Source organism: Ambystoma mexicanum, chromosome 7p (assembly GCF_040938575.1).
Source record: "Ambystoma mexicanum isolate Mex_15411 chromosome 7p, UKY_AmexF1_1, whole genome shotgun sequence".
NCBI lineage: Eukaryota > Metazoa > Chordata > Amphibia > Caudata > Ambystomatidae > Ambystoma > Ambystoma mexicanum.
The window spans coordinates 380268842-380557199 of record NC_090939.1 but is presented as its reverse complement, the minus strand read 5'-3'; the positions used below and the strand labels follow the sequence as shown (position 1 = coordinate 380557199).

At 44.9% G+C, this 288358-nt stretch overlaps 1 protein-coding gene across 1 annotated transcript; it reads right to left on the bottom strand.

Moving 5' to 3' along the window:
• Positions 1–60265: 60265 nt before the first annotated feature.
• NRIP1 (nuclear receptor interacting protein 1) lies at positions 60266–265047 on the bottom strand. The gene is made up of 2 exons (XM_069636414.1): positions 264815–265047; positions 60266–64330 (listed from the first exon to the last, which is right to left on the bottom strand). Exon 2 carries the CDS (start codon positions 64017–64019, stop codon positions 60588–60590), a length of 3432 nt encoding a protein of 1143 aa, XP_069492515.1. The 5' UTR covers positions 64020–64330; positions 264815–265047; the 3' UTR covers positions 60266–60587.
• Positions 265048–288358: the final 23311 nt, after the last annotated feature.

Here is a 288358-nt window from a genome sequence, read left to right as displayed (position 1 = left end):
CCTAAATACATATCTATGTCCAAAACAAAGAGCAATTGTGAATAGGAATTGATTCAACATGTTTAGAATAACATGATGAAAAGATGAAAAGCTACTTTATGTGTATAATCCAAGCTCTTACCAGTTCATTAGCAGGTGCATAACATGTAATTCACAATCATTATAAAACTATTGAATGCCACCGTTTACAAGCACTGGAAAGGAGAACAGGCGCTACCCATGACGAACTGTGGTAAGTCATGCGACATAAAATGCAAGCATCCTCCCAATGACTGGACTGATGCCACACTATGCAAGCGTCCTCCCAATGACTGGACTGATGCCACACTATGCAAGCGTCCTCCCAATGACTGGACTGATGCTGTTGATGTGGTCTCTCCTTTCTAATAGAGTATAGGCACCATAAATAAATATGTACAGGAAGATATAATTGTTCACATGCATGTGCTCATACATGTAAGTTCTTACGTGCTTGGGAGATGACCAGTCCAATTTAGTTCGCTGATAAATTTGTAGGATTATTACCACGTTGTATGGCATTTACAGTGTAGGAGTACAAATTGTGTAGGAGTATGTCAACAGATAAAAGTAGTGTCTGTATACAAGACTTTGTGGATGTTCTTTTCTTCTCAATGTCTTGTTGTTTGTATACCAACCTGGATTGCTTTGTATGCTGCTATGATATTTGATCATCCTTATATGCATTGTGTTTTTTATTCCACCACATCCAGTATCATCTTTTATTGCATATTGATTTTTGTTCTGCCAGAGAACCTAGTTACACATGGAGTTGTCAAGTTTGTAAATGTAGTTTTCACCCATGGCATCTTATGTAAATATTCAGTGTTTGTTAATTGTACCCATGTATTAGATTAGTTTAATTAAAGCCAGTACTGTTGCTATTTTACAATTTCCTTGTACCTCATTTGTTAAACTAAAAGTGAGATAACGGGCTATATGTTCATTTCAGATACACAGTTTAGTTTATTTGGTTGGATATTTTAATGGATTTACCAATGTCCATGTTGGTGGGTGTCTATTTGGAGCCCACGTTTTTTGAAATGTTGCTGCAGCTATAGCAGAGTATCAGATATTTTCTGTTTGCAGTTTACGACACAAACATGGAGGGTTTTGGTTTATGGCATGTTAGGGGTCTGTCAGAGGCTTCACTCATCATGTTTGATTGTGTTTCTATGGTTTCAAAAGGTGTGCACGTTATTAGATAGTTGGACAGTTCTGTAAGTGTAGGGAAGTGTTGCCCCTGATTGGTGAGTGTGTTTTTTTAATTGTTTGATGTTTGTCTTCATGAGAGGTTAAGAGTGTGCAGCCAAGCTTCTGGGACAGATGCACAGTAAGGGCATGTACATAGTGCATGTGTGTTTCTTTCAGCATGATCAGTGTTAGGGCGATTTATCATGTTCTTGCCTCACCCCCTCTCCTTTTGAGTCCCCTAGCACTTTTTGGTGGACTTCTGGAACTTTTTCTTTATATCCTGAATGATTGGAGCCTTTTTCCACTTTTATTCGTAAGGGCTCTGTCTTTTTTAACTGTGTTCTCTGTGTTTTACTTTTTCTATGGAGCCTACTTTCCTCCATATCTCTTTTAAGGCATCTGTATTTTAGCATTGCAGCACAGAGCTCCTTATGGGCAGTATTGCTGGGAACCCTTTGGGTTCTCCTTTGAGATTCTTACCTTAGCCTTACTTTCTACTGTTCTTAAGGATAGAGAGATACTTTGTATCTCTCCTAAAACGTTATATTCTGTGGGTTTTGTGCACACACCACCTTATGTGGAGTTCCAAGGGGATACGTAGTATCCCCCTTCTCTCTGCTCCTGTTGCATAGACAGCCTTCTAGTTATGGCTGGTGGCAGTGGATGTGTTCTACTGACTATTGTGCTCTTTTTTCCCACAGACTGTATTAACAGTTCTGGTTGTGCACAGTAGGGGCACTTAAGTGCCATTTTCGGGGTTTCTTGCTTTTTTCACCATTTCTAGTAAGGTTGTTATTTGTTAGCCCTTCTTCTATCATTATGGAAGAGAGAGGTCTGTGTGAGTGTTCTGTCTTTGGCGAGAACCCTTGGGTGTCCCCGCCTAAGCTCCAGTGTGTCTGGGCAGGCAGCAAGTTGGGAAGGAGCTTGTCAGTCCCCCGCTCTTTGCCTGCCTGAGTGTCTGAATGGAACCAGCTCCCACTGGGGTCTGGCTGTTCTGATTGGACAGCCACCTGCCTCTTTCTGTGAACTACTGACTACTGAGACTGCAGAAGCGTGTGTGCTGAAAGTGAATGTAAGGTGAGGTTCATGAGGTGAAAGGCAAGTCAACCACTGGAAAATGAAGTAACCGAAGAAGACGACGACCAGAGACACCTGCAGACCCTTTGCAATACAGTGATGTGACCACTGCTGTCCTGACCCCGTTTTCTATGCGACAGAGGACCTCCAAAGTGGATGACTCTTTCCCTTTGGCTGATGAGACTAAACAGCCATGGGACGAATTTTAATCTGAGCCATCTCCTGGGGTTCTGTGGCATTCCAGAGCTGCAAACCACGATTACCAGGAGACCTCCAACCCAATCATAGTGCAAGATCTTGCCAAGGCTGAATCCAGGTGAACCTCCAGAGGCACAAATCAACCCATCCAAGTCCCCACACCAGAGTGCAGGACTCCAAGAATAGAAGAAGATTGACCAGCTGAATCATGTCCTTTGTTGGTGCTGCAGAAAAGGTGCCAAAACCGCAGACTGACCAGAGAAGCTGATGAAATCCATGCCAGAGGTCCACCCTTGAGATTGTTGCTGAGAGATCCTGTCCATTGTCCTGCCTTTCGTCACCAGACCAAAGATTCCAAGGGGTCTATTCCAGCACTACCACATCGAGGAGAATCCAGCCCGAACATTTCTTCAAACCAAAAGGTATTGCGGTGGGGGGGTATTGCTTACCTTAATCCAAAAAGTAGCTCCAGAGTGTTTGGAGTGCATGTCGAGGTCTCTGTTTGTGTCCCTTTAGCGAGTCCTTTAACAGGGTCTCACATGTTGGTTTAATCTTCCTGCATCTTTAAGGCTACAGACTCAAAAATGTTCACAGGAGTTTTCATTGTTCTGCTGCTCTACAGACTTTGAGCCTCTCAGAACTGCCTTTTAGCTAGGGTTGTGTTTTGGACTTTAAAAGCCTTGCTGTCCAAAGAAACTGCCTCTAGAACCTTAAACCCTGCTAGTATTACACTAACCAACTGTTTTCCATCCAAAAAGTCATTATCTTATGTGGTTTTGCTAACTAAATACAATTAATGTATATTTTGTGTGTGCATGAGTGTGTGTTATTACCGATAATACGGGAGAACTGCCATAAGTGTCAAAAGCTGTAACAATTGCAACTGCGAGCAACTACAATCTAAGCAATGGCCTTTGAAAAGTATCTACAAGTATTCTAAAGTGTTTTGGTTTAATGTGCTAAATATTTAAAAGTACAAATGGTGTAAATATAATAAATATAGATTTTAATATACATTTATGTGTGTTTTATTTTAATTGCATTACTGGCTAGGTTCAGAGTACTTACCTACAGCTCACACAAGCTTGAATGCTCTGCCACTCTACAAAGGTTCCATGTGTAGGACCAACTGATATTAAGAGCTGGGCATCTACAAACAATTGGGATACTTGTATAAAGTCTACCTCCAAACTGCACTTTAGGCAAAACTCCCCTAACACCAGTGTTACAGCTGGTGGGATTTGTGTAGGTTGGATTACAGGGACACCTGGTTGTTTTGTATTCAAATAATCCATCCTCAAGGCTACTATACTGTAAAGTACTAAACCATGTCCACTATGAAAAACTATAAGGCAGAAGCTCTTATTCCTCTTAATGTTGAGAAAGTGAAAGAATGATGTAAGGAAAAATGTCTTAGTACAAAAGGAAAGAAAGCAGAGTTAATCCAAAATGTGTTGGATTACCAAGTATCTGCGAGTAGGCCTGCAACATCTACTCCCAAAATTGATCTGGCGAATAATGATGGTTAAAGTATAACACTTAGCCCTCATCTTCCAGAAAGTGAGGAGGATGATGATGTGGATGAACATGTAATTGTTAATCCACATCCCAATCCTCTGGCCTCATCCCTACCTATGTCTAACATGTCGGCTGAGCTGGTTTTAGAAATAGAAAAAATGTAAATGCAGCTTGAATTTAGGAAACTGGAGATTCAGTCTGAAATGAGAGACAAAGACATTATAAAGGAACTGCAACTCAGGGTAAAAGAGATGCAGCATGAGCATGACAAGAAAAAAGTTGTCCCTTGATTCCATTTCTGCTTCAGAGTCCTCTATGCCGGACACCTCCAGTAACAGGAAGCCTCATCTCCCTAAAAATGTGGTGTGTATGATGCTAAAACCGATATTCTTGATTTGCTGGGTACATTTGAGTTTACATGTAAAGTGGTAGATATATGCGAAAGTGAGTTTGTTCCATAGGTAATCTCTAAGCTCCATTAGAATGGATGTGATATAGTTGAATGATGCTGACAGACAAGATTACTAGTTGGTAAAAACTGCTCTGATAGCCAGGTTTGGGAAGACCCCTTCCCAATACCTAAAAAGGTTTAGGGACCACAGGAAAAGAGATGGTAACTTGTGGGCCACTTGGGTGTGTGAAAGTCTGAAAAACGTAGATGGGTGGATTAAGGGCTACAAGGTGAGCACTTATGAAGGTTTGAGATGGCTCGTCATGCCTGTTCTCCAAAGCAGAGACAGTACCTTGCTGACTCTAAGGAAATGGACCCCAAAAAGCCAGCACTAGCTGCTGACTTGTGAGTGGCCAACAGGGCTACAGAAAAGGATTCTGTGGCTGCTCACAAGAAAGAGGATGGGAAGAAGCACAGGAAAGATGTAAAAGATAATTCCAAAATTCTCCCACCAAAAGTCGGCCACAAACATAACAAGGGTAGATATTCTCCTAAACAACCTTATAGGGCTAGTGGAATCCCTTGGCCCAAAACAGAGGGAGGTTATCAGAAACCCCCATTCCAAAAGACATTTGGGAACTGTGTGGTTTGTTGGTCTGGTGACCATGTGAAAGGAGATCCAAGACGTAAGGGTAAACCTTCAGGGATCCCATCTCTCAGCTTAGCATTCACACATGATGTGGATATATCAATGACAGGTACTAGCTTTCACACTCCAGCTGAAGAACCCATTGGTGTTCAAGCTAGAGTTTCTTTAGTATCTGTGGGACAGTGGGAACAACAGAACATTGAAGTCTATAATTCCATTCCTGATAATACTAAGGAGTATTATAAAGACAGTGTATTTGTAAATGGTCAGGACACCCCTGCCATTAGAGACACTGGGGCAAGTATAACTGTGGTAGATGAAAGTTTCTTTCAACATGAGGAAGTTGCTAAGTTAGCAGGAGACCCAGTCCAAATGTGTCCCATACTGCCATCTATCATTAAATGTAATGCCATCACTGTTAACATCGTGGTGAGTGCCAGTCTGAAGTGCCAGGTAGGGTACTCTTTGGAAATTATATGAATGCCCTTGGTGTAGTTTCCGGAACCCCAAAGCATTCTTCTAAGAAGAGAGGGGAGCTGACAAGGAAAGCAAGGGAGGCAACCTTAAGAGACCTTCCAACTGACACCAAGGGGAAACCCAGATTCTCCAAGGAAAGAAGGGCCCCAGGACCAAAACTTCCTCAAGCAAGCAAGTTCATGTAGAAGCACAACAAGAGGTCACACCTGTGACCCCACCGACAGATGAGGCTGAGTGGGTGCCAGAAGAATCCCCAGAAGAATCATCTTCTGATGAGTCAGAGGTGGAGGAGATTCAACCCTGTTTGTAAGATCTGAGGCCTAGAGACCATCCTGAGCTGCAGACTTTGTTTACAGAAGGTGGACCCTGAAGGACAGATTTCAGAAGGGGACAGAGAGAGGACCCCTCTCTAGAAGGCTAGAATGTCTGTGTCAGCAGGCAGCTTCCCAGAGTGAAGGGCAAGAACCTGGGAAGCATAGGCTGTACTCGGAGCATGGACTCCTCTACAGTGAGCCTATGGAATCTATTCCAGGGGACCTCAGGACACTGGTGGTACCCCAAGAATTGAGTTCCAAATTCCTACAATTAGCACAAGAAGTCCCCCTGGCTGGTCGCTTGAGTTAAAAAAGGACCAAGGAGAGGATATCATTGTACTACTACTGGCCCAAGATGGGTGCAGAGGTTGAGGAACATTGTAGGAGTAGTCACACTTGCCAATTATCTGGTAAAAGTGGAGTCAAGAATGCAGCACCTTTGGTGCCTCTCTCAGTTGTGGGAGTTCCTTTTGAGAGGGTGCAGATTGACATTGTTGGTCCCCTAGACCCTCCAACTTCCTTAGGCAACTGATTTATATTGGTTGTTGTGGACCATGCCACTAGGTACCATGAAGCTATTCCAGTGAGAACGGTTACTTCTCAGGCAGTGGCTAAGGCCCTACATTGTATTTCTAACAGAGTAGGATTTCCTAAGGAGGTTGTATATGACAGGGGGTCAAATTGTATGTCCCACTACATGCAGGCCATGTGAAGAACATGTGAGGTCACCTACAAGTTCTTAATGTCCTCCACCCTGAGATAAATGGGTTGGTAGAGAAGTTTAATAGTACTATGAACCACTTAGAAGAAAGTGGGGCCTTCTTCTGCCATGCCTTCTCTTTGCCTATACAGTAGTACCTCAAGCTGGAGAGGGCTTTAGTCCCTTTGAGTTACTTTGTGGTCATCCTGTCTGAGGCCATTTGGCCCTGATTAAGAAGGGTCTGGAGAGTGCTCAGATGATGACAGAGGCTTCTGGGAACTTGAAAACTGGTCAAGCTCTGGTCCAGCAATGGCATGACCAGGAGGCTAACATGGCATAGTTTATTCCAGACCAACAAGTTCTTATCATGGTTCCAGTAAGATAGATGGTTTTGCAGGGCAAATGGACAGGACCCTTCAAGGTTGTAGGAAAACATGGAGAGGGCAATTATTTGGTAGACTTGGGCAACCCCAAGGAGGCCCCTCGGGGCATTTCATGCTAACTTTATGAAGGCTTATTTTGCTTGACCATAGATGGAAGCTTTGCTCTTAGCCTCTGATCAAGACGAAGAGGAGAGTGAACCTCTCCCAGATCTTCTAAGGGGACCCCCTTCAGATGGGTCAGTAGAAGGGGTAAAACTATCTACTAATCTGACAATGCAGAAACAGGAGGAGTGCAGAACTTTGTTAACTCGGTTTGTCCCTCTGTTCTCACTTACACCAGACTTGACCCCTTGGGGCCAACATGACATTGACACTGGTGATAGTGTGCCTGTTAAAAGCAGGGGCTACAGGATGCCAGATAATGTGAGGAATCACATAAAGGAGACCGTCAACAAGATGCTTGACCCCGGAGTAATTGAGCATTCCACAAGTCCATGGGCTAGCCCAGTTGTGTTAGTACCAAAGGCAGGAACTAAGAACTTAGATCCTGTGTGGACTGTATGGCATTAAATTCAGTTACCAACACTGATGCCCATCCCTTTCCAAGGACAGATGAATTGGTGGATAAGGTGGGCTCAGCAATATTCCTTAGTACTTTTAACAGGACAGGTGGTTATGGCAGATTGCCATGGCTGACCATGTAAAGGAGAAAACAGCATACTCAACCACAGAACACTTGTACCAGTTTATGATCATGCCCTTTGGACCAAAGAATGCACCTGCCACTTTTCAGAGAACGGTTAATCATGTTCTGAATGGGTTTATAATGGAAAATGGGGTCAAATCTCTGCACCTGCTTTCAAAATTACCCACTTAGGGGAGTGGTTTGTGGATTGAAACAGTAATGCTTCGGATAGTCACAAATTGTATTCAGAAAAAACAATTAATTGATTTTCTCACATATCCTTGTTTTTAATGTTTCTGAAGTGTTACAGGATCCTGATTTTTATTTTACGGATAGTGCTGCCTATGTACCACTTTTGGCATAAACATTGAATGCCATACAGCACATAGTTGGTGTTACAGTTGTCGGATATCCTTCTTAGTGCCACTGGGAAGGTCAACAATTTTGAGCCCATTCATCATGTTTGGGCATATTTTGCAATTTCCACATTTGTAGTTAGCTTTCACTTTCATCAGATTCCAAGTTTGCTCCAGAGTACTTAGTTTAACAGCTGGTTTCATATAGCTGGGAATCACCTGGTTTTTGATGGTTTTAGCCTTCCGGTAAGTGATTGATGGTTTCAAGTCAATGTTGGTTTTTTAGAGGGTTGTCTAGTTGTAGAATGTTCCAATGCTTTCGTAATATTTTGCTATCTGTATATGTATTGGAGCTGTAATTTGTAATGAATCTGACTTTATTTGCTGACATCTTGATTGTTTGATTTATAATTTTTAGAAGTTCTGTTCTGTTCTTTAAAAGAGCTTTAGTTTCTGACTTGTTGAGGGTTTTTATGTGATATCCGCTCTTTTTAAAATTCGTCAATGTGTTTTGGTTATGCTGTTCATGTTCCAATTCTTCAGTGCAGTTCCTCTTGATTCTTAAAACTTCTCCATAGGGGATGTTGTTTAAAATATGATTGGGTGGTTGCTTTAAGCATGCAGGATACTGTAGCCTGCTGATGGTTTTTTGTATAGAGGGGTTTGTATGGTATTGTTGTTGGCATATATGTTAAAATCTAGAAAACAGATTCTCTCTGTGCTTTCATTCATTGTCAATGTGATGTTGTAGTCATTGGTGTTGAAATACTTTACATATTGGAGAAGGGATTGTCTATCCCCATCCCAAATAATAATGATGTCGTCTATGACATGGCCCCAAAATACTACATTGGCTTTTGTGTTGCTAAAGGCTGGGTATACCCACGCATGTTCAATTTTGTAGTGCCCCGTAAACAAATTGGCATAGGAGTGTATACTTTGCACCCATTGCTGGCCCTTGAATGTGTTGATACATTTTATTGTTAAAGATGAATATTTTGTTTGAGGTGAATTCTAACATAGTCATGATAATTTTGTTTGCTCGAAGTATGAAACCGATCTTGACTTCAAAAAGTAATTGGTAGTTTCCATTCCTTTATGATGTTCAATACTGGTGCATAGTGAAGTCACATCTAGTGTAACAAATCGGTAAGTGTTCAGCCAGGTGATAGAATCCAGTTGCTGAAGTACATGGGTGGTATCCTTTATAAAGGAAGCCAAACCGGAGACTAATGGTTGTAGATGGGCATGAGTGTAGGCTGAGATTCTCTCTGTAAATGATCCAATACTGCTCACAATAATTCTACATGGTGGGAATTTCTTTAATTGTTTATGGCTTTTGGGTATGAAATATATGGTTGCCAAGCGTGAATATTTAGTATTCATGAAGTTATATTCATCATCATTCAAAAGACCTTCATCATACCAGTTTTTCTCTTGGATCTCCAAATTTGTTGTAGTTCTGCAAGGGGGTTGTTAGTTTTTCTTGTAACAACGCTTGTCATTAGGTTGATGTAGTGCTTCTTTAATGTAGTCATTCTTATTCATAATTACTATTTTACCTCCATTATCTGCTGCTTTTACAATGTAGTTCTCAGCCTTTTGTATATTCTTGAGGCCATCCTTGTTTTTAGTCTTAGGTTATCGCGAATGTTAGATTTGCTATTTGAAAGATAGAGTGTTCTTAGATCCTCTGTAACTGCTCTTTTGAAGATGTATATGGCATTGTCTGATGCTAATAATGGAACAAATGTAGATTAGGTCTCAGGGTAGTTTCTTCTGTCAGATTTTAAAGTATGTTTGTTCTTCCGCAAAGCTCTCTAAACTGTGATAATCTTCTGGGCCTTCTAGATTTTGTAAAAGGACTGTATTTTCCATGAATTCGACCATCAGTTTCGAGGGATTCAGAGGCGTTTCCTCCTGTGTGTATCTCAAATTTTTCAATTTCAGTTGTCTACAAAATGTGTAGATATCAACACTGGTTTGAAAATAGTCATATTTGTTTGTGGGACTGAACGATAGTCATTTGTTAAAAGCCGACTTTAGTTTGTCTTTAATGATTAAGTTTGATAAATTCATGACCAAATCTATTTGTTTTATCCCGTGCTCTTCTGTTGGGATCTTGTTTGCATTCCTGGTGTTCCTGCATTTCAATTTCTTAGTGCCTCCTCTCTTTCTTGTCTTGTGGGTCTTATTTTGTTCAAAATATTTTGATCTGTGGTTGTGAAGGTCCCTATGTTGAGGTGTCTGTTTGCTGGTAGTTTATTCTGGTGCTTTTTTTGTATATCCTGAGTTCCTCTAAAAAATGACATTCGACTCCTGTCAGGTTTGTGTTTCCCACAGTGTCTTAATCTGTGTAACTGCTGCTAGCAGTGTCAATCTCGGAGGGAGACTCAATGGCTTTTGGATGCACTTTTGGTTTAGGGATGTGTGTTTTGCTAGTGGTTCTTTGGTCATGTTTTTTGTGGAAAGTATAGATCGTTTTGTTTTTATAATCATTCTCATCTCTTATGAAAAAAAATTATGTTTCTTATATTTGAATTGTGTTGTATATTTAATCAGAAAATCATCTAGTATCTGGTAGTTTTTACAAGTTAATTCTGGTAAATTTAGATTTTCCATTTGTTGTTTTATATTGATGCAATTTCTTTAAGGGTGCGGTCATGAACTTTAGTTGATTGTTCCATTACTCTGTTCATCATTTCTTTGGATGTTTTGGTCAACATCTGTCCCCAATTGTTTAAAGCTTCAATGTCCTCTTCTTCAAACGTTGGAAAAATTAATATTCGTAAACCTCTGGGTATGCGACCCACTTGCATGCATGTCTTGAGTGCTCTGATTTCCACCATTTAGAAAGTTTTCATGTAGGTAGTGACTCTGTTCTGAATAGGTTAGAGAACGTCTGTATTGCATACTTGGATGACATTGCAGTGTTCAGCCCTACCTGGGAAGAACATAGCCACCTGGAACATGTGTTGCAGGACCTTCAACAGGACAATCTGACCATCAAAGCAAGTAAGTGCCAGGTTGGTCAGAGTAAGGTGGTCTACCTTGGCCATGAGGTAGGATGAGGGGAGATAAAGTCCTTACCCAGTAAAGTACAGGCTGTACAAAACTGGGCTACTCAACCTCAAGTAAGAGCCTTCTTATTTCTTACTGGTTGCTACAGGAACTTCATTGAGAACTATGAGACCATAGCTTCTCCAATGAGTACTGTATCCTCTCCATAGTACCTTAAAAGGTCAAGTGGAATGAGGAATGTGAAAAAGCCTTCCACTGGCTGAAAGGTGCCATGTGTAAAGCTCCAGTGCTGACTGCGCCAGCCTATACTCGGGCCTTCTTAGTCCAGACTGAAACTTCCAATACATGGATAGGAGCAGCCTTCAGTCAATTTGATAGCAGAGGCGGGGAGCACCCCATCTGCTTTATTAGAAGGAAACTAAAAGATAGGGAAACCAGGTGGGCAACAATTGAAGGTGAATGTATTTCTAATATATTGTCCTTGAAAAAGTTCCGGCCATACCTGTATGGAACTACTCAGGATTCAAAATGACCACCAACCCTTAAGGGGGTTGATGCAGATGAAGGGATAAAACCCAGAATTGCTCAGGTGGTCAATAAGCCTGCAAAGCTTCGACTTCCCTATTGGGCACAGGTCAGGTACCCAACATATGAATGCTGATGGTCTCTCCAGAAAGTATGACCGACTGGATCAAGAGATTCATCCAGGAGTCTCCTGTTCCTAGTGTGGGGTGTGGGGCGAGAGTTAGGGAGATTTATCATTTGTATGCTTCATGCCCTCTCCTAGTGAGACCCCCAGCACTTTCTGTTGGACTTCTGGACCTTTTTCTTTATATCCTGAATGAGGGTAGCCTTTTTCCACATATTGATTCTTATGGGCTCTCTCTTTTTGAACTCTGTTCTCTGTATTTTACTTTTTTCTATGGAGTCTACTTTCCCCCATATCTCTTTTAAGGCATCTGTATTTTACTATTGCAGCAAGCAGTTCCTTATGGGGAGTTTTGCTAGGAACCCTTTGTGTTCTCCTTTGAGATTCTTTCCTTAACCTTACTTTCTACTGCTCTTAAGGATAGAGCGATACTGTATCTCTCCTAAAACTTTATATTCTGAGAGATTGGCACACACTACCTTATGTGGCGTTCCATGGGGATACTTAGTATCCCCCATCTCTCTGCTCCTGTGACTTTGGTCACAGACAACCTTCTAGTTATGGCTGTGGCAGTAGACATATCCTACCGACTATTGTGCTATTTCTTACCGCAGACTGTATTCACAGTTTCAGTTGTGCACAATAGGGGCACCTAAGTACTATGCTGGTAGCTTCTTTCTTTTTTAGCCATTTCTAGCATGGTTGTTCTTGGTTAGCCCATAGCATTCTGGGAGGGGAGGTCTGTGTGAGTGTTTTGCCTTTGGCTGGATCCCTTGGGTGTCCCTGCCTATGCTCCATTGTGTCTGGGCAGGCATGAAGTGAGGGATGAGATTTTCCTCTCCCTGCTCTTTGTCTGCCTGAGTGCCTGAATGGAACCAGCTTCCACTGGTGGTCTGGCTGTCCTAATTGGACAACCACCCGCCCCTTTCTGTAAACTACTGAGAGAGATTGCAGAGGAGTGTTATTTTGTAACTGAAACTGAATAAAAGGTGAGGTTCCTGAGGTGAAAGGCAAGTCGACCACTGTAAACTGGAGTACCCAAAGAAGAAGAAAACAAGAGACACCTGCCGACCCCTTGCAACACTGTGAAGCCACCACTGCTGTCCTGACCCTGTTTTCTATGCGACAGAAGAACTCCAAAGAGGACAACTCCTTCCCTTTGGCGGGTGGGACCAACCAGCCGTGGGATGAACTACAATCTGAGCTATCTCCTGAGGTGCTGTGGCATTCAAGAGCTGCAAACCGTGAATAGCAGGAGACCTCCAACCCCATCATAGTGCATCATCTTGCCAAGGCTTAATCCGTCCAAGTCTTTGCTTAGCTCCAGATGAACCTCCAGAGACGCAGTCCAACACATCCAAGTCCCCTCACCAGAGTACAGGACTCCAGGAATCAAAGTAGTTATACCCGGGCAAATCATGCCCTTTGTTGGTGCAGCAGAAAAGGCGCCAAAACCGCAGACTGACCAGAGAAGCTGATGAAATCCATGCCAGTGGTCCTCCCTCAAGACTGCTGCTATGAGATCCCATTAATTGTCCTCCCTTTTTTCACCAGACCAAGGAATCCAGAGGTTGGGTCCAGCGCTGCAATATCGAGGTAAATACAGCCACAAATATTTTTTCAAACCAAAGGTACTGTGGGGGCAGGGGGGTATTGCGTACCTTAATCCAAAAAGTCACTCCAGAGTGTTGGAATACATGTAGAGGTGTCCAAGGTATCCCCCTCTTACCTGAGCCATGCTGCTGCTTGCGTCCCTTTACCGAGTCCATTGTTCTGCTGCTTTGCAAGACTTTTAGCTTTTCCAAACTGCCTTTTAGCTAAAGTTGTGTTTTGGATTTTATAAGCCTAGCTGTTGCAAAGAGACTGCCTCTAGAACCTTATGCTCTGCTAGTATTACACTAACCGTTTTGCTTCCAAAAAGTAATTATCTTATATGGTTTTGCTAACTAAATACAATTACTGTATTTCTTTGTGTGTGTCTGAGTGTGTGTTGTTACTGATAATTTGGTAGAACTGTCTTTAGTGTCAAAAGCTGTAACAATTGTAACCACGAGCAACTACAAACCAAACAGTGGCCTTTGAAAATTATCTTCATATTCTAAAGTGTTTTGGTTAATGCGGTACGTATTTACAAGTATATATTTTGTAAATATAATAAATACATATTTTAATATACATTTATTTGTAAGTGGTTCTTTGAATTGCATTACTAGCTAGGTTCAATGTACTTACCTACAGCTCACACCTTCCTCTTGTGATAAGCCTGACTGCCACTCTACCAAGGTTCCATGAGTAGTGCAGACTGACACTAAGAGTTGGCGGTCCACAAACCATTGGGATAGTTTTATAAAGTCTACCTCCACAGTGGACTTTAGGAAAACACCCCTAACAATATCAGCAGCATTTTGAGATGGTGTGTGAGTTCTTTTATGGTCATTATGTTTTTTAGATACATTTTGCTTCCATGTTGTGAATAGTTTGTGGATGGTTTTATTTATTGCACAATATATTCCTTCTTTTATCATGTCCTCTGACAATATGTTGCGTCGAATACTTTGAAATTCATTTGGCCCATGCAACTGTGGTGTTGTATCATAATTTGCATAGCCGAATATTGCCGTGTTTTCTTTGGGGCTGCAGGTGTGTGTGTGTTTTGTGGAATATTATTAGTTTTATACCTCTAACGCTAGCGTGAATGACTTAATAGGAGTGTGTTGCTGTGTGTGTATACATATATTTTGGTGCTACAAATGTGCGTTTGGGGGGATACTTTTTCTTTTGTCTTTTCCCTCTGACCCTACTGAGCATGTACGGTGGTCATATTGCATATCCGGTTTCACAGATGTGTGTTTTGTGGATATTTTTCTTTTCGTGGTATATTTTATACACATTTTGTTAATCCGATCATACCTCCTATGAATTAAAAGGTGTGTATGGGGGGGTTTTGTAGTATATTGTTTATTCAGTTTGTCCCTCTGCTCCTACGGTGCATGCACGCAGGCAGATAGTACGTGTATGGAGCATTAAAAAGTGAATCTCTCTAGTTTGGCTGAAGTGATTTTAATATTTTGCAGCACATATTAAGGTGAAATTTATTGAGGTCGTCAATGTGAGATTCTGAGCTAAATAGTGTATTTTTCAGTCTCTATTGAAAGAACCGCACAAAACATGTAATTTTTTCCAGCAATGGTTTTCAGCGTGAAATCTTTAATTAGGCTTCACCACATTTGGCATATACATTTGGATTCAACCAAGTAAGTGTCATGCCAGATTTGGTGATCTTTCATTTATGGGAACAAAAGTTACACAGAAAAGCATTTTTGTATTGTCCTATGAAAAGTTTGATCTAACCTTAACTATACAATTATACGGCCACCACGTTAGCTGTTACATCTCTATAGTTCTAATAATCTCTCATCAGGGATTGATAGGAACACTAGTAAGGGGGCACAGGTCACGGGGCACAGGCCACATCAGGGCGTGGGGATCCACCAGCACGAGAGTTAACAGTGTCTATGGTGCATAAGGATGGCTCACCTTGAGCTTCTTTCTGAATTTCGTGAGGGTGGGTACTAGTAGGTTAGGGCGTTAAACAGCCTGAAGGCATAGATCCAGTTGTGTTTATTTCCCTTTTGCAACTCCAATCTGGCCAGGCCATCGCTTGTTGTTGAGCACTGGTGACCAGAAATGGCAACCTTTTCGGCTAGGTAGGAGGGAGCATCCAAAATGACAGCTTTGTAAATGATGCAGGTGATCTTTAAGGTGATGTGTGCTTGTAGCTTGGTGATTGTGGGTGTCATGTGGTCTAATTTGGAAAAGCCTTTGATGTGGCGGGCTGCGGCACTGAGGACAGTTTTCATCAGTGTCAGGGTGGCAGTGGGTAGTCCGGTGAGCAGTGTTGACTGCATACTAGTGGATGTGGATGTTGTTGTGGCTGTCAAGGAGGAATCACAAGGGCTCCATGTAGAAGTATAAGATCAAGGTTGAGAGGATGATGGTGCAGAAGTATGAATCGGACACAGTGGTGGCATGCTTGTTGGCAAAGACTTTTATTTTACTTAAAAAGAAAAGGAAAACCTATATTGCCCTATTTCTACGAGGGGCTGCCCTACCTCAACAAAAATACTAAGGACTCTGTCAGGATGTCTTGTAAAGTCAAATGTCCACTGTCCTTTGTCCAAACCTATTTCCGTCCCTTACGGTAAAGTAACAACGAAAAAACTGTGCGTCTTCCTGATCAAGAGAGAGGCTTCCCTCATTCTGGATGCAGATGTAAAATATTCAATTCTTGATGAGAAGACACAATGAGTAACTACTTAAGCACAGTTCTCTTCTCCTTGTTCTTCTCTTTTCTTTATTTCGCAAATGTATTACGTCTGATTCACTAACCTGCCAGACTTAACTGTTGACCTTCTTATAGGGACTGTTTAAGCACAACATAGTAACCAGATGCCATCGGGGGGTAAATCCCTTCCCCTTGTTCATTCTACCACTCAAAGACTGCAGCGTCAAGTCTGGTGCACTATCCTGCCAGACTGGACTATAGATCTTGAAGTTCCAGAACCTGTCTCTTCCTTTAGTAGCGGGTCCTCGACCCCTTGTTTCAGCTTCTTGCATCTCTCTTTCTATCTTGCATGAGTCCCAGGACCCACTGGGTTATCTCAGGGTCTCTGTGACTTGTTCTGTTGCTTCTTTCTCTTTTGCGTGGATCCCTGACCCATTTAGCTTATCTCTGGCTCTTCCCAACTTGTTCTGGGCCCCAGCCTCTTGACTGTGTGTTTCTTCTATCTTGTATGGTTCCTTGGCCTATGTGCTTTGCTTCTGTGGAGGTCGCCCAACTTCATATGGTTCCCAGACCCTGCTGTGCTGTTTTTGTGGGTTATCTCCCCTTACTTTACTCAATGTCCAACTGAACAGACCTGGTGTACTCTCCTGCCAGATATTGTTCCACATTGGATATTTTGTAAAGTTTGTTCAAGCTTCTACAGTTTGTTCGTTATCCCTTTGTGCCTCTCGGGATAATGGTATATGTCTTTTTATCTCATGTGGTGCCCCCGCGTCCCACCAGATGACCTGACCCTTTCCATACCTTGGGGTAATGTTGCTGTCTCTGGTCTGTCCTGTGAGTGGAGTGAGGTTTCTGCACTGCTTCTGCGTTCAGTATCCTGCTCTTAGCGGCTCTGCAGTAGTATGCTCTCTCTCGTGTCCTCAGCTGTGTGTCTCTCTCTTGCTTTTGGCTTTGGCTTTTCCTGCTGCACAGAGCAGTTAAAGACACTCGCCCCTTCTCAGCAGCATCTCGTTCTCTTCCCCTCGGGTCTCCCGCATAGATCTGGCATCTGGTTCCTCGCTCCCGCAGAGCTGGCTTGACAAGGTACACAGTCCTTCCTTGCTTTTTTATCACCTGAGCAGCGTTGAGCAGGCTGTACCGCATATGTTGGTTCCACTGTGAACTTTTGCCTCCTTCTTTTATCTTCATCAGGTCAGTGTTTTCAAGCACTCCAATTGGTAAGCTTCCCTCTTCTTTGTCCTAGTATGATATATATGAATGGAATCCTCTAGTCTAGAAAAATGCATAGAGGTTTGGGGAACTACAGGCAATTGAGTGGGGTGAAAGGAAGGATGGGACAGAATTGAAGGTGGTGAATACTGCGTTCTTCCAAGGCTATTGTCACTGGTCCCATGGAGGGCTTCCCGCCCCATGGGGTCCACCCGCAGAGTAACACTGCCTGTGGGGCTGTCAGATAGCGGCCTCACCTCCCTGGCCTCATGGGATGGGGCTTCCCCCATGGAAGTAGTGACAATACCCTGAGATTCCTCAAAGACTGCACAGGTTCTATGTGGGGCAGTGATCTGGGCCTATAGACTGGATTAACTGATGTTGGTATTCTTGGTAGAAAGTGAACCTCTGGAACATGGTCTCACAGATTAACACATGTTGATTAGTATATAAATCAGGGCTTAATGATCCACTGAGGGAAGGCGGTGTACCAGAAGGCAGGGGTAGCCATCATAAAAGATGTTATAAGTTGATTTATACGGTGCAGCGCTGCCATTCTCATGGTCTCCAGGTACTCACATGGCTCTGTAAGATGGGTTGGTTAGTGAGGGGAACAGGGATAGGATAGATGTTGTGGTGGTCTGTTGATGTGTGTAGAACCAGTAGGAACTGTCTTCTGTGCATGTGAGGTTTCTGTGTGTGTTTTGTTTTCTCGACTGGGGTTGTGTCTGGAAGGGCCATGTACAGTGTTTGAGTTGTTTGTTGTCAGACGTTATTGGGTTTGTAGCTTGGTTAGAGAGTGATGTGCGGTTTGTGTGTTTTGGTGGGTTGATTCACCAGCCTTCTGGCCATGTGTTGTAGTGTGGGTTTTAAGTGATCCTTGAGTATTTGTTTTTCATTCTGTATCCCTTGTTTCTGGTTTATGGTTTGTAGAAGCAGTCATTGTATGGGCTGGGCGGACCGCTCGTGACGGTGGTTGTTGTATAGTTGGTCTACGTTTATCTTGGTGAGTTGAAGAGCCAGGTTTTTAGTTGTTTCCTGAAAGTTAGGTGGTCTCCTGTCATTCTCATTTCCTTTGGGATAGGGTTTCATAGTTTGGCTATCACATAGGAAAAGGTGGTTTCTCTGAATTTTCTTTTCTCATAGTGTCTTGTTTCTATTTGGAGGTTGGAGCTAGATCGCAAGTCTCTTCTTGGTTGGCATTGGGTGATTTTTGCTTGGATGATTTATGTGTGATGCATAGAGCTTTGAAAATGATGCATTTCTTTACTGGTAGCCAGTGTAGAGTTTTTGGGGCCGGTGTGATGTCTCTTCGATCTGCTCTCAGTCTTGCTGCAGTATTTTAGAATGCGTTGTAGTTTTTTGGGTGAAGTGTTCGTGCGCATTACTAGGTAGAGACCATTTGCACAGTCTATCCTAGATAATACCAAGGAGATGATCGTGAGGGTTCTGTGTGCAAAATTGAGGCAGGGGTGGATCCCTCTTATTAATCGGAGGAGGTAGCAGCACTTTTTTTTGCTATAGTGCCGGCTTGTCCAGGTGAGACCGTTGCCCATGAGATTTTTTATCATGGTTGACATTGCCAGTTGAGTTGCCATGCTCAGGGGCTAGGCAAGGGGTGTCTAAGTTGGACTGCTTTTTCGATGCAGAGAGAATGATGTGCCACTTGTATAGTAGCAGTCACTGTCTACCATCTGGGTCTGAAGCCAGACTGGTTGGTCTGTATGAGGTTGTTGGTGTAAATGTATAATTGGGTACTGCTCTTTCAAGGATCTTGCCAAGAAAAAAAGAGTGTGAGGGGTCAATTTGAGGGTAGTGGGAAATGTTCCTTCGGTGAAGGATGATATGATGATAGCCATGAATGGATGGAGTGCTTCCATGGGGAGTGGCTTGAGGGTGGAGGCTGCCAGTATGTCATTTGAGTAGGAGTTAGATTTGAAAGATGTTACGTTGTTGGTCATGTCATCCATAGAGTTTTTAAGGTGTTCAATGTTTTGGTTTCACACTTTAGGATAACTGACAGTCGGTGCTAAATGGTTGGCAATTATATTTTGGTGGATCTTGCTGATCTTGTCGATTAATTAATTTAATGGACATGGATTTCTGATTGGAATGAGGGATTGGCAGTTCAGAGAGTGGGTTGATACTCTGACTGCATCCAAGACAGCTTCACTTTTCCTGCTAGCATGGACAATGGTAGGTGGCTTTTATTGTGTTGATCAGTTGCTTGCAGAAAGTCTGGGGGGGGGGTTCAGAAGTGGATTTGGGCTTGCACCACGTTTTCTCATACCTCTTACTGATATTAGGCTCTGACATGCAACTTTTGGTTTAAGTCTGATGGTTTGTTGTTTCTCTGGGGCATGCATGTTACTATTGGCCTTCAGTGTTTTGTTGAAAGCATCTGTACGTCACTGAAGTTCTCATACTGGGGCCATGATGGAGTAGGTAAGGGCATCAATGAGTGGTTCAATGGGAAAGTCTTTGAAGGAGAAGAATGTCAGCTTGGTGGGCTTAGCCTGTGTGCAAATAGGGGCAAAGTGATCAAACCCATCAAGGGGTATAAGCATTGAAATGGAGTGTCAGAAAGGCAGTGATGAGGCCTAGTATGTTGCCCTTGGTCAGTCGAGTCTAACAGGTGGAGCAGTGCTTCCTTCATTATATTGGTGGTCATGCTACCTGGGAAGTTGAAGTCCCCAAGAAAGATGATGGGGAGTCCGAGACACATGGCTCTGACCAGAACAGAGAAGTCATCAATGGGGGAGTTGTTGGGTTTGTGTAGCCTATAGTTGAGGTAGACATTGACCGTTTCCTTGCATGAGAGGGGGAAGAGGGGAAGTGGCAGGAAATTGCTTCAAATTAGCCAATAGTGGGTAATTCTAGTCAGGTGCAGGGCCAGGAAAATGTGCAGGAGTCCTCTGCCAACCTTGTAGAGTTGAATGCTGTAACTGTTCGGAGTGAAGGTATTGAGGATGTGGGAAGGGGTGAGTCAGGTTTTAGTGATGAATAGTGAGCCCAGTTGGGTGGTCACAATGTCTGTAATGGCAGCTGCATGTGATACAATCATGCCAAAGCTCTTTTTTAGTAGTATGAGGTGTTGTCTGCGTTGGCTTGAGGTCAATATGGCAGAGGTTGCTATGTGGAACCCATTAAGTGATGTAGTTGTGCGAGTTGCATTGTGTGATGGATCTATAGTTGGGTGGTAAAGAAAGGGGGGGGGTTAGACACCTATATCTCATATATATGAACAACCATACGCACTTTGAATATTCCGCCATATATTGGCTGGGCCAGAAAATTACAATTCGTTTTCTTCAAAAGTAAAAGGCGACATCGAAAAGTGCATCCGTGCTATACTATCTCTCTCCTACATGTGCAGATTCCCACAAAAGGTTGTTTGTACTAGAGTAATGCGTTTTGTGGTATGCCTGCATTGCCACCATAGGAATGTAGGGTTTGTGCATGTGGCTCTAAACAGATGTAAGTACCAGAAGACTATTAGTGGGTAAGTAACATTTGATTTTGGGAGTTGTGAATCTATTTAGACTCAAATGCTTTGCATAAACTAGCAAGCAATGTTTGTGAGTGGATGCGGGCAAGCAGAGGTTATAGCCGAAGACAAGTTACATAACACTGGTTCCCCACCTGCAAATCTGCTTTTGTGTGTCTGTATCTATGCAGAAGTGTTTTCTAAATGTGCATACTAAACTCCATGTTGCCTCCTTGCAAATAATGGTAAACAGAACATTGGCTAAGCTTGAAATTGTTGGTCCAGTTCCTCAGGTGGAATGTGCCATTGGGGCTTGCTGTGAATTTTGTGCAAAATTGTAGCACTCTTGAATGAATCATACAAACTATTTGGCAATACCGGATTTAGTCACTGACTTCCAGCCCTATGGCAAATTAAATAAAAAACTAGCTAGTATTACAGATTTGTTTTTTCTGTCCATGTAGAAAATAGTGCTTAATATAATTTTGTATATTCATATTGTACACTTTAGTTTGAAGCTCTTGCCCCCTTGGGTTATTGTTACCTTTGTCAGTAACCTGTTTTGTTATGTGTACCTTTTCTGTTTGTTTCATTTTGTGCCCGGTAAATGTCACACTTTTGTACAGCCTCAAACTGGCTCACCACTTGTTCTCCTCTTTGCGCTGTTGTACAGGCACCCTTTTTGGGAATGCTTCAGCCATCTCCAAATATGCTGTCGCAAGTCATTTCTGTTGGAAATTGACATCCTTATTTTAACAATAAATAAAGCACATGACTGGTTGCCATACATCCAACATGTGCAAATATTTGTCTGCGTGCATTTCCAGGAATTCGAAGAAGTCAGTAAGCTCAATGGTTTGGTTGACATGAAATGTGGATGTGAAATTAGATGAAAACCTTGGTTGCATTCTAAAATTCACCTTGTCCTCATGTATTGCTATGAATGGCTCATCTACTGAAATGGTCTGAAATACACTCTGCCTATGTTGTTAGGCGAAAGGTTTTTATAGTACACACTGTTGCCACCAGCATGGTTTCTTGGCGCTCTGGCGGATCAGTAAATCAAGGGGGAAGGCTGGTAAGTAGGATTTAGTGGGAGAAAGAGCAAGAGAACTGTGATGTGCTGTTGGCAGCTTCAGTTCGGTTGATACCGTTCGCTGAGCGTAGGTGTGTCATTAGGTTGTAGCCCCCATGTGCTGTTGGGCAAGGCTATGTGTGGTTTGTGAATACAAGAGAACTCGAACTAGTAGACAGAGGTAAGGATGACGGAATGCACAGGTGATTTTTGACTTGGTTTCAATTCCCAAGATTTTATTATTTTATTCAAACAAAAAATGCTATGTCTAAAAACATATTAAACATTTCATACAACATTATGGCCCATTCACTTTACATTCGTTCACATGCATACTGTTCTCATCAATCTCTCATTCCACAATTCATTCTTTTGAAAAAATGGTCTGTATATAAAAAACAGTTAAACATCTGTTATATCTCCATGTGATTACAATTCATTATAAAGCATCCCCACAAATTATTACAACAGTCTGTGTTCTCTTATTGCCACAGATTCTCTGATTTGGGGTATTACAACAGTCTGTGTTCTCTTATTCCCACAGATTCTCTGATTTGGGGTATTACAACAGTCTGTGTTCTCTTATTCCCACAGATTCTCTGTGGGAATAAGAGAACACAGACTGTTGTAATACCCCAAATTCGTGGGGATGCTTTATAATGAATTGTAATCACATGGAGATATAACAGATGTTTAACTGTTTTTTATATACAGACCATTTTTTCAAAAGAATGAATTGTGGAATGAGAGATTGATGAGAACAGTATGCATGTGAACGAATGTAAAGTGAATGGGCCATAATGTTGTATGAAATGTTTAATATGTTTTTAGACATAGCATTTTTTGTTTGAATAAAATAATAAAATCTTGGGAATTGAAACCAAGTCAAAAATCACCTGTGCATTCCGTCATCCTTACCTCTGTCTACTAGTTTGAGTTCTCTTGTATTCTCTGATTGATTGACCTGTAGAACTAGGGACGTTAAAACAGGTACCCCTTCTATTTTTGCTATATGTGGTTTGTTTCATTGTTGTGGTGTAGTGAAGTGCGTGGGGTTTGTTGTGATGTAGAGGTATGGTTGTGTTTAGTTCAGAATTTGAGAGGTGCGAGTTTTTAGTAGGGTTGGTTAGTGGTCATGCCCATTCCTACCCTCTCTGTCATGACTAAGTGTGGCCCATATTCATTCCCATGTGGTCTGCTGCAATTAACGCCCCTACACTGTATGCAGAAGTGTGGCTTCCCAGCAGGGTGACAACCATGTCACCACCCCTTTGGCACAGCCTGGTGAGCAGTAGCCACCACCCCCATGGGTCCCTCCTTGGAGAGGGGGGATGTTCCCTGTGCCCTGCGGTCCATCCTTTATGAGATCAGGACACCTCTCTCTCCCCAGTTTCCGTCGTAGGTACTCTGTCAGTGGCCCACTTAAGTCACATCTGCTCCCCAGTTTACCCTTTAGCCCGCTATAGGGAAGGCTAGACCCTACCACCGTTCCCATGGCGACACCCCTCTTCTTCTCTGCAGTCTACCCCAGGCCAGTCTAATCCCCACTTCATCACAGTTGTGTGCTCATTTCATGACACGTGTGTGTTGTTCAGATGTTTTCAACCCATTCAGAGCTGAATTTTAGATGGTCCTTCATAGTTCGTATGGCTCTCGGGGTGAGTTACAAAGTTTTACAGCTAGGCAGGAAAATACAGATCCACCATTTCCTTGTGTATTGTTTCAGTTCTAGGCAGATGTCGTCGCAGGATCCAAGTGTTCTAGTCAGCTCATAAATGGTGATTTTCTTTTGTATGAAGTCCGCTCCTAGGCCGTGGATTGCTCTGTGTGGTATGCACATTGTCTCCCATTCAAAAACCTACAGCTGGAGTGATGTGGTCCCTTCGTGAGAGTTTGAGGAGAAGTCTGGCAGTTGTGTTTTGTATTCTTTGCCGTAACCTCTGTAAGCAGTTCGGCATTCTGAGGTGTAAGCTATTGGCATAATCTATCCTGGAAACGATGAGGGAGACGATGGCCAGTGTTTTGTGCGTGAAGGTGAGGAATGGTAAGATTTGCTGGTGTGTAGATGGAAGAAGCATTTCTTAATCATCACGTTTACTTGCAGTTCTAGGGTTAGATCGTTGTCAATTAGGTTTCTGAGGTTTTTGAACACTTTAGAAGGTGTGTGAGGTGTTCACAGTTCTGACGGCCACGGGATTTACTGGTTACTTCCTTGGTTATTTGATGTGACCATGGTTTCCATCTTGCCATGGTTGATTTTGAGGTTGTTAGAATTCATCCATTGATAGAGTTCTTTGAGACAGTCAATTAGCATTGTGTTCGCCTCTTGTTCATCACTGATTTTGTAGATGATTTGGGTATCATCTGCATAGTTGTAGCAAATGAAGACGTCTCTTTTGACAAGGTTGATTAGGGGCATCATATAGATGAAAAGGAGCATCGATAACAATGATCCTTGAGGAACTCCACAGGTAGTGTCCAGCGATGTGGATTTGAGTTGGTTTAATCCATACTAAGTTTAAGTTCTGGCATTTTACATTTGTACTTCTTGAAAAATAGATCTATATTTGGAGTGCCCCACCAATTTAAAATTGGTTTCTGTGCTCTTTTGTTTAGCTCCCACTTGAGTGCCTGTTGAACGTTTCTGCTTAGGCAGTTTGCCAGTAAACATTCCATACCTGGGACATGCTAGGCTTGTAGTCATAGGTTCCTGTTGGTGCACCAAAGCTAAACCCACTGCACTATTTGGGATAGTGCCATGGTGTGTCTCTTCCTCCCCCCCCCTCACCACCTCTCCCCATGTGTTCAGATAAAGCATTGCTGTTGTGCTGTCCATCTTCAGGAATACACTCATGAATTTGTGTTTGCAAATGTTTTAATGCTTTTTGCACTGCTTTGAGCTTAAAGCATGGATGTGCAACGGCTCTTCCTGTGTTTTATAGCTCTACCAAGTTGTGTTGTGGGTGCAGGTGTGCTTACCAGCTTTGGAGGGTGGCATCTGCTGTAATGGTCACTTGCAGAGGAAGACCTAAGAATGGAGGTACTTTTAACATTTTTGTGGGTTTACACCAATGCAGAGCTTTTAAGGCATATTTTAGGGTAGAGGAGCAACCGAATACCTCTGCAGGAAGTCCAGACCCCACCCTCCCCCCCCCCACTTCCTGTTTGTTAGAAGCCAGAAATCGTGCCATGCAGGACACCAGTGGTTGTGCTTATTCCACGGAGAGCCTTCGAGAAAAGGTATCCACTAAGAAAACCCTATCTGATGTATCCCCAAAGAGATGATAATCCTTTGATATATAACAGATGATATTCCCTGAAGGAATATGAAAATGAGAGAAAAGAGAAGCTGGTGACATCACAAGAAGTGAGTGTGATGTTCTGAGAAGATTGGCTGAAGAAGGGAATGTAAAGACCGCACAGAAACCGATGATGATCAAGTAAGCCTTCATGTGCAAAAATAAGATTGCATGTGTGAAGAGCATTTCAGAGAAGGCAAGCTGTTTAATAACTGTGCAGATGCAGCAACGCAAGTAGACTAAGTAATCATAAAGGCTAGCTATACATAGTGAATAGACTACAGGCACTGCCGCAATTATATAGAAGAAGGACGTCAATGTGACAATACTTGTAAGCTCAAGTCCACAGAGAAAAAGGATCAAGAGCTGAAGCTGTGTCGCAGCAAGAAAAGCAGCTAAGAATCACAGAACGACCGAAAAGGGCTGTCTGGTCCAGTGTCAAGGGCTGGGACAACCAAGAACTGGTTATCTAGTCTCAAAGGCAGTAAACGTGAGAAGCAGAATCGCTCCTTGTTAAGTCGCAACTAGATAACACCATGAGTGCCATGTTTATTAATTCAGGACAATTAAATGCTGAAAACCAGGCTGAAGTATGGTCTCCCGTCAGGTGAGTCAAGGATGAAAATAAAATGGGGAATGACGACCAGAACCTTGATAATCATGTGCTCACTTCCTTTTATTCCCAAGAGAAGAGAAACTACTGAAGGCCGAATTCAAAGGCAATCTTCATGGCAGAGAACATGAGTGGTTAAGGATGTAGGGCTAATTGGGAGTGGAGACACAGTCAAGTCCACCTCCTAGCACCTGGGGTCTGAGCTTACGTGCTGCTAGTGAATCGAATGTTCCAGAAGGGTACGAGCAGGTCAACCAATTATAGACTGGCCATATAACGAAGAACCTTATATTTTGAGAGCCAATAATATACTGCATACTTAATAACTGTTGAGCATGACTTGCACTAGAGGCAGGCGTAAGTTGTCAACCTGACTGTAGAGACCCAATCACAACCCAATCCCTTATGGAAAGTATACTTAGATGTTCCCCTTAGTCCAACCACAACTCCACATAGGTTTTTCTCATTTGCCACTTAGTAGGACTTCACTTATGATGAATTATTAGTATAAATCTGTGTTTTTATGTGAAATGTTTGAGAGAATTTAAGCAAATGTCTGTCAATGTCTGTTGTAAATCCCCATTTTTAGACAATTGATATTAAAACAGTCGGATGAGACTTTTGCCAAACTTCCTGAGTCTGTCTTATTATTTGGTGTAAGAGTTACTCTGCATTCCATCCATGCATGATATGTTACTAATTAAGGACCTTAAATCCAGTGTTGCTATGATTAGACTCTCCCAGTCCCCCGTTACTTGCAACCATTGTGAACTGAGCTACTCCTGAAAATGTCTCCTGTTACCGTCTTGCATGAGGCACCAAATAAGTTCAGGAAACATCATGGCTAACAGTTGTATTACCCTTGCTGCCTGCCACAGACAAAGATGGCTGATGAAGGGGAACAAGCACTTCGGGAGCCCCAACTCTTTCAGTTGATGGGGTAGGCTACTCCTGTTGCTGAGTTTATTTCTGCTCTCAAGATTACTTTTATTTTTCATAGGGTTTAACTTGATTTGGCAGGGTTTATGAAGAAACCCATCTGATTACAAAGTACCTTGTATTCCTGAAGCATTGTTTTGAGCTATTTTTGTTTTTCAGTCAGTTGTCTACATAGGGGCGGAGTGGTATGCTGTTGGTGCAGATGTGTGGCAATCACTGACAATACCTTTGTGACTACACAAGGAGATTAGGTTATCACAAAAGGAGGAACCTTCTATTAACAGTGTGTTTGGCCTATCATGAACCGAAGGAATTTTCAAAGGCTTTGGAACAAGGAAATAGGAAAGTTTGCATCACTCATGTCCAGAGTTGCCAAGCAGCCTTCCTTCTTTGTAGCACTGTCGCAATGAACTGCTGTGGCCTAATGAACTGGTTTGGTCGATGGAAAACAAGACGTGTCTGCATTTGGCTGCCCTTCTTGATGACGAAGATGCAGATACTGTGTACCTTTCATGCAGAGGTACCCCTTTGATGACCCTCTATTCTAGCATCACATCATCTTCATTCAGTAGTATCTTATGCTCTGGCTTAGTGCAAATGCTTATTGGTGGTATTGTGTAAGGTCTTGAAACGCCACTCAGTATTAAGTGTTTTACTGTATCAAATACCCACATACTTGGTTGTAGTAGTTTCCTTCCAATGAGTGGGAAAATTATTGATGTGTTCCTATAAAAAAAAAAAAGAGTGGCATGTGAGGGCAGGGAGTTTGGGACGTCACTGTTTAGCTGCAGCTCTGCCTTCCATAGAGGTACTGCAACCATGACATCTGCATTGCTGGTTTGGAGACTGGTGGTAGCTCTGCTGTCACCGAGGGCATTATAAGTGGATTGTCCACACAGGGATGTTGGAAGGTTCTCCTCTAGGAGGCCGAAACGTTTAGGATTCCTACCCCCGATAGCCGACATAGAACTTCAAGTGTGAATTGATCCTTTTTGGCCGCCAAGTCTTCAATACACTACATTTTCAAAGAGGTGCTCTTTATCGTATGGTTTATTGAATAAGGTTTCTTGGATTTCAGGTCTGCACCCAGTTACCCATAACCAAGAATAGTGCTTAAACAAACGAAATCGCTCCACTGGCAGCCTTGCCCTCAGAGGCGTCTACCATGTCAAAGGTAAGTTACTTACCTGTAACTATATTCTCCAGTATGGGTCTGGTATGGATTCAATATTCCCTGTTGTCAGGATGGAAATCCTTGGTAAAAGAATAAAAGGTTCACTTTCACTTCAAAACTTCTCATCTAAACCAATTAATTACTGTCCTCTGGAGCATACTGCCCCCATCCAATGACAGCCCTCCCCCTATGCCCCGGCTCTGGCAGCCATCTTCAGATTTGGTAAGCACATAAAGTGGCAGTACGACCAAGAAGAGCCACAGAGGGGCAGGAGGGAGGGCTTGCATGTGAATCCATGCTGAAGAACAATAGTTCCAGGTAAGTAACTTAAACCTTCTCCAGCATGGGGTCTGGCATGGATTCACATGCTCATGAATAATGAATACACAGCAGTACCAAATTACACAACCATGGGAGGTAGCAAGGCTCAACTGAAGCAATTAACACTTTCTCCTGGAACAGACTCACCTCAAGCGAACAGGTTGCGTAGCACTACCTGGCCAACTCTGGACTCCTCCCTGGAATCCCCATCAATGCAGTAGAAGTTTGTGAAGGTATACATGGACCTCCACGTAGCAGCCCTACAGATGTCAAGCAGGTACACATCAGATAGGAACGCCTGTCGCTGCTGCGACCACTCTGGTGGAATAGGCTCACGGAGTGCCTGGCAGAGGCCAGTTAGCCAGCCGATGACAGTGCATGATGCAGCCAGAGAGCATCTTGAGATGGAAGACTTGGACAAGGCCTTCCCATGATTCACAGGTCCAAAATTCACAAACAATAGAGAAGTCTTCCGAAAACTTAACGTGCATGGCACGTAGAACTTCAAGGCATGAGCAACATGCAGCAAATGCAAGGTTCTCTCCGCCGGTGATGAAGGGTTCAGGAAGAAAGTAGGGTGCGTACACAGGGATTGAAAAAGCCCCTTCAGAAACTCCTTGACAAGTCTGAGACCACAGTGAGGAGCTTCCCGGGGATCTGGTGCAGTGCGAGATTGTGTACCATGATGGATGCTGAGCCAGACCAGCTTTTGCCAAGGAAAGCAAGTATGGAAGTATCTAAGGGACCATGACTCTCAGAGGGGTAATCTTCTGCGACCGGTACCACTTAACAAACCGCTTCCACTTACAGCCATAGCACTTGAGTAGACAACGTTCTGGCTTTGGCAACTACCTCCACTCTAAGGCTGCAGGAGCCATGCCTCCAGGTTTGGTGATTGTGATGAAGGATTGCGCCTCTGAGCAGATCTTGAAGTACCAGCAACTTGACTGGTGGTGACCCTGACAGGCTGAGTAGGTCCCGATACCAAATCTGCCTCGGCCACACCGGGTCGAGGAGTATTATCTTGCACCGACACTGTCAGAGAGTGTTGATCACACGCAGTCAAAGAGGAAATGGGGCAAAGCCGTACAGAAAACAACCTTCCCACGGGAAGAACACATCCCCCATGCTTCTTGGTTGATGGAATCTGCTGGCAAACTTCTGGAATTTTGACATCGCTGCCGTGGCAAAAAGATCGATCGGAGGTCTGCCCCATTTGACAGACGGTCCACCTGATCCTGATGAAGTTCCCATTTGTGGCAAGAGCGCAGTTCCCTGCTGAGGGAGTCTGCAATGGTGTTCTTGTCACCTGCCAGGTGGAATGGGATGAGGAACATCCCCTGTCCAATGGCCCAATGTCGCACCTCCTGAGCTTCCTTGGAGAGCACTAGGGATTGGGTGCCCCACAGCTTCACGATGTAGAACATGGTGGTGGTGTTGTCCATGAAGATCCTCACCACCTTGCCTCTCAGACAGTAGGAAAGGCTTGAGAGCCCAGAACACTACCTGTAACACTAGGATGTTGACGTGCAGATACTTCTCCTCTGGAAGCCACATACCTGCCATGTAGACGTCCAGTGTGAGCTCCGCAACCTTCCAGAGATGCTTCTGTGGTGACGTCTCCTGGGTTTGCATGGTTTGAAATCCTGTCCCCTGGGCAATGTGGAAAAGCCCCCCACAATTGTCTGCAGGAACTTCTCGTTAAGGGGGTGGGGGGGAGAAATCTTGTCCGCAAAATTCACAGACACTTCTATCATCCAATGTGCATCCAAGAATTCCTGTAAGTGTGGCATCTGCAACCTGCAGAGATGGACGAGGTAGATGCAGGACATCATACCCAGCAAAGACTTGATGGCCTGAACCATGGCTGTCTTCACCGACGACAGCCGCTGTACCTTCCTTTGAATGGCCGCTAGCCTCTCCTCCAATGGGGATGCTAGGCAAGCCACTGTGTTGAATCTGGTGCCGAGGAACAGTGCATTCGGTGACAGCGTTAAGCCGTACTTCGGTTAGTTCACAGTGAAACAGTTCCGTCAGTAGTCGGACAGTCTCCTTTGTGTGGTTGTCGGCCTCTTGCTGGGAGTTGGCTCATATCAGCAAATCGTCCAGGTATGGGTAAACATGCACTCTCTGCAGATTCAGATGGGCCCCCACTGGGTAACATTCATTTTATGAACACCCTTGGGGCTTACGAACCCGAAAGGTAGGGCCTTGAACTGGTAGTGCTGGCCTTGGGAACTTCCAGTGTTTCTTGTGGATGGGGACATAGAAATATGCATCCTCTAGTTCCAACGATGTCAGGAAATCCCCTTCCTCCAGTTGGCCAAGCACTTGCTGCAACGTGGCCATCCTGAATTTATGGGATTTCAAGTATTTGTTTAGGCAGCACAAGTCCAGGATGGGTCTCCAACCCAGTCTTGTTTCTGACCATAAAGAATCAGGAACAGGCCCCAGAGCCATTGGGGAACTAGCTCTATGGCCCCTTTCCATAACATGACTCACACTTCTTCCAGGAGCTGAGGGATGTGCTGCTCCTGAGGGGGCAACCAGTGGAATACGAAGGCACCTGCGTTGGAACTCCAAGGTGTGTCCCTAGGGGAGAGCGTCCATCACCCATCTGTCAGTGATCTTCCACTCGCTGACGAACCTAGTCAACCGGCCTCCCACAGGGGTGCATGAGTGGGGGAAGACATCATGGCTGGATCAGGCTTGCTTGGACCCCCGTGCCCTGCCCTGTGGGTGATGGCAACACTGACCTCTGCTACAATAGGCCTGGGCACACCATGTAGGCTTCCTGTGTGGAAGATTGGGGAGGTTGCCTGTATGATGTGGTGTATCCCTCGGATGATCTGCTCAATTTTCCCATGGAGGAGCAAAAAGACAATGTGCAATGCTGCTGTAGAGTGCCAACGGAATGTGCCATCTCCATGTCCGTCTTTATGGCTTGAAGGGACTCATCGACAGCCTTCCCGAACAGATTTTCACCATGAAAAGGCATGTCCAGCACCTTCGCATTAACATCCTGGTGAAAATGAGTGGCCTTCAACCATCCCTGCCGATGAAGCAAAACTGTTTCCCCCATCTGTCAGAAACCTGTGTCAGCGATGTCCTCTTCCACCTCCCCTTCCTGAAAGAAGGAGAGCGCCTCTGTTTTCTTGTCGCCGGAGAGGAATTCCAGAATAGGGCCCAGCTTGTACCAAAGCTCTCGGTTGTATCGGCCAAGATAGCCAGAGCATTAACCGCCTTGATCGTGGATGCCACTGTGTAATGACCCTTCCCCATGGCATCCATCTTCTTCCCCACCCTCACTGTCCGGGGGGACTGACAATGCGGAGGCCAGGTTGACCGAACGTTTCCTTGTAGCAGCCGACACTACCAAGTACGGCAATGGTTGTCACCTCAAGCACCCGAGTGCGGATTCCAGCACCCTGTATTTCTTTTCCAAGCTGTCTCATTTGGTTGGAGCCGTGCATGGGTTCTTCAGGAGGGCTAGGTCTTTCTCCCAAATGTAGTCCAAAAAAGGGTACTGCCATGATAGTCTTTCTCTTGAACTCTCATCGCCGATATAGGAAGACCTCCTTCTTGGCTTCCTCGGGCACCAGCTGGAACCACCACCTGGAGAGCGAGTGGAATGGTCCCACCTCGTCTGGTGGAGAGACTAAGAGGGGCGTCCAGGTGCAGTGATTAGCTGTCTGCCGGGACAAAATCCTCATCTTTGTCAGCTGCCATGGCCGTCTCTGTACCAGTGTCCCTGTGTGCATTTGGGTCCCGACGTGGTGGAGAAGGCTGATGCAGTGGCATCTGGTGGCACCTCCATTTCTTAGGCAGAGGATGGTGAGGGGCCTATGGTACAGCAGGTGCCAGGGGAACCTCTGGTGGATCTCCATCACTAGGGGGGTGGAGAGTTGACAGGATGTCAATGGATATGTTCCTCAGCTGTGGAGGGAAAATGGCGTGCTAGACCCTGTGCTGCCCTCATCCTCATGGGCTGTATGGACAGACACTTGGTTTTCCGCATCCATGGATGAGATGTCAATTGGGTGAACGTAAGCCTTGGAGGGCTTACATGGATTCACATGCTCATGAATATGATTACACAGCAGTACATATACATAACCATGGGAGGTGGCAAGGCTCACAGAAGCAACATACTTGCCCCTGAAACAGACTCACATTATGCAAACAGGTTGTGAAGCACTGCTTGACTGACCCTGTCAAGACTGTAGAATCTTCCGAAGGTGTGGGTAGACCTCCACATAGCAGCTCTGCAGATGGCGATCAGGGGAAAACCAGAGAGAAACACCATAGTCGCTGCCATGGCGCTGGTGGAATGGGCACTCAGCCGGACTGCTAGCAGTCTGATGGCTAGATGATGGCAGTGCATGATACAGCCAGAGAGCCCCTGGAGTTGGAAGACTTAGGGCTTTCCCCATGTCTCACAGATTCAAAATTGATGAAAAGCTGAGAAGTCTTTCGAAACTCCTTTGTGCATACAATATACAACTTCAAGGCACTTTCAACGTCCAGCAAATCTTTCAGCAGGAGAAGAAGAATTTGCAAAGAAAACTGGTAGAAACAAAAGCCTGTTTAGAAGAAAGTATGAAGGAAGAAGGAGTTTGCAGAATCATTTTAACTCAAAGGAATGACAAATATGGAGGGTTACAGGAGAGAGCCAGCCTTTCCCCAACCCACCTGGACAAGGTGATTGCCGCCAGGAAGGCAGTCTTCCATGACAGAAACTTCAAGGAGACCCGATGCACAGGATCAAACGGGGGTCCCATCATTTTCAGTACGATATTTAGCTCTCGTGTAGGGGCAGGAGCCTTCACCAGAGGGAATGTTCTGAGACCCTTGAGGAACTCCTTAACGAGCCTGTGCGACCACAGGGACAGCTTGCCTGGAGCCGGGGTCAACCAGGATATGGCACCCAGGTATTCATTGATAGGTGTATGGAAAAGGCCAGATTTTGCAAGCAAGAGCAGGTAAGGAATAAGCTGTGGCACTGTTAGGTGCAGCTGATAAATATTCTGTGACTGGCACCACACTAATGCTCTTCCACACGTTTGTAGTAGGCAACTGTAGAGGGGGCATTGGCTAGAATGTTCCTGCATTTCAAAGTCAGCAAGTAGTGTTCAAATTTTAGTTCTGCAGCAGCCAGGCCACGAGGCTCACAGACGCTGGGTTGTGGTGAAGGATTGACCCTCCTTCTCTGGAGAGCAGGTCTAGAAGGGGAAGCAGTCTGATGGCTGGGACCACCGACTGATGGAGAAGGTCAGAGTACCAGATCTTCCCTGGCCACACCAGTGCAATGTGGATAATCTTGCAGCTGGAGTTCCCATTCATGGCACGACTGCAACGCCCTTCTGAGAGAGTCCACAACGGTGTTCTGAATGCCTGCTGGTGAAATGAGACAAGAAATATCAGCTGAGCAATGGGCCAGTGCCACAGATTCTGCGCTTCCCAAAAGAGAACAGGGAGCACGCGTCCTACCCTGCTTCATGATGTAAAGCATGGTGGTGGCAGATGCGCAATTCCTTTTCTTTCAGGAGCCAGAGGCCTCTGGCATATGAATGTCCTGTCTGGGATCCCCAACACTCTAGAGAGGCGCCAGTTGTGACAGTCGCCTGATACGCAGGGATCTGGAAGGAAGCACCCTGTGAGGGATGCAGGCGGATTGACCACCATTGCAAGGCCTGACAGAATGCCCGATTGAGAGCGATTTTGTGGTTCCATGCACCTGTGACTTGCTGCCATCAGGCATCCAGAAACTCTTGAAGGGGACTCATCTGTAGTCTGCACAGGGGGACTAGATGGACATCATGCCCAGCACAGACTTGATGGATCAGACACACAGACTTGATGGATCAGACTGTTGCAACGGAAACCGTCGGCAGGATGGCCTTCACTCTCTCTTCCGAACAAGCCACTAGACACAAGAGTGTGTTGAGGCAAGATCCCAGGAATAGCACGATCTGAGATGGCAATACGCAGAATTTCTGATACTTTATCAGGAATCCCAGAGAAGTTAGGGTCTGGGTAGTCTCCATGGTGTGCTGGATTGCCAGCACATGAGAGCGGGATCAGATCAGCCAATCATCTAGGCAAGGATAGACATAGACTCCCTTGCAACGCAGGTGCACTACCACTGGAGCCAAGCACTTGGTGAACACCCTCAGGACCAATGTCAGGCAAAATAGCATGGCTTTGAACTGTTAACATCTTCCCTGAACGACAAAACACAGGAACTTCAGGTGTTTTTGCAATGAATGGGGATGTGGAAGTAAGCATCCTCCAAGTCGAGGGTCGCCAGCAAATCTCCTTCCTCCAGTTGGTCAAGCACATGCTGCATTAGGACCATCCAGAATTTTTGGCACTGAGGAATTAGTTGAGGCATCACACGTCTAAAATGGGTCTTCACCCTCCTAACTTCATTCACACCAGAAAGTATCTAGAATACACTCCAGAGCCCCAGAAGCACTGAGGGACCAGCTCTATTTACCCTTTGTTAAGCATGGTCAGAATCTCCTTTGGTAGCTGGGCTACATGCTGTTCTTGTCTGGGGACTAGAGGAATGTAAGGGCATTTGTACTGGAATTCTAAAGAATGACCCTGTTGAGATATATCAAGCACCCATTTGTCTGTGGCGATGTTGTGACACTGTGATAACCGGCCTGACATTAGTGAGGGCCTGGGCTGCGTCAGGCTCGCTTTGGTGTCTGTGTTCTCGAAGCTGGAGTGCGACAATGCTGGTTGCCGCTTCTGTAGGGCTGGGAACATCCCCTATAAGCCTCCTAGGTGGCTGAACTGGGGGGCTGGCTATAGGGCGAGGTGAACCCTTTGGAGGACCTCAAGACTTTCCCTTTAGTGGGGTGAAAGGACGGCCTCCTGTGTTGTAGAGTGCCCAATGAATGTGCCGTTTCAATGTCCATTTTTATGGCCTGTAGGGTGTCGTCAACTGCTCCTCCTCAACAGGTTGTCACCATGGAAGGGCATGTGTATGACTTTTGTCTGGAGATCCCTGAAGTTTGTGGCCTTAAGCCAACCTTGGCAGTGGAGGGCCATTCCATTGCTCATCTGCCGAAATCCTGAACCTGCAATGTCCAGGGTGATGATAATCTCATGATCATAGGCTACTTCTCCCACGTTGAACAACGCTAGGGCCTTGGCATTCCGTCGAGTATGGGTCCCAACTTATACCTAAGTTCTCTGTCAGACCTCAAGAGAATGGCTAAGGCATTGACGACCTTGACAGTAGACATCATTGTGATTATGTGCTTCCCAGTTGCATCCAGCTTCTTATCCTGCTTATCAGGAGGAACCATAGAAGAGGAAGATGGGTTAGAGGACCTTTTTTTTTTATGCACAGCAGAGACCACTAGGTCTGGTGTTGGTTGAGATCCGAGGCACTTCAGGGATGTTTCTGGGACCCGGTACTTCTTCGCCAAATGATCCCTTTCATCCGGGTCACGCCAGGGGCCTTCTTGACCAACAGGTCATCCTCCCAAATGTCATCCAAAAAGGGAACTGAAACAATAGTCCTCCTGGAGGACTCCTGCCACTCGAAAGGAAACCTTCCTGTTTCTTCTCGTTCAGGAATGAGATTCAACAGCTTCACTACCCATGCGATCATTCAATGGAACAAATCTATCTCGTATGGTGGAGAATCCCTCGAAGGCACCTCAACGTCAGGAGGCTCCCCATCTTCAGGAACGTAGTTGTCAAACTGATCAGTCCCCTGTGTATCCTGTATCGTGATAGCATTGATATTGTGGTCTGTCTTAGCTGCCTCTTCCACCACAGGGGAGGCGCAATTGCCAAGGCGCAGACGAGGCTGGATGATACATGTCAGACGGGCTTGAGAAGGCATTGGCGGTCTTCCTGAAGGAGCAGGTAGGAGTGCAATCGGTAGACGCTGCAGGATTTCTGACCCCAGTGCATAGAGAGTAGTCAAAATGTCCATTCACATGTCCCTTGCTGCAGGCCGAGCTGTGCTGGTCCATGAAGCGAAGGGCTAGGAGGCTAAGATGGCAGGTGAGATGGTTGAGCCCTTTGCCGAGGCACTGCCAAACGGGATCAGGCTCCCCTGAATGCCATCTTGGTCGGAGTAAAAACTCTCTAGTAGGTCCTCCTCAAAATGATTGGAGGAATGAGTTGCTAGACCTGGAGATAGACACTTTCGGCAGCCACAAAGGAGACAGGGTGAAGAGTGGCGCATCCTTGGTGGATCTAGGGAGAAAAGTGAGAACTTAAGGCATCTCTCTCTCTCTAAATTCAAGCCCATAGGAAAGGAGGCTTTAATATTACTGAGGATTTCCAGCCTGACTATGGGGAATATTCATGAGCATGTGAACCCATGCAAGACCCCATGCAGGAGAAATAAAAATAGAAGTCTCTGAACTGGAGGTGAACTTCCAGTGGTGGCACTGTGTTTTAAATGGCTCAAAATCTTTCAGGTGGAAGGTTTTTTTCCAACCCACCATACATAATCTTGCGGGTATTTGCATCACATGTCCCACCCACAAGGCTGTACTGCACTGATTATCCCCAATTAGGGTGAAAACAGTATGTAGTTGTTTGCAGACTTGAAACCCATCTGTTTTGGGTTGCACTGCCATATAGAAAGACATTTTCCTGGGTGATAGGCTCAACTTTGAGCTAATTTGCGTACGCACAATGCATTGCCCATCTGGCTCAGAACTGGAGGTGACTTTCCTGTGATGGCTAATGGGTGGCACTGTGTTGTGTGTGACTGGCTTAATTATATAAACAATTTAATAGAGAAAGAGAGAACCAAGATTCACCAGTTTAACAGAACAAAACTGATGACATTTGGCGGGTGCAGGAGGAGACAACAATCTGAACTTTTGAGCGAACCCCCTGAACTCCATAGTTCCAGAACCAATATCACTTTATAGCTCATCAATCCTTGCAGGGATTTCATTTACGGGCGCATGCCATTGCCTCATATTACCAGTGTCAATGCGAGAATATTTACACAGATCTATACATTTTAGAAATTACACACAGGGCCCTTCCCCTGAAGAATATATTTATAATCGAAATGCATTGGCCAACTATTATAGGGGTCCTTATGGCATACAACATCAGATGAAGATACATTTATTACAAGTTGAATTTCTTTTTAGAATTACCTGCAGAAATTGTTTCATGTTGTATTTGTGCAAACACACAATCACATTGCTTACTTTGTTTCTCATTGGAAACAATCTTTGCATAACAAAACTATCAAATGTAACAGTTTTCATTAAATGGATTTATGTGGTAAAAACAGTTAAGTATGTTGATGACATTAAATACTTTTGATACCAATATGATTAGTTTAAGAAGCGTCATCAACTCGACCAGAGTACAGAGTGTACATAATAGAGGAAGAGGGCAACAATCATGGTGACAGAATACAACCCAAATGATGACGCAATCCAAGAAATAACTGGATTGGAGACTCTTAATAGCAACTACAGTACTTAATGTAACTGATGTACCAATTGATGATCATACTTGCCATTTACTCAATTTGGGGCTGTCTTTTGTCCCTGACCAAAATATTGATCGGGTCGTCACTTTGATGCGTTTAATTTCTGCAGGAAATTGCGCCTGAATAAATATTTTTCAAATACTACAGTACCAGTTTTACCTTTGGCTTCTGAAGTTCATGCTCTGAATGTTAGAAATCTAAAAGCGGTAGCTTGTCTCGTCGATTTAGAATCAGAATCTTTTCCGACCAGTATTGATTCTGATTTGTTAAGCTTGGAGCAGGAATTCTTTGACCATTATAGTGAGTTTAAACCCAAGTGTCATTTTGCACCACCTATAGTTGATGACAAGATCATTCAATTTTAAAATTTGGTAAAAGCTGATCTGTCTAAGATCCATTGGTATAAAGCTCCTTACAATCTGTTGCATGATGACTTACAACTTCTAAAAAAGAAAAATGTGTTCAAATACAGGTTTAGTTATAAAACAAGCCAATAGGGTGGCAATGTAGTTCTTTGGGATTGAGTAAAGTATGAGCAAGAGGCTTATAAACTTTGAAGGGAGAGGAATTGTTATCAAAAGCTCTCCCAAGATCCTACTGATTACTTTAGGGCTTCCCAGATTCCTCTTTTGGATAGATGGTATGGGGAAGGATTTATTAATCAGGACAAATATAATATTCTTAGTTACACATCCCACCATTGCTACACTGCACCTCCTTCCCAAAGTCCACAAAACCATTCTGCACCCCTGGGAAGACCCATTGTTAGTTCTATTGGGTCATTGACTGAACTGTTTTGTTGACTCCTTTCTTCTACCCCTAGTCCGTAGTTTTAAAAAGTTATGTCAAGGACACAAGGGATGTTCTAAATATATTACAAGAAATACCATGGGAAGATGACTTTATCTTAGACACCCTAGATGCGATATCACTGTACACAGTAATAAAACACAGTGATGGATTAAGAGCTCCTGAATATTTTCTTAAAACAGACCTGCTACTTCCAGGAGACATAATGACATGCTCCTAGAAATTACAATGTTTGTACTAGAGCATCATTATTCTACTTACTGCTGATGGGGGACTGCCATGGGCACCATGTTCGCACCACCATATGCTAATCCGTTGATGGGATATTGGGAGGAAATGTTTGTCTTCAATAATCCACATAACAAATGTAATGAAAACAAAGCTGTACGGCTTTGCTATACAGATGTCCTGTTTTTAATTTGGCATTGCAGTTTGGAGGCACTTCACCTGTTGATTCAATTTTTGAATCAGGATGCTCTTCACTTGAAATTTGTCATGTCCAGGAGTAACGAGAGCATAGAGTTTCTAGACCTTAAGATATATGCAACAGAAGGTGTGATCCATACATCGATATATATCGCAAACCTACTGCATGTAATTCTATGTTGCATGCAAAATCGTACCATCCATTTAGTACCATCAACAATATCCATATGTGCAGAATTTGATAGCAAAATATAATTTTTCACGTGTATGACTTTGAAGCGGTCTGCGATACCATGACAGAGTAACCTCTCTGCATCAAATCAGGCAATCAGTACTTACTAAAGGCTGACTTACGACAAAACCATTTAAAGGTGCAAAAACGATGTTTCATCTATATGGAAAAAAAAGGTTTTATTACATCCTATGGTCGTCAATCCAGTGATGTTCACGAAGTTGTGAGCAAGCATTGGCATCTGATTTTGAAAGAAACTGATTTGAAACTATTACTGAATTCAAAGGCCTAAATAACCTACATATGGGGGGAAGAGTATTGGTGATCTTGCCACACAGTGTCATTTGGAGGTGGTCAAAGAGCCTAATTGGTTACAATTGTTTACCCTGTGGGGCTTGCAGTATTTCGGCAGATTATTAAGAGAAATTGTTTCAAGGTCAAGGACATCAATTGGATGCATTACATGAAATAACATAGTAATTCTGAGTTTGTGGTTTACAGCACAAAAAGGAAATTGGAATTACAGATTCTTGAACATCTTTGTGCAATCAAGTCCAAGGATGAGAATTACAGTAATTAACCATTTTGCATGAATTTCACAAACAAAACAGATCCCTTTTGAAATGGATTGGAAGTATTCCAAGTCAAACCACATTCTTGAAAAGGTAATAGGGAGGTTACTCTGTGTAGAGTTCATGTCAGATTGATTTTGCGTTTCAATTCTAAGATTCCTCATGAACTTGATACAAGTGAAGGCCCCGTGTATTATTATAGCCTGTATTTTTAGAGTGTTTCTTTTGTTGATTATTCCCATGGCGTTCTGTCTGCATTCGTTATTGATTTTTGTCTCTGCTTTTGAGACAAGAATTACACATGTGTCCCAAGAGCTTGTATGCATTTTTTTTAATGGATTCATGGCGGATTGATATCGTTTTCATTGACTTAAGTTTTTTAGCATCATCACTTCCCCCTTTTCCTTTTTATCTGTAAAATACGGGAGATGTTTTTGCGGAAGATTTAGTTTATTGGCACCATGCAGCAAAAACTGGTCAGAATATTACAAATTACTTTGGGGTTGCACTATTTTGCACAATTAGCACCATGTACTAAAATGAGGTCTTTGGAATTTTTATTTCTGCACTGTCACTTTAGATTTTTACCTTCTGACCCTGCATTTCTGTTAAATGCAATTGTGCTTAAGTCGCCGTATGTTTTTTATCTTTCCATCCAAGTATTTGTATGATGTGAGCTTTGCTAAAGTGCTTTTTGCACTCTTACAACTCTATCGGCTTAGAATTATTGCATTATTCATTGCAAATAGGATTAATTCTTTGAGCAGGCTATTGTGTGTGGTATTCGACATGTAAGTTTCATGCTTCAACATTCGTTTTATTAACCACTTTTTGCGTTTATAGTCGCATTTAGCCTGATTCTACCAGATAGCCAGATTTTACACCTGGCCCGACTCTGCCAGATAGCCTGCACTGTGCCAGACCGCTCCAGCTCACAATTAACCTGATTGTACCAGACAGCCTTAAATCGGCATTTAGCCTAATTGTGCCATATAGCCATACTGCACATTTAGCCAGATTGTGGCAGATAGCCTGTTTGTGCCAGATCGCTTAATTTCACATTAGACCCGATTGCGCCAACAGCCTTATTCCACATTTAGCCTGACTGCCGGATAGCCTTACTTCACACTTGACCAGATTATGCCAGACAGCCTGATTCTGCAAGACAGTCAATCTTCAAATTTAACCTGACTGGGCCACATAACCACAGTTAGCATCTAGCCTCATTGTACCAGATAGGCCCTGATCACTATAATTCAACTATCCTGGAAACTCAAATCTTGGCGTCACTCTCAAACTACTGTACTCTGAAACTTAGGCATTTATCCCCACTGTCTAGGAAACGCTAAGCTAGGTGTCTCTCATTAACTGCTATATTCTAAAGCTTAGACAGCATTCTACTGACATAGTCAGCCTACCCTCCCCCCGCCCCCAACAGCAAGCCTCAAATACCATCATGCCTGGGAAATCCGCAACATAACCCGTCCACAAGCAAATCCAGCAGAAAGGTAGGAACTCCCCAGCTACCTCCCCCGACAGCCCTTTTACCCCACAACCACACCACATATCAAGACAGAAGATAACCCCAGCGCTAAACCACTATGGCCATAATCACAAACGCAAGGAGGCCAAGAACCATCACCATCCCAATTCACAAGACGTTGCATGTGGGCTACCACCCCAGCAACTGAAATGCAAACAAATTTTGAAAAAACCACCTTGCTGCTAAGGAATGCAATATACAATGAAAAAGAACAGGACCACGCAAAAGACACTGCCACTTCAAGAACAAATTACTTTCAAAATGATGTGCATAACAAACAGAGCAATCCTCGGCCAAGGAGAAAAATTCCTACAAAAGAAAATAACCATTTACCAACCACCAAGAACACTCAGATCAAGCAAAAACATCCACCTGGAACCAAAACCATACACAAGAAAAAAAAGTGGGGGATCCTCATTCTCCCACCTAGCAGCAAAGCTTGAAACATACTTCCGAAAGAAATACGCAATACAACGGACCACCTAAAATTCAGGAAACTACTCAAAACCTGGCTCTTCAACTCAGAACCTCACAGAATCAACTAACAGACACCAATGGAAATAGAACGCACCAGAAACACGTGGCAATAAATAGCAAGTGAAAGAGGCAGCCCAAGATTCACCCTCTCCCGAGTCTTTCCCAATCCAAAACCCTCCACTAGGCAAAGCCCAAGATACCGGGACCATAGCCAAAACGAGCACAAATCATTATCTAGCACCCAACAGAACAGGGGACCCTTAGGGAGGAGACTGCACCCTAGGTGCTCAGGGAGGCAAGGGCAACCAGAACCTACTGACAACCAAAGAGCAGCCCACAACCTTAGCTATCTCAACCGACAGGCCCCTGCCACATTACTGCCCACAGATCACTAGACAGTCACAGAGAAATGCCACTACCTTAGGCAGAATCAGACAAATGAACCCCCAGAGGAACACTCCTGCGGATTAATAAAGCCCCCTTTTTTTGTAGCATTCCTGCTCTCGAGTCGTTTTCCTGCAATAGCAGATATTGTGCTCAGCAGTGCCCGTCTGTTGGGCATTTCAATTAGCTCAATTCCGTTTGGTTGGAGGTTGTCTATAGTGTTTGCATAGGTTTCTGAGCAACTGGGTACTCACATGATTGTCATCACTTCCTGCACTCACTCAATTACATTGGTTTTTGATGTGAGAAGACAGTTAAGATAAACCTTATGTTTTTCCCACTTCATTTCAAAGGTTTCATTATGCCATCTCTTATCCCGGGGCTATTGGCCTGCACGGTCCACTCTGCAACAATTCTCAACAACGACCTAGCACAATAGCCAATCTCCACTGCCACTGTACATGCACACCCCTCCTCCTTTTTAGGTTACCCCTCCTTCCCACCGCTGTGCAATTATCCTCCTTCCTGTGATGCAAAACAAGTTATCCAGCACTCCCTCAAGTGGCCACCCAACAATTGGATTTTTTCCACCCACCCTTAACATGTAGTGAAAGCATCATTTCTACCCCCAACCCCTTAAACATATAATTTGGAGCACTTTTCTTGTTTCACTCCTGTGGAATCAGTGCAGCAAATGCTCGCATTGAGAAAAAAAAAGCTTTTAATTTATTAAAAAAAAATGCCCCAGTGCTGCAATACACAATGGGAAATAAGTGAAAGTTCTTTATGGACTGAGGCACGGCCTTCACTGTCACATTTTTATTTTTTTTATTTTTTAGATATTTTTATTGATTTTCAATGTAAGAACAATATAACAATTATCAGTAATTTCATCTTGTACAAGCTAATAGAACAGTCATATCTCAACAATTCTTCAATATTTCATATGCTTAACGTAAATATTAGCGTTGGATAACAATGTCCAAACCTTACTTCCTCAGTTAGTTCATTTGGGGTGATAAGAAAGAAGATGGGAAGAGAGAACTAGGATAAAAAAAAAAGAAAAAAAAAAAGGAAGAATTCATTCACAAAGTTGAGTTGATTGGGTCAATTATCTCTTTTAACCAGACTAGACCAGGAATTCATTGAGGAGTAGGAAATATCAAAAATTCATAGACAGTTGCCATTGCAGTATCTCCTCCATCCGAAGTGTGCAAATACAATGCCAGTGAAACCATAGGCAATTCAAGAATTCATAAAGTGCTTCAAGAGTTGTGGTCGGAAGTACATATGTTCTCTATCAGAGACAAAGTCTAGAAAGGGGCGCCAGATCTTCTGGAATCTCGTGAGTTTCCCCTTCTAATACTGTTGTAAGTTTCTCTAAACCCAACAATTCCCATAATTTCAACCACCAGTAGGCTAGATGTGGGCCTTCTAACGTTTTCCAAAATCTAGCCCTAGTGATACGGGCAGCCACTAGTAAGTGTGAGATTAGGTTTGCCTTATGTCCAGACATAGGGAAGGACCCATCTTCCGGGGCATCCGGGGCATCCCCAAGCAGGAACACCATGGGGTCCATGGGGAGCAGGGAGACTGATTTCCTTAATTCGAGACCTCACCTCCAACCAATATGACTGAATAATCCGGCAATGACACCACATGTGAGCCATGTCTCCTCGTTCGCCACATCCGTGCCAGCATGTGTCCGGATACTCTGTATTAATGGAGTGAAGTCTGCTGGGGGGGGGGGGAGAAATACCACCTGAAGCAGATTTTGATGGCATTTTCTTTTATGAGGGTACAACGAGAGCTGGTCTGAGTACGGTGCCAGATTCGCTGCAAAGATTCTTCAGAAATCTCCAGGCCCAGCTCTCTCTCCCAAGCTCTCATATATGGGAGCTTCTCCTCTATGGAAGCTTTTTCTAGAAGTTTATAACAGAGAAATCTTATGGGACTGATGACCTTCAAGAATTTTCAATTCTATGCCTAACAGGGTGGGGGGTCTTCGGGCTGCTCGGCGGGTATCGTTATTAGTAAGCCAGTGGCGCAGTTGTATGTACCGAAAGCGCTCCGTCTCTGGGAGATCAAACTTTTCTTTACATGCCTGGAAAGTCAATGGTTCCTGGTCTACATATAAATCTCTCAGGCGCAGAAGTTTGCCTCGACACCAGATTTGGTACGCTGCGGGTGCAAGACTCGGGGTGAAAGCCGGGTTCTGGGTAATCGGCGATAGTGGCCCTAGTCCTGATGGGATATCCCTCTGTGATCGTGCCTTGTCCCAACGCATCAGGGTGGACAAGGTGGTTGGTAGTATTCCAGTCTTAAAATTACGTGCATCCTTCTGGAGAAACGGAAGGTGAGCCAAAGGGAGCGCAGCGGCTGCCTGTTCTATTTCTAGCCATTTAGGAGGATCTGGGGAGTCTCTCCAAGAAAGCATTATAGCTACCTGCGCCACTCTGTAATAGCATGGTAGTGAGGGAAGACCTAGTCCTCCTAACATCTTTCCCCTTGTCAAGAGTTTACCAGGAATACATGGCTTCTTCTTCCCCGCAAATAAATTGGTATATCTCCTTTTGGAGATTTATAAGTTCAGATTCCGGGATGGCTATTGGTAAGGAGTGAAAGGCATTTAATAATTTCGGGAGAAGTGTCATCTTAATCACATTAATCCGGCCTAGCCACGGAATTTCCTGGGAGTCCCATCGCTGTAACCAGTCTTTCAATTCCTTGAACAAAGGGGGAATGTTCGCCCTGTATAGGCCTGCATATGTTGGGGACAGTTTTACCCCCAAGTATGGGATCTCCGTGGAGGACCAGGGGAAATTCGTCACTGTACGTAATCCTGCTAGTCTATCCAAATTTCCAGACAGGGGCATACCCACCGAGTAGGGTTTATCTTGAAACCAGATATCATGGCGAATTGATCTAAGAGACCTAAGAGGGGTGGGAGTGTATGAGGGGCATCCCTTAGAAAGCATAGCAGATCATCCGCATATAGCGCGATTTTATGGGATTGTCCTTCCACCTCAAAACCTCGGATACCTGGGTGCAGTCTAACATGTTGAGCACAAGGCTCCATTGCTAAAGCAAATATCAACGGGGATAAAGGACAGCCCTGTCTTGTACCTTTGGCTGATTCGATTAAGGGAGTCCAGTTTTTATTAACTTTGATTTTAGTCGAGGGGATTTGAAAATTTGAGAATATCAGCCTGGAGAATTCTGGCCCAAATCCAAACCCCTGTAGCACTAATTCCAGATACCCCCAAGACATACTATCAAAAGCCCAGTGGGCGTCCAGGGACAGCAGAGACAAGTCACCTGGGATCTTTGTGGCAAGGGCAATTAGATTGATGGCGCGGCGTATATTATCATAGGTGGATCGATTATGTATAAAGCCTGTTTGATCATTATTTATCAATGACGGGAGGACCAGGCATAAGCGATTCGCTACTATTTTCCCCATTAATTTAGCATCTGTATTTAATAGTGCAATAGGTGTATAAGAGGCACAATCTGTAGAATCTTTCCCAGGCTTCAGCACCAGTGTAGTAGATGATTCTGCCATAGATGCTATGACCACCCCCGCCTTCCATACTGAGTTGAATAATTTCGTTAAATGGGGGGTTAGCTCCTCTCAAAAAGTCTTATAAAACTTGTTGGTAAAGCCATCCGGCCCTGGGGCCCTACCCACTGGAAGGGAGCGAATTGCTCTCTCTGTCTCCTCCATGGTTATTGGGGCCTCAAGGCACTCCCGAAACTCCAAAGATATCTGCGGGAGGTCAGCCCTCTGGATAAATTCCCTCGCTAGTTGCGGGTCAGTTACATGGGCGGCAGAGTGGCCTCTGAAAAATTCCTCCACAATTCGCAGCTTTGCGTCTTTTAGAGAATCTATATGATTGCGCTTTGCCTGCTGTCTAAGCTTAGCTGCCAACAGACGATTCACCTTATTCCCTCTAGAATAGTAGTATTGTTTTGTGTGCATTATACCCAAGGCTGCTCGGCTCATATGGTGGGCTTCAAGAGCTTTCTGTGCCATGCGTACCTCTCTAAGTGCCCGTCTACAGGGCTTCCTCCTGGAGCTGCGCCTCCAACTGTGTCTGGGTCTGTCTATGAACTCTACTACGCTCAATTGTTTGAGTTATGACCTGACCTCTAATAACAGCTTTCGCCGCATCCCACACTGTCGCATATTCCAATTCCCCCGTATCATTGTCTGCAAAGTATTGGTCTATGCAATCAGAAATGCAGGAGCAAGCCCGAGAGTCTAGCAACACAAGTTCATTCAGCCTCCAGGTTCGAGGAGGTACTGGAGACACATTTGGTGAAGACATGGAGACCAATACTGGGGCATGATCAGATGGAGCTTTTGGGAGGATCTCTACTTCTGTGACATGGGGAATAAGGGTATCGGAAAGGAGAAATATGTCCAACCTAGAAAACCCTCTGTGCACAGGAGAGAAGAAAGTATAGTCCCGTTCACCCTGGTGGAAGAATCTCCATCCCTCAATCAACAAATGTTCCCTGAGGAGAGAGGTCAAGGCAGTAAAGTTCTTCTTGTCTGTTGAAGTTGGGGGGAGGGACTTGTCCTCCAAAGGGTTAATCACCGCGTTAAAATCACCCCCAATTATAAGGTCACCCTCAGCATGTTCATTCAATATTCCCGATATGGCAGCAAAAAACTGATGTTGATTAACATTTGGTGCATATAGCGATAATAGGGTCACCCTCTTTCCATATAAAGTGGCAATCACTAGAACATATCTTCCTCCTCTATCCAGCCAAGTTCTATGAATTATCAATGGGGTCCCCCTCCGAAAAACAATGGCCACACCACATTTCTTTGTCCCCGAAGAGGCGCAGAGTTTGGTTGGGTAAAGTTTATCATTCAGGCGAAATTCATCCGTCGACAACAAGTGAGTTTCTTGTAAGAATATTACTGTAGGATATGTCGCCAGGCGGTGAAATAACACCCTTCGTTTCATCGGGGAGTTCAGGCCCTGAGCATTGAGGGTAAGACAGGTTATATTCGGTGGCACTAACTCAGTGTGCCCTCGTGCAGTATACATATTTAAAATAGATAGCCATCACACACCATCGCTCCACAACCCCTCGTAGCCCAGGTCTGAGAAGTCCAGAAGTAACTTTCAATAAGATCTTCCATGCGCCCCAGCTGACCCACCCTCCTAAGTACCCCACTGATATTGCAGGTATGAGACTGACGTTGCAAAAATTGGCCCACCACTGGCAGTCTTCATTTGGGGCAGACCCAACCATCGTGTTCAAGAATAAAGAGAAATGATATAAATAATTGTGAATGACAACCAAAAAAAAACAAAAAAAACAAAAAAAAACGAACAAGGGAGAAAACAGGTTGCATTGTTGAACAATATGCTATAACAGCTCAAAGTATAATAAATCAGAAGTTGCAAGTAGCTTTCGTTCATCTCAACTTCCATTGAAACCACAAGTAACTTTCAACAAATACGGGCACATACCGACTTAGGTGCCCCCATTTTGAAACCGTATGCAGTCCTGCACATTGCATAAGCCTCCCTCAAGGGGGATCCTCTTACAATAAACCAAAATCCCGAGTCCAACCAGGGGACCCGTACAAGGCCGCATGGCCCTCGTCTTATCCCACAAAAGCGGGCTCACTAGTACTTCTTAAATCTGTCAGGAATCCACAACATACCAGACTATGCCCATCACTCGATTATTGCTCCATCCCCATGTCCTCCCCAGGAAAGCTGAGGCCGCGTCCCTGTTGCATATCTATTGCTATTCGCTATCAGGCAGGGACATCGTCCGACCGCGGGGAGTTAGGAGAATTTGAGCGGTTGCTTGGGCTGTTCGAGGATCAGCGAAACTGACCTACACCCGCAGCTTGCTCGCTGTGCGAGGTGGGAACACCCACCCGCCTCCAGCCCCTAGGCTTCCCTCTTTTGGCTGTCGAAGCAGATCGCAGGCTAGGATCTTGAAGGAGCCTCCGGGTCCAGCACGGATGTCGCAGCAGTCTCCGCCATCAGCTCCCTCGCTTCCATCTCTGTAGAGATTGCGTAATGTTGATTGCGGAAGTCAAAAAGCAGTTTACAGGGGAACCCCCAGCGGTAGTGGACTTTCTGGGACTGAAGTCAGGTGGAGACCTTTTGCAGACGACGACAGCAAGCTAAAGTATATGGGGAGAAATCCTGAATTAGACGAATTGACACCTCAAAACTAAAACAGATTCTGTTTTCCTGGCCGCCATCATAATCTCTTCTTTTTGGCGGAAATAATGGACTCTGGTAAGGACGTCCGGGAGCAGATTTCTTCTCTGTTGTACACAAGAATACACACGATGAATTCTGTCCAGTATCAGGGCGTCAGAGGAGGCTAGGCCCAAAAGGCCCCGAAACAGGTCGCTAACATAGTCTGCCAATTCTTGATCAGAAATTTGAAGGGGAATACCTCGAATGCGCACATTGTTGTGCCGAGATCTATTTTCAAGGTCCGTCTGTTTAGCCCAGATCTCCTCGAGACGGTCCTCAATCACTCGAACTCATTCCGAGAGCAACTCTGTGTCATGTGTTAACTCACAAGTAGTGTCCTCTAGGTCATTCACTCTGGTCTCAATACCATTCAGATGGGAGGCGAGTTCTGCCAAAGACCTGGCCAGTGTGTCTTTAGAGGTGGTTATCTCCGTCTTAATGTCCCCAGTGATCTCCTGCTTGAGTGTTCTTAACATATCCTCCAGATCTGATCTAGAAAGGGACATGTTTGATATAGGGTCTTTGGCAGGGGACGGGTGAATGTCCACTGAGAATGTATGTCTCTGGGGTTTGGGAGTCGTTTGGGAAGTTAGGAGAGCCTTTATATCCTGCTCTTGATCTCGCTTTTTAGATCCCGTCTTGGGCATAGCGGTGGAGCGAATCACGAATCCCCAGATACAGCGTTATGAGAGAGCAGAGGGTTCCTAGAGTCAGCGAGGCTGCACAGTATCCAACACTGGGATGCGTAGTAAAGCGGGGGACCTCCGTAAACTACACCGCCAACTGCCGTAGGCAGAGTCCAAGAAGCGCAGCGGCCCCGGAGGCATTCCCGCTCCCGTATCATCGGGGGCAGGAGCTCAATGCTGGACCCTCAGACCCCCTCTCCTGGTGCTACGGTAGGGGTTCGCCTCCCCCCCAGCCGGTCGGGGACTCCCCACCAGTCCCGAAGTGGTACCGCCACTCTCCCGGGTCTCAATACTGTTCCTCTGGTCTTCCCCTCGCAAGTGCTGGAGAGCGGAATCTCCCGACGCAGAAAGGAGATCTCTGGCTCTTCAGATGGTCGGGTTCCGACGCTGGGCCCGGAAGTCCGCAGCGCTCACACACGCCAGTGAGCACCGGGTCTCACGGTACATCTCCCTGTCCGTGACCACTCACTGCATCCGCCCTCCTGCGCCGACATAGGGCTCGGTCCGCTCCTCCTCCAAAACCTCCGTCACGATGATCAAAGGGTGAGGAGGATCTCTTTCTCACCGAGAGCGCAAGAGAGCTGTTTGGTCTTCCCGTCGGGAGGCAGGAAGGGGCTCTCAAACGCTCCAACACGAAGGGTCACAGCTCCAAGTATCCAAGTCTCCTCCGGCTGTGAAGCGAAATGGCACGCATCGCCATCTCACCGTCACATTTTTTAAGAACTACTGGATGGATTTGCAGCTTACTGAAAAGAAAGGGGTTTTTCTGCAACGGTTTGGGCGTAACATTTTCTTATTTGGCGCAATGCTGCTTTTTCCTTCTCCTTCCAAATTCCTCAGTTGGTCCCTTCCTAGCTTATCAGAGATGAAAACCTAGCTTATCAGAGATGAAAACCTCTTTGTACTCCAACTGTTTCCTGCCCACACTTCAGAGGAATTTGCTTCAGGCATCAAAGAACTGACTGGGCATGCAAGTCAAAGGTCATACGGCTGGTTATCCTGCACAAGACTCTGGCAAGGTATTTTCCTACTGGGAGAGCTTCCTCCCAGTCCTCCCCATTTCAAGTGAAAGCGAAAAGTCCAAATAAGATCCAAGGATGTGGACCCCACTTGTACCATTTGCTGTAATGCTCACTCTCCTGAGTGAGCTGAACATAACAAAATCTAACGTCTGAACGTACACTTGCTTAACTTGCCAAATCAAGAGAGCCAAGTCAGTTCAGCACTCATTTTGGATATTTGTCTTACCACTAGGTACATGGTTATAACTTTGTAGGGTCAGCTCAACCCTTAGTTTCCAACATCAAAGTTAAGTACTATTAAATTGGGCATTTACAGCATAAAAAAAATACTATTAAATCAATGTCTCCAAGCCTCAGGTTCTTTAACTGTTCACTGTTTTAAACTGTGATCATTTATTGCAAATCTCGGCATTTCTGGTGGTCTAAAGATGTGGGTTTGAAGAACAATTCATTAAAAACGTAAGCTCATCTCAAGTAGTCTTGGCTTACCCGTTTTCATATTGCTGGAATCACAAGAATTGTTGAATCTAATACTATATTATGTGATGTTTTTATTCCCTCAGTTAGATTCAAAACTCTCTTAACATAAGCAGATACTATGGGTGCATTAATTTGCATCATCGTTGAGGAACCCCGACTTTTTTCTTTCAATTTCCTTTCAGGGAAGAGTTGTACTGTAATTATGTGTTTTTACTGTCACAGAGTAGATTTGCTCTTGGAAAGAGAATTCATAACCCTCCAACAAAATAGTTGTAAGGAATTAAGTTAAACAAAAACTTGGAATTTGAATTCTCAAATATGTGACCAGGACAATCGAAAAGGAATTAACGTGGCTGGCAGAAGGTGGTGGAAAACGCAAGTCATTCTGAAATGCAATTATGCATCTTTTATTCAAAAACCCATTTGGAAGTATACACTAAAATGTCATGTTGTAGGTATGCAGAAAGGTTTCAAAGGCACACTAAGATTGACCAATTCCAACAAAAGCGGTAGGAAAAATGCTAACATATTTGAAACCAATCGGATCAACCTAGGAACTCTGTGCATCAATTAAAATAACAATTTAATTGCAATACTATAACATCTGAATTCTCCTGCCTTGATATTAACTAGAAGTAAAATACATTTAAAAAAAGTCACTTGTAATAGAAATAAGTTTAACTTGCTTTGACTCATGGATTTAAAGCACATGCTTTCACAAAGTAAAAAAAAAAGAAAAATACCACACCAGAAGTCGTATTCAGAAACATAGTACATGTGTTTTAATTCACATTTGATTTGCAACATGTTGTCAAATGCACAGATGCACAGGGGCTCCCATGCATTTCTCATGCAGCAGGTAACCACAACTTTTAAATAAAAAGTAAATTCTATACATTCGTGTAGACTTGCAAATGTATACATCCATGCAAAAGATTTCATCTCTTATTTACAATTATACATAGACTATTATACATAAAGATCCAAAAGGTATACCACTTGATTGATAACAATACAAAACATGTATCTTCCAAAGGGAAATTATATACATTGTTTAAAAATGATTTTTTACATCCGTTTGTGTGTCTGAGAGACATACATGTATCTCACTGACACATCGTACCTATGTACAAATGATATCAACAATTACTTAAGACATTCTATTTAGTACAGAAATAGGCTGACTGTATATCCATTTTCTTTCCTTGCACAATCTTTACAAATAACCAAGGGCCTCATTTTAAGTTTGAGTTAATTGAAAAACAGGAGGCAACAGTTTTGCCTCATGTTTTTCATTACTCCAGATTATATATTAATAAACCTATGAAAAGGGGTTGGGGTGGAAATACCTTAGCTAGAATATGCATGAAGGTAAAGCCAAAATAAATGAGATTACATCTGGCGTTATACCTCCATTCGCCAGTGAAACCTTAATGGGACTTCCAAATGGGAGGTTAAAAAAATACTATAACCAGGTAGGGACTCACCCGTTGCCACTAATTCTGAATCTAATTCTGTTAAGCAGTACCAGCAGCGCTAATACCTCAAGTCTTAGTATCAAACATGATTAACTATTAACATAAAGGTATAAGGAGTCTCACATTACAAACTTGACAATAACAATATTGGAAAGAAGTGAACAAACAAAATAATGAATAAACAGTTGACTGGGCAAAACAATATTTGCCCAATATCGTACAGGTGCAAGGAAGGGAAATGTTCAACCACGAATGCTGTTGTTTCCATTGAACACTTTTAAAAAATGTTTACAATAAATAATTTTGGGGCTTCACTTAATGGAGGCATTTTACAAAATCAATCCTTATAGCGTGGATGAAGGCACTCCTTTCAGATAAAGTTCCCCTGTTGTCATGCAATCATTTCAGACCAATTGCACAGCAAATGTCAATCATTTGTGCTCTCGGAGATAAAACAAGATTGTGTGCTATAAGGAAGATGCAAGCAATTCACATGTTATTACCACTTTCATCCTTGTGTCGAAAATAACTGTATGAGCAACACACAAACAAAGAAAAAATAACCGAGAAAACCTCTTCATTTGTTACTGTGCCAAGTAGCCCAGGGCTATGTATTAGGACCAGATTTGTTTGAAATTGTGGTTCATGAATTTCACACCAACACGTTTTCAACTGATGTAACTAAATGAACTCAACATGCCTTGAATGTAATCTGTGCATTATACATTTTATGGTCATAGATTCTGTAGCAGTAATTTACAGACGACACCAACATTCAGGTAAGTGCACACATGTTTCAAATTTTGCAGTGTGAATAGCAGGTTTACAGTGAAATCAAGTGCTCAGAAGTAGGGGACAACTGGTGGTAGTGTTGGCAAACTGCTAAATAATCCAAATCCTAGCCAGATTATTAACAATAGGGGGAAGGTTTAGCACACAGATTTAAGTGAAATTTGAACCAGCCATTTGGTGAAACAAATTACTTTATTCAGCAACTCAGACAATTTTTATTAATATGCTTTTATACCATGCCAGTCACCACCACGGTGGTCTTATTGTGTTGAGGCTGGTCAGAAATGCAGCATATTAGTGCAATGTATTAGATAATGGTTGCATCCCTCAATCATATACAGTGCAAGCTCTGCTATCTGGAACCCACTAAGACAATCAGCATCAGTATTGCTGATATTAGTTCTACTCTGGTTGCTGAAATGTTAGATAAAGTTTGGAAGCAGGATATCCAAGACTCCAGATGGACTGGATATTGGAAAAAAAGAGCAAGGTTTAGGGACTCTTTGCTGTCTGGACCGTTTGCTGGTTTTCATGGCGGCAGGAAGTGGAAGATTCTGATTGTTCAACCCCAGACTACATGAAAATCAAATTAGTAACCACCATGTAAAACGTATTTGCTTTCAATGTGCAAGGTAGTGACAAGTGTGTAAGACTATCTTTGCATAGCAGAAAACTAGGGATTTGCATGTTGATCCACAGCCATAAAATCAAGTTGCGTTTTCCAAATAAGCAATATATTTTGACATATACTACATAACCAGGAATAGTCTTTGTAGCTTGTATCAGTTCCAAATCTCGTGCTTGGCATGGTCTGCCATTGAGTGGTTGGTTGGTCCAGAGTATTACAGGTTGTTTACTCACAGGGTGTGGGCAGGGGCGTTCCTGACACACTATCTTTTTACTAAGACATTGTTGCATGCCTATTATTATCAAACATATTTATTGTGAACAGTTTTATAACTTAACTGGATTTGACTATCCAGCGGCTTAATGAGCCCTGCCCACTAAGTGTTTTTTCTTTTCAATGCAATAAGAACACCATACACATTGTGCCGTGTTGGTTTTGAAATGTTTTATATTTGTGGCCAACACACCTAAAGAGTGGCCTCCTACAATGCTAGTTGGCACAGATACTAAAAGGGAAACAAGTATTGCCACTACTCTTTTTAACCAGCCCATCATTCTAGTCCCAATAGATTGTATGGCCACTCAATAGGAAAGTCTGGTGTTTTTGACAGACAGTGGGCATGCCAAATTAAGGATTACACATGGGTTTTCCTACTACAATTGCCCAGAATTAGTCAACTTAAAAGCAAGACTCTTTATTAACAAGTGCAAAGGAGAAAACTTTATGCAAGAAATAAACAAAAAAAATAAAACTACAAGCTGGGTGTGGTAGGGTGAGCAGAGAGGATATAGAGAACATATTCAGTCAGTGTCTGTGCAATCAAGTACTTTTGATTGTACAATAGTGAATATAAATTAAATATTATCTGTCCCCCTGACATTCACTCACAGCTGAAGTTAAATATGTTGTGATTTAAAGTCAATAAGCCCACTAACATCACAATCACTAGAGGCAATGATTTTGGAATGCAAAGACACATCTGAATAGAGCACAGACATCACAACAATTTGCATCCCCATCATTAACAACACTAACTATAATGGTTACCCCCATTTCTTATATTATGCATTTTAGAACTAGATCTTTATTTTATTTATATGAAGAGAAGACATAAGGAACGGAGTCTGTCAAAACAGGAGTAAAACACAACTACAAAATGTGGCCTTTGCACAAGGGTCATTAACAGGACATTAACCATACATTTCTGTATTGTCCAGTATATTTGCCTGAAATAGTTAATCTATTGAAGCGTTCAATGATTAACACATTTCCAATCTAATGAGATTGGTTATCATCCCACTAAAAAGCCTAATATTTCAATAATCGAAATAATGAATTGCCTGCAATGGAATTGTTGAAAGAAATTGAAAAAGAAAAAAGGAAGTTATCTGAAAATTGAAATCATGTCACTATTGCTGTCTGTACTTGTGGAAGTCAGACCTTGGCAACAGGTGGGCAGGAACAGCCTACAGCAAAACACCTTTGCATTTTAATGTTACCTCAGGGATCCGTTTGAATCGTATTGCTCAAATCAAAAATCACTGCTTTGCTTCAATGTTCCTGGATAACATGACAGATAGCTAGACATCGGTGATAATAGCAATCCTAAAGCATTATTTACTCAAAATAAAGTATGTGTTAACCAGAATGCCATCAGATCAAATATATTTTCTTTTTAAACGCACGTCACAAAAAAAAAAAAAGGAAAGCAAGAGTAACCAGGGTGATTTTCGTGGACCCTAAACTCTAACCAAATGATGAAATGTGCTCCCTTTCTCTGTGTCATAGTAGCATGTAAATGCAATGTCTACATTTGATTAATTCTGAAAGATGGGTAACCATGGAAATAATGAGAAAAACAAAATCACTAACACAATGCCTGTATTCACTGTTGCTCAAATTGCAGGTAAGACAGAGTGCATCAATAAAGCTAAACTATGATGTGTCTTGCAATTACATTAATAGCAGAATAGGCTTGTGGGTAGATCAGGCAAGTGCCAAACTTTTGCTAACCAAAAATGTAATTAAAAAGGAAGAAAATTATCTGCAACATACCATAAGCGTCATAGCTCAGTGATTGGGTTTGCAAACTGCACCGCGTTTTTCACAGTTAAAATAGCGCCCCCACCCCCGCGGACCGTTTTTTTCTTCAAGAAATCCCAATGACATTAATCTAAAGCAGGGGTTCGGCAACCTGGGGCTCTCCAATGTTTCAGACTACAACTCCCATAATTCATCACCACTGATCATGCTAACGAGGGGGCTCCTGGGATTTTCAGTCCACAACATTTGGAGAGCCAAAGTTTGCAGACACCGTATCTAAAGCCTATAATGCCCCCACACAGATACCCATTACAGATTACTTGCTGTGCATTGCCACAATGGTTTGCCAAAACATGTAGCATATGTTTTTAGGAGAAATGTGCCAATGTATTTGTATGAGCTGTTGTTCAAGGGATAACCGTTCTACCTCACATAACGATAAAATCACAAGGAAGGAAACTTATTTTGCCCGATTGGGGATCAGTGCACAACCACAAACTGTGGGTTGTATATAATTCTGGAAATAAATCTTAAGAGCCCAATTTGGAACCTGGCTGACTGATTAGTCATCTTCAGAACCTTCAGGGCAGATCACATAACCGGAAGATTAAACAATCATTTGATAGGAAGTTTACCTGTATTTAAACATATAGCTTTCCCATTACCCTAATAAAGGCAAAGTGTTGCTCTTCAAAAACAAGGCCACACGCACACTCCATTTAGCAGAACATTTTGCATGACTGGCTTTTTAGCTATCCTTAAGATTTTCGGAGTTTCAGGGGTAAATTGAGGTATCTAACGTCGAAGACCTAACGAGGTACACTGGTAAGAGCAGACATATGCCACAACGTTGCCCCTACTATTTTACAAGTAGATCTGGTTGCATTTTCTTGCAATGCATCACTGTCTGCTCCATCAGACAATTCTTGTCTCACATCACATAGGTTTCACTATTATCAATGTCAACAATGCGTATTGCTTATTCTACCTACAGTAACCACCTGTGGTTTCAGTAGTACAGGTGAAAAATAGAAGGACATGTGCTCAGTAAATCTACAACAAAGCACTGTACCTACAGCTTGGATATGAAATAAACGTATGTTGTTATCTTGAGCTAAACAAAATGGATCAGTTTACACACACCGGAGCAATTTTCTAAGACCCTCAATCTAATTTTGCACCTGTGACTTGTGATGTTCTTTGTGACTGAGCACGCATGTGGGGTTATTGGTCCTTAATGCATTTTCTTCTATGAGCCAAGTGTGTTGGTTGATGTAGAATGTAGTTTATCCTGGTTCTGAATCTAGCGATAAAAAATATGATCTGGCTAACCAATGTTTTCCGTCTTATGTGGTCTGTCTAGTTTCACTAATTTTGCACCTTGCTAGATCTAGGCTTTCTATGCTCTCCCTGCTGGCCCCAATTGAATCATGGGTGCATTTTTAGTCATAACGATTTAAGGAAACCAAACTGTTCATACTTGTTAATTAGGCAAATTAGACCATTGCAATGTCGTTTCCTTTGCAGTCCCAATTCCCCCAATCTCTCCTAGCAAGAGACCCCACACCCAACTGTCCAGCTACACCCAGAAATGGTCCAGGGTGAACTGGCATTGTGACTAACTGAATGCACAATACCATCATCCCCAACAATGAAATGGTCTACGCCATCAGAGCTCGGAAGTTATAGTAAAAGGAATTATATGTACGTTCATCGGCTACTTATCTTTTTAAGGCAGGACCAATGTAGACTATCGGTATGAACATGACCACTTGAGGTACAGAGTACATTCGGAAAAAAGACACATTTTGAATTAAAAAAATCTGACCACTTACCATAAACCACCGCGTTTTTTAACAGTGGCTATGTATTGCAACACTGTCTTTCTCAGAGCTTTATTCTATACATTCCTTCTGAGTGTGTGGAGGGCCACAATGGGACAAAGCTACATATTGTCTCAGAATATTGAAACCTATACACTTTCTCCCCTTTCTATGGAGATTTCATTTCAATGCCCTTCTTTCACATAGGGTTGACCTCCTGTATTGAAGAAAAAAAAAAGGTGGATGGTCCTCGCTCAGGGGGCCACTGCTTGGATAAGCAAACTTTTAACCCATTTTGGAAGCATGTACAATGACATGAGCAATACTGTTGTGCTTAATTGATGGAGCCAATCTTGGCCCAGTGTTCGGAGTAATGTGTTATGTTCCTGCTTCCCCTGGACCAGACCCCCGACTGCTGCATTGATGTTAAGCGGTATGCAGCATGAGTCAATTAATTTTGAGAAGCTTTGCAAGAGGTTCTCGTGAAGATAGACATGCCTATTTTCCTAGCGACACCTCAGCAACCTCTAATAGATGCTTCACTTAACCAGGATTATCTGTAGGACTTTGAATGAAACATTTTACTAGATATCTGGATTAATGCTCTCCTGGGTTGTGTAGACTTAATAGAAATGGTGTCTCTTTAAAAGGGGGGCCATTCTGGGAGAGCCTACTGATGAAGCAGTTTTCTTTCCAAGGCTGCTGCTGTCCATCAAACAGATTTTCCATCAAATGGCACGTTTACCATTTCGTCCTGCATTCATCCTCCAAATCAGTGTACTTTTAACGAAAATAATTATGATGTAAGGGTAGGAGATCAATTCCCTTCTCTTGATCAATGGCTTCACCTTGAATTTCGTGTTCCTAAGGAAGATATAGGGGCTGTCCCGTCCCCCCGACTCCCTGACACCTGTAATGAAGGTCTAACATACAGGGTGAGAGGTGCGGTGGAATTGACTTCTTTGAAGTGTCTTAAGCGATCCCCTTCGACCAATGGAGTCGGGTTGTGTGCTCTTCTTACTGATATGTGAACCTGTAGAGAAACCTAAACTCAAAGGAATCTTCCAGGCTCTTAAAAATGACAAATGCTTCCAAAAGAAGTACAACTGACCCCCCACCCTCAAACAAGAAATCTCCCCCACTACTACCCATGATGCTACACAATGTTCAGAACAGTGGTACCAGCATAGCAGTGCCACGGGAAGTAACCCATTGCTGCAAGAGGAACCTTAAGGTAAACATGCAACTGTTAATCTGCATGAATAAAAAAATTTTAAAAAAAAGAAAAAAAATTACAAAATAATCTCTTTCTGTGCACTTCAAGTTGCTTCAAAAAATGTTTCAATAGGAATTCATTTGACTACCTAAAAGCTGTTTTTGCTCCAGCTTCAAACATGGTAATACAATGATCCCACTTTAAAATCTTACTTGGTGCTCTGGACGTTCCACTTAACCTCTGACATACACTCAGGTTTTTACAACGGCAAAACAAATCTTAAATCATTTACATTTAATTGTCCTTTACAAACCCATCGTAAAAAGCCTGAAATCGGTTTACTAGTTTGCTAGTTTGACAAAAGCAAGGGCTTGAGGCAATTTCTAAATAATAAGGCCTACACTTGAAAGATACCGAGCTGCCTTAATTCCTGTGGAATAAATTCAATCCTTTGGATCTGCAGTCCCTCAAACTGAGCACTTCTCATTAGTGGGTCAAGGTACCCATTTTGTCAATTTCTGTGCGAATGCTGTCAGTCAGATGGTACTTAAATGAGAAAGCAATGGTGGATAAAGTGTTTCTTCAAGATGTGGCTGTTGATATATATTTTTGGAGCCTGAAGAGGCTTAGTTTTTGAGGGGTCAGAGTACTCTGCATCAATATAGGATGGGTAGTTAGGCTGGACCTCCTCCATCAACGCATTTGTTGACTCATGCACTAACACCATTGCTAATACAGCACAACCCTTTGTTTTGAAACAATTACATTTTTGGCTTTAACACTGTCCCCAATGCGAAAAAAAAGCCATGCACTAAACAAATGCTCAAGAGACGCTGCAAGCTACTAGAAGGGCATAAAAGCCACTTGCCAGTTCACCATAGGCACACAGCACTAGCCACTTGCCAATAGCAGGGGAACTTCCCCTGCACTTTTGGGTGTATATAAATATCATGTTTAAGATTCTGAAATTTAGAAAGAAAGGCATCCAGATTAATGTGTTCTTATGGATACTGTCGTATGACCAGGTTTATTGGGTCCCCATGATGCTTGCTGCAGTTCCTCATTGAGAACATCTTTTGAATGTGTACTCTCCATTGCTTTGTGAACAGATGTTGGTGAAAATTAATCCGAAAATGGTGTCTGTGTGTTTGGCATAGGGCTCTTAAGTCAACAGGGAGTCATTTGCACATTCTCATTGTCGATGCTGAGAATTCCTATTAGGTGATAAGATGCAGATGCAAATACAAAACCCAATGACGAGCTGGCACGATTCTGTTTAGCGTGTACATTAGGAACATGTCATTGACGCAAAATGTGCTCTTCAACAGTGAAGTGAGAAATGCAAGATGATTTACGGTTTGCGTTACTTCTCCAATTTTGTTAATGCACCAGTTTACGTAAACCTTACCTGAGCAGTCATGCCCACCAAAACAGGAAACCCCAAAATATTGATCAAAACCAATGTAGCCTCTGGTAAATTATGGAATACCTCGGAGATTAGAAAACCCAGTGGAATGAAATCTCCCCCAATGTGTGTGGAGTGAAACACATACAGCAATCAAAAATAAAAAAAAAAACACTTGGACCAAAATAAAAAATACTCATTCAAATAACCACATCAACCCTTCCAATCTGTTCACCCTGATCATTATACAAGACCACCCAACTCACTCACCAATGGCGGTAGAAAAGGGTAAACGTCTGAAAGAACTTTATTGACTAACAGGAAGTTGACCCCCATCAGCAACTTGTGGTCAAGGTAATTGTGTACTGGATCTCGCAACAGAGAAAAGAAAACGATTGCATTAAAAAAACATCACTCACCACTGTAGCAAAATTGGAGGCATGGTTTCTTTTAGAAATGTGTCATCTCATTCAAGCAAAAATAACTGGTCTTTTATTAAAAATGAACAAAATAAACAAGTAGTGGCCTGTGTGAAATAATGAATCAAAAAGGTAGAGAATCAAATAAACAGCCCTTGTTTACACTTTGAAAGAACAACTGACAGCATAACGTATTTGATGTAATGTTCGATGTTTCCTTATAAACACATCCACCAAAAGCAAACGTACGAAATCAAACCATCTTACAATTAGACCATGCATATCCGAAAGCATGCTAGACAGTGTATATTGCATTGAAGTCGGGAGGGACTTTAACAAAATCTGCAAAATAGATGGCAGCCTATATATAGATTACTCTGGCTCTTTCTTGATCCTCTGAACCTTTTCAGATAGTCCAAAAATATCACCACTACCATTGTGATGCAAGGTTGTATTTTTCAAGTGGTTGTAACTGTTCTGTAAGTTTACAAAATTGATATTTGCTTCTCTATCGGCATCTCCCTTGAAAGACATGTGTGTTGCATTGTCCATTAACTGAGATTCACCCCAGCCGTTCCTGCCCCATGCTTCTGGATTGCCAACAGCATGACCCCCTTTCTGTAACATGTAATATAATATTGGGTTCGTTTTGGTAAGCCTAGGAGAGTCTCTTCCAAATTCCCTCTTTTCCATACCCGTGATTACCCACCTGATTGGGCCTTTGTCAGCTGTAGTGGTACTGAACTGACCTACCTCAGGTCTAGGACCCAGATTGCTAAAATGTTCAGGAAGGGGATGAGCAGGGCTGCTCGCAACAGATGTATAGGGAGGTGTCCTTTGATCTATACAATTAGTCTGAGAGACATGGTTACCCATTAGTGCATTTAATGAGGAAGTGCTATAATCTGGCTTGTGTGCCATGCTGGTTTGGCCTCCGTTCATCCAGCCTTCAGTTGTGATCCTATGCTGCGTCATATCTCTAATGCAGTTCTCAGAAAGAAGTAATTGCTTCAACACGTTAAATCCCTTGCTTTCTCTGGCTAAACTTTGCTTTCCAGTTTCATTATGCGAGCTGTGAACTGCATTGTATTTCAAATCAGAATCAAGTCTATCACAGTTCACCTCTTGCTGGTGTGGTAAAGGCCTGTATGAGGCATCACTTGGGGAAGCATGCCTACTTTGACCTTCGGACACATTGCCCTTCATCCGTTTGGTCTGACATTCTGAAGGCTCTATGCATGGAACTTTCCGCTTCTTCGGAATTGTACAGTGATTTTTGGTCTCCATGAACGTAAAATCACACATTTTTGGATGGGTATCCATAGCATCAGTGGGATAGTCATCGTGGTTCTGTCTCAACAAACGGCTCAATAGGCCATTTCTTGAAAAAGAAAAATCCTGAGGAGAATGAGGCTCACGCTTACAGGTATCTAGAGATGGTGAGGGATTTGGCGATCGAAATACTCCTACAACGTTGTTATTTTTTGTGTTTACTTGCTGTGTGTGGGGGTTACAGCCTGCAGTTGGAACTTCCTCGGATGGCTCAGTTTTTACTTGTACTGCAAGTATTTGCCCATTTACACACTTTTCAGATGGGCTTTGTAGATCATCTTGGTTTAATCGTTTCTTAGTCTTTTTCTCACTCTTGCTTGGAGTACCAAGTAGAAGTTGAAGCACAGTGCGCCTTTCAAGCAAGTTCTCAATTTCTGAACCCGAAAATCTAGGGTCAGCAAGCGTGGATGGATTACTGAACATCTTGTTTTCCTCAAGAACAGTTGCTCTGTTTTGGAGAAGAGGACTGCTTCTTCGATTAATTAAACCCACAGTTTTTTCTGCACTACCATTCATCTGCTTTTTGCCCATTTTCGGTTCTTCCACACTAGAAGATGTTTGTATGCCACACTGAGCTAAATTCTGCAAAAGCTTGCTTGCACTAAAACTGGCACTATTTTTTGCAGGTTCACTTGTAAGCGGTTTTGGGGTCTGTGGTTCTTTGCTTTTACTGAGATCCATCAGGTGCTTTGATGCTGGATTGTTTATTCTTTCCAGTTGACTATTACATATAGAAGAAGGCGGAGAATCTGCTTTTGTGGTCAGGGACTGGTGAGAAAGATTGATTGGTGAATCTGCTTTCGTACAATTAAATAAAGGTGGAGTGTTTAATGGAGTTGCTCGATGTATGTGGATGTTGTCAGCACTGGGAATACCAGCTTGTACATTTATTTTTGCCAGATTAACAGCCTTTTGTGATCTGTGAATTTCAGGACTTGTATCCATATGTTCATCACTCTTGTGCCCGAGAAGTAACTGAAGCAAGGTAACTTTTTGAAGTGGTTTGAATGGACTACTGTCTGACAAACTTTCAGTTTCCTTGGTGTGTTCAAATCCTTGAACCTTTGGATCCCAATTTTGAAGTAACGACTGAGTGAGATTATCAAATGAGGGACACCGTGCCAATTCCGTATTGTCTTGCCGCTGTTTAAAAGATAAATCTATTGGGACACAATTTGAATGGGAACTCTCATCGTCACTACTGTCATCTTCCGTAAAACTCGGATTATTGTCTGAAAATTCATCTATAGTAGTTGGTGTTCTACTGGTTTCACGCATTGTGCACATCTCGTTTGGTGGGTGAATTTTGTTTTTCTGTATAACATTTTGACTTTTTAGAAGATGTAAAAGCAAACTATTGTTGAGGGAAGGTTTTGAATGATTTCTTTCAGATGGGTGCTTGTAATTTGTTTTAGGGGGTGAACCTAGGATGCTAGTAGGGCTCGGAAAAGGAGGGATATTGCTTGCACTAGGTATGGCATTGGGTGGGGTTCTTGATTGACCATTGATGTTCGACATTCTACTTGACAACTGGAAATGACCAAGATCTTGCTGGGCACTTTCTTGTAGTCTGGCCATTGCGGCAAGTCTTTCACTTGCTAGCTGACTTGCAGTCTGCGCTTTCATGGCATGTTCTTGAGAGTACTGCTGCAGATGAGCTTCACTCGAAAGTAGTAATGCAAGCTGGCTACAGGCCACACTTGGTTTTGGTGAAGTAGCAGGACTAGATCTTTTTTCCACCATGCTTGCGACGGCCTGTAGTCTAGCTGCACAGGACAGTGGTTCTGCAACTCCTCCTTTGGTGGTGCTCTGTCCTGTTTTGGGAGAGTCAATAAACCCACCATTGTGATTTTGTGACAAATCAGGAAGATGCTCTGCCTTTGCATCTTTTGCTTTGTTTTTCTTCAACAGAGTCTTCAAATGACTTGATGCAACACCATAGCACCTGGTGTCCTTTTCCTTCTGTAAAGTCTCTGGATGATGAGAAAAACTCTGGTCACTGATGCTCTGCCGTATCTGCTGTGACAGAGCAACCGTTTGCAGTCGTGAGCTAAAAGACTGGAGCAAAGAAGCAAGCAAGGTGCTATCCTGTTTGGCTTTCGGCACATTCTCAACCATTCCAGTTAACAAAGCTTCATTTTTCCCATTTAATTGCACCGCAGGATCGGAGAGACGCCTTCTTTTTGCTGCATGCCAATCGTCCGAAGACTGCAGCAGTCGTGCTTTTTTGAGATGCAGCAGTCCGGATCCTTGATAGACAGTGCTGTTGAGAACGGATCCATTTCCGTGGCAACTGGACAACATATTTCCAGACAGTATAGACTTCTGATCCTCTGTGGGGCGCTCAGAAGATCCATCGTCAACTGCAGTACCTGAGCCTGATGCTGCTTGATGCATTAGTAATCCTTCTAGATAGGTTAGAACAACAGAATCCTCTTGCAACTCAGAGCCAAGCTCTTCTCCATGAGTCATGTTCAACCGGAAATCTCCTCAAAAGGTTGTTTCTGTACTTCCTTTTAAATCTTCCGAGGGGTGGTGCAAAAAGATGGGTATTTAAAAAAGGTATGCTCGCTTATGCATGGAAGTGCAAAATATTAAATCATGAACAGATCTTCTAATGACCATGTATGAATGTTGAAATAAAAAAATGTCGAAATGTCATTTGCATCCACGTATTGTGTGTACCACCGTCAATTCTTTTCCAAAGGTAGTGCATCTCAAGCAAGTGATTGTCTTTTTCCAGCAATTCGGAGAACCCATTCATTCGCTTTCTCACAGGGCATCTAGAAACAAAAAGAACACAATTAGAAAAAGTATGAAAAGAAAGCAGATTGCAAATCAAACAATTACTCTATTGCCATAGCTTTTAGGAACAACAAATATAGTTTTATGTCTCAGCAGCGGGGAATTAGAAGGTAAGGAAAATCAAAGAATGAAAAATGGGCAGAATAGAAAGACTGACTGTTTTCATATGATAAAACCTGCAGCCGCGTTCATTTCTCCAATCAAAAAACACACTAAAAGAATGCCAATACCAACAACAAGCTCTCAAGACAATTCTGTCTCCCCTAGATTTGTATCATAACAACGCAGACTTTATAGTGGTCAATACTTGAGGCTGGCAATGGCCTGCCAGCTTTCTAAAGCCCAAGGTTTGCACAGCACTTCGAGTACTCGGGGTCTGTCCAAATAGCTTGCTTTAGGGGTGCGAACCGTTCTTTTAAAAAGGACATTCGGTCACACAACAGAAGCCCAAATGGCTTTAAAATAAGACCATTAATCAAGATGAAAGCAATGGAAATAGTAAAGGGTGCCACCCTTTTTTCCATTTCTAATAGAGATATATGAGCTGTCAAGATGTGATGTCGGTTGGAGCAGCTGCTGGCAAAGGTAAAATCAGGGTATAGAAGAGGGGGCCGCAAGTGCAGGTTTTTGGGAGAGTAGGTGGGAGAGGAAGCAGGTCTGGGCACTGGATGAGAAAAAACAAGGTGGACCTGCGCGGAGGGTGGGAAGAGTACTCTAGATATTTTTGGTGGATTGGGCCCACGTTCATGACCTCTCGATTATCAGTTCCTCTCGACCCATTTCACATTCTATAGGTAAGCCAAGCACAAGATTGATCTTCAACTGGAAAAAAATAGGCTTACACAACTTGTGTGTGCAAAACATCGGTTCGGACACCACCTACGACTAGAAAAGAACTATGGAAGGTTATCAAACTCTTTCAAGCCAATCCATTTTGAACGTAAATATGAACATTTCTAACGGAATTGAAAATAACAAATCTGCACTACTAACAAAATATCACCTGGAACGTAATGTTAATATGAAAGTTACTGCTTCCCTCCCCAAATCCTGGTGAGCAGTGAAACATTCTCCGACTTTTCAGAAACTAATAATCATCATAAATGTCCATGTGGTGATTTCAGTCTGCCGTCATATTGAAATGAGTGCTTAATACCCTTTAATTAGGAGTTTAGAAGACAACATATTGTATTCATTTATAAATGGATCCCAAAGCCAGAAAACAAGTACACCAGTAATGAACGTTAAAATAGCTCACAGAAAATCAGTTCTCCAACCCTACATTGCTCTGCATTTTGCATATTTTGTGACAGTTATGAAGTACAAATAAAATAAACACGACCCAAACAGCCAAGAAATGTTTAGGTATCCACATGCAAGCTCTAAATAACTGAAAAGCACGTACGATTATGAACAGTTCTGATGTAACAACTCCTGTTGCTTACGGGGGTTCTAGTACTGCATGGGCGGGTGTGTAGGGGAAGGAGCTGGCTGCTGAAAGCAGTCATGGAAAAAGGGAATGTGATGTGTTTTAAACTGATTGCGTGTGTGTCGATATCAGCAACGGGTATCAATTGGTTGCATTAACTCACCAGGTCAAACTCTAAGAGGCTGAAAATGTGCCAACATTTGATATAGGTTACTGTTGAAACCCTAAATCGTGGCTCACAAAATTAACATGAATTCAAACGGTGTTTGCATAGGACTTCAGCTGTCTGTAATATGGCTGGCCAACCCCTCATTGAAGCCAACAAACAGTAACACATGCATAGCAAAATAATAAACCCATATACTGCTAGCTACTCATTGAGACCCTTTAATCACCTTGTCCACCAACCATAAGGAGATCAATATCTAATGGCTAAACCAACTCTAATTAACAGCAAGAAAGAAAGGCTTGTACTTGGTACAGATATACATTTATCATCCCAATAATTTTTTTCGAATGCAATGGTCATCTAATCACTTGAAGTCGATATATTACATATCCAATCTCATTGACAAAGACAGAATTTGTTTAAGGTACTGGATAAATGTAAGACATTAATTAAATGTAATCCCCATTGAATAACTTCAGATTGGATTTGTATCTTGGACTGGAATTTCATGTAAACTAACCCTAACAAAACTACATTTAAAGAAAAGCTAAATTAGCTAATGCAATGTAGCGGCTATAATTATAGTGGGCTGACATGTGAAAACTGAACACGCAGACATACACATTCATAAGTATTCTGCATGGAGATCAAAAGCTATCTGATAACAGGAGTTACATTTGTTGAGTCCTACACTAGACTATTGTTGTTACCGGTAACAACCTTACACAAAGGAGCATTTTCCTTTTACATATAAACTCAAAATGGCCCACTTAGTTTGAACTCTGGGTAAGATAAGCTGTAGGCTTTTATCAGAGGGGTTCAGCTCTCATGAGGCATGAAAAGGGAATGAACAGATCCCTTATCATCATGGTTACTAAATTACTGTGTGGACCCAGCTGTCCATTAAAGGACTTTATTTTATTGTCCTAAAGTAACAAGAAAATATAGCAACTCAGCTCCATTTGGTGAACTTGTGTTTTTTAAGAGGGTAAGATCAATATGTTCAGGGAATGGTGGATCAGAAAAGTGCTTTCAGGGAATGGTGGATCAGAAAAGTGTTTTTTTAATACAAGAGGACTTAACAGCTTCATATCTGACCCTGGCAAGGAAATCTGCTCTATGGAGACTCTTGAATGAGCCTTTTTCACATGGCAGCAGATGTGTTCTATCGATACCAGGACCATGGCAAAGTAGGTCATTTTTTGTAGAATTAGGAATTTGTTTTTAAAGTAGAAATAAGGAAATACATCAATAGCTCTCATTTTTTAACCCTTGGCTGATTTGAAAACTGAAAACAGTGCCAAGGTGAGATGGAGAACAATATACATGTAAAAAAGGATATATTGAATTATTAGTACATTTACATATGTTCATAACTTATGCTTGCATGCACAAAAACGAATGATACCCGAATTCAAAAGGCTATTTCAATTCTGAATAGATAATTCTTATTAATGGTACAGGTCCATTCAGAGAACTAGGAAAGACATATTTCAGTCCAATTTGATAATTCCTGAAAAGGGGGGGGGGGGCTTTCAGAGCAAATACATCAAATGAGATGTTCAAATACAGTGGGGCAATTGAAGCAACAGAGTAGGATCCTAGTGGGCACAAGTGAAGGGAAATTATCAGAGGCTCTGTACAAACTAGAATTGTCATATCAAATGATGCTGCATGAGTGATGTTTGCTGAGATATTATGATGAAACAATGTAAGGGTTTTTTTTATTTTTAAATGCAGCAAATGAAGAGAGCCTGCCCAAAGGAGAAAGGTGGACTGGGGTTCCAACAACTGGAAAAATCTGATGGAAGTGTTCAGAATGACAAGACCATTCCCTAAGAAAGAACCAGATTACCTGAACGGGATTTTGGACAGATCAAAAGGAAGAAGCGCTTGCCTGAAGGAGTGCCTATAGCTGGTTGAGGTCATTCTCCATCTTGGGCCTTTGAAAGACAAACCACAAGTGCATAAAATAATCCCAGAGCATTTAAACCAATGTCCCAAGAATTAATTTAATCATGGTGCGCAATTAAACTTATTTTGGGCAACCCCTTTTCATGAGTCAAGATACGTGGAAGCAGATTTAAAAGATTGTAAAATTGTGCAGGGTATTTTTGTTTCTGACAGTAGCCAAATAGGGTCTGCGACAGTGAAGTACAACTTCTCTAAAAGACTTGCAGGGATTGATAAACTGTGGCCTCTGAAAACCAGTTCACATAAAAGGAAATGACTGAATGCGGAATATAAAGAGGTTGGTTTCTCCCATTCGTTAAGAAAATGTTAAATTAAAAATAAAATGAGACAAACCCACAAAACATTCTTGTACCTATGCCCAAACCCGAAACCAATAGTTTACCACCGATTGTGTCCAGAATTTGAGGCAATCTGTCGCAGAATTTAAGTATTGTTGAGACAATTTTCATTGATGCCAACATGTCGATGATTTCAGACAAAAGGAAGTGAATTGCTTTGTTTAATACTTTATTCTAAGAAAGGTTGTCGGATTCAAAAGAGAAAATCAATATAATTGTGCATGTTCGTATTGAAGAGGACCTTACTCTTTTGCCTAGCATAGTCCTTCAGATTTCTTTTATATGTATGGATGTTTAGGTGAAGTAAAAACAAAACATTACCGAAACAATAGCAGGCACGTTGTCCCTTTTCTGTAAACAAAATGTATTTATGTGAAATATTGGGGGTGACTTACCAATCATTGAATGTTAGGAGACCATCTGTACTTTATTTAATTATTATTTTAAACAAAAACAGAAGTCCGATTAAAAACAGCCTGTTTCATTGCACATATTTTGGGGTGGGGAGTATTAGATCAGGAATGGTGCCCTGTATAATGAAGAGGAAATGCATTCCAAAGATAGAAGTCACGATAAAAGGGACGAGACACCTTCAATGGACTGATCCAATATGGAGATGGGATGAAATGGCATTGCTTATTTTCCTCAAGTAGCCATAGATCTTCTCAAACCTGCACTTTAAATTACGTAGCAAAGCCCTATTTAGGGCTAGTTTTCAATCACAGTAATATGCTAATATCCCACATTGAAAGAGTACCATTTGTTTTAATTTCCCAGATTAATAGGCTTGGCCCATGGAGGCATGTAGATGAGTCTAGAACTGCGGGTTATAGGATACACATAGCCTATTATAGAGCTGTAGGATTGCTTCTAAACATAACAAATGTGCTTTTCATCTTCATACGCCAGTTTTAAAGGAGCCATCAACTGAAGCCAACTTGAGAATTGTCTAGTTAAAACGAACGAGGTTTAGGACTGGCTACTATAATGGGGATGGGCCTCATAATATATGCAGAATAATAAATTAAATTACCAGACCACGTACCAAGAACCAAAGCGCAAGACATTTTTTTGCTGTGCAATAGAGCCAGTTTAGCAATTTGGTGCACCACAGGAAATGTGTTAAAATCAATAGTCATTAGATCTTGATATCTCCTTATGATCAGTGGAGAATGCGCTTATGCTGTCGGGCCAAATGGGTTAATTTCCCCATATCTACAAAACGTGGCAGATCTCTTCTCCACAGCTTTCTAAACGACATGTTGCGCTCCAACCTCTGAAGTTCTTTTCTTGCACACTTCTCACAAGACTTCATTGTTGCCGTGATTGAAGCACTTGTTGATTATGCATACCGTGATCATAGATTAAAGCAGCGAGTTACTAGCAAATGCTTTCTCATTCAAATAGATATTCATAGATTTGAGTTTGAAGGAAGACTCTTTTTGGCAATGAAGTCTTAATTCGTGTAATGGAAGTTTAATGATTGCATTGTTTGAGGTGTGGAATGGTTGGGTCGGGGAAAATGGAAGGACACTAAGAAAAAAAGTGGTGCTGTCCTTTTTTGTGTTTAAGGTAGAATGACATATTTGAGGTCTTTTTAGGTTAAGTGACTGAATTGTGATTTTATGTGTTTTGTTTGCAAATGTGAAATAGTTCTTCGAACTAGTGAACACATTATACATTTAAAAAGAAAATATCAATGGTAAGCTGCTTGCAGAACGGAAGGCTGTTAAGACATTTATAGACACGGAAAGCGGCCAAGGTTCGAATTATTTAAAGAAAATACCATTTGGTATTGGCCCAATTTCAATTTCTTTTGTTAACAGTTACATCATGTACAAATACTTCCAAAATACACAGATCACCTCCACATACAGTAAAATTTGAGGGGTGCACAATGGAGTAGCCACATCAACATTATGAATAAACGTTTGGGCCTTACACTTTCTATATGCAAAAACGCCCTTCCCATATGCTAAGCGGGTGCGTCTGCATTAGTGCCAATGGGAAAGTTCCATTTGCAAATTCGTGTGTGGCCACGGATGGAAATGGTATGTATTGCAACATGTGTGCATCAATGAATCTCTGATAATTGGGCTGAAACCTTTCTCCTGAAAAAAAAAATAATAATCCAGAGCTCTGATCCATGCCAATCACGTCCACAGTGCACAGCACGGTTTATTGGAGAGAAAAATTATTTCATCAAGTATTAAATAAACCTATTCCAATATTACGGTGCATGGCACATAGATTCACTTTTAAGACATTGAACCTTTAACTAAAAAGGTGCCAGTTTGCTATAACAAAAACAATCAATTCAGATTCACAGACTTGACCAACTCCAATAGTTAAGACAGACTACGATCATCGGATGCATCAATTAATGCTTTGCATTCTCTGGCAGTGCCTTTTCTCATCTATTTATGTGCCTAACTTGACGGAGTTTGTAAGAATGTGGGACAAAAAAAAAATAAACAATAGTATCAAGGAATATATTTTACATAGTAACCAACATGACCCATTCCAATCTGCAGGTACTTATCCTGTCCTGCTTTTTTCTTTGCATTCTGGGACTTGTAGTCAGTGTTTCATAACAGGACCGGATAAGCACCTACAGATTGGAATGGGTCATGTTGGCAACTGTGTATTTGATGCTACCTTACAAAGTTTGCATACGGCTTCCAAGCAGTTTGAGCTCCTGGGTTTTTCAGAAAAGCAGCGTATTGTGCCTCCATCAGTGATCTACAGTCTATGAGTGAAGGGCAGACCGAGGAAAAGAAGAGGTATCAAAGGACAAACGGGGAAGACATACGTTGGCAAGTCAAAATTAGAGTGGGGGTAATGCTTGAAAATGCTTGGGTGCATGACCATCCAATAAGCATGGAGCCTGCTGGGATTAAGTAGAAACACAAGGTGTCTATGTATAAGTGAGAATTTACTTGTGGGCAAGGTTTAACATAGAATAGTATAGACTATAGTGTGTAGCTGCGTGATAAGAGTCCAGAAATGGCAGAGCAAGAACATAGGGGTAGGAAAGAGTCAAAGGGAGACCATCTGTTTGGATGTGCTGCCAAGCTTTCACCCGAATTAGATGAAATGTTTTATCGCCTCAGTGTGTGGATTTCTTCAGTGGGTAAACATGCAATATAGCAGCTGGTAAAAACACCACCTAAATGAGAAGTAAGGCTTTTTCCAGTGAGCCTATGACATTAACAAGTGTCCTTTCCCAGGGATCTTGCTCGGCAAGTCATTTTCCTGTAACATGAGGAACACAATGAGGGATGACCATGGGGGAGGCCTTGAAAAGACCGGCATGGAGCATGATCCGATTCAGCCCCCGCGGCCCAGATATTGCATAGTATGGATGATGGAGGTTGTGAAGTAGGCATAAAGATGTACAAGAAAAACATTGTAGCCCATATTAGTGATGCTACACACCAAGCACTTGCATTCTCAGATGGTGCATTAGTTAATGGAGACACGCACGCCACAACTATTTCACAAGAGACAGCATTGTAGTGCTACCATACTGCCCAAATCAAACACTGCTGGAAAGTGACCATGGCCACTTGCCCCTCACCTCACGCTTTTGCTTTGAATTGGGGCTCTGCAGACATGGACCCAACCGCAGGGACTAAATCTCAGTCTGCAAGTGTGGAATAACGGGGGTTGGGAATGATGCTAGATTTCTTGGACTGCTTGCAAGGATATGGAAAAAGTAAGGCAAGAGACCACAGGTGCAAACACGAGCCTGGAATCTCTCGCATAAATATCCGATTTTCCGAGAAGAAGCAAATCACGAATTTCATCCCCGGGACTGGACTGCTGTCTACAATTCTGTAGCTAGGGGAAAGGTATCGACTGTTTTTTGCAATTTCCTTTACATTCACAGTTCAGGGTCCACTTCAGGAATGGATAGATTTTTCAAACATGCATTGCTCTCGATTAGCAATTGGACGACTTGGCAAAGCGAACATGCAAAGAAATCAGTTGACGAGAACTTCTCCACGGCTTTTTCAACACATCCATCCTCCAACACTACTGCGCTACTGTATCAGATACCAATGCCCGATGCCAATGTGCTCCAGTGCTCTTGGAACAAGATCCCTGTTATACGCAATGAAAACAGAAAAAGAACGATGATCATTTACTTACAGATGTTAAACTATCAAGGTTAGGGGACAAGGGTTGAAATGCATTGCAGTAAATGGATTGCCTTTTAACCAAGATATGTGTTTGCTCTCGGTCATCAGATCACTGGGGATGGGTGATCAATGGCACGATTTTCATAATCTCTTAACAATCTTGTGAATAAATGGATTAATAGGTAGCGTTCATGTGGAAAGGGATCTGGAGCATGTGGCCAGGATAAAGCGATGCCTCCATTATTAGAAGTTACACCACACAGTGTGATTCACCAACAAGCACACACATGCATGCATGCAGTAAACATGCGACCTGGACATGGAAAGGTTTACACGTGATTCAAGCTAAAAGTTTGGCCTTCATGCAGAACTTGGAAAAATATAATGTAAAAGAACCGTTATCTCACGGCTTCTCCCCATGAAGGAATAGGATTCCCTTTCCACAATGCACTGATTTTCGATATGAAGTTATTGGGCACAATGAGAGCGTGCTATTGGTGGGACAACATTGATGGTAGTTCAATCTTGCCTACAAAAGGCAATGCAGTAATTTTGCCTGGGAGCCAAGCATGGGGTCCTCACAAATCCCACTCATTTATTTGCATGCCTCGATGAACAGCACACATCTACTAAGTCAATCTTCCTCATGGAAAGCTGCCTGCCTGATGCCATGTGTGTTGGGGTCCTGCCCTCCACTCGTTCCAAAATGTGCCCCAGGAGCGAATATACACATTGCAATATTGCTGCTAATCACAATATTGCTTGGATGGTCTCCTCCCTCGCTCCACCCCACGCCTTCCAGGACAGTATGTACTAGCAATTGATTAAGGAGAAGAGCAGAAAAAAACAAGCCGTCTCGTGCGGGTTTGTAACCATGCCATTCTGGCACAGCATCCAGTCTGCATAATTAAGACATTTTGTGCCTTCCAAATTCATGGAAATACGTGTGCTGGTCTCTCGGAAATATATAGACAAACTTAGCCACACCGTAAGTCTTCAGCGGAAATAATTGCCAACAAAAAAAGGTTAACTACTAATTAAAAGGTCGTAGAGTACTCGTACTAATCGTCAAGGATACTGTTTTTTTTATTTGGCACAATGACTAAAACAGCTAAATTCGGGAAGTTGTTTAGGGATAACTTTAATTGGGCAACAGGGATGGAACATTTAAAATTCGTCCCATGTGTGGGCACATTTAATCCTTCAGAGTTGGATGTTTGGATTGAGGAGGGCTCAGGGACAATCGAAGCAGGGACAGCCTGGGCAGTCGCCTGGGGTCCCACTGTCCAGGGGGCGACGCAGGCACCATGGCTTGCCTCGACTAATCTCGTTTCAAAGAGGGGCTGTGCTGCTTCCACGTACGTGGTTCGCTCTTCGGGTGTCCGAGTGAGGCCATGTTGACAGCGTCGGACAAATCACCCCCTACCAGCACCCATGAGGTGCTGAGAGCCCCATATTTACAGATTAGCAATAAGCACTTTCTTTTTTGTTTCATTAAAGTGCCAGTGATTTACAAGTGGTGGCTCATTTAAGTTATCATTGTTTTGGACAAGACAACTACAATACACCACACAAAACACTACATTATTTTCAGATGTTCATATTTAAACACACCAAAAAGCATATTTTTTATAGAATGTAATATTTTCATCACATCACATATGAAAACTGCATTTGTCAAACATTGAAACACTAACAGGAAACCTTCACACACATTGCATTTTGTTATGAAGTACATTTTCAAAACTCAAAGGCCATGTTTTGCCTTCTGTGGAATTGTATTCTGGGATTTATAGTCTCCCGTACAAAATCTGGGGTTGGGGGGGGGGGGGGTCGGGTGGTGAATGCCACAACTGTGCACCGTTTGCCAAACATATATTCCTAGAAGGATATATATATTTGTGCGAGTACCTTACTATGGTTTGTGTATTATCTTTATAAAACAGTATTGTTGAAAGGCAAACAAGGGGGTGAGGAGGTGAAATGATGAGAGGGCAAGGGAGTCCTATTTGCCCAGGATGTGGCAAGAAAGGTTGCAATCCTGAAGGTTATTTTCCCCGTTTGTGGCCATGTGCTGCTTTTCATGGCACAAGTAGAGTATACTCATAGGTGGATTGTGTCCACAAACTATTTTCAGAGGTCGGACACAACCCTCTTGGGTGTTCTTGAAGCCAGCAATCTTGCTCAAGGGTTCGACTAGCAAGATTTCACCCAGGTTGTCATGTTCACAGTGCAGATGCTTACCCACAAGACCACCTAAAAGTGTCATAAAAGGACAGGTCTCGTATTGGGATTTAGTTTTCCTGGGAATATTTCACTATAGATCGTTGGGTTTAAAAAGGTAGGCAACTTTTATACCTTGCCAGCGTAGTTCTTGAAAAATCTCCTAAGAGTATTTTTCTACTGTTGATTCATTTCTTTTTAAGCCCAATGCTCTTTTGTCTTGTGTACTTTCTTCTTAGGAGAAAGGTCTATTAAACTAAGATTGTATAGATGTTAATTTACTCTGCGTATAATTCATGGGTGCCAGTTTTCATGTTCATTATTGGGGCATAAATTCCCACACCGATTGTAGAAAAGGAACCTTACCCATCGCCATGTCAAAATACCAGATTTTATAGCACATTTTGCAGTAGGAATGGGAAAAAAACATGCTTTATAGGCAGATATAAAAGTATAACATCTCAGCAACAGTCAAGTAACCTGCCTAGTTGCCTTTACAACATTCTGCTACAGGATCCCCTGCTACTCCTGCACCCAGCAAACAGAGTTATTAAAGGTTTGTACTTAAAATCTTATTCAGTTGTCTGTGTGTACTTCATGATGACTTCACAGCCCTCAAGAGGCTGCCAACCTGTCTGTGATAAAGTCAAAAGAAATTCATATGCGAGTATGATCTAAAGGGTAATCCCGATGGGAGCGATACTACAAAGGGAATTAGAGGAAATCCTGGCCATGTTATTTTTCAGTACCATGTTATTTTTCAGTACCGAGGAGTAGGAATATATAAATTGATTGTGCATCCCGAGAAGTTAGAAAATATCAGAAATGTTATAGACTAGGTCCATGTTGTGTCTACAGCAAGACCCCTCCACCCCCCTTCAATCTTTCTGTGTAATAACATCTAGCACAGATTAATTCTTCGGGCGTTAAATGGACATTGCACTATGGGCAGAATAAAATTGAAGTCATTCCTGGGTATAACATCAAGTCAAATATTGTTGTTAAAAGTAAGTGTGCGACAAAAGAGAGAGGGTGATCATTTACCAACCATTCTCTCTCCGTTTAAGGTGCACATTAAAATTGAGAGAGATACTCTTTTAAGCAGTAATTAAAAAGAAACTGTACTAAAGGGAGCCTAGCCTACATACATGTTGGGGCATACATTTTCTTTCTACACGCCACCTACATACATGAAGGTCTAGTAGTCTGTTACAATTGAATTCTCAGAAAGCTGCTAAAATTCGGGCCTGTGTATTGCGTAAGGGGGTGGATTCTATGTTGAATAAACGGTAAGTAGCAAGTATTGGATAGGCAGGGATACTTTGAATTAATTTGTTGTTTTTCAGAAGAGAAAACAAACATACTCCTGGACTCTCATCCATGGTGCATGCACGCTCAGGGTGAATTCAATGTATTTATGCCTATGGGGATGTGTCTGCTACAATAGTCTCGATTTCTATTGCTTTGAAAACTGAGGTGATCATCATAACATTCGGATTTAATGGGCGTAGCACTTATTCATCATTTCCATTTGGTTAATAAACATACCTTCTGTGCAACCCCCTGTGTCTTGTCCCGAAGGGAGCTGTAAGGAATCAATGCTATTAAATTGGTGGTCCAGATTAATAAAAAGGACTTTATTGAATAAAGGAAAACTGTGCGTGCATCGATTGGGGTGGATGGAAATTTCCCCTGAAATGTTGTCCAATTCAAACAAACATCACGGAGAACAGTGTAATCTAAAGAAATGTAATTTCCAGAATAGAGTGGTATTAATGTCCGATATTGTGCTTTAGAGGTGGTAATTTCTTTCACTGGCCATGTGACAAATGTAGAAGCTTTAGAGGATCTCTGAACACAAAAAGCAAAAGAAATATAAGAAGACAAATTATAGTTGTGACTTTAAAAATAAGCAGGGGCAAATACAGACGGATATTTGACAAGTAAACAGCATGCAACCAGAAACCTATGTATTCTTCAAAAAGTACATACAAATGGAAAAAGTAGCCCTTAGCATGCCGTAAAAGAATATTGCAAGTCACTGAAGAGCTCCATTACCAAAGAGGAACGATGTAGAAAGCAAGAGTTTCTTTATAAGCATGGAATTCTGGTGTGGCATGGTAACTGTGGCCACACCATCATTCCCATCAATGGATGGCCTTGTGCTGAAAGATGTGGATAATCATGTTTGACAGAGAATAAATGTAGAGCATTTATGTTGGAACAATCTGCGACCAAAAAGTTTAAAAACAATGCATTTAAAAGTAATGTTTGAGGTATCGGATCAAACAACGGCTTTCCTCTTCATCAGGATTGCAAATCGAAACACTACAACAACGAGCTACTGCCAAACTAATGGCTGGGAATTGTCATAGGCATTTCAGAAGATAAGAATCTTAAAAAGTTGGGCATGACATTATTGGACAGCACTTAGGAGAGGTTCAATGTTACTTTAGTTCTGGTTGAATTGCGGGTTGCATCTGTCAAGACAAGCCTGCGTTCCATTAAATGTTATGGCAGGCTGTAGCCCACTCCTCCTGCTGCCTTTCTTTTTTGGATAAAAATCCCTCATTTACCCCACTTTGTTGCTTATGCATCCTCTCTGCAGCTGCTTGCGACAGCACGGAAAAGGAAACAAGAATGTGGCGTTAACACCCGATATGGCATGCCGGATCAGGCGTCAAGGCCATTAGCACCCCAGGTTAGCAAAGCACCTGGGGTGCTAAAAAAACAAAACAAAAACAATATTTTCAGTCATTGAACTGGATGCCTCGCGTCCCATTCAATGACTGAAAATACTGCCTTAAGATGGCTGCCATGGAAAGGGAAGTCTGAGCTCCGTATTGAGCCCCTCGTCCCTTTCCACAGCGGCCGCCGGCAGCACAGGGGAAGATGCAGTTGCAAGTGCCGGTACAGCTGAAAAAAGGTAAATGAGGCAATAAAGGTAAGTGGGGGAGGGGAATAAAAAGAAATAAGGGGACGGAGGGTTGAGAGGGGGTTGGAGGAGATGGCGGGGGAGCCAGCCGCCAGGTTGGAACGCGGGCTATTCACAGGAGTTCCTAGCCACCTGTTTGGCTGGCTCCCCCACCAGGGTACTAATGCTTTTTCAAGTTCTTGCAATATCTTATGATGGCCATTTTGGATCAAGCAGCCTTCTTATATGGAAACCCTGTTCCCTCAGAAGTGTGTTCTCCTGAAACAAAATGCACGTAGGGTTCATGAATCCTTTGCCCCGATTGCGAATGGCCATAATAATCTCAGCAAGGGGCCACCACAGCCCAAGTTAAAGAAAGCCTGAGCTTCGTGACATTACAATCCAGTGAACGCCAATTAAATGCTCTAGTGGCAGCAGGAAACCTGCTCTGTAGGCAGCAGTGTTGCAATATCCCAAACCCACTGTAATAACGTTTTACAGTTGAGTAACAATGTCATTTTCTCATTACAGGCGAGTATTGATGTAATGATAATGATGCGTTATTTATACAGCACCTTAATCCAAAGCGCTTGTAACTAGACTAAAACGATTTTTTAAAGCTTTTTATACTGCCATTTAATGGTCCTGTGTGATATATTGTAATAAAAAGGAAAGATCCGGGCAGACTTTCCTGAAGACACTTGAGGGAAGTGAAGATATCGGGCATATGGTTAACAAATACGGCTATGAAAGACAGAAAAACAAGCAACCGAGAACAGGTCGAACCGGCGTGGCCACTGGCCATGTGCACAGTACAACCAGCAAATCCCCGGGGCTTTTACATTCCCTCTTCCGTACTCCGAGGCTCCCCCTATAAGGGGCTAGGGTGCCCTGATGCTACCCCCAGGTACAACTTCCTCACCAGCCTAATGGAGCTGAAACAGTCCAGGCCTCGGGCCGAGTTGGATTGATTTGTGTGCCTGGATACCCTTTTATAAGGGCAATTAAAAAAATACGGCCCAATAATTTAAAAGTATCAACTCAAGCATTTCCATCAGATGTCATAACAGTGCATTTCATTCTCCTACGAAAGATGAATTGCAGCCATTTAATCAAGAAACCCGTCACGTGAACCAGACCACGCGACCTGGTCCCCTTCCAAGCATGTGGCTTTATCCACTCCCAACAGTGTCAATGGATGTTCTGCACTTGTTTGCAGAGACTATAGGCAATCTAGGGAATGTAACGTGCTGCAAGCTCGCCATCTCTCTGTGCTCGATACACTGAGCAGCTTTACATTTGGAAACATGGGCACATAGTGTACAGAAGTGAGACGAATCAGGGATTAAGCGCTATATACACATTTAATTGTAATACTTTTTAAGATAAAGTAGGCATCCATCCGTGGAGAAACTTTGCTAAATCACTCTCCAAAATGGTCTCTTCCCAGGTAGCTTGCAAGCAATCCTGAAAATCCTGAAAGAGAGCGGCTTAGCTAAACAAACCAGGAAATCGCCAGTGTTCACAGAGGAGGCAAATTAATACCCAGCAAACGGGGAACAAACAAAAGTGAAATTAACTTCTCGGTCATGAAAGGAAAACATGGAGGCTACCAACCACAATCTGCAAACCCACACACCACACGAACAGCATATGCTCGGTTTGCACTCTTGGGCTAATTTACATAGAATATCCGATTGCCGATCAACTCATCTCTGGGCAACACAGGTGGGCAATATAGACAATCCAAAAGCCACCCACTTCCAGGAACGTCTCAATTCAGACGAGGAGTAACCTGCACAACTTGATATTGCTCGTGTATTAGAATTGGAAATCAGACAAGGCAGCAGATATAGATGGAGTCTATTACCTTGCGAGGATGCGAGCCATAAGGCTGTATCGTCATAACCTACACAAGGAAGTGTATATCTTGCTATTATCCACACCTAAGTGGTGGAGGCGGACAACACTGGGAAACGAAATGCAGACAATTTCATTAGCTCACCCAAAGTAACGCACAGTGCTAGTAACCCTTCCCTAATAAGGCCTCCTGGTGCAGATGTCTCGTTTTTGCTCATTTGGGCGGTTCTCGCAGATGCTAATAGCACCGCATCTCGGCAATTCAACAAAATCAACCTGCCCCATAACTAACAATCGAGATATTGAAGGCATGGCATCTCCCATATAGACCCCAATCCGAAAACAGATTACAATAACACCGATCAAATTAAAATGGCATAATCGTTGATATCGTTTTTAAGTCCACCTGAAAAAGCCTCATGGACTTAAATACTCTCTGCGGTGTAAGTGCTTATGTGAAATTGGGCTAACAAAACCATGCCACCATCGTAGACAGAAAGTGCTTCTTGAATGTGGTTTATTGCTAGCCGACAGTTAGGAGGGTCCCTGGAATGGGATAAAGTGGCAGTTGGCATTGCCATCCTTGCTACTGCTAGAACCGCACTATAAGACTGGGACTGTGCAAGAGGACTGCGGTCCCGTGATTTCTGTCCTCCCCATTATTTACAGAGGGGATTCTTTGCATTCATGTAGATCTTTTGACATTGGGGCGCAAAAGTGGTGAACGAGAATTACAATTTTTTAAAGGGATCTTGGACTGCTTGCTTATCGAAAATGCACTAGGGGAGTTTAAACCAGGTAAACTGCCTTAACACTCCCACCACCACGTGACCCATCACATGGAAGTGGATAGGAAAGGCCACCTCTCTTGGGGTCGCAGCTCTACGATGGTCATGGGAATGAAAAATAGTCTGAAGTGCTGCATTTTTAGCTACCTTTAAAAGCTTACATTTATAAACAGCACTGGTATCTACGGGTACGCTATTGTTTATTTTAGAGTTCAACAGATTAAAGGGGAAATAGAGTGAATGTTCTTTGAAGATGCCTTTCAAACCTATAATTACTAGATGTTGAAATGAGTCGCTAATTAGTAAAAGGATAAGATCTTTGCATCAGCACTGCTGTATGTGAAGAGCTTAGTGTGAGAACAGATCTACATATGCACCCCAGAAATGGGGCAGAATTACAACAAACAAACCATGATCGGTGACAACACCACCATCAATATGATATATATGATATGATATGGCATTTATAACGCGCCTATACACAAGTGCTTCAAGGCGCAACGAGGCAAGGGAGGGGAGAACAGTGGAAGACTAGGCCAGGTGTCATTCAGATCGCACAAGTGCGAGGGTAGGGAGAAAAGGGAAGAGTGCAAGGGGAAGGTAGAGGGGGAAAGTGCAGAGCAGTACATGTAGGACGAATAAATACGAATAAATAAAAACAGCCTGATGGTGGCAAGTGCAAGGTAAGGGGACTGAAGGGATTTCAGAACCAGTCCCCAAGTGCAGGGGGTTGCCAGGGAGGCAGGGCAGGTGAGCAAAAGGCGGGACCCGGCCCCTGGATCAGAAAGGGTGGCCAGGTAACCGGTGCAGAATCGCCAGGGAATTTCAGCAGGGGAGAGAGGCAGAAAAGGCGGAAACAAAGAGGAAGGCTTTGAGGTGTTTCCGGAACCGGAGATGGTGCTCCTCGAGTTTCAGGGAGGAAGGAAGGCTGCTCCAGAGTGAGGCCCCAGTCGTGGAGAGAGATCGGCCACCAACCCGTTGCTTGGAGAAGCGGCTAACCCCGAGGGAGTTGGAGGTAGATGAGCGAAGAGCCCGGGAAAGAAGGTAGTTAGGAAGAGAGAGTTGAAGGCAATAGAAAGGATTTCCAATATCCTACACCAATTTTCTAAAAGAACCAAATATTTGAACACTTCAGAAGGATTCAGATACTTTTTTACAGTTTGCATAAGAGATCCTGGTCTTAAGTTTCCATTTTTGAACATGGGTTCATACATTATAAAATAAAGATGTGGTGGCAAACCATCACTGCGGCGCCTGGATTGAAGGTGTGTGCAGAAGGAAGTTTACATGAACATACCAATACGATAACAAGAAACCATGGGAAGGCTTCAAGCATAAAATTCCAGAAGCTTCACAGACAGGTCTGAAGTGGAAAACACATATGCGGATTGAAGGAATTTAAATCATTGCTGTCTGTGAGCGTTTGGGTAATTCATTACGTAAGGAAGCAAAGTTCATACAATTCATCTCGCAAATCTCCTGCAATATTATCAATGAGTTGAATGCAGTGCATCGAAATAAAGAGCCGGATTGCACAGCGACCGAAGAGTTACTGGATAACTAGTTCATGATGTCTCTGTACTAATGTGTGGCTACTTAACATACATTACTAATATTCCTATTAATCTTATTTTCATAATTTGGTTGGCAAGATTGCTCAACATGTAAAACACTTGCTTCAGAGATCCAGGTAGATCTTACAGTCATAAATGCTAATCTTTAAGAATTGCCTTAACCATTTATTCGTCTTGAGATCAATACATTGAGAAGCACCATCTTGAGTAAGGGCAATAGTGCTGAAACATGGGAGGACTAAGTCCTAAATCAAAACATGATACAATAGAATAACACATTATCATCGTGAAATGCCCATAACTGCCCACGTCTAAAGTTCACAAAACCTCTACAAACAAAATACAAAAAAAAACGTTCCAATACAATTGTAATTTATATTGTGATGGGGTCATTGGTATGAACCGTTAATGGTGACACAGGGATCCCTCTCAACCGGAGGTAGGCAGCCTATCTAGGTACAACCAAAACTGGTCCCACACAGGGGTGGGTGGCATGCGGAGCGGAGAGGGACCCTAGTAACTACCTCCCCAGAGTACCATTAATATGTGCACCTATATTTATACTACTGTCCCTGCCTTAATGCCCATCACAGTCTGTCCTGGACAGGTCTGTTTCATACACATGAACACCAAACCCCTGCAAAGTCTGAAAAGAATCCCACACAAAGTAGAGGGAGACCAGAACCGCCACTTGCAGATTACACCGGTGCTCACCAAGAAAACCCTTGGCAGAAACTAGGGGAATGGAATCGTGACCAGAATGGGAATGGACTGGAATTTCCAAGGAGACACCCAACCCACGAACCCCAGACAAATGGGAACAGGGCAACAGCAAGAGGGCCAAGAATGAAAAGAGACTGCAGGTGAATAAGGGAGACACAGATATCTTCCCCAAACCTAGTGGGAAGCAAAAACACACCAAAGTTCGGACAGAATGCCAGGAAAAGTGAGCAGCCTGGGCTAATGACGGCCTTCACAAGCATGGCGACTGAATCCTTAAAGATCATGCACTTCCTGGAGGGGTGGAGACACGCTGGGCTGCGGGGCTACTAGCAGCGAGGAAGGAGATTGAAACGCTGACCTAAAGCTTGGCATTCCACCCAACCAAGGAGCCGAGGTCAGAGAAGAGATGGGGGGTGGGGGAAACAACCCTGCCTCACCTGGTGGCACGACCACAAAGGAGTAGTGGCAGGCCAGGAGGCCAGTAACGGATGCCAAGACCAGATCATATGAGGGAGCCAAGGTCGCACAGTTCCGCGCAGGTCAGACCATAGGTACTGAGACTAGTAACCAGGGAAGTAACGAACAAAGTTATGGGAACCAGAGAGACCTGACCAAGATTGTACCAATGCTTGGAGTGAAGGCTACAAAGCTCAACAAGGTTATGGGAGCCTGAGAAACCAGACGAGGAGCAGAATGCTACAGGGTACAAACATTGTGCATGATGGTTATGAAAGTTATCAAAGTTACGGGAGCCTGAGAAACCCAACTGTGCAAACACCCTATGAAAGGGGGATGGAGAGGGATTCGCCCATTGTGAATAACGGCAGTGAAAGCTATTAAGCTTAGGGGGACCCGAGAAACCAGAGTTTAAGAATACCCTACGCAAGGAGAAAAGAAAGACAAGGTTTAAGTTACTTACCTGTAACTATTGTTCTACAGCATGGGTCTGACATGGATTCACATGCTCATGAATTTTACCAGTCAGGCTGGGAATCCTCAGTAAAACAAACAAAAAAAAAAGTTCACTTTCACAAAAAAACGTTACTTCTCCCCTAAACCAATCACGGTCCTCTGGGTCATACTGCCCCCATCCAATGACAGTCCTCTCCCTAAGCCCCTCCTCTGCCAGCCATCTTCAGGTTTGGCGAGCACATAAGTGGCAGTATGACGAAGAGACACAGAGGGGACGGAGGGAGAGTTCGCATGTGAATCCATGCCAGCTCTATGCTGGAAAAGAATAGTTACAGGAAAGTAACTTAAACCTTCTCCAGCATGGGGGTCTGGCATGGATTCACATGCTCCTGAATAACAAACCCACAGAAGTAAACATTACACAACCACGAGAGGTGGCAACAATCAAACGAAGTAACCAACACTTACCCGTAGAACAGACGGACCTCAAGCGAACAGGTTGTGTAGCACTGCCTGGTGGACTCTGGACTCATCCCTGTAATCCCAGTCGAAGTAGAACTAACTTTGTGAGTGTGTGCATGGACCTCCACGTCGCAGCCTTGCAGCTGTCCAGCAGGGGCACACCAGACGTTGTCACAACGATCGCTCTGGTGGAGTGGGCTCTCGGACGGTCGGGCAGAGGTCGGTTTGTGAACCGATAATAGTGCGTGATGCAGCCGGAGAGACACCTTAAAATGGAAGCCTTGGACAAGGCCTTCCCATGGTTCACAGGGGCAAAGGTCATAAACAGTTGCGAGGTCTTATGAAAACTCTTCATGCGTGTCACATAGAACTTCAGGGGACGAGCAACGTCCAGTCAATGCAAGGTCCTTTCCGCCGGTGATGAAGGTTTCGGGAAAAAACAGATAACACCAAAGGCTCGTTGAGGTGGAATTCTGATGGAACCTTTAAGCATGAAAGAGGGGTGCATACACTTCACCACCCTCGATTCGTGGAAAGTCAGGTATGGTTGCTTGCAGGATAGGGTCTGGATCTCACCTACCCTTCTGGCAGAAGTGATGGCTACAAGGAAAGCATAAGGTGCTTGAGAGGGGCCTGATGAATAGGCTGAAGGAAGCCCCCAAAAGTCTCGTCAGAACCACATTGAGTTCCCATGCCGGGGCAGGATCTTTCACTGGTGGGAAAGATCGAAACAGTCCTTTGAGAAATTCCTTGATGAGTCGCTGGGACCAAAGTGAATATCTTCTGGAGACCTGGCGTAGCAGGATATAGCCACTAGATGTACCTTGATGGAAGCATGCGCCAGTCCGGCCTTGGCAGAAGATAAAGAGAATGGAAGGATCTGTGGGCCGTGACCTTCAGAGGGATAATCTTCCAAGACTGGAACCACATAGCAAAACGCTTCCACTTGTGACCGTAGCACTTCAAAGTCAACAACGCCCTGGCCTTGGCGAGGACGCTCCCGCAGTCTGCAGGCAACTCATATCCTCCAGACTCTAGGGCAGCAGGAGCCAGGCCAGCATGTTCAGCGATCCTGGGTTGTGATGAAGGATTGCGCCTCCTCTGGTGAGAAGCTACAGACCCACTGGCAGCTTGATCGGAGGCGATGCTGACAGGCTGAGAAGGTCCGGATACCAAAATGCCTCGGCCACGCCGGTGTGATAGGTCTCCTTTTGCATGCACACTATCCGAGTGTGTTCATGACTCGTAGTAGGAGAGGGAACGCGTACAAGGACAGCACTTCCCATGGGAAAGAGAATGCACCCCCCCCCCCAGGCTCCTCGGTTGATGGAATCTGCTGGCAAACTTCTGGGAGTTCACAGCTGTAGCAAACAGATCAATGTGGGGCCTGCCCCATTTGACGAATAAGCGGTCCATCTGATCCTGACTAAGCTTCCACTCGTGACAAGAGCACAATTTCCAGCTGAGGGAGTCTGTGGTGGTGTTCTTGACTCCTGCCAGGTGGAGAGGGGCAAGGAACATCCCAGAGCCACAAGTCCTGCTATTCCTGGAGAGTGCATCGCCACAAGTCCTGCTTTTCCTTGGAGAGTGCTGGGGAATCGAATGCTCCCCTGCTTCCCGACGTAGCACATGGTGGCGTCATGGTCCGTGAAGATCCTCACTGCCTGGCCCATCAGAAACGGTAGGAATAACTTAAGCCCCAAACACTGCCCGTATCTCCAGGATGTTGATATTAAGATCCTTCTCTTCTGGCTGCCACAGGCCTCTGGCGTGCAGATGTTCGGTGTGCGCTCCCCAGCCTTCCAGGGAGGCATCTGTGGTGACTGTCTCCAGCTATTGGGGGGGGGGGGGGATATTCAAAATCCTGTGCTTTGGGCGATGTTGGAGCGGACGCCCGACATCACCCGACCGAACTAGTCATTGAGAGGTCTTGCCCATGAAGCCTCCGGACACCTGTATCCAGGAATTCCTGTAGGGGGTCGAATTTGGACCCTGCAGAGCCAGACAAGATAGATGCAGGACAACAACATGCCGAGTAACGACTTGATGGCCAGCACCGTGGCTGTCCTCGTCGAGAAAAAAAATAATAATAATAATAAAAAAAAAAAAACGTCCCTCCTGCGCTGGTCCCCGATCATGGAAGTGAAAGGGAACCGGCGTCTCAGGGTCCAGCGAGACGGAAGGCATGGTAAGGGGGTGGGGTGTGTGTTGGGGGTGAGGGTAGGGGTGTGGATTTGGGTAAATGTATGGGCACATCAGGAATGTTCAGGGGAGAAATGACGGAGGATTATTTCAAGCAGATAATCTTTGGTCATTTCTCCCTCAAACATTTCTGGGGGGGGGGGGAGAATCACACAGATTGCATTGGAACTCCAGCGTGTATCCCGGGGCGAGTGTGTCCAGCATCATCTGTCGGTGGTGATCTTTCTACACTTGCTGACAAACACCACAGTCAACCGGCCTCCCACCGGGGTGCACGCGTGCGGGCCCAACATCCCGGTCAGTTCAGGCTTGCTTTGGCGCCTGCATCCTGCCCTGCGGGTGACAGTGACGCTGTCCTTCACTACAGTAGGCCTGGGAATGGCCTCTGTAGTCTTCCTGCGTTTTGAGGATCTGGAAGGCTGTCAGTACGATGTGGATGTGGAGAAACGTTTTGAAGACCTGCTCGACTTTCACCTGGAGGAGCGAAAAGACGAGCGTGGCTGCTAGAGTGCGCCCAGGGAACGGGTCATCTCCCTATCAGTTTTCATGGACTGGAGGGACTTGTTGACAACCTTTCTAAACAGATGCTCTCCATCGAAGGGCATGTCCAGCACCTTCGCTTGGACCTCCCGACAGAAATTTGTGGCTTTCATCCAACATTGGCAACAAAGGCAGACACCGTTCTCCTATCTGCTGGAGGCCCGTGTCAGCGAAGTCCAATGCCACTGTAATGGCGTGATCAGACGCAACTTCAACTTCCCCCTTTTGGAAAAGAGCGATTGCTGCCATCCTCTTATCGCCAGGGAGGAATTCCAGAATAGGGCCCAGCTTGTACCACAAATCCCTGTCGTACCTGGCCAGGGTCACCAGCACATTGGCCGCCTTAATCGTGGACACTGCGGTGTAAATCACCTTCGTTCCCATGGGGTCCAGCTTCTTTCCCTCACTGTCCGGAGGCACCGAAGACGGAGAGGATGGGTTAGCCAACCCTTTCCTCGTGGCCGCTGACACCACCGAAACCGGCGAGGATTGCGACTAGTACGACACCCGATACTTCTTCTCCAGTCTATCCGGTTTGGATGGAGCCATGCAAGGGTTCTTCATGAGGGCCAGGCCCTCATCCCAAATGTTGCCCAGAGGGGAACACCATTGTTTGTCTTTCTCCTGGACTTGCGCCTATGGCACAAGAAACATCCTTCCTGGTTTCTTTGGGCACAAGCTGAAAAAGCTCAGAGGCTCTGGCGATCATGGAATGCAATGACCCCACCTCGTCTGGTGGGGACGCCCTAGGTGGGGCATCCAAATGCAGAGACTCGCCGCCCGCTGCAACAATATCCTTGTTGTCCATGGTCGTAGCCATCCCAGTGTCTGGCTCTACTGGGGGAAGAAGGGGACCGATGTGGAGGTTGAAATGGGGGCATCAGATGACATTTCCTCTTAGTTGGAGGCTGAACGGGGGCCTGGGGGACCACAGGAACCGGGGCCAGTGGCACCATCTTCTGGATCTCTGACACCAAGTTGAAGGGTCGTCAAAATGTCCTGAGACACATCCCTCGGCTGAGCCAGCAGGATTGGAAAACTAGACCCTGCGCCATTGCCTCTGCCATCGCCTCAGTCAGTCTCCCCTTCCACGTCCTTGTGGACCGTGTGCAAGGACTCCTGGTCCTCGTCATCTGTGGGCGAGAACTCCGTGGCTTGTGCCAGGGACTGGGAGGGCTGTTTTGAGGCCTCCTCGCTCCCTTATTTTTCCCCATGTTGGGCTTGAACTAGGGCCTGAGCCGGTTTCCCCCCTTCTGGCATGCCAGCAGATCTTGCCAAAGTCATTGCGGCGGTGTCGCGCATAGGGGGCAAGGATACTTTCTGTGCTGCAGGGGCTACCTTCATAGAGTCAGGTCCCTCAGCCGTCATTAAAGCAGCTGCCACCAACTCTCATCGACAAAGTCTTAGCCTGAGCCGATTGGGCCTGCTTGGGCAGTTTGGTCTTCTCCTCCTTCCGTGGCATCTCAAATTTCTCCCGCAGTTAGGCCTGGGCAGACAGTGTCCTTTATGAGTAGGAGCTTGAATGCCCGCTGGCAATGGAGGCGGAGGGTGACATCGATCGCACCCCTTCTACATTGGGACCCGGACTTGCCGGTCCTGGGTGAGGCATGACCCTGATCGGGGCACAGGGCAGAGGCCTTAGTGTTAAGCCATGTCGCCACTCTACTGTGCCCGTTCTTAGTCGTCTTCTTGGAAAACCCCAGGCATATCTCACACTCCACCTCCTTATGGTCTGGAAGCAGGCAGAGGCCTTGTAGGTGCTTGTGTTCCACAAACACGCTCCGTAGCCCGCACTTGGTGCAGGGATTGAAGAGGGACCTTCCCCCTTCTTTCTCCTCAGTCATGGTCAGAGGGTGCGAAGTAGGCCCAACGGCCTTCTAAAATCTTCGACGATCTTCACCCTTGAGGGGCGCTGAAATTCACTGACAACGGATCATGCTGTCGGCAGATGGAGAAGAGAGCACACTGGCTCTTTCTAAACAAAAATCAAACCTTTTTCCATCAAAAACACAAAAAACAGAAATAGCTCACAGAGCAAACTCAAGGACTCCAACACTAAAGCGTGCAGTAAAAATCTGAAGATGGCTGCCAGAGGAGGGGCTTAAGGAGAGGGCTGTCATAAGATAGGGGTAGGGAATATTCATGAGCATGTGAATCCATGCCAGACCCCATGCTGCAGAAGGCAAAAAGATAGCCTTTTAGCAGTAATATTGGCAAAAGAAGCATTACCCATCAAATAACCTCCTAAAATCTTACAGTACAAGCAGTTTAAGCCCACCTCCACTCATGTTTGACGAATGCCTGGACACCAGTTGCAAAGACCTTACAATTTAAAAAAACACGAAAAGGAAAAAATGAAATATGCCTCCTGTTCTAAACAGACGAATGAACGGTCGTGACCTTAGGAAGGTCAATACTCAGTGATAACTTTGTACAAAGTAGTAATTCAGCAAACAGGTCCTTGGTAAGTAAAGGTGGCTGAGTTTTAGGAAAATGCTCACTGCATTGAAGTGCTGTATAAAATATGTATTTAAGGGGATGTTTTAACCACAGAAACAAAGGCCTGGGAATGTAGTAGAGGTAGACTCTAGCCAGGCTGCCATTGCAAGGGAGATTTTGCAAGGATTGCTGCTGTGAGGGGTCAGAAATTTGAGGATGACAACTTGGTAAAGGTTTTTCATAAGATGTAATTTTATTAAATCATAAGGGTTTGACAAGCTCCTCACTATCCCTAACCTAAAGAGGATTTCCTTTCCTATCAAAATAAACTAAAGGAAAACACTTGAATAAAAGAAATCTGTCCCTCGCACTTATACAAACATCAAACTCAAAAAGGTAATATATGCCAATTAAAATGTAACAGAAATGACAGTTATGTTCAACATAAACCTAATAACTCTATCCTTGTAACCTGGGTCGGATCCCCTTCCCCAGATTTTCAAATCAAAAAGGTTCAAATAAGAAAGTTCAGTTTTGTTGCAAAGTTCTGATCATAAAGTTGTTCTTGCTCCAAAAGTCTTTCACTTGGACTTTAACCAACAGTTCAACCAGATGACAAGTCTTTATCTCTCCACTTATAGAAAAGAGTTAAGCACAACAACTTCTTAAGAAACAAAAAAAAAACACTTTAAAAATTCTTCTGCATCAACAACAATGTTTTGACAGGATGATTCACCACAATTTATTAAACACTTTAGTGGTCTTGCCACTTCTTCTACACAACTTTCAACCACAATTCAGCACTTTAATGATTTCTTCCTAGTTCACCAACCTGCCAGGAGTACCACTAAAATATCCCTATTCTGGTCTACTCACCTGCAGGACAAAATCTAACACTAGTACAAGTATTCTGTGGTGAGGTGTACTTCAAAACCCTTTATAAAGAATCTTTAACTTTCAACAACATCGAAATGCATAACTTATTTTGGGAAGACAGGATAGAAGTTGGTGCGGTTTGTTCTGTTGCATTTGCCACAGACAATGCAGGTTATTCTCCCCTCCTCCTTGATACTTTCTACCAGGAGGGCTTCTCTCCTGCCTCTCGTTTTCCCACTCTTACAAACAATTGCCGACAATGTTTCTGTATTACACGTGCCCCTCATTGGCTTATGCAATGCGTGTTCATGCCCTGTTCAACTATTGCCTCTTCCTCACTTTGGCAATAATGGTTACAATAATTTTGCTTCAGTATTGCTGACTCTTTACTTTGGCAATAGTGGTTATAGTTTGCTTGCTTCAGTACTGTCATCTCTTTGCTTTGGCGATGCTGGTTATGATTAGCTTGCTTCAGTATTGCCCTCTTTGCTTTGGCAATGGTGGTTATGATAACCTTTCCATTCTTCTATTGTTACAAAGTTCTCGTCATGTCAATTTGATTTCTTTATATTAGTTCGGTATTGAAAATTGTCATCAGCAGCCAGCAGTCACTTACAGAGCATATAGGGATTTACCAGACAAGGGTAAACTCACCAGTTTCTGCACAGGTGTCCACTCGATCCGCTGCCATGGTTTGTTTTGCCTCTGCTGCTGCCTCCTGCACATCCGACTGCTTCGGTGCGTTTCCCACACCAATCGGGAAAGGTGCTTTTCTCGCTCCTAGTGCACTCCAGTGCTCGCCAGCCACCGGGACACAGCATGCAAAAAGGAGAGTCTCTCTACAGGGAGAAAGCCTGCTACAACACCGCTCCCCGTTGCGCAACCTCTGCATTTCAGGCCATCGTTGTTGGAGACCCTCTCAGGACCGTCATTAGTTCCAGAAATAGCGGCGGCTCAGTTTCCTGTCTTCTCCGACAGCGACTGGTGGCCTATGCAACTTCACCTCGGTTTCTAATGGCCTGCACTTAAGGGGGCCTTATAAATCCAAAGGTCCCAATCAGGGGGTGGCCATTAGAACCACTAGACTGAACCTTGCAGTTTAGTGCCTCTGTGTCTGTCTTCTTCATTCCAGTACTTTTAGGAATAGTGGGACTTGAGGTCCCCAATGTTCCGATTACCCTTTTCTTCAAAGGTTTCCATTCTAGTATAGGCCATTAAGACTTTAGGGTCTCTGGAGAAGTTAGTAAAGGGGTTCTCCCAGTTCTCCTGATAAGATTCCCCTCTTATGTGATCCTCCTGTAGAACACCATCCTCAGGGTCAGGAAGTGCCTGCCTTTCCCTGGCCACATGAGAAGGGTCTCAGGCCAGGGTTTCTGGGAAGACATGGCTAGATACAGATTGTGGCTGGGGTTCTAATAAGGTTTGTGATCGAATGTTAGTCCCAGTGAGCCAGAGAGACACCTGGCTGAAAAGCACAGCAAGGTACTTGGCCTAGTGGATTTCCAATGGCATGCTGACTGGGGATTTCACAAAACCCTCCGGCTGGTGGTTCTTGCAAGGTATAGACTCGCAAGCTTGGTGGTCAAAAAATCCACTTTAGGTGTTAAAGAAAAAGGCATGATGGCATGGATGTGTGTAGTTTGTCCTTTGGCTAGAAGAGTATATTTCTGGATAGGGCATACCGACAGATACATGGGTGTTCTTGACCATTTACATTAGCACGATTAGTTGGTTATAGTCAGAACAGATTCTTGGTTGGGTACACTAGCTGAGGTTCCTACCAATGTATGTTGTATACTGTTTGATGCCAGTGAGACTTGGCTGGGAGGACTATTTGACAGGCAGCACAGCTGGGACTTCTGGAAGGATACCCTTGCTGTCTGGTACAATCAAGGCACCCCGGTCTGCCTGGCTCCAGCAAGAAATATTGAATGGAGGAGGTTCAAGAAAGACAGGTCGGTTACGTGGTTTGACCAGGGTCAACTTGGTAAAGGGCTTTAGGCCAGGGATCTTGAACCGAGGAAAAATCTGGCAATTCTCTGGTCAGGTCAGCCCAGAGGTTGATTCGATTCTACACTGGCTGAGTTTATATGCACAAGTCTTCTTGGCAGGGAATAAGCCGATATGGCATTATCTTGATGGGATTCCTGGAAATGTGTTTTATTGTATATTTCAGGTTAGCAGCTTTTTACTTTTTGACAACGCTTTCTGACTGAGGTTTAAAGCACGGCACCACTAGTGGAAAATGTGTGTCACGGTATCATGGAGGGCTGTTTTTGTCACAATTTTCTGAGCAGTCTCGATCACATTATCTTGGGTGCAGAAAAAGAGGCCTAAACTTATTGGAACCCCTTATGCATTCCAATGTGTCTGGACTTCCTGCCCCTTAAAGAATTCCAGGCAGATATGTGGTTTGAGCACCCATAATGCAGTGGGGCTGGCTCCTCTAGGGGGGGCTAAATTATCTCTGGTAAGGTGGGAGGCCCTATACCAGCTAAGGTCAAGTGATAACTCATGCTGAGGGACATTACCAACTGAGTAGCAGGCAGGGAAGGGCTTTAAAGCCATCATCGCCCTAGAGACCAGCTGTCTGGGGTTCAGCAGGCGGGCGTATTAGTGGGCAGGCAGGTGACAAACATGGTTGCAATCAGCATCCCCAGTGTGAACGAAAAAGCTGGAGAAGCAAAGTGCAGGAAGCCCATTAGGGAAAGAGGATTATAATGGAGACAAGGTGGGGGCGAGGGTTTTGTGGGACCCAAAAGAGGAGGCCTTGAGCAGGCTCTGAAGGAGAGGGGATTTGCCAAAAGTTGGGTGCAGCTCTGGCCTGTAAGGGGTTTTTACAGATGGCCGAGCAGAGCAACAAGATCATGGAAATGGATATGGTGAGTGACCAATGACCAATCTGCGGACATATCTGGCTTGTATAGCCTATGATAGGATAGGTTATTTATAACGCGCTTAATACTCAGAGGTTTCTAAGTGCAGACTCGGGGATCGAACCTGCGTTGCTCTGTGTTCTCTTGTTTCCAAGGTGAGCAGCTGAGCTATCCTCCCGAGACTACATATTATCCAATGGGTAAACAGGATTGCAGGAAAGGTATGGTACTAATTATTAAAACTATCTGAACAAGATCTTTAGAAGATGGGGCCGGTAATGGCTAGAATTAATGTTTAAAGCAGTAGTAGACAATTATTGAAGACTTTACGTTATCTTGCAATTTAAAAAACGACACTAAAATTTGAAATTAATCCAATAAACAATATAGTTACAAAAAGAGAACACATGAAAAAGAGACCCATTAAGAAAATAAGAATATCACATTTGTATATAGAGCTTCCCGTCACATTCCACCTACTTCTAAAGTTTTCTACTTATTTTAAGGGTACAGAATTGATCAACATCAAAACAATGAATGGCCAAGTCCACCCTTTTGGGATTTTAACCTACAGGTGGCACAGGAGGGTATCCAGTATTGCAAGAGAGTGGGGGTGGGTGCTAGGCGAGCCACAAAAATAGTCCTGCTAACCCCCCACAACTACCCCTCCCCCCAAAAGCAGTGGGTGCAATTCCATACGGTCTCACTCGTGCCCCCCTCTCCGCTCCAATAAACTTTGTTGGTAACATTAGTGACAGATGGCATTTTAACACATAAGGGGAACAAAATTAAACTGCAGCGACACTTCAGAAGCAGGAAATTCATCTATTAGAGCTCTGTCCGGATTTTGTGGCCAAAATACATGCACACCTCCAAATTTGCCTATGGATTGCACCAACAGCAGTGACTTCACAGAAAACTACATTGCAAAGAGCATTCTCAGTCTTTGTTTGATACTTGGAAGCACCATGAAGTGACTTTACAGTAAGTTGTCGCAAGTAAGCCAAATGGCAAATAACTGGTGCAAAATACATAAATTGCACCCTTATTATATATGGAGCAACTGTATAGTCATTAGGCTTTTATTTATTGTTTATAACAGCATGATATATCAACATAAGCTATGAAGTGAATCACTTACAGAGCTACAGATAAGACAGTGCAATTAAATGATTTGCCCAGGATCACACACTTTGGTTAAATGGCAAAACCACGATGTGGACAATTAAAGCAACTGGAAACATCTTCCCAAGTTTAGTTGATCTAGATCTTAAATAAGGTTTTGCTTTGCATTTCATGTTCTGAAAAACTACTTTATTTATAGCAATGCCTTGGAAGCAAACGACATAACATAATAAACTATATACATCATAGAACAAGTCATAAAATAAGCAGTGTCGCATAGCAATTCTGTCTGCTGCACAAGTGTCAATTTAATTAGCAAACAAAGTTAGCTATTTAAGTTAACCAATTCAATGAAAGCACTCTCACTCTGAATTTCCCTCTGGCTTTCAAGGCTCTTGCCACCCTCTTCTCTGTTCGCTGCAAGTTCAAAAGGGGCTAATGGAGAGAGAGAGAGCGGCACTTAAAGAGTGAAATGATGATTAGTATTGCAAAGGGCTGTGCGGGAGTGCCACACAAGATTTATTTTCTTTCCCAAATTATTGAAAACCAGAAGTAATCGGGATGATACTTTTATTAGCTAACGGTATCCTCTTTGGCAAAGACCAGTATGTGTAACTTTATTAAAAACTGTCATGCAATTCCATTCCTAACAATTTAAGTTGTTGCATAATGCATAAATACAGTATTGCTTCTGTAAAACACTGCATTGTCTCCATGATTTACAGTAAAGTTTAGGTTAGTGTATCTAAATCTCAGTGTCCACTAGATTTTTTGGGGAAGTTCTATCACATTGACGAGTGAACACTTTTGAAAATGTACATGATCCCTGTGGCCTACTGCTTTTAATGGCACATCTAGTTCTGTGACCTGCTGGTTGCATTTATCTGTGCAAATGGCGTTCAACACACAAGAGGTTTTATACAAGTTCCCTGAAAGCGAGATGGCAGCAAACTATAATATTCCATCTAGTTTGACCAATTCTCTGCCTGCTATGCCCTCTACTCTCCTTAGTCTCCTACTTTCTTTCCTCTAACATAATGAATCCACAAGGCAAACTAGATGTTTAAGCAAAATAACGATCACTAGTTCCATCCAAACTGTACATAGACTGCAATAGCACACACTGTAGTTAGCCTCCAGAGTTCACTTTGCTCTATGATTATGATCGCATTATATATTAGCGCCTGCAGGAGAGATCTGGCCAAACTGTTTCCAGACCCTTTTTTTTATAATTCTATTTATTTGTTTGCAAAGTCCACTCGCCCTCTCCCATTTGCATGGGATGTTTGGAACTTTTATGTAACATTGACTTTTTTGCAGTAAACGTCAAATGTTTCACTGCGCATAGCCGACAGAAGTGTGCCAAACAAAGTGGGTTTGTGGTGACATGCACCATTTTACAGAAAGCACATTTACATTGTCACCCATTGCTATAGCTTGTGGGAATTTCTTTAAGGTCTAGTAGGTAAACTAAATTACTTAACCTGCAGGTCTACTAGTGGAATTTGAAAGAATTTGCAAGGACTGATTCATACCACTAATACCTTACTTCAGTGGTACACAAAAATGCTGTATTGATGCTCACTTAATATTTTGGATGCAAATAACTTCTGGTGACACTAAAAATATTAGTACAACATTGCTAATCAAATGGCGGTGTTTGCTAATCAAAAACATTTTAATTAGAAAACTCTGCTAATCAATTTCTGAAAACTAATTTATGTCTTGTAGAAATATGTTGAGCAATAACAGTAGGACTTCAGTCTCTTCATCCTGCATGCACAATCACAATAGCATCATGCAGACTAATGTGAGCTCACATTTCTTAAGGGACAAATGTCCCTGCTAATAGTCCCCCCTGCCTTCCAACGGTGTCTAATAGCTCCAATTGTAATGCTCTGTACCAAGATAATGAGGGTGCTGAGCAAGAACACCATGCTCGTTACCCTCATTGTCCTGCCAGCGGGACACCTTTCCGGTTCGGCATGAGGGCGCCGAATGGGAGATGTTTCCCACTGCCAAACGTTCTGGTCATGCTCTAAAAGAGCCACTATCGCAGCAATCTGCCACCTTCACCTCCTCGGTGCACCACTGAGGTGCCCACTCGCCTCATTACACAATCGTATGCACAAATAGCTACTTTTAATATCTGAATATTTTCCCCCAAAATATTTAGTGAACATCACAGCTGTTTAAATCTAAAAGGCCAAACCGATCTCCCAATTCTAATGCACTTACTTAGATGTTGATGAACCCAAAGTCTTAGTCTGCCTATTGCCTTCTCATAATTCACTGTGGACAGACCTGAAGAGGGAGTTCTTGCTATCCTATAACCTGGATACAGTTGCGCGTCCTCGGATGTGCCCGCCTAGGAATAAGACTATTTGACACAAAACGTGCCCATATTAAAATCTTGTGAGGGATTGGAGGAGGGCTGTAAAGGAAGAGTGCAGTGGGTACCCCCAGCTAGAGTTCCACTCATCCTTCAAAAGGAGCTGAGCAGAACTAGGGCAAATCCCTTTCCAGGTTGCCTCTTATAATACCAGTGACAGAAACCTATCCTCCCCCAGGCAAAACCAGAGCAGATGGCAGCACATAAATCAAACATTTCACAGGCTCCAAATGAAAAGAACAATTTGCTCCCCAGCAGCTTCTAGTTCACAGCTATGAACAGGACCATTGGCATCACAACCTCCCCCCCTACATAGAGGAGCCCAAAAGTGCGCCTTCAAAAACATTTTACACTATTGCACCATGTGACATACCTTATTCCAACACACAAGCCCCATCAGGTCGGGGAACACGAGACAAAGGGGTGAGAACAAAATTGCAGTTGTTTTCTGAAGCTTTTGTATCCCACGGGTGCAAAGTACAGAGTAGGCAACTACCTCCTTAGCTCTTTATCAACAGGACAGGAACTTCACGTTGCCCTGTAGAGAGCGAGATGTTGACAATTTTCAACCAAGCATCCTAAATCCAAATGTGCCCAGTGTAATGTGCCTGCCCAGGGGACGCCACAGGGTTTTGTAATTTGTAATTATTTGTAGAGCGCAAGTGAAGCGCTTCAAAGTCCTGTACATGACCTATACTGTTGGCAATGCAGGTAAGTCGAGCGGTTTCCCGGGTCCACACCTGAAAGTGGATTGTTTGAAAGTGGACGAGTCCTAAAGCAGAAATCTAGCCGTGGGTCACTGATGCTGAAATATTATAGGTTAGAGCGGCTTGTAAATCTTAAGGCTTTTTTTTTGCAGTTTTGACCTGGAGAAGCATTGGGCGCCCTCTATTTGAATGGTAGCCTAAATTTAGGACGGGTGTGTAGTAATGTGTTCAAAAACACTTGCTGCTGAAGTGAACCGTAAAACACCTTCAAGAAACATTTGCGAATGCTGGTGTCAAATAAAACAAGTGCGTGGAGGCCGTTTTCAACCACGCAGATTCAGGGTCTGTAAACTGAAGTTTGGCCGATGGTTCCATGGTGCAACACTTCCGAGAAGAACCTACACTTCGCTAGACGCTCACTCACTGCTCGACGTCGTCACACCAATGTTCCCATCGTGATATCCTCGAAGAAAAACGCGAGCCGGAAGCCTTCATCGTCAGCTTCCGTGAGAGAGGGAGAGGGAGAGAGAGAGACTGTCCAGTGCTGCCTGGCAGATGGATGAGTAATGAAGCAGTTTTATGTGGTGATAGAAGCACGGTAAAAACAAATGCACGCAGCACGAAACAGGGCCAGGCCTCAACAATGATACCCAAAATAATATATTTCTACTTTAGGACTCGTCCACTTTCAAACAATCCAATAATGTATGTGCCGCTTTCGGTTTTTACAAACCTTCACCATATTTCAATTCATGCATTCAGCATAGAAACATTTAACATTCAGCTCACAATTTCCCAGTTCATAAACATTTTCTAAACATAAGCATATACAATGTTTTTAAAAACAGATACAAAAAGAACAGAAAACTGAAATTAATTTAAAATTCCAGTGATTCCAAGACAAATTGTTTTTCCACGTGCAACATTCCTAGCGCCCAGTCACATGCTGCTCCAACCCGGAAGAAGAAACTCCAGGTGCAACATTTCTAGCGCCCAGTCACATGCTGCTCCAACCCGGAAGAAGAACCTCCAGGTGCAACATTCCTAGCTACCAGTCACATGCTGCTCCAACCCGGAAGAAGAACCTCCAGGTGCAACATTCCTAGCTACCAGTCACATGCTGCTCCAACCCGGAAGAAGAACCTCCAGGTGCAACATTCCTAGCTACCGGTCACATGCTGCTCCAACCCGGAAGAAGAACCTCCAGGTGCAACATTCCTAGCTAACAGTGACATGCTGCTCCAACTCGGAAGAACCACCTCCAGGTGGCATCTTGCTAACTCACTGCCAGAAATACTGGACAGCAATTGCTACTTTACTCTTAAGTCCCCTTTTTAAATTGAATTTGCCACCATGATTTGTGTAGTTCTTCTAATATTTTAGCTATTTGTAGCTGTACGGTTGTTTATTTGAAACTAACCTGTTCCAGAGGAAATCAAGACTCAGCGTTGCATAATGTCGGAGAAATATTTATTCTATAAATAGATTGATTTTGTCAGCAAAAGCAACCTACACGAACTTATCTTAGTTATTACTTTAAAGAACCTGTGGAAGACAGTTGGTGAATGGGGGGGGTGTGTGTTATTTGATGACAGTGGGAAGTACGGGTGGCAGTAAACAGTCACAAGGCACATTCCTGAGGTCATACCGGGCTGCGACTCATTGCCACCCTGGACTTTGGAATCCCAAAATGATTATGGGTCTGTGAAAAATCACTTACGTGGATAGCATTCCATCCGTGAAAATGCAGTGCCAATTTCCACTCACCAGCCCCTATTTAACATGCGATAGTATGCTAAACAGGTGTATAGCACGCATATCCACGCGGGGGCGTACTCCAGATATGATTGATGTTCCCATTTCATTAGTATCTGATTCAGCGAGTTCGAAAGAATTAAAGGCTGAGGGGGACATGGCGGGATTCAAACCTGTGGATGCATTAGTCCCACAAGGCATGCCCCCGTTTCTAGGGGCGGGCAGAGCAGGCGGCTGCCCGGGGCGGAAAGTGAGGGCAGGGCAAAACAAAGGCAGGTGAGAATGTACCTCAGGACGTCAGCGAGAAAAGGGACCTAAAAGCGCATGCACCTTTGTTTGTCCAGTGGCCATTGTTGTTCTTTTATTTACTTGTTTTAATCGCATTAGCGATTTTTATAAGATGTCCAGTGGCTATGAAAGGCAAGCAGCATGCCACTAAAATGTCTAGTGCAAACCAGTGAAGCCTGGATACGCGGAATGGGTGGGTGTGCAGAGTGCTAAAGTATACAAAAAGAAATCAAGCACATGCTGGGAGGCTAAAACTCTACAGCTCACAGGAACAAAAGGGAGGCATTATATTCAATATAGCGCCAATCAGCAGCGGATCTATTCCCCATTAACTCTCTAGACAGGAGTCTTCAGACTTTGGAAGTTCTTCAAAAACAGTTAGTGTTCCTGATAAAAAGACAAGAAATTCACAGTTTCGGTCCTCAAAGTCACTTCAGTTCACAGACCATCCAGAGGAGTGCAAAAAAATAAAAAAAAATAAAAAAATAAGGGGGATCGGGGATAGCAATATACACACACTGCTCTGAGATCACAAGCTTTACCCTGGCCAAGCGTGAGAAGGCTACGCAGGGCCTGTTATTTCCTTTGCATTGTGGGACTTCTAGGTTTTGCCATTAGAAATTGAGGAAAACTGCAAGTTCCAAAATTCAATGCAACAACAGTAGTGGCTGTCCTAATGCATGGAAATGGGAAACTTGAGTGTTGCACTTTTGATGAGCCGAGAGAGCTTTGAAAATGATGCCAAAAAGTTAGTTTATGTGTCAGACATTTGATAAAGGGGCAACTATTGTGTCTGGCTGGGGCCTTCGGTCAGCATTTGTAATAAGTGACTATACACTTTGCTTGTAAACTTGGGGGAAAGGGTCAAAGAGGCCCCTACTCGGACCCGCCAAAATATACATACAAAATAATCCATAGAATGATCCATTGCCTCCACATCCTCCTCTTCCTCGTCCCACTTCTTAACTCTATGACGGAGTTAGCGTTCACATCAGTCCCTTATTGCATTGGTTTGTTACCACTCCATCCCCCCCCCGCCCCCCACCTCCTCTCAGTCATAAATATGACGCAGTATCGGAACACCTCATGTTTGTATCCAGCTTGTATCCCGCTGCTCTTCAGCCTATTCTGCCATTCTCAGGGACCTGCTGGGCTACGTCTGCAGACTGATTTTGAGCATTATGTTAGGAAGTGCTTGCGTGGAGTCAAAGTTTGCGTTATGAGAGTCTGCCACAAACTCATGAAAGGGTGGGGGGGGGGGGGGCACATTTGTGTTGTTTGCCCTAGCCACCGTATTCAGAGGCGTAGCCAGGATTGTCTAGCAAATGGGGCCTGAAGCGAATGTAGTTGGGCCCACTGCACTGAGAAAAATATCTGTAAATGCCCACAGAGCCCTGCTGAGTGGGCATTTACAGATATTGGGTGGGCCTTGCCCCTCAGGCCCTACATTGTCTACACCTCTGACCGTATTGCCTAGAAACTGCTCTCCAGACACAACCGACTATAAACGACCGCCTCACCAACACTGCCAACGAAGAGTTCAGTGTGTCACTGTATACAGGCATTCTCTCTTGAGAGGTCTGTTGGCACGGGCGGGCAGTCCCTCCAGGATGTTTTAGAAGGCACCGTGGTCCTTTAATATTGAAATCCAGGCGCACCTGCAGGCTGTTCACCAGCCCGATGGATGCACGGTAAGAAAAAACACTTGATTAACAAGCCGGCAAAAACACGTCCATTCAAAATGAATCCGTAGCCAAAAAGTAAACACTCATAGCATGGTTTTAAAAAGGCACGACGCCCCTCTCCCCTCCCCCCCCACCCCAGAACCATAAAGCTGGGCGTAAACTACAATACCAGGCTTCTAAATACACAAGGACAATCGAATGAATCAACAGCCGCGTGCAGCGACAAGACAGCCCCCCACAACACCCCCCCCCCTATTCAAAGTGCCAATGATGCGGCTTCCGTGTTAACCAAACAAACGAGGCACTGGGCACCATCCCAACCCTGTCTCCATAACAAACGCGGCGCCAGATAACACCTGCACCGGTGGTTTTAAATACAAAAAGAAATACACTTTATTTACTAAACAAATAGGCAGCAGGATCCGCATCTTGGATAGTTAGCCTTCCCCCGGCTCCGTTTCTAAACTACCTATGCCAATGCCCCCACCCCTTTTCCTTCACACCCCGTGGTAGAAAGGCGCAGTCTCAAAGATATTTGCGCCATACATTCATGAGCATTTGCGCGATTGGGTCACTGGCCAGGACAGTCACGAGAAAGGAAAGCGCGCATATGCGCTGCATGGATTAATTATCCTGCTGGCATGAATAACGCGTGCAGTCTACGCTCTTCCCTACGCGTGTTCCTTTTCTTTATTACCCAACTGACAGCATGGGCAACGGCGACACCAGTGTTAACATTCGTGGATTGTCACGGAATGCAAAACAATAAAAACAGATTTCAAAGCCTACCTTTCCGCCACAGCAGGTGCCAACACATGTACACTGTAGCAATCAATTTGTTCTGCAGACAGCAAGGCTTTCACCGAATACTAATGACAAATATTTACTTTCTCCTTCAACTTGATTCCCCAATGCCCAGGACCCGACCAAAACAAGGAGGGGGGCAGGACGTCTTCTGCCGAGATAACCGCTACCGCTAATCGGGGCTACGTGTACAAGGGATTAAAAAACTAGCAAGCTAGATGCAGGAACCAAGAGCTGCTGAACGCACGCAGAACAAGGTCAGAACAAAACAGACACTCCTACAAACGCACATACACCCCCCCCCACTGGCACATACAAATCTAAAATATAAATTGACGCACACAGATGTGTATACATACACACATAGATGCACGCACTGACACTGGCAGAGGCGCGCACAGACAGACGAGCGCCACACAAACGCACTGGCTACACATGACCTCTGCCTCAACGATGACGAGAAGAGGTTCTCCTCATTGGAGCCACGTCCGTGCTAAAAAATAAAATAAAAAAATAAAATAAAAAAATATTAAAAAGTGACCCTGACTTAGCCCCGACTTTGCAACCTTCAATATAGATGGCTCCTTGATCTCAGCCTCACAAACAGTCAAGATTCTAAGTATATACCTGGATCCAACTTCGTCTTTAACCTGCCAAGTAAATGCCATAGCTCTGCGGCATACTCCACAAAATGGCCAGACCCATCCTCTCAACAGAAAGTTGCCTAACCATCGCCCGAGCAGTGGTTGGCACGAGGCTGGACTATTGTAATGTCCACTTTGCCGACACCTCTGCTCACAAATTTAAAAAACTCCAGGTTATCCAAAACAATGCCTTACGAGCCACCCTCAATATTCCCAGGTTGGAACATATCTCGGCTGCCCGAAAAGCAGCAGATTGGCTCCCAATAAGGGGGGGGAAAAAAATCTCTCTTTCAAGACACTCACTATTACACACGGGTGTATCTCCAAAACTGCACCACCTTACCTGAAAAAATTACTATGACCAACTCGTCCAGGCCCACCAGACCCACCAGACCCAATACATCCACAGACTAGCCCAACCCAAGTTCAAACGATCCAAAGCAGGAGGCGCTAGCTTCCCAGTTATCACGGCCAAGCAATGGAAAGATCTCCCATATGCGCTATTAAGCAGAGGAATCCTATTGGGCCTTCCATAAAGCTTTAAAAACCCAGCTTTTTGCCCAAACCGCTTCTTTGACCGATACCCGCTGATACGTGACCCCAGTATTTATCGATGTTTGGTACTTGTTGATGCCATTCCAGTAACTCATACGTTCAGGTCTATGCACCATGTATACCTACTATTACTACTGTCCTGACTAAGATATTTGCATCATTTACAGCGCATAGATGCCTATGGGTTTGCGTGCGCTATACAAATGAAAATAATAAATAAAATAAATGCACACTTACACACACACAGAAAGAGGCACACTCGCATGCAAATGCACGTTCGCATAAAGGGCAGGCCCTAGGCATGGGAAGTCTGTGCCATCACCCAGGGTCCCATGCTCCAGAGAGGATTTGCAGGTACCAGCTGCTAGGAGTACACAAAGTCATAAAGATTGCTTTGAAGAGGGGTTGCACTGCTTCCAGGAACAAGATTCGTTTTTCTGCCTGTTTTTAGCAAGGCTGTTCAGTCCATCTTCCCATCTCCTCCGACACAGAGACCAATACCACCCAGCAGCACATCAGACACTGTGGCGCCTCAGAATTACTAGTCATCAGTCGCTTTACAATTCACAATTCACCTATAAGAAATGCAAAGTGGGAGGTTTTTATTCTGAAGGCACACAAAATTGTGTTTACCAGTTAGCTACCCAAATCTATGCCACCGTCTAAGACGAGTAAAATAGATCTTTATTTTCATGTGGGGTTCTTTGATGTACTAAATTTTTTTTTTGGTCGGTCACATTTTTCACACTTATTTCAGAATCCTGCCTTTCTCAAACAATGAAAATAACCAGGTAACCTATACACACACATTAAAGCCTTAAAGAGTTATGACTTAAAATATAAAGTGCATTTACAAAAAACACAGCCCGGTGTGGCCTTGTGCTGAATGGAATTCTGGTATTTGAGCCTTCCATAATGTCACAATTGTACTCCTTTTGTTTAACATATTGCTAAAAGAATTTATATTTGTGCAAGTACTTTGCAAGTACACATAACAGGGTATTGTTGAAAGCCATAAAAGGGGCTGAGAAGGGAAGGAGGAGAGGGCAAACGAGTCGAAGATTTGCAGCGGATGTGGCAAGAGCGGTTGTTGTCTAGGCGACCATAGAGGTTGTTTTCCCCATGTCCTAGCCCTGCGATTTTCCGAGTACAAGTGAAGGGTACAAGTGGCCGAGCGGTGTCCACCCACTTTTTTCTTTCAAGTTGTCGGCCACCAGGATTTGAACCCAGGCCATCATGTTCCCAGGGAAGACACCCTCAAGACCATGTAAAAGCATCACCAAAACACAGGTCGTGTATTGGGGATTTGCTTTTCAGGAAAACTTCAATATAGATTGTTGCATTTATAAATGGTGCATACCTTTAATTCTCTACCAGCAACATTATAGTAAAATCTCCATCTGTGCTTTTGGAAAAGGCCAATTCTAATTTGTCTTGTGCATGCTCTTCTACTGGGAAATGCAAATTAACTTTCGCTTTAAGATATGTTCACTTCCTGGTTGTATACTAATGAGGCTCCCACTTTTTTCTTTAAGACCCTACAAAATTGCTTCTCTTACTGCCTCTAGACCTTTCTGGTAACTAGGTCATGCTTTGATTGCACTATAAGCCAATCTTGCAGAAGAAGCACTTTGTCCTTTCTGCCCCAGGCCCAATCCCTGCCCAACCTACTTGCATCCTGTAGTCACAGTAGGAGACATTCTTTAGGTATGTAGTTCACAGTATGTATTAAAAATGAAAGCATTGCTTGGAGAGACATTTTTTTGACAGCCAAAATAATACACATCTGTAGTTCCTGAATTGAAAGCATATGAGATGATCCGGCATTTATAACACGTCTGTATACAAGGGTTTCTAGGCGCAACAAGACAATGAGAGGGGGGAACAAAGGGAGGACAAAATAACAATTTCACTAGGCCTTGTTTCATTCAGATCGTGCAAGTCCAGGGAAGAGGGAAGTTGTAAAGTGCTAGCGGGGAGGGGAAGGGGAAGTGCAGTTCACTCACAAGTGCAGCCAGTGGGTGGATCATAAGTGCATATAGAAGGAACTGTATGGTTGCAGATACAGACCCTGAAGTGCTGGGGAGCCCATCTGGACATGCAGAGTCTGGGCCCAAGTTCAGAGGGTGACCAGGTGACAAGTGCGCAGAGTAGTCAGGTGCATCAGCAGGCGGAGAAGAGGAGCGAAAGTGGAAGCGAAAAGGAAGGTCTTGAGTCCGTTTCCGGAACCAAAGGTGGTTCTGCTCAAATTTGAGAGCGGCATGGAGGCTGTTCCAGAGGGAGGGCCCAGCAGAGGAGATAGATCCTGGCCCTCAGAGTTGGAGGTGGATGAGTAGAGAGGTCGAGAAGGAAAATGTTTTGGAAGAGAAAGTTGGAGGTAGAATGGTCCCCGGCCCTAGAAAGCCTTGTGAACGATGCAGAGGGTCTTAAAGTTGATCCTTGCAGCCACAGGGAGCCAGTGAAGAGATTTCAGAGCTGGAGACATACGATCCCTGGGCTTGTGGCCAATGACAAGTCTCGCAATCCTCTTCTGGATAAGTTGTAAAGGTCAAATAGTAGAGGCAGGAAGATTTAGAAAGAGGATGTTGCAATTGTCCAGCCTAGGGAGGACCAGAGCTCTGGAGACAGTGAGCTTCTGGGAGAAAGTGATAAAAGGAAGAATACCACTGAGGAGGTGCAGCTGATAGTTTGACTTCTTAGAGACGTCAGAGATAAGAGGAGAGAAGGAGTGGGTGGAGTCTAAAATGACACCAAGGTTCTTAGCCTCACAGCAAGGAGCGGGACGAGGGCCCACAGTGGGCAGCTAGAGAAAGAGGAAAGGAGGGAACGGGTGACCCAGTGAGGAGGATCTATGTCTTACTGGCATTAAGGCAGAGATCATTGGCGGCACACCATTCATGAATTGCGGCCAGACAGTCTGGTATGAGAGAAGAAGCACAGGTGGCTGAGAGGAGCCTAAAGAGAGCTTTGTGTTATCCGCATAACATTGAAAATTGGAGTAGAAAGTACCAATGCGGTGGGAAAGAGGTGTCAGGTAGTGGTTGAAAAGCCAAGGAGAGAGGTTAGACCCCTGGGGAACACACGTAAAGAGATATAGAAGAGAGAAAATACCCCAGTTGGACCAAAGAGGGTCAGTCAGTGAGAAAGGTCAACCAGGCCAGGGCCTGATCAGTAATACCAAGGTTGTCGCTGATGCGATTGAGCAGGATGGCATGGTTGACAGTGTCAAAAGCAGAGGACAGATCGAGGCGAATGAGGACAGAAGGGAGATTAGAGTCAAGATTGGAGAGCAAGTCTTCACGGGTGTTCAGGAGAGCAGTTTCCGTGCTTCCGTCAGCTCTGAAGCCAGACTGGTGGTCATGGAGGCAACCAACAGATTCAGTATGTGAATTAAGCTGGGAGGTGGCCAGCTTTTGTAAGAATTTGCCCATTAAAGGAGTGATGGAGAGCGAGTGATTGTTCTCCAGAGAAGAAGGACCAGCCAACGGCTTCTTTAGAAAGGGGTGCACAAGAGCGCTTAAGGGGGAGCAGAAAGTTCAAGTGGCAAAGGAATGATTGCAGGAATCGGTCAAGGATGGGGCAAGGGTGTTGATGTGGTCCTTGATGGTTCTGGATGAGCAGGGGAGAACCTGCTTTGACAAGACTTTCATAAATCATGACTTGTCTAGAAACATCATCAGGGGTGAACAGAGTAAAGGAGGAGGAGGAGAGACTGCCTCAGACGTGCCAGGAGTGGTAGGAGGAGGAAGAGGAGGTAGACAAAGAGAGGGTGGACATGATGTACTGAGTTTTAGTAGTGAAATGAGAGGCCAACGCCATGGAGAAGGCATGGGAGGGAACAGGAGAGGTAGAGACTGCAGCAAGATTGGTCAGCTCCTTACAGATTTGGAAAAATGTGTCAGAGTTGTTAGATGACGCAGAGAAGCAGGGTTGGATGTAGGCTCTCTTCTTAGAGAGTACAGCGAGTCTGTACTGCATTTGGAACAGGAGCAGAGCAGTTTGTCAGAGGGTGCGCCTGATGCCCTCCACCACCCTTCACTTGCATTTAAGGGCAGAGAGGTCAAATCGTACCAAGAGTTGCACTTGGATTTGGGCTTCAAGCGGATCATCATGACAGGGGCGTTCTGGTAGCTTGCACAATATGGCCAACTATATACATAATGAAATAAAAGCAATTGTGCACCTGCTGCAAAAACTTACTTCAGTTATCAAAAAACAATCCCTGGAGGGTGCAGTAGACTGGTCGGACCCACTAAATGCCCAAATAGTTTATAAGGCGCATAGAGCTTGAGAAGGTTGTTAAACAAGTTGCCAACAAGAGTAATCACTATAGCATACAGCTAGGAGCCAGAGTTGGTTTAATGATTTTTTTTAGCCCCTGACAAAGTTCCTCAGAAAAAGACGGTCTCTTGGAAACAAACATCTTGGGCAGAGTAAATAGTGCCTAGTCTCTCAGACTAACTGAAAGGCTGCATTTGTTGAACTTTATGAGTGGTTTTGTTTACAGGTAGTAGTTTACAAAGCACGTTAACATTTTATCTTCGCACATTTGCACTTTAGGTGGTTCTTAATTGTAGAAAAATGTTAAACATGTGCCATGATGTGTGAATTGGCTTGCATTTGTTTTTATGGAGTTGTGCATTGGCATTCCCAGGAGAAGGTCTGTGGTTATTAGTCTTTTTTTCTATAATGGAATATATTCGTTGCAAATTGATTTGTATCGCTTCTCCGAGTTCTATTTAGACCGACTACACTAGCAGTCCAGGAGGGTTTGTTGTATTATAAAGCAAAACACAATCACCATTTTGTTGTACTGCATTCCAGAGTCAGATTGTGATTTTACATCAAAGTTGAAAAAAGCAAAAAACACCTACTCAAAAGATATTTGTACCACCTCCATCTGGAAGATGTGTGTTCAAGCGCCCGAGTTGTAGCCATGTCTTCAATTCTGGCTTGGCCACTTAACCAAAGTGAGTGCTGAAAGTCACATCATTTTATCAGCATCTGTTTTTACACATAGGTCTATACGGCAGTCACCCTGGTTATTTTCAGCATATCTTTGTAAAAAACTGAACCAAGAGGAAATGATTGTCTCTTGCTTAGGTTTACTGGTATTAATCATGCCTTTCAGGCACTGGCTGTGGAAAAGTAACACAACCGAGAGGAGATTTAATAATAACTATTTTTGCTTCCAAGATGTTAAAATGGCTGCAAAGATGTTTCTCCGGTCAGCAGAACTAGCTATGGATTGTGGCGTGATTTGCAAGAACCAAGCTCTGTGCACATCCCATTGCCCGCATTCGAGCACTATTTTTTCATTTTACAGAGCAAAATAATTACTGAATATCCATAACATAAGCAAAACAAACATATATAAATACAGATGGAAATGTGGAAGAAATAAATCCCATAAAACAGTGAGCCTTAAATATACATCTCTATAAGCGATTCAGCTCACACTGCTCACTACTCCAAAAAGGCCTCACTCCCGATATTGCCACATATCTTCTATGAAAAGTTACAATTCATGCACTGAACATCACTGGGTTTTGGGGTACCCATGGCAACTTGTTCGAATGCAACTTCCCATTCTTCCATTGAGTTTAGTCATGCCTTTCTGGCCACTGGCTGTGGAAAGGAATCCAACATGAGATTTAATAATCAATTTGTTTTGGTTTCAAGGTGTTGAAATGGCTGCGAAGACTCATTCTGCAACGTCATTCTCTGTGGTTTCGCTACATATGCAATTTAGGGGGCTCCCAACATATGTTTTCACCCAGGACTCTGCAGATCAAAGGGCAAGCTCTGCTCCCCCCCCTCCACACACACACCTGCGCCGCCCCCAAACATGTGCCCCCCCCCCCACACACACACACACAGTTGCACCCCAACACACAGATGCGCACACACACAGATATATAACACCAGCAGAGCCACGTGCACAGAGAACCAACAAGACAAAAGCAAATCATGGTGCTGTCCCCCTGTGAGTAACACGTTGCCAGTGTGACCCCATCTCGATTCGCTGACCAGCAAAAATGTGCTGAAAAGCACAATTACGAAACAATAATCCGTGTTTTACTCAGTCTGCCAGTGAGAGGAGACCGACTGTCTGCCATTTTTCTCGTCAATCTGTATGGTACAAAGCAGAAAAAGCAAAAACCTTTGCTGGCTTGACAAGGCAGAACTGCACGTTAGGATGGTGGGGGAAGGGCTGGATGGTGGGTCGGAGACAATGCCACTGGAGGGGCTAAGCGAATCCACCCAAGGTCAGAATCTAACTAGCATTCACCTAAAAGTGACGTATTCGGTTTTGGAATAAAGGAGCGAGAGTATCTGCAAGTTTAGTCACATGTAAAATGAATTAGAATTCGCCCAGAAGCCATGTACTTCAGGCTGTGCCGCACCACACGGTTAGCACTGCAGGCGAGCATTTTAGAGAAGCTCAACACGTTATATAACGCTATTTAAACACGATTAGTTCTGTACCTGTGTAGGCCCTCCAATGGTGTAAACCAGTACACAAACTAAATATCTTCACCTGCACGAATTCAAATCCCAAAAGCGTGTACAATAGCACAGAGCTCGCGTCACACGCATGCCCTTCGCCGACACATTTCCCCTTGCCAACATGCTCCTCTAACACCAGAGCATGCAACGAGACACCAGGTGAGGGCAGCACAATAAACAAGGATGCATTTGTCCTTGACACAGTGACCGCGCCATCAGACTCCTGTCACGTGCTATCAAGTCATTTCCCCACCTGGCTCGTGACCTTGTCCTTTCAACGACCCACGCCCTTTCTGCGCTAGCGGGAGGCCCCTCCCGGCTGTCTCAGCAAGGTCGAACGGGTCAGCGTGTCCTCATCTGTAATCCGCCACAATTCGTCAGCGGGGAGGCTGCGGGAGGCAGGCCTGCTACACGGGGAGAATGCCCAATTAGGCAGATGTCACACAAAGCAGAGGCTGCGAAATTATCCCCCGTCAAAGGAAAGAGCAGCTGTGGGTGCCAATTACCGCAACCCTTCGACCCTTTGGGTACTGGAAACGATAGATAAGTAAATGAAAAACAATTAGCGATAGCAAATCGATGACTTATAATGCTAAATCACAAATTGCCGGTAGGTGCTCTCAGGTCGCAAATAAAGCGAAGGGCATACATGCCGGATGAGCATTTGGGGCGCGAGCCGATTGACGTGTCATCTTCACATCATCATTCAATGCCTTATAAAGGGAAAAAAAAGAAAACAATGAATGGGGAAAATGAAGTTGCACTTCCCAGTCGCTCTCTACGTTGGTCCCGTTCTAAGAGTGTCCGAGATGTGCCAACTTTAAAACAGCTGGCATACATTAAACCTGTGCCTCGTTTGCAACTGTGTGAATTAATATCATTCCCGCCGTCTTCCTCAATGCACTGTTTCCAAAGATCCTATATGAACGTTTTAGCTTGTCATTAAAAGTAGCACCCAAAATAAAAACAATTGACAAGGACTTCATTCAAACATTTCATCAGATGCTTTACAAACAGGGCTTTAAGAAGCCCGGGGCCACCCCAGCAGGCTGCAACATACCAAGGCTTTTTTTTCTAAAGCCTGAAGCTCAAGCAAATAAGCGAGAGCTTCAGGCTTTAGAAAAAAAGCCTCTCCTTTTGATTGCGTCGCCAACTACGCTGCCCGCCACACCTTTCATTAGAGATGCAGTGGTGATGATCCCTGCATCTCTAATGAAAGGGGTGTCTGGCAGGTGGTCGGAGACACAATCAAAGACGAGGCTTTTATTCTAACGCCTGAAGCTTTGGATGAATCGGGACGTGGAAGTACGAGTTTTCCAGATCTAGTATTGACAGGAAATCTCCCTCTTCCATCTGGCTGAGTACATGCTGCAATGCGACCACCCTGAACTTCTGGGATTTCAGAAATTTGTTGAGGCGTCACAAGTCTAGGATAGGTCTCCGCCCGCCTGACTTCTTGCGAAACAGAAAGGTTCTGGAGCATATTCAGAGCCCCGTAGGTGCAGACGGACAGGTTCTATGGCCGCTTTCCACAGCATAACCTGAACTTCATTGGAGAGGTGAGCTCCGTGCTGCTCTGGTTGTGTTACAGGAGGAATAAAAGGGCATTTGCCCTGGAATTGTAGGGCGTGACCCTGCTCGATGATGTTAAGCACCCATTTGTCCATGGAGATGTTGGGCCATTTGCGGACAAATAGCGATAGCCAGCCTCCCACTGTGGTGCTTGTTAAAATGGATTTCTGAACTCTGTCCTGGAGGGGCAGAGGTTCTGAAGGCCAGCCTAGTTTCTTGGAACAGGGTAACCTCTGGACAAGCCAGACCAATCAAGGTAGCGATCGCGGCGGTCAAGACTAAGTCTCAAGAGGGGTGAGGGTGACTGAAAGCCTGCAATGAGCACACGAAGCAAGGACGCTTACAAATTACTCCAAGCAGGTGTTATATTAAAACTATAGAAACATTTATTACAAGGCCTTTGTAACATTGACCATAGTAAAGAATCACGATAAAACTCAAGTAAACCAACACATCACAATCAAATACAATATATATATACAATTACTGAAGGGTCTATAGAGTTAGAAGCACGAAATATGCAGACCACCTAGATGGGGGAGGAAAACGGGCAGTGCAAGTAATCGTTTAGACCCTGTTCGCCTTCAGAGGCCACCTAACTAGAAGGAAGTCCGAGCCCTACGAAGATTGGAGCCTTGTGCTCAAAAGTACCTGCACACGCTGGTGCCAACGGGCCAAGGGGGTCTCTTCAAGGAAGTCAGGCAGTTCAGAGCGGTGAACAAAGGAGGGCGAACAGATCTCTGCTACTCAAGCGCGGCCTCCACTTGCGGGCAGAAGCAGAGCGCGAGTGCGAAAAAGGTGTGCTGTTTAACACAGCGAGGAAAAGCAATGGGCTACTGCAGGAGGGCGACCAGTTCATAGCGTTGCTACTCACCGGTCCCTGATGCAGGCAGACCCAGGCTTCTGCAGGTCAGTTTCAGTGCTGACAGGTTCAGATACGAGCAGGGGACGTCTCAGCGTCGTGTAGATTCCGCGGCAGCAGAAGTTAGAGTTCAGGATGTCCCAAACGCAGTGAACCCGCACAGATTGATACCCCAGCAGGGCAACGAAGCGGCTGTGTGTATTTCAGCCCAATGTACACTTCTCACTTCAGACCTGGGAATGCCAAGTGTACGAATCGTGTGAGTGTCAAGGACTCAGAATACAGCAGCAACCTGATGGCGGTGACAGAGCAAGACTCCTGGGTAAGCTGGTCAGTCCACTGGATGGCCCAGAGACGCTTCCGAAGGCTTACGTTCAGGAGATGAAGATGCCGAGAATAGTTCCCACTATTCCAAAGGGTCGAAGTACCAGTACAGGCCTTCTTGTTCGATCAGAGGCAGAATGGTTTCACAGGGCGACAGCAGTGCAGAGGAGCAGTCCTTCAGCGGGTCACCAGCGATTCCTCGGTTCAGCCTCTTAGTTGCAGGATACTTGGCTCCTGTATCCGTCGTTCGTGAGAACTCAGGAGATCGACATGGTAGTGGTGTTTCCAGCCTCCTCTTATCCAGAGTTCCCTTCGCTCCAAAACGGAGAGGACCCAATGGGAGATCTGCTCACAAAACACTCGCACCATATGTAGACCTATCATGGACCACGGTGGTCCCAGGCATTCAAGACACACTAGACTCTCTGGCACCCAGGATGTGTATTGGGACCAGACATCCCAGCCCACAATCTGGAGGCACACACAAGGCATGCAGAAGCCCGCGAAAGCATCTGTGTTTCGCGGGAAAGTACATGCCCAAATAAGGATGGCCCCGGGTCGGCTTGACCTGGGGAAGGTGAAGGGGCAAGACGGTCAACGGACAGGACAAAGAACCTCGTGGCATGGCCATTTTGGAAGCCAGGCGACCCATTTTGGCCAAACGCAAGAAGCGCGGTTAACAGGGCAAAAGGGAGTTCAAAAACACAAAGAAACCATCGCTGCCACCAGTCCAGTCCGTGACATACTTGCACAGTTCGTTATAAATCAATCGAGAGTTTCTAAGGCCTGTAGAAGGACTAGAGACCCAAGAGCGCGGTAATGTAAGTTACGGTGCACTCTTGTGCCATGTTGCGCGAAAGCTGCAACATGAGAAAAGAACTACGGAAAACAACGTTTCCCGGTACTGACTGTCTTAAGGGCATGTCAGTTTCCCCGTAAGAATGGAGCGAAAGCCCAGAGGAGTGCGACAGAAGGCTGCGCTTCTCTGGCAAAGTCTAGATCAGTGTGAAAACAACAGCAAAAAAATTAGGGGTTGCCACATGGAAGGAAAATTACCTACAATTAAGAAATCTTTCCTAACAGTGCTGAAGTGAGAGTTCGGGACCTGGGCCTGGTCAGGCTTCCTTTGGCGTCTGTGTCCTGGGAGATTGGAAACGATCACACTGGGTACCCCCTCTGTAGAGGCCATGCCCAAGCCTACATGCTTCCTGCATAGTGGGGATAGAGGGCTGGTGGTAGGACTGGCTGAGAAGCTTCGATGTTCGAGAGACCTTCCCCTTGGGGAGCGACATGACTGCTTCCTCTGCTAAGTGAGCCCATAGAGCGTACAGTCTCTGTTTCCATTTCCTTGCCAAATAGATTCTCCCCATCGAAAGACATGTCCACGACCCTGGATTGCACATCCTGCCTGATGTTAGTGGTCTTAAGCTAAACTTGGTGGCGTAGGGCGATACCATTGCCCATTTGCCTGAAACCAGAGTTGGCAATGTCTAGGGCGACCGTAATCGCGTGGTATGATGCCACTTCGCCGTCATGAAAAATGGCCATGGCCCCCTCTTTGCCGTCCAGCAGGAAAATCGAGAATGGGACCCAACTTGTTCCAGAGCTCCCGGTCGTAGCGTGCGAGGATAGGTAGGGCGTTGGAGGCTTTGATCATAGACGCCGTAGTGTTAGCAATGCGTTCACGAGCCACATCCAGCTTCTTTCCCTTCTGGTCCGGCGGGACCGGGCAAGAGAAGGATGGGTTTTAAGACCTCTGTTGGATGGCTTTCAAGGCATTTACGGGCCGTGTCCAGGACCCTATACTTCTTCTCCAGCCTCTCCTTCGGGCAGAGTAAAAATTCCTCATGACCACTAAACAGTCTTCCCAGATGTCATCTAGTAGCGGGACCACCACCACAGTCTTTCTGGAGGATTCACAGTGTTTGAACAGGAATCCCTCTATCTTTTTCTATGCCAGGATCAGGTTAAAGAGCTTAGCAGCCCGATGGATTGCCTGGAAAGATCCGATCTCGTCAGCAACGGAGTCCCTAGGTGGCAAATCTACATCTGGCAGCTCACCATCCACTGGGATGTAGTCTTCAAATTCATCTCTCCGTCTACCATCTGTATCCGGGTTGGTATCCATGCCTGCGTTAGTCAGGGGGGTAGCGGAGCATGTTGCTGCAGAGGGACCAAAAGCACTGGGAGAGGTGGTGCTGGAAAGGGCAGAGGAGGCCTTGGTGGACCGGCACCAGGAGCTGTGCCAGGAACCTCTGGAGCCACAGGCACTGCTGACTCTCAAAGACTAGAGTGTGGAAAGTTGTCAAAATGACCCACGAGACATCTCTTGGAGCTGGAGGTAACAGAATTGGAGCACAAGGGCAGGGACTCTTAGGGCGAGCCGGCTGCACTGGCTGTTAAGGTTGCAGAGCTGATGGCAGGGTGAGGACACCATAACACTCCTCTGGATGTTGGCAGATGTCCTCAGGAAAGTCTGGCTCCTCCACCCCCGAAAGTGTGAAAGGCTGTGCTCCCCCCCCAGAGTAGGGGCTAATAACCTGGGAGACCTCACAGTGAATGTGGCCTGCAGCCGAGTGGGCTTTGGCAGAAACAGGAGTGGTGGCGGTAACTCTTTGTCCTTGTTGGCACCTCTCGGGAAGGTGGCTAACGCAGGCGCACCTGGAGAAGGTAGGGACGGTGACACAGATCCAGCCAGGGCTGACAGAGGCCTTGGGGGCAATGCTACTCTGGAAGCAACCTTTACCATAGAGACGTTGACTGTGGTCATTGACAAGACTGTTAATGGGACAAAACCTGGCACTGCCGGTCTTTCAGACCATGTCGTCGATGAGGATGTCTTGGACGACGGTCGTGGGGTTGGCGACTAGGATTTCGACGAAGAGCAATGGTCGATGGTGAGAGAGTGGATGATCTCTGAGCTCCTGAAGACAGGGCCTCTTTCGTGGTTGTAGTCGGTCCAGGCGACAGAGGCGCTGCAGCGCTAGTTTATGAGGAAATCGGAGCATTCGATGAATCTTTAAATTTTTTACATTTTTTTTTTTATATAGGTAGCTTCCTCAAATGACCGACCTCTTGCCAGAGGGAGTACACTCTTTGGGCCTCCTAACCCCAGAAGAGGCATGATTTCGTACGGATGCCAAGTCAGAGGACCCACAAGCTGCGCCACCAACCTCTGATGGTGAAACTCCCTAGTCTTTGAGAAGGACTGGCAGATGGGACATCCTTCAACATTGTGGTCCGGGTGCAGACAATAGATGCACATCTGATGGCAGTCCCCCTCGCAGATGGTCTTCTGATTGCATAATGAAAAGTCACTTCTCAGCCTCCGAAATGGCGATGTGTGGTAGGCCCAAAAAAAACGCATCTTTTGGCCTTGCATGAACTGGAGATCCAACGGATGGCTCTACCAGCAATGAGTCCCCGCTGACAAGCAGTCAAAATGGTGCAAAATGAAGAAAAGATACTAATTTTTATAAACAATAGGCAACAAAAGGAGCCAGACTTGAGGACTCCCGAAATGAAAACGTGCAGTACAAATCTGAAGATGGCTATCAGCGGTGGAGCCAAGAAAGACCAATGTCATTGGCTGGAACAGTGTGACACAAAGTGACAGCAATAGGTTATGCAAGCGACAAGCAGTTTTAGCTTAAAGCTATAAATACGAAGAATAATGGCTCCAAAATATAAGGGCCCAAACGAGAGTAAGCAATTAAGAGCAAGAGGAAGAAAGTAAATGGGCAATGAAAAGAGTGGGAAGTAAGCACAGAGCGCGTATAAGGGCTAGTACTTCTCCGACAGGGAAAACACAGTGACACATACAGGCACATACTACAGCAAACGTTTTTGACAATGGAAGAAGCAATGAGAATTATAAAAATTGCAGCAACCGTCCTAGATTTGAAAATAATTAGATGTATATCAGTGTTGTCTAAAGAAGCGACAGGGTCTTAAGAAAAATGTTTAGGTTTCAAAGTGTAGGTTGTAAAATTATAAGTTACTCACTCTAGTGACTAACATAGTCTTAGTCCATAGTCCCCATTCCTCCATACTGTATGGGCGACCCTTCCAAGGGACAGGAGACAGAACCTTTTTCACCAGAAAAAAAACCTTCCCCTTTAAATTTTGAGGTCCACAGCCCAGGGAGCATGCGCTGTCCTAACTCCGCCCTCCGGCTCCACACCTCAGTCCCATTGACGCGTCGACAATAGATTCAACATTGCCCAATGACACCAGTATTATTTGGGGGGGGGGGTGGGGGGTTGGTGGGACGTATGGAGGAAAGGGGACTATGGACTAAGAGTACGTTAGTCACTACGGTGAGTAACAATTACTTTTACGTCCCGTCCCCTTTCCTCCATACTGTATGGAGGATTACAACCGATTGTAGTCCCAGGGTGGAGAGGAGACCCTCCTTAAGCAAATAGGTTTCTGAGAACCGCCTGTCTGAAAGCCGCATCAGATCTAGAGCCGGCATCCAGACAGTAATGCTTGCAGAAAGCCGAGGGAGAGGCCCAAGTGGCCGCCCTGCTTATGACTTGCCAAGGGACATGGCGCTGGAATGCGATGGCCGTTGCCTTGGCCCTGACTGCGTGGGCATGCATGTTGGCCGGAAACGGCTTGTGCTGGCCCTCATATGCTTTTCTGATGGCTGAGACCATCCAGCAGGATATGGAAGCCTTAGAGGCTTGATAGCCTGGTCTTGAGCCTCAGAAAGGGACATCCGATTCGAGGAAGCCCTTGGTCCTGTCCAAGTAGAATTTCAAAGCCCCCTTAACATCTAGGCAGTGCAGCACTTTTTGTGCTTCGTCCTTAGGATTGGGAAATAATGTAGGAAGGACTATTTCCATGTTCAGGTGGAAAGCAGACGGAACCTTGGGCAGAAATGTCCGGTGGGTCCGCATGACTACCTTGTCCTTGTGAAAAGTGGTATATGGCTCAGAGGCGACCAGCGCCTGGATCTCGCCCACTCTACGAGCAGAGGTAAGGCAGACTAGTAAGGCCGTCTTGATGGTGACCAACCTGATGTCCACGGACGCCATTGCCTCGAATGGTTTGTGTGCCAGTGCGCCCAAAACTATGTTAAGGTCCCATACCAGGTGCAGTCTCTTGATGGGCGGATAGAGAGGTTTCTTGATGATAGGGTTGGAGGAGGAACAAATGCATTCCTCCCGTGTTCTTGTAAGCCCCAATGGCTGCAAGGTGGGGTCAAGCAGGTGTCCACCTGTATGCCTGAATGAGTGAGGAGCGCTGAAAAGGAGAGCACGTCATCCAAAGTGCAAGCCAATGGGTCAATTCCCTTTGAGTCTGCCCAGAGGCAGAATCTGGTCCATTTGCTCTTGTACTGGGCCCTGGTGGCTTTGCTTCTGGCGCCCTGTATGATCTCCAGATTGGCCTGTGAGAGGCTAAGGTGCCGAAGCGTTACCTGCTCAGGTACCACACTGTGAGGGCTAGTTTCCGTGGCGCAGGGTGGATGATTCTGCCCCCATGCTGCACCAGATGATGTGCTGGGCCCTTCAGAAGGTGTATCGGGGGCACCTCTGAGAGGCGGAGTAGCTCCGAAAACCATGGAGCTATCAGAATGATGGAGTCGGTGAGACTTCTTGATCTTGCAAATTACCCTGTGGATCAGAGGAGTGGGTGGAAAGGCGTAGGCTTTCATGCCGGTCCACCGTAGGTGAAATGCGCCGTGCAGAGAGCCGGGTCCCCGACCTTGCCAGGATGCGAACTGGGCACACTGCTTGTTGTGCCAGGTGGCAAAGAGATCCACATGGGGGTGACCCCACCTGTTGAAGATCTCTTGAATAACAAGGTCGTTTATTTGCCACTCTTCATTGTCCACTCCCAGCCTGCGGAGCCTGTCCGCTTCCAGGTTGGATTCCCCCGGGAGGTGGACTGCCGAGAGGTAAAGGCCATTTTCCAGGACCCATTCCCACACGCAGATTCCCAGTCTGCACAGATGAGGGATCTGGTGCCTCCCTGCTTGTTGACGTAGTACATACTGGTCAAGTTGTCTGTCTGGATGAGGACAACCTTGCTCTTGAGAAGTGGTAGGAATTCCCTGAGCGCTATCCAGATGGCGTTCAGCTCCAACCAATTGATGTGGTATTCCTGCTCCTGTCGAGTCCAGGTGCCATGGACCGAGAAATCGTCCAGAGTGCCTCACCAGCCCTCGAGCGAGGAGTCTGGTGATTGTGACCTGCGGCGAGGGCGGCTGAAAGGGCTTGCCTGTCCGTAGGTTGCAGTCCATGGACCACCATGTTAGGTCCTGGTGGAGGGGTTGTATGCAAATTGTTCGTATTACAATTGTCCGAATGACAATTGACCTTCTGCACAATTGACCGAACATAAACGGTCAATTAGGATATATATGCGGGGGGGGGAAACCCCCCCCCAGTGCCACCCACCCATCCACCCCCCCAAAACCCTCCACCCAATCCCCTTATATTATTATTACCCCATCCCAACCAATTATATATATATATAAATGACTGCAAAACGGTCAATTGTGTCACTCGAGCAATTTTACTCTAACAATTCGGGTAATACCGGTGGAGGGATGGAGGAACGTTGATCTCGGATTGCGAGACCCGCTCCAGATTCCTTGAGGCCGTGAAGTGCAGCTGAATCCTTCTCATCCTTAGTCTTGTGTGCGGCACGGCTAATAGGACCGCTGCCAGTAGACCCAGGAGATGTTGGTACCACCATGCCAAGGTCACCGCTCTGCTGAGGAAGTGGGCGGTGGCCCTCATGATGGCCGAGATTTTGTCCTCCGACGGGAAGACCCTCTCAGAGCACGTGTCCCAAATGAGTCCCAGGACTGTCAGTCTGCATAGGCTGCAGCTGGGATTTGAGGTTGAGTGAGAAGCCCAGATCATGCAGTGTGTTCATAAGGGCATGGGAAGAGTGGTGAACCGCTTCCGGAGATGTAGCCCTGACGAGCCAATCGTCGAGGTATGGGTAGATGTGAAGGCCCTGCACTCTGAGGAGGGACGGCACGGCATTCATGAGTCTGACACCGGGGGCCAAGTTGAGGCCAAATGGAAGCACTTTGTATTGAAAATGGTAGCCCATGATCCTGAACCATAGGAAAGAATGATGGGGCTGCCAAATCGGGACGTGTAGGTACGCGTCCTTCAGGTCCAGGGAGCACAATCAGTCTCGCTTTTCCAATGTCTCTGCTATAAAAGCTGGCGTAACCATCTTGAATTTTTGCAGGGGCAGGGAGAGGTTGAGCGTGGAAAGGTCCAGCACAACTCTCAGGCCCGCCTGCTTCTTCTGAATGGCAAAAATCCTCGAGTAAAAGCCCAAGCCTCGCTGGGAGGCTGGAACCTCCTCCACTGCCTGGCTCTCTACGAGCGACCAGATTTCTGCCAAAAGAGTTGCTGTCCCATCCTGTGGGAGTGGAGGGGAGGAGGGAGGAGAGGCTGGGATAGGAAGGCGGTACCCCATGGATACTACAGAGAGGATCCAGTGGTCCGCGAAAATCTGGCGCCAGAAATGTGCATTGACAGCAGGCCTGCCTCCACCGGAGACACGTGGACCCGAAGGGGCGTGTTATGCCCGCTTTCCCTCAGAGGCTGACGCGGAGGAAGAGGACTGGTAAAAGCCCTTCCCCGCCCCTTTCATTGTTTGCACCAGTTCTAAGACGGCGAGCGGTCCGGCTGCCTGGATCTGTGTTCCTGGAAGCTGTGGAACCCTCCATATGTACAACCCTTTTCCGAGCGCTGCTGAGATTGGGTGTACGATTTGGACGTGGTTTTGTAAGAATGGATAGAGACTTTGCCGTTTGAGAGCGTTTTTTCATTTTTTTTGCAGATGGAACAGCCTGAGGTATCGATATGTGCCACTGTGGATTCCATGAGGTCATGCGCATGAGCTTGGCTTCAGCTAGCCCGCCTTGAAGCATGATTGGCACTGGGTGGGGAGTTCCGGGAGGAAGTCCACAATTTCCCGCCATAACCTTTGGTTGGCAGCAGCCAGCATGGCATCTGCGATGGCCTGACGAAGGTGCAAGGATGCATTGGGAATAGATTTTCTTGCCGTACACCTCCAAGATCTTCTCCTCCTTGCCTAGCAGCACAGCAGAGGAGGAGGTGGAGGACAGCTGAGGCTTGGAGTATAGTGATGCTGCAGCGATCACAGAGGAGTGTGGCTGAGGATGGGTCCAGAGCATGAGTGTATCCCCCTCCATCGGCCTGTACTTGGAGTCCGGGCGTTAATTGATCGGCTGGACCGAGTGGGGCTTGAGGCAACCCTTCTTGGCCAGGGAGACTACATCGGTTTGCAGTGGAAGCCCTGTGTTGGCAGATCTTCAGCCAGAACCCCCTCTGGCGGCTGTTCGACCTAGGGTTGGGGGAGGCCCAGGTACTCCGCCAGACTAGCAAGACGTTCGTGGAAGGCCCTGGCTGAGGATGGCGTGTCTGGATCCTCCTCCTCGTCCGTATCCTGCGGGTCTGGAGGATCCTGGGGAGGAGGAGGAGTAGTAGATGGCGCCGGAGGCTGGGGTAAAGGGACCGGAGGCGGCAGAGTTGGCTGTGAAGCAGGAGGAGGCGGTTGCACCGGAGCCAGGGGGCCCGATGGAGGCATTGTGTGGTGCCGCTAGCATGGCGGGGACGACTTGCCTGATGGCGTCTTTGATAACCCCGATCTGAGGAGACCTCATGAGGCCGAGTAACTTCTCGAAGAGCACCTCCTCACTGGCCAAAGAGGTGGCAGGGGGTGCGGACAGGGTAGCGGGGGGCTGCTGGAGCCGCTGCATACCCTGCCAATATGGACGCAAAGGAAAGCTGCCCTGCGCAAATGAGGGGTAGACTGTAGGCCACGTACCTGGTTCAGGCCAGTCCCACTTGACAGGTGCCTCTTTCTGGCATGGCCATTTTGTCGAGCTGCCTGGCACGTGGTGCTCAGCCTGCCGGGCACGGCCTCGTCCAAGACTCTTGCATGTGGATCATGAGGCCTACGTTGCTCCTCGACCTGGTAGGTGTGACACCTTCGACCAGGGGTGGGGGGCCGTTAGAGCTGCATTTTGACACCCCCTCAGATGTATTGCCGATATTAGGGTGTAGCCCCTCAGACGTATTGCCGGTAGTAGGGAGTAGCCCCTCTGCCATGCTGCTGGTAAAACGGCAGAGCCCCTCGGGTGTAGACCCGGTAAAGGAACCTTCCAGTCCCTCAACACTATGCCTGGGAGCATCCGAGGATCCCTCAACCCAAAGGTCAGTAGCTGCAACAGTCTCAGTGCAAGTGCCGGTAGAAGGACCTGGCCGGTCACTCCCACATGGGAGTCCCTGGAAGGAGTCTCCCTTCCGGGGTGCACTGGAAAATAGCCCTACCTTGGGCCTGGTTTGATGCTTCACAAAGTTCTTGAGATCCTCTGGAGGTGACCTCTGGAAGAGCTCCCTCCCCCTGGCTAGTCTGTTCTTCAGTGCCTTCGAAGACAGCGAGTCACACGCCGAACATGATTGCCAACCGTGGTCTGGGCCAAGGCAACATAGGCAGAGGGCATGGGGGTCTGAAGTTGGGAAGATCCCATTGCATGATGGACACCTGCTGAACCCTGTAGAAGTTGACATGTGCCGGGGAGGAGCGTGACGCCTGAGGACCTGAACGATAGATTAGACAAAAAAAGGCAAAGAAGTATCCGCGCGTGGAATTACATGGCCGAAGCCAAACGCAGGAGCGCTGGTGAATTCGGCCCATTCCCATCGATGTGGAAAAGAGGACCTAGGTGTGGCACCGGAGGGCGGAGTCATGGCAGCGCCTGCTCCCTGGGCACCTCTAAATTTAAAGATGAAGAAGGTTTTTTTCTGGTGAAAAAGTTTGTGTCCCGTCCCTTGGAAGGGACGCCCATACAGTATAGAGGAAAGGAGACGGGACGCAAGAGTATGGTGGTTTACCCATGATGATGCTCCCCTATTAATTCAAGTGAGAAGGACCGAAACAGGAAGGGTTTGCTGGTAAAACTAATGCCACCAATAGATGCAAGTTATATTTGAAATATATGCACTTTAAGTGATAAGATAGAAAAGCATTGCATATAGAAAATGTGCACGGTTTGTTTTTTGATGTTAATATGGGCTAATAAGGACAATGTGATTTACAAATCAGTCAAAAGAAATAAGTTTGTTTTCATTGCATGTATTGAACTTATGCACGTTATATGTTTAGGTTCATTACCAGTAGACCTTTGTGTAGAATTTGAATATACTATAGGTTTAAACAAAAAAAGTAGAGTTTTGATAACTGAAGTATTGAACCACATTATTTTTAAAGAATTATAGGCACCTGTGGAAATATTGATCATCCAGGGAGAGTCCTTTATACACCTCGCTCCCAGTCTCGGTTGCTTGGCTGGCACCTGCAGGAGTTCCTTCGCCTCAAGTGAGGAGTCTTGTTCCCGTGCAGCTGGCAGAGTAGCATGCATTGGTCCAAACAGCCGTCAACTCCAATGTTCCCTGGGGCTGGTTATTGGACCGTGCTTGCTTCTGTCTTGGATGCACCGGTCTTCACCTTTGGCAGAGGACTTTGGAATGGTCTGCACTCCCAACAGGGGTTAACATATTCTTTTGTACCAAGTAAAAAATAAAAAACGAGGAAGGAGTGGGAGACCCCTTCGTTATAAACCTAATAAGACAGAGGGGAATGGGCCAAAAGCAAGCTTGCTGTAAGGGGTCCCATTGCGGTCGTTGTGACAAGTGACCTTTGCCTTATTACATCATACTGCCGAACAGGGCACTCTGGGTAAGTGGAAGAGACAGGAATTAAAGATACTAGTAGAAAAGCAAGATGGCCAAACCTTCCCTCCTCCCTGACTAAACAAACTCCTCCCTTCCCAAGCATGTGGCTTCAAGGGTCGTTTTGGCATGCAACACATTGTTGTGAGGCAGGCTATTGTTATGAGATTACCCCTTTAAAGTAGGATTCCCCGGAGATCTCTGCTTTAGGGGAGGTGTTCCCCCTTCCTCCTTGGCCTCTCAGCTGCATTCAACACCATCGACCATTGCATCCTCCTCACGCCTTACGGACAGGATGGGATTCTCTGGCACTGGCCTGAATTGGTTTACCGTTGTCCTACCTCACGAGCACACACCAGGTTTTCCAGATGAACACATTGCATTCTATCCGACTACCAATGTCCTGCAGAGTTCTCCAATTCTGCATCCTCTCACTAATCCTTTTAGACCTTTACAGGGGGTATGTGTGCACACGCCTCAACGATCCCAACATTGCTATCAATCAACACATGGACTCAGAGTAAGAAGCCCACAGGATTAACTGGACATCATTTTTCTTCAGATCTGAGCCATTCAAGAAGTGTGCTAGCTATATTTGTTCACAGAATAAATACTCTTATGTGTTTAGCTTTGTTTGGTTCTTCAATAGATTACAATGCTCCAAATTCCACTTGTTAGTATATAACAACTTCACACATTGATATCTTCTCTTAAATGTGTCGAACAAGTTCTACACATCATATTCAACTTCATGGATTACTCTCAAATTTCCACACATCCGTAATTGACTTCTTACAGGGCTTTTTCTCTCTTTAATAGTAATTCTTTAATACCACCCGTCAATTATATCTTCATTTATTGGGGTTTTATCCTCATGGTTTTTGCCCTTCATTTATTGATTTAGGAATTTGTCCTCAAAGTTCACTCTCTCGAATTTCAATACATCAATATTTTGGGTTCTAGTACCACCCTTCAATTATATCGTCATTGATTGGCCATATTAGATTTTTGTCCTCAGTTTCCTCTCTGATCTATTTTATTACTTTTTTTGAAGAGTGTTTTGATTACTTAAAAGTACACTGGTAGGTATATTACCAATTGTTATATACTTACCCTGTTCAGTTTATTTACAATTGTATGATTCCTTCAATCACCTTATTGCTATTGGTTGCCTTCTTGTAGTCAAGTGGTTTCCTATGGATGAATATGGAACCATGAATTGCTGTGTCAATTACCATTTCCTTTATACAACTAAAACATTACCTAGCCATCATCCAGTCTTGGATGTTGACTAGCTACCTCAAACTGAACACCTTCAAGATTCAATTCGTTCTCATGCCCCCCCACCCCCGCACTAAACAAATTGTCCACTAAGTCTTGTGTAAAATATCTGTTGGGCAGAGAAAAGAAAGGTATTCTTTTTATTCCCAACTACTTGTTCACTAATGTAACAGCCCGCTGGAGCTTTAAAATGCAACATTTGATAACATTCCCAAATAATTCTTAGGAGGTAAGCTCCAAACCCCCAATTAAGTGTTCTTTAAAGCCTACCATGTAAATGACCTGTAGTGCTCAATTAATATTTAAACATATTTCTCCATTAAGTTAGCAATATTTAGAAACATGCATCATATTTTTCATACAATTCACACAGAACCAGGCCAAAATTAAAAAAAAATCAACTTTACATATTCAAACATGCTATGTATAAAAGCCTGATTATTACAATTAATGATATGAAACATAGCTCCCATGCATTCCAGGCTTATGCAAAACAGAGAAACGACAAATTAACCAAAAATTAACCAAATCTTCGACTATTTTGTAAGCACATTTTGTGCTTCCTCCTGCACACCTTAATTTATTGAGGAGTGGGTACATTTAAAACGTACCATCACCACCAGCCTCCTCCCTTCTTGCCATCTTATCTGAAAGATTTCTCCTTGCAATCTTATACATGTACGCAAGTCTGTATATAAGGCTAAAGAGGGCAGCCTATGTATATTTTGGACAACTGCCTTTTTTTCCCCAATCGGACAAGCTCTTACTTTTGGAGCTATTTTGAGGCGACTTAATGTGCCAAATGCAGTTATATTCCCATCCCTATCCAAATGGACAGTGCCTTACAACCGCCCATAACCTCAAGTAGCTTTCTTTACCAGAGAAGGCTACAATTGCACATGCACTAAAATTCACTTTAGGATTAGCAGAAAATTCCAGATGTGCTTTTAAAGAATAAGTTAAAAAAAAATTATAATCAATCAACTTGCTCAACACTTTCAAATCGCTACCATGTCTATCTGCAGGGATGCCTGCTATTTGGCACAGGAATCTATTTTGCAACTCCTCCAGGACATGACCGTTTCAATCACCCTAGATTTTGCTGCCATAAAAATCATGGAACAGACTTTTGCCTTATGTACCTCCTGGCACTTCTACGATCAGAATGCCCCGAACTTGAAATAATGTAAAAATACCTTTAATCCTTAATGATGCTCTTTCAGCTGTCTTCTTAAAATGATTGACGCAGGCACTGATCTTTGAGAAGAGTAGACTCAAATAAAAATGAGACTGCCCCCTCATCTCTACATTCATTAACTCTTTTCCCGAACACCATCATTTTTGTTTTTATCATATTTAATTTCAAACTATAGTTCCCAAAATAGTAACTTGTGTTTAGCAGGCCCAGTTGGAGACATGCCTGGGGCAAGTCCAAAATAGCTGTGTCTTCTGCATAAGGAAGCATGCTATAAAATGCACCCTTCACAGCAAGTGGACTAAAGTACTACAATTAACATCCAAAAAGGAACGGACATCCCTCCTTTTCACCTTTATCGGTCGTGAAAAACAATGTATAATTCCCCGATCTTGTATATCGGACAGATGCGGAGATGTCTGCGTATCACTGTTGGATACGACTTAATAAACCATTAGTGATCTGTGAAGGTGTAGAAGTAGGACTCGGACACAGTGGGCTCATGTTGATAGGCATACACTTTTATTTAAAGTAAAAGGGTGGGGGATTGGCAAAACTACTGCATTTCCCTAAAGCGGAGAGGGATTTCCCTACCTCAAACAAAATTAAAGGAAACTGTCAGGATGTTTTTGGCTAAAGTAAATAGTTTACTGTCACCAGTCCAAAGCCTATTCCCATCCCTTACATTATTGACTAAACTATACAAAAAAAAGTCTTCTTAATTCAGTAGAACAGGTTGTAGATCCAAAGTAAGAGTTCCAAATAACAAAGGTTCCAAACCCAAATTTCCCAAATGTAAAATAAAGTTCTTAGATATTTCTCTGTTACACAAGCTTTGCAATAACTAGGGAAAAAGACTCCACTGTCCTGGTTCCTTCTCTTGGCAGTTCTCCATTTCTTGCAACACAACCAGGGGAAATTACTCCCTTGCCCTGGTTCCCTCTCTTGCAGGTCCCAGATCTCTGTTTCTCTCTTTCCATTTGGGCCACCTTGGTTGACTTCCCTGCCAAGTATGGTCCTTAGTAAATTGCTCTGTGGTTTCCCTTCTTCTCATGGGATTGAGTCCCCAGACCCCTGTTTATGGTCGGGAACTGGGAGCCCTCTTCTCCCAACTACCACCACCACGAGGAAGAGGCCTCTTGTGGTTCTCATGTAGTGGGTCCCAGACACCTCTTCTTTGCGTGCAGGTACTTGGAGCCCTTTCCTCCCAAGTACCGCTACAAGGAGAAGGACTCGTGTTGCTTTCGTTTGGTGGGTCCCCGACCCCTAAGTTTCTCTAGTTGTGGGACAGACCTGGTTCGCGTGCCTGCCAGGTCCTGTGACTATGAAGATGCTGACTGCGTCTTCTTAGTTTCATACCAGCCAGCCTGAGAACTCCCACCGCCTCTATGGAGCCTTGTAGTGGGCTCTGGTCCGCCCAGAACACTGCAGTGTCAGTCTTTCCCATGGCAGCACAGTCTTCCCTTCACGTGCTTCCCAGTCTTCAGGAAGACTGGGAGCTTCTCTGCCAGCTCACCATCTGATCCTTCCACTCTGGGCTGGCCCTGGTCCTTCCAGCTCCCCTCTTGGCATCCTGGTGTGCTTTCTTGCACCTTCCTGCACCGTTCTAGCTCCTCAATGGAGAGCTAGACAACTTCTTCCCGAGTCTCTTCCTTTTCTACTCTACATTGACCAATGAGCAGCCAGCAACAACTAGACCGTTCATTGTGCTTCTTAGGAGTACTCTTCATGCCAGTGCTTATTCCAAGTTGGCTAGAATACTCATGTTGGTTCAGCGGGGCACTCTACAGTCCTCCATGCATCTCCTGCATCTCAGTGGTTGTAAATAGCATATCTTTCAACTCGTCTCTATTATTCCTCGTCTGAGGGTTGGTTGTGCTCTTCATAGTCCCAGTACTTTCTAGGGAAATGACAGGGTGACTAACGCATGAAGGGTGGTCTAGGGTCTGTGATTGCTGGGGATACCACATTCTCAAGGGTGGGTAGTCCCTAGTCCCATGAGGAGTTTCTTCTCCCATGTAATTCTCTCCCTTTGCACCAACCCCAGGGGAACTTTTGTAGTGAGGATGCACCACCTTGGCCCCATGGGAATGGTCCCCCCCCCCTAGGGGAGAAGGGGCAACATCCACAGATTTGTCACAGACCCCAATAAAATGTAACTTACTCCACACTATGTTTCTATCAAATACCACAGAAATCCACCCTTGAGTCCTATGGACTCCATCAGTGGGGACCAACACCATAAAACCACCACTTGGAATCCGGCATTGATACCGCCAGAACAAGTGGACGTAGCGGTACAGTTAAAATGCCACCAAACTCGTAATGAGCCCAAATGTCCACATTTCTAATTAGTGTTGCAATCATTTGTCGGCCAACTGTGCCCCGATATGTTCCATTGAAAAATGGATGTTGCTCACCATTTCATTTGATATGCCAATTTTGCTCATTGCGCACAAAAGGTTGGGGACCCCTGCTGTAAGGTATCCATCCAAGAAGTGGCAGAAATGAAAGTGGAAGATTTGTAAGAATATCGTGTTAAGTGAATCAAAGTGGTCCTGCGACGGTTTAAGCAACACCCATTTCACATTCAAAAGTCTACGATGTTTGATACGAGGAAAATGTAGTAAGGGAGAATACATGGTCCAAGCCCAAACGAGGGAGACCAATTGTGAAAAATGTGGTAAAAAAAGGTCAGATCCTGAAGGAGGGAGACCCATGCTGACCACTGGAAGCGAGAACTCGTGAATGTGAAAATCCTGGTAGGAAGGAACTTTGGTGCTTGTTTGTTACGACAGGCCCTGTGCAGTAAGAGACTGTTATTGGGAAAAATGCTTTGGCAGAAGGCCCTCTTACCTAGGCTTTGAAATGCATCCTTGTTGCAGAGAAGCCAGCGTGAGTGCAAAGCTTGAACGTGCCGCCTTACCCTGTGCTGAAAACGTGGGGCAGGAAAGCCAACTGCTCAACTACCCTGACATATTTCTTGAACACTTATCTGTTTGAATACACCATTGTCCCGCACCATTTGTATTTAGAAGTAAGGACTGGCAATAGGTTTATTAGTATAGGCCCTTTTATTTTGACAGAGACTTGACTAGGACTACGTTATTATTCAATGTTCGTAGCTTGCTCCCATTTTCTCTAGTTCTTTTAATATGATGGATGCAAAAATCACATCACTGGCACCTAAACAAGGCAATGGGTCGATTGTTGGATGGAATCAACCTATTGCCCTGTGACGAATTAGATTCTGCCCTGCAGAAGTACAAGGATGAGTAGGGGGCTAAAATGCCAGTCAACCCTCACACTGCTATCAGGGCCATCACAATCGTAAAGGTAAAACAGGCAAAGGTCAGACAGGTACCTTCTTCGCTTTTCGTGTGAATGAGAGCCAAAGGAAAGATGTGCTCTCAAGGGGCTGTGAATGTGATTCAATAGCGACCCAAAGAGCAAGGTATAAACAGTCAAAAATAAAGGGAATGTCCAAATCAAGCTTCTATATCAAAATGTATACAACTTCAATAAAACCACCATCTGCAAAAATACCTAGATAGAAATACACTACACAAATCCCACCCCGGAGACAAGAACAGAGAATGAGCAAAGATAGCACAATGCAGCACTCGAAGTAATGCAAGTAAACCACCATTTTCTTTAAAAGGATGGGTTTCTTGGATGGAAAAGGTACACAAGGGATCTAAACAGACTTTAAGGCCCAACATGGACCAAGGGGGCATTTATGGGTGGATAGCGCATTGTTTTGGTGCTTTGAGTGGGTGGGCAGGGTGTGTAACTCTGCTTCGAGCAGTGGTGCAAGTGGGACAAACTTAGTTCGGGTACAGTGGTCCCAGCAGCAAGTGGGTGTCTAGCAGGTACTAATGTGGTAGCTGTGTGCAGTTCGAAGGTGGCGCTCGGTGAAGCAGGGTGGGGCGCTGATCAGGTAAAGCTAGGTCAAGTCTTGTTTTGACCTTTGGGAAGGGTCGATGAGTGGCGCTCCAGCAGTTCGAGACGCCAGGTGGCATATCTGCGAAGCAGTGATCCTGTTGCTATTATGCGTGGTTTGGAAAACCGAGGTTCGAAGTATTGGTGCAACTCCTGGTTTGAGTCTGCAAATGAATCCAGTGGTTCGAGTCGGGTTCCGGTGTAGAGCGGTTGACTGGAGCCTAGCAGGTGACTGGCTCACCAAGGGCACGAAACAGCATTGAGCCGGCTGGAGATGCAGGCACACTAGTTCGAACATCTGCCAGAAAGTAGCGTCAGCAGGATCCCTCGGCGTCGAGTCCGGCTTTGCAGTCCGACGGGGTTCCAGGCGGCAGAACAGGGAGCCTTAGCTGACCTGGTCCTCCGGATGTCCAGATGCTGCAAAACCCACTTCAGGGGCTTGGGGACAGGACGAGTCCTTTCAGGGTTGGCTCTCCCAGCATTAGGAGCTTCTGGTACTGGTCCACAGAAAAGGTCACCCCCCTGATTCCCCATGTGCCCTGGAAGTGGGTAAGGAGAGAGCTCTGTTCTGCCTTGGACTGCTCCTTCTTCACGTCAGTGATTGAGGGCTTTGGAAAGTGAAACTCTCCCAAAAGCAGTCCAATTAATCATTCTCAGATTGCTCTGAGTGCCACTAGTAGGCCCTGGTTCTCGGACAGCCAAACACAGGGGAGAAGGCTGCACAACTGCAGGTTTTCTCACTGTGGTGAGGTTCGGGGTACCGCTGTGGCTGGCAGAGAGGCAGTTCTTGTTCCAGCAGCAGTTCATCCCCACTGGTCCAGGGGATGGCTAGGGGACAGAGCTTCCATAAGCCCTGGACACTCAAGACTTCACCTCACTCGTGGAGGACTTTGGAAAGATCAACCCTCCTAACAGAGGTCCAATGAAATCTTCTTGAATGGTTGGAGTCCAAAAGATGATTCGAAGAAGAGGTGCAAGACCCCCTTCTTTTAAAGGTCAACAGGAGATTGGACTAAAGCTAGCCTGCTTTAGGGGTCCAATCGCTGCTCTTAAAATAAGGGGACCTTGCCTTTCAAGCATCACACTGAAGCTGAGAGAAACAAGATGGCAAAATCTTTTGTGATCTGTACAGAGCTGCCCCTGTCTACACCAGCCCGCAAACTTCCATTCTCAATAGAATCAAAGGCCCTTTAAAATGCAGCATTCTGGTGTGAGGCCAAGCCTTTGGTGAATGGGTGTACACGGATTCCTGTTCCAAGGCAAGCTTCCAGTGGTCTGGCATCTTCTGGTAAGGTCATTGCTTACCCTCTCAAGGAACAAAGAGCTAATCCTCCAAGGCTACAGTCTAGTCTCTCTGGGAGATGGGCTCACAAAGCTGACATGTGCGATGCTGTGGCTGTAATGATTATGAAAATACCACAACTCATATGTATTATTTAAGCAATATGACCCGAGCGGCGGGGGCATTACCGACTCAGGTAATGCCCCCACCGCGAGGGTCATATTGCTATTAGTACCCCGGCCCACATTATATGCGTGACCGGGGCACTAAAAGCAGTTTTTCTGTCCGAAAAGCTGCAGAGTTTTGGGACAAAAAAATAAAAAATACATTTTTACAAAAATAAAAACAAGAAAATGGCCGCCGGGAGTCTGTTTTCTCTTTCCATGGCGGCCTTCAGGAGAGGACGCGCTGGGAACACAAGTGTTCCCAGCGCATCCGCTCCCGAAAAAAAAAGCAGAAGGTAAGTGGGGTTGGGAGGACGGGGGAGTGGGGAGTACCTTCGTCCCTGCTAGGGGACGATGGAAGCCTCCAGCTGTGTGGAGGCGCGGAGTCAAGAAGTTAAGTGGGGTGGGGTAGGGAGGGAAACAAAAAAAAACAAAAAAAAAAAAAAGCTTACCCGAGTCCCCAGCGGGGGGCGGAGGCAGCCTCTCCGCCGTGGGGAGGATCGGAGCGGGGATGGCACCGCTCCGAGCCTTCTCATTGGCTGAGGGGCTGCCACGCCCCCCCCCGCCGAGGACAAGGCAGCTGGAGTCCCGCCCCAGAATCGAAGGATTCTCGGCCGGGTAAGGACCCGGCGAGAGCCAATCAGAATGCGTGTTGCATTCTGCTTGACTCTCCCCAGGTACTAATTGTAAATATTGTTCTGCCACCAGGTGGTAGACTCAGAATTGTAGGGTTTTGGAACAGAGGAACGTTTTTTAAGTGCAGTCCCTGAGCTGCAGAGACTTGGCTGTCACTGCAGCTGTCATATGGGCACCCGAGAACGCTGAACCTGCTCTGTGCCACTGGTAGAACAGGTGCTGCAGATCAGGCTACTGATGCAACAGGGCACAAGTATACACTATGCCAAATGACAAATTGTGCACATGTACTTTTTAAAGATTGGAACTACGTGGGCCTCTTACCAGCAGGGAGGAAAAACTGAGAACATTGTGTTCAAACAAAATCGACAGAATGAAGTCCCAAGACGTTGGTTTATCAAATTATGTTCTAAAAAAACTCCCCATCTGTGCAGGTGGCACGGGAATTTTTGGATTTCGATGATTAACAACTCTACTTCCTCGTGGTCTTCCAATAGTGACCAAGTAGATGTAGACTGAACATCAGCGCAGGACATGCACACTGTAGCAAGTTTTTAAAATGGTCTAATGCAAAGCTCTTATCTATTCGATTTTTTTGCTGATATAAATAGTTACCAGGCTCCCTATTCATCAATAACAAAACCAGCACTCTGCTTCCTTGGAAGTCTGTTCATCATGAACTGGCTATCCTTATTAAGCATTGAAGTCAATTCAGGAATTTTAATATTTGTACCCTTTATTTTAAAGCTGTAGATTAAAATCTTCAGTATCTAGGAAAGTATATAATAAAATGTGTTTTATTTAGTTTGAGGCCTTGATATTTCTATTTGAGTGCTTACCTGTATCTTTAGATGATAATGAAATGGTGCGTTTATATTAGCAGTTACCTGTATTAAAGGTTTAAATAAATTAATCAAAATACAATAACAAAATATATACGACCTCATTAAGAGTACATCAGTGTGGAAATAAAATATGTCTGTCTGCCGCATTATTGCACCAAATTACTACAACTTTGATGACAAGGTGGAGGATTTTCCACGCGTAAAAAGGTGGAGGTAAATCTGCCATCTTAACTGCAAAAAACGTCAAAATCCGCAGAATTACCACAAGCGCATTTCTAGCAAAATCTCCATGATCTCCCAAAAAATTCGGATATACATAGCACACCACCACTTGTACGCCCATGGTAAAAACACAGGACCTAGTGGCGGTAACAGTTAGTCCATTATACAGTATTTCGGTGGATTAGCCTGTGGGATATGTTCAGCCCAAGACAAAAGGAAACTGCATTTGGCTACGTTGGGCCTAAAATACGGACCATTTAAAACACACCGAAGATTGCCAAACTGAAATGGCAGCATTTCTTTCTCCGCTGCTACATTAAAAGGCGGTTTTCAAATAATGAGAAATACACAAACTATATTGACCCTTGATTGCAATTGTTTACCATAGAAACTCCTTGGCCTGAATCACATATATTACATTATAAGGTGAGGGGGACATTGATGTTATGATGTGAGATATTCAAAGACATTTTCACACACCCCCACACCCACCCTACCAGATGCAAAGTTGGAACTCTGCCCAAAGACCTTTTGAAGCTCACAGAGATTAGTGGGCAGAGCTTTGGCCAGGCTAAAGGCTTTATGGAGGTCGCAGATGACCCCATAGATAAACAGAAGGCCCATTCATCAATGGAAGACAAATCTTAAAAAATAAGGATTTACATTCGATTTGTGGTGTAAATGACATGTTGAATAACTGCCTTGTGAGGCTGAGAGGGGGGGAAAGGGTATACCATATGGCCTGAAAGATAAGAGCACTCCTGGGACCTCTGACTTCACAATAGTGATTAATGGTTCTACACCAGGTCAGAGTCAACAGAGGAAGAGATGCCCAGATCTCTTGTTCAGTTGCTCTCTTGTTCAGTGGCGAAATGAAACCTAATGTACTTTAAGTAAAAATATGCATATAACTTGCAATAAGAGGTGGCTATATGAATATACAGAATCGAAGTTCTCAGGAAGCGTAAGGGGCACAGCAATCATTGAAATGTCGCTGTAGCTGAGGACAAGGTCTGTTGCCACAACTCTTATCAAAATGTGACTTGGTTACAACCTAAGATGTGTTTATAGCTCCCCAGAAAATGTTATGAAGCACAAACCTGGGGAGGGAGAAGCTTAGGGAATCATGTAACTGCATGTAAAATTTGGTGGCAGCACGGATTTATCTGTGTGTAAAACATGACACTGCAGTTCGAACCTGCAACCTCATACCAAAACGAGAGTCATTTTCTCAAGTGCACATTATGAGAGTAATGTAAATATATATACATTGGTAGGTTTATTTGTAAATTACAGAAAGTTGTCTTATAGGACCTTTCCAGTGCAAAAAATGACAGAAATGGACATAAGTAAAAATGTACATCCCAGTGGGGTGACTGATACTTCCCCTAATCTAAACTTCTTAACTCCACAGAGAAAGGCTATGCCTTTGGGGGAGGAGAGGACCGTGGGTGTGCAATCAAGAACCAATAAGCTGGCACCTCCCAATTCTAATAGCTTAATGGGTCGCACAATGGAATCGGGGGTCCGCTGCCTAAAATCATCTGGGTGGAACTATTGAAAAACTGATATTGATTTAACATTGCTTGGGAGACTGCCTGCAACTGCCTGGGTTGGAACTGCTGATTGGATTGCTGAAGGAAACCACAGAAAAAAAAAAAAAAAAAAAAGAGACAGAATGGGATTCTTGCAAGGAGAGACAAACATAGGGATGATGCTGGCGGCTATCCATGGCCGTGGTTGGAAACCTGACCAGGCCCCTGTGTTTCCCCTGAATATCCAGGAGTATTGATGCCTTTCCTGGGCAACAGACCTAGAGACATTTTATTAAGAAAAGTGTCCATGAACCAAGTGTTGGGGATTGGTTTGGGGCAATACCTTCCCTGGGATCAGTGGGCGGGGAACAAATTAAGTAGACACATAGCATTTTATAAAGTAACAATTGTTTTCATTCCCCTACAGTCAGATAACATGGGTGGTTTTGTTGAAGTTCAAAGTCAACAACACTGCTTCCAGTGTGAATAAATATATAGTCTTTAAAGTACTTTGGTATTCCCATATTTTTGCCAACCCCAAAATTCCCTATAGGGAGTGGTGCATTAAAAACGAATTCCCTACTGCTTTCCATTCCCCTGAACCATGCCTTCAAGCATCGGGATTCCCCAAGAGAAAAGTGTTTTTGCCTAAAAGGAATAAGTGAAGTCGCTAATGGAAAAATACCCTCTCTACAAACAGTGTGAAAGTGATTCCTAAGAGGAGTTTTTTTGTTGCCTGGAATAGTGGTGAAAGAAAAAGGGTTGCAAATATAAAATCAAGAAGGAAAAGCTTGTTGCCTTATAACTGCCAGCACTGCTACGAGTGCCGCGCCAGTCAAAATTCTTTTTACATGTGATTAAGTCACACAAAACTGCTAGCATTTTCAAGTGCACAAAGAAATTATAAATAAAGATCGCTGCGTATGGGAAATTGGTTTGCACGTACTAAAACAGCCATGTTATTCAAATCCAACTTCATCATGATCTAGTAATGTTCCAAGGTACTGTCTACCTGTGACATTAAGGGATTTTCGTCCAGGATAGAACGTGTGAATTGTTATTTGACGCATGTTCTAGTTAAATGACACGCAAAAGCGTTTGCTAACGTCGATTCTCAAAAAGTGAGTTCTTTCTAGTGAAGCTTGGTTTCATGCCACAGAGAAAGTGGCGTGTGTAGTGATTGGGTGAAATGATTAATTGGACCCATTATTTAATACATCTATATCCTTTCTGTACACCGGCCTGAGTCATGGCTTATTATGTGGCACATGGGGGGAGGGGGATCTGCGTGGCTCCATTAATGTGGTGCTTTTGATTGGGAGGTAAAGAATTCCCTGCATCTACAGTGGCTGCATAAATATCCCCAACATACCACAGAAATGCAAAATGAGGACCAAAGTGCTTGCTATTGCCATTTTTGTAGTATTCATGTGGTTTAAAATGTTCATCAATTCATCAAAGGATGAAAGGTGGAATCGACCCTTTCTGGACTTGCAGGATAATCTGGATTTCTCAAACGAATTACCAGAGGAATTCATTCACGGCCATGCAAGCCCTGAGCAGCACGTGATCAAAGTCTATAAAGACAGTGGGACACTAGCCACCTTCTGTTAAGTGAAATGTCCGTTCCCAAAGTGCAGTGTACATTTTCAACAGCAAAAACAGCCATCGCGAGGGTGACCAGATTTCCAAAATGAAAAAACGGGACGATCAACATCATGAGAGGGACTACCACATTGCAGCCCAACAATAACCACCCATCCCCCAACACGCCCCCACAACCACCACCTAATCATATTTCCAGCACTTCTTTCTATGAAGTGTATATGATCTAATTTGTGCAGTTTTGTCTGTGAATCTTGGCATGTGAATTCAAAACAAGCGTTTGCTATAACTGATATTACATAGCTTGCTGTACAACCATTTCCAAGCCAGTCTCTGTGGCACAGTCAGTAAGTATTGTGACTTGTACCTGAAAGGTTGGGTGTTCCAGCCAATCCTCCAACTTCCAATTCTGAAAGTGTTGTGAAAAATAATTACAATTTTAATTATCGTAGACACCCAACCATGCAAAACCCGGACGGGGTTTCTAAAATGAAAAAATTCCCAGGACCCCGGACTGTCCCAGGAAAACCGGGACGTCTGGTCACCCTAGCCATCGCTTTGCCAGTGATGTGAAAAGTATGCAAATGGTAAGGCGTTAACAAGTTTAAAATCTTTGCGACATGGCCCACTATCTCTTCAAATAATGTAAATCCGCTCCCTCAACTACAAAAGCTGTTTTGAAGCCATTTAGCTTTGTCCCCTTTACATGTGTTCTAATTAAGTAAGAAATGACCTTGTCAGCATGCACTGCACACACCCTGGACTATTTCCTAAAGCGAAAATCCACGGAGCGAAAAAAAAGGGAGGGGGGATTCAGGGGGAAACAAGAACTTCTTCCTTCAGCGGGGGGAAGTTGATGGTTGGCTGAATACTGAAGCAGCTTCAGTGCATTTTTTTCTGTTGTTGAATGTCACAGGGCGGGTTAGTGTGACCTTGGGCCGCAGCAGCAGCACAGCAAGGGTCGAAATGCCTGCAGGCGCCCTTGTACCGGATTTGCAAGACAAAAAACCTTCGAGCTGGCTGAAGGACATCTTAAATCTCTTCAAAGGTTTTCAGAACTAATCTGCGCTGCTCTTAGCAGGATCCGTGCCAGCGTAAGAGGCAAAATTAAAAACAAGGTCTTTGACAGGACGCTGTCTCCTCTTAACCCTTCCCGCGCAGAGCAGATCAAGCCCTAATCAGGCTCAGGCGGCTGGAGGTGACTGGCTCAAGGTCTTACACAAGAGCGCTCCCAGTCACAAAAATAAAAAAGTATACACCAGAGGGCCCGGACGACGGACCTGCAATTCATTACATTTAAGTCGCCGCGTTACTTAACGTTTATGATTCATTCCTCACCAGGCTGTAAATTGCTTTAAACTGCGGGCGCTGTAATTTGTCCACACCGCCCTGATGGTGGCAGGACATTGTCGTGAGTGGTTTAAGGTTTTACAGGTTAACACCTCAAATGTACTTTGCTGAGATAGCAACAAGCACGCACGAACACACCGTGTGCATCATCGGAAGACGGCCCCAAACAAGAACCAGCTAAAACGGCTAACGTAACCTCGGGCTGGACTCTGCTGCTGTCACTGGTGTATGGATTACTGCAAACCTTGGGGAAGGACAGGGGGGGGGGGAGGGGGCTGCTGCAAGAATGCCACCCAGGGCCCCCACCGTGCCATTTACTGTCTCACTCAACGTAATGCTGAACGACGTGCAGCGCTTGAAGTGTTCCTACCATCAAGGAGCATCGTACAACGGCATTCCACATAACGCAAGAGAACGCTGCATAGGCAATCACAATGCAATTCATTAATTCATTCATTCATTGCTATGCAGAACTCCTTCAAATGTATTGCAATTAGCATTTCAGAGAATTATATTATGGGTATACCGTACAGAGCATGAACAATTTAAAACGCGTTTGCAATCCATTATTTTTAAAAGGAAGGATTGCAGGAATAGTAAAGTAATTCTAGCAAAATGGCCCAGTCTCTTACCCGGTACTGACAGTTCACCCCATGAGAAGTGCTCGATGTGGGGTCTGCGCCCTGTATGGTAGGAGCTGAAAGGTAAGGGGCTAGCACACTTGCCTATGCCAGCCATGCTTCCTGGAGGAGGTCAGAGTAGCACTACAATGTAGGGTAACAGTTCTGCCCAGAAGAATGTGACAGTCCTCCCAGATACCAGTGGGACAGTGTTAAGGAGCTGTTACCCAACAACTGTAGTCTTCTCGCTCTAGGGATATGCGAGTTCTACACAGCACATTTTATACTAATTGGCTTGGGACAGCAGTTCAATACCCAGGTACTCTGCCAGTTTGCCAGCTATTGCCATCAGATACCCAGGATCACTTCGGTATGGCCATCAGGAGTCTAGATGCTGAGAGCATTGGCAGATTTTGAAATAAAATCCAAGGTAGTCACACTGCTGATACATATTTCTATCACATGCCCAAGTAAGTTACACCATATCCATTGCCACCGTATTGGTACGGTCACCAAAAGGCCAGGTCCCACTAGATAAAAGCCCATGTTTTCAAGTCCTTCCTGATGCAGCCGCTCTGCCTAAAATGCGATATTACACTGATTCTGCCATAGGAGAGGGGGCTAATAGCAGCTGAAGCACTGAAGCTGGGTTGAAGGTGCACCACCATTGTACCTCTTTCCAAATCCCCCAAAAATGCCAGGGGCCGATGACCGGGGGCCCCCGGGCATCAATTAGAGGTCTGGGCTGAGAGGACAGCAAGCCTCTGGGCGGTGGCTCTTCGGTTGGAAGAGAAGGCAGTATGCATGCAGGGACATTGAATGAACCACTGCACGTAAGCAGGCTTGCCTCTCATTATCTGCCCTCCTAACTCTACCCCCTCTGTTCACAAGACGAAGTAGGCTCGATACTCAGCAGCAGAGTCTTTGTTATGGTGAGCAAGTCCCTGAACACTGATCGGGGCCACGATGAATAGTGTCTCCACTGTGAAGGGGAAGATTAACAGGGTAATTCATGGAAATTTTCACAAAAGTGTCGCACACGGCTGGCGCACAGCGTGCCCGTGCGAATGTCTGCGCCAGCCGTGTGCGATAAAATAAATTTCCGCGCACTGCGTATTCATGGATTCTCGCCTCCGAAAGCAGACGTGGCGCAGAGTGGCGCAGCGACCCTGCAGCAGCGCCAGTTACGCCACCAAGAACGCCCTCGCGCAAGGAAAAGCCATCAAGATCGCAAAGGGCTGCGCCAACCCTGAACCAGTTTACCGGACTGGCAAACAGCAAACGCAAAGTGCGGAATGTGTATTACGGGTTTCGGGAACACGCGTGTGCGAGAAGTTTCACACGCGATGGGGCCTGGGGGAGCGTGTGCGTGTATTTTCAGGGGTGCGTGAGAAGTTTCACACGCGATTGGGCTGGGTGCGGGTATTTCAGGGGTGTGCGAGAAATTTTACATGCGATTGGGCTGGGTATGTGTATTCCAGGGGTGCCGGGGAGTCCTACATGTGATTTGGCAGTGTGGGTCCTCCCAGGTGTTCCCTGTACACCCTCCACGGCCCCTGCAGGCAGCCCACACCACAGGGGACTACCCTGCATCCCTTGCCCCCCAGCAAAGGCACATGTGTCCTTGCACTACTGATCACCAACTCATGTCCCCTTGCACCCCCAAACCCCAGAATTGCGGGGCACTTGCCAGCAGGCCCCCTCACATGTCCCCCAGCCAACATGGCATCACAATCTAGATCCCTGGCCCTTATCGTCAGCCTCCAAATGCCAAACACCCACCCGAGTATTACATCCACCCACTTTGAAATGGCAATAATATGATAGAACCCCAATTGCAAGTTTGGAAATGAACACATGTCCCTCACATACACCCAATGGGTGTCAGTGAATCTCAAAACCCATTTCATGATATGCATGATACCAATGAGATGATACTACACATTGAAGTTTGATGAAAAAAATGTATTAAAAGCAGCATAAATGGAATTAAAAAAAAACAAATGACAATGGGAATCAAAAACCAAAAGCAGCATGTCCGCAAATGAATGAAAAACCGCAAATCATAATCCAAAAGGAAAGGTGTCCAAAGTCACAGTTCAAGAAAGTAAATCCAAAACCGAAAACCATTGCTCCATGGGTAAATCCAAAAAAAAAACCTAAAATCCAACAGTCAACTATATACAGATAAACAATCCAGGGTCCATGATCCCAACTGAAGAAATTAAAACTATATAAAAATACTACCTAATAAACTATACAAAAATGTGGTCCATTGTCCAAAATAAATAAAAAAGCAAAGGAAACCTAACACTAACTACATAACTATTTACAAGGGCAGCGGGCTAGTCCGACGGCTCACTGGTTGTTGTCATGGGCCAGGACATCATCGAACTCCTGTTCAATGGCTTGGAGGCGGGCATGTTCCCTGGCCCCGAGGTCTCGCAGGGATAATGCAGTGACTAGCTCCAACTCCCTGCGAAGACCCTCGAGGCACTCAGCCCGCCTCAGCGCCCTCCGCATGGAGTTCTCCGCCCTGACCATTGTGAGCCGTTCCTCCTCTGCTCGCTGCCGCTCCGCACCTATCTGCTGGTCCAACCGCTCCCACACGGAAGCCACTCCCATTCCAGGGTTCTCCTGCCCTCCGGCCGATGCCTGCACCCCTGATGTTGATGGCCCCGAGCCATGATGCCTCCCACGTCGAGCTTGCCGCTGCCTCCGACGCAACTGCATGTGCCAGCACAACGGCATCCAGGCTGATGGAATCCACCGACACCGTTGTGCACGTGCCCTGCCAGATGATGCCGTCACATCCTCCATCTGCCTGGGTCCAGTTGCTGGTGTGTCCACCCCTGCTGGACCTCCGACTCCCGACTGTGGCAAGGATGGGATCCCCACCGAGGTGGCTGCATTGGTCGGGGCAAGTCCACAGGGGGCCCTGGTGGCATCTGGGCCGGAAGACGGCATGGAGTACGACTGGCGCATAGCCTCCACAGAGGAGGAGAGGGTCGCCAGAGTGCCCGACACATGTACGAGACCCCCGACCATGACCGCTCCCAACTGGGCCACGTTGGCACGGTGCTCTTCGCGATGACGTGCGTGCGCCCCCCAGGAAGCACGCACCTCATCACGAATGACAGCCGTGCGCAACGCAACACCAATCAGGACCTTCCCCATACTGCCAGGGGTCCCCTCATCCGCAGGTGGAGGGGAGTCAGATGACATGGACATCCCCCCTACCTGCGGACGGGCCTGGGATGGGGCATCCCTGCTGGTGCATGGTGGTGCAGTCACAGTGTCAGGGACAGTGACATGCACAGGCACCTCCACGGCGACCTGTGCTGCCTCCTGCCCCTGCCCCTGAACTGCACCAGCAGGGATGCCCCCACCAGGCCCCATGTGCGGCTCAGTAGCGGCCTCCTTCTCCTCTGTGGAAACCACCAACCTGGATGGCTCCACACCGTCTTCCGCCGTTGCAAGCCCCTGTGGGGGCTCACCCACCCCTTCCGCTGCAGCCGTGGGGGCATCCCCGCCGCTTAGCTCCACAGCGCCGTCTCCGCCCTCTTCTTCACTTTGCGCTGTGTAGAGGGAGACATAGAACACAAGCATCAGGGTACTGTACAATGGTCCCCTAGACAGGAAGCAATAGCAGATGAGTGGCACTGTCAAAGATCACTTCCATCATGTCCCTCCACAACACATGGGTCAGTGCAGGCAAAACACATGCAGTAACAGGCATGGCGCATGCTATGGACATAAGCAAACATGTCCAAGGGACTCTTGAAGCATACAATGTTGTTTTTGGACTCACATGCATCATGGGTCATGCCTATCACAGGCACACGCCAACGTACTTTCATCCATCTGGACTCGTACACCCCAGACACAGTGGATGCAAGGATAACTAGGCTGCATCAGTGATTCTGAACATTGTCACAGACATGTGTTATGCATCCATGGCATTCACAAGTCACAGACACGCAGGTCAGACACACAGACATGGACACCATACATGTACATGGCATCAGCACCCATCCCTCACCCCCACCCATGTCCAGGAACAGAGACTGGCATGCTCTCGTGTCCATTCCGCATAGGGCTCCCCATGTTGCATTTAAACACATACACCAACCGTGTGCTTCACACATTACCGGTCTCACATGCATGACCATGATGTCCCTGCACACACACACACACGTGTACATGGCCTATCTCACACATACAGGCAAGTATCAGACAACCAGCACACTGCAACATGCCCTGTCTCACACAGCAATGCTTGGCCACTTACCGCTCGACTCCAGACGGGTCTGCCTCTCAAGGATCTGGGCATGGAGCGCTGGGCGTATGCGTTCCAGGATCCTCAGCTGAATGGTACTCATGCTGCCCCGGCCCCCCTCCATGAGGTGCCGGGCCTTTATGAGGGTCCTGGACCTCAAGTCCTCCCAGCGCTTCTTGACTTGCTTGATGTTGCAGGTTGCCACCCCCTCCGTGTTGATGGCAATCACAAAGTCGTCCCAGATCCTGTGCCGTCCTTCCTTGTCGGCGCGTGGTGATCCGAAGAGGGCATCATAATGCCCCAGGACAAGCTCCACCAGTCCTTCTGACTGAAGCTGGTGGCCCTCTGCCCCTCTGGCTGGGGGTCGCCAGTGGTCTCGGATGGTGTTTGCACCGACATGGCGACCCCCGAGGCAGGCGTGGGTGGGCAACTGGGTCCTGGGGCTGGGCTGTGGAGCGATGGTATCCCAGTCGGGAGTGTTCTGTTCCAGCAGGGGTGGACACAGCAACTGGACCCCTGCAGATGGCTGATGTACAGGCACCAAATGGCAGGGCACGGTGGCAGCAGGCAGGCAGCAGCAGATGGCTCGTGGGAGGCTGCTTGGGGCTCGGGGGGGGGCAGTAATTCGGCCTTTTGGGCAGGAGCGTGGTCTTCCGTGTGCTTACGCGTGGCCAGCTTGATACGGAGTGATTGGCACATGAAAATTCTGCACGTCAGCGTGTAATTCGAGGAAAGGCCCTTAGCGCGTAAGCGCGTCAGCACGCATACGCGATTCCATCGGACCAAAGGCCCATAGCGCGTATGCGCATCTGTGACGTATCGCGCACGGGCGTTGCTTTTCGCGGGGTGCGACGCGTGTGTTTTGCAGGCGTTGGGGTTCACACGCTATTACTTCACAGCGGGTGGGTGTTGGCTACGCGTTCTTCTACACGCAAGGCAGACGGTGAGTGGTACCCTGCTCCCCCAGGCCCGATCGCATCTAAAACCACCCGCGAGCCCCTGAAATACACGTACCCTGCTCCCCCAGGCCCGATCGCATCTAAAACCACCAGCGAGCCCCTGAAATACACATACCCTACTTCCCCAGGCCCGATCGCGTGTGGAACTTCTCGCGCACCCCTGAAATACACGTGCCCAGGCCAATCACGTGTGGAACTTCAAGCACCCCTGAAATACACGCACCCAGGCCATTCGCGTGTAAAACTTCTCACGCACCCCCGAAATACATGCACACGCTATTATTCACACAGCGGGTGTCCGTGTTTGTCGCGTACCCCTTTGCACGTCATTTGTCCAAGAGGGCCCAGTATGGGACATTCATCAGAGCTGTATATAGGTGCTTTATGTTAGCGCACAATTTGGCGCACATTTTTTTCCTGCGCAGGGACGCTACCACCTGCTTTCGTGTGGCGGACATGTATGGGCCTGTGCGTGTCTTTGGCCGTGCGCTGTTTTTCCCCATTCGATTCCATGAATACGTGTTGTAGGCGAGCGTGTGGGCGTTCCGCACACTTACCTCCTGTACTTCCCCCGTGACGCCCACATTTTCACGAGTTGTTCCCCATTCTGCGTGTAACGCCCCATGTTACGCCTACTTTTGTTATGTGCGCCGCGCTATGTGCCAATTCGCTGTGGCCTTATCGCACGGCGTTCAATGACCTGTGCGCCAGCGTGCGCCGCGCACTTTTTTAGCGCACATCCCACATTTTGCGCGTGCACAGACTTCCATGAATAGATGTGCGCTGTTTTCTATGCGATAATCGCACTTGCACTGCGATTTTCGCTATTTCACTGCGAATCGCACATTTTCGCACACGTGCGCCGTTTTTTCAGCGCACATTCATTCCATGAATCGGCCTATAACTCTATAGTTAGTAGCACAGTGATATTTTAAAAAGATATTTATGTGTAACTTATCGGCCCACGATAGCGCTGGCCTACCACCATAGGCCCTATGAAACAATGCAATCGCTCTAAAAACGATTGAAATCATTTTCAACTATTAAAATGAGTTTCAAATATTTTAAAAATGTAGGAATACCTAATGCAATGATGTTGAAGGAGATTGTCCTCTTTTACAATTGGAGAAGGATGATTTTGTAACTTTTATTTGTAAACTATTGCATTTTTAGGAGTAGATTTGCTTTTGTGGCCGTTTGTCGAAATAAAGCATATTGAATGGAAACTATACAAAAAGAAAAGAAAATACATGCTAAAAACACATTACAAACTTACTACTTTCACATTACAGCTCTTATGCATGCCAACTTTCCATGATGGGTTTTTGGGGAGCTTTGACGCAGGTTTCCGATGCAGAGTATTTCAAACATGTAAACAGCAGAACAACTCAATCCCCAGCATCAACTAGGAGAGACTCTAGGAGTAAGCTTGCAGAGGTGCCGTTATGCATTTGAGGGACACCTTTCAATGCTACTCACCAATTCATTGCCTTTGGTAATGCTGACCCATTAGACTCCACAGTTCATTTTAGGCTAAAGAACAATTAGTAAGGTAGAGCTTTCCCCAGGTGTTACAGGCCTAGAGTATGTTTTGAGGGTGAAAAGCGGAAAGATGATCTGCATAGCACCACTATTTGAGGAGAAAGGTGGTTGAGAACTTAGAATCTCATCTTAGAAAAGACAGAACGTGATTTATGCTGGTTCAGTCTTGCATTAGAGGGTGCTGTGGTAAAAGGACAAGCGAGCACTGCAAACCTAGTTTCTTTTCTTTCATTTCATGCTCTCATTTTCAAATCTGTGAGGACCATAAAACGTGGTTTAAAGACAGAAAGCCGCCATGAGGTCGGTGTGATAATTTTGCAAATATCACATGTTTGGACCTCCAGGTCACATATTTACTCTGTGGTAGAAATATAGCTACATAGTGTAGCTTCTTTCCAAGTAAAGCAATGTGTATCTGGAACACCACAAAAGCAAATGTAGAAACAGGAGGACATACTTGGAGGACAAGAGTATGTCATAATGACTTCACAGGTCGAACCATTGCACACACCAACCAGTGAGTGGGGGGCATTCGAGAGATGGTGGGGGACAGAACTACTAAGGGGCATACAGTGAACACCAATAATCTTTATGCAAGTCAAAACCACTAGTCTCAGAGTAAGAGAAATATGTCCACTATGTACACTTTCTAGAAATCTCCCAGCAAATATTTTCCTGAAATGTTTTTTCAGGTCACAGTATTTCTTAAATCGTGTTGATTATCAAAAGTCGAGTCATTGGCAGACCAAATGTGGGATACAAAAACCAAGCCTATTTTAAGTGTTTCATTTGTAACGCGCACAAACCTATTGCATCAGGGCGTGAGAAGTCACAGCCAGAATTAAAGTCAAGGAGGTGGCAAGGAATTAACTACAGCTTGTAACAGACGTTTTCTAAAGCCTTCTGGTAGGTTTGACAGACTACAAACACCCACTGGGATGGTTTTCCGAAGGAAGGGACCCTGGACTGCCTATACATTGAATTCTTAGAGCCGTCAGAGATGCGACACAAACTACCAACTGCACCTCCTCAGAGGTATTCTTCCTTTCCTCTCCTTCCCCCAGAAGGTCACCGTTTCTAGAGCTCCGGTTCTCACCAGGCTGGACTACAGCAACAGCCCCTTTCTAAATCTGCCTGCTTCTACTTTCCGCCCTCTGCAACTCATCCAGCACAGGACTGCAAGACTTGTTCTTGGCCTCAAGCCCTGGGATCGTATCTCTCCAGCTCTGAAATCTCTCCATGGCTCCCAGTGGCTGCAAGGATTAAATTCAAGACCCTTTGCATCATCAACAAGGTTTTCTGGGGCCTGGGTCCAAAATACCTTCAACTTTCCCTCTGAAAATAACTTCCTACTCGAGCTCTTCGCTCCTCCATCTCCCTCATGGTCAGTCACTTCTCCAAGCAACAAGTTGGTGGTAGATCCCTTTCGTCGGCAGGGGCCTCCCTCTGGAACAGCCAGCCACCCTGCGACTCTGAAACTGGAGGAGAACCATCTCTGGTTCCGGAGGTACCTCAAGACCTTTCTCTTTGCTTCTGCCTTCGCTCTCCCTCGCTGATATGTTCAGCTTAGGCACAGTGCACCTGGTTACCCTCCGATTTCTGGCCCAGGCCCATGCCCACCCAGCCACTCACCCGCACTGCTCCCGGCAACCCTTGCATTTGGGTCTGTATCTGTTACCCTACAGTCCCCTTACCTGCAGTTACCAGACACCCTGTCTGCGCTCAAAACGTGCACTTGCCACCTTGCGGGCTGCACTACCTTTTGTGTTTTTGTCCCTTGCTCAGCACTTTCCATTTCTCCCCTCTTGGTTGCTCCCCCCCCCTTCCCTCTCCCCTGCACTTGCACGTTCTCAATGTCATTGGGCCTAGTAAGATCGTTGTTTTGTTCTCCCTTGTTCCCTGCCCATATCATAGGTCTCCAAACACCCTTCTTAAATTTAGAGGGTGGTACAAGGAATGGTTGGCTACAGAAGCATAGATTTGTAGTAGCAGTATAGAACACAATTTTCTTAGCAAGGGGAGGGAGGACATCATGCCCACATCTGAATGCAAGACAAATGATCAAAAGGTTGAAATCTTACAAGTAGCTGTGACGTACAAGTAGCTGTGACAAATAATGTCATCACTGACTGGAGGGAAGCTTCCCTTATGTGGCCAGGGAAAGGCAGAAGCTACCCGACTCTGACCCTGGGGGTGTTTATCTACGGGAGGATCACATGGGTTAAGACCAACTCCAGTGAGATAGGGAACACATAGTGCAAAATAACCTGAAGACCTTAACTCCTCATGACACCCATACATCTATGCCTATTGCAGCACAGAGGAAGAAATAACAGTTTTTGTCAGCCAAAACTCCAGTTTGCTTTCTCCTCCCCATGTAAGTACTGAGACGTGGAAGAGAGAAGGAGTAATAAAGAGGACTAGAGGTGGGAAGCCAACACTGCGCTCTATCTTTGGAACCTTCAAGCTCTGCCTGGAAGTTTAAAACCGACACAACTGATGGCAATGTGGAAACGTGGCTGAGTAGAAGGCTGTCAGTAATCAGTGAGAGCACCGAAGGACGCAAAAAAGCAGAAGAGTGTACATTTCAGCATGGAGTCGAGGACAGACGGCATGAGGAGAAGCCGTGCTGAAAGTTGCCTGCCAGCCGGGAGCAACAGAAGCCGCCTGGAGTCAGAGAGACCTGAGCAAAGATGGACTGGCTGACTGGACGAACACCAAGAAAGCGGACCGAATGACAAAACCACAGGGAAGCCGCGAACACCGCCAGAGATGCCTGGTAAGCCCAGGGAGACATAACAGGTTATCAGAGTGGATGAGAGCAGATGTTGGGTCACATTGAGAACGCTAGAGGAACTCATTGAAATTAACGAACTGATGTAAATGAGAAGATTATGAAACGAGGGTTGGTGACCCAGTGAGGAGAGGATAACGTATACATGAACCTTGATGAAAGCAAAAAGAAAGTACACTTAACACAAGGAACTGATACAGTGATAGAAGTGCACCAAAAAAAAAAAAAGTAGTGGATCTCTGTCCCCCGGGGACAGTGTAGACAGGAAGGGACTACGTGCAAGACATTTTTCAAGGGTTGCAGCCATGATCTTTGACAGCCAATTGAGTTGAAACAGATCTTATTTTAACTGAAATTGCAATTATTTATTAGAGCAGAGAAGTGTGAAAAAGTAGTGGAACTATTAGCAGTGAAAAATAAAAGTAATGGAACGCCACTCCCGACCGTCACTGACTGATATTTACAAGGTTGAAAAGGGGTCGAAGACCTAACCCTTAAACAGGGGAGACAAAGTGAATGTTGGAAAGGGGTCAGTGACCCAACTGTGGAATACTTTTGTGAACTGGATACAAGAAAGTAAATAAAGAAGGAGAAAACCCTAACAAACCAACACACCAAATAAATTGGGCGTCGGACTCATACTCAAGAGACATAAGGAGAAAAGAGATACCCTGGCAGGAGAGTAAACCAGGAGTAAGAAGTGGAATGACATCCTGGCCAAAGAGAACACCAGGAGGAAGAAGCCAAGTAATATCCTTGCTAAAGAGTAAGCCAGGAGAGATAACTGAAGCTTTTACATCAGAAGATAAGTTGAGTGTTATCCTGGAAAGGGAACAAACCAGGAGTGAAGAGGCACGAAAGAGTCCTGAAGTTGTAAATACAAAAAGGAAGACAAATGCTTTTTAAGGACTGGAAAGAAAGTTAAAAATACCCTGACAGGAGAGTATACCATGGATGGAAAGTGGATAAAGTGTGAGAAATTGAACATTGTAAAGAACCATACATGCAAAGGAAATGCAAAGGAAGACGCATGTCCTTTTTGAATATAGTTGATTATTAAGGAAAATACATTTTTGTACTGCCAAAAGGACTCTAGGGCAAGGGAGACCCCTTTCTCCTGGTGGAAGCTTCATTATTTGTCTGTTTTGCACCTTAAGACTTTATGTTAAGAACATTTGAAGCAAGCTACCAATCTATAGGTAACCAAAACCCCCTTGTGCATGTCATAATGAGTTTAGAGTGTAAGGGTCATCTTAGGATTCTTGGACACAGGACGGAGGATACCCTTTTGTTGAACATCATGGCGCAAACATTCTGTAGTTTTGTTGAGGCAGGGGAACCCCTCTTAGGATTAGGCAGAGAAAGGTTCTCCCCCACTGCCCTCAACGCTTATCGTTTTCTGGAAATAAAAGTCAATAACAATCACTTAACGTGCCTCAGTATCCTAGTCTTACTCTTGATCCCTTACATAGCTAAATTAAAGAACGGATGTGCAGGGTGATCAAATACCCCCTACATTTACCAAAAATTAGAAATCGCAGTTCTAAATGCCCTGGTGCCTGCCTATCCAACAAAATATTCAACAGTGTGAATTGCATGGGTATAGTTTTATTGCAGAGCTTTGAAACACATTGCGTATAGGTGCTATATAAATAAACAATCATATGATATCCTATTATCACAAATTGGAAGAATCAGTTTGGTGTTCTTGAAACCCCAGCAGCTCCAAAGAGCATTCCTTGTATTCAAAATATGCTCTTGATACAGATTCCTGCTTGAGAGCAGCAGAACACAAAAGTGTGCTCCATTTCCTACATTTAGACAGACTGCTCACCTACATGTTGGGGAAATGAGCTATCCAAACTGCTGCAATACTTAGGGAGGATGTGCTTATCAAAGTAGAGATGAAAATCCTGATGCGTCAAACCTTGCTTCAAGGAACAAAGTCTGTTAAGGATTGTCAATAACAGCAATAAGTCTGTGTCCCCACCCCGTCATTTGATCAATTAATTATATGGGTCAGAGTAACCTCTTCTTCAAAAGGTTTAGTTTAGTCTAAGCATTTAGGAGACATTCCACTAAATCACTTCAAATTCAAGCTACTTTTATTTGACTGCCGTGAACCTGTCCTCTATGTAGCTTGGATCACTGAAAGGTTCAGGCAATGCTTTGTCTGGTATTGCTCTGCCATCTGTTTTAAGGTAAAGGAAAATAAATACCCACTAGACCGCCTTCAAGCAGTTCAAAACGGAGCTGACCAAATTATGTTTCTCTAAGGAAGTTTGACCATGTGTCAAGAGCAAAGAAACATCCTGGATGGCGATCCTCTCAATTAATTCAAAGTTTTAGGCTTCATTTGAAAGATGGTCCACTGTTTAGCGCGGACCGCTCGAACAGATCTTGTAATTTATCCAACAATAATGAGAACAATTCTCATAATGATCCCAAATTGAAAGTGCTTGGATGCAAAAAGACTAAAGAGGGAAATCTTTGCAGGTCGCAAAGAAAAATAAAGCATAAAGAACCTTCGTTTGCGAGTTATTAAACTCTGCTTAATATGCACTTCATACACTATAAAATCTTGGTGTAATTAATTGATTTTTCAACTATATATCTGTACATGCACTGTAATTTTGTTCTCTGTATGGTCTGGTTATTCAATGCGGTAGAGCTGATTTTATGGCATTTCTGTGATTTATAAATAAAACAAACTATGAAGAATGGGGCCACGTATCCTTCAGTATTAACTGTCTAGCCTTCGATGCACCAGACACTTTACCCCAAGCAGGTATGGTTCCATGGGACTTGGACATTTCATTTCCCATCTTCCAAACTCTGTCCATACCACTCCGGCCCCCCGCAGTCACTGGTGCAGAGTCCACTCTTGAACCAGCTATGGGTAAAATAAGTAACAACGGTGCCAAGCTTAAACAGCCTTGTGGATGGATCTGGAATTACATGCACTATCCAACATATTAAACAGCTACCACATTTTAAGGGGCAGCTTGACCACATTTCACACCCATCACGCAACTACTCACTATTGATTTAATGAAGTACATAGCCCTGCGTATGCGTAAACTAACCCAGCTTTTGTGCGAGATGCCACATGCAAGATTCTACACATACAAGCATAAATTAGCATTTACCAATCTTGCGCTATCCATGCTCCCGCCCACCCTCCCTCACCTCCTTCACCACTTCTAGGCCATCAACTCCTTCCATTTCTGTTAGTGCCACCCCAAAACCCATATCCCTTTTCCCCTCCACAGTCCAGGCCTGCCCTCCCAATGTGTGAGCGAAAGATATACTCAGTACAAGCCTCAATGACAGTAGATCACTATGGTATTACACAGTATTATAAATGACTATTCGATTACACCACGCTTTTTTGGGGGAAAATGCCCTTCTACATTTCCAGATGGCAGCATCGAGAGGTTTGAACCCCCATTCAACCTTCTAAATTAACTAAAGACAAGCATTGTTTAGAGGTAAAGCCACGTACACATTGTTGCAATGAACACAACCAATTATGACGAAGTAGGGCCTGTAGGGTGTCCTGACCCACGTTTAAGCTACCCTGCTACAACATTTGGTGCTGTGGGCTTAGGAAATTCAAGATGGCGGAAAACCCACATGTGCGCCGAAATCCAGGAAAGCTGCGCAGTTGTGCGCACACCAAAACGGTTACCTAACTTGCCACCCACCAGCGTAAAGAAAGGTCTTTGTTAACAAAATCCACTGTTACTGATGTCAAAAAGTTGCTGAAATCGTGACTCATTGGACCACTTTAAAGATTCAACCCTTTTTGTGGGGTTCCACATAACCATCTTACTGTAAGGAGCCCCATCAAAACAATGTTAAGCCAGGATTTACTACCATGTAAGAACCATTCCTGTTTAGAATGCATTAATCCAAGAAAATCCCAAAAATGGGTGCAGTACCAGTACTCACCACTATCCAAAAGCCGGCGTTTTAAAACCCACATGTGCGCTGAAATCCAGGAAAGCTGCGCAGTTTGTGCGCACACTAAAATGGTTGCCTCACTTGCCACCCACCAGTGCGAGAATGAAAGGCCGGGTTGCCATGAGGGAAATGGGTTGCCAAAGGAAAAACAGTAGCGCCGGTTAGCTTCAAAGCGCTTTAAAACCACCATTGGACTACCCGCACAGTAGTCTGAAACCATTGGGAATGGCAATGCTGATTGCCAAATGCAACCTAGAAGTGTGGGGAATTCATTTCTTAAATCCCAAAAATGAGTGCAGTACCAGTACTCACCACTATCCAAAAGCCGGCGTTTTAAAACCACTCTGTGTGTTTCTGAAGGCAAGTCAAAATGCCTATTTCTAACAGTGCAACATGTGCAAAATATTTACTGAACACCAGCAGACATTGGCAGAATGGAGTTTTGTGTGCCTACAGAATCTGGGAAATGAAGATCATAAGACAAGGTTTATAACAAGACTGGCTGAGCTGTGGATTGCAGCAGTTTAAGTTGCACTGGATTTAAAGACACTAAAATCGAAAATGTTTAGATTAAATGAGTGACCTATGTTTGGTGTCACATGCCTTTGTAACTGTTGAAATGTCATAGTTTTGCATTTAGAATCAGCATTCTAGCTGCATGTATAAAATTGCAAGTTAAGTTAAAAAGCAACAAAAAAACCTGCCAGTTAGCTGAAGGTCTGGCTTAAGGAACTTGATTTTGCCTAGCAACTACCCATCAGGAGTGAAACTTGAGTCACCACTGTGTTCCCAGGCCAACCTTCCTTTTGCTGCCCAAGCTAAGGATATGCCATCTATCTGATAATTGAATTATCTGTGCTCTGCAAGAGAGTGAACAAAGCCCTCTTCACTCAGGCAAAGGTTTTTATTACCGCAGTCGTAAATTGTAGCTTCCTCTTGGCAGGAGCTGGGAGGAGCACTGCCTGTGAGAGCAAGCTGGCTTGGCAGAACTGGAAAGAACCAGAAATTCAACCTTGTGCTGAGGGTAAACCACACCCCTTTGGAGCCAGAACATAACTTTAAAAAGATGAATAACTCATAGAGCGGACATGTGAAAATTTTATAAATGATACCATAATTCTTGTGATTTTTCTGCCCACAGTTTAAGACGTGGTAGGAACCGGTGGTATGTTCAGGGGGGTTTTAGCGGAAAAGTGGATATTACTCTAAATGTGTGCATGTTAAAAATCTGAAACTTCATCAGTTAATGTCCCTACCCCCTGCACACATGTATGTAAAGTTGGGTCCATGTCGGAAATTGAAAAAGCAGTTAAAAAGTCAATTATGTACACTCTTTGAATGCAAGCTCCGAGAATGAGCAGATTTGGACATAGACATGGCTAAATTCAGCCACACCATGTATATGTAATTTCAAACAACTGTGTAACTCTGAAGTATGGATTTTGATCATATATATATTTGGGTGCACAGATGACAAGGGAGGTTGTTTCAAGAGATCATAAAATGACATCAATCTGACTCACAGTTCAGCTTGCCAATCAAGCGGAGGAATGGAAGCCTGACCAATGACGAATGAGAGGGGCAAGTCTAGTGATGCAACACACACACCCATTCTCAAGAAACAGATAAAAGCAGAGAGTCAGGACACAGAGAGACATTCAATTTCATCTGCCGCTGGAAGCCCTGCCGGAAAAATCCATACTTACCTCCATCAAACTCCAGAAAGCCAAACTAGAGACTTCAATCTATCCAGAGCAGAGACCAGACCAGAGAGAAAGCAGTGCTGTGCCTAGCAGAGACCAGACCAGAGAGAAAGCAGTGCTGTGCCTAGCAGAGACCAGACCAGAGAGAAAGCAGTGCTGTGCCTAGCCGAGACCAGACCAGGCGCTGTGAGCAGAATTCGGAAAGACCTGACCAGACTGAAGATCGTGACCAAGTCGCTTTCCTGTTCAAAATCTCTTGTGAGTACTTAGCAAAACTCAGAACACATCTCTTAGTTTAAATTCATCTAATTCAATCTATTTAACCTAAGTAGAACTGCCTCCTATCTGTCACCTGTCATTTCTAGTAAAATTTGTCATTTTGAAAAAGTGTGCGTTTAAAATTTACAAAACCAAAAACGACCTTTACTAAATTACTCATATCTCCGCAACCGTTTGGGCTAGAGACTTGCAATAACTTTCATTTGGAAGCTGAGATCCCAGGCTTTCCTAGGACCCCAAAACGGTAGAGATATTCCTTGCGGTTCCTTTGTAATAGCGCTCGGCGCATCCGCGAATTTTGCCGCGATTTGCAATTTCTTCACATGTAAAAAAAACTGCTGCTGCCTGATTTCATTTGCCAGAAATTCGTTTAACCTGCTAACTATCCCTGCATCATTGCTAGTGTGAGCCTGGACTAATATTAACTAGATACCACTCATCCTGAACCTCTAAAAGGGAATTAAGAGCGTTTCCAGCATATTTCTCATTCATTGCTAACACCTATCAAAGCATTTGCCTGTGTTTTCAAACTTCTGTTTAAGCTTGCTGGATTGAACTGAATTACAGTTGATTGCATTTCTGAGAACTGTGTGTTTTCCTTCCATTTCCTTGCCTTGCATCAAGGGGGGGGAGGGGAGTAGCCAGAGAAAAGTGATTACATTGTTTGGTTGAAATCATATTGCGTATTTTCTGTACTGCATTCATTGAATATTGCATCCACCTGAGCCTACATAAAGCATCCTCTACCACATTATACTTTTGTTCCTATTTACCAGTGTGCTACCTTATCCATTTCATGTCAACTCATTAGTGATTAAAGAAGTGTGCTAGTGCCAGATTCTCCGTTGTTAATATTTACCATATCAGATTCAGTGTGATATTCAATTATTAATTTATTAAAAAGTGTGATATATATTTTAATTTATCAAATAAACCTTTTAAACTTGCAAAACAGAATTACTTCTTGGCTCAGTGGGGTCAGGGGGATTCCAAGAGAGGGGTGTTATACAAGGGTAGTCATCCAGAACGCATGAACTGGACCTAAAGATATATCAATAAGGGTTTTCATTCAGTATTCTAGACTAGGCGTTAACTTGGCTGTAGTGCTGAATTGAATCCTCTTACAAATTGGGGGCTCGAGCCGAGACGTTGGGTTAGATTTACCATTTGTGCAGCTTAACACAGTGTGCGAACTGACCGGATACATACATCCGGTTGGATCACCACGCTGCATTACGCTGTGAAGCATTCCTCAAAAGGGACACTCCAAGAAAAGTTCTGTTCTGCAAAAATAAAATACAAACTTCTGTAAGTCAGGACAGAGACCAATCTCTAGAATGACGACCTTAGTAGACATGAAAATAGCCAGAGAGCACCTCTTGCATAAGCTATTTGTGAGAGGTGAATGGACCGAACAGGGCCAGGATGTGTGGTTGCAGGCCATCACACAACAGGTCACTGAAACAGGGTCAGATATATATAGAGATCAGGGTCCCTTACATGTGGCCCTGAGTGAACTATATATGGCTCCTAAAGCCAAAGAGGAACACAATAAGATTGCCAGGATAGCAGCATACCTGTACCTATATATGGGAGACATGCAGGATAGATGTGCTGAAAGCCAAAATCTGGCAAATAGGCAACAGATGGCATTACAGAAGGTCCAATCTGATCTGGACTCTTCTGAGCAGAGGCTGCAGAGGAGCCAGGAGTCAGAAAATGACAGCAGACTGTACATCACTAAAATGAAGGAGGATATGGATGTGCTGCAAAAGGAAAAGTCAGAACAGGATACCAGATTTCTGGCCTTGCAGAAGGAACACCAAGAAGGTTTGGACTCCCTACTGCAAAGCCAGAAAAAGCTGGAGCAACAGTTAGACTTTAACAGGGCATGCACGGAGCAGGTAGCCACCCTGCAAAGTCATCTAGATAGAGTGAAGGTAGAGAGCAACAAGCTGATCTTGAAAGACCTGGATACCCAGGCAGAGTTTGATGAGGAGCGCCAGAAAGCTGGTGCCTTCCAAAGGCAAAGGGACGACCTGGCGGCACAAATGCAGGCTCTTAGTCAGGAAAGAGACGCCTTAGGCCAGGAAGTCTGCCATTTAAAAAGAAAAATGGAAGAAAATCACCTGGCCCACCAGGGGCTGGGTGATCTCCAAAAAGAAAACCAGAACTTGGTGGAGCACACCAGAAGGGTGGAAGATGCTCTAGCAAGAAAGGAGCAGGCCAATAGGGACATTGCCCAGGAGGTAAACCTCCTGCAGCAAAGACTGGCCCAGTTCTCCAGGACCAACCAGGAAGCACAGAGGGAGAATGAGGCCCTCTGTCAACACAATGATAGGCTCCAGCAACAGGTAGCGATGCAGGAGAAACTGATAGAGTCGAGTAAGGCCTTAACAGAGGAACTGAAAGCACAAATGCAGGCTCTTGCATTGCAACAGGGAGCAGGGGCGGATAGAGATGAGGTCCGCTGGGAAAGAGAGATTCCTGACCATAACCGCAGGAGCCCTAACACCAGGGGCCTTCATCTCCCCCAGTCCCTGGACTCTACCACCCCCATGTCCCCTGGCGCACATGAGCACAGGGCCGCAGGGATGGCAGATTACTATCCAGCTAAGAGTATGGGGCTCATAGGCCAGTACCACTCAGGAATGGAGGGGTGGGCATCCGGGTATGGGCACCCAAGTACAGTACAGTTCAATGGGGAACCCCAGGAGAGTAGGCCCATTAAGGGCATCCTGAAAACCTCTGCCCAGTTAGGTCAGTGGAGGGGGTACCCATCAAATCCTGGCAGCAAGGAGGAATCTGAAGACTCCTCTGAACTGCGCAGGACACAGGAGACCAGGTCCCCACATTCTGCCAGCCATTCCCAGGCTCGCAGAATCCGGGAAAACCTGGAAGAACAGACGGGAACCTCTGGGAGCAGTGCCTCTGAGTCCGACGAAGAATGGACAAGGGTTACCCGAACCAAAAAGGCCAATAAGGCAAAAAGGGCCTTGCTCAAGGACCCCTTAAAGCAGATTAAGGCGATCAGGAGCGTCATCACGCCTTACCATAAGAACGCTAAGTATTCTGTTTGGGAGCACTTAGAGTTGTTTGAACAAATGATGGAGACTTTCCATTTGAAGGACAGCCAAAGCTGCATTCAATATGTAAAGTGGACCTTCTCCCCGGAATACTCCAGTTTCTTTGCGGGGCTGGAGGACCAAAATCATTTAAGATGGTCCACCTATAAGGCGGCCATCCTGAAACATTTTTCTGTTCACAGAAATCCTCAAGAGGCTCGCAAGGCAGCCTACAATTTGCAATGTGGGGAGGATCAGGCCCCACAAGAATTTGTGCAGGAGTTAAAGCGGGCTTTTGCACAGACCACAAGAAGGGTGCGCACGGATAGCCGTGAATTTATAAACACGTTTTTCCATGCCTTGCCCAAATATATCATGACCCAGCTCGTGAGGGATTTTCACGAGAAAAGATCTTTAGACTGGGTCATTGAACAGGCTACCCGCATCTATGAGGTGCAGAAGCCCATAGAAAATAAAAGCAATGCCCAGAAAAACCCCAAAGCCCACAGCACCCCTGCTGCTGCCAAGGTGGCAGAGGTAAAGGTCACCCCCGTTTTAGATTTGGAGATGGGGGGGCCTAAAAACCTACCTGCACCTAATAATGCTAGGCCCAGAAGGTCCTCGGGCCAGTCACAGACAGGGAGCCGGGGAGGCAGCCCCACAAATGGGGTCCCTCGCTCTCCTGACTATGTAAGTCCTCGCTACAAAGGTAACAGACCCATCCTGGGTTATGTGTGGACTCCTCCAGCCCAAGGGGGGGGATCCAGCCAAGCACCTAACCCAGGGAACTTCCCTCCAAACTTCCCACCGGAGGGCAGAAATTTACCAAACCCTGGGCAGAACTTTTTCCCCAGATATCCACCCGACTTCCAGCCCCAAAACCATCCATCCTTCTTTCCCCAATTCCCTGAGCCCAGACCACTGAATCCGGGAGAGGGGAGGCCAAGGGTGGAGGGGTACCCAAATCTTCCCAACCCAGGGTATTACCAGAGGAGGGACAGCTACCCTTCCCGGGATCAGCCCAGGGGAGAAAACAGGGCCCCGTATCAGCCTGAGCGGGTTTCCCAGTTAGAGCGCCAGGTTCAAAACACGGCGCGGGATCTGGGTCACATACTGAGGGCTCAGCAGAACCCTCAGATGGGCATGCCGGCGCAGAACGCACCCAACTCTGGACCTGGTGCTCCAGAACAATGACGGGGGCAGCACCCCGATAAATCACCGGTTCCCAGGGAGGAGGCACAAAGGGAAGGGGGGTGTAAAGCCTTGGAGGAAGCTTCCTTCCTCACTTGTAAACAGCCCCTGGAAACCCAGGAACCGGAAACAAAATCTCTTGCCCCTGAAAGTCTGCCTCCTAAGGAGCAGAGGGGGGGTAGGAGAAACAAAAGACCCAAACAGACTCAGTTTGAGGAGGAGGTACAGATCTTCCAATTTGAGGGAGAGGGATCCTCAGAGGATCCTGGGAAAAGGATCTTCTCCTTCAGAGAGGGGGGAACTCCTCCCAAAGAAAAATGGGTCCCTAGGGATGCAAATCCAGACTGGGGAGATGTGGAGACTGAGCTACCGCCGCCCACCATCTCATCCCAGAACCAACAGCAAGAAAATCCCCTGGTTCAAACCCATCCTGGCGACTGCCTCCAAAAAGGGGGGGGCGGCCCAGAAACGGAGCCAGGGGAACCCACAATGGCTCTGATCTCCAGTTGCAAATTTTTTCTTTCAGATTCCCAAGACTCTCCACAGAATTCTGCCCAAATCTCCTCGCTAGCGATGTCCAAAACCAGAAAATTAGCCCACCAGTTGTCCAAAAATGTACATTATCTGTGCCCCCTTGAGGAGAAGGAGGGAAGATATTATGCCCCGGTACAAGTACAGGGGCAGGGTACCATCTCAGCACTGGTGGACACTGGATCTCAAGCTACCCTTCTGTCCAGAAGGGCCTTTGACGAACTGAATGCAGGAAGGGGAGAGAATTACCAAATTCCTCTCACCTCTCTTCCTGGACAACTGCAGAACTTTGACGGGAAGGAAATTCCCGTCGAGGGGACGGCAGACTTGGACATTAAGATCGGGCGACATAAGTTGAAACACCCGGTCATAGTTGTGACCCCAGAGGGCACCCCTTGTTTACTAGGGAATGACCTCCTGAGAAGGTTGTCACCCCTAATTGATTGCGTAAACAAGGTCCTCTGGACCCAGACTAGCCGACCCATAAAATTAAAACAGAGTGTCAACCATGTTAGTTTAAACGGCACATGCCACATGGTTGAACAAAAATCTGACCAAGTAGAATTTCACTTCCAGAACAACCAAATTCCAGACGTGACGGTAATAGCAGTAGGACAACAGACTGGTGATGGGGGGTCCTCTCTATTTCTGAAAATCAACCTTCCTTCCAGTCTAAAGTGGTATTCCACGCTGGAAGGAAACACTCTGAAATTCTATACTAATCCACAATCAGAAACCCCCACTCCTATAGTCCAGAAAGATGTGAAATCAGCTCAAAGCCTGGCTGATATTCAGCAAATTGGAGAGCATTTGTTCATCCCTGTTCAGTTAAATGATGGGAAGGACTCTGTTCTCGCTCGAGTGTGTGTGAACAACGGTAAGAGCTTCATCAGCGAAGCCATGTTCCGCCAACTCCCAAAAGATCCAGCCATTCCCACCTTCAAACTGATAGACAAATGGGAAATGGACCTGGAAGCACCTGACTCCAAACATCTCCTGCCAAGCAGGTGTATGCTCAAAATCTCCATTGGCAACAAGAGCATAGTCCATAATTGTTGGGTCGTGCGAGACGTCACTGCCGCCTTTTACTTAGGCAGTGACATTCTCAATCGCTTTGCCATTAGTTTGGACCTAATAAACTTCAAAGCTTGGTCCCGATTAGCGGATAATCCCATGGGCTTTGATGATCCAGAAAAAGCATTTAGGTCAGCTCAATTGCTACCTTATGCAGTTGAAATTCAGGTTAAAGAGGAAGTCACCATCCCAGAAAGGACCCGACAATTCTCCCTGGAAGTGAAAGTTAAAAGGGGACAAGAGTTGAAAAACCCTGATGCTTACATACATCTAAATGCTTCTCTCCAACAGCAAGGGTTGGGGGTAAACCCGACTCCATTAGTCAACATAGAACATGACCCCATTCTAATAGAGGTGGATAACAGCGACTTAAAGAGTATTACTCTAGCCGCAGGCACCATTATTGGAATGGCGGTTGATGACCGACATTTCTCCATTGATCTTGTAAATGAACTGTTAGGACCCATCCCCAAGGACTGTTTTGACAGCGACAGTGATGACAACGCAACACCAGACAGGATTTTTACCCGGCATGGGGGGAACTTCCTGGTGTACACTTCCTGCCCCTATGGTAAGGAAGATGTGACCTGTGACTTCAGGAGGGATGAGGTGATTTTCCAGGTCCATGAGGGCTGCCTTTCCCACCTGAAGCCTCCGGTCCAAATCAGCACTCTGACCAGGGACTTCTCCACCCAGCTGGAGGAGGCCGCGGAGATAGCCAAACCAGAAGTCTTTCCAGGCTTCAGGCAGATGGTGGAAGAGAGAGTCAACCTAGCTGATGCCTGTGTGACTCTGGAACAAAAGCAAAAGTTGAAACAAGTTTTCTTGGATTTCCAAGATCTCTTTGCGGTAGACTCATATGACTGTGGTCGCACTGACATCCACACAACAACAATCCCCACGGACCCTGGCATGACTCCTGTGTTTGTGAAGCAATATCGCTTGCCTCTCGCATCAATGGAGTCCCTTACTGAAATAATTAAGAACCTTGAGTCCCGGGGAATAATCCGTCCAGTCCACAGCACCTTCAATAATCCGGTGCTGGGGATATTGAAGCCAAACGGCCAGTGGAGACTCTGCGCCGACCTCAGGGAGCTCAACAAACTGGTCCATACTTCCCGATGGCCTCTTCCCTACATTGACCAAGGGCTGGCCCAGATCCAGGGGTCACAGGTATTCACTGCAATAGACCTGACCAATGGATACTGGACCGTGCCTGTCAGTAGGGAGGACCAATACAAGCTGGCTTTTACCTTTGGGGGCCAGCAGTACACATGGACCCGGACTCCCTTCGGATACCTCAACTCCGGTAATGAGTTCAATATTTTCCTACATAAGGCCATGCCCGACCTGGGTACGAGGGGTAACCTGGCTTATGTAGATGATGTCCTCATCAAAAGTTCATCTGTGGAGGAACACATAGCAGAGATCCGTTATGTTCTGACACAGTTGAGGGCCGCCGGAGCAAAACTTTCCTTTCAGAAAGCACAGTGGTGTAGAACCCGTGTTAATTTCTTGGGGCATGAGATTACTCCTCAGGGTCTCTGTCCCCAGGAAAAGAAAGTGGAAGCACTTCAGAAACTGAAAGACCCCACAACTCTGCGGGAACTAAGGAGCATCCTTGGACTGACTAATTACAGCAGAAAGTTCATTGAGGGCTACGCAGAGATCACCAGACCCCTGATTCATCTCCTGAAGGGGGGGGTCAAGTGGGAATGGGGTCCAGAACAAGCCGAGGCAGTAAAACAACTCAAAAGAAGCCTCTCACAAGCGCCTTGCCTAGCTTACCCTGTCAGAAACAAGGAGTTCTTCCTGGAGACAGGGTTCTCTAATACGTGCTTGACGGCAGTATTATATCAAAAGCATGACAATGTCAATAAAGTAATCTCCTATGCGAGCAAAACTTTATCCTCTGTGGAGGAAAAATTCAACGATTGTGAGAAGGCACTCCTGGCAACGGTGTGGGCATTGAAGAATTACCGCCCGTTTATCCAGGGGGAACACATCATAGTGGAGACTCCACACCAGCCTCTGCAATATCTCCAAAGTGAAAGAATCCGGGCCGGAAATGTGAGTAATTCCCGAATTACTTCCTGGATTCTGTCAATGCAAGGCTTTCCTGTGGAGGTCAGATATGGCCAAAACAAGAAGAGTCCCCTCGCGCAAGGTCTGGCTGACTTGCATGATTGTGCCAGAGAAAACTGTCTCGAGGACGAAAGTCTGAAAATCAAGGACAACATGGAGGCATACCTTAATTCCCCACACAAAGTCTTTGAAGAAGACAAGTGTGAGGGAATGTCCACTGTGTATGTGGATGGATGCTCTTACCATGTTGACAACAACGGGGAGAAAGAACTGGTGGCCGGCGTAGGGAATGCATGGGTGAATGAGTCCCCAGAACCCTCCGCCGGATACAAAATTGGTCCCCGAAGTAGTCAGGTGGCAGAATTGATGGCTGTGCATCAGGCCATCCTCACTGCTGTCCAGCATCAACTCCACGAACTGGTCATAATCACAGATTCGGATTATGTACGGAACGGGTTCGTGGAGCACCTGGTTAATTGGAAAACCAGAGGCATGTTATGTGCTAACAACAAACCCTTGAAACATGGGAAGTTGATCCAAAACATTGATGATCTGGTCAACTCGAATGAGATGACCATCTATTGGAAAAAGATCAAGGGTCATTCCAAAGTAGAGGGACCAGACAAAACTGGAAATGACTTAGCTGATCAGCTGGCCAAAACCGGGGCCATCCAAGGGGATCTAATTGAGATTGAGTCCCTGTTGGGGGAAATCCAGGTCACTGCTATCACTAGGTCCCAGACAAATGCTCACAACGACCTTTCAATTGCACAATGGAGTAAGGAGACCCCTGATGCTGATTTGATTACCGCTCAGAAGGGGGATCCAATAATTGGTAAATTTTACCAGCACCTTGAGGACCCTGAGAACTTTCCCCTGACGGATACCGATTACACTGGGAAAGAGGACCTAAGAGTGTTGATGAAATGTCCAAAAATGTTCAGAATCCAAGACGGTTTGCTGGTAAGGAAATCCAAAGCTGGCCACGATCAGTGGGTGGTTCCTACCTCATTCCGAAGCCTGATGTTAAGTCACGCCCATGATGCGGCCACGGCCGGTCACAGGGGGTTTCACACAACATTGGAAATCTTAAGAGAGGTTGCATACTGGCCACACATGGGGCAGGACCTCGACCAATACTTGAAGGGGTGTCTTGTGTGTGCACAATTTCAGCCATCATCCCTCACGCACCGGGCGCCTTTACAAAAGAGGGGAATGACACTGCCATGGTCAGATTTACAAATCGACTTTGTGGGCCCTGTGATTCGCTCGGCTAGGGGGAATAAGTACATGTTGACTGTGACATGCTTGTTTACCAAGTGGGTGGAATGTCTCCCAGCCCCAAATTGCAAGGCAGAAACTGCAGCGGCCTTGATGATTAACCACATCTTTTCCCGTTTTGGTCTACCTCAAAGGATTGAGTCAGACAGAGGTAGCCACTTCACCAGTGAAGTAATGACAAAGATGTGGGAGATACTGGGGGTCAAGAGAAAGCTGCATATTGCTTATAGACCAGCTTCTTCTGGGGCAGTAGAGAGATATAACCGGACAATTGTGAGCATATTAAAGAAGTTTGTGGCAGATTCTGGGCCAAGCTGGGATATCCGATTACCTCTGGTCCTAATGGCCATCAGATCTACCCCTTCATCTGCAACCAAAATGTCACCATTTGAGTTGATGACTGGGCGCAAGATGGTGCTTCCGCAGCATTTGCTCTACAGGACCCAAGAGCAGACACTGATAAATGCCTCCACTACTCATGAGTATGTAGAGAATTTAAGGAAACACCTCCAACATGCTTTTGCTTATGCTCAGCGGAATCTAGAAAGATCGACTGATAGCATGAAGACCCATTATGACCTGAAAACTTCCAGGAAGGAATATCAGGTGGGAGACCGGGTCTATCTATACAACTTCCAAAGGAACCAGGCCAAGCAGCGCAAATTTTTGCCTACATGGAAGGGACCCTTTGAGATCGTCGATAAGATCTCCCCTGTGGCCTACAAGATCCGCATCCCCAAAGGTGGTTCGGCAGAGGGGGAAGACAAGTGGGTCCACGTAAACCAGTTGAAATGTTGCCATCCCAGGCACACTCTGCAACAACTGGAGGAATCCTCTGGAATCCTAGCGGGTACTGTATCAGACTAATTCAGTTCCAATCATAAAACCTACCACATCTAGTCTCTAAAATATTGTGATTTACATGAAACTGTCTCTAGTGATGCTGTTTTTTTTTTCAAAATAAGAATGTAATATTTCGTTACGATGAAATGCATATGCTGCCCCACTATCTCAACAGTGGTGGAAAAAAAAAATCGTCTATGAGTAGATATTGCCGCTCTTCCTTTATCATCCTAGGAGAGATGAAACCATGAAGGATGACCAAGAAGGACGATCCGGAGACCGGGAGCAAAGACACAACGGGCCCGGGGTACCGCCCAATCTTCCCATCAGGACCGGCGAGGAGAACTGATCGATCTGACCGGATGGAGAAGAAGATGCTGAACTGTGCCATCTACAGAAGAGGAAGAAGATTATGCGGACAGACCGGTGCGTGGGTCAAAACCCTTGGGCACGCGACTCCCCATCGACCCAAACTCAAAGTGCAGTCACGTGGGGGGGCTTGTAGGGTGTCCTGACCCACGTTTAAGCTACCCTGCTACAACATTTGGTGCTGTGGGCTTAGGAAATTCAAGATGGCGGAAAACCCACATGTGCGCCGAAATCCAGGAAAGCTGCGCAGTTGTGCGCACACCAAAACGGTTACCTAACTTGCCACCCACCAGCGTAAAGAAAGGTCTTTGTTAACAAAATCCACTGTTACTGATGTCAAAAAGTTGCTGAAATCGTGACTCATTGGACCACTTTAAAGATTCAACCCTTTTTGTGGGGTTCCACATAACCATCTTACTGTAAGGAGCCCCATCAAAACAATGTTAAGCCAGGATTTACTACCATGTAAGAACCATTCCTGTTTAGAATGCATTAATCCAAGAAAATCCCAAAAATGGGTGCAGTACCAGTACTCACCACTATCCAAAAGCCGGCGTTTTAAAACCCACATGTGCGCTGAAATCCAGGAAAGCTGCGCAGTTTGTGCGCACACTAAAATGGTTGCCTCACTTGCCACCCACCAGTGCGAGAATGAAAGGCCGGGTTGCCATGAGGGAAATGGGTTGCCAAAGGAAAAACAGTAGCGCCGGTTAGCTTCAAAGCGCTTTAAAACCACCATTGGACTACCCGCACAGTAGTCTGAAACCATTGGGAATGGCAATGCTGATTGCCAAATGCAACCTAGAAGTGTGGGGAATTCATTTCTTAAATCCCAAAAATGAGTGCAGTACCAGTACTCACCACTATCCAAAAGCCGGCGTTTTAAAACCACTCTGTGTGTTTCTGAAGGCAAGTCAAAATGCCTATTTCTAACAGTGCAACATGTGCAAAATATTTACTGAACACCAGCAGACATTGGCAGAATGGAGTTTTGTGTGCCTACAGAATCTGGGAAATGAAGATCATAAGACAAGGTTTATAACAAGACTGGCTGAGCTGTGGATTGCAGCAGTTTAAGTTGCACTGGATTTAAAGACACTAAAATCGAAAATGTTTAGATTAAATGAGTGACCTATGTTTGGTGTCACATGCCTTTGTAACTGTTGAAATGTCATAGTTTTGCATTTAGAATCAGCATTCTAGCTGCATGTATAAAATTGCAAGTTAAGTTAAAAAGCAACAAAAAAACCTGCCAGTTAGCTGAAGGTCTGGCTTAAGGAACTTGATTTTGCCTAGCAACTACCCATCAGGAGTGAAACTTGAGTCACCACTGTGTTCCCAGGCCAACCTTCCTTTTGCTGCCCAAGCTAAGGATATGCCATCTATCTGATAATTGAATTATCTGTGCTCTGCAAGAGAGTGAACAAAGCCCTCTTCACTCAGGCAAAGGTTTTTATTACCGCAGTCGTAAATTGTAGCTTCCTCTTGGCAGGAGCTGGGAGGAGCACTGCCTGTGAGAGCAAGCTGGCTTGGCAGAACTGGAAAGAACCAGAAATTCAACCTTGTGCTGAGGGTAAACCACACCCCTTTGGAGCCAGAACATAACTTTAAAAAGATGAATAACTCATAGAGCGGACATGTGAAAATTTTATAAATGATACCATAATTCTTGTGATTTTTCTGCCCACAGTTTAAGACGTGGTAGGAACCGGTGGTATGTTCAGGGGGGTTTTAGCGGAAAAGTGGATATTACTCTAAATGTGTGCATGTTAAAAATCTGAAACTTCATCAGTTAATGTCCCTACCCCCTGCACACATGTATGTAAAGTTGGGTCCATGTCGGAAATTGAAAAAGCAGTTAAAAAGTCAATTATGTACACTCTTTGAATGCAAGCTCCGAGAATGAGCAGATTTGGACATAGACATGGCTAAATTCAGCCACACCATGTATATGTAATTTCAAACAACTGTGTAACTCTGAAGTATGGATTTTGATCATATATATATTTGGGTGCACAGATGACAAGGGAGGTTGTTTCAAGAGATCATAAAATGACATCAATCTGACTCACAGTTCAGCTTGCCAATCAAGCGGAGGAATGGAAGCCTGACCAATGACGAATGAGAGGGGCAAGTCTAGTGATGCAACACACACACCCATTCTCAAGAAACAGATAAAAGCAGAGAGTCAGGACACAGAGAGACATTCAATTTCATCTGCCGCTGGAAGCCCTGCCGGAAAAATCCATACTTACCTCCATCAAACTCCAGAAAGCCAAACTAGAGACTTCAATCTATCCAGAGCAGAGACCAGACCAGAGAGAAAGCAGTGCTGTGCCTAGCAGAGACCAGACCAGAGAGAAAGCAGTGCTGTGCCTAGCAGAGACCAGACCAGAGAGAAAGCAGTGCTGTGCCTAGCCGAGACCAGACCAGGCGCTGTGAGCAGAATTCGGAAAGACCTGACCAGACTGAAGATCGTGACCAAGTCGCTTTCCTGTTCAAAATCTCTTGTGAGTACTTAGCAAAACTCAGAACACATCTCTTAGTTTAAATTCATCTAATTCAATCTATTTAACCTAAGTAGAACTGCCTCCTATCTGTCACCTGTCATTTCTAGTAAAATTTGTCATTTTGAAAAAGTGTGCGTTTAAAATTTACAAAACCAAAAACGACCTTTACTAAATTACTCATATCTCCGCAACCGTTTGGGCTAGAGACTTGCAATAACTTTCATTTGGAAGCTGAGATCCCAGGCTTTCCTAGGACCCCAAAACGGTAGAGATATTCCTTGCGGTTCCTTTGTAATAGCGCTCGGCGCATCCGCGAATTTTGCCGCGATTTGCAATTTCTTCACATGTAAAAAAAACTGCTGCTGCCTGATTTCATTTGCCAGAAATTCGTTTAACCTGCTAACTATCCCTGCATCATTGCTAGTGTGAGCCTGGACTAATATTAACTAGATACCACTCATCCTGAACCTCTAAAAGGGAATTAAGAGCGTTTCCAGCATATTTCTCATTCATTGCTAACACCTATCAAAGCATTTGCCTGTGTTTTCAAACTTCTGTTTAAGCTTGCTGGATTGAACTGAATTACAGTTGATTGCATTTCTGAGAACTGTGTGTTTTCCTTCCATTTCCTTGCCTTGCATCAAGGGGGGGAGGGGAGTAGCCAGAGAAAAGTGATTACATTGTTTGGTTGAAATCATATTCCGTATTTTCTGTACTGCATTCATTGAATATTGCATCCACCTGAGCCTACATAAAGCATCCTCTACCACATTATACTTTTGTTCCTATTTACCAGTGTGCTACCTTATCCATTTCATGTCAACTCATTAGTGATTAAAGAAGTGTGCTAGTGCCAGATTCTCCGTTGTTAATATTTACCATATCAGATTCAGTGTGATATTCAATTATTAATTTATTAAAAAGTGTGATATATATTTTAATTTATCAAATAAACCTTTTAAACTTGCAAAACAGAATTACTTCTTGGCTCAGTGGGGTCAGGGGGATTCCAAGAGAGGGGTGTTATACAAGGGTAGTCATCCAGAACGCATGAACTGGACCTAAAGATATATCAATAAGGGTTTTCATTCAGTATTCTAGACTAGGCGTTAACTTGGCTGTAGTGCTGAATTGAATCCTCTTACAGGCCACATTATCTAACACTTGCGCAGGGACGTCATTTAGGGGTTACCAGGGGTAGCAGGTGCTACCCCAGGCTCCCTAGATCTGTCCTTGCGACCCCTAGGCCACTAGACAAAGAGACAGTGCCAAGAGCAGATATCTGTGTTGCGCATTAAAAAGGTGGTTGTAAATGCAGCTAAATGGGCGACTGCTTTTTTCACCTGAAATTTCGATCTTATTAGCTGGAGAAATAACAGGGATGCAGGGAAACCCCATTAAGCCGCCATCATTAAAAGTTTGGCAGTCCATTAGTGAAGAATGGTTGGGTTCAGGGGCGGGGCTGTCTGTGCAGCTCATACCTAGTACCGTAGCAACAGGAGGGGTATGGGGGCTATGTCTAGCTAGCTGGGAAGGAGTAAGAGCAGCATGAACGCAAATCTCAGTGTTTCTAGTTGTCTGCTTTGCACATCAAGTGAGCCACTGGGTGTGTCATGAGAGGGGTGTGCCCCACTGGCTTCTGCCACCAATGTTGCCTGTGTGGGCACTGAGTGACCTAACCCGGATCGGCTGGACCTGCATCACAGGCACAGTGTAGATATACGCATGGTGATGTAATTTAATTTACATGAAATTGCCCTCCTCCTTTGAAGTAAACCATCCGTTGCTTTCTCAAGCAAAAAAATATTTATTTGGAAGGACAGCTCAGGGGCAACAGTTGCTTTGGGGATAAAAGTATGCCATGCAACATGGGTTCAGTTCCTTTTCCAGTGCTTAGAAGCTGGAAGAGGCTACCATTAAGCAAGATGTAAAAGGACAAAAGAAAATAATAAAATGGGCCTTTTCTTGGGGTGATGTCATGGAGCTACTGCTGCGGTTTACATTTTAAAATAAAAAACCTGCAATTACTGTGACCTGCAACACAGCCTTTCCCTCTATCTCCCATCCAACAAAAAACATTGTGGGTTACCTACCAAATAAGCAAAACAGAAAGGGGATGGCTGAAAGTTTTCGAATCATTCATAACCACTGGAACAGCTCTGAGCAACCCTCCAGACCATCGTTTTTCTGGTTGCACTTGTGTTGGTCAGTTGCAGTTTCCAGTCTGTGGCCAGACACTTGACAGGCACTGGATGTCTGCGATTTAGGCCTCTTCCAGATGCTCTGTCCGTTTACAGTTTAGCCTGAATGATGTACAATACAGTCCAGGTTGTTGTGTTGAACATCTGCTTGCATTTACAGTAATTTGGTAATATGGGCCTATACACATGATGATCCATTCTTGTATGAAATGTATATCATATTACAGTGATATCGTAACCATATTTTCCTTAGTGTACTGAGGAACAATGCAATGTGATGCCACTTTCTGTTTTGTCAAGGGGTGAAAGGTTGTGTGCCATCACTTCATGTGATGTCAATTGGGGGTCAAGGTACATAATTTCCTGAGATGTTAAAGGATCATGCAATGTCACATCCGCTATTCCTGGCGTTTATTTTCTACACCAGGCCATAATTATTGCACTCCATGTATACTTTTTTCATCGTGACATAAAAATATTTTTAGGTTCTGCCTCAAATAACAGTTTTTAAATTGGAAAAGTAGAGTAGCACTCGTACAGACGGAAATAATCAGTTTGCATGTTCAGTTTTCTTGCGATCATTCAAAATTGTATACTCGCGCCATTTGCACCATTCTGTCACATTTGCAAAACCATTCGATTCCATTGCTAAAGATCTTTACATACGGGTTAAGGAAAACTAGTTTGCAACATCCCCACATTAAACAAGCAACAAGACTGACGTGAATTGCATTTTAACTTTACTATTGTAACAATTTTGAATTGTATACTTTTTAGAATTCTCATTTGTTTCAAATGGTATCCAAGGATAAAGCAAAGCTATCTATGCACAAATACAACACACTTTGCCACTAGCATCACAGAAACCAGATGCACGGTTTAAAACAAATAAAATAAAATGCAAATTACAAAATGTCAAAACAAATCCATCGAAGTGGATTTGATTTAGGACTCATCCTCATCATTTGTGAAGAACTTTAGTCCAAGCATAGTGCATAAAAGCCAAAACAGCAAGCAAAAATAAATAAAAATAAAAATTAAAAAAAAACACTAAAATAAGAGCACCCCTCTAGGACATCCAAAATTTAAGCTTTTCTCATCAGGTATCAGCAGTACAGGAAGAAGGCAGGCCAGACAAATTTGGTTAGTTTTCATTTACAAATTATTCGCAACAGGGGAAAAAGGAGGCCCGGCGGATCCTGAAGCAAAGGCAATTTCAGTGTTTATTTACAATTTTTTCAACAAAAAAAATAAATGTATTGGACATTTGTATGGCACCTATACACGTTTCTGACTCCACAAGACAAGATGGGGGCAGGGGAAAAACATTTAATATCTATCAAAACACGGTTATATTGGACATGTGACAAATCCTACCGCAAGTATTGACAATGGAAACATTTGGCATTTTGCATAGATAGGCAGCAAGTATTCAACATTCCCCCCTCTCCCAACCCCCAACTATTGCCATCATGGGCTGGATTACAGAAAATGCACCAGTGTAAGCAGTGCTACCGGTCAGATTTTTAAGTGGGAGTATTTTACTCCCTATTCTTTTTTTTTTTGTTTTTTTGTTTTTGGGGAGTAAACTGGAAGTCTACTTCCCAATGGGAGCATTTTATAAAAGAGTAAACATGTTTTAACTAGAAAACGGAATTTGTTTTGTAATAATTTCTTTGCTCCTAGTTATTTATACACATTAAAAGATACACATTTACTTCTTTTAATCAGGTAGCAATAGTAGTTGCTTCTTGTGTCCAAACATATCCATGGGCTGTCCAAATGAATGCAGGGGCGCAAGGTCCTACGTGTCTGTTACCCATTTATGTTGAGTATTTTCACTCCCTATTTTTTATTTTGGGGAGCATTTGCATTTCTTTTTTTTTAAAGGGAGTGAAATTGACTGATACACCTCTTATCTGTAGGGCCGGGTGCAAGTGCAAAAGTTGCACGGTATTAGCACTAGGGCACATTTTTCCCGTTTTCTAAAAATACTGCGACATATTGGAAAAGCATTGCACCATGACAAATGTAGTTTGGCATGTTGTAAGAAGCGGGACAAAAGATACATTTTTGATGCAGTTTTGCACCAGTGCAAAGTTTGCCCTAGTGCTAATACAGCATGGCATTAGCACTAGGGAAAACGTTGCCCTTGTGTAAAAAATGCATTGAAAAAAAATGCATCTTTTGTGAACTAGGGCAAGATTTGTCCTGGTGCTCATATGTGATAATCTCTTATGAAAAATACTGAAGCCACAAATACTGAATTGTTTTTTAATTTGTCACATTTCCAAACAATTATATGCTTGGGATAGCCCCTGCAGCCCCAACAGAGTCCCCATTCTGTGTTTATTACCCTATCCACCTCCCCACATATATATACAATTTTGTAGCAATGCACAGTTAATTTGGCTTTTTCGGCCTCTGCTTTTTTTTGCAGTGAAATTATCAAGCTGCAACGGTTTTCTAATATGACACAATGTTTTTACAAGGACAAACTTTGCCCTATGCTACTGCCGTGAAATGTTGCACTTGTGCCATTGCAAAGTTTCTGTAATCTGGCCCCAAATGTCTAGGTACTAGCATGATTTGCTTTGGTTATCCCAACATATGACTAGTATGGCTATTATAAACCAGCGATTGCCATCTATTGCCAAAGAACGACATTACCAGGGATTGCCATCTGCCCACTGACTACCTTTATCAGCTGTGCACTGAGAAGTTGGGGTGAGAAGTGGATAAATGCTGTAACTGCTGTTATGCGCTCTCCACACTTCAGATTGTAAGGCAGTGGTAGTCAAAGGTTTTTATTCTGAGTCCACCACCTCCTTGAGTAAAAAGGTTTTTGCAAGCCCCCCTAGATGCCATTTCTGCTTATATTTTTCCATTAAAAACAGACACCGTACTTCCTTTTGGAAGGGCCTCGCGCCTGCCTAGACAACCTTCTGGCCCCATAGGGGGACCAGCCCCACAGTTTAAACCATTGTTGTAAGGGTTCACACGTATTGCGCCCTGCCCAAGGAAGAATGTACCAAACCGCATGCCCTGCATTTTGCAATTCACTACTTTGAATGCAGAAGGGTACACACATCCATACTTTTTGGTTTGCAGCACTTGGACCAGATAAACTTCTCAGCCCTTTACAATGCACCTGGCAAAATTCAGCAGCTGCTGGCTGGTCCACCATCGGCCGAAAAAAAGGAGTGGATAATCTGGACGCCCTCTGTGTCCGACAGTTGCCCTTCACTCATTCAAGACATATCAATGCTCATTTAGGCGAAATTCAGGTTGCCCTAGAGAGACACTGCCAAAATAATAATAGATGTATGCTACTCACCCAACATGCCGTTACCAGAGATGAAGTTTCCAAACAGCAGGCTCCTCATTCGAATTAGCAATCGCAGATGGACGCCCAGGCACCAGCCTTGAAATTTAACAACCCAGAAACCCTTATCAAACGGTAACTAAGAATCAACTTTCATTGTCAAACTCAAGACCTTGGACTACCACACTTGCCTTGAGAAGGAACCTTCGGGTACAAAACATGTGTCGGCTGACCACTCTTAAGATTATGGGGGTCATTACGAGTGCGCCAGTAAGGGCTTAACGGCACCGGTAAGGATGCCAGTGCCGTTAACCCCTTACTGCCACATTACGCGGTTCCCTCGCGGGGCACGCTCAGAATGTCTGGTCAGACCAGACGTCCTTTGCGGGTCACGCAAGGGGACCAAGGACCTAATAACAGGCACGTTATTAGCTCCCTCCCCATTCCCATTGAGCCCTATGGGGGCTCGAATGTGAATGGGGATGGGTATTTTGAATGGGGACTTACCGGGTCATTCCAACCTTGGAGGACCCGGTAAATCCCCATTCAAAGAACCCGGACCAGAGTTTGGAGACAGCCATGGCGCTAATAGCACCATGGCTACCTCCAAACTCATAATGACCCTCTATGTATAATAAATAACACACCCTCAGAACCTGCATCCAATGTATACATTCTTGTAATCACAAGACCCTATTGAAACTAGCAGCGGCAAGGTATCCAGGAATTCCTACTTTCCCACTACGAAAAGGTGTTGGGTTCACCTTTTTCACACCTGTGATCTTGCCCTGAACTTCTAGAGACAAATCAGAACACAAATTGAGCTCAGCACAGGAGCGTTCTACCCTAGAACCCACCTTTCCCCCATCCGCCAGATAGGTTTAGCCCATGACTTCGTAGTGCAGTGCTTCCCCATAACTTGTTTTTATGGTCCAGTCTAGCACCTTTCCCCTCATCTCATTAGACTTTTCCCTGCCACCTCCCCACCCCCCATTCATGTAGTTAAAATTAGTTGTGGTTCTGAATATGCAATTTGTATCCAAAAATGCAATCTGCTAACTTGTAGTTGGGATAAGGACAGCATCCTGCAACCGTTTGACAGCCAGCAAAGGGGAGCCCTCAAGATGCAAATGAAATACCCTAGAACGCACACCTTGACAAAATCATGCAAGAACCTATACTGGAATAGACTTGCGCACAAACTGATCCGAGGGTAAAAAAAAACAAACAAAAAAGTGTAACCATTTGGATTTCTATGCTACTGATGCCCAGATAAAAAAAGAATTGAAAAGGAAAGTAGATCCAATATGAATAATATATATATTTTTTTTTATAACGCGCTTAATACCAGCGGTTGGTTTCTAAACGTGGATCCGGGATTCGAACCTCTATAGCTCAGGACCAGCACACTGCCCCTTGGCCATCCTCCTAGTAATAATACTGCATTAAACACAATCCAACTACTACCAGTGCAATGATTTTCAGGTACCTGGTGTCCAATCAGGATGAAGCAACACTACAAGAATTCAAAAGTTAGCCACACTGTTCTAATACATTTAACGAAGCTCTGACTGAACCTGGCTACACGCAGACTGGTTATGCCTGGAACTTGCGGGGGAGAAGGGGGGGCTTTTCAGCCCTTTACTAAAAATTACACTTCTGTGAACACCTGCAGAACTCGGAAGGGGCCTAGCATGTCATTAAAGCTGGCAGCGGCTTGGACCATGCTAATGCTGTGCTGGCCTTAACGCGGGTCAAAGGTGAATGTAGATTTTAATAAGAAAGGGACCAACACACGGGAGGGGGGCGGGGATGTGTAATATGCGACTGCAGCCCATTGTCTGGGGGAGGGCAGGGTGCATCTGGGACCATCATCCCACTCGAAATGTGAACTTGTGGGTTGCACAGAGCATTTGAGGCCCCTCGAGTGCTCAAGGCGAGAGGACCACAAGCAATACAATGTTTGAGACGTCAGATTCTTAGATATTGCTAATCGTGCATGCGATTATTATGAATGAAGTCCATTTTCAGATACACCACATAAAACCCATAGAGTTAGTACCCTGCCTTCCCTCATTATTGCAAATCCCATGACAATTGATCAATATTAAAAAAAAAAAAGGTCCTTGTCTGCATTGCTTTGGGTCCCATTAAAAAATTAACCCTAGTGGAAACTACAAGAATCTGCCTTCATTTGGTTGTGCTCATGCGCTCGGCCAAGCCATGCTTTGTTTAACATTGAAACCTTGTTTGCTTTGATCCATGGAGTGTGGGAAATATTTAGTTGAGAATTTTGCATGACTGGTGGGAAGAGAAGGCAACTATGCGCCCCGTCTAGATAGGAGATTAGGAACACAACATGCTTACCTGGGCCCCTTCACAATGGTTTGCTGCGAGTAAGATTATCCATTTAAGAGCCCCTGCACAAATTAGCGTACAACTTTGGCTTGCCAGACCAGTGTAAACTGAAGATTTTGAAATGGCATTTGCATAGCAGACAACGTGCTTCTGCGGTCTTTCGGAACTTGTTGCTTTTCTGGGAGTGTTGCAGGGTGGTGCTTAGGGACATGAGTGTGTGGAGTGAGTTACATCAGATGTTTTACATGAAGGCCAAAAGCTGTGCATGTGCTCTCGTCATGGGGCGTCCGTTTTATTGCTGCGTCTTTGGCCATGGTCGCAGCAAAAGTTGTAAAATGCCAGATAGTTTCTGTTGATCAGTTACAGCACATTTCTCCGTGGCGTCCTAATTGGTAAGACATTGGCTGTAGGGTAGAAGCGCTCACTGGATTGGCAGCGATATCCCAAAGTGGTAGAGACCACTGATTGTGTCAGTTCCAGGGAAAAAGCATGTTTTTGCTGGTTTGAATGAAATTAAAGCGCACCACATGAGGGATTTGTAGACGCTACAGAGCCCTATCAGTCTTCCAACAATCGCCACACCATATGACCCCATTACTTTGCACTATATCTTCCTTAAAGAGAGATCAGTACATATGAATAGTGTACACAGACAACCATAACACACAGCTAAGTAACATGAAACGCTTCTTACCGGTTGATAACTTCCACCGTCCTCCAGTGGAGTGTCTTGGGGCAGAATCGAAGAGATGCGCTCACATTAACACTCACTTAACCTACAATAAGTGGTGTGCAGCAGCTGTAGAACTGTTATTCATGGGGGATTGGGGGTTAACTGGGGACAGGCGGGGGAGTGCCTTTTGTGCCTGGCTACTAACTTAGAACTTGAATTGTGCACCCTCACATTGGAAGCACCATTCTTGTTCCAAGGTCTTACAGACCTGCGGAACATACAGACCCCAAAGCCTTGAAACGTCCACATTGCGGTTGGAAACAACCCTCAACTGCCGGTCTCCCCTGTGGAACCCCTTTTGGCCAACTTGAACAAAACCTCCTCACCTTGCACAAACATTTCAGAACCTCCCTAAGGGAATGATTCTTTCCACCATAGTTTGCTTCCTCCTCGGTGCCTCTGTCCTAAGGCTTGCTTCCGTTTTCCCCTAAACTCTCAACCCTTCTGCTACACTCCGATATTACAACAACTATAGGGTCGATCCTGGTCAAACTTACTGAAAATCACGAGTTTTCAAATCTGCCTGCTTCGTGAAGCTGCGGGATAACTGCAAGGGTTTTGCATGAACAATAATAAAAAAACTTCAAATAGAATTAACCAATAAGTGGAACATGCTTCAAAACGCAATAGTATCACACTTACCTCATAAACTCAGCCTCTGAGAGCAAAGAGGGGCGCAAGACACATTTTATGAAAAGGTAAAAAGCAGGTTGCGTTGCTGTGTTCTCCACACTTGCAATTAATTCATACCTGTCCCTGTAAACCGATCAGTCCGTAAAAACTATTCCCTGCAGGTAGCTAAGGATTGCTGTAGCAGGCGCATCAGTCCACAGAAGTGTACTTCAGGTTTACTTTGCATACAACGCTAATCTTGATTTCCCCTTTAAAAAATAAAAAAAAGACATGCGGGTTGTACACACTTAAGTTTATAAAGTAGAAAACAAAGCCAGGTCGCAGACACTTCCCATAAAGGATGCAGCTTTTAATGACTTGCTTTCTTAAAATCGGGGTTTTCAAAAGGGAGCCGCTGTAATCTGAACCTGCGCAACAGTAATTTAGTCGAGGGTAAAAAGTATTCACCACGTTGAAATCCTCGTGGTACCATATGGTTATATGTATTCCTATGCACTTTATGGAAAATGAAATTTCAGAATAAAGCTTTTATAGGATTACGGTAAGTATAAAAGGGGAAATAATTAAAAGTTCCCTTTGATTAGGATTAACAGTTGCCATGGGACAAAGGTTTGCAACACCTGATCACACATGCCCGTAAATGCACACAGTATTGAAACCGATTTAGCAGGTGAATTAGTGCACGGAATACCAAGTAGATAGACTTGACATTTGCGTTCAGGTTAAGAGAAATATCGGGCTCTTTAAATGGGCACCCCTTCAAAGAATGGGTAACACAAATGCGTACACCCGACATTTGAACAGGAAGGGGAAATGTTTTGGACGTGCCCAGGCTCTGCATGAGCGCTTTCAGCAAGAAAAGACGGCATTACTTGGAGGGCTGGAAGGACAGGCTGTCTACGGAGATAGGCCCATCCCAGGGCACAATAACCCTGTACAGGTTACTTCCATCAGTGCCAAATGAAAACACCTCCTCCAAAAGTAACAAGTAGAAACATTTTCGTAGCTAAACAAGCCCTCCAATTCCAAAGCTTTGGTTTCCTCGCTAGTGATGTGTCCAGAAGTGTTCTAAGTGCATGTATTATATGCGGGAACAGGGCAACCAAAAATGCCAGAAGCCGCTCTTTACAAGATCAGGGTCCATTATCTAGCATATGTCATACACAGTCCTACAGAGAAGTGGCACACCACAGACCTTCGGGCATAACACCCCCAACAGACAAAAGAGAATAGGGAGTATAAAAGGAAACCATGTACACATAGGAGTCTGCCCCCTGCCCCCCATCCAATGTTCGGATCAGTGGTAGCAGCAGAGCAGTGCCACAGGAACTCATTACTAACTGATCTCAAGAGGAACGTCAAGGTAAAAATGCCATTAAAGAGTAGGTGCAAAAAAAAAAAAAAAAACACAAACACATGGATCAAAAACCTCACTAAAAATAAAAAATAAAAATACAAAAAAAATAATACAAAAATAAAAAAAGGTCACCCCCATCTTGGAAAATACGGTCACTTTAAAAATCGCATCTGGAGCTATTGGTACACCAACAATGTTCCCAGATATTTAAAGCAAAACAAAAGAGGTGATGGCTGGAATGTTTAGAATTGATCTTAACCTATGGAATTGCTATGGGCAACCCAGCTTGAGTGTTTGTCGCCTGCCAAGCCATTACAAAGGAGGAAAGACCATATGCAAATCAGGCTTGGTCCCACCCCCCAAAAAAGGAACAGACCAGCCGAACTTCTTGGTCACATCCCTTCTGCATGAGACCACAAGCATCCGCAGAAATGTTCTAGTTAATTACATATGGTCTTTCGCTTTGTAATGGTTTGGGAGGCGAAGAACAATGGTTAAGATTCATTCTAAAACGTTTAACCATCACCTCTTGTTTTGCTATAGTCACCCCAAGTGGGACGAGTATGCCCAGAAATGGGTCCTGTGCCTGCTGGGCCCAGAGACCCAAGCTGCTACTCGCTGATAAGGTCCAATGAGGCCGAAACATGTCTGGGGATGCTTGTGGTCTCGTGCAGCCTTTTGGGGGGGGGGGGGCAGGTAGGGGGAGGTGTCACAAGGCCTAATTTGCAGAAGGTCTTTCCCCTTTTTTTAATGGCTTGGTAGGCGAAGAACGATGATCTGGAGGGTTGCCCAGAGCAATGCCAGAGGTTACGATTAATTATAAACCTTCCAGCCATCACCTCTTGTTTTGTCGCAGATATTTACATGCAAAGAAAAAAGGGAGTGTGAAATAAATTGAAGAGGGGCTTTGGAGTACTTGCAGGGCTTTGCTGGGCTACCCCAGAGTGACCTAGTTCTCATCAAGCTCCAGAAACAACTTTATGCTGACAAGACTCATTTGACCAAACTCCCAACCCGATTGGTTCCTAAATCTGGGAGGGTGAGCCAATGTCTTTACGATATGGTCAACTACAAAGCTATGCAGCATATACAAACAAACCAATGAAGTAAAAAGAAAGCCTCTAGAACCAGCAGGACTCCCATCTTGCTCAAAAAGCATATTGAAAACTAAATATTTTCAGTAAACATATGCAACTATTCCAATATACGTATGAACAACTTTTCATTTATCCTAAGGTTGGCCGGAGGAATAAGGTAAGCTCAAAGGAAGCAATGGATCTGGCCTCAAAATGTGCACTGGCCTCTCTAGCCATTTGCTAGTGAGAATTGCATCTTGCCAAGTAAGAAATGTGTGCTATATGCCGGATGCAAAAATGAAAGTTGCAAGCTACTAGCCAGCCATAAAAGAATTATGTGCCACCTCAATTCTATACATACTTCCATACAGCGCACCACCATTCCCACTCTCCAAGAGTCAAATATCACTAGTGAAGAGTACACATGTTGCACCCTGTTTTATGCATGTGAAGAATTGTGGTGCCATGTGACTTTTTATGCATGGATAGTAACTTGCAACCTGCCATTTTTACGCCTGAATTGGGGATTACACGTGTTTGTAATGAGCTTGCAAATGAGAGATCATAGACTCACTGTCTGCTATAAAGTGCAGGAAGAACCGTCTTTGCACATTGTGGAGATGCTTTCCTTCACATACTCGAATTAAAATATGCAGGCAAATGGTGCCCATTAATAACTTTTATAATTAAGATTATTTAGTGGACTAAGAAGCACGGGAGATGCGTTGATGGGCAGGAGTTTGGCTTGTGCTCACTATCAATGAATAGCATGTGGCACGTAATTAGCAGGACAACACAGAGCAACAAAGGTTCGAATCCCGCACTTAAACTCTGGTCCCCAGTATTAAGTGCGTTATGACAGATTAAATAATAATTGTGTTGTTGACTTTGATAGAACACATAATTCCCCCCATTACATTTCCTGCCAACTGCATCCTCTTTGTACGACTCAATGGTACAACAATGATTTCTCACTACTGGATAATATTGATCGAACCATGGCCCTGGTGAGGGCACTTCAAAAGGAGGTTATCGACCATGGATACATTCAATGGGTAGGTAAACAAAGTTAAGTCAATGTCTGATGAGCTTGAGGTTTCATCCCTTTAAGTCCAAAAATATTACTTAATTCTAGTTCCCACCTCTGCCTCTCACAAACCAAGCATCCTTTAGCTGGTGTACAAAAGAGGGCCCTTAATGTGACTTGCGATGGAAGCAGAAAAAGGATGTGGGGCAAGCCAGTTGCCTTCTTCAAACCCCAAAAGTATTACACAGCGTATACCTTTGCTTTTCTCGATACCACCAAAACATGAAGATGGTCAGGTAGAGGGAGGGACTTCCAAGTCTGCCCAAACGATCCTGCCACCTGAAGCAAATCAAAATGGTGTGGAGGGATACAGAAGCTTCCCACGTGGTTAACTGAGAGCGGGGCAAGTCACTGCCTTAGAGAGGCCCACTCATCTATGGGACTTACCAATGATCCAGTGAAAATTCTATCATTGAATATGGATGGAATATCCACTAAATTCCTAGACCCAGACTGGCATGACCAAATTGATAAAAACATGCTCAAATGTGTCCAGAAGACCTGGTCCTTGCAGCCCACTAATAAAACTGGCTACTGTGCTTTTTACTGTCCAGCTACTAAATCTACCAAGGGCAGACCTAAGTCTTGGTATTTCCGGTAAACAGATTTCCATAGAATCTTTGGATCTGTTATGTGTGGTTTTTGGTTTTAAGGGGCGTTTTAAAGTCTTTGTTTCGAATGTGTACCTAAGGCAAAATCAAATCAGCAATTGAACACCTAGAAGCGACTCTACGTCTCAGAGCCTATGTCAGAATCACCAAATAGTGCTTTACTAATTATGGGCGATTCCCATTCTCAGATTGAAGATAGTAGCAGGATTTCAACTGACGTGGCCCTAGAAGATGCAGCTGGAGGGATTTCGGCCTTGCAATCTGTACCCTCATTACACCCCTGCCCAACTGCAAGGGAAATAGATTGTGTGTAGCCATGGCCTACATGCCAGTAATGGGCATTTTTCTGAAGACTGTACAGCTCATTGGACCTTTTAAACCATGAATCGATTCAGTATTATTGATTTTATCTTGGTGTCTGAACTCCTAGGGCTTAATTGACACATTTCAAATCTTGGAATGCTTAGAAAGTGACCATGATCTTTTAATTGCATGTCTTATTGAGGACATAGACTGGTATAATTCTTCATGTACTTTTCAATGCTGCCCTGGAACAAGTAATATGCCGACACTGAAATCAGTTAGATGGTCCCAAACTCTTGTTCGAGAAGGGATTCCCAGTCTGCATTTGTCTATAATCCCACTTTTGAAACAATATGTCGATATTAAATCCAGCCTTACCCACATGGACTTTTATAATTCTCTAGTGGATAGACTGCCCCCTTTTTTTGAGCAGAGAAAATAAAATAGAGCAGTACAGACCCAAAACTGTTCCTGGTTGCTATGACCAAGAGTGTAGAAGATCTAAAGGTGCCCTTGTGCATGCTTTTAAAAATCAGGATGGCAAGAGCAAAGACGAAGTGAGCCACTTGTGATTTGACTATAGGGCCCTATAAAAAAAAAATATATATATATGTCGGAACAGTGGGCAGCATTGCTTCGTGTAACAAAGAACACTAAAAGGTTTTGGCGTTTAGTAATATCTGGTCCGATCTATACCGCAAGATACAATCTAGGTGATAACCCACCAGATGTATGGGTTAATCACTTTGGATCACTGTACTCTCTTAATCAAAGCGCGAGTGATGGAGGAAGAGGATACTAGCCGTAGCGAGACTGCAGGGCTAGATTGTTCAGAGCATCTTTCGTAGTTTGCAGTGTTTTGCCACTAGCGGACGTAGAGGAAGCTTTTCTGTCTCGAAAATATGGGCTCCTGGACCCGACTTTATTCCAGCTGGTCTTTTTAAAAGCAACTCTGGTATATGGGCCCCTTTTTTAAATACATTCGTTAATTAAATCAACAGCACACTGGTCCATCCTCCAAGCTTGAGCGGAGCAACCATAATTACAGTAAAAAAAAACAAAAATAAAAAAGAATAAAATAGAGATTTAGAGCCGCTGCTGAACTACAAACCCATATCCTCAATTGATTCACTAGCTAAAATGTATGCAAAAGTGCCATTATGCTCCTTGGAAAGATGGGCCAAAGAACATAACATCCTATCCAATGCCCAGTCAGCCTTTATGAAGGGAGTGCAGACTATCTACCAGATTTTCAGGCTAAATCTTATTTTGCACAAATGTGTTAAACTTCAATCCCAGCCCATCTGCTTTCGACACTGTACCTAGGAGCAAACTGGAACATCTTGGCCGATTTGCAGGTTCCCACCTCTCTTGGTAAATCCATTAAGACTCTGTACTCCTGCATCTATACGCAAGTTAGATGCAACAAAGGGGGGGTGCACTATCAAATACATTACATTCCCAGTTAGCATAGGCCTAAAACCGGGATGCGTATTGGCCACTCTTCCGTTTGGTATTAACAGTCTAGCTCACGACATGTCGGTTTCATCTCTGAATGCTCCAAAATTGGGCCCTGCCAAATGGAGCCTACTACTTTCTGCAGATGAAGTGCTCCTGTCAAAGAGCCCAGTAGGTTTACATCATCAATTGACAAAATTTGGATTACTCTGTGCGGCTAAAGGCCCAACTATAAACACAAAAAACAAAAAGGTTACTGCGTGTCGTCCTACAACTCGCCCACTAAGAGCAAAACCTACATTTTAACTGAACAACCTCCAGCTGATGTCTGTTGAGAGCTTGGAGTACCAGGGAATAACATTTGCCAACAATTTGAAATGGGTTCAACAGATTCAGAAGAGTAATTTAGCTGCCAGCCCGATTTGGAGGCAGGTCAATTTCCTCGGCCATGATCGTATACAGAACCCAATCTATCCAGGCCATAATCTATGGAGCAAAATTGTGGGACCACACATCATCTGTCCCTCTTCAGATAACAGAATACACATTTCTGAAGTGTCTCATGGGACTTCCTGGCAGTTCGCCCGCTGCACATTTGGCCTTTGAAGTGGGGGTGGAGGAAATGGGGGGGGGGGGTGTAGAAATCAAATACAAGGTGATGATTAAGCCCTGGCTAAAACAGGTCTCTGCTCATGGTCCTTTACTTTTTTTTTTGTGGTGCGATCCTTCCAACATAAATTCACAATCAAAAGCAGTTCTCAAGGGGAAATTCTATGATTGGGTCCTGGAGACCAGACTAGATAATATACACATTGGTCAGTTGTCAGCCAATTATCTATTGTTTATATACAACATGGCCATGAAGCTACAGCTTGACTACCCAGTGGGAATGAAGAGGAAATCGGTTTCTCAAATTACACTTGGGTATCCTTCCCCTTGCCAAATGTACACAACATTGGAGGAAGGAATTTCACTTTATGGTCTCCTATCTATTGTATACAAGTTTGAGGCTGAGGCCATTAAGCTCATGTGTGATTAAAACAGGCGAGAGGCTTTGGCAGTTATGATATTATGTTAGACACTCTGGTCTTTCAATGCAGTCCGCTTTTAAAAAGGAAAGATTTCTAAAGAAAGTTTAGATAACAGGCCTTTTAAAAGGTCTTTGCTCGCACAAAGGGTGGTTTGTTTGGCTCCTCTGTGTGTAGAAAGTTGTGTCCAAAAATGGAATACATGTGATGTCGAAAATTTAAGCTATTGATATCTCTGGGAAAACCAATATCTAGTCTAACTGGATGGAACTGTACGAAAATGTCTGTGATTTTATCCATTTGAATGTATAATGGTCTGGTCTGCTTTTATGCTGAACAGCCAAAATAAAGCCAATTTGAATTGAATTGATAAAACCACGTATTACCAAATGCAGTTGGAAAGACCACATTCTAAATCTCTTCCCAATATCCTGACTCTAAACGAAGCACATGAATTTTGGGGGACCCATGCTATCGAAGCATTGCCTGATAAGCATCAACAGGATCAGCACTCAATCAGGATTCAGTATTAAATGATGAACTACTCTGCTCGTAAAGGGTATTAACTGAGCAAACATGCCAAGAGAATAGCTCGGGTGCAACACGCTTATTGTAGAAGTGAGACAACTGCGTGCAGCACCGGTTCGATAGATACCCAGTCAGACTCTTGCATGGAGTGTGATCAAGAGAAGAATTTCATTTTATGCAGACAAAACTTGTAATCATAACGGACATCCTCTCAGCCAATGTGTGGAACTACTGATATAGACTGAGTTTCAATCATTACGACCTCAGAAGCAGACCGGTAAAAGAAAAGTGATGTCTCTGCATTCAGGAAATACAAATTACATTTCCCAGTAAGATTTCTTTCAAAGAGGCATGCACTCTGCTTTTATCATTGAACCTTCAACGTCAGAATATTATCCAAGTCAAAGCTAAAACATGAAAAAAGTATGATTTTAGAATAAAATGCGTACTATTCCTTTAGACAGAAGGCATGCTCATACGTTCAAGTTTAACCAAATTCACAATTAAAATACAGACAACCTTGTTATGTAAATGCTACAAAATAAAGCCACATTTAACTTACATTTAATGCATTACCACTTTGTCAATTTACTTTTATTCAAAAACATTTTATTTTTTTTACTTCATCATCCCAAGTCCAAGCGCAGACAGTGTTATGTAATTCAAGAGGGGTCATTATCACTTTGGATAATGGCCCTTCCCCAAATTATGTCCCGAGGCGAAGGGTAAGGGCATTATCTATAAGGCCCAATTAAAAAAAAGAAGCCAACAACTGAATAATTGTCCTGATCTACTCTCTCCAACGACATTTATTAACCATTGCTACTTTTATTTTTTTCAGCTTGGGGAGATCTTGCATAATAAAGGTTCAAAAGACTGAACCTTTCAATCAAAAATCTATTACGTGGATTGGGGAAGTAAGAGTTAAGAGCTTCCCTTTACTCAATTGTCTAAGATCAAATTTAAAAACAATTGCTGGTAACAGAGAGAGAGGTCAGCGTGACCAGTTACTTCGTTCTGTGAGGGCTATCTCGACTTGAACAATCTAAAATGACATAACTGAAGAAAAATTCAAAACTGTGATCTCAAGTACCAGTATCCTTGCAACCCAGGAACTTCACGAGCAGTGGGGTGGTGGAGCAACAGAAACTAAAAACCAACTACCATTGAAGGACTCAAGTAGAATGTCAGAGGGGATTAAAACGTAAATATGTCAAATGGATTCCGATCCTAAAAACAAAAACGTGTTGCGTCTGCCAGTGCAATTTTCTTTCCCAGGGATATCTGCACCTTAAATTTAAACGAATTACACATTGCACAAGCATTCCCAGTAACAAGAGCAAATGCGGTGCCATATTCCAAGACATTGTTTGGGAGGAGCCACATTTTGCAATTACCACAATTCGTTGGAGAGTGGCACTGCATCATTTCTTACTTTCCAAGTGTGAATTGTGTGCAAGAAGAGAAATAGCATTTATGTCAAGGAATGCGTGTCTGGCAAGTAACCAGCAACTTAACATGTTTCAACCTTCCTTCCAATTCATTCTGTAGAACAGGCAATGGGCATAAATACTGTAAACAGCGTGGTCTCGTTATTCTCGCAGCATCGATTTGATTGAAGCAGGTTAATAAAAGAAAGGTGTTGCCCTCACGCAATTAAATTAGAGGAGAATGGCTGAGGACTAGAGACATTTTCCATCACAAAGCAATCCAGGCGTCCACGTTTTCCTGGCAGGCCAGCAGAGGGAGCATTCGGGTAATCGCCACGTTTTCCAGCACTAGGGTATTGTTTAGCACCAAATTGTGCTGGACAGCTCTATTGAGCAGGATACTGCAACCTTAAGGCACTCAAAAAGCAGGACATTTTGATTGTAAAATAAATTCCCAGACGTTACTAACTTCACCAGGTACTGAAGAGCTGTGCATTAGAAGGCGATACTTTTCCATCCAGGCAAAACTTCTGAAAGATCAAAGATAATTCCCAAAACATGGATACCAGTCACGTGCCGATTATGGTTGAAACCTAAAGCAGCCACTCCTAGCACTTTCGACACCCAGGGGTCAAGATGCGCGTAGATGTGAAACTAGCACAGAGGGCCCTTGATAAGAGCAGAGCAGGCCCAACTCAACATTTAGCAAGGAGTTGGTTACCAAGGTTTTCGTCTAATGTGGTTGGTAGCGTGTTGTGCCATTTTAAAGAAAAATGCTTAGATCAGGGTTTTCCAACATTTTCTCATCTGGCAACGAATGGAATATTAGCTCGACTCTCATTGAGTACCACGTCAAGGAGCACAGCATATGGCAAGATGGCTCTGTGTTTCCTTCCTTGCCCAATTAAGGCTGGACCTTGCTGGGACTGGGCACAACATTTCAACGTATGAGCTAGACACACATAAAAGGTAATTTGCCCTCAATGGAGAAGTAAGTGCAGCAAGGACTCTCTTCTCCTGGATTATTGTCAAAGTTCCACACAATGTCTCCTTGGTGGGCCAGGAGAATGACTCACTTTCTCCTGGTATTCAGTCTCAAATAAGCTGGCGTAATTACTCCCTTACCCAGGTCACAAAGTTCCAAATAAGGTTCCCAATAATAGTTCTGGTGGGACGATTCCCTTCCCCATGTAACAAAGTTCTAAAATAACAGGAGAATGCCTCCTTCCCGTGGTGATTTGTCTCAAATGACTCCCTTCCCCAGGCTTGTTGGACCTTCCTTCCAGTCCACATTACCAAGAGAATGGCCCCCTTCTCCCGATAGTTATGGCATTTTCATCTACAACCAGGGGGAATGCCTCCCTTAATCTTGTCTTTTCCTCATTAGGTTTCTCAAACAGCCAACTTTGAGCCTTGCGAGGGTCTGCGACCCTGGTTTCGCTCTTCTTTGTTTTGGTCCACTTCCCTGCCAAGTACTACCACGAGGAAGATGCATCGTACCACCCTTTCTGGTTGGGTCCTCGACACCGGTTTCTCCACCATTCTCTTTATGTTTATGGCTGCCTCTCTTGCCAAGTACTGACATGGGGAAGATCATCCGGCTCGTGATCTTGAGATAGGGTCCATGCCTCATGCACCTTTTTGCCCCCACGCTTCTCCCATTACCTTGATTCTTCCTGCGGTCGTTCTCCTGCTCAGAGGGTTTCGAAGAATTCTCCACATTTCAGTTCCTCTGCCTGGTGGATCTCCTGCCCAGCCCTTGGAATGATGGTATGGACGCTGCTTCTGGCTTTCACGTCACCATCTGCCATCCTCTGGGTACCGCCTAGGCATCGTCGGGTGAAGGAAAGCTGTTGTCCTCTTCACTCTGGGAGCGGACCGCTCTTAGCTGATTCCTGGCCTTCTACGCATCTCCTTTGTGCTTCATGGTCTCTCGCCCTAGTTGGCTGCTGCTCTCAGACAGGCAGTCCCTTCTTTGGTCTTGATCACATAAGCAGGACCAGGACTCAGCAGAGGACTATACAGCTGCAGTTTCTTCTTAACATTGTTCTTCATTGGTCCCGTGTCTCATCTCATCCCAGTACTTGGGATAGCTATGTTCCTGATGTTCTTTGTCTCAGTACTTTCCAGGAGCTTGAGGTAGTCCACTTTACAACAACACATAGGCCTAGTCTTTAAGAGATTTGCAGAGAAAGAAGAGACTAGAATGTGTCTCGGGGAGGGGAGGTGGACAGGGGGGAGGGGGGGACGGGTGGACGACGTTCCTATAAGAGCTACACCTTAGATGGTTGTCCTTCCGTCTCCCTCATTATACCACCCCCAGCGAGACTATAGGTTAGTGGCCACAATTCCCTGGAAAAATGACACTAAACAAAGGTTTGCCACAGTGCGCAAGCCTGACTAGATGGGCACACATGCCAACAACCATTTATGGACAGATTACTGTTTTCAATGCCGAGGGCAGATGAGTTTAAAGTCTTGGCAATTTTAATGGACAATCATCTCACAATGGAACCACAGAACCTCTTCCATGTGAAGGCAACAATTAAGGATGGCCCACCTCACATAGATCTAATAGCCAAGTATACTCTGTTCCAGCTAAACCACAAACAACTCCACCATTTAAGTGCTGACTCTCAAGCACTAAACCTACGCAAATGGAAACACTCATGCTATAGCCAGGACTATATGGTAACACACAGCAGATTTGGCCTGTGATTTACAGTCCACTGGAGGGGAAAGAGTAGTTGGGACGCAGGTTGATCATTCACAGACTGATTGTGTCGATTAACTCCAAAGAACATTTGGTCAGGCGTAGCAGTTCCTGGTTGTATGCTCAGTCCTGGAGTTACACTGGTAGTTTCACAAATTCCTACATCACGACCAACAGCTGCAACACACCCACATACGAGTCTGCCACCTACACAACTAGATGGTATTATTTCCTGGGGAGAGGCTCTACAGTACTCCCTCTCGCTGCATGCAGGCATTTCAACTGTTTCTGCTACAAAGCCACAGTCAACTAGCAGTACATTCTGAATTACTACAGCGTCTATCCCTTTCTCCCCCCGATCCCCACAAAAAAGGGCGAGTGTACAAGTGAAACCTTTGGCCATAGGCTGGAAAAATTAGATTATCCAATAGGCACAGCTCCTGGGAGAGAGACTGCATGCCTGTGAAAAGGAGCATTGAGAAGAAACCATTTTCATCTGGCTCTAATAGAAGTAGGTCTGAAGAAAGTATCCAGCTAGCTAAAAGCACCCCCTTCAACTTAGCAGAGCCAGCAGTCACATGTGTGGTGTGGTACCACTGATGTAGGAGGGCAAGCACAGTTATGAGACGCAGAGAACAAAAGATCCAGATCTCAGCACCTTGAAGCAATACATGAAATACTTGAAGAGATAGTCTGTCAAAGGAGAGCATACATGAGACATTATGGGTCAAACGCTGGGCTCTGAGGAGTGTGTGGCTTGGAAGTTTATCACTCAATTTAGTTTAATTGGACTGATGAGCACTAGCCTACATAAATATCACATGCTAGTAGTATGATATGATCGGATTAGTTATTAAGCGCAGACCCGGGGAATCGAACCTGCGTTGATCCGTGCCGTCTTGCTTCCAAGGCGAGCACATTGCCCATGAGCAATCCTCCTGACACATCTAGTATCCAAGATGCCCTAACCCAGAAAATCAGCAACTAAAAAGGAGAGGTCTGCTAGTGAAGGCTTGCTATCCTGCCCCCCCTATCGGAGGGCTGAACAACAAGGGGATGGGCATTGTAAAGAGGAGAGCTGGGTAAAATCCTGTGAGTTTCATGCAGTGCTGGCAAGACACCTAAAACTCATGAGTAAAGGCCTGCTAGAGAGGGCTTCTATGTAGGAATCCAATATCTGAGAGTACAAGCAAGTGGACAGTGTAACAAGGTGGATTGTGGCAGTGAAGGCAATTGTGCTCTTAAGAGTTTAGTGCACGCCAGTATGAATGACATTTAGATGATTCCTGGATAGTAACCAACCAATGCAATGGTATACAACTAGTTAGGCCTTATAGGGGTAATCTTTAGACTTCATCCAATGTTAGCTTTGTTTCTTTTAACCTCCCAGTTTGCTGACACTACACCATGGCAGTACATACCGCACATGCTCTCACCATCGGAAGTCCCCAAGAATGGGCCACTATGTGGACCAGTATGCATTCCTCTTTATAACATTTAGCACAGGACTTTAACTTTGTAAAGTGTTACTATGTGAATTAGGCTATATTATATGGGCAACATTGTGCATACTTCATATACTCTTTGTTAAAGTTGAGATAATCATGTAGCTGGTGTCTCCAGTCGTTGCTGCCACGGCGAACACTTTTAGTTTGCTCGTACTTCTAGCAAACATACATTTATTTAAGTATTGTCCTTGACATTGGGTCAGACAGTTTAATTCATCGCTCAACATTACCACCACTTCTGTAACATCACATGTCTTGGGCTCTTCTTCACTCTAAAAATTGGATTGTCAATCAAAAAACAATGGTATTTCTATAAGACCAACCATTATTAGTTTGATTACAGTATGGTGTAATAATTTGATTGCTGCATCCCTGTGGAAACTGAAGTTTGGGAATTATCAAATCTTCGCTTTTGCTGTTGTCTACTGCATCCTTTGCACCCATCAGGGAATTAACTATTACTTTCATTCATATTTTCACGTGCAGTTTTATGATCGCAGCATTTCTGTACAGGCAATCGGACTGGATGATCATTCTCATAGAAACAACCTCAAAGATTCAAAATCACCAAGATATCCGAAGGCAAATCTAGTTTAAATAATCCCTTTTCCTAAGTTAGATCACTTATCCTATTAATTGCATTCTGTAATGTACGATGGTAGCTTTGTAACAAAAGGATTAAGGCAGCCATTGATAAAGCTTGCAAGTGGTCCTCTCAAAAGTACCTATCGACTTGATGATAGAGCAGCCTATGGGATGAACAAGATGAGATTAATGCACTTTTGCAGTGGGCAAAAGGTTGAAATTCTCAGTAAACATAAAAATAAGAATTACACCTCCTCATGATCGAATACACTGCACTTCCTTCTATCCAGACAGTTCATTGCGGAAAAACCTAATTTAGTTCCACTGTGGGGAACCTCAGCTAGTCTGCTAGAACATAATTGTGCTTTTCCACGACTCCACCCTAATGTCAGAAACCCAATTTTAAATAAACAACGTTGCCATAAAACAATATTGTCCCATTTACTGCATTGTTTCATGATACATCGGTTTATCTTGCACCAGGGATTCAAGTGATCACGCTGATTTTGTTGAATAAAACGTATTGTAGCTTCCATTTGAGGTTTTTCCAATCCCGATTATGTTATCAAAATTGCAGTTTTCACCATCATTCATAGAGGTGGCAACAAATACAGAAGGTTGAAATCTCTCGGCTCTGAAAGACATTGAAGTTCACAAAGGGGTTCCAAATAATCATCATCCCAATAAATGTGAAAATTACTCTTCTTATGCTTGTAGAGCAGTTCCATCACTTATGCATATAAGTATATAAATGGCAGTACAAGGATTAATAGAGGTAACCACATATGAGAATTGCCTCCTGGACATTTCAGAGTCTTGCTCACCAGCACAGTTACACTGCCTTTATGGATAACCAGGAGCAACAGGAATCTGCGCCACACACAGAGTGAATGAAGACCTATGAAGTGAACAACCATATATGAACTTAACACTAATTGAGGCTACCCTTACATCCGCTGATAACAGAACATGTTCACCGATTTTTGGGCACAGTTTGTTGGGGTAAAGAAAATGTACCCTTGACAAATCTGGCCAACATTTCAAAAACACAAATGAAAAAAATCCTAACAAATGACCTATTTTATTTGAGGTACTAGTATGTAATGATCCAACAGCTTTACTAGTGATCACATTATGTGCCATGTCAATAGTTGATAATGCTTTGATTACAAACCAAATACCATTTTCCTTATTTTCAAAATTTCTTCGTGGATAAGAGGGATTACTCTACTATCAAATAATAAGTACCGGGTCAACATTTTACAAACGTTAAAAAGGCCTCACTGCTCATGGATGTTAAAAGGGGAACTACTGTATTCAAATGGGAAACAAAAATGAATCTTCTTGGTAAAGTGTTTGAGAAATGCAATACCATATGTGTTAAAAAGTAACAAATCATTTAACAGGAAGAGCGAGAGAGAAAACATTTATTTTGGCTTCTGCTATTTTTCTTTATCAAATCATGTACAAAACACTGTAGGTGAAAATATTGACAGGGAAACCAAATCCTGCTGTATTGAACCATTTAGCAGAGTTTGCGACCACGTATGGCAGGACGCTAGGTCTCACCGATTGGCTCTGCCTGCAGAGACTCTTCTACAAGTCAGTCCCATCTATTATTCCATATGCAGGTTAACCTGCTGGGCAATATACGGAAACATCGCCTGCAATGCCAGGGTACACGAGGACATATTGATTAAAGACCCTTTCCAAAGCAGTCCTGAGATGGCTCTGAGCATATGTGCTTGGCTGAAGTTGTGAGCTGATTGAGAAACTGAACACAGAAAATATGAATATGGACAGAATTATAAACACATTCAGAGAGATGTCAAAGGCTATATGCAGGGGATGGAATAGTTTGAGCTTAAACAGAAAGTTATCTCGCAAGGACGGATAGCCTGAACTTTGCAGTTTAGCAATAAAATGATTTGATAATTCGGTTTAAAAAGGCATCCCGCTACTGCGGATCAGAACCCCCCCCCTCCTTTTCATAATGATCCATGCCAAAAACATAGTGCACCTTTGTACCTTTTCTGTGACAGTTTTCCTGACATCCACAGAACCTCCAGGTTCAACGGTCCCATGTACAGCAACTGGAACTCAAAGTTCCATCCAATCGAGTTAGCTTTTTAATGGACTGAACATGTGGTTCAAAACATAATTGTGTACCCAAGAAACTTAGCAGAATTCTAACCTCCAAATAGAAGCCATGGCTAGTTAGCACATGGTGGCTACTGGAGTTACACAATTATACAGCTGCCAGAATTTGGAGGAGACATAGTAAGCTTGGTGACCTTCACTTCAGTCATTACAGATGTGTGCGTCAGCTGGGAGTTAGAACAGCCCAGAGGCGAGGTTCCACAGTATTGGATTCGGCTAAGGTTCCCTAAATTTCTTGCCTTTTCCCCACTTCTTCCAGGCAAGGCAATTTGTTGTATGACATGACTGTTGTTGATGTCGAACATTCGAAGGCAAATGTCACTAGTCACGGGCCCATTCCAGACACCTGGAACAACACTTTTGCTTCGGGCCAATCTGTTTTATCATTTTGTCTTTATAAGGAATATCTTGGACTTCAAGACAAGGATTCACCTGTCACCCTTTTGGGGATACAGTCCATTCCAAAAACCTCTGTCCTAGAGGTGAAGACACACAATGCCAAGGAAGAGGAATGCTCTTCTCCTTACCCAGCTAAAGGGCACATTTGGGTAAAAACCCACCTCTTACAATCATCTACCTAGGACTGCTTCATTCTATCTACTAGGGACCAAGGTCTCTTGCTGCCTGTGTACTGGAACCAGGATTCTGCTCACTGTAGGTGAGAAGCCATGTAGGTAACAGACAAGCTTCCTGAAGTGGCAGTGCAGATATACAAGGAATTGTCTAGTCCTGTGAGACCCTGGGATGAGCCTCCAGCAACTCAAAAAGCCCAGAAGCAGTTCAGGTGGTCATTGACCACCTTGTGACACTTGAGTCACCTTGACCTCTATCTACTCACTTTCTTCAGGACCGGTGGTACTACTTTGGGCAATTTAAGAACTTCAAACTGCTTACCTGCCACTTTGAGCCAGTTGCATAGTAAGGCACATCACTGCTGCCACTAGACCGCCAGCTTGTCGCCGTGGAAGCACCAGACTAACTGCATCCTGAGCTCCAGCTTTGCAGAAGCACTGTCTCAAACAGACTGCTGAAACAACCCGTTCGAAGCCATCAGCTCTTCACGTCTTTAAGGTAAATTTAACCAACTAATAACTCGGACTCAAGGGGACCCCGAAAACGGCCCCACTGCAGAAAAAATGCCATGAAACCCGGCTCTACATTATTGAACCACCAAAACGTGCAATAAAAAGTATTTACAGTGCTCTTGTCCTCCTGGCATAGTGACTTCTAAGACACCACTCCTTGCCTTTTCAAGACATGTTCAAGTACTTTGCTGCTCAAATCAATTGCCTGCACGCCCCCGTCTTCACCCAGAGTGCCCCTTTGCGGTCAACATACACATACCCTGTGTTTCATTTATGGAGGTGGATCTTCAGTGTGTTACATTAGTTGCATGCATTGTGTGTTTTATTAAAGTTCTTATTGTCATAGAAACGTGGTTGGACATTCTTATTTTGGTAAGAAGCATGCTATTGTTTGTGTTGTATCAGTAAGTATAGCCTGCCCTGGGCCCACGTTACCAAAAGAGGCGAAGGAGTTATGTATCCCAGTCGGCCGTGCCTTTTTCACTTTTATGACTAGGATCGCAGCTGGTTTAGTAGTGGTGTAAGGTCGAATATGTGGTTTAGCCACCACACATCCCTGTACTCCTGCAGAGCAGTAGTTGTCACAGTTGCCATTAGCGAATAGTGTGCACCTATTTCTTGTAAACCAAGTGTACAATCTCTGTGTTCTGTTTGACTTCCACCATGACAAGTGATAATGGGCTTCTGCAGTAGTCAAATCTATGTATTATATCACAGGACAAACAAAGGTCTAAACTCCTTCCCATCTGCAGATCTGGAATCACTAGTCTATGCTTTTGTATTACCAGTCTAGACTAGGGGTCTGCAACCCTTGGGTCTCCAGGTGTCGGACTACTATAGGATATCTCGCTATTGACTATGCTGGTATGGGATGATGGGCGTTGCAGTCCAAAGCATCTGGAAAGCCACAGGTTGCCCACCGCTTGTTTAGACTATGGGGATGTTCGATGTACAAACAGCACCTGGTAAAGAACAATGCTGCTTAAACGTTGTGGGATGTTACATGCTCTGAACGTATTAGTCGAGCCTGCACGATCTGCAATCAGGCTTTTAGGGTGTCCACAGATTTCTGGGCCACTAAATCCAGTCTTGCGACACATGCCAAAGGACAACCTCAACTTTGTAGTCTCCTCGGATGAGATCTGCTGCGCTACGCCAATGATGCTTCACCCAAGTGCGGCAGGATGTGCACACTCTAGTTGAGCACAAACATAGATGGAATGCTCTAGGATGCACACTGCCTTGGCACCTTTTCCAGACTCAGCGTAATGGGCATTTTGTGGGCTCAGCTTCTGACTCTGGTTTTTGTGCGTGCGTTTTATCGAATCTCTTTACCGGGGATACATGCCGTTAAGATAGCTCAGCGGGTTGACTGCCCGCTGCTAGATCTGTGTGTGATCTGCAGATATCAGGTTCGAATCCCGGCAAGGGCAACTCAGCTTTTCATCCTTCCGAAGTCGTTAAATGAGAACCAACTTCAGTTTGGATGATAAATGTTTGTAAATATGTTCTCTGTAAAGCACTTCGGCTTAAGGCGCTATATAAATAACAAATCATTATCATTTCATTGTGATCATGCAATCGGATGGAAATATGCCTGGAGGCGATCAGCGCCAATGCTGAAAGGAACAGAATACAATATATACTTCAGTTCTACCTTTTTGCGCTTTCATAATTACCACATGGCGGGCATCCAAGTATGAACACAAGGTTCTGAACTATGGGAATGGTCCCCACATAACTCAGTTGTCTGTGTACACTGCTAATATCATAACAATGTTCTTCCATTCTATGGTGGGTTGTGGGACAGGAATGGCCCGTTCCCAATACTAAATGTTACAGTCTACAAGATATTTACTGCTAATGAAACATGGCATCAAGACTGCATGTATAATCTTGCAGCCAAGATAAGACGTGAACTAGATTTTAATAATTGAAAGTTGGTGTTTCAAATGACCATTGCTCAATGGATTCAATCATTTATTTACATGTGTGATGTGCTTCACTACAAATAAAAAGTAATACACCTAATTTCATGTCAAGAACCGAACCGGTAGTCATTTCCAAAGTAATTCCCATTATATCTCCCAAAGGGGCTATGTGGGAATTAATTAAGACAACAAACAAAAGGAGATACGGGCATGTGTTCAAACATGAAGACAGCAAGGGAGCCTTCACACTTTCAGTAGGTGATGGTAGCAGGATTATGCTCCTACTTTACATTTCTGCAGTAATAAATAACGCTAGCCACCAATGACTAACAGGCTGCATTTAAAGTCCTGCTCATGAGCAGTTTTCTAAAAGGGGATCAATAGGGGTCTAATGCATTTTCCACGTCGAGCAACCAGTAAAATGAGCTTTAGCAGCATACATACATTTTTCATGGGTTACATTCCATTTATTGAAAAAGTAAAGCGTGATCATTTAGCACTACTTCGGAGTTGCAGCTCAGAGAAAAAACAAAAAAAAAACACTACAAAATAGGTTTGTTGAAATAGGATGCCTTCAAAGGGCAACCACATCCCAACATTACTTTAGGGTGGAACTTGATATTTTTTGTTAAGTGTCCATAAAATGGCATTCATTAACTAGAAGTCATTTTGAATAAGAACAATTATACAGGCCAATTACAAATTCCAAAATAACAAACGTCCTTATTGGTCATGCCGCCAGATCTTTAGCTAGGCTGCACTTTCTTTTGTGAAATTCACGACACCTTTGAAGAGGGCAGCCAAACCATACACTTCTCTTTCCGGGAAACAGAAAACGTAGCTAGCAAAGTGTTACTACTGCAGAAACTAGGGTTTCTAAGGCCTGGTTTGCTAGAGTAAAACTATTTACTGTAGGGGAGTAACACTGCTGGGCTCGCCCTGTGTAAAGGCCTGCCACCGGCAGGATGCGCTGCTGAGGGTCAGACACTAAGTTGTGTGGGGAAATGGGAGAGGAGCCGTTAACTACACATCAGCCGTTCTCCAGAAAAAGCTATGAGTCGTCACTGGTAACACACCACTTGAGTGAAATCTAACAGCAAAGCATTCCACACAGGACACACGGAAAGGATGGAGAGCGCCACCCTGGGGCTGGCCTGGGTGACCAAAGGTTAAAGTCTGTAACTGAAGACAGCCGTTATTATGGACTAGGATCTGGCGCTGCAAAAACAAAAAAAAATAAAATGAAGAAAAAAGATCTTTGGTCTTAAGTTGTGTGCCGGCTTTGTTCAAAGCCAAGTGGGAGGCCTACAATAGAGGCTAAAGGAGGCGCCACTAGGAAGTGCATCCATTCCCTAAAACACTTACTTCTATAGAATGCTACGGGATGCGTTTTGTTTAGGTAAGACACCCTTAACCATAGCAGCATTTTCAAGTACCTGGAACACTCGGGTGAGCCTGTTAAGCAATCTGTCAAACTACCACGTGCAGGCCATCAAGCAAGGCTTATAAAACAAATGATCATCCTATCATTACCACCAAACCAGCGACTACCATGGATTCAAAGTTATATTTTCCACGACCCCGTTTTCACTATTCAACCAATTTACCAATTTACATAATGGCTCAGCACAGGTGGTAGGCTACTAATTTTCAGGCATGTTGTGGGTGAAAGTTCAATAAACCAATGCCTGCACTCTGGCATTAATCTGGAAAAATAGAGCACCTCTGGGGGCCTTAATATGCTTTACTCGGGATCAGCTAATCTCGGAGCTTCAACCTTGTTTTGGGGGTGGGGGAGTGGTTCTGAGGTAGTCCAGTAGTTTTATTCAATAAGTTCCAGTCCCACAACAAGGAATGGCAAAAAGGACTTCGGGAAACGCTCAATAATAAAGATACCACCAGCATGTTTGAGAATAAATACTACGCATGCTCCACCTAAGGAAGTCATTCTAAACACCATGCAATCTGTGAAGTCGGATTTCCTGCATCCCTTGGAGTGTTCTTGGCTGGAAAGGGTGCTCAGCTGAAGGCCAGCAAGATTCATGGGAGCAAGCAGCGTGTTCGCCCTCTCCCTGCAAGCCTGTTTTTGTTCAGCGTGATCTTTCCGACTGTAGGTTTGGGGCGGTCAGTCAGCATTGTGGCTGCATTCTGAACGCAAGCAGCCCCTCCAAAGCGCCACCACGCGGGCCCTGCATTCCTCAGCGCAGGGGTCGCATTTACCTCACGGGCACATTCTAAGCAGAATGTCCATTTGCTGACAGGATTCTTAACCAGCCATTGAGCTCAAACTTTAGATACGATATCAGGGGAGGGTCCTATGCAATAGGGGGCACAGCAAAGTCACTTCATACTTCACCCGACATCTCTGGATCATGGAATGCCAAGAATCATGTGTTGGTCTGTAAACAATGTTTGCTCCTAGGTCTTAAGTACTCAGCTATAATCATCTGTGGAATTGTACACAAGCAAGAGAAGCCTCGTCATGACACTAAACTGGCAGAGCGTGTACCATATCAAGTTTTCTCTGTATCCTGGGACTACGAATTGATAAGGTTAGAAAAGTTGTCTTGTGCAGCGGTCGTCTAGTGGTCTCACTGCACAAAGCGGGTGCGGGGCAGATGTGAAACTTGTGGGATCAATGGGCGCAGGTAGGAAGTAACAGGTTCCTGCCCTGTAATGGGCTTTCTATGAGCCTGACAGCATGTTATCCACAAGAACAGCCTAAGATCCGATACACTACAGCGCTTTGGTTCTGGCTAACAGCAGATGTGGGAGAGTGTGATGGGGCTAAATAGGAGAGCTTAGTCGTGACTCAGTGTTGGTGTGCTAATGACTAGGCCTGCGGCAGTGGCCTATTGATGGAGGGGGAGACTGTTGCGGGTGTGTAGCGTAAGGTTGTAGATCTTAGAAGGGAGTCTGTTAGTTGGGGGAAAAGGGGAGTAGTACTTGCAACAAACCAAAAAAAGAGATCATGGCAGCAACTCCATGAGGGAAACATGATCAAATCTTTGGGACATTCATGCTGAGGAGGAAGCTTTGGGCTAATCTGCAATTGGGTCGAGGCAGCTGTGTACAGTGGCTTGCTCTTGCTTCTCTTTTGGGCCACCTGACTCCAGAGGGCAGTGTACACAGTGACCTAGGAGCAAAGTGAGTGGCGTGGCAGGTCTGCAAAGCAGGCAGAGGACGCTGCTTTGCGTGGAGTGCTCACAATACTCAAAGTCTACCCGAATCTCCTCCTAGGGGTCTCCAGAATCTACAGTTGCTGCAGCAAGTAAAACATAAAAGTTGCACATTTAGGAGCTTAGTAGTGCTTCTCTGTAGAACAGGAGTGTTTTGGTAAGCCCCAAAATATGCACTCGCCCCTGGCAAGTGTTAATAGACCCTTAGCGACTAAGAAAGATGTGCTGTATGCATGTGGAGAACTGCAGGGGAGAGGGGGGGAAAGATTTATTACACATGGCTAGTGACTTGCAACCTGAATTTATTTAATCCCTGCAGGGTTATTATTTGATCTAAAGTGTTCAGTGACTCCGTCAAGTACAAAGCGCTGTTCTCCAATACAGAGTTTGGCCGCCGAGTTCTGAGGCGCGCGTAACGAGAACTAAATTAAGAAAAGCAAACTGGATATATGAGCCACGAATACCGGCAAATACTGTACAACGGGTATTCCATGGCCCGGGGTTTGGCTTATTTAAGGAATTTACAGGTTCTCGGAAGGAGAGGTAGTAAATCCGTGTCCCCAGGTCAAGAGGGCTGCACAGGATTGGGATGACATAGATATGGTGCAAAGAAGCGAAACAAGATGGGAGTCACCCAAAATACAAACCTGGTATTGGATAATAATCAACTGAAGTTTCCCAGAGGCTCAGAAAGAATGCTGAAGTGGTGCAAGTAACACCTTGCAAGGCAAGCATGCATGGCACCCAGCCGTGTACCATCTACAGAACCCCTCAGACGTGTATCACTGCAATTCACCTCAATATTGCAAAACTGCATTAGTTCTAACCAGAGAACTAGCTCAGAATGGGCATGGATATAAAATGAGACACAAAAACCAAATAATGCGGACATTATATTCACAACATAAACCTCCAAAACTGCAGCTTACTATAGAGGGAGATCCTGAACCTGTAGACCAGGGATCCAAAGCAGGTCCAGTTCAGATGCACACACAGCAAATTCAACTTGCTTTATTCCTGGACAGCAGTGCATCAATGTGCACATTCTTCCAAGTATACTTTGGAGCACAAATCGCAGCAATGTTTTGCCAATTCAAGGGTAGCACACAAGAGTCCACCAGAACAGAAAACGTTTGTGATCTTTCCCACGAGAACAAGGGTGGAACGGTAGCATGAACAACCAGATTGCTATCCCTACATACATACAAGCACAGTGAATGGCCAGGGAGAAAGGTCTGCCTTGGCCATGTGTGGGCACATTCCCCCCATTTAGAGAGGACAGAATAGAGATCATTAAAAAGAAGTGTTGAAAGTGGAAATGTTCTCGCCCAAAGCAAATGCATAGTGGGAGAGAAGCTTGGGGACAAAATATGAACATGCTCCCTTAATCTAGCCAGGAGCCAAATTTGATTCACTTGGCAAAGTTACTCATAAATGTACTAATCTAGTACAAAAAAAAAAGGTTTAAAAAGGGAGTCGCCTGTGGAAGACCAGAAATGCCTACCCAACTATAGAACATGCAGAGGGAGTTTAAAAGCCACACACACCAACGTGGAAGTTCTGTGTTGGCAAACAGTGGCGTGAGAATCACCAAACACATGACTGTGAAGAAAAGGGGCAAAGATATGGAGTCACAATTGAATCCAAAGCTCAGCTATTCAAGGATAGGGAAAGGAGAATTGACCTACATTTTATTAGGATTCCCAGTGTGTGTTGACCACTCAAAAAGAACAAAGCGGTCCAAGGAAATGAATTGGTGGCTTGGCTAATGGGAGGAATGAGATTGGACGAATTGGTAAAATACGGAATAAACTGCACTTCCAGGAGTAGTCTGCAACATGGGAATGCATCATAGCAGGAAATTCAGAATATGCCTTAGCCATGACGCATCAGAGGAGGTAGCGGCATAAACGTCTCACAGAAGAAGATTTAATAGAGGGTTTGAAGGATGGCAGTTTCATGGGTAAAGTTTTTCCTTGACAAATTGCTCTTCCTGAGCTGCTCTTAGGGTAAAGGATAAATTGAGGAGAGCACACACTGGGGACGCAACATCACATTGAGCTCCCAGCCACCAATTGGACTATCGCAGAACACTCACAAAAGACTCACCCAGGCAACAGACAGCCCATGTAGTTCCATGCAGGCCCATTGTGCATTCTAGATGGGCTCGTTCATAGGATGAAGCACCGGCCCAATGAGAAGAGAAAGAATACCACACTGCAAGGCAGGAGATACCGCGCCTCGACTTGTACCATGCATATCACTACTCAACAGGTGCAACCTCCTTAGATTAGAAAGCAAAGACGGAAAATCAAATGCTTTAAATAAACAAAGCAATTCAACAGGAGTTTCTTTCGAGAAAAAACTACTCAGGGAAAACTGCATCTGCCGCTATGCTCTCATACAAGAATATATTTGTTTGTAGATGGAATGTCATTCTGGAGAAGAGAAAAAGGGGCTGCAAGAATACATACGCTTGCGCTAGAGAGGGACTCTGATATTCAATCCTGGATTTGGCATTAAACATCCATAGAACTATTCATATCTTCTTTGCTACGAGTGGATCCAACACATCTAGACTGTTTAAATAAACATGATTTAATTAACCAAACGTTTTCTTTAGCTCAAATATGTGACTTTTTAGCGGGCATTAGAACAGTTTAAAACCATGCCTACGACCCCGTTCACATTTCCAACAGAAAGCATGGTGATGTCACAGAAAGGGTCAGCACGACAAGTTCTTACAGGCACATTTCCCCCCCCCCCCATTTTACTCATTTTCTGACACTTCTACATTTTAGATGTACTAATGCATACGTGTTTAAACAGAAGTTAAAGCGGTACATCCACAAAACAAGCGTTGTAAATATAAGGTTACCTCAATTGGTTAATCCACATTGTACAGGCATCTATCTGCGTGAATGCTGTGGGTTACACGCGTTTCCTAGATGGACCAGCAAAGCATAGACTGAAGATATTATGTATCGATTACTAGGAACGACAGAATGGAGGTGCGAGTAAGAATTACTGCTTTGCAATAAATGAAGGCAGGACAATTATGGAGAAAGACAACCACAGAAAATGTTCACTTAGATGGAAAGATCTGCCCAATTTCCCGCATAGATGTATGTGGGGGGGGTAAAGTATATAAAAAAATGTATAGGGGTAAGGTGAGGGGTCTCTTCCCACATATATATTTGCGGGAAATTATTATTTTTTTTCTTTAAAAGTCGAACTTTTGGGGAGTCGAACCTTTGGATTCAGTAAAATCACTTAGATTCTGTGCATACTACTGGTACTTCACACATGGAGACTAGATATGAGTGAGTTTGCCCTAATGCACTTTGAGAGTGAATATTTGGTAGTTCACTGACATGTGAAGTTTGACCTATAACCGTAGTACCAATTGATGAGCTTGGTATAAATATGAACTGATAAAAAGCAGAATGGGAGAAATGGTTTTATGAATATTAAATGGCTACACTTGAAAACAGCAACACCAATGTAATGTAAAAAAATAAACATTTGCTATTATTTCTTTCGTGTCACCCCTATGTTTGGTTAATTTATGTTGTATGTAATGCTTATGGTTTTAATTTCACTTTTTGGTCTAGATGCCTTTTATCTTGTGTTAAAATGTTTTTATTTTAAATTAATGGAGATTTAGAAAATGCCCTGATGAGGAGCACATGGCCGAAACACTAGATGGCAATCAGGATACTGTAAGAGGATTCAATTCAGCACTACAGCCAAGTTAACGCCTAGTCTAGAATACTGAATGAAAACCCTTATTGATATATCTTTAGGTCCAGTTCATGCGTCCTGGATGACTACCCTTGTATAACACCCCTCTCTTGGAATCCCCCTGACCCCACTGAGCCAAGAAGTAGTTCTGTTTTGCAAGTTTAAAAGGTTTATTTGATAAATTAAAATATAGATATCACACTTTATAGTAAATTAATAATTGAATATCACACTTAATCTGATATGGGAAATATTAACAATGGAGAATCTGGCACTAGCACACTTCTTTATAATGACTAATGAGTTGACCTGAAATGGATAAGGTAGCACACTGGTAAATAGGAACAAAAGTATAATGTGGTAGAGGATGCTTTATGTAGCTCAGGTGGATGCAATATTCAATGAATGCAGTACAGAAAATACGCAATATGATTTCAACCAAACAATGTAATCACTTTTCTCTGGCTATTCACTCCCCCCCTCTTTATGCAATGCAAGGAAATGGAAGGAAAGCACACAGTTCTCAGAAATGCAATCAATGTAATCAGTTCAATCCAGCAAGCTTACAGAAAACAGATAGGAGTTTTGAAAACACAGGCAATGCTTGGATATGTGCTGGCAATGAATGAGAAATATGCTAAATTTGCTTTTAATTCCCTTATAGAGGTTCAGGGTGAGTGGTATCTAGTTAATATTAGTCCAGGCTCACACTAGCAATGATGCAGGGATAGTTAGCAGGTTAAACGAATTTCTGGCCAATGGAAAGCAAACAGCAGCAGTTTTTACATGTGAAGAAATTGCAAATCGCGGTAAAATTCGCGGATGCGCCGAGCGCTATTACAAAGGAACCGCAAGGACTATCTCTACCGTTTTGGGGTCCTAGAAAAGCCTGGGATCTCAGCTTCCAAATGAAAGTTATTGCAAGTCTCTAGCCCAAACGGTTGCGGAGATATGAGTAATTTAGTAAAGGTCGTTTTTGGTTTTGTAAATTTTAAACGCACACTTTTTCAAAATGACAAGTGACAAATTTTTGCAGCTAGAATGACAGGTGACAGCTAGGAGGCAGTTCTACTTAGGTTAAATAGATTGAATTATATGATTTTAACTAGGAGATTGGTTCTGAGTTTTGCTAGGTACTCACACTATATTCTTGGGTGAAATGGGCCTCGCCATGGATCTGGTCAGGGTTTTAGACTGGGCTCTGGTCACTCTCTGGGCACAGCACTGCTTTCTCCCTCTGGTCTGGTCTCTTAGTTCTGGATAGATTGAAGTCTCTAGTTTGGCTTTCTGGAGGTTGATGGAGGTAAGTATGGATTTTTCCGGCAGAGCGTCCCGCTGCAAATGGATTTGGAAAGTCCCTATCTGTCCTGTCTGTCTGCTTTTATGTGTTTAGAATGTGGGTGTGTTCTAGCATCACTGACCCTACCTCTCTCTCAGCTTCTAATTGGTCAAACTTCCATTCCTCCGCTTGATTGGGGGAATGAAATGAAGTGTCATCATGATGAGGTCTGTTTATGATACAGAGAACCCACCCCTGTCAACTTTACACACAATCTATATCTGACCTAAAAACATATTTGCACAGGTACACATTTGTTTAAAATTACATATACATGGTGTGGCTGAATTTAGCCATGTCTATGTCCAAATCTGCTCATTCTCGGAGCTTGCATTCAAAGAGTGTACTTAATTGACTTTTTAACTGCTTTTCCAATTTCCGACATGGACCCAACTTTACATACATGTGTGCAGGGGGTAGGGACATTAACTGATGAAGTTTCAGATGTTTAACATGCACACATTTAGAGTAATATCCACTTTTCCGCTAAAACCCCCCTGAACATACCACCGGTTCCTACCACGTCTTAAACTGTGGGCAGAAAAATCACAAGAATTATGGTATCATTTATAAAATTTTCACATGTCCGCTCTATGAATTATCCCCCTTTTTATAAAACCATATCCTTGCTGCAGGGGTGTGTCTTTTCAGGTCACATGGTACAGAAACCAGTCTTTCCAGTTTCTGCCAAGCCAGCTTGCTTCTCACAGGCAGTGCTCCTCCCAGCTTCTCCAGGAGGAAGCCACTTTTTACGACGTCTGTAATAAAAAACCTTTGCCTGAGTGGAGAGGGCTTTGTTCACTCTCTGGCAGAGCACAGGAAATTCAATTATCAGATAGATGGCATATCCTTAGCCTGGGCAGCAAAAGGAAGGTTGGCCTGGGAACACAGTGGTGACTCAAGTTTCACTGCTGATGGGTAGTTGCTAGGCAAAATCAAGTTCCTTAAGCCAGACCTTCAGCTAACTTTTTGTTGCTTTTAAAATAACTTGTAATTTTACACATGCAGCTAGAATGCTGATTCTAAGCGCAAAACTATGACATTTCAACAGTTACAAAGGCATGTGACACCAAACATAGGTCACTCATTTAATTTAACATTTTCGATTTTGGTGGTTTTAAATCCAGTTGCAGTTAGGCTTAAGCTGCTGACTCCATAGCATTTTTGTTATAAGCATTGTTTTTGGGCTCTTCATTTCCCAGATTTTGTAGGCACACAAAACTCCATTCTGCCAAATGTCTGCTGGTGTTCAGTGAATATTTTGCACATGTTGCAAGGTTTGAAATAGGCATTTTGCTTGCCTTCAGAAAAACACACAGAGTGGTTTTAAAACGCCGGCTTTTGGATAGTGGTGAGTACTGGTACTGCACCCATTTTTGGGATTTAAGAAATGAATTCCCCACACTTCTAGGTTGCATTTGGCAATCAGCATTGCCATTCCCAATGGTTTCAGACTACTGTGCGGGTAGTCCAATGGTGGTTTTAAAGCGCTTTGAAGCTAACCGGCGCTACTGTTTTTCCTTTGGCAACCCATTTCCCTCATGGCAACCCGGCCTTTCATTCTCGCACTGGTGGGTGGCAAGTGAGGCAACCATTTTGGTGGGCGCACAAACTGCGCAGCTTTCCTGGATTTCGGCGCACATGTGGGTTTTCCGCCATCTTGAATTTCCTAAGCCCACAGCACCAAATGTTGTAGCAGGATAGCTTATACGTGGGTCAGGACACCCAACAAGTCCCCCCCACGCGACTGCACTTTGAATTTGAGTCGATGGGGAGTCGCGTGCACAAGGGTTTTGACCCATGCACCGGTCTGTCCGCATAATCTTCTTCCTCTTCTGTAGATGGCACAGTTCAGCATCTTCTTCTCCATCCGGTACTGATCGATCGGTTCTCCTCGCCGGTCCTGATGGGAGTATTGGGCGGTCCACTGGGCCCATTGGATCTCCGTTCCCGGTCTCCGAATCGTCCTTCTTGGTCATCCTTCATGGTTTCATCTCTCCTAGGATGATAAAGCAAAAGCGGCAATATCTACTCATAGGCGATTTTTTCCACCACTGTTGAGATAGTGGGGCAGCATATGCATTTTATCATAACAAAACATTACATTCTTATTTTAATAAAAACAGTATGACTAAGAGACAGTTTCATACCATCACAATATTTTAGAGACTAGATGTGGTATGTTTTACGATTGGAACTGAATTAGTCTGAGACAGTACCCGCTAGGATTCCAGAGGATTCCTCCAGTTGTTGCAGAGTGTGCCTGGGATGGCAACATTTCAACTGGTTTATGTGGACCCACTTGTCTTCCCCCTCTGCCGAACCGCCTTTGGGGATGCGGATCTTGTAGGCCACAGGGGAGATCTTATCGACGATCTCAAAGGGTCCCTTCCATGTAGGCAAAAATTTGCGCTGCTTGGCCTGGTTCCTTTGGAAGTTGTATAGATAGACCCGGTCTCCCACCTGATATTCCTTCCTGGAAGTTTTCAGGTCATAATGGGTCTTCATGCTATCAGCCGATCTTTCTAGATTCCGCTGAGCATAAGCAAAAGCATGTTGAAGGTGTTTCCTTAAATTCTCCACATACTCATGAGTAGTGGAGGCATTTATCAGTGTCTGCTCTTGGGTCCTATAGAGCAAATGCTGAGGAAGCACCATCTTGCGCCCCGTCATCAACTCAAATGGTGACATTTTGGTTGCAGATGAAGGGGTAGATCTGATGGCCATTAGGACCAGAGGTAATCGGATATCCCAACTTGGCCCAGAATCTGCCACAAACTTCTTTAATATGCTCACAATTGTCCGGTTATATCTCTCTACTGCCCCAGAAGAAGCTGGCCGGTAAGCAATATGCAGCTTTCTCTTGACCCCCAGTATCTCCCACATCTTTGTCATTACCTCACTGGTGAAGTGGCTACCTCTGTCTGACTCAATCCTTTGAGGTAGACCAAAACGGGAAAAGATGTGGTTAATCATCAAGGCAGCTGCAGTTTCTGCCTTGCAATTTGGGGCTGGGAGACATTCCACCCACTTGGTAAACAAGCATGTGACGGTCAACATGTACTTATTCCCCCTAGCCGAGCGAATCACGGGGCCTACGAAGTCGATTTGTAAATCTGACCATGGCAGTGTCATTCCCCTCTTTTGTAAAGGCGCCCGGTGCGTGAGGGATGATGGCTGAAATTGTGCACACACAAGACACCCCTTCAAGTATTGGTCGAGGTCCTGCCCCATGTGTGGCCAGTATGCAACCTCTCTTAAGATTTCCAATGTTGTGTGAAACCCCCTATGACCGGCAGTGGCCGCATCATGGGCGTGACTTAACATCAGGCTTCGGAATGAGGTAGGAACCACCCACTGATCGTGGCCAGCTTTGGATTTCCTTACCAGCAAACCGTCTTGGATTCGGAACATTTTTGGACATTTCATCAACACTCTTAGGTCCTCTTTCCCAATGTAATCGGTATCCGTCAGGGGAAAGTTCTCAGGGTCCTCAAGGTGCTGGTAAAATTTACCAATAATTGGATCCCCCTTCTGAGCGGTAATCAAATCAGCATCAGGGGTCTCCTTACTCCATTGTGCAATTGAAAGGTCGTTGTTAGCATTTGTCTGGGACCTAGTGATAGCAGTGACCTGGATTTCCCCCAACAGGGACTCAATCTCAATTAGATCCCCTTGGATGGCCCCGGTTTTGGCCAGCTGATCAGCTAAGTCATTTCCAGTTTTGTCTGGTCCCTCTACTTTGGAATGACCCTTGATCTTTTTCCAATAGATGGTCATCCCATTCGATGTGACCAGATCATCAATGTTTTGGATCAACTTCCCATGTTTCAAGGGTTTGTTGTTAGCACATAACATGCCTCTGGTTTTCCAATTAACCAGGTGCTCCACGAACCCGTTCCGTACATAATCCGAATCTGTGATTATGACCAGTTCGTGGAGTTGATGCTGGACAGCAGTGAGGATGGCCTGATGCACAGCCATCAATTCTGCCACCTGACTACTTCGGGGACCAATTTTGTATCCAGCGGAGGGTTCTGGGGACTCATTCACCCATGCATTCCCTACGCCGGCCACCAGTTCTTTCTCCCCGTTGTTGTCGACATGGTAAGAGCATCCATCCACATACACAGTGGGCATTCCCTCACACTTGTCTTCTTCAAAGACTTTGTGGGGGGAATTAAGGTATGCCTCCATGTTGTCCTTTATTTTTAGACTTTCGTCCTCGAGACAGTTTTCTCTGGCACAATCATGCAAGTCAGCCAGACCTTGCGCGAGGGGACTCTTCTTGTTTTGGCCATATCTGACCTCCACAGGAAAGCCTTGCATTGACAGAATCCAGGAAGTAATTCGGGAATTACTCACATTTCCGGCCCGGATTCTGTCACTTTGGAGATATTGCAGAGGCTGGTGTGGAGTCTCCACTATGATGTGTTCCCCCTGGATAAACGGGCGGTAATTCTTCAATGCCCACACCGTTGCCAGGAGTGCCTTCTCACAATCGTTGAATTTTTCCTCCACAGAGGATAAAGTTTTGCTCGCATAGGAGATTACTTTATTGACCTTGTCATGCTTTTGGTATAATACTGCCGTCAAGCACGTATTAGAGAACCCTGTCTCCAGGAAGAACTCCTTGTTTCTGACAGGGTAAGCTAGGCAAGGCGCTTGTGAGAGGCTTCTCTTGAGTTGTCTTACTGCCTCGGCTTGTTCTGGACCCCATTCCCACTTGACCCCCCCCTTCAGGAGATGAATCAGGGGTCTGGTGATCTCTGCGTAGCCCTCAATGAACTTTCTGCTGTAATTAGTCAGTCCAAGGAGGCTCCTTAGTTCCCGCAGAGTTGTGGGGTCTTTCAGTTTCTGAAGTGCTTCCACTTTCTTTTCCTGGGGACAGAGACCCTGAGGAGTAATCTCATGCCCCAAGAAATTAACACGGGTTCTACACCACTGTGCTTTCTGAAAGGAAAGTTTTGCTCCGGCGGCCCTCAACTGCGTCAGAACATAACGGATCTCCGCTATGTGTTCCTCCACAGAGGAACTTTTGATGAGGACATCATCTACATAAGCCAGGTTACCCCTTGCACCCAAGTCGGGCATAGCCTTGTGTAGAAAAATGTTGAATTCATTGCCGGAGTTGAGGTATCCGAAGGGAGTCCGGGTCCAGGTGTACTGCTGGCCCCCAAAGGTAAAAGCCAGCTTGTATTGGTCCTCCCTACTGACAGGCACGGTCCAGTATCCATTGGTCAGGTCTATTGCAGTGAATACCTGTGACCCCTGGATCTGGGCCAGCCCTTGGTCAATGTAGGGCAGAGGCCATCGGGAAGTATGGACCCGTTTGTTGAGCTCCCTGAGGTCGGCACAGAGTCTCCACTGGCCGTTTGGCTTCAATATTCCCAGCACCGGATTATTGAAGGTGCTGTGGACTGGACGGATTATTCCCCGGGACTCAAGGTTCTTAATTATTTCAGTAAGGGACTCCATTGATGCGAGAGGCAAGCGATATTGCTTCACAAACACTGGAGTCATGCCAGGGTCCGTGGGGATTGTTGTGGTGTGGATGTCGGTGCGACCACAGTCATATGAGTCTACCGCAAAGAGATCTTGGAAATCCAAGAAAACTTGTTTCAACTTTTGCTTTTGTTCCAGAGTCACACAGGCATCAGCTAGGTTGACTCTCTCTTCCACCATCTGCCTGAAGCCTGGAAAGACTTCTGGTTTGGCTATCTCCGCGGCCTCCTCCAGCTGGGTGGAGAAGTCCCTGGTCAGAGTGCTGATTTGGACCGGAGGCTTCAGGTGGGAAAGGCAGCCCTCATGGACCTGGAAAATCACCTCATCCCTCCTGAAGTCACAGGTCACATCTTCCTTACCATAGGGGCAGGAAGTGTACACCAGGAAGTTCCCCCCATGCCGGGTAAAAATCCTGTCTGGTGTTGCGTTGTCATCACTGTCACTGTCAAAACAGTCCTTGGGGATGGGTCCTAACAGTTCATTTACAAGATCAATGGAGAAATGTCGGTCATCAACCGCCATTCCAATAATGGTGCCTGCGGCTAGAGTAATACTCTTTAAGTCGCTGTTATCCACCTCTATTGGAATGGTGTCATGTTCTATGTTGACTAATGGTGTTGGGTTTACCCCCAACCCTTGCTGTTGGAGAGAAGCATTTAGATGTATGTAAGCATCAGGGTTTTTCAACTCTTGTCCCCTTTTAACTTTCACTTCCAGGGAGAATTGTCGGGTCCTTTCTGGGATGGTGACTTCCTCTTTAACCTGAATTTCAACTGCATACGGTAGCAATTGAGCTGACCTAAATGCTTTTTCTGGATCATCAAAGCCCATGGGATTATCCGCTAATCGGGACCAAGCTTTGAAGTTTATTAGGTCCAAACTAATGGCAAAGCGATTGAGAATGTCACTGCCTAAGTAAAAGGCGGCAGGGACGTCTCGCACGACCCAACAATTATGGACAATGCTCTTGTTGCCAATGGAGATTTTGAGCATACACCTGCTTGGCAGGAGATGTTTGGAATTAGGTGCTTCCAGGTCCATTTCCCATTTGTCTATCAGTTTGAAGGTGGGAATGGCTGGATCTTTTGGGAGTTGGCGGAACATGGCTTCGCTGATGAAGCTCTTACCGTTGTTCACACACACTCGAGCGAGAACAGAGTCCTTCCCATCATTTAACTGAACAGGGATGAACAACTGCTCTCCAATTTGCTGAATATCAGCCAGGCTTTGAGCTGATTTCACATCTTTCTGGACTATAGAAGTGGGAGTTTCAGATTGTGGATTGGTATAGAATTTCAAAGTGTTTCCTTCCAGCGTGGAATACCACTTTAGACTGGAAGGAAGGTTGATTTTCAGAAATAGAGAGGACCCCCCATCGCCAGTCTGTTGTCCTACTGCTATTACTGTCACGTCTGGAATTTGGTTGTTCTGGAAGTGAAATTCTACTTGGTCAGATTTTTGTTCAACCATGTGGCATGTGCCGTTTAAACTAACATGGTTGACACTCTGTTTTAATTTTATGGGTCGGCTAGTCTGAGTCCAGAGGACCTTGTTTACGCAATCTATTAGGGGTGACAACCTTCTCAGGAGGTCATTCCCTAGTAAACAAGGGGTGCCCTCTGGGGTCACAACTATGACCGGGTGTTTCAACTTGTGTCGCCCGATCTTAATGTCCAAGTCTGCCGTCCCCTCGACGGGAATTTCCTTCCCGTCAAAGTTCTGCAGTTGTCCAGGAAGAGAGGTGAGAGGAATTTGGTAATTCTCTCCCCTTCCTGCATTCAGTTCGTCAAAGGCCCTTCTGGACAGAAGGGTAGCTTGAGATCCAGTGTCCACCAGCGCTGAGATTGTACCCTGCCCCTGTACTTGTACCGGGGCATAATATCTTCCCTCCTTCTCCTCAAGGGGGCACAGATAATGCACATTTTTGGACAACTGGTGGGCTAACTTTCTGGTTTTGGACATCGCTAGCGAGGAGATTTGGGCAGAATTCTGTGGAGAGTCTTGGGAATCTGAAAGAAAAAATTTGCAACTGGAGATCAGAGCCATTGTGGGTTCCCCTGGCTCCGTTTCTGGGCCGCCCCCCCCTTTTTGGAGGCAGTCGCCAGGATGGGTTTGAACCAGGGGATTTTCTTGCTGTTGGTTCTGGGATGAGATGGTGGGCGGCGGTAGCTCAGTCTCCACATCTCCCCAGTCTGGATTTGCATCCCTAGGGACCCATTTTTCTTTGGGAGGAGTTCCCCCCTCTCTGAAGGAGAAGATCCTTTTCCCAGGATCCTCTGAGGATCCCTCTCCCTCAAATTGGAAGATCTGTACCTCCTCCTCAAACTGAGTCTGTTTGGGTCTTTTGTTTCTCCTACCCCCCCTCTGCTCCTTAGGAGGCAGACTTTCAGGGGCAAGAGATTTTGTTTCCGGTTCCTGGGTTTCCAGGGGCTGTTTACAAGTGATGAAGGAAGCAAAATCCAAGGCTTTACACCCCCCTTCCCTTTGTGCCTCCTCCCTGGGAACCGGTGATTTATCGGGGTGCTGCCCCCGTCATTGTTCTGGAGCACCAGGTCCAGAGTTGGGTGCGTTCTGCGCCGGCATGCTGATCTGAGGGTTCTGCTGTGCCCTCAGTATATGACCCATATCCCGCGCCATGTTTTGAACCTGGCGCTCTAACTGGGAAACCCGCTCAGGCTGATACGGGGCCCTGTTTTCTCCCCTGGGCTGATCCCGGGAAGGGTAGCTGTCCCTCCTCTGGTAGTACCCCTGGTTGGGAAGATTTTGGTACCCCTCCACCCTTGGCCTCCCCTCTCCCGGATTCAGTGGTCTGGGCTCAGGGAATTGAGGAAAGAAGGATGGATGATTTTGGGGTTGGAAGTCGGGTGGATATCTGGGGAAAAAGTTCTGCCCAGGGTTTGGTAAATTTCTGCCCTCCTGTGGGAAGTTTGGAGGGAAGTTCCCTGGGTTAGGTGCTTGTCTGGATCCCCCCCCTTGGGCTGGAGGAGTCCACACATAACCCAGGATGGGTCGATTACCTTTGTAGCGAGGACTTACATAGTCAGGAGAGCGAGGGACCCCATTTGTGGGGCTGCCTCCCTGGCTCCCTGTCTGCGACTGGCCCGAGGACCTTCTGGGCCTAGCATTATTAGGTGCAGGTAGGTTTTTAGGCCCCCCCATCTCCAAATCCAAAACGGGGGTGACCTTTACCTCTGCCACCTTGGCAGCAGCAGGGGTGCTGTTGGCTTTGGGGTTTTTCTGGGCATTGCTTTTATTTTCTATGGGCTTCTGCACCTCATAGATGCGGGTAGCCTGTTCAATGACCCAGTCTAAAGATCTTTTCTCGTGAAAATCCCTCACGAGCTGGGTCATGATATATTTGGGCAAGGCATGGAAAAACGTGTTTATAAATTCACGGCTATCCGTGCGCACCCTTCTTGTGGTCTGTGCAAAAGCCCGCTTTAACTCCTGCACAAATTCTTGTGGGGCCTGATCCTCCCCACATTGCAAATTGTAGGCTGCCTTGCGAGCCTCTTGAGGATTTCTGTGAACAGAAAAATGTTTCAGGATGGCCGCCTTATAGGTGGACCATCTTAAATGATTTTGGTCCTCCAGCCCCGCAAAGAAACTGGAGTATTCCGGGGAGAAGGTCCACTTTACATATTGAATGCAGCTTTGGCTGTCCTTCAAATGGAAAGTCTCCATCATTTGTTCAAACAACTCTAAGTGCTCCCAAACAGAATACTTAGCGTTCTTATGGTAAGGCGTGATGACGCTCCTGATCGCCTTAATCTGCTTTAAGGGGTCCTTGAGCAAGGCCCTTTTTGCCTTATTGGCCTTTTTGGTTCGGGTAACCCTTGTCCATTCTTCGTCGGACTCAGAGGCACTGCTCCCAGAGGTTCCCGTCTGTTCTTCCAGGTTTTCCCGGATTCTGCGAGCCTGGGAATGGCTGGCAGAATGTGGGGACCTGGTCTCCTGTGTCCTGCGCAGTTCAGAGGAGTCTTCAGATTCCTCCTTGCTGTCAGGATTTGATGGGTACCCCCTCCACTGACCTAACTGGGCAGAGGTTTTCAGGATGCCCTTAATGGGCCTACTCTCCTGGGGTTCCCCACTGAACTGTATTGTACTTGGGTGCCCATACCCGGATGCCCACCCCTCCATTCCTGGATGGTACTGGCCTATGAGCCCCATACTCTTAGCTGGATAGTAATCTGCCATCCCTGTGGCCCTGTGCTCATGTGCGCCAGGGGACACGGGGGTGGTAGAGTCCAGGGACTGGGGAAGATGAAGGCCCCTGGTGTTAGGGCTCCTGCGGTTATGGTCAGGAGTCTCTCTTTCCCAGCGGACCTCATCTCTATCCGCCCCTGCTCCCTGTTGCAATGCAAGAGCCTGCATTTGTGCTTTCAGTTCCTCTGTTAAGGCCTTACTCGACTCTATCAGTTTCTCCTGCATCGCTACCTGTTGCTGGAGCCTATCATTGTGTTGACAGAGGGCCTCATTTTCCCTCTGTGCTTCCTGGTTGGTCCTGGAGAACTGGGCCAGTCTTTGCTGCAGGAGGGTTACCTCCTGAGTAGGGTTGTAACGGTATACCGGTATACCGGTATAGACACCGTGAACAATTTAATTATCTTTAAATAACCGTTACCTTGTTTGTAACGGTATACCGAATCCCAATATAAATTATGTTTTTGTAGTGCACTTTACAATGAATGCAAGCAGGGTTGTGAGTCACTGGGCTGGGCTGGCTGGCTTCTGTTCAGCGAGTCTGGGGCTGGAGGCGGAGTTTGCCCAGGCCCAGGCTTCACAATGAATGCAAGCAGGGGTGTGAGTCACTGGGCTGGGCTGGCTGGCTTCTGTTCTGAGCCTGGGACTGGAGGCGGAGTTTGCCCGGGCCCAGACTTTACAATGAATGCAAGCAGGGCTATGAGTCACTGGGCTGGGCTGGCAGGCTTCTGTTCAGTGAGCCTGGGACTGGAGGCGGAGTTTGCCCAGGCCCAGGCTTCACAATGAATGCAAGCAGGGGTGTGAGTCACTGGGCTGGGCTGGCTGGCTTCTGTTCTGAGCCTGGGACTGGAGGCGGAGTTTGCCCGGGCCCAGACTTTACAATGAATGCAAGCAGGGCTATGAGTCACTGGGCTGGGCTGGCAGGCTTCTGTTCAGTGAGCCTGGGACTGGAGGCGGAGTTTGCCCGGGCCCAGGCTGCTTGGAACATTCCTGACGCATGTGTAAGACAGACACGGGCCTGCAGCAGAGAGGAGGTTACAAAAATAAGTTTCTGAAGTTTCTATCAACACAGCATGACTTCAGTCACCAAGAAGAACTCTGAAAAGCCAGGCAGCTATTAGACTGAGCAGGGAGCAGATTTACTTCAGACAGTGCCCTCCTGGATTCTGGAATGGAGGCCCACTGGACCTGCGCAGGGTTGTTCAGTGCCAGAGTTGTGGCCTGCTCCTTGACGATCGTGGGTGCAATGGCAGCACCTGCAGGAGCCTATATACCTACGTACGTGCAGCAGCAGGTAAGGTACCCCTACCTACCCTTCCTTTCCCCCTTCCCAGCCCTGTTCGCCAACCCCAGTTACAAACCAGCCACAGGTGTAACTGTAATTCCTATCCTCAGCTCAAACAGGGCTAGGCGCGAGGAGGGTATTGGGAGGGAAAGGGGGCACGAGACAGGCATAGGCAGCCTCAGCGAAGAGAAGAGAAAGTCAGGATGCAGCTTTCCCCTTGTAGTCTGCCGCATTAGACAGAAAATTAATAATGGGGATCAATTTCTGCACTCTGCCTGCAAAGCCCCGTGTGTGTGTGTGTAGTCTCTTCTGTTTTAGGGGGCATGGTGAGGGGTAAAATATGGGGCACTGCACTTCTCTCTGATGCCAGTTAGCATGAGAGGAACGGACATGGTGGCGGCACATTATGCGAATGCGCAGGGTTCTCACTCATGTACTGACTCAGTTTTAAAAACTAGCAAGCACGTATCTCTCCAAGAAAATGCATTTCGTAATGATCCTGCACAGTTTTTATTATCCCCCTCGCCCCCCCTTTCAAAACTATTTGAAACCCCTCGCAAAACTAAAAGACAAACATTTAGAGCGGCACAGCACACTTCACCCGAGCAAATCGAAAGTGGCCATTTACTGTGTGGCCTTAGAACTGTCTTTTAATTATACAATTGCTCGGTTATTATGAATGCTATATGTGGCATAGTGCATTCTACCAGAAAAGCAGTTAAGTCTTGGAATGTACTAGGGAATGGTGGTACAAAGCATGTTTTGACCGTACCCTAGCAGTTTACTCTGTATGTTATGTTCTGCAGTGGGCAAAACCATTGTTCTGATCGGACTCTACCCCAGACCCCCGCCCCCTCCCCCCGGCCACCAAAATGTTGGGCTATTGATTCGACCTGGCTGACCTAAAGAGCCGTGGCCGGACCAAAAGACAAAGGGGCTGCATTACTAACTCATTTCACTGTTAGCACCTGTATTCGAATGCATGCATACATGTGGGGTTAGCACTGCGTACCAGGGGAGTGATTGGAAGTGTAGATGCGCGCCAGGGGAGTGATTGGAAGTGTAGAGGGAGCATAGGAGACTGCTCATTCTCACAGCAGTTCTTAAGTCCTCTAATGACTTGCCCTGTACTTGCCTTTAGCCTCTCAGAGGTCCATCTCTTCTTGATTGGCCTGCATTTATGCCATGCACAGATCGCCACCTCTGGTGGCTTGGCCTGCAGAGCTGTCTGAAGTTTTTTCCCCAGGCTAACACTCCTATGATAGCACGTGTCTGTTGAGAAATTGTGAAACAAATAAAACAATTTGACTCATCGTGATTTGTGTCCCCTGCCAGCTGCGAACACGGCCATGTTACCCTGACAGAGGCAAGAGCCAATTTCAGCTCCTAGAATTTCACAACTGAGTGTTTAGCCCCGAATATAAGAGTGGGCCCGCCCAAGGGGGACGAGAGTAAAAGCAAATAATATACCCGAGAGTTTCTGACAAGCCTCTCTCTATGTCTTCTGACTGTCTCGGAAAGGATACGCCAGCCCATGTCCCTAGAGCAGGCCCCTGCACCCGCCGGCACTGTATAGGTATTGCTGTTGTGTGGCCATATGCAATGCATGACTGACCCTTGGAGACCCAATACGTTGCATGCTGGGACATGTAGTTTAATTGCTCCTACCATAATTACTGATGTTTAAGAAAAACAGGACTGGCTGAGGCTGTACGCAACTAACACAGGGCTAGGCAACTGGCAGTTCTAGAAATGGTATGCTGGGAAGAAAACTCTGTGGGGTCGGTGATGCACCTGCTGCTGTCAGGATCTGATAGTGGGGTATCGCAGCCTTTTGTTATGTTGTGTTGTAAAGCTTTCATGTTGTGCCTTCATGTGTCCACCGTAGTAGTCTCTGAGCATCCAGGCAGGTCTGGAGGTTGGCATATTGTGCGCCCCTTGCCCGGGGTATCCAGACCGTACTCTGTGAAAGGAGAAGGAGTGGATAGGGGCCATTGGAATGGGGGGGAGGGGAGGTGGTGAGGGGGAGAGGAATGTTTTGTGGCAGCAAGGCTGCATGTCCGTCCTGTGGATCTGAGAACTTGTTCTTCAGAAGGGGGATAAGAGACGCACGATTCAAATTAGGTTTCGGGGGAGACGTGGCCTGCGGGGTGTTAACAGCTGTAGAAACCACTCCTGGGCACCAAATGCTCTACTCCTGTTGCCCCAGGGCCAGAAGGCGCTCACTGCTTTGACATTCAATCTTTTGCCCGCTCTCTATCAGTAGGGGACACTCGAACTGTTGACAAAGCCCCATGGGCACTTGGAGGAGAGCGCCTCCTTCCTGAGAGCAGGATGTTGGCCTGGGCCTCTTCTGTCATCGGCACTGGTGGCGTGAAAGGGCTCTTTATTCCGTGCCCGGCGCTGCTGCTGGCAGGGGCGAGTGGCAGCTCTCCAACTGGAAGGGAAACCAGGGTCATGGGGGATCCGGCACCAGGCCCCCGATCTGACCCGAAGCCATGATGCAGCGAGGGGGTGGCATAGGAAGCGGGGAACCCCAATACTTGGGCAGGGCTAATGGGATCACTGGAAAATAATGCTAGGTGGTGTGTCAGAGACGTGTGGTTGTTCTCCTGCAGGTGAGCGCTCCTTAGGGCGCTTTTACCCAGGGGGAGGGTGGTCGCCTCTTTAAACAGGGGATGGCCTACACTGGCCATGCACAGGACTTCAGGGGTCTCGGTCCTTTCCTGCGGCCGTAGATCCCTCAGATCAGGTTCCAGAACTCAACCTCTTCATCCCGAGGTTCAAAAGCACTAGAGCAGGGGGGGGGCAGCTTTCCTGTTGCTGCACCAAAAATCTGGAACTGTCTTCCCATGCATATCAGAAACAAGCCACCCCACCAGCGGTGCAAGAGCCTAATCAAAACTTGGCTCTCCAACAAGTTTTAACAATCCATGACAATGAGATCCTCATTCTTTCACTTCACCCTTCAAGGATATTTCCCTCTGCCTGCATTGTTCTATAATTATGTTATGCCCCGAACTGCACTTCCAGTATTGCACTATAACCATGCCATGCCTTGACTCTGAGAGCCTCATTCTCCCACTTCACCCGGCTATCTTCCTCTGTCTATATTGACCTATATCTATGTTATAGCCCCGCACTGCCTGTATTGTATTATAACCATGCCATGCCTTGAACTGTGCCGCTGGTGGCTTAATCAACCACCCTAACCCTCACTGCACTGTACTTTCCCCTGTACCCAGTTAAGCCTGTTCATGTAACCTACGCCGTGATACCTCCGGGTTTGGGCGTATAACAAATGTAATAAATAAATAAGTGGGTGATTTCAGAGGTATAGGGCAGAGTTAACAGCTTTTAGCCTTCAAGCTTGACCAGAATAGTCTCATTGGAATGTGTAAAGAAGTTAGATGCCCCCACACAAGTATGTTTGCCACTCCCCCACATTCTCTGAAGTTAGCGCCTCCACCAACATTTAGCCCCCCCGTCCCCCACCCACCGAAATGTTACCCTAGGTGCACCACTGGAAGGAGCAGATATGCACACTTGCTGTTGGCAGAGAGGTGAGGAGGGAAGACTTTCCTGAAACCGGCAGCATTAAACTTTTACTCTGTTTGTGCACATGCAGAAAAATGTACTTGCACTAACACAGTAAAACTTGAAAGCTGCTATTTTCAAGACTTCCATGCCCGTCTGCCTCAGCAAAATCAAATGCTCACATAAGCCCCCTCCCCACGGATGCGAGCCTACATATAATGACATTATGTGTACTTTTTCACACCCGAGGTTAGGGTCTGTGCAATTGCTTTTTCTTCAGCATATGTGTTATGTGAATGTCACTAGAATAGCATTTTGGTAGTCAGTCTAGTCATTTATTTCTGTGGCATGACCTTATCGGTACAAGTGTTATCGTGTACAATCTACTTTGTATGGCATGACAGTATTTTACATCATTTGAGATTTGTTTTTCTTCATATTGATGGTCTAATTACCATTAGTGCGACTGAGACATAAGTGACTTCTACTACAACACTTGCATGACTCCACATTTCTTGACCTCCTACCTCTCTAAACTTCTATAAAGGTTGTATATTGTATGACCAAGTTAAGTTGGACCACCAGGATCCCCGTCTGCTGCGTTAAAGTAACATAAATTTATGTAAGAAGAACTAAGGCAACTTCTTGGTGGAGACTCTTGTTTGTGTTTTGTGTCTTGGTGAAAATGTGTGACTTTCCCTGGCAAAATATTATCTAAGATAATGGTTAAACACGCGTGTGTGCTATACCGCGATAACCACGGTATACCGTCATTTCGCATGCAGGTTATCATACCGTCAAAAAATCAATACCGTGACATCCCTACTCCTGAGCTGTGTCCCTATTGGCCTGCTCCTTTCTTGCTAGAGCATCCTCCACCCTTCTGGTGTGCTCTACCAAGTTCTGGTTTTCTTTTTGGAGGTCACCCAGCCCCTGGTGGGCCAGGTGATTTTCTTCCATTTTCCTTTTTAAATGGCAGACTTCCTGGCCTAAGGCGTCTCTTTCCTGACTAAGAGCCTGCATTTGTGCCGCCAGGTCGTCCCTTTGCCGTTGAAGGGCACCAGCTTTTTGGCGCTCCTCATCAAACTCTGCCTGGGTATCCAGGTCTTTCAAGATCAGCTTGTTGCTCTCTACCTTCACTCTATCTAGATGACTTTGCAGGGTGGCTACCTGCTCCGTGCATGCCCTGTTAAAGTCTAATTGTTGCTCCAGCTTTTTCTGGCTCTGCAGTAAGGAGTCCAAACTGTCTTGGTGCTCCTTCTGTAGGGCCAGAAATCTGGTATCCTGTTCTGACTTTTCCTTTTGCAGCACATCCATATCCTCCTTTATTTTAGTGATGTACCGTCTGCTATCATTTTCTGACTCCTGGCTCCTCTGCAGCCTCTGCTCAGAAGAGTCCAGATCAGATTGGGCCTTCTGTAATGCCATCTGTTGCCTATTTGCCAGATTTTGGCTTTCAGCACATCTATCCTGCATGTCTCCCATATATAGGTACAGGTATGCTGCTATCCTGGCGATCTTATTGTGTTCCTCTTTGGCTTTAGGAGCCATATATAGTTCACTCAGGGCCACATGTAAGGGACCCTGATCTCTATATATATCTGACCCTGTTTCAGTGACCTGTTGTGTGATGGCCTGCAACCACACATCCTGGCCCTGTTCGGTCCATTCACCTCTCACAAATAGCTTATGCAAGAGGTGCTCTCTGGCTATTTTCATGTCTACTAAGGTCGTCATTCTAGAGATTGGTCTCTGTCCTGACTTACAGAAGTTTGTATTTTATTTTTGCAGAACAGAACTTTTCTTGGAGTGTCCCTTTTGAGGAATGCTTCACAGCGTAATGCAGCGTGGTGATCCGACTGGATGTATGTATCCCGTCAGTTAGCACACTGTATTAATCTGCACAAATGGTAAATCTAACCCAACGTCTCGGCTCGAGCCCCCACTTTGTAAGAGGATTCAATTCAGCACTACAGCCAAGTTAACGCCTAGTCTAGAATACTGAATGAAAACCCTTATTGATATATCTTTAGGTCCAGTTCATGCGTCCTGGATGACTACCCTTGTATAACACCCCTCTCTTGGAATCCCCCTGACCCCACTGAGCCAAGAAGTAGTTCTGTTTTGCAAGTTTAAAAGGTTTATTTGATAAATTAAAATATAGATATCACACTTTATAGTAAATTAATAATTGAATATCACACTTAATCTGATATGGGAAATATTAACAATGGAGAATCTGGCACTAGCACACTTCTTTATAATGACTAATGAGTTGACCTGAAATGGATAAGGTAGCACACTGGTAAATAGGAACAAAAGTATAATGTGGTAGAGGATGCTTTATGTAGCTCAGGTGGATGCAATATTCAATGAATGCAGTACAGAAAATACGCAATATGATTTCAACCAAACAATGTAATCACTTTTCTCTGGCTATTCACTCCCCCCCTCTTTATGCAATGCAAGGAAATGGAAGGAAAGCACACAGTTCTCAGAAATGCAATCAATGTAATCAGTTCAATCCAGCAAGCTTACAGAAAACAGATAGGAGTTTTGAAAACACAGGCAATGCTTGGATATGTGCTGGCAATGAATGAGAAATATGCTAAATTTGCTTTTAATTCCCTTATAGAGGTTCAGGGTGAGTGGTATCTAGTTAATATTAGTCCAGGCTCACACTAGCAATGATGCAGGGATAGTTAGCAGGTTAAACGAATTTCTGGCCAATGGAAAGCAAACAGCAGCAGTTTTTACATGTGAAGAAATTGCAAATCGCGGTAAAATTCGCGGATGCGCCGAGCGCTATTACAAAGGAACCGCAAGGACTATCTCTACCGTTTTGGGGTCCTAGAAAAGCCTGGGATCTCAGCTTCCAAATGAAAGTTATTGCAAGTCTCTAGCCCAAACGGTTGCGGAGATATGAGTAATTTAGTAAAGGTCGTTTTTGGTTTTGTAAATTTTAAACGCACACTTTTTCAAAATGACAAGTGACAAATTTTTGCAGCTAGAATGACAGGTGACAGCTAGGAGGCAGTTCTACTTAGGTTAAATAGATTGAATTATATGATTTTAACTAGGAGATTGGTTCTGAGTTTTGCTAGGTACTCACACTATATTCTTGGGTGAAATGGGCCTCGCCATGGATCTGGTCAGGGTTTTAGACTGGGCTCTGGTCACTCTCTGGGCACAGCACTGCTTTCTCCCTCTGGTCTGGTCTCTTAGTTCTGGATAGATTGAAGTCTCTAGTTTGGCTTTCTGGAGGTTGATGGAGGTAAGTATGGATTTTTCCGGCAGAGCGTCCCGCTGCAAATGGATTTGGAAAGTCCCTATCTGTCCTGTCTGTCTGCTTTTATGTGTTTAGAATGTGGGTGTGTTCTAGCATCACTGACCCTACCTCTCTCTCAGCTTCTAATTGGTCAAACTTCCATTCCTCCGCTTGATTGGGGGAATGAAATGAAGTGTCATCATGATGAGGTCTGTTTATGATACAGAGAACCCACCCCTGTCAACTTTACACACAATCTATATCTGACCTAAAAACATATTTGCACAGGTACACATTTGTTTAAAATTACATATACATGGTGTGGCTGAATTTAGCCATGTCTATGTCCAAATCTGCTCATTCTCGGAGCTTGCATTCAAAGAGTGTACTTAATTGACTTTTTAACTGCTTTTCCAATTTCCGACATGGACCCAACTTTACATACATGTGTGCAGGGGGTAGGGACATTAACTGATGAAGTTTCAGATGTTTAACATGCACACATTTAGAGTAATATCCACTTTTCCGCTAAAACCCCCCTGAACATACCACCGGTTCCTACCACGTCTTAAACTGTGGGCAGAAAAATCACAAGAATTATGGTATCATTTATAAAATTTTCACATGTCCGCTCTATGAATTATCCCCCTTTTTATAAAACCATATCCTTGCTGCAGGGGTGTGTCTTTTCAGGTCACATGGTACAGAAACCAGTCTTTCCAGTTTCTGCCAAGCCAGCTTGCTTCTCACAGGCAGTGCTCCTCCCAGCTTCTCCAGGAGGAAGCCACTTTTTACGACGTCTGTAATAAAAAACCTTTGCCTGAGTGGAGAGGGCTTTGTTCACTCTCTGGCAGAGCACAGGAAATTCAATTATCAGATAGATGGCATATCCTTAGCCTGGGCAGCAAAAGGAAGGTTGGCCTGGGAACACAGTGGTGACTCAAGTTTCACTGCTGATGGGTAGTTGCTAGGCAAAATCAAGTTCCTTAAGCCAGACCTTCAGCTAACTTTTTGTTGCTTTTAAAATAACTTGTAATTTTACACATGCAGCTAGAATGCTGATTCTAAGCGCAAAACTATGACATTTCAACAGTTACAAAGGCATGTGACACCAAACATAGGTCACTCATTTAATTTAACATTTTCGATTTTGGTGGTTTTAAATCCAGTTGCAGTTAGGCTTAAGCTGCTGACTCCATAGCATTTTTGTTATAAGCATTGTTTTTGGGCTCTTCATTTCCCAGATTTTGTAGGCACACAAAACTCCATTCTGCCAAATGTCTGCTGGTGTTCAGTGAATATTTTGCACATGTTGCAAGGTTTGAAATAGGCATTTTGCTTGCCTTCAGAAAAACACACAGTGGTTTTAAAACGCCGGCTTTTGGATAGTGGTGAGTACTGGTACTGCACCCATTTTTGGGATTTAAGAAATGAATTCCCCACACTTCTAGGTTGCATTTGGCAATCAGCATTGCCATTCCCAATGGTTTCAGACTACTGTGCGGGTAGTCCAATGGTGGTTTTAAAGCGCTTTGAAGCTAACCGGCGCTACTGTTTTTCCTTTGGCAACCCATTTCCCTCATGGCAACCCGGCCTTTCATTCTCGCACTGGTGGGTGGCAAGTGAGGCAACCATTTTGGTGGGCGCACAAACTGCGCAGCTTTCCTGGATTTCGGCGCACATGTGGGTTTTCCGCCATCTTGAATTTCCTAAGCCCACAGCACCAAATGTTGTAGCAGGATAGCTTATACGTGGGTCAGGACACCCAACAATACGAGATGTTATTGACAAAAAGGCAGGGGTGTGCAATGATTACACGTACAGTGTTTAGTTTTAGTGGTTAAGAGAACAACTTTTAAAAGCAGAATCTAAAGAGTTTGGAGCTTGGTCTATTTAGCAGCCACAAAATATTTGATGTTATTGTCAACTACTTGGATTAGCACATATAGTCACCTGGTGAAGGGGTGGGGAAGCTTTCCAAGAGGTGGGGGGGGGGGTAGGGGGAGGGGGGGAAGAGGGAGCAAAAACCTCCACTGACCAAAGGAGGAAAGATGAGGGAGGAGCTGTAAAGTTCAGAATATCAACAGCAGGTGCTTTCGTCTGCGGCCTAGATGGTGCATTTTGCTCAACTCAAGCACCATACCAATTGCAAGTAAAAAAAAAAAAAGAAAACCACATTAGCATGTTGAAGTATCGCTCTACCTTTTATAAGAACCAAAGAAGTCTACATTTTGTGGAGGTCATCATGACTGAAAAGGCCAATGAATTAATGGCCTTTTCAAGAGGAGCTTTGACTGTGGATTAAAAGTGCCATTTGGTAGAATATTTTGCTCAGCTAAAAGTGTGATATTTGTCAAGCGGAGTGCATGCATATGACGGCAGATAGAACTGAAGAAAACTATATCAAACTGTGCAACGGCCTATTCATTTCTGTCTCAGGAATACATGCTGCACGATACAATAGTGAGATACGTCAGGAAATCAAGAACGATATTTAATCCTCAGTGAAATATTCACGAAAAATTAATCCTGGTTATACGTCTAGGAGATGTACAAGGTGTAGTTGGGAAGGGGAAATAATTTGCTTTTAGAATTCCAGAACTCGTGCTGTTCCTGCAGCGACATCAGGGGAAAACGTTGCCTGGTGAGTTGAGAGCACAGGCAAAGTAGAGAACTCCACCCTCTGCACACAACATGCAACAAGAACCGGCGGGCATATCACGGCATTTTACTTTGGTGCACAAGGCGAAAACGAAGGCCTCGCTCACCTTTGCACACAACCTCGACCAATGGTTTTCAAGCAATAGAAATATTACCGAAATCCACAGTACACGACCTTTGTCTCAGCTCCCATAATAAACAAACACGCCTTCCACAGACAGCAGGCAGGGCTGCTCTAACCCAGAGTTCAATCAGCCTCTTCCCTGAATACACGCCTTTGACATTGCGACCAGCTAAACTCAAGACCGCAAGGGCATATCGTCCGGATCACAGGATTCAAGGGGGCTCAGAGTAATAAAAAGTTAATTAGCACTTGATCTATCTCTTCCTTCTTGCCATCATGGCACATAAAACTAACTGGCGCAGGTACAATTAGGAATGCTGCGCAACACATCAAAACTGGAGCAGGAACTAAAAGTGTCAAAACCCCAGCTCATTTTGCAAAAATAAAAGAAACAGGCAAGCTGAACATAATGCAAGTTCTATTTTTTGGACATGGCCGGAACCATACAATCAATGCGCAATGTAATCAAGTTATTGGACATGCACAATGTTTAATGGCTAAACAAATCGAGTAGAGCAGCTGGTACGCTGCTGGCGGGTCTTTCTTGTGGCACACTACCTTACTGTGGCTTTAAAAAGCTAAACTGGGCAGGGGCCCGCCCTGTGGAGAAAAAGAAACAGGACAACAGGCGAGCAAGGAGCAGAAAGGAGAGCAGGAGCTGGGGTAGACCGCAAACGGAATTCTGTGGCAAGATGACTAAATTAAATTTCCCCCCAACCTTTACTCAAGCACCATCACAAACAACGGCCAAGTTTGACTATTGTTTCCATCATAGAAGGCATAGATGTGAGAAGTCGCTAGGTCAACCATCCAGAATAATGATATCTAGTGAGTGAATGAATGGCTTCATTCAATAGTAGGTGGTGGGCATTACAGTTGCAGCAAGCTTGAATTAGTATCACAGAAATATTTGTCAAATCGGTAATCATATTTTCCTAAAATTCACTTTGATTTCATGGAATGCAGACCGCATCTGCCATTCAGGGCATCCCACATTATTCTACACCTAGCGCCACATTAAGTCCTGCCAATCCAGACCACTACCCCTACTAAGGGGATAGGGGACAAAAAGAAAAGAAAGAAAAAATTGACAATTTTTTCCATTTCAAGCATTGTTAAGATTAGTCACAATATTGTGCATCCTGTTGCTCCCCAGCAAGGGTTGTGCTTTATTAAAACAAAAACACACACATAGAACAGTATTATAATACTGATATAGCCAACGATAAATGAAAGGGGAGCAATTCCACATAATTTATGAAATTATAAATTAACACACAAATATCAGTGCGATAGCACCCGAGTGACCTATTCAATTAAAATAAATAGCCCAAGAACAAACATGATCTCCATTACACACAATTTGTTCTTTGCATGCATATCCCTCGTGCTACAAAGTCAAGCCACAGTATTACTGCCTGGGACACCAGGACTAGAAATGGCCCCGCTGCAGATTGCTTCTAATTTGAAGTGTAGCAGAGCATCGAAATTGCAGAGCCAATAAGGATCTTAAGGAGATGTGCCAAATCCTCAGTATTTTAAACCTTAAACCAGGGAACAAAGAAGGGAAATCCACTTAGAAACATCGACGTTGCAAAGAGCTACCGTGCTGATTCCTAGTATTGCCTTTGCAAAAGTTGTGTATTCATGCGAGAACCAACTCAATTCTACTGCAACACCACATGCAGCTACATGCATGTCAAACAATCAAAGAACCCCACGGAAACAAAGGGGTTCCTACCAAGAAAATACAGGACAGGTCCAGACCATTCCCATGAACAGCAATAGACATTAAAGACAGAAGGCCCTTTACAGACGGGGGACTGAATGCACCAATGGCCGTAGCATATCACTACCACTTTCGGTGCCATCCCACTATGGTGAGGGAGAAGTTCCACTTTGGGCAAGTCAAAAACTCCCAGAGTACTATTCCGTGACAACAGCCCCACAGCCAATTTGAATGGAAGAGCGCACCCTCGAGACATTCTTCACCACCAACCTGTTGACAGCATGATCCACTACCGAATCAAATATACAGGGTAAGCTAGAAAGGCACTGAAAATATGATAACAGTTTGTACTGCATTTGACAGTGATATGTGGACATGAGTGTAGTTTTTGGCCAAAATGGTCATTGCAATTATATATGGAGCAGTTACATGCCTCTGCAGAAGTCCCGACCCCCCCCACCTCCTATATGTTGGAAGCCTGAGATCATGCCATGTTTTGACACCAGCAGCTGTGCCAATACCGCAGCGTATACTTGAGAAAAAAAAAAAAACACAAAGACGCCCATCCAGACAACCCTATCGAATGCATCCCCGAAGAGACGACAATCTGAGGGAGGAACAATTCAGATCGGTTTTGTCGTTCAGCATCAGGTTGCCTGGGGAGGCAAAATGTGCTCCTGGTAGTTGTTGGGGTCAAGCTAAACAGGCTTTTTATGCCCCATCCAGGATCTAAGTAGTTCCCAGCCCTCTTCAATTTCGAACCCTGCAACAGAACGCCCAAAACCCTTGGTGTGAATGGGCAATTATAGTTGCAGCATTCCAGAAGCACGCTTGCAGCAAATGCATGCGACAGTTCCAGAATTACACCAAACTCTTGCTGCAATGAAGGATACTACCACGTCATGCTAGTAAACATGCTTCAAAATGAGAGCCAGAGAACAAGCACACACTAAATCAGTATTCCCCCACCCATCTTAGTCGCGCCCACCAACCTTTTAGTAATGGATCTCTCCCCTACGAGCTCCAGAGGGTAGGTTTCTTTCTAAGAGTTAAATCCTTCTCGAAAGCATCTCATACCAAGTTGAAAGTCCCTGGACCAATGGCAGGGACTGGAGTCATCTCAGGAATCCGACTATTGTGGGCCCAGATTTGATGCAATGACAGCAAGATGAGGTACGCCCAATCTTCAGCGTACGCCTTGTCTGGTGTGGTCCAGCTGGCACTGCAGGAGCACTATACCGAGACACACCCTTCCTTGCAGAAGGGCAACCATCCCAGATACCTTCCGGTCATGAGACCACCACTCTTACTAGCCTGGGGTTCATTTAATATGCCAGTGCATGCTGGAAAAATGCAGTCTATGTAGACTACTACCCAATAACCATTTTCTCAACAAAAAAACACCTTAAAACATAGTGGCTCGTTTAATTGGGGGGCGGTTCCCGGGGGGAGGGGGGGGTCAGGCTGGCCAATTGCAGAAGGATTCCTGCCATTCAAAGCAGTGCAACACGGACTACAGAGTATTATGTTTCAAGACCAGAAATATGCTTCAGAAATGTGTGTGTGTGTGGGGCTGCGCAAGAGGAGTTTGCATTCTTTCCCCATGCCCTGCAGGACTAGCGCACTCACTCCAATATTATCCTTTGTGTGGATTATCCAATTTTAACTGAAACACCAAATCCCACAATGCATTAGAAACCACACTGGATGGGCGAATTAGGGCTAGGTAGTACCCGAGAGCTCTGTGCAGCCAAGACTGTAGGGCTTGCTGCATGCGAAGCCTTGTTCTGTGCTGGGACAGGGACGCTAATGGCACGCTGCTGCCTGACCATTTTCTTCATCACAGACAGAACGACCACAGTTGTGCTGCTCTAAGGCCCCCCAAGCAAAATCCAGTCTCGACAATACTAGTAGTGCCCACCTCTTCGCACACACCAGAAATCCCCTCTACAGAATGTCCGGCAGTCCAGGAGCAGGCGTGTGGCCATTATGGTTACTCCCCTGTCCCTTCGGTTCACAGGCTACCTTCTGCTAAGCCCCCACTTTACCCCAAATGTGTTTTCTGTCGCATTCAGTTGGTGCCCCTCAAGTTCAATCCCTGTAACCCGTCAGACAACATCCCACAACAGACTCGACTCGCCCTTAAAGTCCATCCACGTGTGAATAGTTGAGTACGTTTTGCGAGGCCTGTATGTTGCGTGCCAGTACAACACATGTGGCCATTGTAAGAGAAACACTGTATGTTGGCATGCCGCTCCTGTTACACAGGGCGCATTATTTTAAATACGCAACTCGGGGGTGTTTGAATTGAGGGCTAGTTGCTGTGGGGAAGGGCAGCCGTTGGACAGCACTGGCCCCTGCAAAAGGTCACCATCCACCAACCATGGATTCCAATTTAGGTAGGAGTCTAGAAAACAGCTGTGATTTCGATTCCCCCACCAATGTTTCCCCCCACCCCCCAGTATAGAGAGACTATTGTTCGTTTGCAATAGGCATTCAGTTTCTATTTCTAGGGGACGGGGGATATCCAGGGCAACGCATTTGGTGTGGAAAGCAAGACAGGGCAACACAGGTTCGAATCCCGATCCCATGCTTCGAAACCAATCTCTGGAATTAGGCACATTATAATAGAACAATTATAATATATTTATGCCGCGTTTTTTACTCGCAAATATTTTGCGGGGGTGGGGGGGGGGTGAAGGTGTGGCCAATTATTGCTAACCTCGCCACACAACAGAATGAGATTATTTATCCTCCACATGCATTATGGGAGTGGTAGTTTCCAGTCACAGTGCACGACAGTTCTGTAATCTACACATAGGAGCAGGTTATGGGTTATCCAGAACGGTTTTCTTGGGGAAGCAAATGGCATTTCACAGCAGTCAAGGAGCCTTTGCACAGAATCAGCACGTTTATAAAGAACTATTACCAATTCTGGGCGTAAACGCAGAGCTGCAGGAAACCAAATGAAGAGGCGCTGGTCAGATACCGGGAGGTGCACAAGGCATGCCCACGTTTGCCATCACCAGGTGCACACAGCATGCCCACGTTTGCCATCACCAGGTGCACACTTCATGCCCACGTTTGCCAGCTCCGCCAATCGGGATTAGACTCGCATGAAGAACTGAACAGGGCGGTGGGCACGTTTCATGTACCTCCGCGAGCCCCCAAACACAACAGACGACCTGTGCAGCAGTTTAAAATACCCACCTACAGCACGGACTTCATTTTCATGTAGTGACAATATACAATGGTTGGGCAATCATCTGTAGACTCTGGTGTGTCTCGCTGGCGCTAACCTCACCCCCACAAGTCCCATAGTAGTGTGGGCTTTCATTCCTCTGCCAAATGCATTCAGGGACTTGTGGTAACGTAAAGATTCGGATGTAGTGCACATTCCAACCAAGCAGTTCTACAATGCCATACAATTGCAAAAATTACAGCTTGTTGCAATTGTATGGCATTAGAGAAGCTTTTTGTGAATAACAGTCACATTAAAAAAGTTAAAAGCTACGACTGATTTAAAAAAATATATATGTTTTAATAAAAGTGCAGCACAGTAGGTCACCATGTGTCCAGGGCATCTTGCGGAAGGCCGCTAGTGGCTACTTTGCAGGACAGAAGAGAATGCAAAATATTAGGAAATGCCCTCAGCACACTCAGTTGGAATCTCACGCCACATGGTGTGGGGATACCGTTTTTTTTCTTTAAGCATTTAAAATGTAGAGTCTTGGAACACGGAAAATGTTGTTTTGCGTGTTAGCCGATATTACGAAGGTCTGTGACAAGCACCAGGGCTAGACATTATGTGCGGTGGTGACCTGTAGGGACTTCAAATGAATGTTGTGTGGGGTGGGATGCCCTTCGAGATCATGGAATATCGCCCCCCCCCACCTGCATGTTCCACAGAGGGAGAATGTGGGGACTCTCCAACCACCATCCCCTTGGTCGTGCAACACTATTAATGGCATCTGCCAGTGCCTTGGTAATGTAGGTGCATTATAGTGCCCGCCATAGGCAGTAGAGAGGGTGTAAAACCAGTCTACCCCAGAGACCCAGACAACCCTTCTGCCCTTACAAAGCACAGAAACTAAGCTCAGTGCCCCCCAAAACGAAGAAGGAGTTCAAGGAGAACTAGGCTGGTCATTTGCAAATGAACCCATGAAGCTGAACCAATGATCAAAGTTGGAGATGTGAAAGGCCTGCAGTAATGCAGCAGATGATGCACAAACACAAGGCACAGGGTTCGAAATGAGGGGCGCTGAGAGCCAATTAGCTCCCGCTTCTGGCCTAGGAGAGGCTGCTTAGCTTGAAAGCAGCAGCTACCAGGAGCTACTTTTGGCTCCCCAGGCAATTGGTGCCTTCCAAACATGCGTGACATTAACTCCGAGTATTTAAGAGAGCTAATAAAGAAGGTGCAGACACATCTAGTACACATTTGAACAGTGAATCTAACAGAATGGAGACAATGTTAAAGTGTGCATCTCATGTGGAAGTTACATTCGAAGTGCACTGCGTACCTTGGATCTCAACTTCTAACCCCCCCCCCCCACTAGGTGGTTTTGCATGGGCTATGGGTGAGCCAGAATTAAGAACCCGATGATGTAAACTATAGACCAGAACATACCATGATCTAATTGGACATGAAATATCACACTTATCGATGATGATCAGTTTCGATCTGTTTTTGTGTTCATTAGACATCGATACAAACATTTCAGAAAATGGAGGAACACCAATTAAGGCACATGCTAGGCATCAAGGGAAGGATACTGTGGCAAGCACAGTAATCCACTAAAACGACATGGCGACCAACAATTGGCACAATCGCAACAACCCTGCACAGTCTGCGCCTGTGTACCTCTGAATAGAACCCAGTCATAAAGGCACAAAGTGAAAGCTTCCAAATGCTCGTGCATGGAGGCCGCCTCGTCCTTCAAGCTCAAGTCGAATGCAACAATGTATGCCGACCTCCACTGAACCTTCAATTGTGAAATCACCTTGAACGGGGAAACACCAGACACAAAATACCAACACTCCCATTATGTCAAAGGACGTGATATTGTGAAAGGCTACAAAGAGGCGCTTGTATGTAATTCTGAAGCACGCGATGCTTTAAGGATCAGAAGCATTCGAATTGCCATAAGGTGTGAACTAAAGGTCTGCGATGCAATATCAGAGGGCAACAAAGCATAAAACATGATGCAACACCCCCCACACATTGAAGAGAGCTGTCCACTAATACAATCACAAAGCGAGGAAGCAAAGCGTCATTAGACGCGTCAGATAAGAACACGATTGGCACTGTAGGTGGGCACTCAGTCCGATTATCAGTAACGTGCAGAGTCACATGCTTCGCAAACCGGTTTTTGAAGGCCATTCTTATGTGAATTAAATGACATTAGGCCTCGCCACGTTTCCAAGACCGACCTCGTGCATAAAAGACAGAGGCCTGCACATCTAGGAAACCTAAATCAGAGAGGCCTCTACTGAAACTCAGGCCTGCATTTGAAGCACAACTCATGCGTTTGTTGATAGCATTTTTAAAAGTGTGCACTTCTAGTCGAATTTGACCAATTACACATACATGTTTGTGTATTTGGGAGGTTGGGGAGGGGGGTTGTGCAGCCCATTGAAAGGACAAAACAAACAAAAATTGCTCCAAGTCACGTTGACCCAAAATTGCACACTTTAAAAATGCTGTCGACAAAGTACAACCATGGTCAGTGGGTGCGTGTGTGGAGGTGGCCAAGTTATAAGGTGTCAGAGAGCAGAATCGTGCCTAAGCAATCTATGCATTTATTCCACAGTCCCAACATTGCGCCCTGTTGGTGCCTGTAGCTTACAGAAGGTCTAGGGCTGATATTTCCTCCAAATCTTACAATGTATCTTTCAAATGCTTGGTTTAAGGAACTGACAAAGGGACTTATGAATTGGAAACTTAATAAATCATTAGAATACACAGCAATTTGGGACTGTTGGCTAACTAATGTATAAGCATATGTACATAGGAAATTAAATTGAAAGGGCCAGAATACAATTACCCTACACAACACATTGATTGTCATATATAATACTAATATAGCGCTCAGACACCCTATGCATGCACATTTGTCACTTACATACAACCCATTGTGCTTCAATGCCTCCTAAATGTGTCCCAATTACCAGTTATACACAAACCAAACACACAAATTTAACATGACATACATATATTGGGATGGCACTAACTGGCCTTGGAGCCAAACCTAGCTCCTGGTAGGGGCCGATATCAAGCTAAACAGGTCACTCTGGGCTACAACCAAAATGTGAATAGCGGACTTTTTTATCCCTGTTCAAATGGCGGGCTTGGGCAGACAAACTTTCCCATAAACATCATTGATTCCGAATTTTCACCTTCTAAATTACTTGTGAGCATTAAAGTTTCCTTTACAAATGTTAAGTTCCATATCATATCAGCCAGTAAAATAGCCCAGAAACCTAGGCTCTTGCTTTAGAGCTCTGTACACAAAATGCATTACAGGTTCGAATTCCAACAGGGCTGACTCCGCCCCTTCATCTTAATGAAATTGAAAAATTTAGTCAAACTAAGTTAAGCAATAACATCTACTATTATAACACATAGAAGCAGGAAGGACCTGCTATGGAGCACTGTAAAAAGGGGCTCATCACAATGATCAGTACTACTTGGCTGCACAGGGTCCAATTTTCCATTATCCTGTTATACATTTGAATATTGCTTGCTTTGTTCTTGGGTGAAGGTAGCAAGTCTTCACAGTGAATCTTATAAGTTCTCGACTTGGGTGGGGAGAGGTGCGGCAGTGAGTAAAAGGCTGGATGTGCCATTTGTGATGGTATGACCACTTGTATAACACAAACCACAGTCAACCGCCTCTTCGCAGCAGCAAATGTTAGACACCCAATGAGGAAGAGAAGGCACAGACTGATTATCAGAAAATATTTTAAATACATTTATGCCACAAGAATGCATTTTTTTGACGCGGACCCCACTCTTCCCATCACCTTCCCTCACTGCAGGCTCACAACCAGAGGTCCTCTCAGTTCAGCAAGGCAGCCGCCATTGTTGCCAGGAACAACCGCTCAATTTAATGAAAATCAGTCCCACCTCCACCACCCAATCAAAACTGTAAGCTCTACACTGGTGCTCAGTAAACGTGGTGGCTAAATGAGCCTACTCCTGGGCCCTCCTCCTCTACCTTAAACAAAGTTCTCAACATTGCCAAATGCAAGCCATGAGAAACAACCTACCAAGATACTCATCCGCCTCTGCAGAGCACCATCATGCTGGATGCCTCATCCTGCAGTCAAATTCCCATTCCTTGTCCAGAAATCCATCCATGGTCTCGCCTCCTTTTTCCCAGCTAACTGCATCTTTCCCTGTGCTCTCCCTCTAGATCTCTACAATCCTTCCTCCTCAACCCTTTGTCCCGCTGGCAAGTGCATCCTCCCACCTCCATGTTCCTTCTCTCCAATCACCTCCCTCCCATTGGAATGCCGCCTCCCACAAATCAAAGCCAGCCTATCATTCATACTCTTCAGAACACTTAGATACAGCCTTCCCATCCCATTACTGGTCTACCACCTGAAGCTAGAATGTCCCTACTGAGCATGCCCTACAAGTATGTTCAAAATGTAAACATGCATGTTGATCACATGTAATAGCAGAAGGCCCCATTCCTTATCAGATGCATCCCGTCCCTTTTCTTCCTTCCTCCACACTATATACCCCTTTCTGCTACCCCCTACAGAGGCTGGTTCACTCTTCATCCACCTCAAATGTAAAAAGGCCTACTACCCAAGGGTTGACCTGGTCTTCTAAATGGCTTCATATTTCCATGGCATACCCACCGTTCACTCAATGAATACACATTGACAAATGCAGTAGATTCCAGCTCCGCATTGGAGGCTTATTTTTTTTTTGCTAATTGAGGGATGGAGCCTCGAGGAGAATGTTCTGATAATGAGCCCATGGCACGGGTGGTGACATAAGGGTCGACTGGTATGTTAAAATGTAGAGTATGTTGCTCGGTTTGCAAAAGGCAAAAACGGAGAGTTTGCACACTGCTCAGCAAAAAACAAAAAAAAGTTTTATTTAAAAAAAAAAACAAAAGAAAAAAATCTAAACATATATACATGGATGCTTCTCAAAACAGACCGATTTTCATGCAGAACAAAGGAATGGCAAAAGAGCCCCCTCCCACATTTTCCAAAGTGATAAGACTGACGTAAGTTAAATTATTTCAAGAGCACACTACAAAAGCCCAGACCCCACCTCTGCATTCTTCAGTCATCCGGAGCAGCCAAGATCACCCATACTCTTCATCGCTGGCAGGGAAATGGAATGGTTTATTCGTCCAAGTGGCACTAACAAATCAAATTGCTAGGGGGGCATGGGATGCCTTAGTTACACAATTGAAATAAGTGTCTCATCATTACACAGTTAATATCATCCCAAAGCAAGTACTACCGAGGAGTGCTTCTAATTTGAAAGAGTGGAGAAGAAGGGAACTCCCGGCTGGACCCCTCCAACGTTGTGTTCATAAGATCGATCCTTAGGAAGAAGTCATTAGGTGTGAAAATATTGTTACTGCATGCATAACGTGGGAGATTCACCTGGATCCCAAGTTGGATGCTGCTAGAGTGGCTCAACCATTTAACACCTGCAGACTTTCTGAAATACTGCATATAGTGTTTCGAAAATGTACTATTCTTGGAAAAAACATAAAAATTAAAAAAAACACTTCCATTCCAGTTTGAGGGATGAAAATGCATATGGGCCAAGGCATGCAATGGATAAAAATGCTCAGGCAGTAACCCTCAGTGTTAACCCTTCTGTGCACTGTAGATGAATTTGGTGAGAAAGTGAAGATCTCAGATGCAAGACTGAGATACACGTCTTTTTTTTTTTGTTGGTTGAAGTAAAGAATGGGGTATTTTTGGCAGAGTCCAGACTCAGTCATTAGCTATTCCCTCGTGCAGTATTCCTCACCCATCCTAAACAGCTCACACCCAGGAGAGTAGCCAGAAGGAAGACAGTAATTATAAAGCTGACTGACCGCACCGAATCAAGTATACATTTCGAAAACATCATCAAAAGAAATCATGCATTGAAAAACGTAGAACTGCAAGTGGTGAGCAGGTAGAGAGTGGGCCATAGATCATGTTGCAAAGCAAAGACCTTGCCATTTAACCATTCAAATGAAAGAACTGGTGTGCCTGGATCTTAAAACATCAAAGAAAGCACAGTTCTCTATGCTTGGCAGGCATGCCAATACTCTCCCACGCTAAGTATCGGGGAAACCTATTCATTCACCATCTCCTAACCAGTGGCTCTGCCTCCAAAACCAGACGGGATGGGCTAGGTGGTCCCTTCCAGCCAAAATGCACAGCAGATTTATATGAAGCCGACAACTTGCATTGGGACTTCGCTATGTCTTCAGATGCGTTTCTGAAGAAAGGGCATTTTACTCCATTTTTTTTGTAGCCAAATGATTTTTGGGGAGAAAAAAAAAAGGATCTCATTCCAAATTGGGCGTTTTTTAGTTGAGTGAAAATATACTTTAAACCTAAAAGATCTTTTTGGAATTCATCATCATTTTTACCTAGCACTAATGCAATTTAAAGATGCACTCTGAAGTTTAAAGATGAACCAGCACTATTATAATCGTCTCCCTGTACCACTCCATCCGTGGAGCTGGGTGGAAGAAGGGGGGCCACCTCCTTTGTGTCAGTTTCCCCATTTTCTTTTTTGTGGAGCAGATGCCTGGTTTAGGGGCCAAGTGTCTGGTACACCGCTTGTTTGTTGCGCTGGACTTGGGCATGTACATTAGTAAAAAAGCCAAATAGACCGGGCCCGTTAGGGTATCTAGCTCAAGCAAATTCTTGCACATTTCAAAATTAAGCACTTTATTTTAAATCCTGCAGCCACACAAAACGTAGCTCCTGTGGAGAGCCTGGTTAACTTGATACCAGCAGCTTCTTTTTGCTACCGCGACAAACTGATCCCATACAAACAAGCCTAAATAGCATTAACTTTCTGTATCTGGAAACGTGTATAAAAGAACCATTAGAGACATCTAGAAACATTTAAAGCATAATGGATAGTATACAATGGACAAAAAACTTGCATCTCACTAAAGTTAGATGTGCGGCACGCAATGTGCCAACTCTTGGTTTCCTAGGGGTAGTCCCCACCTACTAGGCGTTTGGCCGATACCCGGGGGTAGTTTTAGCTCCTCCTCATGAAATCTAAATGTCGACCCCTGTAAGATGTAGGCTTTCACTTGGATCTAAAATGTGCATAGGCATGGGATCGGGTGAAGCCCACTGGACCAGCAACATGTTGGGGGTGCAATCTGGGTTACACGTACAAATTGAGGCATGCAATGACACTGGTAATCTCAAAATAACAAATTAGGCCAATCGCAGGGAGAACGGGATGCTCTTTACCCCATATGCAGCTTAGTCTTTATCGCGCCAAGCAAGTCTCCTCATCGCACCGACTGCACTGTGCCTACGCCTGCCCAGCCCACACCAAGATACCTTGTGGAAGCTCTGGGCATGGCACCAGGCAGCATTTCAACTGGCTCTATTAGCTTTGAAAGATTTTCTTTTTGCCAAATGTTTTTTCTGTCGATGTTTTACACTTTAACCACAAAATACAGGGGAGGGGACACATACTCCCTCCCCCCCCACCCCCTGAACCCTATCCCTTGGCACCTCCCATTTACCAAATATAGGTTTGTGGTAAAAAGGGTGTGGATGGGAAGAAAAAACAAAAAGTCACACACAAAAATAATACATCAGCACACAACGGTTCACAAAGGAGTTTAAATCCCATACTGAAATGGCAACTTTCATATGTGTGAATTCTCTTCATAACAGACCTGCATAAAAAAAAAAAATACACCAATTCCGGACTCTGGAGTGTTGGTGGGAGCCACTGAGCCCTCCTGCCCCTTTCTGGTGCACGTGCGGAAAGAGCCCTCTTTCCAGAAGAACGCAAATCCACCTTTTCTAAATGCGCCCTAGGGTTACGCGGCAGTAATTACTTCATGGCAAAGGTCGCACAGGAAGGGAGAACGAGGAATGCGGTTGCCCAAAAGCCGCGCCGTGTGCTTCTCGCTCTTGGACGCTCCAGCTATCACGAAAAAGAGGGCAACTTCAGCGGCATTAATTCCACAGGATTTCAACATCAGCACCATGAATGCACACATCCCAAACGAGTGCAATAGGTTTGCCAGGTGATCTTTGTTTTCCACTTGTGGCAAAAAACAAAAAAAAAAGAAAATACTATTCAGTTTAACAAACTGAAAAGATTGATTATTTCAGACGAAACACTGAAAACCTTGCGCCTGACCCATTACTCCTTGAACAAATTAAATGACCTTTCCCCTTCTACTTGGCCCCAGGAGTGCAAAGGTCGTGACCCTTGGGAGACCGAATACTTTAAGGAGACCCTGTTAAACGACACTCTAATGAACTGCAACCAAAGGTCCCCGGTGGAACAACAGTGTGTTTACTTCATCCAAACCCCAAATTAAAAGTATACACTGCACTTATTATTTAGCGATCATTGCAACGTGTTAGAACAATTCATAGTTTAAAACAAAAAGTGAATTGTTGATTTACTGGATTGGGGAGATGGGACTACAGTTTATAACCACAGGCAATCAACTAAGGCATACAATAGCCAATGACTTTAGGTTACTCATTTTTGCAACAGGAAACATATTCAATGCTACCAATGTTCTACTGGGATATTAGGACTGCTTTAAATAAATGGGCATCAAGTCCTTTGCGCCCGGCCTACTAAGGATGCAGAGATGTACATTCCCCTGCGTGCCCCCACACCTCTCATTGTGTGCCCCTACTTTTGTAAACTCTAAAAAGGAATAATCGCACTGTTCGATCTCTCCACCTATCTGGAGGCTCACTAAATCCTTTAAAAGAAATCGGGAACTCACTGCAGCTGCATTAATGAATGAATGAATGGTGGGGTTTGATAGCAGCACGTGGCACACACAGTCACATGCCACTCTGTCCCCCTAGCTGGCTCCACAAGAGAGCCTAGGCAGGTTATAGATGCTCGACTCGTGGAATGGACTTCATCCGTCCTAAAAAGTAAATTGGCAGCCAGATGCATCCGTTCCTGCACCACTCTGGGCCTTGCAGCAGGCGTGTGGGGGAGGCGGGGGCTCACTGTGCATCTCTGAATGGCTTTGGGCATCCCACCCTTCCCTTCACACAGACAGTCATGAAAGCCTATACTGGAGGGGGGTGAGTAGGGGGGGGGGGGAAAGACTCCACGTGCAGTCCTCCAGTGCCAAATCCGCTAGACTTTTTCCAGGATTTATACACGAAATCTATCTGAACAGCGACTCTAAAAATCTGGAGTCATTTAGAAAGTCAATTGTTTCCCTGAAAAGCTGGGGAGGTTGCCTCTCTCAAGATCAATCGGACTTGGAGACCCCTAGCCTAGAGGTTAGTCCCCGGAAGGGCAGACTCAGCCATGCACCTTCCAGATGTTGATAGAAGCAATGCAGCAGAGTGAAGCTGCAGGCCGAATTATTGCAGCCAACTGCACATGCAAGTCATTGAGATAAATCAGAAAGAAGCGCTAGATGCGGAGGGGCGTGGCTATGAAAGCAGATCACAGACACGCGCAGCCGCGGTGGCAGACACAGGCCACCGTTCCAGCAGAAAAGAGTACCACACAGTCCAACTAACAAACACCAACCATTTACAGCGCTACAAAACAGCGAAACCATAGATTAACACATCATGGCGTGAATTTAAAATGTGCAATGCAGTGGCAGCGTGCATTACCTAAAAAAGGACAGCAAATCACAAGAAACGGATCTCGCAACTATACACTTGTAACGTTTTCTTAATTATATTTCTGATCGAACATGCGACCAATGACAGATTGCAAATGCTGTCAAAGTGAACTATACTCCTTTTTGCAACAGCCCTCTCTCTCTATAAAAGGAGCACTGGGAGTTGCGCATACATTTTTCCAGCCCGCATTAGGCCTCACCACTCGCTATAACTCACAACTCCCTCTGCACCCCTCGGATCCGGTGTTCACCTCCGAATTCCAGACCAATTAACACTGCAACAGGATTGCCTTCGCAGAGCGCCTTTAAAATGCCAGGCAAGTGCCCCACTCCCTCGACTCGTGCTATATATACAAGGCAATGAACTCTCGGGGTTACGCGACACACGACACTTCAGGATAATGAAATAGGAGCAGGATTTTTTTATTTATTTTTTACTGTCACGCTGCACATGCCTGTCGGAAGCGCATTCGATGCGTCGTGTGCCAGGCAGGGGCATCAGGGTCAGTTCAAGCAGGAAGCAAAAACAGGCATTTTTTTTATATGGAAGGGTTTGTATAAGCTCCTCCAAAATAAATAAATAAATGTCACCATGCTGCTGCTGATAGTACAGAATACATGTAACAGAATACTGTCTCCTGTCCAGCGAACCATAAGCAAGCATAAGTTGAGTTACGTCTAAGTTTACACAAAACGGGCTCGATTCATGGAATATTTGCCCAGTTCCAAGTGAATTTGCACTGCTGAAAAGTGACTTTGCACTGCCGACATAAACCCTGCTTGCAACCATGCAAAGTGCATTTTTGCCGTGCAAAGTCTGTGCAAAGTAATGTACTTCAAAAATGACTATGGGCCGACTTTGCACGGTTCCATGAATCAGGCCCTGTGTCAGCAGTGCAAATTCACTCAGAACCAGACACATACTCCATGAATCGGGCCCAATAAGGTTAGCGTCCAAATCCCGATAGAGCAAGACATGAAACGATGCAAAGCAAATCGTTTTCCATGTTTCGCACAGGAACTGGGGGAAAGCAGCATTAAGAGCATGTTATTGAAGGTCGTACTGTGAATGTTAATGGTTCTGTGAATATAAACCGTGCAAGACGTGAACAGCACAGGACATAAGAAAATAAGACAGGGAGGTCATGTACCGAAACCATAGCAGTCATCTAGAACAAGACATGGCTGGAGGCTGCCCCATATTGCAGAAAATCCTCCACTCGTCACACACCCAAGATTTCAGGCCCACATCGGACCCACAGTGGTCCACCATCCTCGTGAGCCCGCTTTGCTGTGGGACAGACTGAGATGTGGCGAATGGTTCCCATCATGCACTAAGTGTAAACAATTATAAACACTGATAATAACTCACTTTTCCTATAGCACTTAATGTCGGATTTCTTCCACTGCCAAGTGCTGGAATGGGTTTTTTTAGCCAATTAAATGGAACTAAATGTATTGGCACTGGAAGGATTAAGCAGAGTCCGCCTTGGGAGGTATACAGAGTGGCGACTGCATGCGGCCTACAGATGCTGGTGATAAGTGCATAACTCGCTGAGCTAGATCACTAGCTCCAAAGGGCAGCATATACCAGATTCAGTGTCGTAATCGAGAGTATGCATGGCCGCCTACACTCAAATTCTGACTTCATATGCCCCAAATAACGAAGCTTACATGTCTAGTCTTGTATCAAGCTTTTGCCAAAGCACTTCAATAAATAAACACAAATTAGTACAACATAAATTGCCTCTTTACACCTATTAAACACCGACAATGAAATGCTTACCCATCTTCACAGTACATTTGTTAACTATTATTTTACATTAACTTGGATTATCCCGGAGGTATTTTTGCTGCATTGCAGAATGTGTAAAAGTTTGTGGACCAATTAATTTCAGATTTTTAATGCAAACGATAAAGAGATTTTACCGGCACTCGGAGTGACGACGCATTAGGAGTAAGGACTGCACGTGGTGTGTGCTGCAGGCAGTGTGTGTATATTACACGGCCTGCGGTAGTGGCAGTGTGGTTATGGTTAAGTTCCTCAACCCATAAAAAAACAACACATTATGGGCGACTTAAAGTTTGCCACCCCTGGACGAATCCTCACCAAACTTTGCAAAATAAGTAGATGGCCCCTCGGATAGATCCTGCGCAGTTTGGTGAGGTTTCGTCCAGGCAGGCAAAGTTACAGGGGTTGGGGCGGTCACATATCTGGCCCACTTATTTTTGTTCAGTGAAATATCTAGGCCAGGCGGTTTTGTTCACCGACAGAATAATACAATTCAAAAGGTGCTGTATACCTAGACGTTAACCTTGTCATATGTTCTTAAAGTACTTTCATTAGGGTTTGGTCTCAGCTCATGGTGCACATACATGGGGCAATAGCAGGCCTCAAACACACAATTCATTTGCATAAATGAAGATAAACTTAACATTTTCTGATTATGCCGTTTTTCTTCCTTACTTTAGTTTCCCTTGTGGGTCTTCATATGTATTGTTTGTACTAGCACAAGTGTGTAGTAAGTCTTGAATTGTTAGCTGGTTATTTATTACATGTTTAACATTACACAATCAACCCTGACATTTTGTTACCAACATTATATGATATGATATGGCATTTATAACACACCTATACACAAGTGTTTCAAGGCGCGATGAGGCAAGGGAGGGGAATAGGGAGGACGGACAACGATCCTACTAGGCCAGGTGTCATTCAGATCGCGCAAGTGCATGAGAAGGGGGCAGGGACAGTGCAGTACATGGTAAAAGATAACAATAAATAAGTAAACGGCCAGCATGTGGCAAGTGCATGGGTAGGTGCGGGCATCAGGAGTCAAGGGCTGGTAGGGGTACTGTAGGGATACAGAAACAGTCACCAAGTGCAGGGGTTGCCAGGTGGGCAGTGCAGGTGTGAGATGCTGGCGGGGGGGGGGGTAAGTACCTGGGTAGCCAGTGCAGTTCCAGTTACAGCCAGGAGGTCAGTAAAGGAGGTGAGGAGAAAAAGCAGAAGCAAAGAGAAAGGTTTTGAGGTGCTTCCGCAACCAAAGATGGTTCTCCTCATGTTTAAGGAGACAGGGAGGCTGTTCCAGAGGAAGGCGCCAGCCGAAGAAAGATCTACCACCAACTCGTTGCTTGGAGAAACGACTGACCCTGAGGGAGTTGGAGGCGGATGAGCGAAGAGCTTGAGTAGGAAGATATTTAGGAATAGAGAGTTGAAGGTATTGAGGCCCTGGGCCCCAGAAGGCCTTGTGAACGATGCAGAGGGTGTTGAACTTAATCCTCGCAGCCACTGGGAGCTAGTGCTGAGATTTCAGTCATGGAGAGATATGGTCCCTGGGCTTGAGGCCAAGGACAAGTCTTGCAGTCCTGTTCTTGGTAAGTTGCAGAGGGCGGAGAGAAGAAGCAGGCAGATTTAGATAGAGGCTGTTACAATAGTCCAGCCTATAGAGAACCAGGACTCTGGAGACGGTGAGCTTCTGGGGGAAGGAAAGGAAAGTAAGAATACCTCTGAGGAGACATAGCTGGTAGTGTGACTTCTTAGACGTCAGAGATGTGAGGAGAGAAGGAGAGCGTGGAGTCGAAGCTGACCTTGAGGTTTTTAGCCTTGCAGGTGGGAGCAGGAAGAGGGCCAAGAGAGGCCGGCCAAAGAGATACAGGGAAGGGGGGAGTGGGTATGCCGATAAGTACAATCTCAGTCTTACTGGCATTAAGGCAGAGGTCATTGGTGTCACACCACTCCTGGATAGCAGACAGTCAGAGATGAGGAGAGGAGAGGAGGCGGCTGAGGGTAGCCTGAAAATGAGCTGGGCGTCATCCGTATAGCACTGAAAATTGGGGCAGAGAGCAGCGATGCGGTGGGCAAGGAGTGCCAAGTATTGGTTGAACAGCCAGGGAGAGAGGTTAGATCCCTGGGGGACACCACAGGTAGAGAAAAAGACAGCAGAGAGGAAGGAACCCAGTTGGACTGGGGGGGGGGGTCGTTGAGGAAAGAAGTCAGCCACGCCAGAGCTTGACCAGTGATACCCAGGTTATCACAGAGACGGTTGAGCAGGATGGCATGGTTGACAGTGTCAAAAGCAGAAGAGAGATCAAGCAAAATGAGGACGCAAGGGGTGTTAGAGTCAAGGTTGGAGAGCAGGTATTCACTGATGTTCAGGAGAGCAGTTTCCGTGCTTCTGGCAGCTCTGAAGCCAGACTGATGGTCATGAAGGCAACCAACAGATTCAGTGTGGAGATTAAGTTTGGAGATGGCCAGTTTCTCTAGGAGCTTGCCCAGGAAGGGAGTGATGGAGATTGGGCGATAGTTAGCCAGACAGGAGGGGTCAGGAGAGGGTTTCTTAAGAAGAGGGTGCACAAGGGAGTGCTTCAGGGGGAATGGGAAGACTCCAGTGGCAAAGGAGTGATTGCAGAAATCAGCCAGGGCAGGAGCCGGGGAGTCGATGTGGTCTCTGATAGTTTTGGAGGAACAGGGGTGAACCTGTTTTGACGAGACTTTCATAGATCAGACTTGTCTAGAAACCTCGTCAGCGGAGAACAGGGGAAAGGCAGAGAAGCAGGGAGGTGAGGTGGCTGCAGAGGGGCCAGAGGAAGAGCAGGGTGAGGGAGGGGATAGGAGGAGAGGGAGGACAGGATGTCCTGAATTTTAGAGATGAAGTGAGAAGCCAGTGTTGTGCAAAGGGCCTGGGAAGGGACAGGAGAGGTAGAGACTGTGGCAGGATTGGCCAGTTCCTTGCAGATTTTAAAGAGTTCAGCCGAGCTGTTAGATGCCACAGAGACGCAGGCTTGGATATGAGCTCTCTTCTTGTTTAAGACAGAGAGCCAATATTGCCTTTGGAGCAGGCGACAGGCCAGTTTGTCAGAGGATGGACATGAAGCACGCCATTTCCTCTCGGCCACCCTGCACTTGCGTTTTAGGGTGACGAGGTCTGAGTCGTACCAGGAGGTGCACTTGGCTTTGGGCTTCAGGCGGATTCTCACGACAGGGGCAAGGATATCAAGAGTACATTATAAACACAACCCCTTGTAGGGACTTTGCATCAAAATTAAATTTCACATGTGATGTCATCAATGACGTTTGTGATGTCATCTTTGATGTCCTGGGTGTTAGTTTTAGCAGTGCACAGAGTTACAGTTGCGTAGCTTACCATAAATAGCAAATTTCTGAGGTTTTTCGGTTTTACCTGTAATCATGACGTCCCTTTAACAAAGTTTTTCCATTGAATAAATATATTCAGTGAAAAAAAAGTTAGTTACTTTGCACTGATAACAACCTATCCATATTATGGTTACTGTTCTAGATTTCACCATAAACTTTATACAACAATTTAGGCTGATGACCTTGATTTCCTGCTTGACTCGCACTATAGTACATTAGCACGGATATAGATCTGTTGTATTTGTATTTGCCTTACCTTCAGTTTGGGTTGCGCAACGCGACAGAGGTGACACCACTTCTTTTTTCTTCTATCCATATTATGGTAACAAGTAAAACCGAATAACCCCAGAAATTTGCCAGTTATGGTAAACTAAGCAACCATAACTTGCCCCACCACTGTACACTGCAAGGACTAACACCCATGACATCAAAGATGACATCACAAATGTCATTGATGACATCAGATGGCTGGCTCCCTCTTTTTGTTCACTGACATATCTATGCCAGATGGTTTTCTTCGGGAACTAAAAATTCAAATAGGTAATATATATGTGTAGACCTTACCCTTCTCATATCTTCTTCCACTAATTTCCTTAGGATTCAGTCACATCATATGATACATATACATAGGGGAAGAAGAAGGCCTAAAACATAGCAATCATTTCTGTTCATAAAGATAATCAGTTAGGGTATGAACACTTTCTGGTAATACTGCTGTTTTTTTGCTTAATTTGCTTTCCTTGTTTTTGCTCATATTTGTATGCTTGGCGGGCTCTACGTTTTGTGTGTATTAGTACAATTATGTAGTAAGTGAATATTCCACCTCTATGGTGCATGCTGCAGACAATGCCTACGTTTCTTCAGGAGTATGTTCCTGTACTGGAAAGAACTCTGTAATACAATGGTGTTTATAGTAATGCTTTGCTTAATGAACTATGTACCTCATGATAGTTCTCCCAATGGTTGGATTTGATGTGGTGTCGAATGGAGGAGGTCCCGTAGTAGTACTGCCCAGGTTGTCCGCAACGGAGTACAATGCACTCAGTGCATTTAACCTTTGTAGCTTTACACTTCAGTTCAGCCCCAACGGTGGTAAAAAACTGAAACACCCGTGATTCTCTCTGGGTGCTACAGGTAGGCATTTCCTCCATATCTTCCTGGTCCTGTGGATTGTTTTGTGCACGATTACGCTTTTTCCATTGTGGGGGCCCTCCAGGTGGTGGCGCCTGGGAAGGAGTCGCCGCCATGGCAGATGCCATTTTTGAAGTTAAATAGTAGTTGTGCTAATATTGTTCCAAATGTATTGTTCCAAGCATTTGCTTTTTCCTGGATCCAGCAAGAATAGGTCTCTGGAGCTGTGCAATGATACATATTCAACTTGAAACTTCCTAAAATCAGCTGAAAATGCAGTTTTGAATGGTTTGCGAAGAACGGACCAGTTTGTGAAGCAAGTCATGGCACCACGCCGTCACGTAACACTGTCCAAATCAGTCTGCGGCAACGTCAGACGTCGGCCGAGAAGACATAGTGCTAAAAAGTTTCAGAAAGTTAATAGAAGTGCTAATAATGTTGCCAAGAGGTGGGAAATTGCACAGTTTTTTATTGAAACATCGAGATTGGCTGAAAATGCTGCTATTAGGGGCAAGTATGTAGGAGGTTGTAGCACATTAGGGTGCACTGGTAAAAACCCATCAAAGTCACAGAAAAACTTTGTTTAAAAGGACGTTATGGCTACAAGCAAAACAAGGTAAAATCCCAGAAATGTGCCAGTTATGGGAAGCAACCATAACTCACGCTACCACCGGGCACTGCTAAGACCGAACACCCAGGACATCAAATATTACATCACAAATGTCATTGATGACATCACATATCTAGGTTACTTGTGCCATAGCACCATATAAAAAAAAAATACATACATAAAACTCAAGCACACCGTAAACACTGAACTGTGGGATGGGACTTCAGCATCGCTGCAGATCTCGGATGTGCAAGTTCATTTATTTTTTTTTACTTGCATCATTATGCAGTCAGAAAATACAACATATATTTAATTTAAAAACAAGAAACATTGCACACAACCCTTTGCCATCTGAAGAAGCCACTTAAATTGCATTCTTTAAGTCACACTGCAGTCACCTCCTTTCAGATGAAATGCTGCCATCTTAATAGCAGCAGTGATCGGGTCAGTATTTACTACCCAGGATGAACTAGTAACGTTCGTGTTGTTTTTTTGTTCCAGCCTCATCTTATTAGAAGAGAACTAAGATCTTGGCAAATGCTCTGGGATTGTCCCCAAGCCCCCCATTATTCCCATCTTCTCCTCCTAGCCATGCACCCCTGGACATGAATCATTTAGAGGTTTTCTTCCGAGTCACCTGCCTTGAAAAGGGCCAGGGAGGTGAGAGACAAGACCTCTCCCAGTCACTAATCTTTGTCCTCTGTCTGGCCTCATGTTTCAAAGTCCTCCTTTGCCGACAATACGAAGTAACAGGAACTGCATTTGCGCTTTCAGTTAGTTCAAGGTTGTCCTACTGACCAAGTTTCCCCTAAGAAAAAGCGCCATCATCGTCGTCGGCCATGGGAGGGTGGAGATGCTGGCTGCGGACTCTCAAAGTGGCATAAAAAAAAATTAAAAAAAACGACAGGTTATCATGCCATGTTCATTCTAGAGAGGGGCGCCTGCTACCTTTTCTGTAATTCTGTAAATGTTGCAATCATGCTTAGCAAGATCTTCCAGTTGTAGATAAATATAATCACTGTAGAATCTTTTTGGATTAAAAAAATATGCATCTGTTAACCTGTTGCAGAAAAATAGTATTAAGCGCCTGGAATTCTACTATGTACTGGCTCAAGCAGCAGAAATTGTGATGTCCAAATGAAGCACAATAACCGATAACAGAGGAGTAGTGATGTCATTTTATTATTACAGGTCTCTAGTGATGCTACAATTTCCCTTTTATAAGCAATTGTATAGGCTTTTACACGGGCATTGCAGGCAGGCGTGTATAAAACATGTATGATTTAAGAGTAATCTCAGTTATACCACACAAAATCAAAAAAAGGAAACTGGGCAAGTGTTGTGCCATATCTTCTAAATGTGCGAGTTTATATCCAGGTAATTTCCTTAAGTACTGCGAAGCAGACCACTCGGTCTCCAGAACAAATTATCTTACAAACTGCATGCAATTATTTCATAGTCATTCATAGGGCGAAAATGTACCCACTCTGTTTTACATGGAGTGATTTGAGAAAGGCGTTTACATGGAGTGATTTGAGAAAGGCGGTGCGTGCGCATCTCCACATTCTATAAGTCCATGGTTTAGTGTTTTGGAGACGGTGGTGTAATAGTTTTAGGGACTTGGTTACCGAGGAGCAATGTGCAACAAACCGCGATGCACAGACTTCTAGAGGCAGACCTGACAGGGCTAGGAATTCCTTAGAGTTATCAGTGCATTCAAAAATCGTTTTGGGGCTGAAATCGATCCCTTTAGTAAAAAAATAAAAATTGCATACGCACACGAGGGAAACGCAGAGCATAATAACAAAAATCTGTTTTTAAGAACTCCATGCTAGATTGGTCCCACTGCCATGAGCGGTCATAACTACCATTACCCAATGTAATGGACCTCTGCGTATCGGCCTTGGAAGGATGAACGGGCGAGTCGGCCTTGGGAGGATTTGAACTTGCGAAGTGCAGGAAGATCCCAGGTCAGAAGTGCTTCACTTACGAGCAGTCTTGAGCCGGGAAGGCCAAGATGGGTTGAAATCAGTTCTCATGCACACGAGATGCCAAATACACACATTCCAACACAGAGCCAAAAACGACCCCGCCAACAGAGTAAACGTATAGACGCGTGCAGTCCCCGGGCAGCAGCCTGCCTGCGCTTGCTCGACCTGGAACGACCTTTCCCGGGCACATTCATTCACCACCACTCATCTTCTAGGAACGGCCGGGCAAAGCGTATTCAAATGAGGACGCCAGCCCAGCTTGGAGAGCCACATACCAATCCGACAAACTCACTCAAGGTCACTGTCACACACAATTATACTCTTTATCCAAATGCAAGAACAGTTAACTGATGGGGGGGGTGAGCTCCAACAGTTGAGTGTTCGTGCTAACGCAAGCCCCCTGGACTAGCAGAGGGAAAATCCAGGAACACACACTGCTCCAGCTTCATAAACAGGTTGGCTCACAGCGGAGAGGCGACTGCACATTCAGTGCCTTCCCGCCTGTACATTCTGTCCTATTGCTCATCCATCCTGACAGCAACTATTACAAAACGTGCATGGTTTGCCAAAAGGGAAACCAGGTACAAGATTCCGCATTCGACAGGCATAAATAAATAAATGCAGCAGCCACAATGATCAGCAAACTGCTTGGTAAGGGCAAGTAGGGACGTGCTTGTTCTGCTAAGCTGTTTGCACAACAGGCCACACCCTTAATAGGGACAGATCCGCAAGGGAGCTTGCTGGCTTTCCAAGCACCTTCTCCTGTAGCTGTTCATACTGCACTTACCCTCCCCCTTCCCCTACCCCCCCAACCCCCACCCTCCCCTTCCCCTTCCCCTTCTCCTACCCCCCAACCCCCACTAAAGAGCACTGTATTCTTCTTGAACTCTGATGGGCCATGTCAGTTTTCCCGACAAAGTGAGGTCAGTGCAAACAGGAAGCTGCCCTTACAACTAGTTTTGGAACAACCCATTGCTTGTAAGATTCAACATAAAAGATGCATTGGCAGAAATACTAGAAGCAAGTGCTGGCTGCCAAAACCAATAGGTCTGGCTTTTTAGTGAAAAGTATGTGTGTGTTGCATATAAAAGATAGGTTGTATATGCATATTTTTAAGGTTTTTTTTACACAGAGTTCACTTACGCGTGTTGGGTGGCCTCAGGGGCAGCCGTGGGGTCTCGGGTGCCTCTTTCAAGCATCCAGTCAATATACTGCCGACAAATACGAAATTGCAGAAAAAAAGAAGGGGAAAAAAAACAGCACTGTCAAGAGAATAAAACGAGGAGTAAGTGCACACAAGTGTCGCCCTTTTGTGGTCACTTGCTCTGCTCCGTAGATGCGCTCAGGCCGATTGCATGCATACCAACTCGTGCCCCAGATACTGAAGCTCTGCCGACGGTTCTCCTGATCTGCCATGAGTATTCAAATTGAGAATTACTAAATTCAAACGAAAATATGTGCTAAAGCTCAATAATAATAATTGCACACAAATATGCCCATGTATATCACGGAAATATTAGATTTAGTTTTACAAAGCTTCATATGGAAAGATAACTGAGGCAGGAACCAAAAAGTCATCACCAAAGATTGGAAGATGGAGGACGTCCCTCCCAAGCGTGCAGTATTATTTCTGGGCATCATGGGGGCAGTGGGAAAAGACTGAGATCCAGGAAACGCAAAACGCGACTTTTTACAACAATCACCAAAATTGCAATAAAAAGGATAAGACTGAAAACGACATGTTCTCAGTTAAGGCTCTGAAAAACTTCAATGAAAAAGTGTGATGCAAACTGCTAGTGGTCCTCTACAGATATGGGTGTAAAACGCCCCCATACAAATGGCTATTACACATCCCTGAAGGGGAACGGGCACCTCTTGGAAATCTATGGCGACTTCAAAAGCAATGAATGCCATAGTGTCAAATAATCACAAAAAAGGCAATTGCCGACAAGTAGAAGATTAATCATTACAAAATGTGATACCATTTCTGCATTACCCCTTGGCATTACCCCCTTGAAAATAATAATGACGCACATTAGACACCCAAAGTGCCTCAGCCCATGAGCAAATACAATCAACAGGCTACTTGGCTGCTCGAGTACTGCCAAAAAGGAGCGTTTGGCATGAAGCACCATAACAGGACAGACACTGGAAAATCGGTAAAAATGGTTGCCATGTGCACTAGCATTACCAGGGAAATGACCAAAATAATCTGCATGGCAATTGCAATAACCGGAATTAAAATGGCTAAAATGACGGAGAGGTAAATTCACCCTCACTAGAATCCTGGTAAAATGATTGAAATATTTACCACTCATTGGACTGAATGATTATTATTTTTTTTTTTATAAGGGATGTCTGTAAATTAGGAGGTGGAAAGGCGCTTAGCAGCTGGCCGCCGCTTACATCTAAAACCGGCAACAGTGGAACTAGGGTTGTAACGGTATTACGGTATACCGTTAAAGATACCGTGAACCACTTAATTGAACAATAATAACTGTCACATTGTTTATACCGGTATACCGTTAAGTGTGCTTTGCTTTGCCAGTTGCAGCAGGGCCCCACCTCCCCCTCCTCTCCACATGTGCGTTTGTGTTTGGTGCAAGCAAGGGGTGGCATTTCAGTGGAAAGTATGTTGAAAAGCCCAATTCTGGCACTGGGTGCATGGTTTTGTTTGTGATGATAAATCTGACAATTTATGACCTTTTAGAAAATATTTGTTAAGATTAGTTAACTCCACCTGCTATACCGCGATAACCATGATATACCGTCATTTGGCAAGAAGGTTATTGTACCGTCATAAAACTAATACCGTGACACCCCTAAGTGGAACAGGAGCTGAATATTGTTCAGTTGTCAGGGAATTCAATAAAGTTGACTGCAAGCGTTTCTTACATCTGCTGCCACCTTGGTGACTGGTTGTGTAGTGTGCCACCCCATCCCCCCCTCTCACCCCCTTTCCTCTCCTTTCTGTCTCTTGCACTTAATTGTTATTGTGCGTCTTACCCTCGACTCCCCCCTCCCCCCTCTTCATGTTTAGCACTTGCATTTCGGAACGACCGTCGGGCATGTGCAATATTCCCTGTCATGCGTTGTAATCGTTTTAGTATTCCTCCTGCAATATGTTGCACCTCTAAACGCATTGCACTTGCCCATTCTGAATATCTCAATTCTTATTAAGATCCTTCGTCTACCGGAACCCTTTGAAACGCTTGTTTAAGGGTATGTGCGCCATGTAAACGACCAATAAATAAAGTAAATAAACTTCCCTCCCTCTTCATACATTCTTTTTGGGTTAAATAGGGGGTGACAGTTATACATTTGAAAGATTGTCTTAGGCCTCTCTGTATTGCCGGCATTTCTTCATTAGTAAGGATTTTGAAATAGTTAAAAGGAAAGAAAAAAAAGAAGAAAGGAAGAACTGAAGGCAACTATTAACATCAGGACTATCAGACGAGGGGTGACTTTATACGAAAACGAAATTGGATAAGTGAAGAAAGTGCCGGGAGCTGGGAGCCTTTTAGCGCTTCCTGTAGCCTAGAAGAGCCTAGTTAGCTTGAAAACAACAACCAAGAGCTACTTTTCACTTCCAACATCAAGTGGCGTGATACAAACATAGCTATGTGTTAGTACCGGGATAGGTTTATCAATGTGTATAAAGGAAAATAAAAGACATCACTATGGCATTATTGATTTAAAAGGGGCATTTAAAGCATAAGGGACAAAACGTTTGGTTTGCGTCTTGCATACAAGTTAGATTAGCCGCGTACAATGTACCTAGCTCCTGGTTCCCTAAATGTAGCTCCTATCCAGAAGCCGCTTTCAGATTTTGCTCACCAAATCTAAATTTCGATCCCAGAACCCCCATTGCTAAAAGGAGTTAATCCACAATATTATATTGTGTATGGCACTCCTTATCCCTCCAGAAATTCTGCATGGTCCCCATGGAGCAGTATTACAGCGGGTGGGTAATGCAAGTATATAGACAGAGACGTATTTACAACAAGGCCGACTAGGCCTAGGGTGGCAGATTGCCAGAGGAGCAGCATTTTATTTCAGTTTATTTTCAATTTACTGTTGGTCACTGTTTACATATAAAGCCAATTTTGTTTCGCCGGGTTGGGCGCATCCACCACACTGCACAAATAACTGTGAGCTGTTACCAGTCATTCCACTGACAGTATTTCCTGGCCAAAATGATATATGTATATGTGCTCGATATTTACAGAAGCTTTATTGTACAACACACAAACTAAGAAATGTGTGCCAAACCCTGCATGCATTAGGTATTTCGTGATTCAGTCATACAACAGATATAAAGCTCTTTGGTCATTCTTATCTTCCCAAAATACTCTTAGGCAAAGCAGACAAAACCTCATTGGTTTTATTGGTGCCACTTCACATTATCTTTGGAGTTCTTTCACATCCACTGTGTTAAGCAATCACTTTTGTATTCAAGTGCACGACCAACATGCATTTTTTAAATCTTGGCAATAATGGGGATTTTCCGCTTCAGAAAAGTAAAGGTTAAAAATGATGCATCATTTTACAATATTAAACGCATGCCTATGCTTAAGTCAAGCAGAGAGTTCTCACAGGTGGCACTAAAATGATGTTCAGAAGTGAGCACCAATTTCCCTCGCCACATTTCAGAGATCTTTGGGCTCCCAAAAGGTGCAAGCATGAAATAGATGATAGAGAAGTTAAAATGGCGTAGAGCACATCTAAATGCGCAAGTACAATCACAAAACCTGTGGAAGGATACCCAAAGCCGGAGACGTGAAAGAACAAAAGCTGTGTTCCAAACGTACACACTGTTCACAGCTATAAAGAAGTTGTCCCGTAAAGATATCCATTCAGACATCTTTACAAAAGCTGCTCAGTGCTAAGCAGCCAAATAGCCTCCCTGCTGGGTTTACCATGGGTCTTTTAACGACATTCTGCTGCACTGTCAGTACAACTAGGAGAACCAACTGCAAAGTGTGTCACGCAATGCGTAGCTTGATGTTTTATAAGTAATCTTTACATGAATTGCAAGGAAGAACTTTTTACTTCAAACGACAGCAGGACATCTATATCCATACCCACAAATCTCAAAATGTTCCTATGACTTGTACAGTTCAACCAATTCTACATAGGGTGGCAAGACCCATAACCTACACCACATACACATGGTAATATTGTGCTGAAACACCCGATCCATTGCTCAATTTGTCTCTTGAGTGTTGGGTATTTTGGAGAATGGCGCAAACAGCAAGGATGTAAACAGTACGTACCACTTCATTTTTATAAAAATGTGGCTGCACCGAGCAGCTATGAGTAATGCAGTTGCTTCCCACACAAGAATGCTCAGGGTCACCATTATCCATTAATCCACCACAAGAACGCAAGCCAAAGATGCCAAGGACCTTGTCCAACTGGCTTTACTGAGGTTTTGATGTCCAGGCAGAGTTTACAAACTTCACTTGGGATTTTGCCATTTTTAGTGGCGTTCCAGCCCAAGGGATTGGAGGTACATCGGTAGTAGCAAGTAACTTGCCTCATTTCCATGTTGCCCCCTGCTAACACCACAGCTATTACCATGAGACGTTTTCAAGTTCTTTTTATTCAACATTTGCCTAAAATGTGCCCATACCACTTGCATATATTTCACATGTAAACCTTAACAAAACCAGATGTAGACCTTTTGTTATGTTGCATTAATATCACAGATCATTCTAGGTGCTTCTCAGAACGACAGCAGGCAATTTGTGAGAGAAACCAAATATTAACATGGAAACAAAAATTCTTTGTTCAAACCTTCTCACACTTGTGTCCAGTTGGCAGACCGCTTATATTCTGATTGTTTCTTCAATGAGATTGTTTTCGGACCTAACCTAAAGTAGACAATATGCCGTAACAGGTCCCTTTAATGCACTCAACTGTTGAACACACTGCCTTCCTTCAAATGTTGGTCAGCAAAGATATGAAAACACTTAACTAACATAATAGAAAATAACAAGCTTGAGCAATAACTTCCTAATCCCTGCAACCTTAAAAACGTACTTATAATGTTATGGAGCCAAAACTCGGACAAAATAAGGACGAAAGGGTGTAGTTTGCAAAAAGCGGACAGAATTTGTTGAAAGGGCGGAATCTGGTGAAGGTGCAGAGTAAAGTTGGGGGGGCATGCACTTATTCGGGCCTAGGGCAGCAGAAAGCCTAAATACGCCACTTGTCCTACATAAAATCGTGGCTAAAAGTACCTACCCACCTTACCTGTGGATGGTCACGCAAGTGAAATATTGCTTCCATATTCCACTGGCAGGATACTACAGAAGAAGGACCTGGGATCCAGCATATAGAAAGAACTATGCTGTAGAAACTTCCTTTGTAAGCCATATCCCCAGAGAAGTATCTGCAGACCAGCATTAATCAATCATCGTGGTTTCTTCAGGCCACAAACTTTGCCCTTACCACTATCCACTGGTGAGTAAGAAATTGTGTAAAAACACATGTGTTCGTGGAAAATTCAATTCATAAAGAAGGGCTAGTAAGATCAGTAATGAGAGAAAGAAATTGTGATAAAAGATTATTCAACAAACATTGCCATGTTATGAATCAAGACTGCACTCTCCACGAAAGCATTGATCTACTTCGAAAAGATGAGCCGCTGATCAGATTGCACGTTCAGGAAGACGGCAGTACACAACATTGCCACATCTCTGAAAATAAAAGACGGCTCCCGTTTTCCTCCATGGCTATAACTCCATTAGGTCAGTGGCCAGGGCAGGGTTAGAGATGGGGGTGGAAGGCGGTGGTTAAACTGTTCTTGAAAAAACACTGGATGCCTTGACATGGGAGTATTCGTATTAAAAAATACGTATTGTCAAGTTGATGACGGGGCGGAGAAAAAAGGTTTCAAAGTATGCAAAACAGAAGGCGATTAACCAAGTGGGATATAGAATGAAGCTGTAAAAAGACCTTTCTAATATATTTTTACTAGAAACATAAGACCACAAAGGTCACACACATATCGTGAAAAACAACTACACAAGAGGCAGCAATCACTGACAATAAGACCACAAGGATGTTGCAACGTCAAATGCAAAGAATGGAGCGTCGCCAGTATTCGTTCTTGTAGGGATTCTAGTTACATGCAAATGACATTGAAAGGTTACGCAGGAACCGCTGCATGGCGATCAAGTCAAGGATTATGATGGAAAAATATACGTGATCCTGCTCGTCAGATAAAATCCACCATTGTGGTTCTGTTAAAAAAAGTAATAATAATAATCCTATGTGCAAGGTGTGCTCTACCTTACCTTCGGAGCAAACATCTCCACACTGACAGAACACCACCACAACAGACACTTCCGTCCCTCGGTGTGAAACATAAATCCAACCTTCATCAGCACACACCATGCAACTTCATTTTTACATATCCATAGTACTTCAGATTCTCGGGTCAGTTTACCACTTTCTGGTCCTATCTTGGCTCAACTGTCCAGAGGTGGTCTGGCCGTTTCAATATGGCATGTGGACAACTGAGAAACCGGACCCTTGCTAATTGGGAGAAGTAATCCATCCGTTTATAACTCCGTGCGAGGCCGAACTTTCACCTGGACACCATGCAAGGCAGAACAGCGATTTAATGCAACACTACATAAAATAAGTAGATCATACATGCAAGTGTCACTGAGTTAATCAAAAAACTGCCTCAATGCCCAAACAAACTAGCAAGAATTGAACTAACTGTGCTTGTTTTCCCTTTTCGATCTACTACATATTTGGCACTCACTAACTTGCACAAATATTCAGTTTCTGTCTAGACTAGTGGAAAATACAGTCCAGGGACACGTGTGCCCTAGCAATCAGAGTCAGAACCGCGTAAATCTAAAAGCTTTGGTGTTTCTCAACACCACGTATTCCTTGGGGATACATTCTATGTTCACCCCCACCATCCCTTCCAACATTGGCTTCAGAGGGGACCTTTCTTCATAATCCCCTATGGAACCCCAAAAGGAGTAAACTGGCTGGGTAATTAGATCTGCCTCAAGGACAGTGGCGGCAGGAGTGAATTAAAAAAAAATATAATAATAATCGAATCCCAACATCACTCGAGTACCCACATGGCACTCTCCATTCATGGGCATTACACGCTCCCAGAGTTCCTCCCGGGTGCCAGGAGCCAGCATATTCCCGTTGGGTAATTGATGCTGGTTTGGCATGGATGCTTAAAAACAGGCCTATCAGGCTTTGCAGCATTCTGCAATATCTCAGTGCTTAGTAGCAGTGAAAGGCATCACAGCGCTACAGAAACTACTAAAAACAACAAGCAAAAACAGATGGCAAATAAAATACATTGGTAATGAATTGGGCAAACTGCTAAGTATCGCAAAGTTCAGCTTGGGTAACAAAGTAGACCTGGACACACTTTGGTTTGCAGGTCTTCACAAACGTCTAGATGAAATCCGTGCCAGGTACCTAGCAGTTAAAAAAGAAAGCCATGGCATCCTTGAAGCTTAAGCAGATAAACCAGGACGTAAAACTCCGTAGTTCGATGTCTCCATCCTCTGCCGAGATCATCCATCTCATGTTGAGATAAGGGCTGTGCAGAGAGGCAATCGATAAGTTCGACTGCAGACCAGCACCTCTGTGGGTCTGGAGCAGAGGCAATCACAGGTCATGCGCAACTGGATGTGTTCTTATTACTATATAAAAGCAGTAGAATAATTACTTTTAATACTTCGAAGTCACAGCAGCCATCTACCACCCCCCTTCATGCCACTCTGATCTCTGCTGCCGGTGCCAATCCCTTTCGGAAATATATATTTTTTTTTAAAGCTGAAATCGGGGCTCATTTTGTTATGAAATGAAAAGTGGCATTGTATAGCGCACATCTGACATTTTGCTTACCCCCTTGCACATGGCCCTCAAAAAAGGGTGGGCGGTTAGTGGGATAGAGGGAAAGGCAAGTTCGGGAGCTAAGACAAACTCTCAATACTCTGAATATTCATGTTTAAGATATTCACCAAATAGGTTTTCCTGGGACAAGAATGAAGATGGGTATTAAACTGAAAACACATGGATTGCGTCAATCGTTTCAGTAAACCAAGAATTGGGCGCTTTGAAACAGTTGACTTGCAGTATACGCACCTAACAAGCGATCAATACATAAATTAAGCAGTTCCGAATTTAAACTTCTCAACCTTAAGCAATGAAAGCATAGCAGGGTCTCTACCACCTCAGATTTATAACCAGTCAATACAATGGTGAAAAAAAAATATTGCTGTGGGGAAATATGGAAAACAGATGTGATTTGGCTGTTTGTAAAAAATGAATGAATGGATAGTAGAGTACATGGAAACAGGGGGGTAGGGGGAGGCGGGTACAATCCAGACAGGAGTGCCCTGAACTGCTAAAGCAAAACTTCAATAATAGCTTTCTAAAAGGGAGAAAGTGCCACCCCTTTCACTAGACAGGTGGATATGATGAAGCGTGCTATGGACTGGATCCCTTGGAAAGATCCCAAGGCGGGCTTGCAGGGGCCCTGGATTACAGTACACAAAGTGTGAAGCTAGAGCGGTTTCCACATTTGCATTTCTGTGGGAACCAGTGGTAGGACACATCGAAGTAGATGTGACAAGGCAATATATATGCAATACACCTCTGAAATGTGTGTGTCGGCGGGTGGGTAGGAATCTATATAAGAATTTTCTGTTGGGGGGGGGGGGAATTGGTGTATAAAGTCATCTTTAGTAAGCGAGTGCTCCATGGACTTTATATGCTCCACCTGCACGCTAATCTGCCAGGTGGAACACTTTTACACCTGCATTATTAGTATCAGCATGTTGGCTAAGTGCAAATGACTAGTTTGATGTTTTTGGAGGATAACTGACCGGGCAGCTGAGAATATACGGATTGTGATGATTAAATGGAGATTGTATCCTCCTATACTGCTGCACACATCCTGGATAGGGAATTCAGGTCTGATCCTCCCGGTAGGGTACATATGGCTACATTTCCGATGGCCCGGATGGAATGTGATGTCCCATAAGGATCAGGTCTGTCCACACTACTTTCTAACATCTACTCAAAACCTCTCATGACATTTCGTCTGATTATCACATTCCAAAATGCAGATGATGCCCAGTTAGTTTGCCGGCTATTCCACAAAATTGAACAGGTGGTGGCAGAAAATTCACTTGGGCTTAATGCAGAAATGCAGAGCTTTTACTGGATCCATCCCGCAAACAAAATGCTACGATCTCTTCTAGGTATGACCATCTCAAGTATATCACTACAACAAAATGTAAAAACCTCAATTGTCTTTTTTTTTACTCCAATCTTTCAATGGTTCCCCAAATGAATTCAGTGATCCGTTCACTACCACCCGATACTATTGGGCCAACTCAGACCATTGCTGAAGAAACACATTGTGCCACCGTTGCAAGAGCCATCATTGGCTCAAAATGGACTTTTGCAATGCGTTGTAGGCCGGTTCTCATAAATACGCGATTAAAACACTACAAGTACTGCAAAATACAGCTGCATGCAGTCACAAATACTCCTCGTCATCATCATACCTCTGAAGTTTGTAATAGGCTTCTTTGGCTGTAGGTAGAGGCTAGGATTAAATTCAAATAATTAACCATTGCCAATAAAGCATTCTATGGCAGATGTTCACGTTATATTAGGAATCGAGTGCGGAAGTAGAATCCTCAAATGCACTCAAATGCTGGAATCTCTTTGCTGCTGGAAGTTCAGGACATCTTGTCCCTTCGCAAAAAAACGAACACTATTATTCTAAGGATAAGCTGCTACACTTACTAGATTAGTAATGGAGTACTCTGGTACCTACGGGTCGCAGAGCCATACCTACTACTACAATACAAAGTCCTTGAGAAGCAGCCAACATCTGCAAGATCAGAGTGCATGCTAGATGTTACCATGACTTGTACGCTATCAGTAGTGTTTTGGTCAGAAGGCAGTGTTGCTGTTTGCATGAAGGGCCCGCCACCATGAATGCGAGATGCGATGATGCTCCCGAGACAGCATATACTTAAGACTCCTATGCAGGGCCTTGTCCTTTAATTGATCTCCTGATGTACCTTTCTACCCTCTAAGAGTTTGTTTATTCATTTGTAATGCGCACCAGACCCGGGACCCAGTTGGTTCAGAGTCATTGCAAAGCAGAAAAGGCCCTGCCTTCCTGGAATCCCGGGCAGATCACATTGTAGTATGGTCAAACAGCGATCTGAAAACACATTTCAATTAGAGAAGAAAGCAATCAGTGAATACGAAGAAGGGAAAGAAAAAAAACTCAATACAGTGACCCGAAACTCCAGACATTTGAATCTGTGTATTAAAAAGGAGTACAGCACAATTTCCCTTTGAAATGGGGCTCCTTTTATTACCACACGGGATAATTCATGTCCTCTCCTTCCAACTATTTGACAATGACCCTCAAAGTGTGCTTGATAGTTAGTTCGGGATGCTTCCCTCAAGTGGAAGGTAATTCCCCCGAAGGCATACAAACTTTCAAGTGGTGTTTTAAAGTCAGCCAGTTACAAACCCACCCCCCCCCCCCGCCCCCACCCCGCCACACCGGAGAACTTCAGGGCACCAGGAAAATACTGGTCATCACAATCATGCAGAAGAGAGAAGAGATCGAGTTATGGGCGAGATGGTACTGAAAATATCACCCAGCGTTCACAGAAAAACAGCTTAACCTATAAAGCATTTTGAAGATTTGGGACTTTGAAAGTTGACTGGCTATCTTAAAAGTGCTATTTCAGTAAACTGTCATTGTAGAGTGGGCCATGTGCACCAACAAATCTGCAAAAGACCTTTAGACTATGGTTATAGCAAACAAATCCATCTAGGCTGCAACTTGTTTCCGTTAACTGAATTGTCGCTTCAAAAAGTTCTCACTGAACTTTACACCCATAAGAATTACAGTATAACAACTTACTTTGCAAACTATGATACAATGCAAAACCTAACCAAGAACCTCATTCCATTGCGATCAAGCTTGAAGGCGAGATCGTGCGATCCAAGCTTGAAGGCGAGATCGTGCGATCCAAGCTTGAAGGCGAGATCGTGCGATCCAAGCTTGAAGGCGAGATCGTGCGATCGTCCCTTATTTCACTTCATTTTATGAACTCAATGAGACTTGGCACCTCTATTTTAGAAAAAATGGGACGGAAAACAAATAGGCTCTTCTCCACTTGTTACATGCAGCTGGTGCCAGAAAACGATGGTGAAATAAAACACCAACATTATAATGATACAGGTGTGATGGGAAGTCTGTGGCTGGTTCTTAACTTTGGCGCTATTTATTAATGGCAATCCTCTATACGAAGGTAGTCAAAAATAGGGATCAGGCAAAAACTAAAGGCAAATCATTCCAATACCACACAAATGTGATCTGCCGAAATTACAGGAGTGCATAACATGAAACAACACGGACTGGGACAAAGGACGGGAGCCTAGACTTGCACGTTCGGGCAACAGCTGATAAAGAAGAGTTGGGAAAGCCTAGCACAGACAACCAAGCACGAAATGGTTGCTTTAACGAGCTGGCCCAAAGCTCACAACACTAACCTTGGCCTGCTTTCAACCCTCCTCACAACAGTCTGCAATGTTCCAGGACTCAAGGCCCTCACCACTTTCAAAGACACTCTTCCTCCGTCTAGCCGGTCCATCTAAACCAAACTAGACACCTTCCCTGGCTTTGGCAAATAAAAAGGTCACAGGCTTAGTAAATACTAATAACCCTACAAATAAAGCCTGGTCACAAGGCTACCAAATGCTCCTGATGACCTAAAAAACCATATAATAATGATTGGTTTTTTTTATACCGCACTTAATCTAAAGCGCTTTACATTAGGACATATTAACACACATTATTACCCAATCGAAATTTGTACTCATTGACAGACCATGGAAGGATGAATGACTGAGTTGGCCTAGCCAGGATTTGAACCTGCAGATCAAACACAGATCACAGCAAACAGCGTTTTATCTACTGAGTCATCTTAATATAAGAGAAATCACTCTTCACACCTTCCTTTGTAACATCCCCTCCCAAGCCGAGCAGTCACTGTGCAGCGGAGATCAATTTGCACTCTTCAGCAGATCTTACTGTGCCTTATTAATCTTACTTTTCTCCCAGTTTCCAAATCAAAGAAAACGTGCATCTTTGGCGCAGTGTTTATTTAATGTGCATGATGACGGCCTGCTAATGTTATACTGAACTTCTCTTCACAAGACAAAGTTCTTTCATCTACTGAAGGTATTCCCGAGCCATGCCCCATCACCTCCGGCAGAGGCCCATGAAATGATACCCAGGCACACTACAGGAAGGGCATACTAGCCATGCAGTCCAGACTTACCCAGCCTGCCGGAATCTTACATATTGCGCCATCAACTACCCACAAGTCCGAGTAACGGGCCACATGTTGATCAACACAGGTACTCGAAGAACCAAATCAGGCACATCTCTCAGTTTGCACTGCCAACACATCCAGGGTTACAAGAACACACTGCCATTCTGGAAGGCTTAAAATACTGACCACCCCGGAGACAAAAGACAGACTGGCTAGGGACCCAGACAGTCACTGCATAGAGTAGGAAAGATAACTGGACGATTTCTCGCTACGTACCCTGGTGGTTGCACATCGACACAGTCTTCTTCATGTGGCACTCGTGGAAGAGTTACTCTAGAGATTGTTTTGGGCAAGAAATAAACATACTCTCTGGCAATTTAAGGCAACACTGGGCTACAGACTGCAACTCCCAGCCAAGCCCGCGCTTTGAAAGCACTACAGCAGTTCTTTTATGAATACAGCGGCTATGTAAATATTTCATCGCTGGAGCACTGTAAGAATGCCAACTCCTTAGTGTTAAGGAGGACAAGTAATGAGTCACGTACGTCTATTTCACCCAAAACAATGGTGGGGAAACGGATTGCAACTCTCAATGCCGGGGGGCCATCTCTTAGGCTGCCAAAAACATCCTGGAGAGGGAGCACAGGGTATGTTTTTGACTATAACTCAGTATGAAAACATTTCATGCTGGGGGGGAAAAAAATGTTGCAAGCCCACTCAGATAGCATTAAAAGCTGACACTGTACTTCCCATTTTAAAGCGCATTGTGCTCCGTGCTGCCCCCACCCCCCCCTTACCTCTGGCACATCTTCAGGGCGGGGGCAGCTCCAAAGTTTGAAGAGCACGGCTATAGATGGATGAATGCAGATTACTATAACTTCAGAGGACTCAAAATGTGCACTTGCCACTTGCGAGTAAATAAAATAGTGCACATGTGGAGAACAGAGCTGGGAGAGACTTTTTTTTTTATAGCTGGGGAGCAGCTCTCAACTTGAAAATGTTACCTCTAGCCTACTCCCATATAAGGCACCACACTTCTCGCATCAGCTAACATTGCTCAGTCAATCTCAGTCCGTAGAACGATGGGAAGATGGAACGCCCGTGAATATATGGATTACTCCTCGCCTTTCCTCTTTTTGTGTTCCCCACATTCACCTTTAAACAGACAACTCGTGTCTCTGGCTCATCTGTCCGGGAGCTTGGAACCCCCCCAAGTTATCCTCATGGTTTTACTGGGAGGGACATTTAACAACTTTCTGGCGGTGAAGGCACCACGCATCAAGGGCACGCTCAAGCACATCTCCAGTCCAACACACAACGTGCAACCACTAATTTTAGTACCTTGAAATCACTGCACTGGAGACTACATAACAGAACAAAAGTTCTGGATCACTGAGAGGTTTCATTCCCTTTCTTGCTGATCAAGCAACACTAGTCTGATGCATTTTTTTTAAATGTATTGTGCATTTATAATGCACCTATTCAGCAAAAGGTGTTGCACCACAAACAACGATGGTGTGCTTCACACAGGGTGGTGGCATAACACGCCACTCTCCACAGCTGCAAAACCACAATGGCGCAGGATAAAAGCTTTAACATAAAATATCAGAATTCTCAAGACTGAAAAATTGTAGGACAACGTTATCACAGCCTCCACGCCAAAAAGGATCACAGCATGCATCAAAAAGACAGAAAAGAAAATGCACGTCAGCACCATACTCAATTCCTTCCTCATAAAAATAAAAAAATAAACTATTCCCCAACGTTTGACCATGTTCACAGATAATGCATTTCATCGAATCAGAACGTAAAACTACATTTCAACTGATACAGAAGGATAGCTCAGGGACAACGCGTTTGTCTTGGAAGCAAAACAACGCAAAGCAACACAGGTTCAAACCCCAGTCCCGCGTTTAATTAGCGCTTTACAAACGATTATTTCAATTCTCCAGGCTGTAATGCATGTAAAGGACACACCTGGCAAAAACCGCATTAATGTCCCTATGCCCTACTGTGTTACATTCGCAAAGATGCAGCTCCATCTGTTGCAAATTGTTTGCCTAAAGCCACTGTACCGAGTAAAAAGGACACACTGCGCCTGCTCATCCCCAATCTCGCCCCGTGTGGCGCGTCATTAACACACTTGCCAACCCTACAGATTTAGGCAGTAGGCTACTGCTTTTTAAGCAGTCCTACGCCTACAGATTTGGGTGACAAATCCTACTGCTTTTTACAGTGGCAGGTCATTTATGTGACTCTAGGGAAGTCTGCAGGCCAAAGCATGCAACACATTAGTCTGTCTGCACAGTGGGCTGGTAGGTGCTTCCTTCAACTGACCTAACAGCTACATGACTGTCCTGCACTCGTGCCGGTACATCCCTTAGGTGCACTACCAGTGAAGCCAAATGGCGGAGTGTAACACCATCTGCATATTAGATTGAGGAGGGTATCAGTCTCCATGTTGTTCAGTTATTCAGCTTGCACTGCAGGAATACATATTTATTGGCCAGGCTGCTGCTACAGAGCAGTGGCAAATGTTGCCTACCAGCTCTGTGGGATTACCTTCTGTGAAGTTAGGTAACTGAATTTGTTATCATTCAGAATTATACATTTTTAACATTTGAACATCTTTCCATGTTGTGCTATTTCATATGTGGTGTATTTTAGAATGCTTCAATGGCGCCAACAATGTTTGTTTTGTATTTTCCTGTGATGTCATTGTTAAACGATTTATTATTTTTGAAACTTGAAAAATCCTACATCTTTTTGGTCACAGAATGTTGGCAAGTATGCATTAAGCGACTGGAATGTAAATGGTTCCCAAGAAAGTCCTGGAAAATGTGTTATACTGTGACCCGAGAGTACCCAATTTACTTGTCCTCATGTTACTGCACAGCAAACAGACATTTCTGCAGGGACTGCGCAACCTGCTCAGCTATCTTACTCACAAAAAATGGGCTATGGTTAAAAGACAACGAAAAAAAAACACAGAAACAGGCATTGGTAGTGAATGCGCAAAAAAAGCGAATGAACAGGATGAAGACTAAAGCATCAACAGTAGGAAGGAGTCGATTAACTCAGATCACAAAATACATGGTGATAAGGTTATAAAAGTAAGCAAGCTTTACCACATTGATGAAATCTGCCTGAAACGCGAGCACAACATTGGGCGAATTAGGTAGGACGCACGCTCTCGACAGGTTGTCAAACAGTAGCATACGCAAAATCGGTCTAAAACGCTTCAATACAACACCTTTAATCGGCAGAAATCTGTTGCACTAAACAGTTTGCTCGCGTGTTTCGACCCGGGAAGCTCCACTCATGTTTTAATCACTTCCTGGTGAACAACACAGCTTAACAAAACTCTCCAGCGTGGATCCCAGAAACTCGGAGCATTTCCCTTGCAACATTCCAGCAGGTCACCGGAGACACCGTCTCCCCTCCCCGAGTAGATTATATGCAAGCAATCAAGTTCACTGCCTAGTGACCCGGCAGCAAGAGGTTAACTATAAAAACATGAACAGTTGCCATCCGTCCGTCAGTCCCTCGGGGGAGTGCTGGGCGCCCACTCAGAACGAAAACACTTCATTTTGCGGTCGTTCTTTCTTGCATTGTAAACGCGCCATTTAAGTTGCATTATGGACCCTCAAGTACATCTGTCTTTAATTTGGTTCTTAAAACAGTTCTCATGCGACCTCTGATGGTTACAAGCAGCACCTACGTATATGGAACGCATGCAATACAAATTATGAAAAATGCTACTACAATTAGCCATTTCCGTTTCCTGGCAAACACCGGCCCGAATATATAAATACAATATATGGAAAGAGAACCAGGCTGCCAACGCCAGCGCCGCAAAGAGCAGCCAACAAGAAAAATAGGCAGCGCCATCAAAATGGCCTATAGCCCAAGGCCAAAACAATAGCATGGCTTTCAACCTTTCACAGTTTGACGGTGGGCCCGCGACATTGCAATGTTGGGACAACTCGCATTACAATATTTTGGAGGGTCATTGCAGAAGAAGTTGATTTTTGCAGTACAATGAGAGCAAAACGATGACAGCCCTCCAAGACCAGTGTCCATCAAGAAGGAAGTACTGTGTGAGAAACACTTGACACGTGTTTACGACGTTCCTCCACTGCATCTGTGTGTATGGTGGGTAGCACATCCCCGGATGAAAATCACCTGCTTCCGATCACAACACTGGCCCTGAAAGCAATTGGGCTAAAAGAGTGGCTGCAAAACTCTCACCTGTCACAGAAAGACCACTGCTGCGAGTTCACCTTTCGCGGAAAAGGTATGCCCCAAACCACCCAGAAAGATGCCAAGCCTGCCCCTTTTCACAGGCGGCCAACATTCTGGCCATCCTTGGCCTTTGACAACCACACAGACACACCCCCCATAGACAAGCCATACTCTGGTGAATGCCAGTGGAGGGGTCGCTGGCACGCTCATGCTATAGCAGGCATGAGGACAGCGCCAATATGCACTAAATAGACAGACATGCGGGGCGCCACTGAACCTCTACTACTGCCATAGGGCAATGTCGCAAAACACGCTCGCTCAGGACGGGCAAATAACGCCCAAAGATGAACTAGACGCAGAGAGCCCAGTGCCCACTGTGGTTGGGTTAAATGTGCTTGATATTTACTGTCAGGGTCCAGAGTGGGCTAAATTAAGGGCGACGAGCTGAACCCGTACTGCAGAGAGTCTGCTATAGGGGTATGGAGCTATGGCGGCTCGTGCTGCGGGGGCTGCTGCACCCTGCCGCGTTTGAAACTCTCCTGGTGAAATGGCGGGGGTGGCGGTATAACCCGTAGGATGGGGAAAGGTGCTAGCTGCTAGGGATACACGCCAGCTGTTGGAGATCAGGATTGAGGGTGGAGGAGGGGTGACATCTTGCTATACTACATGACTGGTTCTGTAGGGGCCTGAGGTCCTTTCCCCCACAGCAAACGGCCAGGCACATAAGGATCCCCCGGCTGCAGGACCCCTGCCTGCCAGTGCCACAGCCGAGATGCGGGTTACAGGATGGCTGAGGGCACGGGGCAGAGAACACGCAGTGGATCCGACGATGCAGTCGTGGCCTGGGCGCAGGACTCACCTTCTGCGAGGTCTGCTGCAGCACATTCTGCTCCACGGTCATGGCCCGGCCCTGCGGCGGCCGCGTCGGGCAGGGGGTGCAGAGGAGTCAGCAGGCCCGAGCACTGCGTCGCGATCTGAGGCCGAGGTCAACGGACAGGAGAGTGCGGCGCTGGCTGCACAAAAGAGCCACCGATGTACCACGCGCAAGTAAGAGGAAGCCGCCTGCTCCCCCAGCGTTGCCGGGAGAGACCTGCTGCTCCTGCCGCCGCCACCGCCCGTCTGCTGCCCACAGTACACAACCCGCCTCCAAGCACGCCCCTCCCCCAGCCGTGCTCCCAACTCCTCCCCGTCCAGCCCATCTTTCTCCCCGCCACCGCTTCATCCAGCAGACACCTTCCTCTGAAGCAGCCTACTTCACAAGAACCCGGGCTACGTGAAGCCGACTCGTTCCCTGTGCCCATCCCTATACCCTGGAATAATGTTTCAATTCAAACCCAAATGCCACCTCGTCTTCCCCCTCACCCAGAGCCTGTTTTTACTTTACCGGTCTGTCTAACTCGCCTTTCCCCAATGAAGCGTCTCGGCTTTCCCCCAGCGGTGTCTCAATTCTACCACTAGAGCAATCGACTAACATCTCAGACGCCAATCAAGTTAATTTAATCAACCCTCATCTTTGGTTAAAAAAATGCAGCTTTGCACTAGTCATCTGACTTTTTATGTGGGACAGAGGGCAATTTGTAGATTCGGTGAGTGACTTGGCCAGAACTGACAATCCAAACAGGCATTGTCAAAGCCAACACATTTGGCTTTTGTGTGGGCATGGGTTAGGCATTTGCCAGGCTCTGCACGGTGGCACTACGTGGACATAAAATTGCAACACCTGGTAAATGGTGTGATTATCATGGTACAAGATAGCAGTCCCTGACAAATGCCTAATGCATATACAAAAGCCTAAACTGTTGGCTTTGCCACACTTGTTTTAACAGGAATTCAATGCAAGGAAAATATAAATCAAGTGGCCGAAAGCACACTTGGTCAACACATTTTTTTAATTACATACCATTTACAATTGCAATTAAACCTTTATCTGTATACTTCTTTGAAATAACACCGGCAGGCGAAAGTGTGCTGTTACTGTTTGATAGTAAGAGCTCAGATATCCCAGGAGGATGTCTTTTGGACAGGAGCAGTGCACAGGGTGGGAATGGCCACCATTAGAATGTCTATGGGCAGTTAATGGGTGTGTAAAACAAAAAAGAGCATCCAACATGGTTACATTGGAAATGTTGTTTTTTTGTTTTTCTCTTTTGTTTTGAATGATAAATTGTGAAAGACATAAACCCTACCACTAATGCAAATAAATAAATAGCCAAAATAATGGGAGTTCAGCTTGACCAGTGGATCTGTGTTGTGTAATTTCCATCTTCTAGGCCTCTTATGGAGGAAGGAACTGACCTTTGAAATAAAAAAAAGGGATGGTATCTAAGATCTAGACCCTGGAAAACCCCAACAACTTCAAAAGACTGTATTACTGTTAGGCACTGGGTCATACATTCTATACTTCTAGCTATGGATCAACAGCAAAAATACCAGATGTATGGAATGGGCTGAAAAATTAATAACTGCAGTTATTATGTTTAAAGTGAGAAATAAATGTCTTTGAAATGGTACCTTGGGATGTACAATTTCGCTCATAATACTTACTGGCAGTCTTGTAGAAAGTTATTATTTTTCCAAATATCTATACAATGAACCAAAAACAATTTTTCTAATGAGATATTTAATTATGCAAATTTGCATTGTGTCACACAGAAGTGGCACACGCCATTGAGTCCTATATCCTAGCGCCTGCAGTGACGAGTTCAATACTTTGAGATTGGAAAATAATTGGTATATAAATGTAAGAGTGAGTTAAATGGAAAAATCTGTAACTCCATAACCATTTGTGATATCACAATGAAAATTGCATTGTTTGATTAATGCCAGAAAGATAAATCTGGTGGCTTGTTTAGTAAAGTGGTCATATGTGTGGACTTTACTATTTCAGAATGTTACAATGTTTAATGCAAGACATTTCTGAGATGACATCACATTAAATGGGGGGGGAAACTGGGTGTAGAAGTTACTCGCATCAGACTGTCCCCTTCATTAATATGTCCAATAATCACAGAGGGGCATTACTGTTGAAGAGGAAAAATCTGAGCCAACTCTCAGTCCTGGACGACCCCCTAACTGGAAGAAGCACCAATAGCAATATGGCCTCCGGTCATACAAACTTATGCCTATCCCCACTGCTCCAACCAGGGACAATTACCATGAGCGGTACCCAGCCAGTCGACCACAAACCCTGCCAAGAATGGATGAAGAGGCACAAGACCGAGTTGGGGAAAACCGCATGGACCGACTCGACTAAAGGCACTGTATTAATGGCGGCATGGTGCAGGTCGTTAGAGACATCCCAATGACATAGCTACGTTAGACATGAAGCACACGTGCAATCCGCACACCTCACACACACTCACACACACCAAATCAACATGAAGAATATGTATAGTTCTTGAGATAGAGGACTGTGACACCTACATAGCAGTGTGTTTGTTATTTTACCATTAGGATCGCTAATAGCACAGCAGGAACACAAGAAGCAAGAAGAATTTGTATGCGCTTGCTAACGCTTCTACGCAGCTAACCCCATGGAAGGACAGGATCACCTAAGGGACCTGGCCAACGGTAAAGCTCTTACTAACATATGGACATCATGACAACTCCATATTGGAAGCCATAGTGGGCCTCAGGAGAAAACCGCAGGCCGTGGTGATCGCAAAGAAACTCCAAACAGTAAGGTGTTACGTTAGCAGAATCGCCTACAGCATAAGCACAGACCCTCAAGGACATCGTGTTGCAAAGTGACATTCCACCTCCTGAGCCAAGGTAACATCGGCGACAACAGCAAGATTCCATGTGAAACATACACCAATTCAGGGCAACTGAACCTGCAAGAGTGGTCTTCGACCAAGTGACTCAGCCAAATTGTGAAAATGCCAAAACTCAGAGACTGAGAACAAGCAGCAGCCCCCCGGCTGGACAGCAACGTGCAACATGTTTGTTACCTTCCAGACACCAACTGCGGTGGGAATGGAGTTCTCTAATGGCATTAGTCATCTTCACACAATTTTATACGCAGACACATAGTTACACTTATTGAAACATAGTAGACATGCACTGAGAACAGGTGTCTCGCGGGCTGGGAACGACATTTGTCCCAGGCTTGGCGGCCCGCAGCCTGACCATTCAGGACAAGGGGTTTTGGGGGCAGATGGCAAGGGATGCCAACCAATTACCATGTTTCTCACTGTAACACTTTTGGTGTAGTAACTTTCGTGGATGATCCAAGTACACTACCTGACACAGACCTGTCCAATGGCAACCTTTTCTATAGGGTCCTACCAGTCAGCAGGCCTATGCCAGGCCCGCATAGGTTTAGGAGGGAGTCTGCCAGGTGATGAAGGTTATTGCATCACAAGGACACAAAACTTGCCTGCGAGCCAGACTGTGGCGAGATGTGCCTAAATCTTGTTGTGGCATGTGATCCCTGTGTGTTTGTCTAATAAACCACAGTAAATCCTTGCTCCTTGCGTGGACCAACCTTGACTTCTTTGGACCAGGGAGGGAGTTAGAGCCCTGCATGAGCTGGGAGTCCACGGAAACTTGGCACGGCTCTGCCGGCCCCAGAAATTACCCTGACAAGTTGGAGGCCCCAGTGAGATTGGTTGTGATGTCAGCTTGGCCAGGTACCGCCTCCTCTGCCGTCGGACCTCGGAGGACTGTAGGACCCTCGCGAGAATTGCGAGATAAATGGCCTGCGCAACCGGAGAAATTGGTCATCGGGAGCCTACTTCAAAATGATCTCGCCCACGATTGGCGAGTTGTCCACGCAGTCCAGGAGGGGCGAGACGAGCCAAAGGAGGGGAGTCAGTGGGCGAGCAGCACCGGCAGGTGTGTTACAACATAAGTGTGATGCACGCAGCAAGCAACTTCGTTTGTGGGGTGGGAAAGGGATGTGTGAATAGGGGAAGAGGGGGAATGTGGATTGTCTTCATTAATTGGAGTCAAGGTGTCTAGAGGTAGCGTTTGCTTGAGTACTGTAGCGGTGAGTTTGGTTGTGGTGTTTCGTAGGATTGGTTGGTCACGTGACAGTTATCTAAAAGTAGAAGTAATGGATCCCTATGAGTTGGACGTTTTAGTTCAGCAAATAGAAGAAGTATTCCCATGAATGTTAGCTGAGGCTATCTAGTGCAGAAGGTGAATTGACTGGTTAAGTCGCCCCAGCGAGAGGCGTATCATCTCTTAGGCAACGCAGCGGGTGCAGTTCAATCAGGTAGAGTTAAGAGGGTGAAACTGGATACTCCACTCCTTTGAGGTGGGAAGACAGCTGTGAGGGTTTTTATGGGTGGGATTGAAATAATGCATTATTGTCTTGTCAGCACGCAAAGTGTTTTTCCTCTCATCTGAACATTAGTTGGTGACGTCACCCCTAGGCTATTGCATAGGACCCTGCATTGTGGATTGGTGGAGGATTAGCAAACTGGTATTTCTCGGATTGTCAGACAGGTGACTGAGCAGCAGTGCACGGATGGCATCTGCACACGATTGAGGCGGTGCACCGGACTACGGCAGTTCAGGTGAAGGCGGGGCGGTACAAGAGTATGCCATGCAAGGTGCAGAGCCGCAGAAGCTCATAAAAGAGAAAATAAAGAGGAAAACTGTACATTGCACTGTATAATCTGTGAATTTTCCTTCCTGACTTGACAGCGGAGTGTCAAAATCCACAAATAGAGGTCAGGTAAAATACAGACTGGTATCGTGCCTTTACAGGGAGATAGTGGGGAAGGGGAGGAAATGTATGGCGGTTCGGGAATGGTTTTAACTCCTATCCAGCACGTTTCTCACTCTCCCCCTTTTCAAGGACAAGAGTATAAAATATAACGTACAATGCTCCAAAGGTACTGAAGGGAAAGTAATTTGACCATGGCCGCCTAATGGCAGTTTTTCCCCAGACGTGCTGCAATAACTACTGATACACATCCAAAACACATACAAGGAGAAGAAGTTATCTAACCGCATGGAAATATATGAGTTATGGCGTATGTTCCAGGCGTACAGGCCGTGGATGATGAGCATGCAGGGGTGAAGGAGGAGGGCGTGGATTCATGCACGCCATCTCCAGCACCACCCAGCGTCACCTCTGACAACATGGAGGAGGAGGAGGAACAGGGCTTATACCCACCATGGGACCTAGATGAAGTAAAAAAGCCCCGAGAATTAAACGCGGCAGAAGGGTATTCCAACCTAACATACAAACCACCTCCATACACCCCAAAGGTGCACAGCCCAGATATCCCACAGCACGGGAAGGGGGAGGAGGTCGTCAGCCCAGGCATTGATGAGGAGGGTCTGTGGCGCGCGAAGACAGAGTTTGCAGGGATTGGTCCGGATGAATGGGTGGCGGCACAGATGCTCCTGAAATTGCAGGGGGTCACGACAGGGGAGGCAGAAGGTGCTGCAAGAGCAATAGAGAGGTTGAAGCTGGGACAGGGGTGTAGAGGAAAGGTGATCCACGAGGAAAGTCAAGACCAGCAGAATGGGAATAGAAAAATGTAATGTACTTTTTTCAAAGCTACAAGATCTACAAAGGACAGAAGCCGTACACGCACGAGTGCTGGAGACTCTTGACAAAGTCCACAGCGTATCGGCGTGCCCAGACCATGACTCTGTTTCAGACGCCATCCTAATGGCCTTATGTACGCTGACAACAGCAGACAAGACACAAACACAAGCCCCTATTAATAAGACCATCAGGATGGAAACCAAACACAAATATGATGAAGAAACTTCTACCCACCCAACTACGAAAGAACTAAAAATATGCCTATTGAAAACACGCTCTCTTAATGAACATGCTTTAGTTGTAGACAATCCGATTTTGTCAGGTAACATTGACATTATGTGCATTACAGAGACGTGGTTACAGGACACTATAGGTCCTACATGTACTCTGGCAGTACCTACGGGTTATACAATCCATTACACTAATAGAGGTAGTGGGAAAGGGGGCGGGGTAGCCATAATAACGCAAGACTCGCTGCCCGTTTTTCCAACGACATCACCATGCTCTGGCTGCGAAACATTACATCTAAAATACTGTCCCACAGACAATAACTGTATCAATTTCTTATTCATTTACAGACCACCCTCACTGGAATCTGAGTTCAATGATGAACTTATTCACCTTGCCAATTCATTAATTCGCCAAAATAAATCCACGATCATCCTTAGAGACTTAAATCGATGGCGTGGAGATCTAAAAGATAAAGAAACAATCCTCCTTGAAAAAAATCTACAAAAAATGCAGTTTCATGTAATGAACCATGATCCTACTATGGCCATCAGTCATCAACTGTTTCAGGGTCTCGTTGTGACAATACTGCTCCCATGGCTATTTTTGAAGCATCTGTCTCAACTATGTAAGGTAGGTTTAGTCGTGGGTGTCGAAGGACTGGTGCTGTAGTGAATGCTAGTTTCAACTTCTGGAAGGCTTCTTCAGCTTCTGTCGACCAATGGAACTTTTGATTTTTCTTTAACAAGGAGGTAATTGGATGTACAATTTGTGAAAACCCAGGTATAAACCGACGATAAAAGTTGGCGAATCCGAGCATGCTTTGCACTCCTTTCATGGATGTTGGTGAGGGCCATTGGAGGATTGCATCCACCTTTCGTGTATCCATATGTACGCCTTGTGGTGTGAGCATGAAACCAAGAAACTCGACCTCATTTACATGGAAAAATGTTTTCCAACTTGGCATACAATTGGTGTTGTCGAAGGTTGTCTAAGATTGCCCGGACATGGCCTACATGTTCTTCCATGGAATTTGAGTAGATAAGAATGTCATCAATGTAAACAAGAGCCCAAACGTCCAGTAGTTCACGGAGTACATCATTCAAAAAGAATTGGAACGCCGCGGGGGCATTGCATAGCCCGAAGTGCATGACCTGGTATTCAAAGAGGCCGTACTTCGTGCGGAATGCCGTTTTCCACTCGTCTCCCTCTTTTACTCTTACAAGATGGTATGCTCCTCTTAATTCCAGTTTTGTGTAGATTTGAGCATGTTTCACTTGGTCCAGGAGCTCTGGTATAAGTGGTAAAGGATATCGATTTTTTACTGTGATCTGATTGATGGCTCTGTAGTCGATGCACGTTCTTAAGTCCCCCTCCTTTTTAGGCACGAAGAATAAGGGCAAGGAGGCAGGTGACTTGGACGTGCGAATGAAACCGTTCGCCAGGTACTGGTCCAGGTAAGTTCTAAGATGCTGAATTTCCTGTTCGGTCAGAGCATAAATTAGGTTGCAAGGGATCTGGGCTCTGGGTACAAGATCTATTTGACAATTGTAGGGTCTGTGCAGGGGCAGAACATTGGTTTGCTCTTTTTTGAAGACATCCTGATAGCCTTGGTATTCAAGGGGTAAGGAGCTGATGAGGCCCAACACGATTCCTTTCTTCTGTTTCAGATTGGTGTCATCTTTTTAGTAACATGTGTCAGCACATTAATGAGGAAATGTCAGAACTCGTTTTCGCCAGTCAATCCTAGGATTGTGGGTCTTCAGCCAGGGCATTCCCAATATCATCTGAACTGTGCAGCACCGATGAGATCGAAGGTAATGTCCTCTTGATGCCCGTCCTGACACAGAAGTTTGACTTTCTCAGTGTATTGTGTCACCGGGCCGGATGATAGCTGAGAACCATCCACAGCAGTGACGTTTTCCGATTTCTGCTTCTGTTGGAGAGGAAGGCCTATTCAGAGAGCCAAAAATTGGTCAATGTAGTTACCCACAGCTCCACGATCAATATATGCCTCCAAGGCATGTATTTCTGATGGTTGCTTGTGATTCACCAAAAGCAAGGGAAGGACTAGATGTGAGGTCTGCACGGATTGCTTTTTCATGCTGCTCTACAAGCGGACCCCTACACTTGCCGGGCATTGGCGTTTCCCGAGTTCTGTTTTCTTCTTTATCAGTTTTGTCTGTTGCCCCAACCATTTTCTTGGGTGGTTTTACAAGGCAGTCACAGAGGAAGTGACCTGCTTGTCTACAATATAAGCAAAGCTGTTGTTGCCTCCTTTTTTCCCTTTCTGTTTTGGTAAGGGGACTTCGTAATCCACCAATTTGCATTGGCTCAGACTGTTCATGTGGTTTAGTCTGATTCTCACAAGGTCTTAAACTGACCATCCCTATGATCTAGCTCGATCCATTTTCCGATTCTGCAACCTATGATCGAGTTGCACTGTCAGGTCTATGTAGTCTGCACAACTCTCAGGGGGATTCAACACTTGCGCCAACACATCCTTAAGTTCTCCACATAACCCTCGGTAAAAGAGTGTAGTCCTCTTCTCTTGTGGCCAGTTGGTCTGGGCTATGAGACGGTTGAAGCTTGCAATATAGGTTAATAGATCTTGACTCCCTTGTCTGAGTGACAACAAATCGTTGTCCAGAGCTTGTCCATTAGTATGACGGGCAAACAATTTCTCCATCTCATGTTGGAAATTCCCAAAGTTCCGGAGTAAAGGGTCATCTTGATTTAACAAAGGTATAGACCAGTCCGCCACACTACCTCCTAAAGATGAGAGTACAAACATCACTTTGGCTTGGTCATTAGGAAAGGCTCCTGGTCTGCACAAGAAATGAAGACGACATTGGTCCATAAATGCAGCAAACTTGTTTGGGTTGCCGATGAAGCGTTCAGCAGGGGCTAGAGGAACTGCTCCTGGAAGAACCACCTGAACCTGTGTTTATTGTTGTGGTGTGGAAGAATGAGAAGAATGGGTCACTCCAGGCAGTGGAACCTGTCCTGCATGTGCTTGTAGCATTTGTCTTGCCAAGTCATCAATTCTTTCTCAAGTTACAATAAGATCCCTCCGAAATGCATTGGTTTCCTGTCTAGAAGCATGTACTTCCGCCCGTAATTCCCCTAGTAAGAGGGCTAACTAATCTGTTTCTGAAGTTTCCATAACGCCCAGGCAACGAGTATTAGAGGCTTTGCATATGTCTTGGACAAATAATTGTCCTTGGGAATATGGTAGATTGTCTTTGATGGCGTACTGGTCACCTTTTAACAGCCATTCCTGTTGTGTTGATTGGTCCATCGGGGATTGTGAAATGGTTCTTTGGTCATCCACACACACGTGGTGGCAGCTATTCTGGTTTGAATCCTTTCCTCAGGAATTATGGCCACAGGGTCGGATGCTGTATAAGCCTCTTTTTCTTCACTCATGCGTGACAGAGCGCCTGCTTTCCCATTGCGTACTAAAGGTCTATAAGTGATAATAAAATTGTATTCCACGAAAAAGAGAGCCCAACGAAGTTGACGCGAGGATTGTGCTCTGGCGGTTTTCAAGTATTGCAAGTTACGGTGGTCCGTGATGACAGTGACCGTATGTCTCGCCCCAAGAAAGTAATGTCTCCAGGCCTTAAATGCTGCTTTAATCGCCAGTAATTCCTTATCTGTGATTGCGTTGTTCAAATCGGGCGTCTGAAATTTTGCAGGACCAGAATGCGACAGGGTGTAGTTGCCCTGTTTCAGGGTCTCGTTGTGACTATACTGCTCCCATGGCTATTTTTGAAGCATCTGTCTCAACTATGTAAGGTAGGTCTGGTCGTGGGTGTCGAAGGACTGGTGCTGTAGTGAATGCTACTTTCAACTTCTGGAAGGCTTCTTCAGCTTCTGTCGACCAACGGAACTTTTGATTTTTCTTTAACAAGGAGGTAATTGGATATACAATTTGTGAAAACCCAGTTATAAACCGACGATAAAAGTTGGCGAATCCTAGCACGCTTTGCAATCCTTTCGTGGATATTGGTGAGGGCCATTGGAGGATTGCATCCACCTTTCGTGTATCCATATGTACGCCTTGTGGTGTGAGCATGAAACCAAGAAACTCGACCTCGGTTACATGGCAAAAAATGTTTTTCTAACTTGGCATACAATTGGTGTTGTCGAAGCTTTTCTAAGACTGCCCATGTTATCCCATGGAATTTGAGTAGATAAGAATGTCGTCAATGTAAACAAGAGCGCAAACGTCCAGTAGATCACGGAGTACATCATTCATAAAGAATTGGAACGCCGCGGGGGCATTGCATAGCCCAAAGGGCATGACCTGGTATTCAAAGAGGCCGTACTTCGTGCCGAGGGCCGTTTTCCACTCGTCTCCCTCTTTTACTCTTACAAGATGGTATGCTCCTCTTAATTACAGTTTTGTGTAGATTTGAGCATGGTTCACTTGGTCCAAGAGCTCTGGTATAAGTGGTAAAGGATATCGATTTTTTACTGTGATCTGATTGATGGCTCTATAGTCGATGCAAGTTCTTAAGTCCCCCTCCTTTTTAAGCATGAAGAATAAGGGCAAGGAGGCAGGTGACTTGGACTGGCGAATGAAACCATTTGCCAGATACTGGTCCAGGTAAATTCTAAGATGCTGATTTTCCTGTTCGGTCAGAGCGTAAACTGGGCTGCAAGGGGTCTGGGCTCTGGGTACAAGATCTATTTGACAATTGTGGGGTCTGTGAGGGGGCAGAACGTTGGCTTGCTCTTTTTTGAAGACATCCTGCTAGTCTTGGTATTCAAGCAGTAAGGAGCTGACGAAGCCCAACACGATTCCTTTCTTCTGTTTCAGATTGGTGTCATCTTTTTTGTAACATGTGTCGGCACAATCATGAGGAAATGTCAGAACTTGTTTTCGCCAGTCGATCCTAGGATTGTGGGTCTCCAGCTAGGGCATTCCCAATATCATCTGGAACTGTGCAGCACCGATGAGATCGAAAGTAATGTCCTCTTGATGCCCGTCCTGACACAGAAGTTTGACTTTCTCTGTGTATTGTGTCACCGGGCTGGATGATAGCTGAGAACCATCCACAGCAGTGACGTTTTCCGATTTCTGCTTCTGTCGGAGAGGAAGGCCTATTCGGAGAGCCAAATTTTGGTCAATGTAGTTACCCACAGCTCCACAATCAAAATATGCCTCCCAGGCATGTATTTATGATGGTTGCTTGTGATTCACCAAAAGCACTGGAAGGACTAGATGTGAGGTCTGTACGGATTCCTTTTTCATGCTCGACAAGCGGACCCCTACACTTGCCAGGCATTGGCGTTTCCTGAGTTCTGTGTTTCTTCTTCATCGGTTTTGTCTGTTGCCCCAACCGTTTTCTTAGGTGGTTTTACCGGGCAGTCACAAAGGAAGTGACCTGCTTGTCCACAATATAAGCAAATCTGTTGTTGCCTCCTTTTTTCCCTTTCTGTTTTGGTAAGGGGACTTCGTAATCCACCAATTTGCATTGGCTCAGACTGTTCATGTGGTTTAGTCTGATTCTCACAAGGTCATATGTAAACTGACCATCTCTCTGATCTAGCTCGATCCATTTTCCGATTCTGCAACCTATGATCGAGTTGCACTGTCAGGTCTATGTAGTCCGCACACCTCTCAGGGGGATTCAACACTTGCGCCAACACATCCTTAACTTCGCCACGTAACCCTCGGTAAAAGAGTGTAGTCCTCTTCTCTTGTGGCCAGTTGGTCTGGGCTATGAGACGATTGAAGGTTGCAATATAGGTTAATAGATCTTGACTCCCTTGTCTGAGTGACAACAACTTGTTGTCCAGAGCTTGTCCATGAGTATGACGGGCAAACAATTTCTCCATCTCATGTTGGAAATTCCCAAAGTTCCGGAGTAAAGGGTCATCTTGATTTACCAAAGGTATAGACCAGTCCGCCGCACTACCTCCTAAATACGAGAGTACAAACGTCACTTTGGCTTGGTCATTAGGAAAGGCTCCTGGTCTGCACAGGAAATGAAGGCGACATTGGTTCATAAATACAGCAAACTTGTTTGGGTCACTGATGAAGCGTTCGGGAGGGGCTAGAGGAACTGCTCCTGGAAGAACCACCTGAACCTGTGTTGATTGTTGTGGTGTGGAAGAATGAGAAGAATGGGTCACTCCAGGCAGTCGAACCTGTCCTGCTTGTGCTTGTAGCATTTGTCTTGCCAATTCGTCAGTTCTTTCTCAAGTTACAATAAGATCCCTCCGTAATGCATTGGTTTCCTGTCTTGAAGCATGTACTTCAGCCTGTAATTCCCCTAGTAAGAGGGCTAACTGATCTGTTTCTGAAGTTTCCATAATGCCCAGGCAGCGAGTATTAGAGGCTTTGTATTCTGTTACGCTCATGTGGTCTCTGTGGAGGAATTGGGGAACGGTTGCAGCCCTCCCTGAACTTGAATCACCCCTGTCAGGCCTCTCCCTCAGTGGAAAAGCTATAAGCGTTGGTACATGGTGATACTGCTCCTGCGTGGAGATAAGAGTGTGTGAGTGCGCCAATCTGTGATTGTTGTACCTCTCGAACCCTTCACCCCAAAGTACGGTTTCTGTGAGCATACGCCAGCCCATAAAGCTCACCTGTGAATTATGGAAGATAAGCTCTCCGTCCTGCTACTTCGGGCAGAGGTGCATCGAATGGGATCTAGTTCCTTCACTGATCCCTGATAAGGATTAGTCCAGTCCAGCTGTGACTATGCTTCTCCTTGTGATTGGTAAGTCTTTCTTGAGCTCTTGGGATGCTTTTCGTTCTCTTTAATGTCTTTATATGTTGCTCCTCTTTATGCCCGCAATAATGTCTCTCTTCTGTTTTCTTCCCTTAGATGGAAATGCGGCCTCAATGCAGCTGTGAGACGCGAGACGCGGCCGGATGGAAGATGGATGCTACCGCAATGTTCGACAACAGGTAAGTGATGGTTTAAGGAAAAGCGAGAAGTATCGCGAAGTGCAACCTTAAACTGACTGTTTTTTCGATGTCTAACCTTGTCTTCTATTTTTCATTGCAGGCGCTGCTGTCGACGATGGAGCATGTCGTGCTGATGAAGATGAAGATTTTGGCTTTGCGGAAAGTGTAAAGATGAATACTTGGTTTGCTGAAGAGATGCACAGGTAAGAACCGCTTCCCCCAGTTGGTAAGTATGCTGGCAGGAAGCAGGATGTCCAGGAAGCAGGATCTTCAAAGGTAAGTCTGACCTCAGGCGAAGGTGAGCGTTACGCTGCTTGCAAGTAAAGAATAACGCAAAGCTTCTGTCTTGAGATCGTGGGCACGCCCATTAGGGCCGGCTTACCAGCCACACCCTGCCACTCCTAGAGAGTGAGCACGTGCGAAGGCAATCCATTAGCAGCCTCACCCAAGAATACACTTGGGCTGCTTAATGGATGGAATGTTCAAGGTTAATGCATCCTGCTTAATGGATGGAATGTTCAAGGTTAATGCATCTGAAGTGATATGTCCATAATAAGAGCCTTTTGGTTTTAAATGGATGTTCTTGTTTACTTTTGTTCATGAAAACGCAAACAGAGAAGTTAGTGGGCACCACCGATTGAAAAAATATTCTTAAATTCAAAGTATACATGAAAAATAATGTTCGTTGAAGTTCAACAGGAGCTGGCTGCGACAAGTCTGGAGACACCCGGACTTAAAAATACAACAAAGGCAAGATACCATGTATGAATACAGGGTCACACAGCCACTCTCAAAATGGCCCCGATATGGGCGTCAGGTTATTAAGTTCAAAAACCTTCTTGTATCCATAGGTATTTCAAAGTTTAAAAAAAGTCAAAGAAATGATGACTGAATGGAGTGATTCTGTTGGTTTTCCAAAATATAAGTTTATCCACAAAATCAAACTGTCTCTAATAAAAAGCTTAGTGAGAGGAAGGTTGCCGCAACACATATATATACAAAGACTATAGCCTATGAATTTCGGAAAGATTTCCTTCTTCAGGGCAAGTCTATGTGGTTACAGGCAAAAAAGCAAGAAAAAAAACACGTAAAGAAACAAAATGCACCAATAATAGTATTGCCATTACATGTACATCATGAAGAGTAACAAAAACATACACATACCAGTTGGTGGACAATCCAATGGACAGAGCAGAATATAGAAAAAAAGGGTAAAAAAAAGGAAATAATGAGTGGATTGAAAAAGCAACGCAGAAAGAATGAAAGGGAGACCAAAGGTAAAGTTACCTTAATTGTGTTGCATAGATAGAAACAAGCGTTGAATAGCCCACAGGAAAAAAGGGGCGCAACGTTATTGCGTGCATACAGCCGCGATGCAATTGTAAACAATCCCGTGATCTAGTGAGGAGATAAGGATCAGGGTAAGTATCAGGGTAAATATTGTGTAGAGAGGTGAAAACCTCTATTAAATGTAACGGGACGTGAGCGCGTCTCTTACCTGGATTCGCACGGAGCGAGTGGATGCTCCTGCAATGTGGGATGTTTTTACCCATGCATCCGAGCCCTACCACAAAAACTGTGCAGTACTGGCATTGTAAACATCATGATGGCCAGAGCTTCACAGAAAATGCCCAGGGAAATGTATGAAGAATAGGCTGCCACCCATTTTTGCCGATGTTATGGGCACAGAAGGGCACTGCCTAAAACCACCATTGGACTACCCACACAGTAGCCTGAAACCATCGGGAATGGCAATGCTGATTGCCAAAAGCAACCTAGAACTGTGGGGAATTCATTTCTTAAATCCCAAAAATGGTTGCATTACCAGTACTCACCACTATCAGAAAGCCGGCGTTTTAAAACAACACCAGACATTTGTGTAAAACTGAATAAATGAACCCAAAGCAGGCCAAAGAAAGACTTACTAAGAGATGGATACAATGTAAAGTTATATTCTGAAGTGACGTGAAGGTTTATAACAAGACTGGCTGAGCTCTGCAGGTCTGCAGCGGCTTAAACTGAAACTGGATTTAAAATTACCAAAAATCGAAATGTGTAAATAAACTGAGGGACAGACTTGTGACTGCCACATAGTTTGTCACTGTTAAAATGTCATAGTTTTGAACTTAGAATCAGCATTCTAGCTGCATATGTAAAAATTGTCTTGACTTAAACTGTGGAACAAAAAGTGACATTTTATCTGAAACCTGGCTTAATGAAACTGAATTCTGCCCACCAGCTACCCCCGACAGGAGTTGAGACTTGCACAACAGCTGTGTTCCCAGGCCTAGCTGCCTTTTGCTGTTCACACCAAAAGGGATATGACACTTCTCTGATTGAATTACCTGGGCTCTGCAGGAAATTGAACAAAGCCCTGTCCTGACTCAAATGTTTTATTATGGGGGTTGTAAAAGTGGCTTCCTCCTGGAAGGAAAGGGGAGGAGCACTGCCTGTGAGAGCAAGCTGGCTTGGCAGAACTGGAAAAACCAGAAATTCAACCTTGTGCTGGGGGAAACCACACCCCTTTGGGGCCAGAACATAAATCTAAAAAGATGGATCATTCATAGAGCAGACTTGTGAAAATTCTATAAGTGATATCATTATTCTTGTGATTTTTCTGTGCACATTTGAAGATGTGGTAGGACCCGGTGGTATGTTCAGGGGGGTTTTAGCGGAAAAGAGGATATTACTCTAAATGTATGTATGTTAAAAATCTGACACTCCACCACCTAATGCCCACACACCATGGGCACATCTGTGTAAATGCGGGGAAAAATCCAATATTGGTAACCCGACTAAAAAGTGAAATATGTTGCCATTTTTGAACCCAAGCTCCTAGGAAGAGCAGATCTGGGACAGAGACTACCTCATGTGATAGGTAATATGTACATGCAATGGCAAACCACTATGTATTTGAGAAATGTGCATTTTCAATCAAATATAGATTTGTGGGCAAACTGACCAGGGGAGGATCCTCTGACCCATAAAACCTACAGCATCACTCTGACTCACAGTTCCTTCCCCAATCATGGGAGAGGGGAGAATTGGGCCAATGACAAGTTGAAAGAGGGGCTGGCTAGTGATGCTGCACACACACCCACTTTCAAAACACATAAAAGCAGACAGTCAGGACAGATAGAGAGATTCAATTCCATTTGCTGCGGAGCATGCTGATCGACGACTTCACATCCAGAGATCCAGACTTCAAATCCATCAATCTCCAGAACCTGTAGCAGTACCTAGAAAGCAGAGCAGTATCCAGAATCCAGAGAGGCTAGACCAGCAGAGCAGAGCTGACCCAGACCGCTGTTAGCAGAACCAGAGAGCTGACCCAGATCACTGTGAGGAGACCCAGACCAGACCGGAGTCCAGTCCAAAACCTGACCAGATCCGTGGCGAGGCCTAATTCAAAAATATATTGTGAGTACCTAGCAGAACTGTGCAGAACCAATCTCTTAGTTAAAATAATATAATTCAATCTATTTTAATCTAACCAGAACTGCCTAAAAGCTGTCACCTGTCATTTTCTATCTGCAAGCTGTAACCTGTCGCTTTGAACTTTTAAAATTTCAAATCCAAAAAACTACCTTTATTTAATCGTCGGTATCTCTGGAACCGTTTGGGCTAGGAACTTGGTTTAACTTTCCTCTGAAAGCTAAGAATCTTACCTTTCCAACAAACCGACTTCCTACTCCTTATACTTTCTCCGTAATCACGATTCTCGCACTCGCGAATTTTACCGCGATTTGCGATTTGGTTAAAAATCCAGCCACGTGTGAAAACAGCAGCTTCCTTGCTTTCCTTGCTAAAAATTCATTTGCCTCTTAAGAACCATCCCTGAATCATTGCTAGAGTGAGCCTGGACTAATATTAACTAGATACCACTCACCCTGAACCTCTAGAGGGAATCAAAAGCATTTTAGCATATTTTTCACTTCATTGCCAGCACATATAAAAGCATTTTAGCATATTTTTCACTTCATTGCCAGCACATATAAAAGCATTTTGGGCCTGTGTTTCAAACTTCTGTAGTCTAAGCTTGCTGGGGTGAACTGAATTACATTTGATTGCATTTCTGAGAACTGTGTGCTTTCCTTCCATTTCCTTGCATTGCATAAAGGAGGGAATGGATTGCCAGAGAAAAGTGATCACATTGTTTTGTTGAAATCATATTGAGTATTTCTGTACTGCAATTTCATTCCACCCTGCATCCATTTGAAACCATAAAAGTATTGTTGCTATCTTATCCATCCTATAACCACTCATCATTGATTATAAAGAAGTGTGCTAGTGCCGGACTATCCATTATTGATTACTGCTCAGATTAAGTGTGATATTCAATTATTAATTTATTATAAAGTGTGATATATATATATCTATTGTTTAAATTATCAAATAAACCCTTTTAACTTGCAAAACAGAACTACTTCTTGGCTCAGTGGGGTCAGGGGGATTCCAAGAGAGGGGTGTTATATAGGGGTAGTCATCCAGAACGCATGAACTGGACGTAAAGATATATCAATAAGGGATTCCATTCAGTATCCCAGACTAGACATTGACTTAGCTGTAGTGTTGAATTGAATCCTCTTACAAATTGGGGGCTCGGGCCGGACGTTTGGGTTAGATCTATCACTTGTGCAGATTAATACAGCTTGCCAGCTGACCAGATACACATATCCGGTTAGATCACCACGCTGTGTTACACTGTAAAGCACTCCTCAAAGGAACGCTCTAAGGAAAAGGTCTGTTTTGCAAAAATAAAATATAAACTTCTGTAAGTCAGGACAGAGACCAATCTCTAGACTGACGACCTTAGTAGACATGAAAATAGCCAGAGAGCACTTCTTACATAAGTTATTTGTGAGAGGTGAGTGGACTCACCAGGACCGCATGGTCTGGTTGCAGGCCATCACGCAACAGGTCACTGAAACAGGGTCAGATATATGGAGAGATCAGGGTCCCTTACATGTGGCCCTGAGTGAACTATACATGACTCCTAAAGCTAAGGATGAACAAGACAAGATGGTTAGGATAGCGGCATACCTGTACCTATATATGGGAGACATGCAGGATAAATGTACTGAAAGCCAAGATCTGGCGAATAAGCGACAGATGGCGTTAGAGAAGGTCCAATCTGACCTGGTCTCTTCTGAGCAGAGGCTGCAGGGGAGCCAGGAGTCAGAAAATGATAGTAGGCAGTATATCATTAAAATAAAAGAGGACATGGATATACTGCAACAGGAAAAGACAGACCAGGATACCAGAATTCTGGCTTTGCAGAAGGAACGCCAAGACAGTTTGGACTCCCTACTGCAGAGCCAGAAAAAGCTGGAGCAACAGATCAATTTCAACAGGGCATGCACAGAGCAGGTAGCCACCCTGCAAATCCAACTAGACAGAGAGAAAGAGGAGAGCAATAAACTGATCCTGAAAGACCTGGATACCCAGGCAGAGTTTGATCAGGAGCGCCAGAAAGCTGGTGCCTTCCAAAGGCAAAGGGACGACCTGGCGTCACAAATTCAAGCTCTTGGTCAGGAAAGGGACACCTTAGGCCAGGAAGTCTGCCACTTAAGAAGAAAAATGGAAGAAAATCACCTGGCCCACCAGGACTGGGTGACCTCCAAAAAGAACACCAGGAGGGTGGAGGATGCTCTGGCAAGACAGGAGCAGGCCAATAGGGACACAGCTCAGGAGGTAACCCTCCTGCAGCAAAGACTGGCCCAGTGCTCCAGGACCAATCAGGAAACGCAGAGAGAGAATGAGGCTCTCTGCCAGCACAATGATAGGCTCCAACAACAGGTAGCGATGCAGGAGAAACTGATATAGTCTAGTAAGGCCTTAACTGAGGAACTGAAGGCACAGGCTCTTGCATTGCAACAGGGAGCAGGGGCGGATAGAGACCAGGTTCGCTGGGAAAGGGAAACTCCTGAGCATAACCTCAGGAGCCCTAGTAGCAGAGGCCTTTATCTCTCTCAGTCCCTGGAATCTGCCACCCCCATGTCCCCTGGGCCACAGGGATGGCAGATTACTATCCAGCCAGAAGCATGGGGCTCATAGGCCAGTACCTCCCAGGAATGGATGGGCGGGCATCCGGGTATGGGCACCCAAGCACAGTGCAATTTAGTGGGGAACCCCAGGAGAATAGGCCCATTAAGGGCATCCTGAAAACTTCTGCCCAGTTAGGTCAGTGGGGGGGGGGTACCCATCAAATCCTGGCAGCAAGGAGGAATCTGAAGACTCCTCTGAACGGCGCAAGACAGAAGAGACCAGGTCCCCACATTCTGCCAGCCATTCCCAGGCTCGCAGAATCCGGGAAAACCTGGAAGATCAGACAGGAACCTCTGGGAGCAGTGCCTCTGAGTCAGAGGATGAATGGACCAGGGTTACCCGAACCAAAAATGCCAATAAGGCAAAAAGGGCCTTGCTTAAGGACCCATTGAACCAAATAAAGGCAATAAGGAGTGTTATCACGCCTTATCATAAGAACGCCAAGTATTCCGTATGGGAACACTTGGAGCTCTATGAGCAAATGATGGAGACTTTCCATTTGAAGGACAGCAGTAGCTGCATCCAGTACGTCAAATGGACATTCTCCCCAGAATACTCCAGTTTCTTTGCGGAGCTGGAGGACCAAAATCATTTAAGATGGTCCACCTATAAGGCGGCCATCTTGAAACATTTTTCTGTTCACAGAAATCCTCAAGAGGCTCGCAAGGCAGCCTACAATTTGCAATGTGGGGAGGATCAGGCCCCACAAGAATTCGCGCAAGAACTGAAACGTGCCTTTGCGCAGACCACCAGAAGGGTGCTCACAGACAGCAGAGAATTTGTCAATACATTTTTCCATGCCTTGCCCAAATATATAATGAACCAGCTCGTGAGAGATTTTCATGAGAAAAGATCTTTAGACTGGGTCATTGAACAGGCTACCCGGATCTATGAGGTGCAGAAGCCCATAGAAAATAAAAGCAATACCCAGAAAAATCCCAAAACCAACAGCACCCCTGCTGCTGCCAAGGTGGCAGAGGTAAAGGTCACCCCCGTTTTGGATTTGGAGATGGGGGGGGCCTAAAAACCTACCTGCACCTAATAATGCTAGGCCCAGAAGGTCCTCGGGCCAGTCACAGACAGGGAGTGAAAGAGGTAGTCCCACAAATGAGGTCCCTCGCTCTCCTGACTATGTAAGTCCCCTTTACAAGGGAAACAGACCAATCCTGGGTTATGTGTGGACTCCTCCAGCCCAAGGGGGGGGATCCAGCCAAGCACCTGACCCGTGAACTTCCCTCCTAACTTCCCCAAGGAGGGCAGAAATTCTCCAAATCCTGGGCAGAACTTTTTCCCCAGGTATCCACCCAATTTCCAGCCCCAAAATCATCCATCTGTTACAAGAACGCGTAGAAACCTACGGAGACAATGGAAGCTACATCAACCACGATACACTCAGTGGAATCCAAGATGGCGGCTCCTTGATAATGTTTCTATCAACTAACAATGCAGGTCTAGTCTTTTCTTCCACCTTAGTCCTTCCTCTCTTTCCACCATTTGATTGTACTTGTACACCAGGAACTTACAGGTAAACTGCGTTGCTACTCTGCTCTTCAGCTTTCCCTTGTAGCTGCTCGCTCGTAAAACTTGCCTTCGCCAGTTTTTTCTCCTCCGGAGCACTCCCTCGCTCCCGCCTTCCTTTTCAGCATCCGCGGCTTATTTATTTTCTGCCGCTTGTGGTTTCTTCTTCTGCTTCACGTCTTTGCCGCCCTCGGCCTTTTCTTTCTTCCGGCTTCGGTCTTCCTAGGCCGGCAACTTCTGTTATTAGCAGCCGCTCACGGCTCTGCTATGCCTTCCTTTCACTCGTTCTTGCCTTTACTTACCCCTCCTCTTTTCCTGGTTCCAGCGGTCCTCTGCTCTTTCTCTCCGTTATTCTCCTTCGCCTCCTTTCTCCTTATTCCTGGGCACTCACTGTTTGCTTTCGACTGTTATTTCAGTACCTCTTCCCCCTGTTGGCTTCAGTCTGGAAAATCTCCTTTATTCTACCTGCCACGACGAACTGGGAGCTCCATTCTACACAAGACCTGCAGGATCTGGGTTTTCTTCCCCAAGAGGATTTCCCAGGGGGCGGCCCCCTGGGAGCACAGAGAACAGATTATCTGGCCTCTGGACCTCTGGGGGGACGCCTCTTACCTCTTCACATCTGTCGTAACCCGAAGAGCCGTGAGTACCCCATCGGATCACAGAGGTTATAAGACCATCCTTCTTTCCCCAATTCCCTGAGCCCAGACAACCTAATCCGGGAGAGGGGAGGCCAAGGGTGGAGGGGTACCAAAATCTTCCCAACCAGGGGTACTACCAGAGAAGGGATAGCTACCCTTCCCGGGATCAGCCCAGGGGAGAAAATAGAGCCCCGTATCAGCCTGAGCAGGTTTCCCAGTTAGAGCGCCAGGTCCAAAATATGGCACGGGATCTGGGTCACATACTGAGGGCTCAACAGAACCCTCAGATGAGCATGCCACCGCAGAATGCCCCAAACTCTGGACCTGGTGCTCCAGAACAATGACAGGGCAGCACCCCGATAACACACCGGTTCCCAGGGAGGAGGCACAAGGGGAAGGGGGGTGTAAAGCCTTGGAGGAAGCTCCCTTCCAAACTTGTAAACAGCCCCTGGAAAACCAGGAACCGGAAACAAAATCTCCTGCCCCTGAAAGCCCGCCTCCCAAGGAGCAGAGGGGGGGTAGGAGAAACAAAGGACCCAAACAGACCCACTTTGTGGAGGAGGTACAGGTCTTCCAATTTGAGGGAGAGGGATCCTCAGAGGATCCTGGGTAAAGGACCTTCTCCTTCAGAGATGGGGGAACTCCTCCCAAGGAAAAATGGGTCCCAAGGGATGCCAATACAGACTGGGGAGATATGGAGACTGAGCTACCGCCGCCCATCATCTCATCCCAGAACCCACAATACCGAAATCCCCTGGTTCAAACCCATCCTGGTGACTGCCTCCAAAAAGGGGGGGGGCCCAGAACCGGAACCAGGGGAACCCACAATGGCTCTGATCTCCAGTTGCCAACTTTTTCTTTCAGATTCCCAAGGCTCTCCACAGAATTCTGCCCAAATTTCTTCTCTTGCAATGTCCAAAACCAGAAAGTTAGCCCACCAGTTGTCCAAAAATGTGCATTATCTGTGCCCCCTTGAGGAGAAGGAGGGAAGGTATTATGCCCCGGTACAAGTACAGGGGCAGGGTACGATTTCAGCGCTGGTGGACACGGGATCTCAAGCTACCCTTCTGTCCAGAAGGGCCTTTGATGAACTGAATGCAGGAAGGGGAGGGAATTACCAAATTCCTCTCACCTCACTTCCTGGACAACTCCCGAACTTTGACGGGAAGGAAATTCCCGTCGAGGGGACGGCAGATTTGGACATTAAAATTGGGCGACACAAGTTGAAACACCCAGTCATAGTTGTGACTCCAGAGGGCACCCCTTGTTTACTAGGGAATGACCTCCTGAGAAGGTTGTCACCCCTAATAGATTGCGTAAACAAGGTGCTCTGGACCCAGACTAGCCGACCAATAAAATTAAAACAGAGTGTCAACCATGTTAGTTTAAACGACACCTGCCACATGGTTGAACAAAAATCTGACCAAGTAGAATTTCACTTCCAGAACAACCAAATTCCAGACGTGACAGTAATAGCAGTAGGACAACAGACTGGTGATGGGGGGTCCTCTCTATTTCTGAAAATCAACCTTCCTTCCAGTCTAAAGTGGTACTCCACGCTGGAAGGAAACACTTTAAAATTGTTTACTAATCCACAATCAGAAACTCCCACTCCTATAGTCCAGAAAGATGTGAAATCAGCTCAGAGCCTGGCTGATATTCAGCAAATTGGAGAGCAGTTGTTCATCCCTGTTCAGTTAAATGATGGGAAGGACTCTGTTCTCGCTCGAGTGTGTGTGAACAACGGTAAGAGCTTCATCAGCGAAGCCATGTTCCGCCAACTCCCAAAAGATCCAGCCATTCCCACATTCAAACTGATAGACAAATGGGAAATGGACCTGGAAGCACCTAATTCCAAACAGCTCCTGCCAAGCAGGTGTATGCTCAAAATCTCCATTGGCAACAAGAGCATAGTCCATAATTGTTGGGTCGTGCGAGACGTCACTGCCGCCTTTTACTTAGGCAGTGACATTCTCAATCGCTTTGCCATTAGTTTGGACCTAATAAACTTCAAAGCTTGGTCCCGATTAGCGGATAATCCCATGGGCTTTGATGATCCAGAAAAAGCATTTAGGTCAGCTCAATTGCTACCTTATGCAGTTGAAATTCAGATTAAAGAGGAAGTCACCATCCCAGAAAGGACCCGACAATTCTCCCTGGAAGTGAAAGTTAAAAGAGGACCATATTTGCAAAACCCTGATGCTTACATACATCTAAACGCTTCTCTCCAACAGCAAGGGTTGGGGGTAAACCCAACTCCATTAGTCAACATAGAACATGACACCATTCTAATAGAGGTGGATAACAGCGACTTGAAGAGTATTACTCTAGCCGCAGGCACCATTATTGGAATGGCGGTTGATGACCGACATTTTTCCATTGACTTAGGTAATGAACTGTTAGGACCAATCCCCAAGGACTGTTTTGATAGTGACAGTGAGGACAATACAACACCAGACAGGATTTTTACCCGGCATGGGGGGAACTTCCTGGTGTACACTTCCTGCCCCTATGGTAAGGAAGATGTGACTT

Coding starts and splice junctions, on each gene's coding strand:
- NRIP1 (XM_069636414.1), bottom strand. CDS start 64,019: ATGACTCATGGAGAAGAGCTTGGCTCTGAGTTGCAAGAGGATTCTGTT.